General features: G+C 38.6%; 3 protein-coding genes across 16 annotated transcripts; 2 read left to right on the top strand and 1 right to left on the bottom strand.

The window, feature by feature from the left end:
- Nucleotides 1-48,982: 48,982 nt before the first annotated feature.
- Nucleotides 48,983-184,882, top strand: APC (APC regulator of WNT signaling pathway; the record flags this gene model as incomplete). Of its 13 annotated transcripts, none has more annotated exons than XM_079917399.1 (17): nt 49,140-49,262; nt 96,960-97,112; nt 106,978-107,062; nt 114,005-114,206; nt 118,459-118,567; nt 120,585-120,698; nt 130,342-130,425; nt 147,474-147,578; nt 159,192-159,290; nt 162,120-162,195; nt 163,892-163,987; nt 165,280-165,333; nt 169,051-169,190; nt 169,765-169,842; nt 170,132-170,248; nt 174,988-175,202; nt 176,772-184,882. In XM_079917399.1, the coding sequence occupies 16 exons, from the start codon at nt 96,978-96,980 to the stop codon at nt 183,355-183,357; spliced, it is 8,295 nt and encodes a 2,764-aa protein (XP_079773525.1). In that variant the 3' UTR covers nt 183,358-184,882. The 13 variants fall into 13 exon arrangements, with proteins under 13 accessions (XP_079773527.1, XP_079773519.1, XP_079773528.1 ...); XM_079917398.1 differs by having other exon boundaries at nt 161,958-162,195; XM_079917390.1 differs by having other exon boundaries at nt 161,817-162,195.
- A 7,361-nt stretch (nt 184,883-192,243) lies between these two features.
- On the top strand, nt 192,244-198,605 carry SRP19 (signal recognition particle 19; the record flags this gene model as incomplete). 2 transcript variants are annotated; one of them, XM_079918528.1, is made up of 5 exons in its annotated part: nt 192,244-192,362; nt 193,017-193,092; nt 195,407-195,478; nt 195,573-195,684; nt 198,122-198,605. In XM_079918528.1, 5 exons carry the CDS (start codon nt 192,244-192,246, stop codon nt 198,253-198,255), a joined length of 513 nt encoding a protein of 170 aa, XP_079774654.1. In that variant the 3' UTR covers nt 198,256-198,605. The 2 variants fall into 2 exon arrangements, with proteins under 2 accessions (XP_079774654.1, XP_079774655.1); XM_079918529.1 differs by lacking the exon at nt 193,017-193,092 and having other exon boundaries at nt 192,262-192,362; nt 198,122-198,273.
- A 7,236-nt stretch (nt 198,606-205,841) lies between these two features.
- Nucleotides 205,842-248,911, bottom strand: REEP5 (receptor accessory protein 5). Its single transcript, XM_079918784.1, has 5 exons — nt 248,567-248,911; nt 247,800-247,893; nt 222,734-222,872; nt 212,556-212,724; nt 205,842-207,748 (listed from the first exon to the last, which is right to left on the bottom strand). The coding sequence occupies exons 1-5, from the start codon at nt 248,682-248,684 to the stop codon at nt 207,699-207,701; spliced, it is 570 nt and encodes a 189-aa protein (XP_079774910.1). The 5' UTR covers nt 248,685-248,911; the 3' UTR covers nt 205,842-207,698.
- Between the last annotated feature and the right edge of the window lie 353 nt (nt 248,912-249,264).

The raw sequence follows: 249,264 nt of genomic DNA, 5'->3' as shown, positions 1-249,264 counted from the left end.
GACTGGATGAGTTCACCGGGAGAAATCAGGTAGGCAGAGAAGGCAGGAGGATCCATGATGGAGCCCTGAGGACCTCCATCATTTAGAATTTAGGTAGAGAAAAAGAAAAAAAAAAGGCAGCAAATGAAATTAAAAAGTAGCCAGCAGAAATAGAGGAGACTCGTGGTATCACACAATCCAAGAGAGGAGAGAGTTTCAAGAAGGAAGGGGTGGTCAACTGTTTTGAATGCTGCTCAGAAGCAGGATAACTTGAGGATGTAGAACTATCATCTCTCATATCTTTCATCAGCATTAAATCACAAAAGGCACACACGCTCAGGCCAGGCATCCCAAGTGCAGCCACGCTACTCCTAAAAACCAGCCGATGACTCAAGGCAGAAACTAAATACTTCGTCTGAGAGACATCTCACTCAGAGATCCTTAGATCTGTGTGCCTCCGTCTGCCCTGGCCTCTCTCTTCCTACCTTGCTTTCCAGTCTGCTGTACTTCTGGCTCTGGTCCAAGTCCTGGAGTTCTTCTAGCCCCACGGGAACTATTGTATTAGTTTTCTAGAGCACTGTATTTTCTAGGGCTGCCATAACAAAAGGCAGACTGGATGACTTAAAACAGCAAAAATTTAAACCACTCTGGAGGTTAGAAGTATAAGCACAAGGTGTCAACAGAGATGGTTTCATTCTTAGGCCTCTCCTTGGCTTGTAGATGGCCATGTTTATCCTTGACTTCATAGGATCTTCCCTCTGTGTGTGTCTGTGTCCTACACTCTTCCTATAAGGACATCAGTCATATTGGATTAGGGCCCACCCTGATGACCTCATTTAACTTTAATTACCTCTTTAAAGACCCTATCTCAAAGTACAGTTGAATTCTGAGGTGCTGGGGATTAGGACACTGACATATGAATTTTGGGGGGACACAATTCAGCCCATAACAGATATATTATTCTTTCTTGAAGTCTTAGCCATGATTTAAGAATTTCACCACCATAGGCCTACCCTTTCTAGGTCACCAGATCACAGATCTATACACTTAGTCAATTTCTAAACTCTCCTCTTGACTTTGTGTTTCTGTTACTCATTGCCTTCCTTTAAAATAAAATTTTTTTTACTTAATACAATTTTTAAAGGTTACTTTCCATCTACAGTTATTACAAGATATTGGCTATATTCCCCATGTTGTACAATACATCCTTGAGCCTATCTTACACACAACAGTTTGTACCTCCCTCTCTCCCACCCCTATATTGCCCCTCCCCCCCCCCACTGGTAACCACCAGTTTGTTCTCTATATCTGTGAGTCTGCTTCTTTTTTGGTACATTCGTTAGATTGTTGTATTATTTTAGATTTCACACATAAGTGATATCATATAGTATTTATCTTCCTTTATCTGACTTATTTCACTTGGCATAATGCCCTCCAAGTCCATTCACACTGCTGCAAATGGCAAAATTTCATTCTTTTTTATGGCTGAGTAGTATTCCATCATGTGTGTGTATGTATGTATGTGTGTGTGTGTGTGTATATATATATATATATCGCATCTTCTTTATCCTGTCCTCTGTTGATGGACACTTAGGTTGTTTCCCTGTCTTGGCAATTGCAAATAGTGCTACTATGACCATTGGGGTGCATGTATCTTTTCCAATTACAGTTTTATCTGGATATATGCCCAAGAGCAGGATTGCTGGATCATATGGTAGCTCTATTTTTAGTTTTTTGAGGAATCTCCATAATGTTTTCCACAGTGGCTGCACCAATTTACATTCCCACCAACAGTGTACAAGGGTTCCCTTTTCTCCACATCCTCGCCAACATTTATTTTTTGCAGACTTTCTGATAATGGCTATTCCGACAGGTATGAGGTGATATCTCACTGTGGTTTTGATTTACATTTCCCTGATGATTAGCAATGATGAGCATCTTTTCATGTGCCTGTTGGCCATTTTCATTTCCTCTTTAGCAAAATATCTATTCAGTTCTGCCCATTTTTTAATCGGGCTGTTTGTTTTTTTGATGTTGGGTTTATGGGCTGTTTATATATGTTGGATATTAATCCCTTATCGGTCATGTCATTTGCAAATATCTTCTCTTGTTCAGTAGGTTGTCTTTTCATTTGTCGATGGTTTCCTTTACTGTGCAAAAGCTTTTATGTTTAATTAGGTCTCATTTTTTAATTTTTGTTTGTATTTCCTTTACTTTAGGAGACAGATCCAAAAAAATTATTGCTGTGATTTATGTCAAATTGTTGCTCTTTTATGTAGCCTTTAGCTTTCTTTGTTTAGCTGTTGAGCCTTGCTATAATCACTCAGATTTAAAGTTGCCACTCTGTTGGCCTCTGTACACAGTAATTCATCAGGGGTACACAGAGTGGTCCCAGGAAAATTCACTGAGAGACACAGGGTCTTTCTTCACTGAAGTTGAGCGCTCTACACCTTAGGAGGTTAGCTTTCCAGAAGTAGTCCTTCTCTTCTAGCAACTGTTCAGTTTAGATTAGCCAGTGATGGCTAATACTCTAAGATTTTTATTGGTGGTGGCAGAAAAAGATTTATTTCATGGCCATCCACATAGTTAGAGAAGTTGAAAGGATCCACACCTTGCAGCCAGATTTTCAGGATATTAAGAGACACTCTCCATCTCCTAAGTCACCCCAAGAACCTTCAAAAGTTGGCCATCCCGTAACTCCCTCAAGTTATGTCATTTTTATTAGCTCACTCCTGTGTTCAAAAGTTTTCAATGTCTCTTTCTTGCTTATTTCATCTAGTCTTGCTCCTTCTAAAGTCTTTTATAAACCAGCCCTACCATACTACCATCCATATGATAAAACAAGCTCTCCACCAATGCAGCCCTTTCTCCTCATAGTTATGGAAGTTGACCTTGTTTCTTCCCACCTGCCCTGTAGTCCTTACTTGGAACACCATCCTCAGTGCAGGTCCCACCCCTTCCTGGAACCCTGCCTGCCAATATATGCCAGGCTTCACATTATTCTCTTCAAAATCCCAGAGCCCTTGACATCCATCCATAATTTAGCCTTTTACCTCATCTTGACTTTCTTTCTGTTTCCTTTTTTATTGAATTATAATTGATTTACAATATTGTGTTAGTTTCAGGTTTACAGCAAAGTGATTCAGTATTTTTTTTCACATTATTTTCCATTACAGGTTATTACAAGATATTGAATATAGTTCCCTGTGCTTTATAGTAAATCCTTGTTGCTTATCTATTTTGTGTATAGTAATTTGTATCTCTTCATTCCATTCTCCTAATTTGTCCCTTTCCCTCTCCCCTTTGGTAGCCATAAGTTCTTTTTCTATGTCTGTGAGTTTGTTTCTGTTTTAAGTGTACATTCATTTGTATTATGTTTTAGACTCCACATGTGAGTGATATATATTTGTCTTTCTCTGTCTGACTAATCTCACTAAGTATACTCATCTTGATTTTTAATCTCATTCTGTACATTAGTCTAAACTCTCCATCCAAATGATAAAGTTCTCTCTAGTCTCACCACCTGCCCACTGACCTAGGTCAAGCCCTATAATCTCTCACCAGAATGATTTCAATACACTTAACTGGTCTGATATAGTACCTCCTCTACTTAGAAGTCCTTCACAAGCTCTTGGGATGAAGTTCATTCCCTTAACCAACACACACAACCTCTCATGCTCCAGACTCGCTGGCCTTCTGGCTTCATCTCCCTTTCTCTTCCCTCACCATCACACACAACTTCAACCCAGTCACACAGAGCCCCTTGTTCCCTGAACCTGTCATCCCGATTCATACCTCGCATGTGCCATTACCTGGAATGTGCTTCCATGCCTCATTCACCTACCAATCCCCATTCATTTTTTAGACTTAGCTAGAGGGAAACCTCCTCCAGGAAGTCTTCCCTCATTTATTTATTTATTATTTTTTAGTTAGGTATTGAGTTTAGAGATGCTTTTTTTCTTTTTTGCAGTTTTTAAAAATCAAAGTATAGTTAATTTACAATGTTGTGTTATTTCCAAGTGTATGGCAAAGTGATTCAGTTACACACACACACACACACACACACACACACACATTCTTTTTCAGATTTTTTTCCATTATAGGTTCTTACAAGGTATAGTTCCCTGTATTATACAGTAGGCCCATGTTGTTTACCTATTTTATATAGAGTAGTGTGTATATGTTCATCCCAACCTTGTAATTTATCTCCCTGCCCCCACCCAGTGTTCCCTCATTTAGATGCCCCATCCATGCTTCCAAAGCACCCTATTCCTACCACTCTCAGCACTTCTTGGGCTGTTCTGTAAGCACTGCTTCCCTTTAGCAGCAGAGGCTATGTCTTTTTTATACTGATATTCCTAGTGCCCAGCATTACAACTGGCACACAGTAATAATAAAATATCCCACAAACATTTGTTCAACGATTGGAAGAAGTTACTATTGGTTTCCTGCCTGCTATTTCTCTTCCTTCTCATTTATCCTACATATTGGTGCCATAGTAACCTTCCTATTAGAACAGATACCTTATCTCTTCCCCACCCCCAAAGCCACTGATAGCTCATCATGGCTAACAAAATCCATCCTCTTCAATTTAGAATTCAAGATCCTTGGCAATCTGATCCCTACTCTGCATATAACCCAGTTCTACTTGCTATTTTGTAAGAATGTCTCCTTTGCTTTCCAAACCCTGGTTATTGACTCAAACCTGAATAGCCAGCCTGGAAGGATGCCCTTTTGTTTCCCCTCCTATGTTCTCCTATCAATGGTCAACCCATTCTCCAAGCCTCAGGTCAAATCTCATCTCCTCTATAAAAACATTCCCAAATTCCCCCTCTGCCTGAGTCATAATTAATTTTTCCCCTCTTCTACTTTTATATACTTTTGGTATCTAATTATAGTATTCATTGCTGTTTGCTTTATATTAGGGGAGTGTGTGTGTGTGTGTGTGTGTGTGTGTGTGTGTGTGTGTGTTCCCCACTAGATCATGAACTCCTAGATGATACAGTCCCCTTGGTACCTAGGATGTAGTTCATGCTCAGTAAATGTACTAAACTAAACCTTTTTGTTAGAAGCCCTGAGTTCCAGTCTGGCTTCTATTCCAGGCTTGGCTGCTTATAACCTTGGGCAGGTCCCTTAACTTCTTTTGGCCTCCCTTGCTTCATCTCTTAATCATATCAGGGATGCTGTGAAAATTAATTATTTATCATTTTGAAAGTGCCTTGAGATCTTTAGAGATTGGCATTTCTATTTTTGTGGCATCCTTCTCACTAGAGCTTGCAGTTCTTTTAAAAGAAACAAGCAAAGGAGAGACATGGACTGTTCAAAGAACATTTTTTTCAGAATCTGAAATAATTACACCCTGTATTTCAGACAAGGTCATCTTTTACCCTTTGTAGCAAATGATGGAGTCTTGAAGAAACCTATTTTTCCTACCAGTGACTTTAAAGTGATTACAGTATTTATGTAAAATTTTTAAAAGATGAGTAAGGATTCTATCATGCAGAGAACAGAGATTTTCCTGAGGGAAGAAAAAAATGAAGTAAACTTTAAAAACATTCCAATGTAAATGACCTTTACAGAAACAAGTCACCTGTTATATGTCCTGGTCAAGGCTAGCAGTAGAAACACTTACTTGAGTGACTTGTTCATTTCAAGATACTCAAGGTATACCCAAAGTCAAGGGCAAAGGGAGCAACGTCACTGATGTAATAACTCTTGTTTCATACACATTAACTCAATCCTCACAATACTCTCATGAGATACTCAGAGCAGGTCTTACTAAACCCATTTTATGGTTGAGGAAATTGCAAGCCACTGTGGTCATGCAACTTGTCCAAGGCCACTGCATAAGCAGCAGAGCCAGGACTCAGTTCAACCTTTTTTTTTTTTGCGGTACGCGGGCCTCTCACTGTTGTGGCCTCTTCTGTTGCAGAGCACAGGCTCTGGACGCGCAGGCTCAGCGGCCATGGCTCACGGGCCCAGCCGCTCCGCGGCATGTGGGATCCTCCTGGACCGGGGCACGAACCCATGTCCCCTGCATCGGCAGGCGGACTCTCAACTACTGCGCCACCAGGGAAGCCCTCAGTTCAATCTTTTGACTCAAGTTCAGGACTCCTCCTACTCACCTCACTACCTCTCAGCCCAGTGCTCTGAGCACTGTGCACAGGTAAAGGATAAGATGAAGGTGAAGGATAAGATGGGAGGGCAAAGAGAATGGGGTACTTCAGAGAACTTCCTATGCACGTCCCTCCCCACACCCAGCTCCCTTAACCACTCCGCCCTTGTAGTAGGAGTCAAGTCACAGCATGAAATGGGACGTAAGAAAATGAGCCGCAGGTTATTTCTAAAAGGATAAAAGACCTCACCTCTCCCAAAGCCAGGGGCTAACAAAGCCAGAGCTGAGGCTGCACACCAGCTGCCCATGCCCCAAGCTGCTCGCAGACCCACCGTGGCCATCACCCTACCCAGGTCTTCACCCTTGTCTCCCACTCATCACAGCGTACCCAGGCTCCTCCACAGAGGTTTCTGCTGTAGTCCACAGCAGACCTGAATTTAGAATCTTGCTCCTCCAAATGTTGTCTCTGAACCAACAGTATCAGCATCATCTGGGAGCTTGTTAAGAATGCATAGCCTCAGGCCTCACCCTAAACCTACCTAAGCTCTGTCCTTGGCTTCTCTTCGTGATGATTCCTGACTCGTGGCCCTGGCAATCTCTGGAAAACATCTAATTTCTCTGACCCAGATTTTACCCCACCCCCGTCCCCAACTCCTTCCCCTGTGTCATCCCCACCCAGCCTGGACACACTGACCAAACCACTTTCTAGCACTCTCATGCTGGGGATATGGCAATGAACAAACATTCCCTACCCTTATGGAGCTTACATTCTGGAGGAGGGAGATAGACTGATAAAAAAAAAAATTAGGTAAAAAATGAAAAAGACTACAAAAACAAACCTAGCCTTCGGCAAGGTCACATCTACTCAAGCACCAAGGTCAGGGCTGGGTCCTCTGGGTAGAGATCTATCGCCTTTGGTCCGACGTACACCTCCGCCCCCTCTCTGCTTGGCAAGAGATGACAAAGACCTTGCTGACTCCAATGCTAAAACCTGGCATAAGAGATCGGTGCTCAGCAGTTCCCAGGGCAGATGGAAACAGTTTGGCCTTGCCCAGCAACTGGTCCTTCTCCAAATGTAATTCCTTCTGGAGATAGTCACTTTTTTTTTTTTTTTTTTTTTTGCGGTACGCAGGCCTCTCACTGTTGTGGCCTCTCCCATTGCGGAGCACAGGCTCCGGACGCGCAGGCTCCGGACGCGCAGGCTCAGCGGCCGTGGCTCACGGGCCCAGCCGCTCCGCGGTATGTGGGATCTTCCCGGACCGGGGCACGAACCCGTGTCCCCTGCATCGGCAGGCGGACTCTCAACCACTGTGCCACCAGGGAAGCCCATTATTACCTTTTTTAATGAACGGGGTGTAACAGATCAGAGTTTTATAGACAGACCTAATAAGCAGGCCTACTTATTTTTTCCAGTTGTAAGACTGCTCCACAGCCTGCTTTGCTGCTTCCCTTAGGTCATTTCCACACTCAGAGAGTCACAAACATGAGAGGAGGATGCATGCTGTCGTTTCTTAAGAGCCAAAGGTGACAGCAGCCTCAGCCCCTGAGATGCCACCTGGTTGGTTTGATTTCTAAATTGGGACTTATCAGACTTCATTTTTTTAGAAGTTTTATTATCATTATTTTTGTTCAGACAAAATAATCAACTCTCAACTAATTTGGAGATTTTCTATCAAGAGAGAAAGAAAGCAGACTATAGTGAAATGGGGTTGAGCTGGAAAGGGAAGGAAGCAGAGGGAGTTTTTCAGCAGTGCGAGTGCAGTCTCAGCTCAGACGCCTCCCTTCAGCCAGAATGAAAGAATGGTCTCTTTCTCTCTGCTTCATAACCCAGCCAGTTTACTTTTTAAAATTCTGTAGTGTTTACAGAAAGCCACCCAGGCATATGTAGTTATATTTCTTTCTTCCGGAAAGATTTTGATTTTACAATTTCAAAAAATTTACCTATAATGTCTCAGCCTAAAGGAAATAATTGTTTACATTCCTTTAGTTCTCCTAATCTTTTCCCACATATACACATACTTTTCACATGATTCGTATCATAGAGTATGTATGATTTTGTGTTTCTAATGGAGATTTTTTCTTCAAGTCATCAAGGTTGGCTTGAGACGCTATTCCCTAATTCTTACGTTTCAAAATAGAAGATTTTTATTTTAAAGCGATTTAAGTTATTATAAAAACTGAGTTGCAAGAGTTGCTTCAAGTGGAATACCTGTTTTATTTAGTTTCTGGGTTAAGAGAGTCTACCATAAATGCATGAAGTCATAACCTCCCTAGTTGTCTGATTCCGTACTTTGTTCCATCTCCTTCATGCAATATTTCTAAGAATGAAGTGCCACTGTGAACTTTATAGGAGAAAAGTACTTCTCAGCGATTTCAAACAGAGAACATTGAGACTATGAACCTCGTGATACAGAAGAGCAATCAATTCCAATCAGCTTGAAGCAGAGGGAAGACAGTAGCGGTGCTGGTGACTGAGGGATCTGACATTCCAGAGGATCCAAGAGGAGTTTTAGAAGCAGGTAGAAAAAAGCGAAGAGATTCTTGGAGATGGCATCAAAGCCTTCCCTTGTCTAGAACTTGTTAAAGTACCTCTGTCAACTAAAAGTATTAACCTCCTACCTTGTTCTCTTTATAGATAAAATGTGAAGGGGAAAGACATACTGAACAGCTTCCGTCTTTACTGTTGTCCAAGAAATAAAGTGACAAAAGATTCTCTAGGTCTCCTATGACTTACGTACAACAGAAAGGAATAAAAAGCAAAGTTTAACATACTATGCCACGTTCAAGACAAAAGAGTTAACTTCAAAGGTGTTTAATATGGTGAATTTAAATTGCATATTTTAAAAAAGGAGAGCAAAAAATAGTTTAAAATCCAGCCCCTGGCTTCCCTGGTGGTGCAGTGGTTAAGAATCCACCTGCCAATGCAGGGAACACGAGTTCGAGCCCTGGTCCAGGAAGATCCCACATACCGCAGAGCGACTAAGCCCGTGCGCCACAACTACTGAGCCTGCGCTCTAGAGCCCGCAAGCTACAACTACTGAGCGCACGTGCCGCAGCTACTGAAGCCATGCGCCGCAACTACTGAAGCCCGCGTGCCTAGAGCCCATGCTCTGCAACAAGAGAAGCCACCGCATTGAGAAGCCCACGCACCACAATGAAGAGTAGCCCCCGCTCGCCACTAGAGAAAGCCTGCGCACAGCAACAAAGACCTGACACAGCCAAAAATAAATAAATAAAGTAAATTTTAAAAAATTAAAAAAAAAAAGCCAGCTCCAAATTTACCAAAAAGGACCTAACTAGGAAATGGAAAATCCTAATCAATTCTATTATTTATCTATTGCTGCTTAACAAATCACTCCCAAACTCAGTGGCTTAAAACGCATTTCTTTTCAGTTTTGGGAAGTCAAGAATCTGGAAACAGCTTAGCTGGGTGGTTGTCGCTCCAGTTTTCCCATAAAAAGACTTGACTGGGGCTGGAGGATCCTCTTCCAAACTCACTCATACGCTGTTGTCCAGAGGCTTCAGTTCCTTGCTGACTGACTGTTCACAGAATCATCCTGTGGCTTTGTCCATCGGGCTGCTGAGTGTGCTCACGATAGGGTAGTTGGCTTTCCTCAGAGCGAATGTTGAGAGGGAGAGAAAGAGAGTGGGAGAGAGGAGCGAGGAGAAAGGATGCCTTTCATGACCTAATCACATACCTTCACTTCCACCATATTCTATTCATTAGAAGACAATTCAGCCTACACTCCAGGGGAGGGGAATGCACCTCTGCCTTTTAGGGAGAGGATGTCAAAGAATCTGTGGATATATTTTTAAACCAAAGCACAACAAACTTCTAAAACTGGGCAGTTGGAAGGCTGTGTGGGCAGTATGGAGGGCTGAGAAGGGGCACCAGCTTCTAATACAGAACATAGAAGCTAGATACACAGGAAAGCTCAGCTCCTAACCTCACTCCACTCCCAGAAACTGTAGAAGATAGGCAACAAAATCCTGAGGATTCTCACCAATCTGAAGAGAAATATATTCAGTACATATGTATATCTCTTTCGTCTTCTGACTGAGGATGAGTGGAAATGGATATGGAGAGAAAGGAAAAAAAAATAGAGAACGGGGCAGTCAATGGTGTTGACTCTCTCTGGAAAACATGAAGGATTTGAGTTCCAGGGTGAATTGGGGAAAAAATCCAAAACCAAAGGGTATCTATTGACACTGTAGGGGCTCTGCCCACACCCCCCCAGCATTCACAGTTACCATGTTTGCTTTTCAGGTTTCCAATCGCTAGCACCTACAACTCTCTGAGCGTTTTGATTTGTTTTTTGATTTGTTTTTGACCAGCTGAGCCCACATGACCTCTTTGGGGCAGAGGGAAGTGCTGGGGAATTAATGCCTCCTTCTAGCAAAGCTCAGTCAGTGACTGACAACCAGGGGTAAATATTCCAGTTCCTCTGCTCTCAATTATGCTGACTCTGCTGTGTGTTCTGCACTGCCTCCCAGAGTTCCTATTGCCCACACAAGTAAGCTCCTGGAACCACACCATTTACTGCCTTCTTCCCCTACCCTCCCTCACTTTTTCTCCCCCTACCAGTGATTCTTGGGGTCACCTCCCAAATAAACCACTTCCACTCATTTCCTTCCCTCAGGTTCTCCTTCTGTGGAAACACAACCTACAGACCACTGAAAAGAATATACAGCTATATATATATATATATATATATATATATATATATATATATCACCTATATGTATACATATATCCCCATATCCCCTCCCTCTTGCATCTCCCTCCCACCCTCCCTATCCCACCCCTCTAGGTGGTCACAAAGCTCCGAGCTGATCTCCCTGTGCTATGCAGCTGCTTCTCACTAGCTATCTGTTTTACCATATGGTAGTGTATATACATGCATGCCACTCTCTCACTTCGTCCTAGCTTACCCTTCCCACTCTCCGTGTCCTCAAGTCCATTCTTTACATCTGCATCTTTATTCCTGTCCTGCCCCAAGATTCATCAGAACCATTTTTTTTTAAGGTGCCATATATATATGTTAGCATACGGTATTTGTTTTTCTCTTTCTGACTTCACTCTGTATGACAGACTCTAGGTCCACCCACCTCACTACAAATAACTCAATTTTGTTTCTTTTTGTGGCTGAGTAATATTCCATTGTATATATGTGCCACATCTTCTTTATCCATTCATATGTGAATAGACACTTAGGTTGCTTCCGTGTCCTGGCTATTGTAGAGCTGCAATGAACATTGGGGTACATGATTCTTTTTGAATTATGGTTTTCTCTGGATATATGGCCAGTAGTGGGATTGCTGGGTCGTATGGTAGTTCTATTTGTAGTTTTTTAAGGAACCTTCATACTGTTCTCCATAGTGGCTGTATCAATTTACATTCCCACCAACAGTGCAAGAGTGTTCCCTTTTCTTCACACCGTTTCCAGCATTTATTGTTTGTAGATTTTTTGATGATGGCCATTCTGACTAGTGTGAGATGATATCTCATTGTAGTTTTGATTTGCATTTCTCTAATGATTAATGATGTTGAGCAGTCTTTCATGTGTTTGTTGGCAATCTGTATATCTTCTTTGGAGAAATGTCTATTTAGGTCTTCTGCCCATTTTTGGAGTGGGTTTTTTGTTTTTTTGATATTGAGCTGCATGAGCTGCTTGTATATTTTGGAGATTAATCCTTTGTCAGTTGCTTCATTTGCAAATACTTTCTCCCCTTCTGAGGGTTGTATTTTCATCTTGTTTATGGTTTCCTTTGCTGCGCAAAAGCTTTTAAGTTTTATTAGGTCCCATTTGTTTATTTTTGCTTTTATTTCCATTTCTCTAGGAGGTGGGTCAAAAAGGATCTTGCTGTGATTTATGTCATAGAGTGTTCTGCCTATGTTTTCCTCTAAGAGTTTTATAGTGTCTGGCCTTACATTTAGGTCTTTAATCCATTTTGAGTTTATTTTTGTGTATGGTGTTAGGCAGTGTTCTAATTTCATTCTTTTACATGTAGCTGTCCAGTTTTCCCAGCACCATTTATTGAAGAGGGTGTCTTTTCTCCACTATATATTCTTCCCTCCTTTATCAAAAATAAGGTGACCATATGTGTGTAGGTTTACCTCTGGGCTTTCTGTCCGGTTCCATTGATCTATATTTCTGTTTTTGTGCCAATACCATACTGTCTTGATTACTGTAGCTTTGTAGTATAATCAGAAGTCAGGGAGTCTGATTCCTTCAGCTACGTTTTACTTTCTCAAGATTGCTTTGGCTATTCGGGGTCTTTTGTGTTTCCATACACATTGTGAAATTTTTTCTTCTAGTTCTGTGAAAAATGCCAGTGGTAGTTTGATAGGGATTGCACTGAATCTGTAGATTGCTTTGGGTAGTGTAGTCATTTTCACAATGTTGATTCTTCCAGTGCAAGAACATGGCATATGCCTCCGTCTGTTTATATCATCTTTAATTTCTTTCATCAGTGTCTTACGGTTTTCTGCATACAGGTCTTTAGTCTCCTTAGGTACGTTTATTCCTAGGTATTTTATTCTTTTTGTTGCAATGGTAAATGGGAGTGTTTCCTTAATTTCCCTTTCAGATTTTTCATCATTAGTGTATAAGAATGCAAGAAATTTCTGTGCATTAATTTTGTATCCTGCTACTTTACAAAATTCACTGATTAGCTCTAGTAGTTTTCTAGTAGCATCTTTAGGATTCTCTATGTATAGTATCGTGTCATCTGCAAACAGTGACAGCTTTACTTCTTCTTTTCTGATTTGGATTCCTTTTATTTCTTTTTCTTCTCTGACTGTTATGGCTAAAATTTCCAAAACAATATTGAATAATAGTAGTGAGAGTGGGCAACCTTGTCTTGTTCCTGATCTTAGTGGAAATGGTTTCAGTTTTTCACCATTAAGGGACGATGTTGGCTGTGGGTTTTTCATATATGGCTTTTATTATGTTGAGGTAGTTTCCCTCTATGACCACTTTCTGGAGAGTTTTTTTTATCATAAATGGGTGTTGAATTTTGTTGAAAGCTTTTTTTGTGTCTATTGAGATTATCATGTGGTTTTTATCCTTCAGTTTGTAAATATGGTGTATCACATTGATTGATTTGTGTATATTGAAGAATCCTTTCATTCCTGAGATAAACCCCACTTTATCATGGTGTATGATCCTTTTAATGTGCTGTTGGATTCTGTTTGCTAGGATTTTTTTGAGGAGATTTGCATCTATGTTCAACAGTGATATTGGACTGTAGTTTTCTTTTTTTGTGACATCTTTGTCTGGCTTTGGTATCAGGGTGATGGTGGCCTCATAGATGAAGTCTGGGAGTGTTCCTACCTCTGCTGTATTTTGGAAGAGTTTGAGAAGGATAGGTGTTAGCTCTTCTCTAAATGTTTGATAGAATTCGCCTGTGAAGCCATCTGGTCCTGGGCTTTTGTTTGTTGGAAGATTTTTAATCACTGTTTCAATTTCAGTGCTTGTGATTGGTCTGTTTATATTTTCTATTTCTTCCTGGTTCAGTCTCGGAAGGTTGTGCTTTTCTAAGAATTTGTCCATTTCTTCCAGGTTGTCCATTTTATTGGCATGTAGTTGCTTGTCATAATCTCTCATGATCCTCTGTATTTATGCAGGGTCAGTTTTTACTTCTCCTTTTTCATTTCTAATTCTGTTGATATGAGTCTTCTCCCTTTTTTTCTTGATGAGTCTGGCTAATGGTTTATCAATTTTGTTTATCTTCTCAAAGAACCAGCTTTTAGTTTTATTGATCTTTGCTATTGTTTCCTTCATTTCTTTTTCATTTATTTCTGATCTGATCTTTATGATTTCTTTCCTTCTGCTAATTTTGGTGGGGTTTTTTTGTTATTCTTTCTCTAATTGCTTTAGGTGTAAGGTTAGGTTGTTTATTTGAGATTTTTCTTGTTTCTTGAGGTAGGATTGTGCTGCTATAAACTTCCCTCTTAGAACTGCTTTTGCTGCATCCCATAGGTTTTGGGTCCTCATGTTTTTCATTGTCATTTGTTTCTAGGTATTTTTTGATTTCCTTTTTGATTTCTTCAGTGATCTCTTGGTTATTTAGTAGTGTATTGTTTAGCCTCCACGTGTTTGTATTCTTTAGTTTTTTTCTTGTATTTGATATCTAGTCTCATAGCATTGTAGTCAGAAAAGATACTTGATATGATTTCAATTTTCTTAAATTTACTGAGGCTTGATTTGTGACCCAAGATATGGTCTATCTGGAGAATGTTCCATGAGCACTTGAGAAGAAAGTGTATTCTGTTGTTTTTGGATGGAATGTACTATAAATATCAATGACGTCCATCTTGTTTAATGTGTCATTTAAAACTTGTGCTTCCTTATTTATTTTCATTTTGGGTGATCTGTCCATTGGTGAAAGTGGGGTGTTAAAGTCCCCTACTATTATTGTGTTACTGTCAACTTCCTCTTTTATGGCTGTTAACATTTGCCTTATGTACTGAGGTGCTCCTGAGTTGGGTCCATAAATATTTACAATCGTTATATCTTCTTCTTGGATTGATCCCTTGATCATTATGTAGTGTCCTTCTTTGTCTCTTGAAATAGTCTTTATTTTAAAGTCTATTTTTTCTGATATGAGAATTGCTACTACAGCTTTCTTTTGATTTCCATTTGCATGGAATATATTTTTCCATCCCCTCACTTTCAGTCTGTATGTGTCCCTAGGTCTGAATTGCGTCTCTTGTAGACAGCATATATATGGGTCTTGTTTTTGTATACATTCAGCGAGCCTGTCTTTTGGTTGGAGCATTTAATCCATTCACGTTTAAGGCAATTATCGATATGTATGTTCCTATTCCCATTTTCTTAATTGTTTTGGGTTTGTTTTTGTAGGTCTTTTCCTTCTCTTGCATTTCCTGCCTAGAGAAGTTCCTTTAGCATTTGTTGGAAAGCTGGTTTTGTGGTGCTGAATTCTCTTAGCTTTTGCTTGTCTGTAAAGGTTTTAATTTCTCTGTTGAATCTGAATGAGATCCTTGCTGGGTAGTGTAATCTTGGTTGTAGGTTTTTCCCTTTCATCACTTTAAATATGTCCTGCCACTCCCTTCTGGCTTGCAGAGTTTCTGCTGAAAGGTCAGCTGTTGACCTTATGGGGATTCCCTTGTATGTTATTTGTTGCTCTTCCCTTGCTGCTTTTAATATATTTTCTTTGTATTTAATTTTTGATAGTTTGATTAATATGCATCTTGGCATGTTTCTCTTTGGGTTTACCCTGTATGGTACTCTCTGTGCTTCCTGGACTTGATTGACTATTTCCTTTCCCATGTTATGGCAACTTTCGACTATAATCTTTTCAGATATTTTCTCAGACCCTTTCTTTTTCTCTTCTTCTTCTGGGATCCCTATGATTTGAATGCTGTTGCATTTAGTGTTGTCCCAGAGGTCTCTGGGACTGTCCTCAATTCTTTTCATTCTTTTCTCTTTATTTTGCTCCTTGGCAGTTATTTCCACCATTTTATCTTCCAGCTCACTTATCCGTTCTTCTGCCTCAGTTATTCTGCTATTGATTCCTTCTAGAGTATCTTTAATTTCAGTAATTGTGTTGTCCATCACTGTTTGTTTGCTCTTTATTTCTTCTAGATCCTTGTTAAATGTTTCTTGTATTTTCTCCATTTTGTTTCCCAGATTTTGGATCATCTTTACTATCATTACTATGAATTCTTTTTCAGGTAGGTTGCCTATTGCATCTTCATTTATTTGGTCTTGTAGGTCTTTACCTTTCTCCTTTCTCTGTATCGTATTTTTTGTCTTTTTTTTTTTTTTTTTGATGGGTGGGGCTGTATTCCTGTCTTACTGGTTGTTTGGCCTGAGACATTCAGCACTGGAGTTTGCAGGCAATTGGATAGATCCAGATCTTGGTGCTGAGATGAGGATCTCTGGGAGGCCTCACTCCAATTAATATTCCCTGGGGTCTGAGGTTCTATGTTAGTCCAGTGGTTTGGACTCAGAGCTCCCACCACAGGAGCTTGGGACTGACCTCCAGCATGGGAACCAAGATCCTGCAAGCTTTGTGGTGGGATTAAAAAAGAAAGAAAGAAAGAAAGAAAGAGGCAGTACAATATCATATAATAAAAAACAAAGTAAAATTTGAAAGATAAAAATATATTAGGAAAAATAAAGCTATAATTGAAACAACTACAACAAGGTAAAATAAAACCACAACAACAAAAAAAGGGAGCAGAGGGAACAAGCCAAAAGGAGAGAACAATAACAAAGTATAAAGAATAAAATAAAATTAGAAAAATAAAAAATTTATTAGGAAAAATAAAAATATAAAAGTGTCAACAACAATGAATCTACAAGGTAAAACAATTCCAATCTAAAAGAGAAAAAAGAAAAAAAGAAAAAGAAAAACCTTGGCTATGGGGGCGGAGTTTAGGTGGGGGTGGAACTTAGTCAGGGGTGGGGTTTAGGGCGGGGCATTGTTCAAGCGTGGGGCAGGACCTGTGCTTAGTACCTGCATGGAAGTGGAGTGGCAGCACCTGGAAAGGAGGGCCTCTGGAGTGTGGGGTTCTGGAGTTTGGAGTTAGGGCCCTGGGTGAGGGTGTGTGGGTGGGGTTTAGTCCCCGCTCGTTGGAGGGGGTCTCCGAGTGTAGAGGTAGGGCCCTGGGTGGGGGTGTAGGGGCAGGGCTTGGGCTCTGCAGGACAGGAGGGAGGCTCTGGGGCAGAGGATTAGGCCCGGGAGCCCAACAGGCTTCCTGGTGCCTAAGTAGACAGGGAAAGCACTGGCCGCGTCCCCTTCCGTTCCTTCGCACCCCTCCCCCACTGTCTCCCCCAGGGTCTCCCCTGTCCCTGCTGGACCCCTAACCGTGGGTGGGTCCTGCTGGGTGTAGGAACTGATTCCCTCCCCCAGCCACCCCTCAGGGGTGCTGTTCTCATAGGTCCGGCCTTTACTTTTGCTTCCCCTTCCCTCCCTCCCACTCCCTCAGTTCCCACGTGGCTGGAGGGGGCCTAGGTGGGCAGAGGATCAGGCCCAGGATCTCAACAGGCTCCCGGGGGCCCAAGTGGGCAGGGGAAACCTGGCCACGCTCCCTTTTGATCCTCTGTCCTCCCAGTGGTCCCCCAATTTCCCCTTTCGGGCGTGGGATCCCTTTCCCTCCCCCAGCCACCCCTCAGGGGCGTCAGTCCCATCCTGCCTCCACTTCTCCTCCCCCTTCACTCCCCACACACCCCACAACCTACCCGGTCGCTGGGGGCTCCTCCCATCCCTTTAGGTGTCCGTGGTCCCCCACGGTGCCTGGTAGGTGCCCTAGTTGTACAGAAACACGAATTCCCCCTCCTCCTAGTCAGCCATCTTGATACGCCCTCAAGGTGGACATTTCTAATCGCAGACAACTGAGGCAGAATAAGAAGGGGATGGATGCACTTTTGTAGGTGATACTCATTTGCAGTTTCCAGCCTCAAACATAATCCTGTTCTATCTGCAATTTCCTATTTCTGCCAACTTCTATCCCAGGAAAAGAAAGTAATTAGGAGCCCTCAGGTTCTGCTGTTTTCACATCTGTCCTATCCCCAGATAACTCTACTCCCAGGTGGACGGTTGTAACTTAGGAAGGTAGAGCTGCTGCATCAAGTAAATAGCAAAGGACTTAATTGGATGCTAGTGTCTCTCCAGGTTTTGGTGGGAGGGATAACTAAACCTAAAGACTTTGGTAGAATTATTGATATTTTTAAGCCAATGTAGAAAGTTGCTTTAAATTGAGTGAGGGAGATAGTTAATTAAATTTTTTTTCCACTTAATCTAAAAATCAGGCTAGGAAGCTGGAATTGCTATGGCTTCAGGGGAAAGAAAAGCAAAAACTGTTTGAGGTCAGCACAATCTCAATAACCAAGTTAGAAAAGTTGGAAAGTTATGCTATTTTTCCTTAGCCTCATCTTGTTCTCAGTAATTGCTTCCTTTCAACCATAAAGTTGTTTAGTGTAGGAGAGATATTCCAAGGCTTCTCTTTATATTCACTGCTGCAAGATCCCATTTTAGCATAATTACAGTCTTGGAGTTGCAGAGACAGGCTCACTCTATCTAGCTGTGCAGCTGGCTTTCTCAAATGACAATGGGATGCTCACCAGCTTAGTGACGGCCAAGGCCGTGAGCCAGGGGGAGGCCCTCATGCGGAAATTTTGCCCTTGCTTTGTCTGCATTTCCTCCGTGAAAATGGGGAAATGGTTTAGAATTTTAAAAAGCACTGTTTTTATTCTCTTAGGGCTTTTGAAGGGATGTGCTGAGCTTCAAATGCAGATTTCAGAATCCTAAATCAGCGATTATTCATCTTTACATCTCCGACTGATATTACAGAGCAGAAACAACAAAAAAGAAAGATAAATTTTGTAGTACTCTTCTCCTTGTCCTTCTTCTTCTATTTCTCTTTTCTTTTTGTGAGAAGATTAAAGAAAGTCTAAATTTGCTTGCCTTCTTTACCTGCAAGATAATTCCATATTCAGCTTGCTTATTTGCTAACAGAAGTTCTTTCCATGATTTGCTAACCAATAACTGTTCACACTCAACCCTCAGTTATCTACTTAGAGACTTCTGCTTATAAATACTTTGATTTCCCTGCTTCTCAGTAAGACCAGGGCCCTTTCTGTCTTCTACCCAGCTTACCCAGATGTACTGTCCTCTGCCCCCAAGTTCTGTACATTCTTCCTTCACACGAATTCTTGCATCCATCCCCTTTCTATTTCACTTATCACAACTTTAGTTCAGGTCTTTACATCTCTTTCTCAATTATTACAGAAGCTTCCTAAATGGTCCATCTACTTCCAGGCTTTCTCTATCCAATTTTTAAAGGTTTCAAATCAACTTTCTTATAGCACCATTCAAAGAGGCATGAACAAAAAAGACTTATACACCATCCATGATGTGTCAAGTGCCAAAACTGACACTTGGAATACATAGGTGAAAGATACTCTCATGAGTGGACTTTCTGTTCTGATCAAATTGATGTCTTTTCTAGCTCAGGGACAGGCTCCATATATCAGTGGTTCTCAAATAGAAGGCATTTTTGATTGTCCCAACGGGGGTGGAGATGGGAGTTACTGTCATCTAGTATTTAGAGGCCAGGGACGCTGCTAAGCATCCTACAATGTAGAGGACAGCTCCCTCCAACAAAAATGGAACAGTACAAAGTGTCAGTGGTGCCAAGATGGAGAAAGTGCACATGTTAATAGTTACTTCATCAATTTCCCCCTCAGTTCAATGCCTCCCATCTCCATGTAATCAAATCCTACTCATTCTCCAAAGCTTACTTCAACTCCCCCTCGCCCAGTTCTCTCCCTGAATTCCTAAGGCACTTTTGGTAGGAAGCACTCCCTATGTGTGTATCATTTTCCTTTGGAGATAGTGCTCTGTGTCCCATGCACCCCATCTTGTCAGAGTATTGCTGCTGAAAGTCAGTGGGTCCATATTCTACTTTAGTGTCCACACTAGCAAGCACAGGGCCCCACATATATTACACAATCAGTAAATACTTATAACTCAAAAGCTGAATCCATTAGCACAGAAATTGGCAGCTGAAGTAGTCAGAAGAGAACTTGCTACAGATTTGAGATGAGGGCAATTAATCTGCAGCTATCTCATTAAGAGAAAAGCCAAGGGAAAATGGGAATATAAAGAAAGGGACAAGGACATCAGGATGTACTGCCTAGGATAAAATAGTTACAGTATGTAATTAATCAGATTCTTTTATTGTGGTAAAATACATGTAACAAAATTTATCATTTTAACCATTATTAAGTGTGCAGTTCAGTGATATTAAATACATTCATATTGTTGTGCAACAATCCCCACCAACCATCTCCAGAACTCTTTTTTTTTTTTTTTTTTTTTTTGGCCATACCATGCAGTTTGTGGGATCTTAGTTCCCTGACCAGGGATTTAACCCACATCCTCAGCAGTGAAAGTGCAAGGTCCTAACCACTGGACTGCCAGGGAATTCCCCAGAACTCTTTTAATTTTGCAAAACTGAAACTCTATAAAAAATAGAAACTCGGGCTTCCCTGGTGGCACAGTGGTTGAGAGTCCGCCTGCCGATGCAGGGGACACGGGTTCGTGCCCCGGTCCGGGAGGATCCCACATGCCGCGGAGCGGCTGGGCCCGTGAGCCATGGCCGCTGGGCCTGCGCGTCCGGAGCCTGTGCTCCGCAACGGGAGAGGCCGCGGCAGTGAGAGGCCCGCGTACCGCAAAAAAAAAAAAAAAGAAAAAAAAAAAGAAACTCATTTAAAAAAAAAATACCTCCCTTTTCTCCTTTCTTCCACTCCCTAGCAACCTAGAGAGTGGAAGAAAGGAGAAAAGGGAGGTACTTTCTGTCTCTATAAATTTGACTACTCTAGGTACCTCATATAAGAGGGATTATGCAAGATTCGTCCTTTTGTGACTGGCTCATTTCACTTAGCGTAATATCTTCAAGGTTCATCCATGTCGTAGCATATGTCAGAATTTCTCTCCTTTTTAACGCTGAATAATTTTCCATTGTATGTGTATACCACATTTTGTTTATCCATTCATCCATCAGGGAACACTTGGGTTGCTTCCACCACTGGCTATTGGGAATAAAGCTGCTATGAACATAGGTGTATAAATATATGTTCAAGTCCCTGTTTTCATTTCTTTTGGATGTATACCCAGAAATGGAATTGCTGGATCATGTGGTAATACTATTTTCAATTTTTTGAGGGATTGCCATACTGTTTTCCACAGCAGCTCTACCATTTGACATTCCCAAAAGCAATGCACAAGGATTCCAATTTCTCCACGTCCCTGACAGCACGTGTTCTTTTCTGTTTTTTTTTTTTTTTTTAATAATAACCATCTTAATGAGTGTGATGTGGTATCTCATTGTGGTTTTGATTTGCACTTCCCTGATGACTAATGATGTTAAGCATTCTTGCATCTGCTTAAGCGGCCGTTTGTATATTTTCTTGGAGAAATGTCTATGCAAGTCCTTTTCCCATTTTTTAAAAAAATTTATTTATTTTATTTACTTATTTTTGGCTGTGTTGGGTCTTTTTTGCTGCATGCGGGCTTTCTCTAGTTGCGGTGCGCAGGCTTCTCATTGCGGTGGCTTCTCTTGTTGCAGAGCACGGGCTCCAGGCTCGCGGGCTCTAGAGCACAGGCTCAGTACTTGGGGTGCACGAGCTTAGTTGCTCCGTGGCATGTGGGATCTTCCCGGTCCAGGTCTCGAACCCGTGTCCCTTGCATTAGCAGGCAAATTCTTAACCACTGCACCGCCAGGGAAGCCCATTTTTTAATCAGGTTGTTTGTTTTGTTGTTGAGTTATAGGAGTTCTTTATATAATCTAGGTATCAATTCCTTATCAGATATACAATTTGCAAATATTTTCTCCCATTCTGAGGGTTACCTTTTCACTCTGTTGATAGTGTCTTTTTTTTTTTTTTTTTTTTTTTTGCGGTACGCGGGCCTCTCACTGTTGTGGCCTCTCCCGTTGCGGAGCACAGGCTCTGGACGCGCAGGCTCAGCGGCCATGGCTCACGGGCCCAGCCGCTCCGCGGCATGTGGGATCTTCCCGCACCGGGGGCACGAACCCGTGTCCCCTGCATCAGCAGGCGGACTCTCAACCACTGCGCCACCAGGGAAGCCCGATAGTGTCTTTTGATGCACAAACATTTTTAATTTTGATGAAGTTCAATTTATCTATTTTTTTTCTTTTGTTGCCTGTGGTTTTAGTTTCACATGGCCAAATTCTATGTCATGAAGATTTTCCTCTGTTTTCTTCCCAGAGTTTTATAGTTTTAGCCCTTATGTTTAGGTCTTTGATCCGTTTTATGTGCATTTTTGTACATGGTGTAAGGTAAGGGTTCAACTTCATTCTTTTGCATATGGATATTTAGTTTTCCAACACCATTGATTGAAAAATCTGTCCTTTCCCCATTCAATGGTCTTGGCATCCTTGTTGAAATCATTTGACCATATATGAGAGAGTTTATTTCTGAGTTCCCTATTCTATTTCATTGGTTTATATGGCTGTCTTTATGCCAATACCACACTGTTTGTTTACTGGGATTTTGTACAAAGTTTTGAAATGAGGAAATGTGAGACCTCCAACTTTGCTTTTCTTTTTCAAGATTGTTTAGCTCTTTGGGATCCCTTGAGATCCCACATGAAATTTTAGGATGAATTTTTCTATTTATGAAAATAATATTGTTGGAATTTTGATAGAGATTGCATTGAATGTGGAGATTAATTTTGGTAGTATTGACATCTTAACAGTATTACACCTTCCAATCCATGTACACTAGATGGCTTTCCATTTACTTGTGTGTTCAGTAATTTCTTTCAACAACATTTTATAGTTTTCAGAGTACAAGTCAATCAGATTCTTTTTTAAAAGAAGTTATTTTTTCAAACAATATAATGAGAACAGTAATGGAAGTTTTAAAATAGGAGTTATTCATCCTAAATCTCACTTCCCAAACAATCATTTGACTTCACTTTCCCCTGTCTCCTTCGAGTCTTGTCTGCATGTATATATGATATCAACAAAATTGCAATCATTTCATGAATCCAATTTTGAACCTTGGTTTATTTACTTATTATTATAACCTATTCATTTTCCATGTTGTCATATAATCACTTTAACAGATTCTAAGGATGCTATACTAACAGTGAACTCTGGTAAGGGGAAGGGCAGCCGGTGGGCTGATCTTTGGGTTAGGGGTAGGGATGGAAATACTCTTTTTTTTTTTTTTAAACTTCCCAAAGTAGCAAAAACCAATACTTCCTTAGCAAAATGAAAGCAAGGGATTTAGAGATTTTTCTGGGGAAACTGCTTTACTGATTGAATGGGAATAGTCACAATTCAAGAAAATATATTGACTGATTTTACCAGTGCTGTCTGAATATTCTCTAACCCTAACTCTAAAATGTAGCATTTAACATTTGGAATTCATCTTGAAAGAAAAGTGTCCCAAAGCATCAAGAACATTTATTTGCTACACTTATTACAGTGGATGACTGAAATATTTATATCCATCTATAATTTTCAGTTACAGAAACTTTCAGTTTTCAATAGCTATTCAGAAATTCTATGAAACTGTATAAAATGCAAATAGGTTTTTTGTATGAAGAGGCATTTTAGTCATATTTGATTTTATCACCTTTCTTGGAATGAAAAACTAAGCTGACAGTGTTAAGTGTTGAATTGGGAGGTATGAATTGGTAAAGACAGGTTTGGGAACACTTATCATGCCAAAGTTTATAATCAGAGTAGTGAACATGCCCCTACAGCAAAAGCAACCTGTCTCCTAGAATTATCTCTCCTCAGTTAGAAGGAGCCTGTACATACTTGACTGCACCAATGAAAACCCACTGCTTACCTTTCTTTTACAAGATTTATGCCATTTTGTGGATGAATTTAAGGACAAAATATAAGCATGGATCTTGGATTCTTCCCTTCTCTGGCTGCCTGCCACCCGCCCTCCCTTTTATTTTTCTTAATTTAGGGGCCATGTATTTCTAATCAGACTTACTAAAGATATTATGGACCAAAACTTCCATCAATTATTTTCTTCTTCTTCTTCATCATCATCATCATCATCATGAGATTTTTTTTTATATGAAATATTTTTTTATTTTATTTTATTTTTTTGTTTGTTTGTTTGTTTTCTTTTTTTTTTTTTTTGCGGTACGTGGGCCTCTCACTGTTGTGGCCTCTCCCGTTGCGGAGCACAGGGTCCGGACGCGCAGGCTCAGCGGCCATGGCTCCGGACCTAGCTGCTCCGCGGCACGTGGGATCTTCCTGGACCGGGGCACGAACCCGCGTCCCCTGCATCGGCAGACGGACTCTCAACCACTGCGCCACCAGGGAAGCCCTATTTTATTTTTTTGATGGGTCATATGGTAGTTCTCTTTTTAATTTTTTGAGGAAATTCCATAATGTTTTCCATAGTGGCTGCACCAATTTATTTTCTCAACAACAGTGCACAGGTGTTCCCTTTTCTCCATAATCCTGATCAACACGTTATTTGTTGTCTTTTTTTATTATTATTAATTTTGATTGGAGTATAGTTGTTTCACAATGTTGTGTTGATTTCTGCTGTACAGCAAAGTGAATCAGCTACGTGTATACATATATCCCCTCTTTTTTGGGTTTCCTTCCCATTTAGGTCACCACAGAGCATTGAGTAGAGTTCCCTGTGCTATACAGTATGTTCTCACTAGTTATCTATTTTATACATAGTAGTGTACATATGTCAATCCCAGTCTCCCAGTTCATCCCACCTCCCCCTTCCCCAGCTGGTATCCACACATCTGTTCTCTACATCTGTGTCTCTATTTCTGCTTTGCAAATAAGTTCATCTGTCTCATTTTTCTAGATTCCACATATAAGCGATATTATACAATATTTATTTTTCTCTTTCTGACGTACTTCACTCTGTATCATCAGAGATTCTTATTGTAGTTTTAAAACTATCTATACTGTCTTAATAAGTCACATTTTTCTAGTATCACCACTTTCTCCAGGTTCAAGAATTGAGACCTGGGTAAAGCAATCACAGTGTTCCTTTCAACTAATTTCTAGTGTTTGTTTCCCACTCAGTTTAAAATGGAATATTTTTTTAAACTGGAATATATTTTGACAGTCTGGGATTTAAAACTTTTTTTAACTCCTAGAGACCAGCCCTGAAAGATCTGAGATTTTACTTAAGAGGTTAAAATAACAAATACCCGCACTGAATAGCTCCTGGAGAACTGGTTAGTTTAACTTTTTATTCTGGCTGCCCAAGGTGGTCTGCTTCCATCTGTGGGGCACACACTTTATTGTAGAGCTCAGAATGCATACACTTCATCCAGTCATTTTCAACATGCACGAGGGTAGTAGATAGCTCCATTAGGCAATGTCAGAGATGATAAATGTGTCCAAATTACTAGCCAGAAATGCTTAGTAAGCATCAGAAGATGGGTTCTGCTTTCCCAATTATTAAGCAGATTATTCAGAAATACTAAAACATTCGTTTTTCATTGCAGATTGTTGACCAGAAGCCAGGGACAGCTGTCTTCCTGTAATGCCCCATGGCGACGCCCACAGGAAATTTTCCCTTCAGCGTTCAACCCACTAAAAGGTATGAAAGGATGTGCAGTCATTTAGCATCCTTGACATCTAGGATTTGACTGAAAGGTTTTATGCAGAGAAACCCATGGATCCTGGAAGGTCAGTTGTCTACCTTTAGGTGAATTTGTTTCAGTAATATCAAATTGTCTGGTTTTCTCTGCATAAAAATAATGAAATGGTCACAGCATGTGTATGCATTGTCTGCATAAATGTATCGTAGGCCATCTGTATGCATCTTTCTGGGAAGCAGGCCTTGGATCTAAGTCATGATAAATTTAAAATATGGCATTTTCCACGGAGCAACTAAGCCCGTGTGCCACAACTACTGAGCCTGCGATCTAGAGCCCATGAACCACAACTACAGAGCCCACGTGCCACAACTACTGAAGCTTATGCGCTTATAGCCCATGCTCCACAACAAGAGAAGCCACTGCAATGAGAAGCCCGCACACTGCAGCAAAGAGTAGCCCCAACTCGCCACAACTAGAGAAAGCCCGCTCACAGCAACAAAGACCCAATGCAGCCAAAATAAATAAATAAATAAATTAATTTAAAAAATAAATAAAATAAAATATGGCATTTTGCTTTGATTCTACAAAAGGTAGAGTGGAGAAATTAACCATCTTTAAGGAACAGTTTTTGAAAATGAGGTCCTAGGACTGTCTGCATCAGAATGATCTGACTTTAACAATTTTATATTTCAGAGTTTCACCCCAGGTAGGGCCTGGGCACCCTGCTTTTTAGCAAACACCTAGGGGATTCTGATACAGATGGCCCCATCATCTCTCATCTAACAAACACTACCCTGAGGAAACAGCAGAGGACTCCGTCAGAGGAACTGAGCTGTATTCTCCCCTTGGTGGAAGGACGGAATTGAGCATTTCCAATACTGAATTATTTTAGGCAGAACTAGTCATAAAAAGGACTTAAGGGCAGTTAGTATCATTACTTTGACAGCTGTCAACTTATTCATCTTTTCTCATTCTGGCATTTCTTCAATTTTTCTCCATGATGAAATGAACCCTTGTGGTCTAGCCATGGACCCTCAGTTATTCTCATTTATGGCTTTGTAGCTCATTAAAGAGCAGAGAGCTATGCATCATCATAGGGGAATGAATCATTAGGGAATGATTCAGTTATCAACTGATTATCCTTTTATTAGTAACTAATAATGTAATGGTGTGACTAGAATTCTAGCTGGATTTTCCCTTCTGACCACTAGAATATTTTATTTTATTTTTTAGTGCTTTCCTTTTTTAAAGTTAATTACTTTTTTTTTTTTTTTTTTGGCTGCGTTTTGTCTTCATTGATGTGCACAGGCTTTCTCTAGTTGCAGCAAGCAGGGGCTACTCTTCATTGTGGTGTGCGGGCTTCTCATTGCGGTGGCTTCTCTTGTTGTGGAGCACAGGCTATAGGTGCACAGGCTTCAGTAGTTGTGGCACACAGGCTCAGTAGTTGTGGCTCATGGGCTCTAGATTGCAGGCTCAGTAGTTGTGGCACACGGGTTAGTTGCTCCACGGCATGTGGGATCTTGCCAGACCAGGGCTCGAACCCGTGTCCCTGCATTGGCAGGCGGATTCTTAACCACTGCACCACCGGGGAAGGCCCTAGAATATTTTAAATAGAAAGCGTACAATAGGAGGTATAGGAAAAATATAGGAGGTATAGGAACATTTGCTTTGAATGATTTGAAACCATTTCTTACGGAACTAGTATAAAGTAGGTAGAGTTCCTATTTAATGCTTTTCTTATTGCTTGGGAATTCCTCAATCTCCTCATCAATTCCTTTGATGAGAACACACAGCTGTTGTACTCCTCTACTTGCCATCAACCACGTGCCCCTCCTCTTCACTAAGGGGTCTCCAACTAAAACTTTCTCTACACCAGAATTTGTTCTACTGTCAAACTGTGCCTATTCACTTATTAATAACAATGCAGAAATTATCAATTAAATATTATCAAACAAATCTAGCAATACATCAAAAGAATAACTCACCAAGTCCAAGTGGGTTTCATTCCAGAGATGCAAGGGTAAGTCCATTTTAGGAACTCTATTAACTTAATTCATTTTAATAGATCTTGTAAGAAAAGTCATCTAATATTACCTACACTGATGCTGGAAAAGCTCTTGAAAAAAATGTACATCTATTCTTCATAAAAACTCTCAATCCCTAACATGACTGAGTAGATCTGTCTTAACCTGGAAGCCTTCATCATACTTAATGGGAAACCACCAGGATTATTTCCACCAGAGTCAGAAACAAAGGATATTTATTTACTCACACTTCTCTTAAGAGGTCTTGCAGTAACTGGTAAATCTTGTGGACTTTGGTATTCAACTACCACTACCAAGGTTCAAATCCCAACCTTGCCACCTAGAACCTGTGTGACTGTGGGCAATTTACTTAATATTTCTCTGCTGAGTTTCCCTTTCTGTAAATGGGGTAATGATAATACTTACAATCTTAAGGTTGCTTGCTATGAGGTATTAACAGGTTGATAGGAACAAAGTAATTGATAGGTGCATGTAAGTGTTTTGTAAATATTAGCTACCATTGCAATTATTTAACATTATTTCTGAGGCAGTAGACAAACCAAACAGAAAGAAGAAGGGATTTAGAGGTGTTAAAAGAAGAAATAAAATTATCTACATTTTAGTTACTATAATTGTAAAACTTAAAAATCCAAGAAAGTACTGAAAAACTACAACAAATAGTAAGAAAATTCTTTAAATAGCAGGGTATAAAATTCACATACACAAATCAACAGAGCTCATGTGTTTGAAGAAAAAAATGAATGAAAAGAAAGGCATAGCATGTTCCTGCATGGGAAGACTCAACATCATAAAGATGTTAATCCTCTCTAAATTAAGTTATAAGTCTGACACTGTCATTAATAAAATACAAGGAATTTTTTAAAAACTGGATAAGTTGATTCTAAATTTCATGAGCAGAACAATCATGTGGGAAGTTACAGGGAATTCCTGGAAAATAAGAGTGTAAGTGGTAATTTATTTCACCAGATGTTAAACATTATATAGTCTCAATAATTTTTAGCACACACATAGACAGATTGACTGAATAGAATCTGAGCTTGAAATGAACCTGAACTCATACAAGAATTTAGCATACAACAAAATTGTCATCTAGAATCAGTTGGGAAAAAAGGAACTATTCCCCACTTGCAAAACAAATAGTGATGGGGTAACAGCCATATGGAAAAATTAGAGGCAGTTCCTGTCAAGAACTGTGATGAGTCTGAGATTTTACCCTGCTTGTAAGCTAACAAGTTGGCCTGCTAGGTTTTCATAGATGCTGTCAGAAGACATGAGACTCCTAGGTCAGAGACAAAAGATTTTCTTGCTCATGGACCAGCAAGAAGCATGAGCTTCACGATTGTGTTAGTTCGTCTTGCTCCCTAGGTAATGCAGAGTTTGGTCCAGATGGAAGCTGCATGGGTTTGTGTCATGGTTGAGGAACTCTGAGCGTAGGCAATTCTCTATCTTATAAGGGGACTGCTAGCAAATCTGATCCAAAGGGAAACATTACCTTTATCACGCTGGACAACAAACAAATCTGCCCTTCGACATGGAGGAAAACACTATTTCTATCTCCCAAGGCTGATTATTATACAAACATCCTTGAAAAGATAGTTCAGAACAAAAGCTGTCACAAGATGCACAGAAACATGAGAGATCCATGGAGAATCAACTCCCCACAGACCCTTACCTTTCCTTTATACCAAGATAAATTCCAAATGGATCAAAGAAGTAAACGTTTACCAAAAAGTAAGCAATATAAGAATGATAAAAAGAGAGAAAATCCTCAGAATGGTAAAGGCCTTTATAAACTATAACACAAAAACATTAAACATAATTTTAAAGTACATGCTAAAATCAAATAAAAGAAAGAAACTTGGAAAAAGAATTTGCAAATCATATTATAAACACACAGCTAATTAACTTAGTATAGCAGTTACAAATAAGATGCTGAATGAAAAACCAAAGACCAATAGAAAAAGGGACAAAAGAGTTAAATGGTTCACCAGAAAAGAAAATATAAAGGGCTCCTAAACATATGAAAAAAATTTCAGTTAAAATACACTGACAATATTTTTCACCTATTAGATTGGCAAAAAAAAAAGAAATTTGATAATACACTGTGTTGGTGCTATGCAGTACAATAAGGTGTATATGCTGAACAAGCCCATCTATTGGATTGGCTACAATATTACTGTTTACAATTTTGAGCCACAAGAAAGTGTTGTAGCTATTTCTAAAAATTAAATTTAAAAATTTTATTCATAATTACAAAAATAAAAACAACCCAAATGTCCCTGTATTAGTCTGCTGAGGTTGCTGTAACAAAATCCCACAGACTGGGTAGCTTAAACAACAGAAATTATTTTCTTGCAGTTCTTGTAGATGGAAGGTCCAAGATCCAGGTGCCAGCTGATTCAGTTTCTGGTAAAGACTCTCTTCTTGGCTTGCAGATGGCCGCCTTCTCTCTGTGTGCTCACATGGCCTTTCCTCAGTGTGTGTGCTCAGAGAGGGAACTCTTGTGTCTCTTCTTCTTCTTATAAGGGCACCAGCCCTATCGGGTTAGAGCCCCACCCTTTTGACCTCACTTAACCTTAATTAAGTTTATAATCAATTTAACCCAAAGGCCCTATCTCCAAACACAATTATATTGTGGGTTAGGGATTCAACATATGAATTTTGGGGGGGACACAATTCAGTCCACAGCAGTCCCTTAACTGGGCAATGAATAAACAAAATCTGGTACCTCCATACAGTGAGATACTATTCAGCAATACAAGTGGACAAATTATTGAAACAGAAAGTAACATGGATGAATCTCGAATTATGCTAAGTGATAAAGCCGGATTTACAAGGCTATATATTATATGTGCCCATTTATATGACATTCTGGAAAAGACAAACCTATCAGATCAGAAAACAGATCAGTGGTTGCTAAGGAATGGAGAACGGTTTGACACAAAGGGATATAGAGGAATTTTTTTGCTGTGATGGAAGTGTTCCATATTACCTTGTTTGTGGTGCTGGTTACGTGACTGTGTTTATTTGTCAACACTAACAGAACTGGACATTAAAAGGGCTAAAGTTTACTGAATCTAAATTATATTTAGTTTTAAAAATGAAAAAAGCTATTCTGTATCCTATACCCTATTAGTTTGTCATCAGACTGTAAGGTTATAATGTCTAATACTGATAATAGTTCTTTCCTACTAAGGATTTCTTATTTTTGTTTTTTGAATTTAACAGAGCCTTTCAGAGAGAGATAATGACGAAAAAAAAAAAAAGAATCTCAGTGAAAGTTTAGGGCAAGATTTTTTTCCTGTGGGTTAGGGTGTCCTTTGTGTAACCCCACAAACAGAAAGTCACTAAGTGAGCCTCCAAGCCCACGAACTAATATTTTTGCTATCAAGGTTAAAGTAGAAATCTGTGGAAACAGCCCTGAGCTTTCTTTCTGGGGGCCAGTTTTTTAAAGAATGGACAAAGGCATCAAAGGCATTCAGAGAACATGAGCCCAACCTGCTGTGTCCTGTAGCAACACCTGCTCAGAGGAGGAGAGTTGGGTTCTGTTTCACAATTGATGTCCCCTACCATGTGTCCCCACCTCTCTCCATTTTCCTGCCATCTGCCCAGTGTCCACACAGTGACCAAATAGCATTTCTGCCATGCTTTACCATCAACAAAAGAAAAATAAGCTGGTGAGCAAAGTGCTTCCTTATAGCAACATCAGAATGTTTTTAAACACCACCAAGCAGGAAATAACAGATGAAAATCACAGTCTCTAAAGGAACTTCTCTTAGAGAAAAACAGTAGCACAGTATTGATAGGCTGTCAGTTAGAGGAAGTGGCAACTATGCAGGCACATTCCCTAGGGAGTGTCTCCATTTATTTGATATGCAGTGAAATTTGTTTAAAATATTTTATCATCAGACTAGAAATCATCAGACTGAAAAGGTCACCTGTCCAGGATGAAAACAAAAACTACTTTCCTCTAAAATAAAATCTCCCACCCTACTCCTTACCCTGAGATTCCTTTCATCACTTCCCCAATAGTCAGCTTTACATCCTGTGGAAAGAGGGGTGTGAGTCTGTAATCCAAAATATTTCCAAGTTGGAGGATCAGTGTGAAAAGTAGATGGGAGTGGGACTGGGGTTGTGTAAATGGGTACAGTTCTTGGAGGAGCGCTGGACCCCTGTTCTCTAGGACCTGAGCCTCCAGCCCTTACTGTGGGTCTGAGGTCTCTGTTCCTTGGGGCCGGCCTGATGGGAAGAAAGTGCAGCCACTGTGGAGAATAACTCTGCAAGATAGCTGGCGGTCAGGTAGCTGCGCATGTTCACTGCTGCTCTGTTGCTGCAGCTGCAGAAGCAGCTCTGCACTGCCTTTGTCAGGTCTGGGCTGCCCGATGAAACCCACGGAAATATCTACTCCTCTCCACCCCTCTCAGCCAGTCACTCATCCCTATTTTTAGGATTCCTTAGCAACTGAGCGGCCTGTTATTCCGTAACTAATATTTTGCATTCCTGATTCCATTCCTACAGTTATCACCCCCTCCTTCCTCCTAAATGTATGCCATATTGTCCCTGCAAGTTCTCCCCGTGAATGTATGTCTTATTGTTCCTGCAAGTTCTCCAAGGACAGGAAAAGCACATTCATCAGGATCTGCTCTGTGCCTCATAACTCCTGGATTCACGAAATTCTTCCTCTGTCAACCCTAAATTCCTTCTAATGAAGTTGAACCCTATTCCTCGCTCTCCATCTTCACCAGAGATGAGGAATAGCCAATCAACATTCTCTTTGTAATAAACTTTCATTTTGCTTAATCCGAAACAAGAAAAGCATGATATTTTAAAAAATCAGTTATCTGCTTTTGAAGAAGTCAAAGGGCAAGAGAGCTGCATCTGGCCCACTCTGCCCCACTACGGGAGGAGGTCAGGGGAGAATTCCTTCTTTAAGTCACCAGACCTAAGGAATACTGCCATTTTGTTGTAAATTAAAGCAGCATTTGTGCTACTGTTGCAAGATGTTATAACACAATGGAGTGGGGGGAAATCTCTGCCTTTTTTTTTTTGCAGTACGCGGGCCTCTCACTGTTGTGGCCTCTCCCGTTGCGGAGCACAGGCTCCGGACGCGCAGGCTCAGCAGCCACAGCTCACAGGCCCAGCCGCTCCGCGGCATGTGGGATCTTCCCGGACCGGGGCACGAACCCGTGTCCCCTGCATCGGCAGGCGGACTCCCAACCACTGCGCCACCAGGGAAGCCCAAATCTCTGCCTTTTTAAACTTAGGATCATTTATAATCATTAAGTCTTGGCAGGTCTAGTCCCCACCCATCACTCCCTCTTACTAACAGCTTGTTCCTATTCTTAGCTTGGTGGGAATGTTTGATTATGTGATGTATTTGGGGAAAATAAACTAGAGTCACTGAACGTACAAAGGAAGAAGCTCATTTTGTAGATATTTAAATTAAGATAATGCTAACCTTAAAAAAAATAGTCTATCTTCACAATAAAATCCAATTTTAAATGTATCATATTTATTATGAACATTTCTTTCTAATGAAAAAAAGATTCTATTTGTCTTTTACCATGAGAACTTGGCAATAGCCTGTTCTATAGTGAGCTTCAACAAATACCAATGTACTTTCAAGTTGGACAGTGTGGGTTCTAGGCTCACTGATAGGGATTTTGTACTCCTGCTTTTCTGTGGCAGCTGGTATGCTCCACTGAAGAATTTTTCCTCAGTGGAGGCTGAAGCAGGACATTCTTTGGGGCAGGCCCTTCATTTTCTTGCCAACTCTTTGAAGCTTTGCCCAGTGCAAAGCTCACATCACTCTAGTACATAGTGGAATGACAAGATGGAATTTGCAGTAGCATGAGCTCTGTGAGCCCAGGAATTGTAAACTCTTTGGATATAGATTAGAATAATACCTTCACTAACTAATACCAACACTAACTTCAGCCTAGTAAACTAAGATCGAAAATTAAAGAAAGATGTGTGGTATTCTTGGTATATTAGAGCCACTGATTGCCTCAAAGAGCCCCCTTTTACCCAGAATATTACATGCTTCCTAACAGCAATGGAGGAAGTCACCATTATGACTCTTACCCCTAAGATTAAGGTATGTGTAGATTTCATACTTCACTCTATAATTTTGCCATCAGAGTCTGTCTTTTAGACATTGTCATCTGCTCTTAGTAAATGCTGTGGATAAATGTATTCTAACAACTTCATCCACATTAATATATACATTTTCCTTAAAAAATTATTTTAATTCTCACGTATACTTACTAAATGATGTGAATAACTTTTATTGTTATCAAAGATAAGCCAAAAAGACTACTTTTGCGTCAGCCAGCTGTATGTTTGAACAGAATTATTTGGCAATTTGCCTCAATTTTCAGAATCACATTGATCCAGCTGACACTCTGGTAATTTTAGTCAAATGCTGCTTGGGATGACCCCGCCCAAATGGTTCACTGGGGACCTTAGGGACCCAGAAGTCTTTTGTCCCCTAAGTCTAAAAGCTTTCAGCCAAGGAGCTAGAGGCAGAAGTGGAAACTAAACCAATCCATGCTACCACCCTCACTGCCACCCTGCCCTCTGCAAGCTTTTCAGTCCAGGACAAGAGTCCATCTGAGATCTGGCTTGTTTCCTTTGTTTCAGAAAGCACCAAGAAAGGGAAGCTCTGTGCTCTCTAGGGATACTCTTCCTAAATTCCTAGCATCAGGATTTGATGGTTCTAAGTTCAGGAATGGAGCCCGTTCCCCCTCTTCTCTTCCCCTGTAACTTTCTATCTCCTCCAGCAGGAATAAATGGTGGGCATCATGTTTCTCCAACCTCAGCCAGAAAGTAATTAAATTCTGGTACCCAAAGGGACCCTTTTGTTCTTTTACTAAAGGCAAGTCCAGCATCTTCTGTGTTTAATACCTGAAAAGCCAGTTTGTAATAGAAATTTATGGGTAATACACCTAGAAACGATACATCCAAGTAGTTCCTTATGGTGAGATTTTGCCAAAATGTTCTATTTCATTCTTATGTAACTCCTATGAGCTAATTTGTGAAATAAGATTTTGGCCCTAAGCACATTTCTTAGAAGTAAATAAGGAATTTAGGTAAATATTATGCAAGTTACTTTGAGCTACTACTCCTGTATTCCCTCCACTATCAGTTTTAATAACAGTTTTTAAAATACCATGTTTTGAAGGGAGCTTTATTTTTCTCAGCTCTGTCTCCCATCTGCTACATTTAGTAACAAAGCCATAATCTGGGGTTTATGATATTAATTGCTGTGGAGATTAATGTAATGCTATGCTCTTAAGGTTTTACTGAGACAGCATGGATGAGTAAAGGGGTTTGAAACATAAATAATACACTACAGTAAGCATTTGAGAAAAGTAAAACATTTAATAAATAGAATCAATTTTAGAATTAATATGTACTCACCTTTGTACTCACATATTGCTTGGTTGCATGTACAATTTAAAGGATTAGGTCAAAGCAAATTCTGTTTGAAAAAAAAACCTATTACTTGTGAAATGAAACTGCACACAAAAGAAGAGATGATGTTATTGTATTTCAAAGTGACCTCCATTCTACATCCCAGCATAAAATATTTTTACAAAGATAATTGACCTCTCTTCCGCCTCAGAATACTAGATTAGTGACACCTGGTTATGGTGTGTGTGTGTGTGAACAAGTATAGGAGGAAAGATAGCCCTGTAATAGAAGACTTTTCTTGCTTCAATAATAATTTTCTTAAAGCCTTTTATTCCTGCCACTAGAGTGAAAGGAAACAATGCCTCTCTTTCTTAGCACCTGCCTGCCTTCCCATTCCCTCCAGTTCAAGGTAGAAGAAGAATAGGCCTGAGCCTTCCTCCAAGCTTCCTGTCTCAGGAATTTACTAACCCCTGGGAACTGGTGAGCAAATTACAACATCCATGTTCAACAACAACAACAAAAGGAACCTCTACCCTTATCTTGTGCTATATGCAAAAATAGATCATAGACATAAATGTACAACCTATAAACTATAAAACTTCTAGAAGAAATCATAGGAGAAACATTTTGACCTTGAGTTAGACAAATTTTCTTAGATATAGCACCAAAAACATGTTTTATTTAAAAAACAACTGATAACTTGGATTTCAAAATTTTAAACTTCTCCTTTTCAAAAGACACCACAAAATGAAAATACAAGCTACAGACTGGGAGAAAATATTTGTAAAATGCATGTCGTTTAAAAGATTTGTATCCAGAATATGTAAGGAGTTCTCTAGACTCAATCATAAAAAACAAGTGCCACTACACACCTATTAGAAAGACCAAATCTGGGACATTGACAACACCAAATGCTGGCAAGGATGTAGAATAATGGGAACTCTTATTCATTGCTGATGGGGATACAAAATGGTACAGCCACTTTGGAAGACAGTTTGGCAATTTCTTACAAAACTAAGTTTTGTAAGTTTCTTACTCTTACTATACAATCCATTAATCATGCTGGTATTTACTCAATGGAATTGAAAACATATCCACACAAAAACCTGCACACAGATGTTAATAGCAGCTTTATTCATAATTGCCCAAACTTGGAAGCAACTAAAATGTACTTTAGTAGATGAATGAATAAATAAACTGTAATACAGCCATATAGTGGAATACTATTCAGCACTAAAAAGAAATAAACTATCAAGTCATTAAAAGACATGGAGGAAACGTAAATGCATATTACTAAGTGAAAGAAGCCAATCTGAAAGGGCTTCATACTGTATGATTCCAATCATATGACATTCTAGAAAAGACAACTCTATGGCAATAATAGAAACATCACTGTTTCTTGGGAAGGGGCGGTAAAGGTATAGGCAGAGCACAGAGGATTTTAAGGGCAGTGAAAATACTCTGTATGATATTCTAATTATGGCTATACATCACTATACATTTGTCCAAACCCACAGAATGTACAATACCAAGTGTGAACCTAAGATAAATATGAACTTTGAGTGATTGTGATGTGTCACGGTAGTTTCATACTTGGTAACAGATGTATGTACCATTTTGGTGAGTAATGCTAATAATGCAGAAGCTGATTCATGTAGGGAGGTGCTTGAGGATATGTGGAAAATCTCTGTACCTTCCTCTCAATTTTGCTGTGAACCTAAATCTGCTCTTCCAAAAAGGTCTTTAAGTAAGTAAATAAACAAGTGGAATTATTCATAATCATTCTAAACTAAAAACAACACAAGTGTTCCTCAACCAGTGAATGGGTAACAAACTGTGGTACTGTATACTGCAATCTGTATACTGCAATAAAAAGAAATGAACTACTGATGCATGCAACAACATGAGGGAATCTCTAATACATTATGTTAAGTGAAAGTAGCTAGACTCAAAAGTCTACATACTATATGAGTCCTTCTAAATGTCATTCTGGAAAACAAAACAAAACCAGAGGGATAGGAAACATTGGTCAGCACCTGGAGATGGGGAGAGGGGTTGATCACAAATAGGCTTAAGTGAATTTGGGGGGATGATGGAACTATTCTATATCTTGATTGCAGCGGTAGTTACATGACTAGAACTCATAGAACTGTACTCATAGAACTGTACTCTATGAGGAATTTTACTGTGTATAAATTATACCTAAATTTTTTAAATGTTAAAAACAAACAAACAAAAAAACCCTAAAACAACCTCTGACCCAGAGTTGGTATGGTCACTGTTGACGGAGACTGCTGGCTTCTTAGCTCTCTACAAGTGGGGTTGCCAGCTAACCCCACACATGTTTTATTTCAGCCCACACGGGTTGTGCAATGGTTTGTCTCCTTTCTCGTAGACAGCTGCTGACTGATGTTGAAAGACAAGACAAGGAGAACTTTCTCTTTCCTTTATTTCTTTTCCATTTCTTCCTCCCCTTTCTGCTTTTCTCCCAGCTCTTTTCTTTCACTCCTTTTCCCTATTGATTTATCAGTCTGTGCCTAGCTGAAAGAGATCTGCTGGAGGCTATGGTGAGTGGGGCAAAGGGAAGCATTTGCTCTGAACAGAAGTGTATTAGTAAATGATTAACAATGAGCTTTCTGAAACACACACATGAATGCACACACAGATTTATTTTAAATTCTACTGATATAAAGGATATAGAACACATAGTTTATAAATAATAATAGAATATACATTATTCTTTAGTGTGAATTCCATATAGCCAATTGATTCCCAGTGAATGTTTCATTGATTTTTGCTGAACTTTTGTATCTGTAGCCAACATACCATTGTAAATAACAAACAAGTGTAGTTTTGACAAGAATCCTGGCTGTTATTTTCACTGACATTAATGATTAAGATGAAAGTGAAACAACAAAGATATGTGTTGGAACTTGACTCATTATTCATCAATGACCTGAGTGACTTGGATGAATTTGATAATAGTTTTTGAATACTGGAGGAATAGTTCCTTGAACTTTGTGCTAGTCACAATGTAACAGCTATAGACACGACATGTTTTTAAGTTTAATCTACAGTATTAACATTTTCTCCATCACTATACAATCAACAAAACAATAAATTGAGCCCAAATTTGGAGCATCCTTCTATTTCCACGGTTTAAATACTCTCACACTGAACAATTCCAAACTACCAACGTGAAATCACTGGACAAAGAGAAGTCCTCCAGCACACCATTATACACTATTTCCACCATCCAGATACAGTAGATGGAAACAGCATCAGGAACACAGGCAACAGCAAAATGTAGTAAAATAAGTTAAAATGATGAGTTTTGAGTATAACCTTTGCTCTGAGTGTAATTTATTTAATTGAAAGCTTACATCATCAAATTTTTAATAATGACTGTGTTTAAGAACTAGCTCACAAAATTCCTGAAATGTAACAATCAGTTTTCTAGCACTTCTTTGAGCTGGCTCCAGCCCATTAAGTATCCGAGTGCAAGGCTATGGGCCCCTGCCCCACCACAGATTCTGTAGCAGCAGAGGCAGTATGAAGGGAGAATGGGTGCAAACCTATGTTGCTTCCCCAAGCGCCACTACCCTCAAAAGCAGCGAGGGCTGCTTTAGCCTTGTGGGATATTTCCCTGAGCCATTCAGACTGGTTGTCAGGGCTAAAATATCAATGTCATCAGCCACATCTTAAACTGTGTGAGAAAATGGATGTGGATTTCAGTGGCATAAATGGTTTGGTGTTCTTCATTAAATTTCATCCATTAAAATATTCTCTTGTTGCTAATGAGGATTTGTTGTTCAGGGCAAATATATTATTCTGAAATTCCTTTTATTTTTAAAGTCAAATATGGGAAGATAGTCATCAAAATGTGAACAATTATCTTGGATGGTGAGGTTTCTTTCCTTCTTCTTGCAATTTTCTGCGGTTTACAAATTTTATACAATAAACATGTAACACCATGGTAATATGTAAAAAAATTGAGACAAATCTTTGGTAACTTGATATTTAAAAGTGTATTGATGTTATGCTTTAAAGACCAAAAGAATAAGTTGCATTTTCGGTAAAAGAATGCCCCTGGAAACAAACATTACTATGTCCAGTTTCATTTAAAAGCCAGATGTCCAGGAATTGGATATGGCTAATTATCAATTTCTACCCAGATGGAGTGTTTTCTTTTTTTCTATCATTAGATGGAAAAACACAGACTCTCTGGCTGCTTACTTTATTACATTTAGTCACTTTAGTTGGAAAGCTTTAAGGAATAGGTGGAGCTTAGATAAATGTCAGTTTATTCTATTATGAATGAAAAGTTGAAGCAGGTACAAGAGATAGAAGGCAAAGAGTTAAAATGTGTAATTAGTTATGTGATGAAGATTTTTAAGCCTGCTCTTTGTCAAATTCCAGCAGTGTTAGAAATGGAATATATCCCTTCTCATGTATTAATCTTCTTCCTGTATTAATCTGTTGCTGTGTAACAAATTACTCTAAGACTTAGCAGCTAAAAACAATAGCTATTATTTCACAGTTTCTATATGTCAGGAAGTTGAGCATAGTTTATGAATTATGTGGCTCCCTGTAGCTCAAGGTCTTTCTATGAAGCTGTTAGCCAAGGCTGTGGTATCATCTGAAGGCTTGACTGGGAGAGGATCCACTTCCAGGCTCACTCACATGATTGTTGTGGGATTGCATTCCTTGTGAACTGTTGGACTAAGAACCTCAGTATCTTGCTGGCTTTTGGCCAGAGGCCTCCTCTGTTCCACGCCATATGGGTCTCTCAATAAAGCAGCTCACAACGTGGCAGCTGGCCTCCTTAGAGCAAACAAGCAAGAGAAACATCTAAGGTATGATATTTGCTTCCTGTCTTTCAGGGCTCACTGTTCTCCACTGCCAGGTGTCCAGTGCCTCAAAAACAAACAAACAAAAACATTGCTTCACATATTTCATCCAGTTTGGGGTTGTTTAAAGCTTGAGGGTGTACCTGGTACTTATTACTCCATCTTATCCAGAAATGGAAGTGTCTGAAAATCTTTATTAATAATCCTATCATACTTCTCTGCTAGAAACAAATTTAATTTAATTTCTTATATTTTTATTTTTGTAAGCATAAGGTAATGTGTTTTAAAATTATTCTTATTGATTAAAGAAAAACTACCAGCACAAAAAGTAAAATTAGAAATCAATGTCTTAATGAGATGGACTGGGGGAATTAATAGGGCATTAATAAATGTTAAATTATTCTTTTGCTTGGCATTCAGGGCAATGAATCATTGAGAAATGCTTGCTTCTCTCTGGTAAAGTGGTGGGATAGCCATTGTGAAAATGGAGTCGAGAAAGAGAACCAGTATGACTCTGGATGCCTTCTCAGGCAAATCAGTTTTAGAGACAAAGTCATATGAAAGTTGTTGATCTGAAATCACTTCCTTAAAACCATCCCTTACACATATTATTATTTCCCACATGTGCCATGACATAAAAATGGTTGGGAAGCACTAGTGTTGACAGTGCTCCATATCCCATTTCTGTTTGTAACTATGACTGGCTAAACTGTGTCTTTGCTAGACTTCTCCAAGAAGAACTAGCAACCACCTCTGCAGTGGTCCTCCGCTGGAGTCTTCCTCCCCTTATGTTCTGGACTGGAGTCTTTCCTCCACCTTGGTTCTTCTGTCACTTCCTGTCTTACAGATACTTGTCAAAAATCTCTAATGAACTGATGGAACACTCTCCCATTCTCAACATTCATGGATGTTTTCCCTTTTATGTACACTTGGTCAGGGAGCAGGTCCACGTTTTGTCATGAATAGGTTTTGGATGTGGACCTTGTCAAATGCTTTTCTGAATCAATTGATAATGATCATATGATTTTTCTTCTTTAGCCTATTGATATGTAGATTACATTGATTTGATTTTTTTTAAAATGTTAAACAGTCAGGCATACCTGGAATAAGTCCTACTCGGTCATGTATATTTTTTAATACAGTGTTGGATTTGATTTGCTAATATTTTGTTGATGATATTTTCATCTAAGTTTAAGGGAGATGGTCTGTAGTTTTCTTTATTGTAATGTCTTTATCTAATTTTGGTATCATAGTAATACTGGTCTTATAAAGTGAATAGAGAAGTGTTCCTTCCTCTTCTGTTCTCTGAACAGATTGTATAAAATTGGTGCTCATTTTTCTCAGAATACTTGAAAGGATTCTCCATTTCTTTTTCCAGGGAATTATAATGACAAGTTCAATTTCTTTAATGGTTATAGGACTATTCTATTTCATCTTGTTTGAGTTTTGGTGGTGTGTAGAATTGGTCTATTCTGAGTTGTTGAATTATAAGTTATTGGTGTCTGTGATATTCCCTTATTACTCCTTTAAAGGCTGCAGGAACTATAATGATAAACTGTTTCATTACTGATATTGATGATTTGTGTCTTCTCCCTTTGGCAGTCTTGCTGGAAGTCTATTAACTAGCTTTTTGTTGCATTTGTTTGTTTTGTTTTATTTTGTTTTCCAGTGTCATTGATTTCTGCTCTTTCTTTTTTCTAGCTTCTTAAGGTTATTGATATGAGACTTTCCTAATGTAATCTTTCTAATTTTTCTGAGTAATATTTAATGCATAAATTACCTTCTCAGCACTACTTTAGCTGTAACCCAGAAATTTTGAAATGTTGTATTTTTATTTTCATTCAGTTCTGTGTATTCTTTTTTTTTTTAATATTTATTTATTTGGCTGCGCTGGGTCTTAGTTGTGGCATGCGGGATCTTTGTTGCTGCATGTGGGATCTTTAGTTGTGGCATGTGGGATCTTTAGTTGAGGCATGCGAACTCTTAGTTGTGGCATATGGGATCTAGTTCCCTGACCAGGGATCGAACCTGGGCCCCCTGCATTGGGAGTGCAGAGTCTTAGCCACTGGACCACCAGGGAAGTCCCAGTTCTGTGTATTCTTTTAAATTTCCTTTGAGACTTCTTCTTTGACAAGATGTGATTTTTTTGTTTGTTTTAGGCTGCACTGCGTGGCTTGCAGGATCTTAGTTCCCTGACCAGAGACTGAACCCGGGCCTTCAGCAGTGAAAGCACAGAGTCCTAAACACTGAACCACCAGGGAATTCCAAAAAAGGTATGATTTTAGAGGGTGTTGTTTAATTTCCAAGTATTTGGAAAATTTCCTGTTGCCTTTCTCTTATTGATTTTTAATTCAATTCCATAATGGTCAGAGAACATACTTTGTATAGTTTCAATTCTCTTAAATTGTTAACATTTGTTTTCTGACCCAGCATTTGGTCTATTATTGGTGCTTGAAGAAAAAAAATGTGTATTCTGCTATTGTGGGTAGAATGTCTATAAATGTCATTTAGATCCTGTTGGTTGATTGTGTTGTTTAGGTCTTCTATATGTTTGCTCATTTTCTGACTCTTAGTTCTATCAGTTGCTGAGAGGGGGATGTTGAAGTCCCCAGTTATAATTTCAGGGATCAATGTTTTATGAGAGATCAATTTTGGAGTCCCTGTGTAAGAGAAAAAAATAGAAAACTTGAATACAAATTTAAGTAAGAAGTAAATATTAATTTAGAATGAGAAAAAATCACAACAAATTATACATTTGGAATGCTAACATAAAATCCACAAATATCACAAAATCCAAAAAACAATATAGTATGTTTATTATTTTACTGCCTGACATACTTCTATAATACTTTTTCCCTACATTTTTTGTCTGGATTCTCTTTACTTGCCTCTGCATATGACAGTGATTTTGTTTTATCATATTTGTATCAGTTGAAAAGATCATTCAGTGTTTCTTCAAGTATGGTTGATCAAAAAATTTTTTATTACTGATAAGTTTATTTTTTAGCTTGATAACTTGTAATTTTTTAAGATTGTAGTCACATTTGGGGACGCTTCTATTAGGTTTCATTTATAGGAGTTATAAAATTTGGAAGAATTTTCTACAGACTAGCTTCTGGCTCTGTACTTCTGGTACAAGGGCCATAGGATGTGTTCATACTGCAGCACAACCTCTGGCCCTGCACCTTGGTGTTACGATACTGGGAAAGTCAGACAATGGCTGGAGGAGTATTCCTGGAAGCTATTCCTCTGCAAGGATGGCTAGCAATAAAATACTACTCACAGAAGTGACTGTGAATCATATAAATATTCCCCCACTCAACTCTAACAAATTGTATCCCAAGCTCAACTTCCCTTTAACTGGATTCCAAAATGACTCCAACCACTCTAATACTACCTGACACAAGGAGAACTGTGATAGAGGGGAAATCAGAGTAGGAAGAGACAATGCCCTTAACCAATTGTGGTTGAAATATATTACTTTTGCAGGTTTTAGAAAATCGTACAAACACATGAACATATTGCTAAGGCACCTTCCAGGACCTCGGAAAGGGCCTGTGCAAATGGGCGTCTTTGGAGCCTAACCTTCATTAGTTTCATTGAAAATTAAGCCCTGCTGACATTTTAATGGGATACAGAGAGAAGGGAGGTAAACACTTGTACTTAGTCTGCTATCTTGAAGCAGAAGTTTCTTGGATGTCTTTTTTTTTCTTAACTATTTTGAAAGTTTCCAAGTATACCCAGAAGCACTGAGAATGGTATAATGGATATTCATGGTTCTCATCAACCAAGTTCTAAAATTATCAAATTTTGCTGATCTTGTTTATTTGGATGCTTCCAGTTCAAGACATTGTAGGGCATAGGTACAAAGATGAATGAGACATGGATTCTGCCCTCATGTATGTACCTGGTGAAGAAGATGAGGCATGAGCCCTACACACCATGTCATACTGCCCAAAGGAGAACCTGGGACCGTGGAAAGAGAGAACACCTTCAGCCAGGAATGACCAGTAAAAGCTTCCAGGAAGAAATGGGCTACTTAGGAAACAAGTACATTTTTTTAACTTGTTCAAGCTAAGACAGAATTGAAGTATCTGAAATACATATTTCTGATTTTTCACTCTAGAATGTTCCTCGTGGCTTTTGGGAAATAGTTCAACCTCTTTGCTCTTTATCTAGATCTCTAATACTCAGATTCATCCAGATTTGAGTAACGTTTATTGAATGCTTGGTAGGTGCCATGCATTTTCACATACAATATTTCATATAATCCTCACAACAAGCCTGAGAGACAGATACCATCATCCCCATCCTTGAAGATGAGAAGACAGATCCAGAGGGACAACCTGCCTAAGGCTGCACAGATAGGAAGCATAACTAAAATCCAGGATTCTAATTCCACTTTTAGTATTCTTGAAGTTATACCTGTATCTGCATGGTACTTTCCTTAAACTTTTCAAAGGATTTCCCCAGTTCAGAAACCCTCTGTGGTTCCCAGTCACTACAGGATAAGACTGATAATGAAAGTCCTTACACTACCATTTCCCTTTCTCTACAATCCAGTCTTTGTTTTCCTTCAACTTTGTCTTGCATTCACAAGACTGCATCTGAACCCTCTTCTGGTGTCTGGGAAGTTGCCTTCCTCATGAAGCAGAGCCCACCTCTCACAATGGAAATCCAAAGTCCATGCGGTCATTCTCCCAGCCTCCCTATCAGTTAGAGCTGTGCTGTCATATATGATAGCCACTAGCCACATGTAGCTATGGAGCACATGAAATGCAGTAGCGTCACAGGTTGAAATGATAATATTTTGGATATATTGGCTTAAATAAAATATGTTGTTAAAATTAATTTCACCTTTTTCTTTAATTTTCTTAATGTGGCTCCTAGAAAATTTAGGATTATGTATATGGCTTGCATTATATTTCTATCGGACAGCATTGAGCTAGAGTGTTAACACAGGACTGGGTTGTGTCAGTCATTTGTCCCCAGGCTTGGGACTGACAGCTAGCATGGTGAAGTCACAGTGACCCTCTGTTCTAATGAGAGTAGTGGCAGCGATAGTAACTGTATCTGTTTCCAGGGGCAGCAGTGACATCATCCAGTGTCTAGGTCAAGTGCTGTTGGTGGTCCCAGGTTTGGTTATCTGTATCCAGCAGTGGATACCGGGGTGGCTCCTCGGGACCAGTTCTGGGCGTAATGTTGAGTGTTGCTCCTGTATATCCTACAGGCACCCAATATTCTTCTAACGAATGCCTTTTCTGCTAAGGTTCTTCATGAATTCTCTCCTCTCCACCCCAGTCCACAATGATTCTTCTTTCACATCAACAGTGAATCAGATCCAAACTATACACTTGACACTTGACCTGTGCTAGTTATATTATCACAGGAAAGTACCTTTCTCCTTAGCCAGACTGTAAAATTCCCCAGGGCAGGAACCCTGGTTTTTTTTGCATAATTGTTTCTCAGTAGCTGTCAGGTCATCTTGGTTATGTCATCTCTGGAGGAATACTTGTTAGCTATCGCTGCAGAGCTCTGAGGTAGACAGAGCAGCTATCATAATTCCTGTTCATGCAGATCAGGAGACTTGCTCCGTGGGGTAGAGGGACTGGCCCCAAAGTCCTGCAGCAGGTTGCTGCCAAATTGAGACAGTAACCCAGAACTCCTCACTGCTCATCCCCACCTCTTTCCTCTACTTCAGGCCCTAGCATATACATATATATATGTGTGTGTGTATATATGTACACACACACACACACACACACACACACACACACACACACACACACACGATGGTGTATTTGTTTCTAGGGCTGCTGTAACAAAGTGCCACAAACCGGGAAGCTTAAAATAATGGGTATTTATTGTCTCACAGTTCTGGAGGCTATAAATCTGAAATCAAGGTATTGACAGGACCATGCTTCCTCTGAAACCTGTAGAGAAATCCTTGCTTGCCTCTTCCTAAATTCTAGTGGTTGGCTAGCAAACTTTGGTGTTCCTTGGCTTGTAGCTACATAACTCCAATCTTTGCCTTTGTCATCACATGGCTTTCTCCCTGTGTGTCTCTTTCTTCATATGGCTGTCTTCTTATAAAGACACTAGTTATTGGATTAGGGGTCCACCCTACTCTAGTATGACCACATTTTTTTTTTTTTTTTTTTTTTTTTTTTTTTTTTTGCGGTACGCAGGCCTCTCACTGTTGTGGCCTCTCCCGTTGCGGAGCACAGGCTCCCAACGCGCAGGCTCAGCGGCCATGGCCCACGGGCGCAGCCGCTCTGGGGCATGTGGGATCCTCCCGGACTAGGGCACAAACCCGTGTCCCCTGCATCGGCAGGCGGACTCTCAACCACTGCGCCACCAGGGAAGCCCTAGTATGACCTCATTTTAACTTAACTAATTACATCAGCAATGATCCTACTCCCAAACAAGTTCATACTGGTTAGTACTTGAGATTAGGAATTCAACATATCTTCTGATGGGTGGGAGAATATTCAATCCATAACAGATGTTAACCATAAGAGGAGAGAATACCATAGTAACCAAAGACATTGCCTTGATTCCAGGATTTATTCCGAGGAGGAATCATACTACAGTGGGGTAGAAGGTGGAGGAGTCTTTTTCGGTATATATTCCCACCCACTACTTGGTTTGCTTATGGACTAACTGGGTTTGGTTGACAAGTGTGTGTTATTGTGAGTTAACAGTATACAAACGATGGTGTGTAATTCTGATGAGTAGATGGGATAAGTGACTGTTGCAGTAACCCTGTCACTCTTTGCCAGAGAACTGTTTTTGATGACTAAAGTATTACTTGGAACCTAGATGAAAGAGTTAGTCATACAGTAACAAGCCTAACTGAGGGGATGCAGCTAGCATTTAGGGAATGCACCCATTTTTCTGTATCTCCTCTTTGATCAAGCATATAAAAGTTATTAATAAAAAGAAATACAAATTTTAAAAAGACATGAAAAGGAAATGGTAAAATGAGCTCTGCTCTAGTCTGAAAGAAAAGAATGACAGCAGTTTCCAATCAGGCCCTTTGTTGAGATCCTGCACAAGAATAGCAGTATGATTGGGATTCTTAAGTGGCAGTAGCTGAAATCGCTAATGAAAGCCTGCTAATGACACAGACTCAAATCACCAAACAAACCCATCTCGAAATCCAGTTTCTCTAGATGGGAAGGACATGGGCTTTAGGCTCGGCACTATCTCTTAATGTAGAACACTGGGCAAGTGACTTAATCTCTCTAAAGTTTTCTATGTATAAAAACAAGGATAACTACCTAGCAGGGGTGTAGTGAGGATTAAGTGTCTAGCAGAGTACACAGCACATATAATAGGTGCTCCATTAAATTGAAGCCTTTGTCCTTCTAGTTCTGCAAATATCAATATATGCAATACAGGGCTTCCCTGGTGGTGCAGTGGTTAGGAGTCTGCCTGCCAATGCAGGGGGCACGGGTTTGAGCCCTGGTCCAGGAAGATCTCACATGCTGCGGAGCAACTAAGCCCGTGCAGCACAACTACTGAGCCTGAGCTCTAGAGCCCTTGAGCCACAACTACTGAGTCCACGAGCCACAACTACTGAAGCCCATACACCTAGAGCCCGTGCTCCGCAACAAGAGAATCCACTGCAATGAGAAGCCTGCGCACCGCAACAAAGAGTAGCCCCGCTCGCCGCAACTAGAAAGGCTGCGCGCAGCAACGAAGACCCGGCGCAGCCAAAAATAAATAAAGTACATTTATTAAAAAAATATGCAATACAATCTCTGCCCACTACCCCACCATCACCTACTCTTTTTCATCTCATTCTCTTTCTCTCCCTCTCTCCCCCTCTCTCTCTCTCATTCCTATTTATAATCTAGCAGAGGAGACATAAACAGGAAATGACTTGCATTTAATTTTAAAAGCCAACAAGTGCAAAACAATGTAGTATACCATTGACTATTTAGGTGCTGACAAACTTCCACATTCACGAATACAACAAACATATTGAGTGACCACCCATGCCAGGCATGGAGCTAGGCATGGGGTATTCACTGGTACATGAAACATCTTCCCTCTCTCGTGGAGTTCACAGTTTAGTGGGGAGCCAGTGAAAAATAATGAACATATAATTTAAAAATATGTTGAGTGCCCTGGAAGAAATGATCAGGTGCAATGATGGAGACTAATGAGAGGGCAGGAGGGAGACTTAGTTTAGGAAGGATAGCCTTTCTGAGGTGACATTTAAACTGAAACATGAAAGATGACAAGCTAGATGTGTAAAGAACCAGAGCAAGGGTCTTCAAGACAGTGGAATCAGCACGTGCAGTGAGGCAGTCAGGAGCTAGAAGTGACTGAGGAGGAGTAGTTCGGGCAGTGTCACCGAGACAGAGGGGCCGCTTGGAGTAAACTCCAACTCTTACCATGGCCTCAATGCCCTACCTAATTTGGCCCCTGCCTCCCTCTGACCTCATTTCCTCCCCAGATGTCCATGCCACCTATTCTTTCTGTCCCTTAAGTGCTGGTCTCATTCCCACCTCACACCTCTGCTTTTGCTCTTTCCTCTGTCTGGAAGGTTCTGCCACAGATGGTCTCATGACTTCTAGCCCCTATGGTCAGTCAGGCCTCAGATCAAGTGTCATCTCTGGAGAGAGATCGCTCGCTAACTACCACTTCTCACTCTCCATCATCTTTTTGTGGTTTGTTATCTTCCCATCCCTTTTCACTATCGAGCATTATTTTGTTGATTTCTTTTAGTCTTTTATTGTTTATTTTCTCCCCTAGAATGTAAGTCCCATGAGTTTATATTACTTACTGCTATAAACCTAGAATCATATCTAGTATATAACAGACACTCAAATATTTGTTGAATTAATGCTGAATGAAATAAAGCTAAAGAGGTAACGCAAAGTAAAAGAACTGATCAAACTGTGTGACAGGGAGGACTTCCTAGAAGAGGTATGTTTTGAATTAAAATTGCGGGGTCAAGAGAGAGGAGGCCGTGTACAGTTACAAAACAAGAATTTAGGAAATTACTCTCTCACTAGAAAAAAAAGTTCGCTTTTTCACTAGATTATGAGCATCTTTAGCGCTGGAGCCGAGTTCTACTAATCTATCATCAGCGCCTAGCCTGGGACCTGGCACATAGTAGGCACGAGACAGGTTTTTGCAGAATGACTGTGGGGTGCGCAGAAGGGTGTATTAACCTGGCCGCAGTACAATTCAGGAAAAGCCGGCAGCACCCGTGCAAGGTAGAAGACACCGACGCCGAAGCGGAACACAGCAGCCGTGCGCAGCGGCCGACACGGCTGCGCATTATATAGTTCCCTCTCCGCGAGGCTAGCGGACGCCGGCAAGCTCGGCGCACGCCTGCGCACTGCATTCTTCCCGCTTCCGACAAGATGGCGGAGGCCAAGTAGCGAGGGGGCGGGGTGTGGCCGCCGGAAACCCGGCCGCTGCTGGGGGGTGGGGAGGGGAGCTGCGGGTGAAGGCCCGGGAGCAGCGGGCTGAGGCTGGCAGGATGCTGTTCCTGGGAAGCATTGTTGGCTACCGGTAAGGAAGGCGAAGCACAGAGTTGCCTTCCCAAGCCCCCCGGTGCCCCCTATGTACGCCTCCCTCGGCTCGGGTCCGGTCGCCGCGTTGCCTGCTTCGGTACCACCCTGTCCTCTCGGGTCCTGGAGCTCCGGCGGCGGCAGGGGCTGTGTCCGGCAGGAGGGGAAGCGCCGGGGCTGCGTCCGTTCTTCTGTCCGCGGGGCGAACGTCTGGCAGGTGAGTGAAGCTGCAAGCTTCGGCGTCTCCTCCTTTGGCAGACCTTTGTCGGCTTTGCCCCGCCGTTACTTAGACCCTAGTGGTGCTCAGCCGGACCCTGCCGCTCCCTTGTGTCCACGTCCCACCCCCTCCCCGCCCCGCGCCCTCCTTCAGGCCTCCAGTTGGCCCCTGGCTTTGCAGGTCCTCCGTTCTCACCCAGTGGGTGGGGGTTGCGACGCCTGACGCCCTCCGCACCTTTCCTGGCTCCTAGTGAAGCGTCAGCCCTGCAAGCGGTCTCTCCTTCGCGTTAGGTGGGTGGGTCGTCCTCCTGTTTTAGTCGCCTCCCCATCTTCCTGGTTTCGATCTTCTTGCTTCCTTTAAAAGTTTTTAACTGGGGACCTTAGCCGATAGCCTGGCTTACAGAGTTACAAAGAAAAAGCTTGTTATCCAGAGGCCAGTGGATTTTGTTCACCTTGTTGGGGGAATCCAGTCCCCAGGAGACTGGGATGGTTTGGGAGAGTTTGACTCCTTGACCCATCGAACTCCTGCAGAGTTGAGGAATGGTGCCGGTGACGGCAAATGATTGATCATCTAAATTAATCTTTTTCTGACTATCGCAAATCTGGTCTGTAAACTTTGGGTGGGGGACGTAAGTGTTCTAGATCTAGGGAAAGAATTGGGAAGTGTTCGTTTCTTAAAAAGAAGGCTTTATGAATGTAAGAAATGTTATAGTACAAGAAAGGGTGATTTAAGTGATTCTTTTATTCAGTGTTAGCTTACATTGTCCACTGAAGCCTTTAGAATCCCGTACTGTCCAAGCCCTTTGTTTTATTTAGAAAGGACTAAAATGGAGAAAAAGCTTTTTAAACTCAAAACGTCTCAAATTTCTTGAATTCTCAGTTGTTGCTACTACTTAACAATCTTTATAGTACTTGATATTTTCTGTTAAATTTAACCTGTGCCAGTCTTATTTCTCCTTTCTTTAATATTGGGGCAAGAGTAGTCAGAATTATTGGTGTAAGAAGTTGTCCTAAATAACATGGTACCTTGCCAGAGTTCATAAGTGCAAACTGCAGAATCGAAGTGGTTGGGGAGGAAGTTGCCATGGCTGATTCTCCCATCTTTTCCTGTAGTTGGATAATGTGTCAAGAGCCCCAGAATGGTAAAAATGAGGTTATAAATATAAATGGCATCTTATCCATTGAGATTGCAAATGGGTGGACCTTTTAAAATTAACATTAAATTGAGTGATATCATTTTGTTGAAGCTCTGCTAGATGCTCTCCAAAGTTATTAAAGCACAAACTATCCTTGCCCTATTTGAATTCTGTACTAAAAATCTTTAACAGGTGGGTTACAATTGGCTTGACAGATTTTTTACTTTTCATTCTTCATGACACACATCTGCCTTACCCTTTATTGTAGACTTTTGACTTTGGAGCTAGAATTGTTCATTTTCAAAGGAGAGGAGGTAGTTTAATGTTTGATTCCTGTATGGGCTAATTAATTCATTTGTTTGTTGCTAGCCTTCACTTTTCTACAACCAAGGACTGCATGTTTTTAGAGCTGGTTGTCTCTCAGTTTTGTGCTTTAAGCTGAAAGGATGTAGGACTGCTGAGCCCCAGTCAGTGGCTCACTGCCCCGGGCATTGTGTCGAGACCTTTCTGGCCACAAACAATCACTCTTCCACCTTAATGGAACCTGTTTTCTCTCTCTTTCTCTCCCCCTCTTCCTCTCTTTAGGAAAACACCCCTCTTTGTCTCTCTATTCATTCAACCCATTAGCCTACTGCTGCAACTCATTTGCCTCCCCGTGTAACTAGGATCCCATGGTCATCAGTTTTTACCAAGCTGTCACTGATGCTTTAGAATGCTTTACTTTCTGTAGATTTATCTTTCTAGTCCCCTGTCCTGAACAAGTCTCATCACTAGCTTTGTCAGTTTGACCCCAGAAATCCTGAAGGATACAAGAGACAGTTACGTGAGGATATTGGTTTGCTTCCATACCAATTAGTGTTCTGCTTATCTGCTGGATCTTTAGTGTTGATTGTGTTTCTTTTTGTCTTACTTACTGAAGGTTTTTATAGCAAATAACTCTTACTTTCCTGAGAAAAATCTCAGCCATCTGAGGTATAATCTTTTCTATCTTGGTATCATTTCCTTATTTACTCATATCTCAAGAGAAGAAATGTCCTTCCTTTTTTTTAAAGAGCAACCTTCTCCAGATGTGTCCACGATCATCCCTCCCCATCTTTCTTTCTCCATAATTGTCCAATATCACTCCTTTTTCAGTCTCTCCCTCTCTAGCCGATATACATGTTTATGTATACCTTTTCCAGGGCTGCCAAAATACAGTGCTCTGTGCTGTGCAATTCAGGGAGGCCAGTCTGAATATTGAGCCTGTTGTGCCACTGTATTTTTACTCTTTAAGCCCAGGAGCCTGGTATAGTAGGAAGAACATTGATTTTTAAGCCACATAGATCTGGTTTTGATGTCTGCTAAAACCAATTTAGTGGCTATGTGTCGGTGGGCAACTTACTACTGAGACTCTATTCTTTATCTATAAAATAGAATGTTACAGTTACCTCACAGAGTTGTAATAGAAGTTTAACCCATGTTACATGTCTTTCCAAGGGTTTGGTACATTATGGAGTTCTTAAAAATATAAATTATTCTTTCCTTTACACTCTGACTTCCTTTACCATTTCAGCACTGAAATTGCTTTTTTAAGTCACCTATGACAGTCTAATTACCAAATCTAATGAATGGCCTTTCCTCAGTCATCCTTGGTTTCCTTAGACCATTTTTGAAGTACATTCTATAGGAATAAAATCTGATTTCTTGGTTCTTGTGCATTGTACTTCCTGATTCTCTTACTTCTCTGAAAACTTCTTTGCATTTCCTGTACTGTCTTGATTTTGCTCTCCCCGCTAAACATAGCTGTTTCCTACATCAGTTAGGATGCAAACTGAACGTAAAAACAAAAGAAATGTATTAGCTCAGGTAATTGGCAAGTGCGTAGGTAGAATTGGTTTAAAGAGTAGTTTGTTCATAAACTTAGCTTTGTTATCAGGGCAGAGGTTCTGGTTTTCTGCTTTTCGCTAAACTTTGTCCTCCTGTTTGGGCTTCATGCTCAGACTGGCTTCCCTTCTAGAAAAAGACAGGTGTCGGCAATGCTCGAGTTAAAGTCTTCTTCATTGACTTTCAAAGAGAGAAAGCTTCTCTTCTAGCCTTTGCCCAAAAGTCCTAAGCTTTACTTTGATTGAACAAATGGAGAAGATCATGCTGCCAAGTCTGTCACAATAGCTTTGTCAAGAGGGATGGAACTATTCTAATTGGCCTAATCAGTGGATAAATCCCATCTAAAGTGAGAGGGAGGTGGAATGGATCATGGGGAGATAGCAAGCGTTTTCAGGGGTTTCTTTGGTTTTCACTGTGTTCTCTTGGTGATCATGTCCTCTTTTAAATGATGTAAGTCATCATTTTTGTGTGTGTGTTTCTCAGTGCTGTAACTACTTCCCTTCTACCCCTTGCTATATATATCTCTACCTTAGATGTACTACTGTAAGCTTACCTCATACCACACTGAGTCAATTTGATTTCCATCCACCTACCGTCACCTAAGGTGTTTACATGTGCATGTGTGAAGGTATATATATTCCTTTTCCTCCTGATTTCCTTTTTCTAACCACCTTTCTCTCAGCCACCCAGTCTTGAAACCTTGTAGTCATCTTGGTTCTTCTCCCACTTTCATTCAGATATCAGAGCTTGAACATACCTTATTTGGCCCCAGGTTACGTAATACTGAACTAACAGTGATTTAAACAGTATCTTGCATAGAAAGAAGTTCAGAGTTGGAGGATTCCATGGTGAGTCAGTTTAACAGCACAATGATGTTATCAAGGATCCAAATGCTTTTAATCTTAATCCACAGCTGCTGACCTTTGTGCTCAGGTTTATCCTCTCATGGCTGCATGTTGCTCTTTCTGCTCCAGGCATCACTTTCTTACATAGCCACCAAAGACAGGAGGAAGTTTGCCCTCCCATCTCTTGATGAGGCAAGTAAACCCTTCACTGAAGCCCTGTATCAGATGTCATCCTGGCATGCTTATGCCCTAGTTGCAAGGGGGCTGGAAAAACCAATATCTGGCATTTCAGTCTAGAAGGAAATTAGGTGAATGGCTACAGGGAAGGTAACCAACAATGTCAGTGACATATCTTGATAGTATTGTATGGAGAAGTAAGCTTAAATAAATGAGAATTTTCAGATAGTATTAGCAAACTTAAAGCACTGAGTTGATATAAGCTATACATGGGATTTTGGCCAATCATTAAGATAGTCATAGATGACTGATTAAAATTGGATTATTATATAAAATTAGGATATTTGAGTGGTATATCCCAGTTATTTTAAGGTTGTTGTTAAGTACACTTACGCATGCACTGTGAGAAATGGATATATATATATAACAACTATTAGGGAATAGATTTGTGGTTCCCCTTGGAGGTGGGAGGTATTTGGAAATATATGAGGATATTTTTGGTTGTCATAGTGATTGTGAGGTCCTACTGACAATTACCAGGTAGAGACCAGGTACACTGAGTGTCCTGTGATGTTTGCCCACAAAATAAGAATTGTCCCTTCCAAAATGCCAGTAGTACCCCTATACACTGAAATAGCAAATGCTTTGGTTTTTGAAAGAATTCACTGAGACTCATCTGTATACTTATATTACAAGTGACAGAAAACCAAATTCAAACTGCTTAAACAGTAAAAGGCATGATTAGATCTTGTAATTGAACTTCAGCTAGGGCTTCATCCAGCCTGAAATCATCAAGGACTTGGCTCAATTTCTCTGTGATTCGTTCTGCTCTGTCATTCCCCTTGTTTTGATTTCATTCTCAAGCTAGCTTATCTCATGGTAGCAAATTACTGTAACATTTTCAGACTTAATACTCTCATTTCATATATAAGGTAAAGTGAAGAATATCTTTTGTATTTGATTTTGCAAGTATTTGTTGATTACTTCCTCCGTTATGTTACAACTTATGTATCTCTATTACATGTCATACTCTATGGATATTATTTTTATGTCTCACGAACTACCTTGTCTTACTTATCTTGTATTCTTAATGTCCAGAATACTCTGGCTTAATGGTACACAGTAACCATTTATGGAAAGAATTAATGGATGATGGAGGAAGGATATGGGAAGGGGCAGGGAAATACAAGAAGGCCCCATTCCTTCAGTAGTTGTTAATTGAACCTTGAATTACGAACATTGTACTCCTTCTACCACCAAAGTATGTGTGTAATGCTCTTGTGATTGCGTATGAATTCATTTGAAAGCCTTACTGAATTCTAGTAGTGTTTTGTCATTATTTTCTCAACAAAAATAAAACCAATTACCATCATTCATTCATTCAACAAATATTTTTGAGAGCCTGCTGTTTGCACATAATGTGACAACAGTGGGAAACAAAACAGAGCCTATGCTTTCTTTGAGCTTAAATGTTAGTGAGGGAGACAGTAGACATTATACAGGTGTGCACACTCATTCACACACACTCACTCACACACATCAGGTAGCTAATAGGCTTTGAAGTAAAATAAACTAGGTTTCAGGGGATAAAAAGTAATGGGATGCTACTTCAGCCAGGTTGGTGAGGGAAGGCTTTTTGAGAAGCCCTTTGAGCTGAGAGACCTGAATGAAGTGGAGTAAGCCATGGAACTATCTGGGGGAAAATGTTCAGGTAGAAGAAGCAGCGACTTCTAAGATAGAAGTAAGTGTCTGTGGCATGTTGGAAGAACAACACAGAGGCTAGTGTGGCTGAAGTAGAGAGAGAAGGGGAGTGTGGCAGAAGAGGTGGTAGGACAGGTACACAGAGGTTAGATCAAGTAGGGTTTTGAAGGTCATTTGAAGACTTGATTTTATTGTGTGAGATGGAAACCATTGAAGGGTGTTAAGCATGGGAATATCCAGGTTTGACTTGTTTTTTGAGAGGTTTTACTCTGGCTATGTGTAGAAAATTGATTGTATGAGGCAAGAATGGAAGCAGGAAGACCAATTAGGAAAATCTTACAGTAATCTAGGTTGGAAATATGGTGCTTGGGCAGGGTTGTCGTGGTGGAGGGCCAGAGAAGTGGTCAGATTTGTGGAATATTTAGAAAGTAAAGTAATGAGAATTCATTGATGGAATTGATGTGGAGTGTGAGGGAAAGAGAAATAAAGGATGACTCCAAATTTTTTGACATGAGCAACTGGTTGAAAGATGCTATATCTTATTGAGATAGAGACTATGGGGCAAGGGTTAGGGGTCGGTGGGAAGCAGGTTTGGAAACTTAAATCAGGAGATTTGTTGTGGATGTGGCTTTGTTTGAAATACCTATTACATAGACCAACTGGAGACATTCAATAGGTATATATATTCAATGCTAGAGATAAACATTTGGAACATTTGGCAACATTTGGAAATTATCAGTGTATAGATGGTATTTAGGGCCATGGGACCAGATGAGATCACCTGGGGAGTGAGAATGGAATTCATGAAACATTTTGGTACTAAAAATGGGTTCTTATATCGAAGATTAGGAGCTACTGTTTTGGACAATAATAGTTATAGCATCCCAAGTATGGAGAGGGTAGTGAGTAAATCTCTGAGAAAGAGGTGGAACTTGACCTGGACTTCAAAGGATACAAAGGATAGAAAAGGCTTTTTCCTTCTATCATGCCAAGCATAGTGCCTGGCTTGTGGTGAACAGTCTAAGGTGCTGGTGAATGAACAAAAAAACATTTAGGCTGGGGAACAGCTTGAGCAGAGGTATGGCAGCAGGCAAAGTTTACAGTGTTTTAAAAGAAAGTCAGAGAACTAAAGAAGACAGTTTGTGTTGGGTGAGTAGTGAAAAGTAGGATTGGGTTAGTCTGTTCAAGGCTTTAAATGCTAAAATGCCAGTTATATTCAACCCTATGATCTAATGATTTTCAACTCTATTTCAGTTGTTAGCACAGTGCCTCTTAGTTCCTGGCCTCTAATAGATGCTTAGTAAACATTGAATAAGTGAATGTGGAATTCCCAACATGTAAGCTTTATCTTTATAGTATTTTCTCTCTCTCAGTGAAGTATACTGGGTTGCAAAGTATAGTAAGTCATATGGGGATAACCTTATGTTTGCTTCAATTTATTATTATTTCTAATGATAAGCTTTAAAAACAGTTATATTTTATTATTGATATCAGATTACTTGTGACCTCTCTCAAAACTGGTCAGAAAACACCAGGGTTGGCAACACCGAGGTAGAAAAATGGCTGCTTAAGAAACTGAGGAGCCATTAGCAGTCTTATATTCAGAGACTAACAGTTATTTTGTTTTTATAGGAATAACTACTTGAAGCCTGTTTATAGATCATTTTCTCCTTTAGCTGTCAAGGAGCAAACTGTTGTACAATTATGGGAATGTTATTAGCAAGAAAATTGGAGATGATATATCTTTGAGGATCTAATTAAAGTTATAATATTTTAAATACTAAATAATTAGAAATTATGTCTGTTCTAAGTAATTAGCATATCATAGACTACACAATTTAAATGTTAGAAAATAATTTATCTGAATAAAATCATACTGAGATAAAAATTGAAATATTAAAGTTATATTTTAAAGTAACTTATTTAATATTTAGGATACTTTAGATTTGTGATTATTTTCTTCAGTTCTTTTTTTTTGGCTGTGTTGTGTCTTCGTAGCTGCGCGCGGGTTTTCTCTAATTGCGGTGAGCGGGGGCTACTCTTCGTCGCGGTGCACAGGCTTCTCATCGTGGTGGCTTCTCTTGTTGCAGAGCATGGGCTCTAGGCACATGGGCCTCAGTAGTTGTGGCATGCGGGCTCAGTAGTTGTGGCTCATAGGCTCTAGAGCACAGGCTCAGCAGTTGTGGTGCACAGGCCCATTTGCTCCGCGGCATGTGGGATCTTCCTGGACCAGGGCTCGAACCCGTGTCCCATGCATTGGCAGGTGGATTCTTAACCACTGCGCCACCAGGGAAGCCCCTTTTTCAGTTCTTATATACCCCTTTACTAAATTTTTATGTAGTCATTAAAGAAAATTCAGGAAATGCAATAAAAAGTACAGATTAAAAAAAAAGTACACACGACATTCATAAGCTTATCATATGAAGAAAACCAGTGTAGTTTTTGTCTCTCCCAACCCCTCCCTCCATCTTTCCCTACCCTCCCTCCCTCCCTCTCTCATTTTCTCCTTTGTCTGTGCCCAGCACTTTTCCCCCCTTTATAGTATAAACATGTGTATATATTTCTAATTTTTAAAAAATTAGGTTATATACATTTCTTGGAATATTTTGTAAATCTTCTTTTCATTGACTGTATAATAATCCCATTATAAAAATTATTTTTCTTAACTATTTCCTGTAGTTGGTTATTTAGTTGTTTTCTATTTTATTATCATATGGGCAATGAACATCTTGACACATTATGGATATTTTTTCTCTTTATCTTGGTCTTTTTCCTTAGGATAGGCTTATAGATGATGGAGTTAACTGGATAAGGCTTCATGGCCTTATTCAATTAAACATTTTTAAGGTTTATGATACATATTGCCAAATTGTACAACGTTTTATAGGCCCAATAAAAGTTAAGTGGTTTGAAAGTGCGGTAATCATAACTGGGAAAAAATTAGGACCTACAGAGTTGCTGAGCTTTAGTGATAGCCTAGATCAACCTTTTGTTCATCTCCAAGTATTTCTTTCTTTTTTGTCTTTAACATATATTTCAAAGTGTACATAAAACATAACATGAAGAATTTAATGTGTTACTGTAAACACACATGAAATCATTACTCTGGTCAAGAAATAGAGCACTGCCATCATCCCAGAGATGCTCTCCCTTCTGGTTCCTGATCTCAAAAGAGAAAGCTTGGGGCTTCCCTGGTGGCGCAGTGGTTGAGAGTCTGCCAGCCGATGGCAGGGGACACGGGTTCGTGCCCCGGTCCGGGAGGATCCTACATGCCGTGGAGCGGCTGGGCCCGTGAGCCATGGCCGCTGAGCCTGCGTGTCCGGAGCCTGTGCTCCGCAGCGGGAGAGGCCACAGCAGTGAGAGGTCCGCGTACCGCAAGAAAAAAAAAAAAAAGAGAGAGAAAGCTTTTACTCTTTGATTCCAAGTATGTTTGCTGAATGTTCGTTTTCTGTTTTATTTTGTTTTTGTGAAAACCTTTATCATGTTAAAGAAGTTCGCTCCTATACCTAGTTTACTAAGAATTTTGTGTTTTGTTCTGTTTGTTTGAATTAAATGCTTTTTTTTTGTTGCTGTTGAAGCTTTTCATTGCCATATGAATTTTCTCCTTTACTATGTTAATATATTGAATTATATATTATTTAAAATGCTAAACCTAACCTGATTCCTGAGATAAACCTAATTTGGCTTTACCGTATTATTCTTTTTATATATTTCTGGATTCAGTTTGTTAATATTTTGCTAATGGTTTTGCATCAGTGTTCACGAGTGACGTGACCTATATTGTCCTTGTCAGGATTTGAAATCAGCAGTCAACATTATGCTAGCCTTGTAAAATGAGCTGACCCTCATTTTCTATTCTGGAAAAGTTTGTGTTCGACTAGAATTATTTTTTCTTTAAATTTTTGCAAGGATCTGTCAGAGAAGCCATCTGGGCTGGGAATTTAATTTGTGGAAAGGTTTTTATTTATTTTATTTAATATATGATTTATGTTTATTTTACCATTTTTGCTTTCTTTTTTCCAATATATGTTTTTAATTTTTAATTTATTTTTTGGCTGCATTGGGTCTTCGTTGCTTGCACGGGCTTTCTCTAGTTGCGGTGAATGGGGGCTACTCTTTGTTGCAGTGCGTGGGCTTCTCATTGCAGTGGCTTCTCTTGTGGAGCACGGGCTCTAGGCACGTGGGCTTCAGTAGTTGCAGCACACAGTCTCAGTAGTTGCAACACACAGGCCATAGAGCACGTGGGCTTCAGTAGTTGTGGCACATGTGCTCAGTAGTTGTGATGCGCAGGCTCAGTAGTTGTGGTGCACGGGCTTAGTTGGTCCGTGGCATGTGGGATCTTCCCAGCCCAGGGATCGAACCTGTGTCCCCTGCATTGGCAGGCAGATTCTTAACCACTGCACCACCAGGGGAGTCCCAGAAAGGTTTTTAATTACTAATTTGATTTCTCATTTTTAAGCCTATTCAGGTTTTCTGTTTCTTGATTATTTTGGTATTTCCCCCCTAAGAGGTTGTCTTTTTCATCTAAACTTTTAAATTTACTGACATAAAATTGTTTATAGTAAATATCATTATCCTTTTAATGACTGCAGGAAAGAATTACCTTCTCATGTCTGCTATAGGGTTTATGTACGTTTTCTTTTTCCTTTGTAAGTCTCACTGGAGATTTAGTAGTCTTTCAAAAGAACCAAATTTTGAATCTTTCTGATCCTTTTTTTAAAATTATATATTTGTTCTCTATTGCATTGATTTCTGCTCTTTATTTCCTTCCTTCTTCTTTTTTGGGATTTACTTTTTTGTTCTTTTGCTAACTTCTTGTAGATCACTATTTTTCACCATTTATTCCTTTTAAATATATGCATTTAAGGCTAAGCATTTCCCTCTAAGCACTGTTTTAGCTACCTCTATTATTCAAATTTTAATATGTAGTACTTTTATAATTCACTTTAAAATGTTTTCATTGGTGTCTACTTTGACTTTTGCATAAGCTGAAAGTATTATATTTCTCAATTTCTGAACACATGGAGGTTTTCTGATTATTTTTGAATTTGTTCCTTATTTCTAACAATATAACAATGTAATCGGAGACCACTTTCAGTGTTTCAGAGGTCTGACTTCAGACCTTTAAAATTTGAGAACTACACTATGGCCCAGTATATTATCTTTTCTTTCTCTGCAGTTATTGAATTTGGCGTTCTATGTATTTCCATTAGGTCATGCTTTTCAGTCCCGTATTTCAAATCTTCAGGATCATTAATGACCTTTGTTTGCTTGTATTAGTTACAGACAAGGATGTGTTAAAATATCCCATTTATGATTGTGGACTTTTCCCCTTGTATTCTTTCAACTTTTGCCTTATTTATTTCAGACAGTGTTAGTAGGTGGGTAGAAATGTGTAATGGTTATATCTTCTTAATGACTTAACATTATGAAGTATTTCTCTTTTATTCTGAAAATACTTTTTGCATTAAGGTCTAGTTTGTCTGGGATTGATACAACAGTACCAGCTTTCTTTTTATTGTTTGCATGGTTTATCTGTTTCCATTCTTTTACTTCCAGTCTTTCTGTATTACGTTTTAGATGTGTCTCCTGTGACGTGATTGGGTTTAAATCTCCCATATTATCATGTACTTTATGTCTGCCCTATTTGTTAATTGTTCCTCTTTCTCTACTTTCTTGCCATCTAGATGAGGTGGCTATTCTATCATTTTACATTTTTCTCCTTATTATTTGGAAATTATGACTTCTTTTTCTCTTTTACTAGTTATTCAAGAAATACAATATACATTTTATAAAGTCTCATGTTAATCAATGCCTTTATCCTCTTCTCAGATGATACACTTTAATTATATTTACTTGCAGCCCTACTTATATAGTATTGTTGTGCATTTTAATTCACTCTTATTTATTCTCTTTCTCATTGTTGTTGTTATTGTTTTATACCATCCATATTCAGTTCAGGTTAGTGCATGTGTCTACCATGTCGTTACGTTTCCTATGATCTTCCATTTAGGGCCATTTTCCTTGATCTTCAGGATGGTGAAACACACTCTTTAGAATTTCCTTTAGTCTGTTTGCCTGGAAATGTCTTTATTTTACCACATTCTTGAAGGATATGTTTGCTAGGTACAAAATTCTAGTTTAGCAGCTATTTCAGTACATGGTAAGTTGGTGGTTACTTTATTTCAGCACATTCATTGCTGTTGAATCCTCAGCTCTTTGTGTCTCATTTTCCTTAAAAAAAAAAATCTGACATTTTCCTTTGGATGCTTTTAAGATTTTTATCTTTGTCTTTTGTTTTCTGTTGTCCTATTATGCTGTGATTAGGCATTGGATTCTTAGGGCTTCATGAATGTGTGGATTGGTGTCTTTTTCAGTACTAGAATTTTTATTTGGTTCTTTTTCAAATCTACCATGTCACTTTTTATAATTTTCAGTTTCAAGCAAAAATAGTTAAGCTCAACTTTTATACCCTTGAATGTAGTAAGCATAGTTATTTTTCAGTCTGTGTTTTATGATTCCAATATTGTTAAGTTTTTGTGGATTTGATTCTGTTGTCTGTTGTAGAAATAATTTGATGTATAAAATGAAGTGAATTTTTCTCTAGAGAAGATTTTCATTTGCTATTGCGAAGAATATGAGACCATCTTAATTCAATTTCAAATGTTTACCTTTTCTGGACCACCATCTGATTCTTTGTTACTCTTCTTAGGGTGCATCCCTTTGGGGTCCCAGCCCAAAGACAAGGGCATTTTTATTATCGTCCTTACCTTCGGTGGGTCCCAGACTCTGACTTTTGTCCCCCAGTCCTGCAAGGCAGGCAACAAATTATAAAGCTCAGCCTCTTAAATACTTTTTTTTTTTTTTTTTGCGGTACGCGGGCCTCTCCCTGTTGTGGCCTCTCCCGTTGCGGAGCACAGGCTTCGGACGCGCAGGCTCAGTGGCCATGGCTCACAGGCCCAGCCGCTCTGCGGCATGTGGGATCTTCCCGGACCGGGGCACGAACCCGTGTCCCCTGCGTTGGCAGGCGGACTCTCAACCACTGCGCCACCAGGGAAGCCCTTAAGTACTTTTTTATTGGCAAACCCACAAAAGGCAAAAGCTGAGCTTACCTGTAGAGAACAAATGTATGGACCCAAGTGGGGAAAGTGACGATGGGGGGGAGGTGGTGGTGTGATGAATTGGGAGATTGGGATTGACATGTATACACTACTATGTATAAAATAGATAACTAATAAGAACCTGCTGTATAAAAAATAAATAAAATAAAATTCAGAAATGCAAAAAAAATAATAGACACACACACACACACACAAAAAAGCTGAGCTTACCTTTCTGAGTTTTGACTTCTGGTAAATTTGAACTAGTGATTCATTCCTCACTATGTTGGTAGTTATTTGATGGTAAATTTGAACTAGTGATTCATTCCTCACTATGTTGGTAGTTATTTGATGGTTTTAAGATTATTTTAATATTTTGTCTAACTTTTTAAGTTGACTTCAGAAGGACAGTTGGTCCGAATTGTGTAGTTTGCTACTTTTACAAGTGGAAGTCCAACTATTTCTTTCACTAACTGTTCAAGGAGAACTTGACGTTTCTGTTAGTCATTCCTTTGTTTTAAGGCACATTTTGTGGTACAAATGAGATACCTGGGAAAGGTAAACATTAAGGTATGGTTGCCTTTTAATACTTTAACATGTGTTGCAATAATCTTCAGTTCTTATTACTTTGCAAAGCTCCAGAGGAAGGAGGCAGACAGTATTTTATTTGATGGGAGAAGTCAGAAATACTTGTAGTATGTGGGTAGTGCTTTGAGGTAGGAATTGTCCTTTGTGTGAGCAAAGAGAATACAAAGTGAACATTTTTGAAGTGGAGATGTGTGAAGAGGGAGGGAGAATGCTCTGAACTGAGGAGGGACTGCAAACAAATTTGTCCTTTAGTATTCCTGTTGGAAGTGGGGTGCATTTCTAATAATTAATGTAACAGCTCTCTATATGTCATTTTTAATTTTTAAAATATTTTTTGGTATACCTCAGGGACAGAATATAACTTTTGAATCTTTTTACTCACATCTATTTAAACTATTATAGGTACAATTTGCATTTGATTTCTGAGATTAAATCTATTAAATAGGTTAAACACACAGGTTAGAAATCACACTAGGCAAACTAAATTAGTTTTTACATAAATTGACTTTCTTTTATGGTTGCAAGGATGTTGAAAATTTAGTATAACATACCAATATATTTTGATTTTAAAGACACATTTGATGTTAATCACAGCTCTTAGTATGAAATGCCATCCATCACTTTGTGATTACATTGGGGCATCAACAAAATACAAAAGCAGTTCTCTTTTAAGGAAACCTAGACTTCTTGTATTTGTTTACTTGATTCTTTCTTTTTTTCTCTCTGCTAAAAGAAAATAAGTTGAAGATTCTTGTTAATTATAGTTCCTTCTCTTCCCTGCTATGTTAGATTTAAACAGTGGTTGTTTTTGGTTTGCTTACTTCCCTTCAGAAAACTGAAGGGTGAAATGAGGTGACAGAGAATTTTAGGAATCAGTTCTCTCATGTGTGCCCCTTTCCCACACCTTTCCCTTTTTAAATATGTGAAAACAGAGGTCCGAGGTAGTCTGGGTGACTTGATTTGCCTAAAGTTACACTGAACTGATACCCAGATCTCTTCCTCATCATAGTTTCTTGAGGTTCTTTTCAGCCAGATGATTGCATTAGCTATACCAGACATAGATAAGATGATGATTTATCTGTAACTATTAAGATCTGATAAGTTATTAATGCATCTTGATTAGCCACATGTTTATTGCAAATGCAATTAATTTTATACTTCCTAAACTCAGTTCGTGAGTCTAGTGTTTAATTTTGTAAAGTTTGCTGTCTGTGACTAAACTCAGGTGTGTCTGTCTTGATATTCAGTCTCAGCATTTGTTAATGTCTGTGCTGTTCCTGAGTTGGACTCTTACATATATTTTCTGGAGATTTTTACTTCAATAATATCACCTGTAAAGCAACTCTTATGTTAGAGTAAGTACTTAAGACAGTGGATGAATGACACTGTTTTAGTATGGTAACACATTTAGCATATTTAGTTGTTGTTAAATAACTCGTTGCCAAAATCTACAATGCTTGCCACACATTTTCCCTGTTGTATTCATCCATGTTCGTTAGAGCCTGATTTTAGTACCTCTGTTTAATTAGGCCTAGGGCATTTTCTCACTGTAGTCATTCTTCCATTTCATCTGTCTTTGCTCTAGTTTCATTTCAGAGATGCTGATATCTTTTCTAATATTTCAATGGCATTTCTTGTATGGCTTTGGAGTTCTAACACAAGAGTTTTTCCTCTGCCTCCTCTAACAAACGTCAAGTTACATATTACTATCACTGGAAGATGATATTAGCTATCAGTTAAGAAAATAAACTCTGGTTGGAAAAATGTCACACTGGACAAAATATACAAATGTATTTTAATTATGTGCTTATTTAGTGCTCAGTTATGTGCTCACTCATATCACATTATCCTGATGAATTACTGAGTTGGGTCTCAGTTAAAACTAAGTTTGAATTTTCACAGAAATTTAATGCTTACTCAAAAACCAAAAGCCATGTGGGAGAAAAATCAGTTCTGTTGTACCAATATAATGTGTTATGCCAGCTTTAAAATCCAGCTTTGCTTCACTTTTATAGAAGAATTTACATGCTATCTGTTGGAAGTACATATTGGTAGAATTTTTTTCCCACAACTTAATGATATTTTATGATGAGTTGCCACATACTATGATTTCCTATTAGTTATATTGGACTAATGAGATTCTTCATTTAGTGTACAGTTAGGTCTTTGACAAAAAGTTTTTAATCTCAATTCTGATAACAATCAGCTAATTAAATATTATTATTAAGAGCTTGAGGACTGGACTTGAACCATGACAGTTTTCTTGCCAAAATGTAAGGAATTGAAAAGAATAGCTGAATGGGGAAAAGAGTTCTTCTCATCTTCTGTAAGCAGTGTTTGGTATACTGCTTTACTATATTCCTGAAAAAAGTAGACTATTGTATGTAATTTTAAAAAATTCTGTTCTAATCTGTCTCACCGTTGCTGAGTTGTGAATTAAAATCTTTTATTTGGCTTTTAATTGGTTCTTAATGAAGTTGCGTAAGGCACTGTGTAAACCTAGTAGTGGAGGCTTCTGGTTTTATTACTTAGGTTACCTATATTCATCATTTAATTTAAGTTTGGGGTATTTTACACAGTTTTCGTCATATCTGACACTTATGTCTCATTATATTTGTCCATTTTTTAATTGAAATTAAGGACCAACCAGTGGCACAGGAAGACATCTCTTTGTTAAAAGTAAATATATTTAGGTTTCTAAATCAGAAGTAATTTGCTTTTCTTCACTGGAAAATGAAACCTGGATTCAAGTCTGGCTTGGCCTTTAACTAGATCAGGACAAATCACTTGACCTTCCTGTGATTTAGCTTTTTCATCTACGAAATGAGGACATACTACGTTTGTTTGTTTGTTTGTTTATTTGTTTAGGCTGCGTTGGGTCTTCGTTGCTGTGCACGTGCTTTCTCTAGTTGTGGCGAACGGGGGCTACTCTTCATTGCGGTGCAGGGGCTACTCTTCATTGTGGTGCGGGGGCTACTCTTCATTGCTGTGCAAAGGCTTCTCATTGTGGTGGCTTCTCTTGTTGCGGAGCACGGCCTCTAGGCACGTGGGCTTCAGTAGTTGTGGCTTGTGGGCTCTAGAGTGCAGGCTCAGCGATTGTGACACACGGGCTTAGTTGCTCCGCGGCATGTGGGATCTTCTCGGCCCAGGCCTCGATCCCGTGTCCTCTTCATTGGCAGGCAGATTCTTAACCACTGTGCCACCAGGGAAGCCCCATACAACGTTTTAACTATGCTTTTTTTCAAATATTTTTCTGAAGTGATATAGGAACAACTGTCATAACTTTTCTAAGGCAGATCTACATACACAATTTTAAAAATCATATTTCTCTTTTATGTTATTAAAGCCAGATTGTTTCTTATCATATCTTCTTGGTTGTTTCCGGAGTTGTAACATGTAACGTGCTTCTTGGCCTCAAACCTAAATGTAGCCACTAGTAAGATACTGAGATAATGTCTTACTTGGTACACTTTAAAAAGTAATGAGCATGATTTTGAATAAGTACTGAAGTTGTTTTAGGTTTCTCTTATTTTAAACATTAAAAAATGTAGCTTTGTCAGGTAAAGAGACTTTAAAATGTATATCCTTGAGCAGATGTTACATGCATGTAGTATACATTTCAAAAAGTACAAGAGAAAATGAAATGAAATGAAAATAAATTTCCTACCCCTTTTCCTTAGTTGCGCACATCCCCTGCAGAGAGGCAATCGCTGTTACCAGTTTCTTGTTTAGCTTTTCAAAGTACACTCCACAGAAACCCAAATCTCACAAACATAGCTGTTGGATATTCTTCAGAAGGGCAAATATATATTGTGGTAAAGTCTAATTTGTGCTTTCATCAGAAAGTAGCATTTTGGAACATGACATACTTAAGAATTTTAAATTATAATGATAACTCATTCAAGCTCCAGAACAGTTTTTCACTTCAGAAATTACAAAGCAGATACTGGAAAAGGATAAAAAGCTTTCTACTTAAATGTGATTATCCAGTACTTCAGTGTGGAAATCCTACTGGTTTGGAATTTAACAAAAGCAGCCCCATGATTGAAGATAATTCGGAGAAATCTGACAAGGGTGGCTCATTTGCTAGCTACCCAAGAAGGTGTTTGTGAGGAATTCCCATTGTGGGTTACAGTAAGGTGAGAGAATCTGTGTGTTTTGCTTATTCCCTGTCTACATGAGCAACAAATGTTGACTGGGGCTAGAGGATCTGCTTCTAAGGTCACTCACTCACTCATTTGGCTGGCAAGTTGTTAGTGGTTTGGGCCCCATGTTGGCCTTTCCATAAGGTTACCCTGAGTATCCTTATAACACAGAGGCTGGCTCCAGAGTAAGCAATTCAGGAGACCAAGGCAGAAGCTACAATGTCTTTTATGACCTAGCCTCAGAAGTCACACACTTCTTCAGTATTTTACTGGTCACACAAGTCAGCTCTATTCAGCATAGGAGAGCACTGTACAAAGGCTTGAATAGCAGAATTTAAAGATCATTAGAGATAATCTTGGAAAGTGGCTGTGATACTTCCCAACCATAGCCCCACACCCCATTTAAATAAGTATTGGATCAGCAATCTTATATTTGGTGTTTATGGTAATCTCAAGGTGAATTTATGCAAAAAAAAAAAGGCTTTTAGAATGCTGCACACCTTTCTATTGTTTATGCACTGCTCAGGAAAATGCCTGTTTGATTGCCAAGCTTTTCACAATGATTTATTTTTTATTATGTTTGATGCCTGATAAGAACAAAACTCACATAATCTGGGAATATCTTTAGATACTAATTCTGGCTTCCTCTTAGAAATTGTAGGATACATCCTCGAGCTTTAACACAGTGCTGAAATCTTCACTATCTTCTATTGATGTTACTGCTTAATCTAGCCATTAGATCCAGTTGTCATTCAGAAACCTGACTGGATATAGGGCATCTTTCATTCACAAAGTAATGAATTCTGACTATAGTCTTCAGAGATTTTAGGTGCTGGCATACTTACGCTGCTGGAATAGTATGGAAGAATAAGGCTGCCACTGTAAGAGAAAAAAAAATTGCCCTTTGTGTTGTTTTTGAGAGAAATCTTTAGAGGAGTAAGAATTTGAAGATTTAAGTTTCGTAGGGAGAGGACAGGAAGATTTGTGGATCAAGTATCTGTTTAATTTAAATGTCTCAAATATCAAAATGAAATAATCAGATAGATAGTTGGATATTCACAGAAGGGGGTTAGGATGGAGATACAAATTTGAGATTTAACATCATATAGATGATGGTTAAAAGCATTAGGAGTAGGTGAGAAAACAGTGAAGAGAGAAAGCAGTCCTGGTACAAGCCCAGAGGCACTCATGTTTTAGAAGACTAGTGAAGAGACAGATCCAATAAACGAAATTAGAGGGAGGAGGAAAACCAGGAGAATATGTCACTAGAGCCCAAGAGAAGACATCAACTTCAGGTAGAAAAGAGTGATCTGCTTGGTCTAATGTTACTGAGAGGTTATTGTACTAAGATGAGGGCAATGGATTTTGGCCACATGGTGGTCATTGGTGACCTTGATTTGAGCTTCAGGAGATTGTTGAGGATTAGGGAGGGCTAAAGAGTGAATTAGAGGTGAGAAAATAGAGACGGGAAATGAAGGCCACTAGATCAAGAGGTTTGGCTGTGAATAGAACAAAGAAATGGTCATATCTAGTGGAGGGGGTGTGTGGAGGGGAGCTAAGGTCAGGAGAGGAATTTGTAAAGATGAGTAATATTAGAGCATGTTTGTGTGTTCATGATAATGATCCAGTAGAGAAGGAGAAACTGATTATACTGGAGAGAGAGGGGCTAATCAAAGGTTTTCTTGATTAGCTGGACTCCATTGCCCAAGTAAGGTATTGGTCTTTGATAGGAGCAGGGATGCTTTTTCTATTTTAATAGGAGAGAAGCAGTATAGGCATGGTAGGGAAATGTGAGGAAATTTCTCTTTAATGGAATGAAGTAGGTCTTCAACTGAGAGTGGCATAGGTAGGAAAATAGATGTTACAGGTTTGAGGACAGAAAAAAGGTGTAAAGTTAACTCAAGTAGTGAGAAAGCAGACTTTATAGGAAACACAGTAGGCCTGCCAGGCGGTGTTAAATATTCTTCCATGTTTACAGTTGTGAATTTAAAGTGAAACCAGCCAGGCCCTATTATCTGATCATTCCCCCACCCCCACTCTCCCCAGCATCACACACACACACACACACACACACACACACACACACACACACACACACACACACACACACACACACACACACACACACAGCTGCCCTGATGAAGGCATGCAAAAGTGGAATAGTTCATTCAGTTCAACCAGATTTGGGGTTTTACCAGGTAAATATAATAGAGGGAGAGAAGAATCAGGGGTTTGAGTGAAAGGGAATGGCTATTGTTGGGTCTAAGGAAGAAAGCAAAGACGAAAGTGATAGTGGAAATTGATGAGAACATTGGATTGAAGAAGCCAGTGAGGTAAAAGAATGTTGTATTTGGAGATGGTAGCATAAACTAGAGGGATAGGAAGTATGCTTCAGAGACTGAAACTTTGGGAATTGAGATTTTTTTATTAAGATTTTGGAGTTGGTCAGAGTTGTCTTATCACTTCACAAGAGACTTTTTTTTTTAAGAACTTTGCGTTCTCTATTGTAAAAGAACAAGTATCAAAAATACCTTTTCTATGAAAATTCCAAGTGTTTTAATTGAGCAGATCTAACTATTAGTTTGAATTAAATAGCAGACCTTCTTTGGGAACAGAATAAGAAAATGCCTTTTTCATATTGTATCAAGTACAGACTGGTTTGAGAATCAAGGTACTTATTGACTGCTGGTGTCTGTTGAGGAAGGTATTTGAATGTGAAATGAAATTTAGTCCAATTCTTAAGAAATCTTACTTTTTGCTTCTATAAAAGCTATGTGACAGTTCAACTAATTCTACCCAATCTTAGAGAACTTGGCAAAGCAAGTTTTTTAAAAGACTTAACGAAGTAAATATGAAGTTTTAGTTTTAAAAACAATCTATATTGAAAAAAGGAATTAAATGTATTAGTTTGTCTTTTTTTCTTTCTCTCTTCCCTCTTAGAACATAATGTTAAGTGTTCATGTTGAACTCTTACGAGGTGACTCATTCCTTTAATCTTTAAAATGCATCTATATATTAGATACTATTGTGGGTAGTCCAAGTCACCCAGAGGTTTCTGATTTGATTGACACAGTCCAGTAATGCTAGGTAGATTTTTGTTTTTCCATTTTACTTAATAAGACATTTGGATTTTTAAGCCTATAATAGCAAACATTTATCTTCAGATATCCAGAAGTGAAATAATTTTATAGTCTGTACTGTGCCTTACATATTAAAATTCAGCATAAAGCAAGAAGGAGAGAAGCTATTCAAAAAGGAAGGAAATGGTATTATAGAATTAGGCAATACCATCTTCAGTTGGTATATATGGTATTGAAAAAGTCATTGCTTTCTCATTCAGGGTAACAATTTGGGGATATTGTGTAAGGATAAAAGTCTTAACCCAAGGATTTGGTTTAAGGTTCTAATAAATACACACCATTACTAGGCCATAAATTTATTCTTTCATATACACCAAATTTTGTTTTTAATGTCAATTTAAAAATTGGATTTTTTGTTATTAATGCTCATGTATTTCAAGGGGTAATTTGTGTGTTATAAATTGATAAATGATTTGTCAAGTAATCTAAGTATTTTAATGATATTTTAAATGTTAAAATGATGGGAGTTTTAATTATATTTTGGGGGAAAGACTATTTTTAAAAAACTCATTCTGTGTGCACCTTTTTCTTGAATTCACAGTGATACCATAAACATTTGGTGCTGTTTTGGTGACTTAAGTCACTGAAGTCTTTAATGTTAAAATGTTATCTTTATGAATAGGGTTTATAAGTTTGTATTGTAAATTGTACCTTTGGGAGCAGTCTTACAGCTGCTTTGGGTTTTCAGTAAAGATCAAACTAAAAACATTAACCAAACATAGTTAACACACACACACACACACACACACACACACACACACGGGCAAGAATAAAATTCTGCTTTAAACTTTTAGTTTTTAAAAAATCAGAATTTGGTTTTTTTTCCCCTAGGGGAAGGGTAGCTTAAAACATTGGTGGACCAGAAACTGGAACTTTATCAGATTAGGGCGTGTTAAGAATTTAGAAAAAAAAATTTTCTTTACTTACATGGAAATGTTTGAATATTTGTTAATTGGGCAAAATGGTTGCCAAAGGTGATTTTGAGTTTTTTGTCTTATTAACAACATAAATTAATAAGTAAGTGTGTAGTCAAAATTGCCAAAGTAAGACCAAATAAAACAAATTTCTCATAGAGTGTAAAATTTTGTGTTTTTTTCCTGCTATTATAGTTTCCAATTGAAAAAGCCTTTGACCATTAAATAACTATAAATTAGTAATAGTATGCATTATGACTTCTGATTATTTCTTCTTTTGAGTAGGAACTAGCAACTAGTTCTGTTAATTTTTGTAGATCTTGCTGTAATCATGTATCCTTCTTTATTTGAAATGTTTATATTTTTCATTGCCTATAAGATATCTAGAATTTTTAACCTAACAGACAAAATCTAAATCTCTGTCCTAAAATATTCCTAAACATCTTTGAAGGCTAGTTCTTTTGCTGCTTTCTCTCTGAAATCTTTCTTGATTACCTGGCCAGAAATTATCTAATCTGTCATCCTTTGATATACATGTTGCCTTGTATTAAAACTTTTCTTCTGCACATTTTAGATCCCCTATCAGATTGTAAGTTGATGTCTTATTCGTCTTTATATCATCTACATTCATGCATTCAGCAGTGTTATTGAATGCTTACTGTGCACCAGGCACTGTTCTAGGTGTGAAGGAAACAGCAGTGCATGAGAATATAGGTTCCTGTCCTCATGGCATTTGTATTCTAGTTTGGGAAACGATGATGAGGGAGACAGAAAATTAAACAAACAGATAGATACATAGGTAGAACCTTTTAGATCTTTAAATGATTTGAAGAGAAAACAGTATGATGTGATAGAAATTTAAGGACAGTACCAGTGTTGATTCGATGGTCATGGAAGGTCTCTTTGAAGACAAGACATTTATGCCAAAGCTGAATGATACAATAGAGCAGTCATTTGAGGATTTGGGAACAGAGTTCTTGAAGCTGAAAGAGAGGCAGTGCAAAGGCATTAGAGAGAGGGAAGAAAGGGGGAGTTAGGGAGGAGGGTGGGAATGGGAGCAGGGGGTAGGTTATACAGAGTCTTGTAAACCAAGTTAAGGAATTTGAAATTTATTCTAACTTCATTTGGAAGCCAGTGAACAGCTTGTAGCTTTTAAGGGCTTGTGATTACATTGGGCCCACCCAGGATCATCTCCCCCTGCCCCTTTTTTGTTGTTCAACAAGTATTTATTGAGTGTACCGTATGACTAGCACAGTATTAGGCACTGATTTGCATTATTGAGCAAGAAAAGATTTTAACCCAAAAGTCATGTAAAAACAAGGCAGAAGTGACCTTCATTCTTAAGGAAAGTCCATGTCTAAAGGCCCAGGACTGCAGTGCTCTGGAGCTGGCCTACTTGAGTCTCAAGAGTTTGACTGCGGCTGTAAGAGTTATTCCTTACAAGTTACAAGTTTCTTTTCTCATGTCTCCACATGATTCTTCATCTGCAGTAAAGCACTTATTTTATTACATTCATACTTGCCTCAAAAAAAGCAGATGTTTTCACTACCATTATTGGATAAATTTCAACTAAACAGAGCCAAACAAATCCTGCCATTGATCACTCCTGAACTTCTGGGCAAGGATCACAATGCTCTGGGGGTCATCTTCCCCATATAAGCTCATCTTTCAGAGGGTGTTACCTCCTTTAGGGGCGCAGGATACCATATGACATGCAGAGAAAGTGCCGAACCAGTGAGAGGTAGTGAATTTCATCTCCCTATTTTAAAGTCAGCCTATTAATGACTTTAATTACATCTGCCAGGTCCTTCTTACCATGTAATGTAGCGTATTCACTATTGTAACACCAGGGCATATTTAGCCTAATACACGTTTAACATATTTAACATCATACAAGGGCAGTGAAGCAGAATTAACTCTGACAGAGTAGCCTTTTTTGAGTCATTCACAGTTTTTCTGATTTCTTTTGCCTTTGTTTATATGCCCACTATCAGTCATTACCTTGTATTTGCCACACGCCCATAAGACAACCCCAAACTGTTTCTCTTTAGTTATTTAACTAAATAAGCATGACAATGTGAAAATGTCTCCTGCATTTAAAGAAATTTTGTTCTAGATATCTTCCAGAGAAATCTGTGGTTACCCATTGATAAAAATTTATGGGTCAAGGGGATTTTTTTGTAGATTCCAGATTGACATTTTCAAAGCTGTTTGAGATGTCTTGTTTTCACTTATTCTGATTATTAAAAGATGTATTCACTCAATAAGGATTTATTGAGCACCTACTACTACAGAGCTAGGTGCTGCAGTAATCATCAGGATGATAATTGAACAAGTAACTTTTTTATGAAGGGTGAGGCTCTGAAGGAGGAAGTACAAGCTGCTCTCGGAGATGACACACAGTCGTCCCTTGGTATCCATTAGGGATTGGTTCCAGGACCCTGGAGGATACCAAAACCCAGGGATGCTCAAGTCCCTTATATAACACAGTATAGTATTTACATATAACCTACACATATCCCTCCCACTATACTTTAAATCATCTCTAGATTACTTATAATACCTAATACATTGTAAATGCTATGTAAGTAATTGGAGGCTGCTTGGCAAATTCAAGTTTTGCTTTTTGGAACTTTCTGGAATCTTTTCTGTGTATTTTTGATCCATGGCTGGTTGAATCCTCAGTGGTTGAATGAAGAACCCAAGGATATGGAGCATCTACTGTATTTAAATCTAATTAGAAGATCTAACATGAAGTGCTCATGAGACCTGGAGGGTGAGGCAGTTTGACCAACACTGGCTTAGGAGGCAGACTGCCACTTCACTATGTGGGGACCTGAATGAATTTTGAAATTTCTTTGAGCCTATGTGTGTGAACAGTGATCTTTTTTTAATCTCTATAGAAATTCAAGTGAGATGAATTTGCTGATTATATATATTTGCTGATCATAATGTCTGCTACTGGTTTAGAAGATTTATCATGAAACTCACAAAGTTTAATGCACCTAATTTCATGGACCCTTCCTAGGTTCTTTTGCAGCAGCAATAGCAATTTTGAATTAATTTGTATTTTCCTTAAGGAAGGCTCCCCCATAATTTATATATGATCCTGAACCCCACAAAATCTGGATCTGCCTTTGGCTACAGATTAGATGAGAAAGAAATATTAATTTCTCTCTTCTTCTCATGTTAAGATATCAAATTGTGTCCAAAAGGCACTTAACTTTTGGGAAAAAATACAGAAATTATGTGTGTTAGGTTGTGGAAATTTTATAAAATTAAGAAAAATTGAAATTTTTATTTTTTTCTGTGAATTTGGCTTTTTATTTAGATTCCTCATATAAGTGATTCCATGCAGTATTTGTCTTTTCTGCCTGGCTTATTTCACTTAGCATAATGCCTTCATGGTCCATCCATGTTGTCCCAAATGGCAGGGTTTCCTTCTTTCTCATGGCTGAATAATACTTCATTTTGTGTGTGTGTGTGTGTGAGATTTTTATCCACTCATCCATTGATGGACACTTGTTTTCATATCTTGGCGGTTAAGAATATGCTGCAATAAACATGGGAGTGCAGATCTCTCTTCCTTTGTATATATACCCAGAAGTGGGGTTGCTGGATCATATGGGAGTTAAACTTTACTTTCTTGAGGAAACTCCATGCTGTTTCCATAGTGGCTGCACCAATTTACATCCCCACTAAAAGTGCACTGGGATTCCCTTTTCACCACATCCTCCCTAATATTTGTTATTTCTTGTCTTTTGATGACAGCCATTCGAACAGATGCAAGGTGATATCATTTTGGTTTTGATTTGCATTTCCATGATGATGGGTGATGTTGAACATCTTTTTATGTACTTGTTGGCCGTTTGGATGTCTTCTTTGGGAAGATGTTTGTTCAGTTCCTCTGCCCATTTTTTAATCCAGTTGTTTGGTTTGTTGGCTATTTAGTTGTATGAGGTTGTTATATATATAGATAGATAGATATAGATATAGATTTTTTTTCGATATTAACCCCTTATTAGATATATGATTTGGAAGTGTTTTCTCCATTTTGATAGGTTGCCTCTTCATTTTGCTGATGGTTTCTTTCACTGTGTAGAAGCGTTTTAGTTTGATATTGTCCCACTTGTTCATTTTTGCTTTTATTGCCTTTGTTTTTTGGTGTCAAATCAAAAAAAATTATTGCCAAGACTGATGTCAAGGAGCTTATTCTATATGTTTTCTTTTAGGAGTTTTACAGTTTCAGGTATTAAATATAAGTCTTTAATCCATTTTTAGTTGATTTTTTGTGTATGGTGTAAAATAGGGGTCCAGTTCATTCTTTTGCAAGTGGCTGTCCAGTTTTCCCAACATCATTTATTGAAGAGACTGTCTTTTCACCACTGTATATGTGTGGCTCCTTTGTCATAAAGTAATTGACCATATTTGCCTGGGTTGATTTCTGGGCTTGCTATTCTGTTCCTTGATCTACATGTCTGTCTTTATGTTCGTACCATGCTGTTTTTTTTTTTAATCGAAGTATAGTTGATATACAATTATCATACTGTTTTGATTACTGTAGTTTTGTAATATAGTTTGAAACCATGAAGTGTGGTGCCTCCAGCTTTGTTCTTTTTTTTTTTTCTTTTTTTTCCTCCAATATTGCTTTGGCTATTTGGGGTCTTTTGTGGTTCCATAGACATTTTAGGATTGTTTTTTCTATTTCTGTGAAAAATGCTATTGGAGGTTTGAAAGGGATTGCATTGAATCTGTAGATCACTTTGGGTAGTATGGACATTTTAACAATATTAATTTTTCTAATCAGTGAGCATGAAATATCTTTCCATTTATTTGTGTCTTCTTCAATTTCTTTCATCACTGTCTTATAGTTTTCACTGTACAGATCTTTCACTTCCTTGGGTAAATTTATTCTTATGTATTTTATGCTTTTTTATGTAATTGTATATCCGGCATAACATTAATCATCTTTAAGAGTGCCAAAAGTGGGCTTCCCTGGTGACGCAGTGATTGAGAGTCCACCTGCCGATGCAGGGGACACGGGTTCGTGCCCCGGTCTGGGAAGATCCCACATGCCCCGAAGCGGCTGGGCCCGTGAGCCATGGCCGCCGAGCCTGCGCATCCAGAGCCTGTGCTCCGCAACGGGAGAGGCCACAACAGTGAGAGGCCCGCGTACCGCAAAAAAAAAAAAAAAAAAAATGAGTGCCAAAAGTATAATTAACCAAGCTGTTGTTATCAATCATTGAGGTTGTTTCTAAAATTTCACTTGTGGAAACAATACTGAGTATCTTTGAATATAAATCTTTGTGCATGTACCTGATTGTACATAAGATAATTTCTATTAACTGGACTTATTTCAGTATAAGCATTTTAAACATTTTAAGGATTTTCAAAAGCTACTGCCTTTTTTTATTTTATTTTATTTTTGGCCGTGTTGGGTCTTCGTTTCTATGCGAGGGCTTTCTCTAGTTGTGGCAAGTGGGGGCCACTCTTCATTGTGGTGCGCGGGCCTCTCACTGTCGCGGCCTCACTTGCTGTGGAGCACAGGCTCAGTAGTTGTAGCTCACAGGCCCAGTTGCTCCGCGACACGTGGGATCTTCCCGGACCAGGGCTCGAGCCCGTGTCCCCTGCATCGGCAGGCAGACTCTCAACCACTGCGCCACCAGGGAAACCCTGCCTATTTTTTTAAAATGTATCCTCACTGACCCGCAATATTATTTTAAAATATCATTGCCTATTTAATAGGTGAAAATGATACTCTTTTGTTTTTGTTTTCTTTGATTCCTTAATGTAGTAGAACATATTCTGTTTATTTATTAGTCCCTATTGTTTTTCTTATGTTAATTGCTAATACATGACAAGGAAGCTTTTTGACAGGAAAAAGGAAGGTTTTTTTCCTCTGTAAGCAAATGCCTCAATCTGTATAGCACACTGAATTAAAAGGCATTTCAAAATGGTCTCCCTATCATAGTGCAGTAGGAGCTTTGATAGCAGAAGCTAGAGTGGTGAGTGGTGCTTCGCAATCCTGCCAGCACCCACCAATGCCTGGACCTCATCCTCAGAGATTCTGACTTAATGGTGTTTTTAAAACTTCTCAAGCTCCTAAAGTGATTCTACTGTGCAGCCACCTAACCTCAGAAACTTAGCCCCAAGGCTGCGTCACATATTTTTCACTTACAGGGCCTAGGGTTTTTATTTAAAGCATTCCATTTCCTCTGTAGAAAGTTATACTTTGTACTAATATTCATTATTCAGCATTTGCTCTACTATTATTCCTTGAGAGCATCTGCATTGGGTCCCCTTTGGAGATTAATTTTAACTCATTCCTTCTACTAATACTTAATGAACACCTGTTATGTACAAAATACTATGGTATACACCATGAGACGTTCAAGATAAAATCAGGTGTGGCTCTTCCCTCGGATTCTTATAGTCAGGAATGGGAAAGGAGATGTACACACAGAGCTACAATGTGTTTGTGCCATAAAAGGAGGGAACAGTGGAGGGAAGAGGAGGGTGAGGAGTCTAGGAGTCTAGGTGGGATGGTAGATTACTTCATGGAAATGTATGTTTAAGCTGAATCTTGATTTGGACCAATAGAGCAATTAATAATCTGTTACTCGTAAAACATATTTCATAGTTTATAAAGTTTGTTCACAGTTATACATTTGATCCTTATAACAGCTCTATAAAATAAGCCAAACAGTTATTCTCATTTTACAGATGAAAGAGTAGCCAAGTCTTAGGATAGTTAAGTAACATCCAGAGTCACAGAGCTACAAAATGAAAGACTCAGAACTTTAAACCTGATTCTTCAGTCTCCATATGCTGGAGCCTTCTACTGTACCACATTATAGTAAAGGCAGAAAGTTCTATGTCTAAGGTGAGTTTTAGAAATGGCTAAGTGGGGACTTCCCTGGTGGCACAGTGGTTAAGAATCGGTCTGCCAGTGCAGGGGACACGGGTTCGAGCCCTGGTCCTGGAAAATCCCATGTGCTGCGTACCAACTAAGCTTGTGCGCCACAGCTACTGAGCCTGCGCTCTAGAGCCTGCGAGCCACAGCTACTGAATAGCACACACCTAGAGCCCATGCTTCGCGACAAGAGAAGCCGCCACAATGAGAAGCCGGCACATCACAACGAAGAGTAGCCCCTGCTTGCTGGAACTAGAGAAAGCCTGAGCACAGCTCGAAGACCCAATGCAGCCAAAAAATAAACAAATAAACAAATTTATTTTTTAAAAAAAGAAATGGCTAAGTGTTTAGTTTGATTGGACTGGTATTAGGATGCAAGTTCTGTAATAGTTGAAGATAAAGCTTTAGTGTGGTAGGCAGAATAATGGCTCCCTAAAGATGTCCAGTTCCTAATCCCTAGAACCTGTGAATATGTTAGATTATGTTACAAAGGGGAATTAAGGTTGCAGGTGGAATACAGTTGCTAATGAGGTACCCTGGATTGTTGGATCATTGAGGTGGGCCAATGTAAGAACGGTTTTTAAGTCCTTAAAAGAGGGAAGAGAAGAACAAGATTCAGAGAAAGAGATAATGACAATAGAAGCAAAGTGACAGTGCTGCAAATTGAGAAGGACTCAGGCCACCACTGCTAGCTTTGAAGATGGAGGAAAGAGGCCTTGAACCAAAAATATAGTTGGTCTCTAGAACCTGGAAAGGGCAAGAAAACAGATTCTCCCTTAGAGCCTCCTGAAAGAAGTAGAGCCCTGCAGACACCTTGATTTAAGCTCAGTGAGACCCATTTTGGACTTCTGAGCTACAAAACTGTAAGATAATAAATTTTGTTGTTTTAAGCCACTAAATTTGTGGTAATTTGTTGTGGCGGCCATGGAAAACTTAATACCTGTAGAAAGCCTTTTAGCGTAGGCACTCTACAGTTAAACTCCAGACTATCTCACTTCCACTGTCAGTAACAGAAAGCCATGAAATGTTCTTGAGCAGGGGTGTAAAAATCTATTTTGATATTTGCTGATTAGAGAGGAGAAAGATGGGAGGGAAAAACACTAAGATTCTATTATTGGTGCTAGAAACATTTCTTTTGAGAAACTTTTGCTTTTTGAGGTAACATAGAACACATCTATATGTCTGGTTTGTAGAAGACCATGTATATATCTCTCACTTAGTTTATACATCACTAAAAATCCAATTTCCATTGCAACATTTCAGCTCCTTCCCATGTCCCATGAGAAGTATAGAAACAATGGGAGAATTGGTCTTTGGTCTCTGACCCACTTTATTCTGTTTTTAGGATTTTTTGTCATACCCTAACCCAGTATGAATCTGAAGACTGGAAGATTTTTAAATGAATTTGAGCTTTATTTGGTTGCTTTGCACCTGGAGAACTTACACTAGCATGTGCTTTTACAATACATAATTATTATTTTTAAAGAAAAAGACTTTCGTTGATCTCTTTGTAGGCATAAATCTATATTTTATTCTGCTATCAATGTATCTGAGGTCTCCAGTAAAGAAAGAGTTAAGTATTAAAGTACGAGTTGAGATAACTGAATTCAGAGCACTGATTTTAACTCATTTTATTCTAGTTGATATTGTTGCCCATATTCTTATCAGTTTTCAAAATCACAAGTCTTAAATTAAGCCTAACAGGTTCATGTTAAAATAGAATGAAGGATTTAAGACTTTAAGAATCCTATTATTTCTGTTGAGTCATCAATTTTTTTTAAGTTACAGAAGGTTCAGAGGTTGTTTATTTTTTTAAGGTGCACTATGTGTTCATATTTATAACACGAATATTTATTAAAAACAGTAAAGCTAGTCATAATGAGCACAGATATTTGAAATCAGGGGCATGTTTGTCAGTACAGTCTTATAATAGCCTTAATGTACAATTTATTTCTATAGCAAATTTTGATCAGAAAATACTTTTAATGCATACATATGTATGTAGCCTGAATAATAACATTTTTATACAAGTAGGGATGGCAGGAGCTTTATTCTGAGATACATATAAACCTAGTAGCACAAATTAATGCTTCAGTGACCTCCATTGTTTTCAGATTGGGTCTAAAACATTTTGATTGTATATGTTTTTAATTGTAGTTTTAAAAATAGCTAAGTGTATACGTGTGTGTGTATATATATATATATATATTTGCGGTACGCGGGCCTCTCACTGTTGTGGTCTCTCCCGTTGCGGAGCACAGGCTCCAGACGCGCAGGCTCAGCGGCCATGGCTCACGGGCCTAGCTGCTCCGCGGCATGTGGGATCCCCCCGGACTGGGGCACGAACCCGCGTCCCCTGCATCGGCAGGCGGACTCTCAACCACTGCGCCACCAGGGAAGCCCTAAGTATATTTTTAATAAAAAATTCAAATCAAACTTTTGTGGAATCTGAGAAAACTGGTTTCAAAATTTTACTGAAAAAATTAAGTTGGCCACATTGTAAAATGTAGTTTTTAGATTGGCTTGCTTTTTGATTGATTTGAGTTTTATTGATCGGTGAACATATAATGGTCATAGCTTTCTTTAAAATTTTGTCATTTGAAACACTAACTGTTACAACACATGTAATAAAAATTTAGACAAATATTTTGGCTACAAACTGGTATACTAAATAATAGCTTGAGTCATAGTCTGAGTCAAGAGTAATAGAGTTGTTTCTTAGGATACTAAGAAGTTATTTTTAGGAGCTTCTAAAATGTATTCTTCCTTTCCAGAAGTTTTAGGCCTTATGAGAAATTATCTATTCAGAATTTGTCACAAATAGTTGATGACTGTATAAATAAGTCCTGTTCAATAAATCATGCACTTTCAGTAAGAGAATCTTGAAAGCCTTTTGTAAAACTAAGTCATCTTGACAAAAGGGATATTTAAGATAGAACCAAATTGATTTATGTTTCCTTTATTTCAAATATCAAGGGAAAGTGTTTCTAAATATATTTAAACTTTTATGTAATATATAATTTTTCTACTTACTAGTAAATTACTAGTAATATGTGATTGATGTTTGTTCATTTGTTCATTCAACAAATATTTAGGGGGTATTTGCTATATATTAGGCATTATAATACAGAGATAAAGAAAAAAATATCCAGAAGCAGAAAGGAAAAGCAGCAATCACTCCATAATCTCACCTTCCATGGATAACCACTGTGAACCATCCATTGTGTGTACATCTAGGAGCATTTTGCTATTTGTCTATTACTTTTCTAATTTATACCATTTTTAATAAAATGAAATTGCTCCAAGTGTGCTATTTAATAGCTTGCTTGCTGCTTTTCATGCTATTAATTTGAAAAATTAAAAGATTATAGTAAATACATTTCATTAAAAAACCTAAAGTTAAGTATCCTTTTAAATTTGAAATAGATCATGAAAACTGATTCCACCCCCCATCCCCATTTAAACAGAATTTAAATCCACTTTAAATTCTTGGCAATTTGGATTTTGTTCTTCTAACTCATAAAAATTAGTAGGGACTTCCCTGGTGGCGCAGTGGTTAAGAATCCGCCTGCCAATGCAGGGGACACGGGTTCGAGCCCTGGTCTGGGAAGATCCCACATGCCGCAGAGCAACTAAGCCCGTGTGCCACAATTACTGAGCCTGCACTCTAGAGCCTGCGAGCCACAGCTACTGAGCCCACATGCCACAACTACTGAAGCCCGCGTACCTCGAGCCCGTGCTCCGCAACAAAAGAAGCCACGGCAACGAGAAGCCCATGCACCGCAACGAAGAGTAGCCCGCGCTCAGCAATGAAGACCCAGTGCAGCCAAAAATAAAATAAATTTATTTAAAAAAATTAGTAATTCAAGCTTCACTTGGTTAAATTTAAGTGAAATGCAGAATTTGCATTAAAATATTTAAGTCTCAGATTAGTAGTGACTAACAGCATTTACTGTGTCAGGGTCTGCTCCAAATACTGCTTCCTATATATTAACTTCTCTATTCAACATTTCTACTCCCGTTTTGCAAGGGAAATGAAAGTGACTAAAGTCACACAGCTAGTAAGTGACGGGAGCAAAGATTCAGTCCAGACTGTGTGGCTGCATGATTCTGATCTCAACTACTCTACTCTACTGCCACCATAGCATTTCTGGAGACTGTATTTTTAATTCAAACACAGTTCCAGTGATTTACCTAACAAATCGGTGATACGTAATGTAAAATTATTCGTTTTAATACATTTAGTGAAATTCTTTTTCTCTGTGTTGCAAGCATGTAAATCTTAGCAAATAGCAAATGAGATGTAATTTATTACCCACCCACCTCCAGTATCTTGTGCTAATCTTCCTGCCCCGTGGGCCTCCCCCACCCCCACCCCACCCGCATTATGCTTGTCTGCTTCCATCAGCTCCAGTGGGTTGCCCGGAGGTGGAGTCGGTGAGCACTAAGTGCCGGCTAGGGCTGGAGCCTTGGGGTGGGGTGGGGCGGGGCGGGGCGGGGCGGGGCCCTATGTCCTGCTGCGGAGTGCGGAGTGCGGGTCGGGAGTGCGGGTCGGGAAGCGGAGCGTGAAGCAGCTGTGTAATCCGCTGGATGCGGACCAGGGCGCTCCCCTTTCCCGTCGGGGACCCTCCGATTGGCTGGGCGTGGGCACACGTGACCGACATGTGGCTGTATTGGCGCAGCCCGCCTGGGTGTCACTGGAGACGGAATGGAGGTGCTGCTGAGCTCGGAAATGGGGTAGGTGCTGGAGCTACGATGGCCCGGCTAGCTGCCGGGGGAGAAGGAGGCGATTTTCCCTTGCACTGTCTAAAGCCGATGGTCTTTCCTTGGCACAAAGTCTGATGCCACATGCCAAGCGGGGAGGCAGGGGCGTCTCCCCCACCCCCCCACCATTGCAGCACAGGAGATGGATTTCCTGTGCTTCTGATCCAGGGTTTTTGACAGAAGAGGAAGAAGGGGGGGAGGGGTAGGAGTGTTAAGGGGAGTCTGGTGAGAAAGAGCTGTTTTTGAAGCTAGAAGGAGGTTTTGTTTTTATAATGCATGTTGACAGAGTCGAGTGGAATAACAGTATCTAAGGAAACGGGTAGAGGACAACAAAGAATGGAGCATATTCATGGCGAGGAGCAAAAGCTTTAGCCCACTGAAAGGCTTCTTTTCCTCCCTGGCCACAAGGACACATGCAGTGGTAGCCAGGGGAGGGGTTACGAAGATGCTGCTGATGGCTGTTATGAACCTAGTGGAAAGGGCTCCTTGGGAGAGGAGGAAGAGGTGGAGGCAGGTACTGCAGAGCTTCAGTGGTGGTTTTGGTTGATCCGTGAAATTTGGGTTACCAAAAGTGCCTGCTTTTGCAGTTCTAAGTGAACTGCCAGTGAATAGGGTGGCAAAGAGATACCAGTGTCTTTGTTAGTTTTAAGATGCAATGTAATGCCTTTTTGCAGATGACTGCAGCAGTGCTTTTCTCCCTCCCAGGCTGGAAAGATAACTGCAGAGGAATAAGAACCCTTGCAGCAATGCTGGTGGTAGAAGTCTATTTACAAAAAGCCATAGTTTATCATATCATTACAACCTGGATGGAAAGAATAACTTAGTTTTTTAAAGTAGGAAGAATATCAGGCTATGAATGTTTTGACAGTGGAATTTATCAGACACTTTGATTCTGTATCACAAAAGAGATGCTCAAATTCTTTGCTTTAAATAAATCCTATAGGAAATCTTAATAAATTATGTATGAAGCAGTGGATCTATTCCTTTGTTAGTATAGCTTTATGCTATTAATTAGGTTACTCAAGAGTAAATCACTTTATAATGTAAATCACTTTGTGAAAAGTTACAGTGGTAAATTTTTCATAGGCTTAATATTTAAGGTCTGTGTTTATTAGGTAATTTTATATTACTCTGGTCAGTTTTAGATATCATTGAATAAAGTCTATAGGCAAATATTTAAAATTAAAGCAGTATGATTTTTCTTTTAGATGTATTTCTGTTTAGTGAATATTCATAAGATATACTCTTGATATAGACTGTTTCCGTTGCACTGTATTTTTGTTTCATTAAATGTCTAAAAACAAGTTTTCAGATTGAGTAGTTTTAAATGCCTTATCTTAATGCCTGTTTATGGTAGCCAGCTTGTCACACCTCCCTACTCTCTGAACAGGGTGGCAGTGGCTTTGTAAAGCCCTCCAGGATCAATGTCTCTTAAGTAGTGTTTATGTAATAGAAAGTCTTGAAAGAACCTATAATTTTTGTTTCAGTAATTTTTTTCAAGATAATAAGGAATTGGACTTGAATAAAATTAGACTATGTAAAGTTTTCACTGATAAATAAGCGATTTTATTCTTTATTTTTAAAACTATTTTTGCTTTAAGAATTGTTTAGTTATGGGTATCAGGGTTAATAGTTCTTAGGATCTCTTTTTAAAATCTGATGGAAACTGTACCTAGAATTAAAGATGTTGCATTAAATTTTCAAGTGAAATTTATTTATTTATTTGTTTGTTTTTTGCAGTATATCCAAATTTTCCAGAAGATCCTTCAAGATACTTTTTCAATAATTTAAAAAAATTTTTTCAAGTGAAATTTAATAGCTGATACCATTCATTTCTTTGAACTCCAATTGGTATAGTTTTTGAGAGTTTATGATTCTTATTTTTACATAAATTATCTTATTTTATGATTTAAACAGCTCAATGTAGCATTATTTTCATTTTAAACGTTAGATTATTCCTAATTGCATATGTTGTGACTTTATCCAAGGTCATGTATTGTATAAGGATGTAAAGAACATAAGTCTTCTATTTTGTTCTAACTCTATGAAACTATCATCTTATTAATCAACTTAAACTTCAACTAAACAGAACAGTATTAGATAGAGATATTTTTTGGAATTAAATAAGAAATAAAGAACTAAAGTAAGAAAAGTTGATTTCTTTCCCCTTGCATTATGAAATACCTAATATAAGACTGTACTGTTGGTCTTTGAAATTATTCATTGTTAATTGATATTGCCAGAATTGAGCTATTAAGGAGTTCAAAAGTTAAATATTCATAAGTAGGTCTATGAACTGAATCAAAGCTATTAATTGCAGTCTTTTCATGCATTGCTCTTTGGATTTTTATTTTACCATTTTTCTCTTTTTTTTTCTAATTTCACATAATTTAACAGTCCTTTTATATTAAATGTTCTCTTTAATTTTGACCTCCCTCCTCTTTTTTTCTTTTTCTTTTTTTTTTTTTTTGGTACTACACTCTGGAATTTTACATAGCACATAAGATAGGATAGGGCAATATAATATAGAAAAGATGACTTGAGGAAATACATTGACTACACATTTGAGTACCTACTAAATGCCAGACCTATAAAGGTTCAGGAGAGTCAAATAAGACATGGAAACTAACCTCTAAGAAACTTACAATAGAACTGTATGAAATATTATTGCTATTGCATTGAAAACACTGATTGCTTTGGCTACTCCTAGGATCTTTAAAGATTTATATCATCTAAAATGTCTTCTAACTGGAAGAATGCGGTGGTTTGCTCTTTGAAACACCATGCCTTGTAAAATCTGCTTGGAATAGCAGATAATTCTGAAAAGCAAATTAGTTTTGAAGTATTAAGTGCCTTGAATGTAAAATGAGGTTAGATGAAGTGATTTCTAGATCTTCTAGTTCCAATAGTCAATAATCTGTGGTTCTTGATTTCTGTAAGTTCACCTCTTAGAAGGAAAGCTACCTAGATGGTTTCTTGTTTTGGTATAGGTGACATCTCATATGTTATATAATAGATATGTTCTTGAAAATTGTTTTTGTAAATCAAATCATGACATCAGTCCATAAAAGGCAAGCCTTCTCCCCTTTATTCCCAGGCCTTATTCCCACTCCCCTTGTAGGCACTCATTCACATATGTTCTTAAATATGCGTTAATTCTTGTGAAATATTTAGCATTTTGTCTTTTTTATAGTTAATGAGGGTTTTTTTAATTGTGGTAAAATATACATACATAAAATTTACCGGCTTAACCATTTTTATGTGTATATATAGTTCTGTGGCATTAAGTACATTCATATTGTTGTGAGTGTATCACAGTCCATCTCCAGATCTTTTTCACATTCCCCAACTGAAACTCTACCTGGTGAACACTAACTCTCCATTTTCTCCTTCCCCCCAATTCCTGGCAACCACCATTTTGTTTTCTTTCTCTATGAATTTGACTTCCCTAAGAACCTCATATAAGATACGTCTTCAGGTTTCATCCATGTTGTTGCATGTGTCAGAATTTCCACCTTTTTTGAGGCGGAATAGTATTCCAGTGTATGTATACCACATTTTGTTTATGCATTCATTTTTCAATGGACACTTGGGTTGCTTCCACCTTTTGGCTTTTGTGAATAATGCTGCTCTGAACATGGATGCACAAATATCTGTTTGAGTTCCTACTTTCACTTCTTTGGGGGTATGTACCCAAATTTATGTTTTTAATTTACATAACTTTTGAACATTTTTAACTCGACACTGTTTTTAAGACCTGTTTTACTTTATGTCCATCTAGTTTGTCGTTCTAACTCTGCTATCTAATGTTCTGTAGTGTCTATCAGATGTGAAGGTCCTAGGTTTTTTCCAAATCTCTTTTACCACAAACTTTGCTATGGTGTACATCCTTGTTATATGACTTCTTATAGACTATTTTAGTTACATATCAGCGTACAATAAATTACCCCAAATCTTAGTGGCTTAAACAACAAATATTTATTACTTTAGAGTTTCTCTGGGGCAGAAATTCAAGAATATCTTAATTGGGTATATGGTTCAGAATCTTTCATGAAGTTACAGTTAAGATGTCAGCCAGGGCTACAGTCATCTGAAGGCTTGACTAGACTGGAAGATTCACTTCCTAGATGGCTCACTCACAGTCTGTTTCTCCTGACCGTTGGCAGAAGGCCTCGCTTCTTTTCCATGGGTCTCTACAATGGGCTGCCTGAGAGTCTTCATGACATTGCAGCTGGCTTCCCCAGTGATCCCAGAGAGAAAGAGCAAGAAGGAAGCCATTTATGACATAGCCCATCACTTCTACCGTATTCTTTTTATTAGAAGTGAGTCACTAAGTCCAGCCCACACAAGAGGAGATGAACTAAGCTCCACTTTTGAAGGTATAAGGTCAAAGAAATTGTGGATCTATTTTAAGATCACTACATAGTCAGTGAGATTTCACTGAAATTTATTCTTTGGAGAGGGATCACTGGATCATAGGGCATTTTTTGTATTGCTGTTGTAACAAATTATCTCAAATTTAGTGTTTAAAACAACCCAGATTTATTATCTTGCAACCCTGGAGATCAGAATTCGGAAATGGTTTACATTGGACCAAAATCATAACAGCAGCAGTGCTGTACTTCCTTCAGAGGCTATCTGGAGAATCCATTTCCTTCCTTTTTTCCAGCTTCTAGAGTCTAACTGCATTCCTTGACTCATGGCCTCTTCCTCCATCTTTGTGCGAGCAGCACAATAAATCTTTCTTTGACTCCGACCCGCTTTCCGTCTTCACATATCCTTCTCTGACTCTGACTTTTCTGTCTCCTTCTTATAAAACCCTGTGATTGGGCTTCCCTGGTGGCGCGGTGGTTGAGAGTGCGCCTGCCGATGCAGGGGACACAGGTTCGTGCTCCAGTCCGGGAAGATCCCACATGCCGCAGAGCGGCTGGGCCCGTGAGCCATGGCCGCTGAGCCTGCGCGTCCAGAGCCTGTGCTCCGCAGCGGGAGAGGCCACAACAGTGAGAGGCCCGCATACCGCAAAAAAAAAAAACCAAAAACAAAACCCTGTGATTACAGTAAGTCCACCCATATAATCCAGGAAAATTTGCCCATATTAAGATCCTTTACTTGTTCACATCTGCAAAGTCCCTTTAGCCTTGTAAGGTAACATATTCACTGGTCTCCAGGATTAGGACATGGACATGTTTGTGGGGCCACTGTTCTGTCTACTGTAGGCATACACATACAGGTCTTCATTTGTTTTCAGACATACACATACAGTTCCTTGTTTTAAGCTGAAGTGGTTTTTTTAAAGTTGTATTTTTGTGAATGAATGTTACTTTTTGGGGTAAATGCAGATTTTCATTTACCAGATTTGTTTATAATATGGTATACAATGGTGACTAAGATAGTAAGCAGATATCCAATGAAGAATATTGAAATATATATTCCACTAGCTATTTTTAGGTTCTTGGTTTTATTATCATTAATTAATTGGTAAATTACCTGTCAGTATATTAGCTACTTCTGACAGTGTTTATAATAGAAACTGAGAAACATTAAAGCAACATGACTTTGTACCTTTTAGTCTTGTTATCGTACCGTTTCTGTGGGTACTCTATCCAAATCTCATCTTCTTTACACTGTGAAGATAGCTAGCCACAATGTAGCTCCAGTCCATGTTTGTGCCCTTACCTCCAATTTTCTCAGCAAGGTGTGACTCCCATAGACTCTATATCAATCTTTTGAACCCAGACTTGCCTCTGAATTGTAGGTAAGTTGTATCTTAGCATGGGTCCCCTGTAAGTCAGAATCTTGAGGCCTTGTGCGAAATACTTGCTTTGGGAAGTGATCCAGGAACAGGAGTAGTGGCTTAGAAAGTGTTAAATCGTGAAGAGGGGCAGCCAGTATGTGTTCTCAAGTAGGTCACCACTTTGGATAATTGGGAAAGTCCTGAAAGCTGGGACTTTTAAAGAAGCCATATAAAATTGTCCATCTAAGGAAAAGAATTATATTTACTAGCTCCCATTCCCCTTTAGTCAAGGATTGTCCCATCAAGTGTTCACTCTTTTATAGGCTGTATATGCATGAATGCTGGTGACCCACACTGGGTTGTCACTGAGACTAGAACAGAAAACAAAAGGATACCTGTCAGCCGTCGTGCTGTCAGTTTATATCTTGCAGTGAGCTGATTGATGCGGCAATGACTAGAGTTAAAGTGAGCCAAGAGAATGTAAGATGAGACACAAACGTCTGATTTATTTGTGTATGGATCCTATTTCCCCTTCCTACTGGAATACTACCCATTTGCTAGTTAATAAGATACTTGAGAATAAGGAACATGTCAATTTATCTTTTCCCTGGTGTTGTAGAGCTGCTGTGACAGAGTACCACACACTCATGGCTTAAAATCATAGAAATGTATTCTGTCACAGTTCTGGAGGCTGGAAGTACAAAATCAGAGTGTCAGCAAAGTTGATTCCTTTTGGAGACTCTGAGAGAGCATCTGTTCCATGCCTTTCTCCCTAGCTTGTGGTGGTTGCTGGCAGTCTTCAGCATTCCTTGGTTTGCAGCTGCCTCACTCCAGTCTCTGCCTCCATTGTCACTTGGCGTTTTTCCTGTGTCTCTGTGTTCATTTCCTCACTTGGCCTTGTTTTAAGTATACCAATCATTGGATTTAGGGCCCACCCTAATCCAGTAAGACTTTATCTTAACTTGATTACAGCTGCAAAGACCCTGTTTCCAAACGAGGTCACTTTTCACAGGTACCAGAGATTAGCTACCTGTGACTCAATGTATCATTTTGGGAAACACAATTCAACCCACAAAAATCTCCTTATAATATTTGCACGGTGTCTTGTGACTAATAAGTTCTCAAATGTTTGTTGATTTGAATTGCATAGAGAGAAATCCATCATCTTACTCTTTTAATGGGAAAGTCATCCTGGACATTCTCTGAATTTGTGCCCTCTTTTTTCTGTTCTTTGCTCTCCATGGCTGTTCATTCTTGCATGTATTTATCTTTTTGTGGCTGTCACTGAGTAAAGCATTTTGGGAATTACAAAAGCTAAGTATTAGATACAAACCTTGTCTTAAAGGTAGAAAACAAAACTTGCCAAAGTAAAGTGGAATAATTAGAGAACAGTTAAGCCAAGTTGTATAGTATTTACTGTACAATCAGCAGGAAGACTCATTACTGGCTGTAGGAGACAGGAAGGTTTTATGTAAGGCAACAGAATTGGGCCTTAAAGGGTAGCAAAGCAGAGGGGAAAAGGATGGGGCATTCAAAAAAGGAGATGAATTATGAGCAGAAGTACAAAATAGTTTGTATGGAATGGTGAAGAGGGAATTACTGAAGGAGAAGGGTTATACTGGAACTTAATAGAAAATAAGTTTGGAACATAGACTGGTATCGGGTACACCAGGTCATGAAAGCCATGTAGAGGTAGTATTACATGGTCTTAGGAGCATGAGCATTGGGAACAAATATGAGTTTGAATCCTGGCTTAGCCACATGATCTGTGTTTTTACGAAAATTATTTGCCATTTTGAAGTCCCAGCTTCCTTAACTCTAAAATGGGAAGTGATACCTACCTCACAGTTGGGAAGATTAAATTACATATATATTAATATATGGTACTTACTGTATTACATGACATGCAATAAATGGTAGGCTTTCTAAATTTCACCTGTCAAGTACAAAAATTTAACAGATATGCAGAGGATTTAAATAATATGCTACAGTCAATAAATAGGTATATAACTTTGAGAACTTTGTACACTTTTCCCTTTTCTTAAATTTCAGTGAGATAGTTACGAAAGTTAGTCATGTTCTTGACTACAAGGCAAACCTTAAAAAATTCAAAATGGTAGCATTTGTAGGCAACAATCTCCAATCAATCTAATAAACAATAAATCAATGGCAATAAAAAGATGACTCACAAGTCATCTTATACACCTAATAATTGAGAAGAATCTTTTAAGTATCCCTGAGTCAAAGAGGAAATCAATATTAAAATTATAAATTATCAAGAAATAGAGAAGGAAACATTTTATACTAAAACCTATGAAACATGGCTAAAGCTGTATGGAGAAGAAAATTAGTACCTTAGGGACTTCCTGGTGGTGCAGTGGTTAAGAATCCGCCTGCCAATGCACAGCACACGGGTTCAAGCCCTGGCCCGGGAAGATCCCACATGCTGCAGAGCAACTAAGCCCATGTGCCACAACTACTGAGCCTGCGCTCTAGAGCCCGTGAGCCACAATTACGGAGCCCATGTGCCACAACGACTGAAGCCCACACGCCTAGAGCCTGTGCCCCTGCAACAAGAGAAGCCACCACAATGAGAAGCCCGCACACTGCAACCAAGAGTAGCCCACGCTGGCCGCAACTAGAGAAAGCCTGCGTGCAGCAACAAAGACCCAGCAGCCAAAAATAAATAAATACATTTATAAAAAACAAAAGGTTGGAATACTTTGTTCCTCAAATGTTTGGTAGAAGGTGTCTGTAAAACCATTTGAATCTGGTATTTTTTGTGTTAGGAGAAGGAAAGGGGAAATATTTAACTACTGCTCCAGTTTTTCAATGTTGGAGAACTTTTAAGATTTTCTTTTTCTTCGAGTCAGTTCCCCCCACCTTTGAGTTTTGTTCATTTTAAATGTTTGGGCTTTTCTCTCTCTTTAATCATAATCAGTCTTTTCAAAAAACCAACTTTTTGCTCTGATCTTCAAACTTTACACAAAGATATACGATGAAAAGAAAAGCTTCTTCTCAGCAGACCTGAGACCGTTTTTTCCAGAGGCAATGACTGTACTTTTGTATATCCTTTCAATGACATTTTTATCTTTATACAATCCTTTTATTTTTTACTAGAACAAGATGGACAGTATGAGACATAGTGATCTGTACTCTTTTTTTGTTTTCTCCCCCTTTTTTTGGTTTGTTTTTACATCAACCTCATTCTTTTTAATGCCAATGTAATACTCCACTGCATGGATGTATCCTATTTATTTAAAAGTAGTTAAGCTTTTATACCAAGTAAAAACTTTCGCATTTGTTTAAAGGAACCTAAGAACCCGATCTGTCACTCCTAGTCTAGTAATAGACATCATCACTTCAGAGCTCCAACAGGCCCTCCATGTGCCTTACCCATTAACTAATCAGGTAAAATTAAAATGTTCATTTGCTCCATAATAGCCTTCTTGGAAGCAGGTATATTCCATTTAAGTATCTTTAGTTAAAAACAGAACTGTTTCCATGATTTAAATGCCACGTAACGTTCTTAAACATTTAAATCCCTGTTTCTTTTGTAATTTACCTTGGTGTGTAGTATAAGGAAGGGTGCAGTTTTGTCAGTTTCCTCATGGCTGTCCAGTTTCCATTGCCGTTTATTTAAAGTTTATCTTTTCACGTGTGTTTGAGATGCTACCTTTATTATGACTAAATTTACATATATTTACTTATGGAATTTAAAAAAATGTGTTCCCAGGCTTCCCTGGTGGCGCAGTGGTTGAGAGTCCGCCTGCTGATGCAGGGGACACGGGTTCGTGCCCCGGTCCGGGAAGATCCCACATGCCGCGGAGCAGCTGGGCCCGTGAGCCATGGCCGCTGAGCCTGCGCGTCCGGAGCCTGTGCTCCGCAACGGGATGGGCCACAACAGTGAGAGGCCCGCGTACTGCAAAAAAAAAAAAAAAAAAATGTGTTCCCTTGGTTGATCTATTCATCTGCCAATATCATAGCTTTTTTTTTTCTTTTAAATTTTATTTATTTTTTGGCTAGATTGGGTCTTCGTTGCTGCGCACAGGCTTTCTCTAGTTGTAGCGAGTGAGGGCTACTCTTCATTGCAGTGTGCAGGTTTCTCATTGTGGTGGCTTCTCTTGCCGTGGAACACGGGCTCTAGGCGTGCAGTCTTCAGTAGCTGCAGCATGTGGACTCAGTAGTTGTGGCACATGGGCTTCAGTAGTTGTGACATGCGAGCTCAGTAGTTGTGGCTCTTGGGCTCTAGAGCGCAGGCTTAGTAGTTGTGACGCACGGGCTTAGTCGCTCCGCGGCATGTGGGATCTTCCTGGACCAGGGCTCGAACCCATGTCCCCTGCATTGGCAGGCGGATTCTTAACCACTGCGCCACCAGGGAAGTCCTATTACGGCTTTTTAAAGCCTTTCTATTTTTAAATAACTTTGGACTTACAAAAGAGTTGGAAAAATAATAGAGAGTTCCCATGTACCCTTCACTTAGCTTCTCCTAATGTTAACATCTTACATATCCATAGTATAATGATCAGAACTAAGAAATTAACTTACTGTACAGTACAGTTGACTTCATACTATGTTACTTATAATGGCTTTGTACAGTAATTTAATATGTGGTAGGTGTACTCCTGCTCTTTTTTCATGTTTTCCCTTTTTTGCTTGTTTTTTTTCAGTTTTCTAGCTGCAGAAAACAAAATAAAAACCAGTCTTATATAATATTTGTATTGGGACCATGTAAAATTTATAAATTAACTTAGGGAGAAATGACATCTTTATGATACTGAATCTTTATGTACACAAACAAGGTATGTCTTTCCATTTGTTGAAATGTACCTTTGTGTCTTTCAGAAGCATTTTATAATTTTCTCATAATATGTTTTGAACTCTTTGTTCAGTTTATGCCTGTGCTTTTTTTGTTTTGGTTTTGGTTTTTTGGGGGGTTTTGCCTGTGTTTTTTTATTATAAATAAGATATTTTCTTCCATTTCATCTTCTATCTGGTTTCTCTTTACACATATAAAGGAAAGGTTTCTGTATATTTTGTACTACACTAAATTACTAGACTATCTTGTTGTGGTAATATTTAGTTGATTCTTTTGGATATTGTAGGTATATAATTATATCATCTGCCAATAGTATTCCTTTCTAATTTCATTCTTAAATGTGTTGACTGGTACAATGAGTAAGAGTGGTAAAAATGGGCTTTCCCTTAGTTTAGGAATATAGTATACCCAGTGTTTCCATATTCTGTGGTACTGGCTTTGGGCTGCTATATATTGTGTTAAAAAAAAAAGTCCTATTATATTGAGTATTTTCAACAAAACTGGACATTGAATTTGTAAAGCATCTTTTCATCACCTTTGGCATGATAATATTTTTCTTCTGTGTAGACCTATTAATATGTTGAATAATGTCGATTTTATAATAGTGATTTTTGTTGTAAATTTTAGATTTTCCATCTCTTTTTGTTGTTAGTTTTGATAAATTACATTTTCTAGTAAATTATCTATTTCATTTAGTTTTCAAATTTATTTACATAGAATTGAGCAAAGTAGTCTTTTATGACTCTTTTGGTTTCTTCTTTCTATTGGTATTTTCCTCTTTTTTCATTACCATCTATCTAACAGTACTGGCAAATACATCTTTTTTTTAAATTCATTAAAACAAAACAATAGGGCTTCTTCCCTGGTGGTGCAGTGGTTGGGGGTCCACCTGCCGATTCAGGGGATGCGGGTTCGTGCCCCGGTCCGTGAAGATCCCACATGCCGCAGAGCAGCTGGGCCCGTGACCATGGCCGCTGGGCCTGCGCATCCGCGTCCGGAGCTTGTGCTCCGCAACGGGAGAGGCCGCATTAGTGAGAGACCCGCATATCGCAAAAACAAACAAACAATAAAAGCAGTTTAACTAATTTTTTAAAAAGTGATCCCAAACTTCTCAAATTATAATAAAGAATCCTTCATATTTAATTCTAATTGAATCCTTCGGACTTAATTTTAATTGCCTGCCTAAACTTTTCTGCCTCCTTGCATTAATTTCTTAGGATACTGGTAAATTTGTTTTCCAGTCAACATTTGGATAAAAATCTAAATACAGTCCTTTTGCTTTCTTCTCCCCTACCCTACTCTTAAGGGGTGAGGATCTCTTTACTGGGTATCCTTACTGAAAAACAAATTTAGATCTTTGTATATTCTCAGTAGCGTGAAAGATTCAGAGTTTTTCCCTATTTCATGTGATAAATTTTGATATTTTTAATGATGCTGAGTGACTTTCATTTGAGATATATTTGGTATGAAATTCATGTGATTGTATAAAAGGCATTCTAAAATAAATTTATGAGTTCTTAAATTTTTCAGTAAGCAGTTTTGACTTAGGGATGGCTGCAACATCCTGCAAGGGTATAAGGCAAAGTATTACTCCATGAAACGTCTTATTTTTCCTGTAAAATTGTATGAAAGCACCCTGCTTTCTAAAGCAGAAGTGACTTAAATGATTTGATTCTGGAGGGGGGAAAAAGGTGATCAAAAATTTTTTTTTAATATTTATTTATTTATTTGGCTGCGCTGGGTCTCAGTTGCAGCATGCGGGATCTATTTCCCTGACCAGGGATCGAACCCGGACCCCCTGCATTGGGAGTGTGGAGTCTTAACCACTGGACCACCAGGGAAGTCCCATGATCAAATGTTTTAATTGTCCATCTGAAGGGCTGAATTCTTTTCCCTCCAGGGAAGAGCACTTTTAGTAGTCTGGTGTTCATTTTGCCCATCTGGTTCTTTTTGTGATTGTGTGAGGTTATAACCTCTGTGTCTTAGCATACTTCTGTGTACTTTGCTCTTTCTCTGTGTTATTACTTTTTCTCTTATTTTATTGTTTTAGTGGAAAATTACCTGTTAGGATTTTATTTGAAATGAAGGATTTTAGGGCTTACATTATTAAATACTGTCAGATCCCCACTTCTGTCACATGGTTTTTAATGTGCTACCTCTTTCCAGACCTGCTTATTAGTGGTATGGTGTAAAACAGATAAGTGACCCCACCTGTGAATTTCTCCCTTGTTTTTGAGACATCTCTGTCTTTTTCAAGAGGGTGAATTATTCTTCACCTCTTGTCCATTGGTTGGGGGACTGGGGCTTACAACAATAGATCAACAGTAGGTCTTACTAAGGAAGTTATGTTTCAAGTGTATTTTTGTAATATAACTTACACAGCACTTTTATTTTTAGACCCTCCTTTTGTTTCTTAATTCTAACAATATCCCTGTAAATTATATTAGAACAGGTAGTAAGGTAGTAAATGTCCACTGTACAAATGGTGAAGTGAATTTCAATGAAGGGGCAAAGGTAAAAACAGGACCAAGACTGAAATTAAGACCCAGATCTCCAAATACAAGTCATTCTTTTCAGCAGTAAAGACTTTTGTGAGTGATCCCCACCTCCCAGGATTCCGTTTCCTCCTCAGGAATCAGTGGGTTGCACCAGGTTTATCATTGACTCTAGCCATTCGTGAACAGACGAGACTTGAGTCCCTTGATTTCCCTTGTTAGGGACCTTCCAGTTGCTGAACCCCCAATATTGTCATGACTAGCCAGTGTTATAATTTGTCTGCCTTATTTTGTGTAGTGGATTTTTATTACAGAAACATTTTTTTAAATGTCCAGATCTTTAAGTATTGCTTGAGTACAAACTTTGTTATACTTTTTAGCTTTTAAATATAGGTAGAATTTTATTTATTCCTAAGTGAGTTTGGAATTAAACTAAAAAGAGAATCTGGGTCTTTGAAACTTGGTTAGTCTGAAGGTAACTCCTAGCATTCTCTAATTCTTCAGGCCAAGGACCTCTTATTACCTGGCTATCTTCTATATCTTTCTTTTCTCCCCTCTTCTTTCATAGTCTTGTAATTAACAGCCAGGCTCTTCTTCACTTCTCTTTGACAGTCTCTACTGCTGAAGTCATCAGTTTTCTTTAAGTGTCTTTCAGCCTCAGTCTGAACACAGTGGATCCCAAGATGCATATGCCATAGCATGGCCTGTTATAGTCATCCTTTTGGATGAATGTATTAGAATTTATACTAGTAATTATTATCATCTTTCTATCCAAAAGATTTGAAGTCTCAATCTAAACTTCTCCCTTGTGTCCATTTTGTTAATGACTGCCTTTTTAATGACGCCTTCTTGGAACTTCATACTTCCCTATGGATAATGTTTGAGACTAGCCTTTTATCAAATGAAAAGTGGTAGAATGCAATACCTAATCTCATTAATCCCTTCTGGCTTTAAAATTATGTGACTATTGGAAAAAATCCAGAAATAAATTAATATTACCAATATAAATAAATTTCTTATCAATGATTATATTTCCTAAGTCTTGCCATTTAAAATATCTTTAAAACCTTCTAAAAAATTCTAACCTGATAGAAATCTCATCCACCTGTGAAAAGACAACTGTTTTCAAACACTACTGAAGTTCTCTTCTATTTTAGCCCTATCTGTCTTTAATTAAGACCCCAGTATTTCATCTTCTTAGAAAGATGCTGCTACTTGCACAATATTGTTTTGAGATGGAAACTACTACATAAACACAATTCTTCTTATTAAGTGTCTCCAGGGTTTTGTTTATCCCTTTCTTTGTAAACAAGCAGCCACTATATTTTTAGTAGTGAATTTCAAAATCCTTTTTAACCTTATAGGTCCAAGGGTAGCCAAGGATGGCTGCAGCTTCATATGATCAGTTGTTAAAGCAAGTTGAGGCACTGAAGATGGAGAACTCAAATCTTCGACAAGAGCTAGAAGATAATTCCAATCATCTTACAAAACTGGAAACTGAGGCATCTAATATGAAGGTATCAAGACTGTGACTTTTAATTGTAGTTTATCCATTTTTATTCAGTACTCCTTTCTGTAAGCTTGGGATTAGACACTTCACTTACTTAAAAGTGTGTTGTAAGTTAAGCAGTAATATGTAAACTCTTTCTTGCAAAAGTTAACATTTATATTTTTAAACAAAATGTTTTGAATTCATCCAGCAAATCATATAAAGAAAATGATTGTAAAACCCCAATGACTCATTAGTTAGTTCTTAGTTATTTTTAAGCTTAAAAATAAAAGGCCAACTTAACCGTCACTATAGTGAGGGTGGGTATTCTGTGTAATTCATAGAAACTAGCCTCACAACCTTAGAATATATCTCAAGTATTAAATATTGCCATCATCCCCAACTCTCTCAGATCTTGTCTTCACTTAAGTGCTGCAATGATAGATGATCAAGAAAATCAGGGTGCCCTAGTGGGAAGAGTCCTGAACTGAAAGTCAGTACCTGGTCCTGTTCCTGGTTTTGCCATAAGCTAAACTACATACTCTAGGGTACCCTTCTAGAAGTTGCCTTATTTGGAAAATACAGTCATTGCACTAGCATAGATGATTTCCATGACACCTTCACGCCCTGAAATTGGTTTCCCAAATAACATTGAAAAGCTGTGATAACCTCCACGACAAGTTATAAAATATTAAGTCTGCACTGGGGAAAATATGTTCTAATTTCAAAATAATTAAGGTTAAAACTTTAACTGTTTTAATTTCCAGCTACTTAGGCAGATTCTCCTCTCCCTGAATTTAATAACTTTATAGAATTGGAGATTCAACAAAACTGTTACCTCCTTCTCTTTTAAAAAATTCTTCCTGCTACGTGTTGTTTCTGTGCCTTGGCTATTTTAACCATCTGGGTTTCCGACCCTTTCTTCCTGTCTGCTCACTACTCTTATTCCGTATTCATTTCCTAGTCTCTTCTAGTTCTTTTTCCATGCATTTTGAGGTCTCCCTTATTCTTCAAGCTTCTGTATATCACTGAACTATTTTTGCTCCTCTTTTACTTTTGTATTCATTATCATAACAGTTCAGCCTTTTACTCATATGAGCTTTTCTTTCTTTTTCTTTCTTTCTCTTTTTCTTTTTCTTTCTTTTTCTCTCTCTTTCTTTCTCTCTCTCTCTCTCTTTTTCTTTCTCTCCCTCCCTCCCTCCCTCCCTATGTATCTATAAATCTTTTCCACTCTAATTGCCTATTTCTATGGCAGTAGCAATTGACAGATCTCCAAGATACCTACCTCAAGTCCTTTTGGAGATTAAGTAGACTATAAAGAAACATTTTTTTCTCACCACAGACTTTGGGTGACCTTAAAAACAGCTGACTCAATTACCTACTAGGTTAAAAAAGTATAGTCTGGTATTTTAACACAGATCAACATAATATATCTAAAATTATTGTACATGGTTTTAAAAGTTTAAAACCACATGGTTTTAAAAGTTTAAAGACAAAAAACTTAAAATTCCCAGCAGGACTACTCTTTCATCTACTTCAGAAGTATACTTAGTAGGGAATTCTTCCTGGCATGCCTATCTCAATGTCTCTTTTGTAGTGCAGAATTCTGAGGTCCCTTTTAAAAGTTGTTGGGTTTTTTTTTAAACTACTTGAGCAAATTCAAAATTCATTTTTGGGAAACATTTTAACCTATCTTTAGATCCATCTCCATGTTGAAATGGAATGTCTCTCAGAGTAACAAGTCAGACCCTTAAATTTCTACAGTGGAATATCAGGGTGACCTCTTAGCCATGTGGTATAATATACATCATGAATATTACTATTTAATATTAAATACTAATTAAATACTAATATTGTCTGAATTCAACTGTGAACTGATTATTACTCAGCAAGTGCTTTTACAGACATCCTTGCTAAGCCATCCACGTATTTCTTCAGGATTGGGTGTATGTTATCATAGCAGTTATGACCTTGTACTGAAATTATTTATGTCTCTCTCCTTTTAAGAGGCTTTATGTATGGTGTTAAAGAATAGGAACCATGGCCTGTTTATTTTGTCTTAGAATATCGAGTTGTGAAAAGACACTTGGAAACATTGGCACTTCTTACACTGGATTAAAGTTAATCCAAAACAATGGTTATTTCTTAAAAAATCACTTATTAGACTTTGGAATACATCATATGATCTTGAATTATGTTTACTGATCATTAACATATTTACTCTATGGAAGGCAAGGTGTGTCTCCTCCAACTAGATGTCTCAGGATTTCTGAAGTTTATGCAGTAGTACCATCTAGTGGCAAAAGAGAATACTGCTTTGCTATTGATTACATGTCATTGATACTATAAAAATATTTTGTGTGTGTGTGTCAGGAAAGTATGTGTACAACAGTTAGGGAAATGTGAACACTGTATATTTGAGAGTATTAAGGAAATGCTTATTTTTTAGGTATAATGATGGCATTGTGGTTGTGTTTAGAAAGAATCCCTGTGTAAATATACATATCGAATTTTTTTTTTTTTTTTTTTTTTTTTTTTTTTGCGGTACGCGGGCCTCTCACTATTGTGGCCTCTCCTGTTGCGGAGCACAGGCTCCGGACACGCAGGCTCAGAGACCATGGCTCACGGGCCCAGCTGCTCCGCGGCATGTGGGATCTTCCCGGACCGGGGCACGAACTCGTGTCCCCTGCATCGGCAGGCGGACTCTCATCCACTGCGCCACCAGGGAAGCCCGTATATCGAATTTTTTTACAGAAGAAACAGTGTGTCTGAGATTTGTTTTTCAGATAAATTTGGATTGTAGGGGAAAGGAGAAAATGGTTATGGGTATAGATGAAAGAAGCCCATGAGTTGATAGTTACTGAAGTAAGATGTGAGTATACATAGGAGTTTGTTATATTGTTCTCTACATTTATGTATATACTTGACATTTCTGTAATTAAAATAAAATACAGATTTTGTGGGATTTAGATCAGATAAATGCAGCAATTACAGCTAAACTTAAGAGAAATTATGTATTATATTTTTTACTCCAGGGCTAGAAATGAACGTGATTTACTTTAAAATGGTGAGCATAGCAACAAGGTAAATATGGTGTGTTGTGAAGCATTTAAACTGAGATATGGCATGGTATAGAAAAAATTATCTTTAGGTAAAATATTAATCAACTATTATTATCTTTTTTGTATTTTAGCAAAATGAAATATTTATAACTTGCTCTGTAAACTATAAAACCATACATGGAAAGCATCTTTTATTTTCAGAGTATAAGAAAAAATGAGAAGTAGAAATTCAAATTGGCACATTTCATAATTTATTTTGAAGATTTAATTACCAAGTATACTTTTATCTGGTAATGAAAAGAATAAATAACTATGATATATTGAGAAAAACAGAAATGAGTCAAGCAGAAACCCCCTTGAAATGACACAGTTGATCATTGATAAATATTTCCTATTTACTGATATGACCACAGCATATTTTGTCTCTAATAATTAAGTCTCTGATGTTTTTAAAATCTTAAAATGTTTTTTAAAATAATGTGATTATGTAATGTAACTAAGTAACTTTTTAAAACCAAACTTCCAGAGCCATGGCCGCTGAGCCTGCGCATCCAGAGCCTGTACTCCGCAACGGGAGACGCCACAACAGTGAGAGGCCCACGTACCGCAAAAAAAAAAAAAAAAAAAAAAAAACTTCCAGAATTTATAAAGACAAATGAATATTCTCTCCTTTAAAATTTACATATTAATTTAAAAAGCTGTCGTTTCTCAAAACATTTTTTTGAAGTATTTTATTTGGAATTGCTTTGTAGTTGTGTTGCATTTTCTCTTAAACACTCTGAAATTGAGGACTTCTTTAAGGTTGTATGCAGCATGCAGCCCCAGGCAATCATTCAGTACTACTGCAGCAACTAGAAAACACTGGACAAAAATTTAAAATCGTACTTTTAAAGACATTGGAGAACTGTGAAATCATCAAGGACTGTATTAACTAAAATTCCTAAGAGGAAAGAGCCCTTTCTAGATGAGCTGAGATCACTGGTAATTTTCTTCCCCAGGGGTATTTGCTATTTCTAGGGACAGACTGATAATTCATCACTGGCACAGGACTCTACTGGAGGAAAGAAACTGTTGGAGGTCTTGACAAACACATGGGCAGATGTGAAGTATTGACATTTAGAGGAGCTCCAAATGCATGGCTAGTTTTCCCAAATTTTCTCAAAATGCATGGGGCATTGGCTGAGTCTTGCTATGGGGAAGGATGCTGGGGATGGACTGTGGAGGCAGGATGTTAGGAGGCCATGTCCTGCTAGAGGAATACTCGTACAACAGGTCTCCTCAGTTTAAGTGTAGAGGAGAGAGACATTCAAGGAACTTGGCAAACCAAATCAGATATGAAGTTCACTTAAACTGCACCTGCAACCTATTTTCAGCTATTGAATGAAGGAAATCAGACCCCAGTGGTGGAAAGGGCAAACTCTTTGAGGCAAAATCTGATCTGAAGTCTTTATTATTATTGTATACATAATGACTAGCATGCAGTTAAAAGTTACAAGAAATACAAAGAAATAGGAAAATGACTGCTAATCAAAAGAACAAATAGAAAATAGAAGCAAATCCCAAGTTGATCCATGTGTTGTAATTAGTAGTCAAAGATTTTAACATAATTTAAATGTTTTGAGAAAAAAGAAAAGGTTGGGGCTTCCCTGGTGGCACAGTGGTTGAGAGTCCGCCTGCCGATGCAGGGGACACAGGTTCATGCCCCTGTCCGGGAAGATCCCACATTCTGCAGAGCGGCTGGGCCCGTGAACCATGGCCGCTGAGCCTGCGTGTCCGGAGCCTGTGCTCTGGCCGCTGAGCCTGCGTGTCCGGAGCCTGTGCTCTGCAACGGGAGAGGCCACAACAGTGAGAGGCCCGCGTACCGCAAAAAAAAAAAAAGAAAAGAAAAGGTTGGATTAAATGGATGAAAAATCAGAAAGTCTCGACAGAGAATTGGAATCTGTAATTAAGAAGAGTCATATAGATATTCTACAACTGAAATATTTTTGACATTAACTTATTGGATGGGCTTGGTCACAGGTTAAATACAGGATTAATGAACTAGTGAGAAGATAGAATTAGTGAACATGTAGAAAGGTCAATAGAAAAATATCCAAACTGAAGCACAGAAGAGGAAGAAAAATGGAAAACAAAAAGTATGTAAGAGTCACGAGGGACACAGGCAAATAGGTAAAAGCAAATATAATTGAAGTCTTAGAAGGGGCAGGGGAAGAGAATGGAGCAAAAGTAATATTTAAAGACATAGTAGCTGAGAATTAATGTAAAGCTGTTGTAAAGTTATTAAGACAATGTGGTAATTAGAGTAGATTAGTAGACTAACAGCAATAGAGTTGAGAAAAATACCTACATATATATGGTCACCTGATTTATGATCCAGGCATCCCTGCAGATCAGTGGGGAAAGGCTGGTCTTTTCAATAAATGGTGCAGAGGCAATTAAATATCTGTATGAAGGAAAAAAAACAAAAAAGAACCAAGAGCTCTACCTCAACTCATGCAAAAAAGTAATTCAAGTAAATCATATGCAAAAAATGTAAATGTGAAAACAGAACAGTTTCCTTCTGGAAGAAAACTTAGGGAATAGCTTCATCTCCTTAGAGTAGGCAAAGATTTCTTAAATAAAATGCCAAAGTACTAAAAATTTATCAGTGGGACATCATTAAAACTGACAGCTTTTGTTCATCAAAAGACTCCATTATGTTTCTGGAAGAAAATATAGGGTAATATCGCTTTGACCTTCATGAAGGCAAAATTTCTTAGTACACATAAAGCTCTAAACATAAAAGAAAAAAGGTATAAAATGAATGTCATCAAATTTAAAACTTAAAATCTATTCAAGACTTCATTAAGAAAATGAAAAGACAAAGCATAGACTGGAAGAAAATATTTACAGTACGTATATCTGATAAAGGACTTGGTTCAGAATATACAAAGAATTTTTACAAACCAAGAATTTTAAAAGTCCAGTTTTTAAAATCTGGCCCAAAACTTGAAAAAATAATTCAGAAAGGAAGGTAAATGGTCAGTAAGCACATGTAAAGGGATTCAACATCCTTTATCCTCAGGGAAGTGCAAATATCATTTCATTCCTAATCAAATCACTAAAATTTAAAAGACTGATCATGCCAAATGTGGAACATCAAGATGCTTATACATTGCTGGTAGGAATATAAAATGGCACATCATCTTTGGAAAACCATTCAGCAGTTTCTTTTAAAGTTAAACCCTATGACTCAGCGTTTAAACTTCCAGATGTATACTCAAGAGAAGTGAGTGCATGTGTCCACCTGAAGATATGTGCAAAAATGTTCATAGTAGCATTCTTCATAATAGCCTCCAAACTGGCAACAACCCAAATGTCCATCAAGAGGGAGAATAAAGGATAAATCAGTTGAGGTGCATTCATACAGTGGATAACTACATAGCATTAAAAAAAAGCTGATACATGCAACAGCATGAATAAATCTCATAGAAATTTTGGTGAGCAAAAAACGTGAGACACAAAAGACTGTATACTGTATGATTTCATTTATATGCAGTTCACAAGCATGCCAACTAATAGACACAGAAATCAGAATACTGGTTACCTCTGGGGAGTGAATATTGATTGGTAAGGGCCAAAAGGGAACCTTCTGAGATGCTGGAAATGTTCTGTGTCTTCCCTGGGTAGTGATTACATGGATACTTAGATTACATCAGAAACCTAATATTGGTGTACTTTTCATATGTATGTTGTATCTCAGTAAAGCAGAAAAAAAATTAGGGCTAATTTTTATCATGGAATAGCCATAAACTATTCACAGCAAAGTAGTGAGTAATGTAGTCATGCTGGATGATGTCATCTTGAGGGAAGGTAACTGGATCTAACTATGAATTAATAACGTGTGCATTTTTTTTTCTTTTTTTGGTGAGGTTCATAACTCAGAATGTACAAAAAAAGTTTAATGGAACATATTGGAATGAGTAGCTTCCAAGGTGGCTGCTTTGAAAGTCTTAAAAAAAATTTTTTTAAACCTTAAATTTCAATAGTTTTATTTACTTTTGTGGTTAGAACTTTTATCAACAGACTTCTAACCACATGCACAGAAACTTAAAAAAAACATATTACAAGCTGTGCATATTTACTGTTTTTAAAAATTAGGAAATATGGGCAAACAAAAAGAGATATCAAAGTCACCCATTTAAAAAATGTTTTTAATACCAGCAGTAACCTTTGATAATGTGTATATTTTTCTCTCTGTGCATTTTATGCAGGCATGCATTTAATGGGATCGTATTTTGAAGCATGCTTTTTAATTTAATATAAGTCATCTTTTTATTTTATAATATTTTCATAGTTCTGTAATATTCCATTGTATGGCTAATGCCATAAATTTATTTAATCCTTTATTGTTGGACATGCAGGTTTATATAGCCTTTTAATTTCTATTGTTGGTGTTATTTTAGTTTTTCTTTATTATTTTTTAACATGTTTTTTAAAAACTGTTAATGTGCCATTAGTTTTGAAAAATCAGGTATATGTCCTATGAGATGCCAAAGATTTCTTTTTCTTGTTGTTTTTGAACTCTTAAGTACTTGTACCTTTTCTAAAAACAATATTTTTTTTGTAATACCTGTTGTTTTAAAATTAGGAAACCAAAAACAAGCAAAAAATTTGCTTGCAATTCTAACTTCCATAGAATACCACTGCGAACTCTTGATGATAGGCTTTGGAGAATAATCTTGTAGAAAGAGAGACCTGATCAAAGCTGTGTTTTAAAAGGCTTACTCTGATAGTTCTGTGCAAGGTAGGACCATTTAGGAGTTTATTTTAGTAGTTTTGAGGTTAATAATCAGGATAGTGACAGTAAGAATAGAAAAGAGATGGCTATAAGAGAGATAATAGAGCTAGAATACAGAATTTGATAACTGATTAGGAAGATGAAGGAGGGGATGCTGAGGATTTGAGCCTGGAGGTACAAAAGAAGGCTACTGCCATTTAACTGAAGGAATACAAGGCGAAGAACAGGTTTTAGTGACACAAAATGATAGTTCGGACATTTACATGTGCAGTGCATATCATCCAGATGCACTGAATGTAAAGCATCTATCAGTCATACTGGGAAAGTGAGTCTGAAATTTGCAAGTGAGGTTAGGATTAGACATATAATTGGAAGTTATTTGAGAAAGGCAGTTGTTGAATTGTGAGACTGGGGATTATAAGAAATAGTGATAAGATTAAAGGATCATTGAAAGACTACAAGCAGCAGTGGATGGAAGGAGAATTGGGATCCTAAACACTGCAGGTAGCCTACAGTGGTAATCTCAAACTTTATGGAAGAGATGGTGTCCTGATGTTTATACTAAATGTTTTAGAGTAATCTACATTCATTCGAGAAAGGCATCCCTGTGCAAATTTATTTCCTATCCCACAGTTGTGATACACTCTGACATAATTTCTGAACGTGGATATCCGTCACCTCCACGTCCCACGTCTACTTATCTAAGCCTTTCAACCTCCAACGTGGTCTATTATTTGAAGGTCAAATCTTAAGGTCACAGGCTATTTCTTGTTGTTAACATAGGGATTCTTTTCTTAATGCTTATAATGTCACTGTCAAGGTAAACCAGTGAAGTTGTCTTTGCTACATTTACTCACTTTTTGACAGATTTCCTTTTCAATCTATTTATGGATCATTTTTCATATAGAGGAACACTACCCATAGCTATAAGATTGTAAATGTTCAAATACACTGTTTTGCATTTGGAAACCTAGTTGGCCAACAAAAGATTTTGCTGTGAACTAGAATGGGATGCCTCAGAATATATAAAATGTAAATGTATATAAATTACAGAAAAACTAATAGAAGATGAAAGTTCCCAACCTTCTTTGACAAAAGTTTATCAACAGAAGGATTTAGATGGGAAAGGAAATAATGGATCAAAAGTCAGGAGACAGTGAGCATACAGTCACTTAACTATCTGCTGATTATAAATCAGTGTACTAGCAGAATGTACATAAATGTAGTATATAAAAGCTTGCTGTTTATTGGGGTGTTAAATAAAACAGCATACTGTGTTAATCTGGTGTTTTTCATGGCCATGTTGGTATAAGCTTAAGAGACATGGATTTTAAACAGATTTTTTAAACAGCTTTTGTGCCTCGGGCAAGTCTTTGAGTCTCAGTTGATCTCTCTGAAAGATGAGAATGATCCGCTTTGCTATATTATTTCAGAAGTTGCAGATAATATATCTTAACTATTCCATATATATAGTATAGTGCATGGGGACTACCCATAATCACCATTATCACAAAATATCACTGTTGTTGGGCTATAATTTATTATTCATAATTAGCAATAGGTAATATATGTAGAGTACTTTACAATTTATGATACGTTTTCAGATAGATCTGAAATCACTTTGTTCCCCAAGCAGACCTAAATGCCAAGAAATGTAGAAGCATGTCTTCAAAAAGTTATTTAGGGGACTTCCCTCGTGGCACAGTAGTTAAGAATCTGCCTGCCAATGCAGGGGACACGGGTTTGATCTCTGGTCCAGGAAGATCCCACATGCCATGGAGCAGCTAAGCCCATGAGCCACAACTACTGAGCCTGTGCTCTAGAGCCCATGAGCCACAACTACTGAGCCTACGCATCACAACTACTGAGCCTACGTGCCTAGAGCCCATCTCTGCAACAAGAGAAACCACTGCAATGAGAAGCCCACACACAGCAACGAAGACCCAATGCAGCCAAAAAGTTTTTTAAAAATTTAAAAAATTAAGTTCATATTATTAAAAAAAAATTACTTAGAATTTTGTCATGTTAATATATTGTGTTCTTTTTTACAGGAAGTACTTAAACAACTACAAGGAAGTATTGAAGATGAAGCTATGGCTTCGTCTGGACAGATTGATTTATTAGAGCGTCTCAAAGGTAGATTTATTTATTTATTTATTTATTTATTTAACATCTTTATTGGAGTATAATTGCTTTACAGTGGTGTGTTAGTTTCTGCTTTATAACAAAGTGAATCAGCTATACATATACATATATCAAAGGTAGATTTTTAAGAAGTGTTTTAAAGTAATTTTTTTAAGGTCTAGTTGTCAGCTTTAGGTGTATATACCCAAGTACAGCTTCTCTTGATTAGAATGTTGGTATTGGGTTTTCTTGGCTTTGAATAAACTATTTTAGATTACTTCCTTGATAATTTTCAGCTCTTTCTAAAACTCGTTGCTGTTCCACTAGTCACTAAATAGGCCTTTAATAAGCTATATGCCACAAACTGGGCCCACTGCTTCATTTGAAGGAGTCAGTGACCTTCTTTGTTCCGTCCAGGATAGAAGTGCTTTATCTTCATACATATGGCCTGACTTTTTGTGGGACTGTTTCTCTTACAGAACCAGGAGTCAATGAATTTCTCTGAGCATCAGCATTTGTGATAGGATTTCTTCCGTTTCCTACATAAATTTGCTGCTCAATAGCTGCCATGATTTAGTACTCCTACAGGCTTTATGTAATATATATAATGTATTATCAGTTACATTATAAAATGGCTTAAAATCAGAGGGCTAAAATATGAACCAAAGATTTCAGTTTTAAAAGATAGAACCGCCAGGAGGTGCTGAGGAGGGAGTCACAGGGTGGTTCACTGCGCTGTATGTAAAGTTTTCTCCACGGGGGGCTGCGTTCACCTGACAGGTTATCTCTGGAGTTCAAGTTTGAGTTGAAACCAGACTCAAGTTTCACCTGTCCTCACTGACCCATGGATTTCTGTGTGACCAGCAGTGTGGGTTACAGGCTCTAGGTGCTCCATCCAAGCATGAGGACTGTGCCTCTCAGGTGGGAGAGCTAAGTTCAGGACATTCGTCCCCAAAAGACATCCCAGCTCCACATAATATCAAACGGCAGAAATCTCCCAGAGATCTCCATCTCAAGGCCAAGACCCAGCTCCACTCAACGACCAGCAAGCTACAGTGCTGGACATCCTATGCCAAACAACTAGCAAGACAGGAACACACCCCCACCCATCAGCAGAGAAGATGCCTAAAATCATAATAAGGCCACAGACACCCCAAAACACACCACCAGACGTGGACCTGCCCACCAGAAAGACAAGATCCAGCCTCATCCTCCAGAACACAGGCACTAGTCCCCTTCACCAGGAAGCCTACACAACCCATTGAACCAACCTTAGCCACTGGGGGCAGACACCAAAAACAATGGGAAATAGGAACCTGCAGCCTGCGAAAAGGAGACCCCAAACACAGTAAGTTAAGCAAAATGAGAAGACAGAGAAACACACAGCAGATGAAGGAGCAAGGCAGAAACCCACCAGACCTAACAAATGAAGAGGGAATAGGCAGTCTACCTGAAAAAGAATTCACAATAATGATAGTAAAGATGATCCAAAATCTTGGAAATAGAATGGAGAAAATACAAGAAATGTTTAACAAGGACCTAGAAGAACTAAAGAGCAAACAAACAGTGATGAACAACACAATAAATGAAATTAAAAATTCTCTAGAAGGGATCAATAGCAGAATAACTGAGGCAGAAGAACGGATAAGTGACCTGGAAGATAAAATAGTGGAAATAACTGCTGCAGAGCAGAATAAAGAAAAAAGAATGAAAAGAATTGAGGACAGTCTCAGAGACATCTGGGATAACATTAAATGCACCAACATTTGAATTATAGGGGTCCCAGAAGAAGAAGAGAAAAAGAAAGGGACTGAGAAAATATTTGAAGAGTTTATAGTTGAAAACTTCCCTAATATGGGAAAGGAAATAGTTAATCAAGTCCAGGAAGCACAGGGAGTCCCATACAGGATAAATCCAAGGAGAAACACGCCAAGACACATATTAATCAAACTATCAAAAATTAAATACAAAGAAAAAATATTAAAAGCAGCAAGGGAAAAGAAACAAATAACATACAAGGGAATCCCCATAAGGTCAACAGCTGATCTTTCAGCAGAAACTCTGCAAGCCAGAAGGGACTGGCAGGACATATTTAAAGTGATGAAAGGGAAAAACCTACAACCAAGATTACTCTACCCAGCAAGGATCTCATTCACATTGGACAGAGAAATTAAAACCTTTACAGACAAGCAAAAGCTAGGAGAATTCAGCACCACCAAACCAGCTTTACAACAAATGCTAAAGGAACTTCTCTAGGCAGGAAACACAAGAGAAGGAAAAGACCTACAATAACAAACCCAAAACAATTAAGAAAATGGGAATAGGAACATACATATCGATAATTACTTTAAATGTAAATGGATAAAATGCTCCAACCAAAAGACATAGACTGGCTGAATGGATACAAAAACAAGACCCATATATATGCTGTCTACAAGACACCCACTTCAGACCTAGAGACACATACAGACTGAAAATGAGGGGATGGAAAAAGATATTCCATGCAGATGGAAATCGAAAGAAAGCTGGAGTGGCAATTCTCATATCAGACAAAATAAACTTTAAAACAAAGACTATTTATTACAAGAGACAAAGAAGGACACTACATAATGATTAAGGGGTCAATCCAAGAAGAAGATATAACAGTTGTAAATATTTATGCAGCCAACATAGGAGCACCTCAATACATAAGGCAAGTACTGATAGCCATAAAAGAGGAAATCGACAGTAGCACAATCATAGTAGGGGACTTTAACACCCCACTTTCACCAAAGGATAGATCATCCAAAATGAAAATAAATAAGGAAGCACAAGCTTTAAATGATACATTAAACAAGATGGACTTAATTGATATTTATAGGACATTCCATCCAAAAACAACAGAATACACTTTCTTCTCAAGTGCTCATGGAACATTCTCCAGGATAGATCATATCATGGGTCACAAATCAAGCCTTGGTATATTTAAGAAAATTGAACTCGTATCAAGTATCTTTTCCAACCACAACGCTATGAGACTAGATATCAATTACAGGAAAATATCTGTAAAAAATACAAACACATGGAGGCTAAACAATACACTACTTAATAACCAAGAGACCACTGAAGAAATCAAAGAGGAAATCAAAAAATACCTAGAAACAAATGACAATGAAAACACAATGACCCCAAAGCTATGGGATGCAGCAAAAACAGTTATAAGAGGGAAGTTTATAGCAATACAATCCTACCTTAAGAAACAAGAAACATCTCAAATAAACAACCTAACCTTACACCTAAAGAAATTAGAGAAAGAAGAACAAAAAAACCCCAAAATTAGCAAAAGGAAAGAAATCATAAAGATCAGATCAGAAATAAATGAAAAGGAAAAGAAGGAAACAGTAGCAAAGATCAATAAAACTAAAAGCTGGTTCTTTGAGAAGATAAACAAAATTGATAAACCATTAGCCAGACTCATCAAGAAAAAGGAGAAGACTCAAATCAATAGAATTAGAAATGAAAAAGGAGAAGTAACAACTGACACTGCAGAAATACAAAGGATCATGAGAGATTACGACAAGCAACTATATGCCAATAAAATGGACAACCTGGAAGAAATGGACAAATTCTTAGAAAAGCACAACCTTCCGAGACTGAACCAGGAAGAAATAGAAAATATAAACAGACCAATCACAAGCACTGAAATTGAAACGGTGATTAAAAATCTTCCAACAAACAAAAGCCCAGGACCAGATGGCTTCACAGGCGAATTCTATCAAACATTTAGAGAAGAGCTAACACCTATCCTTCTCAAACTCTTCCAAAGTATAGCAGATGGAGGAACACTCTCAAACTCATTCTACGAGGCCACCATCACCCTCATGCCAAAACCAGACAAAGATGTCTCAAAGAAACAAAACTACAGGCCAATATCACTGATGAACATAGATGCAAAAATCCTCAACAAAATACTAGCAAACGGAATCCAACAGCACAGTAAAAGGATCATACACCATGATAAATTGGGGTTTATCTCAGGAATGAAAGGATTCTTCAATATACGCAAATCAATCAATGTGATACACCATATTAATAAATTGAAGGAGAAGAACCATATCATCTCAATAGATGCAGAGAAAGCTTTCGACAAAATTCAACACCCATTTATGATAAAAACCCTCCAGAAAGTAGGCATAGAGGGAACTTACCTCAACATAATAAAGGCCATATATGACAAACCTACAGCCAACATTGTTCTCAGTGGTGAGAAACTGAAATCATTTCCACTAAGATCAGGAACAAGACAAGGTTGCCCACTCTCACCACTATTATTCAACATAGTTTTGGAAGTTTTAGCCACAGCAATCAGAAAAGAAAAAGAAATAAAAGGAATCCAAATCAGAAAAGAAGAAGTAAAGCTGTCACTGTTTGCAGATGACATGATACTATACATAGAGAATCCAAAAGATGCTATCAGAAAACTACTAGAGCTAATCAGTGAATTTTGTAAAGTAGCAGGATACAAAATTAATGCACAGAAATCTCTTGCATTCCTATACACTAATGATGAAAAATCTGAAAGTGAAATCAAGAAAATACTCCCATTTACCATTGCAACAAAAAGAATAAAACATCTAGGAATAAACCTACCTAAGGAGATAAAAGACCTGTATGCAGAAAATTATAAGACACTGGTGAAAGAAATTAAAGATGATACCAACAGATGGAGAGATACACCATATTCTTATATTGGAATAATCAACATTGTGAAAATGACTATACTACCCAAAGAAATCTATAGATTCAGTGCAATCCCTATCAAACTACCACTGGCATTTTACACAGAGCTAGAATAAAAAATTTCACAAAGTGTATGGAAACACAAAAGACCCCAAATAGCCAAAGCAATCTTGAGAAAGAAATGGAGCTGGAAGAATCAGGTTCCTGGACTTCAGACTATACTACAAAGCTACAGTAATCAAAACAATATGGTACTGGCACAAAAACAGAAATATAGATCAATGGAAAAGGATAGAAAGCCCAGAGTTAAACCCATGCACATATAGTAACCTTATCTTTGATAAAGGAGGCAAGAATATACAGTGGAGAGAAGACAGCTCTTCAATAAGTGGTGCTGGGGAAACTGGACAGGTACATGTAAAAGTATGAAATTAGAACACTCCCTGACACCATACACAAAAATAGACTCAAAATGGATTAAAGACCTAAATGTAAGGCCAGAAACTATCAAACTCTTAGAGGAAAACATAGGCAGAACATTCTATGACATAAATCACAGCAAGATCCTTTTTGACCCACCTCCTAGAGAAATGGAAATAAAAACAAAAATAAACAAATAGGACCTAATGAAAGTTAAGAGCCTTTGCCCAGCAAAGGAAACTATAAACAAGACCAAAGGATACCCTCAGAATGGGAGAAAATATTTGCAAATGAAGCAACTGACAAAGGATTAATCTCCAAGATTTACAAGCGGCTCATTCAGCTCAATAACAAAAAAACAAACAACCCAATCCAAAATTGGGCAGAAGACCTAAATAGACATTTCTCCAAAGAAGATATACAGATTGCCAACAAACATATGAAAGAATGCTCAACATCATTTATCATTAGAGAAATGCAAATCAAAACTACAATGAGATATCATCTCACACCAGTCAGAATGGCCATCATCAAAAAATCTAGAAACAGTAAATGCTGGAGAGGGTGTGGAGAAAAGGGAACACTCTTGCACTGTTGGTGGGAATGTAAATTGATACAGCCGCTATGGAGAACAGTATGGAGGTTCCTTAAAAAACTAAAAATAGAACTACCATGTGACCCAGCAATCCCACTACTGGGCATATACCCTGAGAAAACCATAATTCAAAAACAATCATGTATCACAATGTTCATTGCAGCTCTGTTTACAATAGCCAGGACATGGAAGCAACCTAAATGCCCACCAAAAGATGAGTGGATAAAGAAGATGTGGCACATATGTACAATGGAATATTACTCAGCCATGAAAAGAAACAAAATTGAGATATTTGTAGTGAGGTGGATGGACCTAGAGTCCGTCATACAGAGTGAAGTAAGTCGGAAAGAGAAAAACAAATACCATATGCTAACACATAGGAATCTAAGAAAAAAAAAGGTCATGAAGAACCTAGGGGTAAGTCGGAAATAAAGACACAGACCTACTAGAGAATGGACTTGAGGATATGGGGAGCGGGAAGGGTAAGCTGTGACAGAGAGACTGGCATGGACATATATACACTACCAAACGTAAAATAGATAGCTCGTGGGAAGCAGCCGCATAGCACAGGGAGATCAGCTAGGTGGTTTGTGACCACCTAGAGGGGTGGGATAGGGAGGGTGGGAGGGAGGGAGACGCAAGAGGGAAAAGGTATGGGATCATATGTATATGTATAACTGATTCTCTTTGTTATAAAGCACAAACTAACACACCATTGTAAAGCAATTATACTCCAATAAAGATGTTAAAAAAAATACCGTATGCTAACAAAAATATATATGGAATTTAAAAAAATAGTTCTGAAGAACTTAGGGGCAAGATGGGAATAAAGACACAGACCTACTAGAGAATGGACTTGAAGATATGGGGAGGGGGAAGGGTAATCTGGGACAAAGTGAGAGAGTGGCATGGACACATACACTACCAAATGTAAAATAGATAGCTAGTGGGAAGCAGCTGCATAGCACAGGGAGATCAGCTCAGTGCTTTGTGACCACATAGTGAGGGTGGGAGGGAGACGCAAGAGGGAAGAGATATGGGGATATATGTATATGTATAGCTGATTCACTTTGTTATAAAGCAGACACTAACACACCATTGTAAAGAAATTATACTCCAATAAAGATGTTAAAAAATAGAAAGATAATATAATTGCATTAGCAATATTTTAGAGCACTTAAAGCAATTGTTTTATAAAAACTTGTCTGTATTTTATTTAGAACTTAACTTAGATAGCAGTAATTTTCCTGGAGTGAAACTACGGTCAAAAATGTCCCTCCGTTCTTACGGAAGCCGAGAAGGATCTGTATCTAGTCGTTCAGGAGAGTGCAGTCCTGTTCCTATGGGTTCATTTCCGAGAAGAGGGTTTGTAAATGGAAGCAGAGAAAATACCGGTTATTTAGAAGAACTTGAAAAAGAGAGGTAACTTTTCTTCATTAAATAGTAAACTTGTATGCTCCAATTTTAGCTAGTATTTTGTCATTTTTTAATGATACAAGATAGGAATTATGAAGCGTGTATGGTGGATGATCACAAACAGAGCATTTTGCCTTTATTATCTCAAAAACAGTATGTTGTTGATTGTACTTACCTTAAATCGAAAAAATGTAAAGGAGGCAATTTCTTGGGATTCTGAACTTCTACTTTGTCACTTAAATACTCACATGCTCTGTACATTGAGTAATACACGTGATCTTAAATAACTACTAGATCCAGTATAAGATGACTGTTTCCATTATTAAAGGCCTATCACAAGTGGCCACAAATGAAACATTTTTTAATTTATCAGTTTCCAAGTCTAAAAAACATTACTTGACATAGAATAAGTTCTGGTTTCTCAGAGCTAGCGTATTAATTCTTTTCTTCTTGAAGTTCAAATCATCTCACTACGAGTATCAGAATATATATCGTTATTAGGAACTTTGTCAAGTGTTTTGTACCTTCTAAAAACGTATAAATTCCTTTATGTGTGATAAATACCATATTATATTTATATTCCTAAAAGTTGTATTAGACTTTCAAGAAATATTCAAATGTATAAATGTTACATATTACCTCTAGGACCTTGGTCAACATTAAATTTTTGTGTCATTCCCTTCTGTAAAATAGGGATATGATTCTACCTTGTGGAGTTATGAAAAATGAATATTAATATATGGAAAATGCCTAGCATATCTCACTGAGAGGCAAAAGACCTTTTACTACTTTCCCTCTGGTTTCAGGTTTGTCCATCTCTAAAAATAGGGATAATCATCTGGACCAGAAATAGTGTTAAGCTTTCTTTACTCTTCTGAGTTTACATGAGTCTTTGTTTCATACCTTGAATCGCGACTGCTTCTGAGAGTCTAGGAAACACTATCCTGAAAAATAAGAAGCTAATAACTAGGGTCTACAATCTTCCATCTCTTTGTCCCCTTTGAGCTCTGTTAAGAGGAATGTGAGCATACTGACTTTCCTAGGAACTTACTTCGCTTCATGTAGATAAAAATCTAATTTTATTAGCAGAGAGAGGGGGGAGAGTATATGTGTGTGTAGTTCTGATATATCTTGTGTCCTCTTAGTTTTCACTGTGTTTGGAGGTAAATTTAGTTCTTGTTTATGTGACAAAATCTTTATTTTGCTCTCACACCTGATAGTTTGGATAGGTCTAGGCTCAAACTTATTTTCCTTCTTCATAATCAATGTCACTGATGAAAAATTTAGTATCGGTCTGATTCACATTCCTTTCCAGGGAACCATTTTTCTTCTTCTGAAGCTTTCAGAATGCCTTGGTATATGTGTTTTGTTGATTCATCATGCTGTATACTCACTGTGCCCTTTTTCTCTGGAAATGTATTTTCTTCAGCTTTTGAAAATTCTGTTATTTCTTTGATGATTTTTCTCCCTCTAGATATCCCTTAAGTCATAGATCAACTAGATATCATAGATTTCTAGATATCCCTTAAGTCATAGATCAACTATCTCTGTGTCTCTTTTTTTTTTCTTGTTTTCTGTATTGCCCAAGATAATTGAGATAAGTGTTAGAAAGTAGTCAAGCCAGGACTCAGACCCAGGTCCATAACCTTTCTGAACTTCAGTTTTCCAGTCTGTAAAATTAGCATAAGAATAACTACCTAGGGTTTCCCTGGTGGCGCAGTGGTTGAAAGTCCGCCTGCCGATTCAGGGGACATGGGTTCGTGCCCCGGTCCAGGAGGATCCCACATGCCGCGGAGTGGCAGGGCCCGTGGGCCATGGCTGCTGAGCCTGCGCGTCCGGAGCCTGTGCTCCGCAACGGGAGAGGCCACAGCAGTGAGAGGCCCGCGTATCACAAAAAAAAAAAAAAAAAAGAAGAAGAACTACCTTAAAAGATGTTGTGAGGATAAAATTCGATTTTTTTAAAAGTACTTAGCACTATGTCTGATACACTCAATAGGCAGCCATTGTCACATTAGCCATTAATACATTTAACAAATATTTAAGTGCATAATACATGTGCCATGCTCTTCTAGATGATCTTGAATTAGCTAGAGGACTAAGAAGACATGAGATTTACATTTTAAAGAAGACTCTTGACAGTCACTAAATAAGCCATTAGTACAGTAAACAAACCATAGAAACCCACCAGCTTCTGGGTCTGGACCTTGTTTCAGTGTTGAGTCTTAAGCACTGTTGTGTAAGTTACAAGATCAACTACTCTCAGCTAACCACTTGTTATCATGCTGGCTCAAGACTTGGTAACTTTTGCTTCCCCAGAGCATTTTGCCACAGTTCGATCTTAAACTTGAGAGTAACAACTTGTCCCTCTTCTCCTTAACATTTTCCTCACTCCACGACCATCACTAACATCAGCCTATCCATTTAAGCACTTTTAGCACCCAAATCTTATTTAAATAAGCCTATTTATTGGAGAGTAATCAGAGGAAATAGCATCTCCATCTATCCCTTATTTCCCCATCTTAGTCCTGGTAGGTCCTACAGGTACTCACCAGGGAACATTGAAAAATAGAATCAGATCTCATTTTTATGTCAGTTTTAGTATCCAGCCTGTGAAAGAGATTCAAGATTTCTACATTGCTTTCTCCTGGTTCTTTCGTCAAAAATGGAAGGGAGGGGACAGCTTCTCATTGGTCAGCACACCTCCCCCACCCCAGGTTGTTACATCATAACCAGGGCCTGGCTTCCTTCCCATGGATTCCCTCACTACTGCGGTTGCCACATCAAAAGTAAAGGCTTATTTCTTATTTTTTAAATTGCTTCTCAGTAAAGGAAAGGGAATTTTAGCAAGAATAGAACCTTCCATACTCACATGCATACATATTCTTCAAGATAATATAATCAAATAGAATTTTAAAGTAACAGTGTCAGAGTGGGGAACAACTCTGTGTAGGAGCAAACCCCAGAAGCCATAATAAAAAATATCCTCAGATCTGACTACGGGAAAATTAAAATTTTCTACATGGTAAAAACAGTGAAAAAACAAGTGTAAACTGAGAAAAAATATTTATAACTGACAAAGTGCTATCATTCTTAATATAGAAGAGGTCCTATAAATAAGAAAAAGTCACAGAAATGGAAATACAAATGGATTTTAAACTTGAAAAACTACTTAACCTTACTCATACTAATAAAAATCAAATTACAACCATAGTGATGTACCATTTCTTAAAATACTAGGTATGTAAAAATTTTTTAAACGTTTGCATTGGTGAAGGTGGCAAGAGCATAAATAGGTACAATACCTAATAAGGGCAGTAATTTTAAAATTTACATACCCTAGGAATTTATCTTCTGTACATGCTTGCACATTTGTGAAATGAACTTATGTATAAGGATATTCAGTGCAGCATTGTTTGTAATAGCAAAAGATTAGAAAGATCCTAAATGCTCTCCAACATAGAACCAGTTATAGTTTATCCCTGTATGGATTCATGAATATCTTTGCAGCTAGCAAAAAACACATAGGACCTTCTTATGTTCTGATACAGAGTGATCTCCAAGATAGATTTTTAAGTGAGAAAAAAAAAGTTATAGGACACCACATATAAAAATATGCTACTATTTATGTTTAAAAAATGTACATGTAATTATATATATATATCCTTGCATTTTTATAGAGTATCTCTGGAAATATATACACGGGAGTGATAATAGTGGTTGCTTTGGGAAAGAGCCACATGAAAGGAGATAGATCATATACTTCTTGTACCTACTGATTTTTTCCCATTAACACTCTTATTTTACATTTATCTTTATAATGGTCAGATATGGAGTATCTTGATATAGATTGTTATTGAGGACATCATCGATTAGGTTGTGAGGAATTTATACAACAAATTCATCTTCAAATTCCAAACTAAGAAAACATTTCTCTCCCTCAGAATAATTTCCTCTTATTACACAGTGACAATATATTTCTTACTGTTTTAACTGCTGAGAAGCTGAGAGCTACATCTATGTCCAATGCAGTAGTTCCCTGTACTCTAGGTTTGTTTTTTGCATAATTACTGCTTTTCTTTACTCCTTTATTATACCTTTTATTCTTGTATTAAGTCCCACCTTCAAAAATCCAAAATTAATAAAATTTTCATTTATTCATTATACTTTAAATAGAGAACAGTACAGTTACAGCTTATCAGAACTGCTGTTGTGTGTGCTATATTAGCATTGTGTAAACTTAACTTTTTTTGAAAAACAGATCATTGCTTCTTGCTGACCTTGACAAAGAAGAAAAGGAAAAAGACTGGTATTATGCTCAACTTCAGAATCTCACTAAAAGAATAGATAGTCTTCCTTTAACTGAAAATGTAAGTAACTTGACAAAGTGACTTATTTGTAATATCTAAAAGTATATATAAATTTATAACTGCATTTATAGTTATTTGTAAACAGTAATATGTTTTATCCAACTTTAAACCTAAATATATAATAATGAATTTTGTTTATAAAGATGATAAAATTTCATTAGGCTCAAGCATATTTATTTTAAGTCCCTTGTTAAGAAAACCTCTTAAGTTTGAATACTAAAGGACTCAGGGTTCTACTAGGAAACTGGTTTTTTTATTCTGTGTGTTCAATTACCAGACGTACTCTGTAGAAATGTTTATTACCATCTGTCTGTTTTTTGAACTGTATTACAGGACTCATGCCAGATAATTTTTGCATTAAAAGTATCTTTGAGATAACTTGCGTCCTATTCAAATGACAGTATCTGGTGGTATGGATCTTAGGGCTTTTTGCAGATATACTAAATTTGTTTTGCAAATATAACTATGTAAAAAAAAATAATTTAATTCTGTCAGCCTCTTCCTCCCCACCCAACCTCTCCATGTCAACTGTTTTATTCATGGGATGGCACATGTAAGAACATTTCTGAAATACATTAATAACATTAATAATTTTAAACAAGACTATATTTTAACTGTTATCCATAAATTTTAAAATAATTTTTAAAAAGGGAAAAAATAGGCTAATTAAAATATATCTTCCGCTCTTAGCTTAAATTTTTCATTTTCTTTTCTTTGGTCCCGCCTCACGGCTCGTGGGATCTTAGTTCCCTGACCAGGGATCGAACCCAGGCCCTCAGCAATGAAAGCACAGAGTCCTAGCCTCTGGACCACCAGGGAATTCCACACATGCAGCTTTTTATTGGGTGTATAGAGCATGAAAAATCTACAGCACTTCCTTACTCTCGTCATGGCCCATTATAACCCTGTTACCTATCATTTTGTCTAGTCATATTTTTAACCTTTATCACCTCTTGGAGCATGTCTTTGCAAGTTTATTTACCTTGTCCTTTTCATCCTTTTTTGTGCCTAGCAGTTACCACAGTACCTGGAATTTTAGTTAAAGGGCAAATAAAATTTTGAATGAATTAACACCCACTCTGTGAAGTACTTTTTTTGGTTTGTTTCAACTTGGGTTCACATTTGGATTTTTACCAAAAAGTTTGTATTGTCTCACAATTAATGATTATATTATATAAAAGCTTTTTCTTATTCCATTTTCTTCTTTTTACAAATGGGAAAGTTCTCTCTGTTTAGTCTACATGTATACAACAGTCTGTACCTAAAATTGACGTATAAACTTAAGGATGATGGACCTGATTCTTGGTTATTCTATGTTGTCCACATTACTATTCTAGTTTTTAATAATTCAAAGTACTACCTCTTCAGAGCAGGATTATAAGGTGACTGAAGATAGGCTTACCCTAACTGGACCGATTATATATTTAATTTATTTATTTATAAAATTTATTTATTTATGGCTGCATTGAGTCTTCGTTGCTGCGTGCAGGCTTTCTCTACCTCTGGCGAGCAGGGGCTACTCTTTGGTGCACGGGCTTCTCATTGTGGTGGCTTCTCGTTGCAGAGCACGGGCTCTAGGCGCACAGACTTCAGTAATTGTGGCACACAGGCTCAGTAGTTGTGGCATACAGGCTTAGTTGCTCCGCAGCATGTGGGATCTTCCTGGACCAGGGCTCAAACCCATGTCCCCTGCATTGGCAGACAGATTCTTAATGACTGTGCCACCAGGGAAGTCCCCAATTATATATTTTAAATGAAAGTGTACAATTTAATTAAAGCTGTTTGTGACTATGGGGCAATAAAAGTGTTTCAACTCTGCATTTCACATCAGAGACCCAGTCTGAGCATAGCACCGATAATCAAGTTTTAGGACTCCTTGGAGTAAAAAAATAATTCTCTCATGCACAGTAACTTACATATTTGCTTATTCATGTTCTTTATTGGTACTTATATGCTTTTTTATTTTTACTGATAAACACACAAGATATTAATGTTTCCATTTTATTTGTGGTTTTAGTTTTCCTTACAGACAGATATGACCAGAAGGCAATTGGAATATGAAGCAAGGCAAATCAGAGTTGCAATGGAAGAACAACTGGGTACTTGCCAGGATATGGAAAAACGAGCACAGGTAACTTATTTATTATTAAACTGTGAAACAGCACTAGCTAGAGAGCTGTTAAGAATCTAATGAATTACAGCTCTGTTACCATTGATTAAATTTTATTATTAGAGATATGTTAAAGTCTGTCTTTACTTTGACACTAGTTCAAAATAAGAATAATTTACCATGACCCTGATACCAAAACCAGACAAAGATGTCACAAAGATGCACAAAGATCATGCATCTATCACTGATGAACAAAGATGCAAAAATCCTCAACAAAATACTAGCAAACAGAATCCAACAGCACATTAAAAGTATCATTCACCATGATCAAGTGGGGTTTATCCCAGGAATGCAGGGATTCTCCAATATACACAAATCAATCAATGTGATATACCGTATTAACAAATTGAAGGAGAAGAACCATATGATCATCTCAATAGACGCAGAGAAAGCTTTTGACAAAATTCAACACCCATTTATGATAAAAACCCTCCAGAAAGTAGGCATAGAGGGAACATACCTCAACATAATAAAGGCTATATATGACAAACCCACAGCCAGCATCGTCGTCAGTGGTGAAAAACTGAAACCATTTTCACTAAGATCAGGAACAAGACAAGGTTACCCACTCTTACCACTGTTATGCAACATAGTTTTGGAAGTTTTAGCCACAGCAGTCAGAGAAGAAAAAGAAATAAAAGGAATCCAAATCAGAAAAGAAGAAGTAAAGCTGTCACTGTTTGCAGATGACATGATACTATACATAGAGTATCCTAAAGATGCTACCAGAAAACTACTAGAGCTAATCAATGAATTTGGTAAAGTAGCAGGATACAAAATTAATGCACAGAAATCTCTTGCATTCCTATATACTAATGATGAAAAATCTGAAAGTGAAATCAAGAAAACACTCCCATTTACCATTGCAACAGAAAGAATAAAATATCTAGGAATAAACCTACCTAAGGAGACAAAAGACCTGTATGCAGAAAATTATAAGACACTGATGAAAGAAATTAAAGATGATACCAACAGATGGAGAGATATACCATGTTCTTGGATTGGAAGAATCAACATTGTGAAAATGACTATACTACCCAAAGCAATCTATAGATTCAGTGCAATCCCTATCAAACTACCACTGGCATTTTACACAGAACTAGAAGAAAAAATTTCACAATGTGTATGGAAACACAAAAGACCCCAAATAGCCAAAGCAATCTTGAGAGAGAAAAACGGAGCTGGAGGAATCAGGCTCCCAGACTTCAGACTATACTACAGAGCTACAGTAATTAAGACAATATGGTACTGGTACAAAAACAGAAATATAGATCAATGGAACAGGATAGAAAGCCCAGAGTTAAACCCATGCACATATGGTCACCTTATCCTTTTTTTTTTTTTTTTAATGGTACACGGGCCTCTCACTGTTGTGGCCTCTCTCGTTGCGGAGCACAGGCTCCGGACGCGCAGGCCCAGCAGCCATGGCTCACAGGCCCAGCCGCTCCGTGGCATGTGGGATCTTCCCGGACCTGGGCATGAACTCATGTCCCCTGCATCGGCAGGCAGGCTCTCAACCACTGCGCCACCAGGGAAGCCCCACCTTATCTTTGATAAAGGAGGCAAGAATATACAGTGGAGAAAAGACTGCCTCTTCAATAAGTGGTGCTGGGATAACTGGACAGCTACATGTAAAAGAATGAAATTAGAACACTCGCTAACACCATACACAAAAATAAACTCAAAATGGATTAAAGACCTAAAAGTAAAGCCAGACACTATCAAACTCTTAGAGGAAAACATAAGGAGAACACTCTATGACATAAATCACAGCAAGATCCTTTTTGACCCACCCACCTCCTAGAGAAATGGAAATAAAAGCAAAAATAAACAAATGGGACCTAATGAAACTTAAAAGCTTTTGCAGAGCAAAGGAAACCATAAACAAGACGAAAAGACAACCCTCAGAGTGGGAGAAAATATTTGCAAATGAAGCAACTGACAAAGGATTAATCTCCAAAACATACAAGCAGCTCATGCAGCTCCATATCAAAAAAACAAACAACCCAATCCAAAAATGGGCAGAAGACCTAAAGAGACACTTCTCCAAAGAAGATACACAGATTGCCAACAAACACATGAAAGAATGCTCAACATCATTAGACAAATGCAAATCAAAACTACAATGCGATATCATCTCACATCGGTCAGAATGGTCATCATCAAAAAATCTACAAACCATAAATGCTGGAGAGGGCGTGGGGAAAAGGGAACCCTCTTGCACTGTTGGTGGGAATGTAAATTCATACAGCCACTATGGAGAACAATATGGAGGTTCCTTAAAAAACTAAAAATAGAACTCTCATATGACCCAGCAATCCCACCTCTGGGCATATACCCTGAGAATACCATAATTCAAAAATAGTCATGTACCACAATATTCACTGCAGCTATATTTACAGTAGCCAGGACGTGGAAGCATTCTAAGTGTCCATCAACAGATGAATGAATAAAGATGTGGCACATATATACAATGGAATATTACTCAGCCATAAAAAGAAACGAAATTGAGTTATTTGTAGTGAGGTGGATGGACCTAGAGTCTGTCATACAGAGAGAAGTAAGTCAGAAAGAGAAAAACAAATACCGTTTGCTAACACACATATATGGAATTAAAAAAAAAAAGTTCTGAAGAACCTAGGGGCAAGATGGGAATAAAGACACAGACCTACTGGAGAATGGACTTGAGGATATGGGGAGGGGGTAGGGTAATCTGGGAGAAAGAGCGTGGTATGGACATATATACACTACCAAATGTAAAATAGCTCATGGGAAGCAGCCGCATAGCACAGGGAGATCAGCTTGGTGCTTTGTGACCACCTAGAGAGGTAGGATAGGGAGGGTGGGAGGGAGATGCAAGAGGGAGGAGATATGGGGATATGTGTATATGTATAGCTCATTCGCTTTGTTATAAAGCAGAAACTAACACACCATTGTAAAGCAATTATACTCCAATAAAAACGTTAAAAATTTACCATGGCTGCTGGGCAACATAACCAGTGTTCACATAATTCTGCCTTCATATTTAATTTCCCTGATACTGTTCTGCTATGCCTTGGAATTATGAGGGAAGAAGAATTAGATGCTCCTCTTCTGGTAGCTGATAGCTAGCTTCTGTTAGCTATTTGTTAGTAATTGTCCACAGTACATCTTTCCCTCCTAACTCTCTGTTTAAATGACTCAACATGTAAGACTATGGCCAGCTAATGAGCATAGGGAAGTGGATCCTAGGAAGACCTGAAGAAGCCATGAGAAAAAAATGTGGGATCTCATTTGCAAGGGGAAAGGATGGATAAAAATTCCAAATAAAATAAGAGTAGAGTAAAAGTTTTTTAAGGAATAATTATGTATCAGAAACCAGAAGTCAACTTTATATTAACTTGAATAGAGAAATAATAAGATTATTACCATTGCACTCATTAATATGGTTGGGTGCTTGCTGTCATCACTATTATTTAACTGTGTTTGGAGGTCCACTAATTCAGTTAGAAAGAAAATAAGTTGTTTAAATACTACACTATTTTCCAACTAGAAGGGAAGAGACCAAATAATTGTCATTTGTAAATTATATGGTTGTTTGCCTAGAAAAGCTGTAGAGAAGAGTCAAAAAATATTTCAGGTAATGAGAGAATTGAGTAAGGTGGCTGGAGTTAAGGTACATTACAAAAATTAAAAATTAGTAGGCTTTCTCTAGTAGCAATAGCTACCACTTGGAAATGGAAGATGGGGTAGGATGACCTGTTTACAGTAACAGGACACTTTAAAATACCTGGAACATACCCACATGAAGAAAAATATAAAATTGCTAAAGGATGCAAAATATGGCCTTAAAAATAGAGGAGCCTGTGCTGCTGTCTGTATTGTATTTGGGGTATCTGGTTGAAGTGCCCCCTACGTACCTGACCCCAGGGAATCACGGAAGAGGGGCGAACCCAGTTGGTAAGGGTCATGCAGGGTATGGAGGGGTGGAGCGGTATGATCAGGCCACCCAAGATGGCTGTTGTCTTGCTCTCTGTACATCCCCTGCTCAACCAGTGCCTGCTTCACCTACACCCCATTCACATGACTGACCTTCCTGCAGGCTTGCCCCAGGCCCCAGCTGGTGATGGCTCTCATCAATGGGGCAGTGAGGGACTTCCCCCTCTGCTAGTTTCTGCTGACTTCCCTGGTAACTAATGAGCCCACCTGAGGTAATTCTCCCTATAACTAGCAAATCTCCCCTTCCACCGGGAGGGAAACCCGCTGCAATGTCCTGCCCGCTGTCCGCTGCACATGGTGGGGTGTCACTCCAGGACCTTGCTTCAGGTGTGTAAGATCCCCCAATCCATTAAACCATTGATGTCTCTGTTGCTGAAAAAAATAAATAAGGAAGCCTAGGTGGGAAGACTTTAACATCCTAAAAATGTCTTCCTTTAAAAAGTTGATATATAATACAATTCCAGTCATAACCTTAAATTTTTTTTGGAGCCCAGAAAAATGATTCTAAAGTTTGCAAAGTAAAAATTTCCAAAAATATTTAAGAAAATTATGAGTGAGGATTTACCTTACCATTTGTTAAAACTTACTGTAAAGGTGTTGTAGTGATCACAGTATGATAGCACAGGTATAGACGTAGGCAAATAGAACAGAATAGAGACTAGAAAAAGATATAAGAAAATATGGAATCTTTTAATGATAAAAGTTATAAATTTGGGGGGAAATGGTAAATAACTCAATAAACGCATAGGTATAACTAGGAACCTGTTTGGTAGAAGAGAAATTGAATTAGATCCCTAACTCACATCTTGTACATGAACAATTATAGGTGGATTAAATATCTAAATGTAAAAAATAAACATAAATTAATAGAAAATATAGAACAAGAGAGATCTTAATTAAGAATGGAAACATAAGCAATAAAGGCAGGGTGGGAAACAGGATTTATTTCATAAAAATTTAAAACATTCATCCTGCAGAAAATAAACTAAGGGAAAATATTTGTACACGTAAGGGGAAAAGGTTAATATCCCTGTGCTATAAGAATTCCTACAAACAATAAGAAAAAGACAACTCTTTTTTTTTTTTTTTTTTTTTTGGCGGTACGCGGGCCTCTCACTGTTGTGGCCTCTCCTGCTGCAGAGCGCAGGCTCCGGATGCGCAGGCTCAGTGGCCATGGCTCACGGGCCCAGCCGCTCTGCGGCATGTGGGATCCTCCCAGACCGGGGCACAAACCCATGTCCCCTGAATCGGCAGGCGGACTCTCAACCACTGCGCCACCAGGGAAGCCCGAGAACTCTTTTTTATATGGGCAGAGGATGTAATCATTCAATTTATTGAAAAGAAAATGTAAATGACCAGTAAAACATACGAAAGACTGGGGAACAATTTAGGGAAAGTTGAAACAAAATCCACTCTTGCCCACGCATGTGTTAGTCTCTAGCTATCTCTGTTAACAGTTTGGTTATTTATTTTCTCCATTATTTGTTCAACACATATTTGCACCTAGTATGGTGGTGCCTGCTCTCCTCTATGCCTAATTTTTCACTGTTAAAACAACTCTGATAAACATACTTATTCATATCCTGTAAACGTGCGCAACAGTTTCTCTAGTTCAAGAATCAGTCTATTTCATAAAGAGCTGTATGGTAAATATTTTAGACTATGTGGCCATATGGTCTCTGTCGTAACTACTCAGCTCTGCCTTTGTAGCAAGAAGGTAACCATAGATGACAATATATAAGCAGATGGGCATGGCTGTGTTTCAGTAAAACTTAATTCATAAATACAGATGGCTACCAAGCCCTAATTTGCTGACCTCTGCTCTAGGGTGTATACCTAAAAGCGTAATTGCTGGTCATAAGGTATGAGTGTTTTGAATAGTGTGTGCCAAATTGCACTCAAAATGATTTTATCAGTTTACATTTCTCCTAGTCATATGTGAGAATTCCCGTTTCTTTTACCTGATTTTTTCAGCAATTGTGAGTCACATTTTATAATTAACAGTCAGTGGGCATTTGAAGCATTATCTTGTCATTTAGTTTGTACTTCCATGAGTACTGCTGAAGCTGATTATCTTTTCATGTATTTATTAGATTTTCATTTTGTCATTTTTCCATATCCTTTGCCCATTTTCTATTATGTTAAATGTCTTATTCTTATGTATTTGAGAGATATTTTAATATCCTCTAGATACCAATCTGTTATACATAATGTATATCACAACCCCTCCCTGCCAAATATGTTACCTACTTTAGCTTCATGATAACAAAATTAGTTTTTGTTATAAAGCTAAATTAATTGTATTGCCATATTTGTGCTTTCTTTGACCTATTTATACATCTTTTCCTATCCTTAAAGATACCCTTGTATTTTTTCCTAATAGTTTTAATGTTTTATTTTTACAATTAGGTCTTTAATTCATCTCACATTTGCTATTATATATGTTTTGGAAGTAGGAATCTAATTATATATATATATACACACACATATGATTTTTATATCAATGTATATATACTTATTTAATATATACAATGTAATTTTGATTATTTAATAAATATATATTATTAATTATATAATGTGTAATTAATTATGTATACACATATACATAACACAGATATACACAGATCGATGCATATTTATGTTGTTAACTAAATTTCCCATTATCACTTGCTGGATGTGCCACTGTTTTCCCATGGATTGGTAATGCTGTCTCTGGCATCTGAGAAGTTTATATTTGCTGGATATTTGTAGACTCTATTCTATTAGTCTGTTTTAGCTTCTCTGTCCCTGCGCTGATAACCACATTTGTTTTATTTGCTATAGCTTTATTAATCTTGGTACCTAGTAGGGTGAGTCCTTCTTATTTTTGTTTGTAAAAATGTGTTTATATTCTGTTTTGTTACTCATCAAATTCAAGGAAAAGCCTTATGGGCTTTTGATTAGAATTACATTGAATTTATAATTAATTTGAGGAGAATTCATAGCTTTACAATATAAAGATTGGTTCTTGGTTGAAAGGGTGACTCTGGAGCCAGTCCTCCGGGGTTCTAATTCCCTACCTGTCACGTATCAGCACTGTGATCTTGGGTAAACTCTCTGTCTCAGTTTTCCCATTGGTAAAATACTAATAATGATTCCCTGTAAAATGTGAGGATTAAATGAGTTAATATATGTAAAACACTTGGAATCCAGCAAACACTCAGGAAATATTAGGTATTGTTATTAATTTTTTATCTCTCCGTTCATTTAGGTCTTATTTTATGTCCTTCAAAAAAGTTTCGTAATATTCTTCATAAAACTCTTACACATCTTTTTTTTTACATTTATTCCTAGATATCTTACAGTTTTTGTTGCATTGTGAATGGGATTTTCTTTAATTACATTACTAAATTTGATTTATGTGTCCAGCAGTCTTCCTGAACTCTTTTAATAGATTGTCTTAGTAGTTTAAGATTTTCTTGGATTTTCCATTCAAACTGTTATTTTGTTTGCAAGTAATGACAATTTCGTCTTTTCCAGTCCTTTTTTTTCCTCTTTCTATTAAATAAGAACTCTAATACATCTTTGAATAAAAAGCAGTGATAATTTGTCTTCTTCATCTTCTCTTGGCTCTAAAAGGAATCCTTCTGAAATTTCACCATTAAGTATGTTGTTTACTCAAGGTTTTTGATACCATTTATCAAGTTAAGGAATTTACCTTCTATTCCTAATTTGTTGAGAGTTGTCCTGAATTCATATTGAACTATATTACTATATTATTTTTTTAAATCAGTTTTGCAAAAGTAATACCATCTCCATATGCCAGAACAAGTAAGCATTTTTCGTTAAACATAATTTCATAAATATTCAAGATTGTCATATAGAGAATGGAAAGAAATTCTACTGGCTTCTTCCATTTTCCTGTTGAGTAACAGAAGCACAAAGGTTGTTGTGTCAGAAATCATCAAGGCTCAGATTTGACTTCAGGATTTAGTGACCTAATAGCAATACAGAAATGTAGTTCTGTTGAGAGGAGTGTTAGATATGATTTCCTTTTTCATCCTCTGAGTATTAAAAATGTTGACTTAGGACTTTATTGGTGACGGGGAGCTAGTTACATGGAGAGAGGAGAACAATAAAATATTACAAAGCCACTAATTGTATGTAGTTTCATTGCTTATGTAATGCCAGGAAGTATTTACCATCTGATGTAGAGGTGATCACTCATCTTTGCAGTCTCTTTAGAAAGCTACCAAAAGCACAGGTATTTCTTCTTCAGCATGTTTTCATGATGAAAATTGGATGTGGTAAAATTTCTTAATTAAAGAATACTATTTACCTTAGGTTCACTATTTTCAGAATTATGATATAGGATCAGCACAGTTATAGTGTTACAAAGGAAGGAAAGAAGGGAGGGAGGAAGGATTCTTTTTTGGTGAGTGCAACTCTTTTGAGCTTTTCTGTGTTTGTTTATCATAACATTGGAAAATAGCAACCGTAAGCATTTTTACTATGGCAATAAAATCGTAAAGACATTGTATTTCAGCAAAATTAGATATGCTCAAAGGGTAAGTTTTATATGTAAGTTTTATAACTATATATACTTAAAGCTATTTGTTACAGTACTTTTATTATTTATCTATTGAGGTATACATGCTCAGAAATCTTTTATTGATGGGTGCATAATCATAAAAGTTTGGAAATGACTCCATCTAGCTTCTAACACTTTTTTCCCCATTTTTTGCGGTACGCGGGCCTCTCACTGTTGTGGCCTCTCGCGTTGCGGAGCACAGGCTCCGGACGCGCAGGCTCAGCGGCCATGGCTCACGGGCCTAGCTGCTCCGCGGCATGCGGGATCTCCCCAGACCGGGGCACGAACCCGTGTCCCCTGCATTGGCAGGCGGACTCTCAACCACTGTGCCACCAGGGAAGCCCCCGGCAGTACTTGTTTTTAAAACATATACTTGAAAACACTTTTCCCACATTTTTTCAGTTCCACATTGTTTGATCTATAGTTACTACTTTGTGTTCACTTGAAGGTCTCAGGATATGGGCAGAGCAGTAGCTCTTACCATCATTGTGATCTTAGTGTTGGGAATAAAAATAATGTTTAGCTGCAGTAGGTATTTGGGAAAGCTAAATCTGAAAGGTACCACTGACTTGTAATAAGAATAATTTGGGGGAAGATTATTCTTACTGTTTAAAGCCTGATGTTTTTAAAACAAATCAGCTGCTCTTTCCCTTTACAGGTATACCATGCTTTGTATAAATCCATTACACTGTACTGACATCTGGATTAATATAGAAGATTAAATTCAGATGTAATTTTCTCTTTGTTGAAGTAGTTTTTGAGACTAGCTTTTAAATACCAATTTCACACTCTATGCATCATACAATTTGATATATGACGTGTATTTTTATAGTTTTCCTAAGTAGATCTAGAGATCTGTTGTATAAAGTTAGATTTATTAAAAAAATTGAACTGATCCTAATATGTCATCAGTGTATGAATATATATGCATATCTAATTCTTATATAAGAGTGATTTGGTATAACCCTAAGCTGTTAAGTGGTAACCATAGTACGGTTATTTAAACTAATGTTTTTAATAAAAATAGATCTAATTTGGTTACTTATTTTATTTTAGCGAAGAATAACCAGAATTCAACAAATAGAGAAGGACATACTTCGTATACGACAGCTTTTACAGTCCCAAGCAACAGAAGCAGAGGTTAGTAAATTGTCTCTTTTGTTTGCAGACATAAATATAGGTAGTTATTCTAAGAAGAGGAAATAGGTATAATTAACGTGGCATCATTGAAATAGGTGCTCTAAAGAATTGAGACACTTAATAAGTTTATAAGTTTTTTCACTAAATTAAATAGATTTCAAAAACCTGTACTACTTTGGTTTCTTCATAACTTTAAGGCAGTTAAAATTTATAGAGCCATAAATACAGATACCTTACTTCAGTTATCTGTTTTCGTATAATCAGATAACTAACTTAATTTGGCTACTAACAATTTGTAAATAAGCTATCTCTTTGTATGTAATCCATAGTAAGAATTGATCATACACATATATCTATGCTTACTCTACAAACTCCATTAAAATGGCAGTAAAAGGATAAAATGAAAAATCACAAATACCAGGGGAGGTGACATCAATAAAATTTGGGGAGCTAGAAAGCAGGTAAACAAATTACTCTCCTAGCTTATGGTAGAGAGTTGACCCCTGAGTCAGCAGTAGGAAGTCAGGAAGCAACCCATTTTACACTGTGGAGTCCTACAAGGTTCCGGAATTGGTTACACCTGGATATGCTACCTCTGGATGTGGGGATTAAGAAAGAGGTTAAAAGCAAGAGGATGACTGAAAGTTTAAGAAGCCGGTGGAGCCTCCAGAACCTCTCTTCAACTCTGCATGGCTAAGTGACTGCTACTTTCCAGTCTCAGCAAAAGCTGAGAGATTATTCTGGAAAAGGTAAAACAAAGGGTCTTTGGATAAGGGTAATCCTAGTATAGTTGAAGTTGGGAGGGAGGTATCATACTAAAAACTGAAATAAGTGAAAATTTCCTTACTGAATGCTGAAACCCTCATTGGCATCCAGCTTTATAATACAGGCAAGTTTCTAGAAGCAACTTCTCTAAGAAATGTGACTAACCCAGGAAGAGAGACCTAAAGGTACTGACACTGGAGGATTCCTCAATAAAACATCCCAGCTAGACCACCCTACTGGATGGCTACAGCTGACAGACTCCATCCTTTAGGCATAGAGCTTCATAGGCCGTCCATTCCTAAATATGGCTAGACAGCTAAAGACCACCAGAGATTTTAAGAAAGTTTCTAATAAAAATGATTTAATGGAAATAAAGACTATACAAGAAGAAAAAAACTTAAGAAAAGTAGAACTAACATTAATATTCTCAAGATAAAAGATAATTTATCCATAAAGTGAGAAAATGATGGTATAAAAAGGAACATTCAGAGAATTTAAAAAAGAGTTCTTGGGAATTAAAATTGTAATAGTAGAAATGAAAATCTCAACAGAAAGGTTAAAAGATAAATTTCTCAGAAAATAGCACAAAGGAATAACGCAATGGAAAATAGAAAAGATAAGAAAGTCAGAGAATCATTCTAGGAGGGTTCAATATCCAAATAAAAAGGGGGTTCCAGAAAGAGAATGGACAAACTAGAGGAAGGAAATCCTAAAAATAAATTAAAATCCCCCAGAACTGAAGGGCATAGTTTTCCAGATAAAATGGTCTCTCCAGTATCCAGTGCCACAGATGAAAATCCCACACTAGGTACATCATGATGAAATTTCATCTCACTGAGAATAAAGAGTAAATCTTAAAACCTTGTAGAGAAGAAGAAAACAAATTTCACACAAAGAAACAGGAATACAAATGTCTTTAGGTATATAAACAGCACACTGGAATCTGGGAAGTAGAGTAGCAATTTCTTAAAACTTCTGTAAGATTATTTTCAGCTATGTTCCCAAACCAGTTCTCTGACACCACTAGTTGTCCTACAGTTCAAATCAGTTCTGACACTACCCAGACTTAGCGTAGACCCTACATTTAAGGGTAAAGTCATTCACAAGACTGCCCCCACTTCAGGTACCAGGCAAGTTTCAGGTGTCCCAAACCATCTGCACTCTGCCCAGCTTGTTATAAATTCTACCCAAGTGGGTGTATTGCACTACAGTTCAGTTCTGACATTAACTACTTGGAGGGAGCCTAGACCTTACAGATTAAGGGCAGAGCCCTTCACAAGACTACGCCCACTTCAGATGCCAAGCCTCCCATACTTCTGCAAATTTGGGGTGTCCTACAACAGCCTTAGGTTTGATAATTCACTTCAGTGACTCAGAACTCAGTAAAAGTTCTACACTTATGATTACAGTTTTATTATAAAGGATGCAGATCAGGAACAGCCGAGTGAGACACATAAGGCAGGACCTAGAGAAGGTGAGGGTGGAGGATGCAGAGCTTCCGTGATCTCTCATGGAATCTGGACACATCACTCTCCCAGGACATCTTTGTGTTCACCAAGCAGGAAGCTGCATTGAGCTTCAGTGTCCAGAGTTTTTATTGGGGTTTCATTATGTAGGCATGCTTGATTAAACAAGTGGCTACATGATTGAACTCAGTTTCCAGCACCCTTCCCATCCCTGGAGGTCAGTCTTGACTAGTTCAACCGTCTAGTCACATGGTTGGCCTTTCAGGTGACCAGCACCCATCCTGAAGCTATCTAAGGATCCCCCATGGGTCACCTCATCTGCATGGCGAACTCAAGAAATTCCAAGGGTTTTTGAAGCTCTCTGCAAAGAACAAAGGGACAAAGACCATATATATATATTTTTTATTATACCACACGAGCCTATAAATTTATCTCTAGTCAACTGCCTATTAAATTTGAGAGTAGAATGCATTTTCAGATAGTCAAAGTATCAAAAATATGTATTTCTCTATACTGTTTTCTGGAAGCTATTAGTGGATATAGTTAAAATGAGAAGGTAAAGCAAGAAAAATGAAGATTTGGGATCCAAGACATAAAGAATACAATACAAGAGAAAGACATGAAAGACTCCCCAGAATGAAGATGAAGGGAGATTCTGAGACTAATGATAGAGAAAGTAACAAGTCCCTGTTGGTACAGTTGAGAAGATTCTGGGAGAGATGAGTCTAAGAAGATGAAATCAGTAGACTACTTAATGTTTTTGAATTTATTGAAAGGAAAAGAAATTTACACAGTAGGAGAGAAACTGTGAGGGTGTCATAAGTACACAGAACACCAAATAAACAAAACAAAAAAAAGATACTCCATGGACAATGAGAAGTTGTAAAGGAAAGAATCATAGTATACCACCTGTCACTCATGACTATAATTTAATAATCAAAATAATGCAAATAGGGAACAACTTATCTAACTATAAAATGTAAATTGGACAAATAGAGGAACAGTATGAGTGTGGTGTGTTAAGGGTGGAGTATTGATAAAAGAGAAATCAGTCCTCATCTTACATAATAGGAAATCAATAAATGAGGCATTAAACTAAGAAAAGCAGAACCTAGCAACACAAGCAGGTTATTTAGAGATAGAGAAGTGAATTCAAAAAAAAAAAAAAATCCTCTGAAGGAGATGAAACTGCCTTAAGATAGCAGGAAATGGGACAGAGCAAGCAAGTGTGAAAGACCACTGTTCATTGTCACAAGGCTTTAGAACTAATGATTATTTCAACTGTGTGTAACTATGATAAAAATAAAACATAAAAGAGCCAAGGCCATCATTTAGAAGATATTTATACTTATCTTCCTCTGTAATCTGGATTGGCTTAATAATTATACCTTGATAATGGTGATTAGTAAAGAACTTAAGAGGAGCTTAGAGAAAGCAGAAACGTTGGCAGCAGTATATCCTAGGAAAAGTCATGTTTAATATACTATCAGTGAGTAACAAGAAGACCAAGAAATGGAAGTAAGGGGAAGGTACTATCTCAGTGGAACACAAATACTGTATATTTATACATGCTAGAAACTGAATGTTACTGAGGCTTGTGCATATTTGTCAACTCTGCAGCTGAAATTTGGTTTTGATCACCATATAGAAGGATGGGGGTGTAAAAGACCATCCCCTCACCTATCTGTTTATAGCCAGCGAATTTGGGCACTTCTCACCTTGTTTATAGGTAAATAATAAGAAAACCTACATGGGTCTTAAGTGAACTATTGCTGAATAAGTCTCGGAGAAGCATGTGGGAGGCTCAGAGAAAATAAATTTTCAGGAAATTATTTGCTTCTTTAGTCAACTGCAGGAAGACCTGTCTCTGTGCAACAGGAGCAAAAGAAAAGCTGAATAAAAATCCACATTGAACAATAAACAACAGAATTGTTGCTAGGAAAAATTGGCTCAGTGTTTGGGGACAGATTTGAGACACATCAATGGAAAGTTTCTAACGTGTAGCCAGATTCAGACTCACATTCCAGATCATGAAAAAGGAAGAGACTGCAAAGAGTGAAACATCAGCATAGTGCTGTTTTCTAAATATAATTCCTAAAAACACAATGAAGCATTTATTGATATTTTTAAATGTTTATGATATACAAAGTAGCATGTACACTTTGATCCCATTTTTTAAAAGATACACACAAACATAGTATATCAGAAATAATATGAAAAGGCAGATAACCATTCTTAATACCTCCTAGTTTTTCTGGTTTGGCCAGTTGTTTTGTAACTTTTTTATACTAACGACGTCCAGATTTTATAATGGGAGAAAACTTTTGTATACAAAACAAATTTGTCATGTCCTGTCATGGCCAGCACATATTTTCCACCTGTGGAAAATTTGATCAAATAATGAACAGTTCTGTTTTGAGCCAAAAACAGTGCAGGCCCATTTATACACAGGGAAGACAACTGTTTCTAATGTTAAAAGTACAGGTTTTGAAAGTGTAGAGTCCTTTTTAAGACTATATTCGTCCATGCTTGTCTTTTAAAATATCTTTGGATTCAGTACATCTAAATTTGAAATATGTAGAAACATGTATTTGCTAAATAGGCAGTTTAAGTATAGTGTAATAGTCATATTGCTAAAAGTAGTTTAACCTGGCTGTCCTAAGTCAATATAAACTAAATATTTGTAACATAATGATTAAGTGTCCTTCTTGCAATGTTGACTCTTAAGGACTTTTAAAAAAAAACCCAAAAACCAGTATCTCTTTGCTTCTTTTTCAGCGTCATTGGCATTACTCTATGTGGCGTTCTGGTTATTATGACCCCTTTTGGCTTTCCAGTGTAGTTTATCTGTGTTTTGGTGGTGTTTTTTTTTTTTTTAATATAGCAGGTTCTTATTAGTCATCAGTTTATACACATCAGTGTATACATGTCAATCCCAATCGCCCAATTCATCACACCACCACCCCCACCCCCTGCCGCTTTCCCTCCTTGGTGTCCATATGTTTGTTCTCTACCTCTCTGTCTCTATTTCTGCCCTGACAACCGGTTCATTTGTACAGTTTTTCTAGGTTCCACATATATGCGTTAATAATACATGATGTTTGTTTTTTTCTTTCTGACTGACTTCACTCTGTATGACAGTCTCTAGATCCATCCATGTCTCTACAAATGACCCAATTTCGTTCCTTTTTATTGCTGAGTAATACACCATTGTATATATGTACCACATCTTCTTTATCCATTTATCTGTCGATGGGCATTTAGGTTGCTTCCATGACCTGGCTGTTGTAAATAGTGCTGCAGTGAACATTGGGGTGCATGTGTCTTTCTGAATTATGGTTTTCTCTGGGTATATGCGCAGTAGTGGGATTGCTGGGTCATATGGTAATTCTCTTTTTAGTTTTTTAAGGAACCTCCATATTGTTCTCTATAGTGGCTGTATCAATTTACGTTCCCATCACCAGTGCAAGAGGGTTCCCTTTTCTCCACACTCTCTCTAGCACTTGTTGTTCATAGACTTTCTGGTGATGCCCATTCTAACTGGTGTGAGGTGATACCTCATTGTAGTTTTTTTTTTTTTTTTTTGCGGTTCACGGGCCTCTCACTGTTGTGGCCTCTCCCGTTGTGGAACACAGGCTCCGGACGCACAGGCCCAGTGGCCATGGCTCACGGACCTAGCCGCTCTGCGGCACATGGGATCTTCCCAGACCAAGGCATGAACCTGTGTCCCCTGCATCAGCAGGCGGACTCTCAACCACTGCGCCACCAGGGAAGCCCTGTAGTTTTTTTTTTGTTTTTTGTTTTTTTTTGCGGTACGCGGGCCTCTCACTGTTGTGACCTCTCTCACCGCGGAGCACAGGCTCCGGACGCACAGGCTCAGCAGCCATGGTTCACAGGCCCAGCCGCTCTGCAGCATGTGGAATCTTCCCGGACCAGGGCACGAACCCATGTCCCCTGCATAGGCAGGTGGACTCTCAACCACTGTGCCACCAGGGAAGCCCTCATTGTAGTTTTGATTTGCATTTCTTTAATAATTAGTGATGTTGAGCAGCATTTCATGTACTTCTTGGCCATCTGTATGTCTTCTTTGGAGAAGTGTCTATTTAGGTCTTCTGCCCATTTTTGGATTGGGTTGTTTGTTTTTTTTAATATTGAGCTGCATGAGCTGTTTATATATTTTGGAGATTAATCCTTTGTCCATTGATTTGTTTGCAAATATTTTCTCCCACTCTGAGGGTTGTCCTTTTGTCTTGTTTATGGTTTCCTTTGCTGTGCAAAAGGTTTTAAGTTTCATTAGGTCCCATTTGTTTATTTTTATTTTTATTTCCATTACTCTAGGAGGTGGATCAAAAAAGATCTTGCTGTGATTTATGTCAAAGAGTGTTCTTCCTATGTTTTCCTCTAAGAGTTTTATAGTGTCCGGTCTTACATTTAGGTCTCTAATCCATTTTGAGTTTATTTTTGTGTATGGTGTTAGGGAGCGTTCTAATTTTATTCTTTTACATGTAGCTGTCCGGTTTTCCCAGCACCACTTATTGAAGAGACTGTCTTTTCTCCATTGTATATCCTTGCCTCCTTTGCCATAGATTAATGTACCATAGGTGCATGGGTTTATCTCTGCATTTTCTGTCTTGTTCCATTGATCTATATTTCTGTTTTTGTGCCAGTACCATATTGTCTTGATTACTGTAGCTTTGTAGTATAGTCTGAAGTCAGGGAGTCTGATTCCTCCAGCTCCATTTTTTTCCCTCAAGACTGCTTTGGCTATTCGGGGTCTTTTGTGTCTTCATAAAAATTTTAAGATTTTTTTGTTTTCGTTTTGTAAAAATTGCCATCGGTAATTTAATAGGGATTGCATTGAATCTGTAGATTGCTTTGGGTAGTGTAGTTGTTCTCACAATATTGATTCTTCTAATCCAAGAACATGGTATATCTCTCCATCTGTTGGTATCATCTTTAATTTCTTTCATCAGTGTCTTATAGTTTTCTGCATACAGGTCTTTTGTCTCTCTAGGTAGGTTTATTCCTAGGTATTTTATTCTTTTTCTTGCAGTGGTAAATGGGAGTGTTATCTTAATTTCACTTTCAGATTTTTCATCTTAGTGTATAGGAATGCAAGAGATTTCTGTGCATTAATTTTGTATCCTGCAGCTTTACCAAATTCATTGATTAGCTCTAGTAGTTTTCTGGTAGCATCTTTAAGATTCTCTATGTATAGTATCATGTCATCTGCAAACAGTGACAGCTTTAATTCTTCTTTTCCAATTTGTATTCCTTTTATTTTTCTTCTCTGATTGCCGTGGCTAGGACTTCTAAAACTATGTTGAATAATAGTGGTGAGAGTGGACATCCTTGTCTTGTTCCTGATCTTAGAGGAAATGCTTTCAGTTTTTCACCATTGAAAACGATATTGGCTGTGGGTTTGTCTTATATGGCCTTTATTATGTTGAGGTAGGTTCCCTCTATGCCAACTTCCTGGAGAGTTTTTATCATAAATGGGTGTTGAATTTTGTCAAAAGCTTTTTCTGCATCTATTGAGATGATCATATGGTTTTTATTTTTTAATTTGTTAACATGGTGTATCACATTGATTGATTTGCATATATTGAAGAATCCTTGCATCCCTGGGATAAATCCCTTTGATCCACTTGATCATGGTGTACGATCTTTTTAATGTGTTGTTGGATTCTGTTTGCTAGTATTTTGTTGAGGATTTTTGCATCTATATTCATTGGTGATATTAGTCTGTAATTTTCTTTTTTTGTAGTATCTTTGTCTGGTTTTGGTATGAGGGTGATGGTGGCCTCATAGAATGAGTTTGGGAGTGTTCCTTCCTCTGCAATCTTTTGGAAGAGTTTGAGAAGGATGGGTGTTAGCTATTCTCTAAATGTTTGATAGAATTCACCTGTGAAGCCATCTGGTATTAGACTTTTGTTTGTTGGAAGCTTTCTAGTCAGAGTTTCAATTTCATTACTGGTGATTGGTCTGTTCATATTTTCTACTTCTTTCTGGTTCAGTCTTGGAAGGATATACCTTTCTAAGAATTTGTCCATTTCTTCCACGTTGTCCATTTTATTGGCCTATATAGAGTTGTCTGCAGTAGTCTCTTAGGATGCTTTGTATTTCTGTGGTGTCTGTTGTAACTTCTCCTTTTTCATTTCAAATTTTATTGATTTGAGTCCTCTCCCTCTTTTTCTTGATGAGTCTGGCTAATGGTTTATCAATTTTGTTTATCTTCTCAAAGAACCAGCTTTTAGTTTTATTGATCTTTGCTATTGTTTTCTTTGTTTCTATTTCATTTATTTCTGCTCTGCTCTTTTTGATTTCTTTCCTTCTGCTAACTTTGGGTTTTGTTTGTTCTTCTTTCTCTAGCTCCTTTAGGTGTAAGGTTAGATTGTATATATCAGATTTTTCTTGTTTCTTGAGGTAGGCTTGTATAGCTATAAACTTCCCTCTTAGAACTGCTTTTGCTGCATCCCATAGGTTTTGGATCATCGTGTTTTCATTGTCATTTGTCTCTAGGTATTTTTTTATTTCCTCTTTAATTTCTTCAGTGATCTCTTGGTTATTTAGTAACGTATTGTTTAGCCTCCATGTGTTTGTTTTTTTATGTTTTTTCCCCTGTAATTGATTTCTAATCTCATAGCACTGTGGTCAGAAAAGATGCTTGATATGATTTTAATTTTCTTAAATTTACTGAGGCTTAATTTGTGACCCAAGAATGTTCCGTGTGCACTTGGGAAGAAAGTGTAATCTGCTGTTTTTGGATGGAATCTCCTATAAATATCAATTAAATCTATCTGGTCTATTGTGTCAGTTAAAGCTCATGTTTCCTTATTAATTTTCTGTTTGGATGATCTGTTCATCATTGTAGGTGAGGTGTTAAAAGTCCCCCACTATTATTGTGTTACTGTTGATTTCCTCTTTTATAGCTGTTAGCAGTTAGTTGCCTTATGTATTGAGGTGCTCCTATGTTGGGTGCATATATATTCATAATTGTTATATCTTCTTCTTCTTGGATTGATCCCTTGATCATTATGTAGTGTCCTTCCTTGTCTTTTGTAACATTCTTTATTTTGAAGTCTATTTTATCTGATATGAGTATAGCTACTCCAGCTTTCTTTTGATTTCCATTTGCATGGAATATCTTTTTCCAGCCCGTCACTTGCCATCAGTATGTGTCTTAGGTCTGAAGTGGGTCCCTTGTAGACAGCATATATATGGGTTTTGTTTTTGTATACATTCAGCGAGCCTGTCTTTGGTTGGAGCATTTAATCCATTCACGTTTAAGGTAATTATCGATATGTATGTTCCTGTGACCATTTTCTTAATTGTTTTGGGTTTGTTTTTGTAGGTCCTTTACTTCTCTTGTGTTTCCCACTTAGAGAAGTTCCTTTAGCATTTGTTGTAGAGCTGGTTTGGTGGTGCTGAATTCTTAGCTTTTGCTGGCCTGTAAAGCTTTTGATTTCTCCATCGAGTCTGAATGAGATCCTTGCTGGGTAGAGTAACCTTGGTTTTAGGTTCTTCCCTTTCATCACTTTAAGTATATCATGCCACTCCCTTCTGGCTTGTAGACTTTCTGCTGAGAAATCAGCTGTTAACCTTATGGGAGTTCCCTTGTATGTTATTTGTTGTTTTTCCCTTGCTGCTTTCAATAATTTTTCTTGGTCTTTAATTTTTGCCAATTTGATTACTATGTGTCTCGGCGTGTTTCTCCTTGGGTTTATCCTATATGGGACTCTCTGCACTTCCTGGACTTGGGTGGCTATTTCCTTTCCCATGTTAGGGAAGTTTCGACTATGATCTCTTCAAATATTTTTTCAGGTCCTTTCTCTCTCTCTTCTTCTGGGACCCCTACAATGCTAATGTTGTTATGTTTAATGTTGTCCCAGAGGTCTCTTAGGCTGTCTTCATTTCTTTTCATTCTTTTTTCTTTATTGTGTTCTGCAGCAGTGAATTCCACCATTCTGTCTTCCAGGTCACTTGTCTGCTTTTCTGCCTCAGTTATTCTGCTATTGATTCCTTTTAGTGTGTTTTTCATTTCAATTATTGTATTGTTCATCTCTGTTTGTTTGTTCTTTAATTCTTCTAGGTCTTCGTTAAACATTTCTTGCATCTTCTCGACCTTTGCCTCCATTCTTTTTCCGAGGTCCTGGATCATCTTCACTATCATTATTCTCAATTCTTTTTCTGGAAGGTTGCCTATCTCCACTTCATTTAGTTGTTTTTCTGGTGTTTTATCTTGTTCCTTCATCTGGTACATAGCCCCTCTGCCTTTTCATCTTGTCTATCTTTCTGTGGATGTGGTTTTTGTTCCACAGGCTGCAGAATTGTAGTTCTTCTTGCTTCTGCTGTCTGCCCTCTGGTGGTTGAGGCTATCTAAGAGGCTTGTGCAGCTGTGTTTTTTTTTTCCTTGATCAAACTTAACTACACTCTATTTTTTAAATTGTTTTTAAAGAGACAGCTTTTGTTTTTATTGAGCAGCACTGTGGGGTTTTCTTAAATTTATTTATTTATTCATTTTTGGCTGCATTGGGTCTTTGTTGCTGCATGCGGGCTTTCTCTAGCTGCGGCGAGCAGGGGCTACTCTTTGTTGTGGTGCATCAGCTTCTCATTGCAGTGGCTTCTCTTGTTGTGGAGCACGGGGTCTAGGTGCACGGGCTTCAGTAGTTGTGGCTCGCAAGCTCTAGAGCACAGGCTCAGTAGTTGTGGCTTGTGGGCTTAGTTCCGTGGCATGTGGGATCTTCCCGGATCAGGACTCGAACCCCTGTCCCCTGTGTTGACAGGCGGATTCTTTACCACTGTGCCACCAGAGAAGCCCTGTAATTTCTTTTTTGATATTTTATGCTTTGAGCTTTTGCTTCTTTCTAGCTTATTTAGTTATAGTTAGTTTTTATTCCCACCATCTTTCTTTTTTTTTTTTTTTTTTTTTTCAGTACGCGGGCCTCTCACTGTTGTGGCCTCTCCCGCTGTGGAGCACAGGCTCTGGACGCGCAGGCTCAGTGGCCATAGCTCATGGGTCTAGCCGCTCCGCGGCATGTGGGATCCTCCTGGACTGGGGCACGAACCTGTGTCCCCTGCATTGGCAGGCAGACTCTCAACCACTGCGCCACCAGGGAAGCCCTCCACATCTTTCTTATATTCTGATTATTGCTATTTGGCTGCATCAGCAGGGTTTTTTTTCTATTTCTAGATCAATATTCACATTTTTTCTATTTGATTGACTCCTTTATGTGTATGAAACAGCCCTCCTTAATTCCATTTAATGCTCTTCACCTTGAATTTTATTTTGTTTGCTATTAGTATTACTGCACTGGCCTTCTTTCTTTCATCATTTGCTTGGTGTAACATATTCCCTGTCTGTATATTTCCAAATTTTACCAACTTTCTGGCCTCTGAAAATTCCTTAAAAAAATTGTCATTTGTTAATAACAATTCATTTTCCAGCACAATTATAAGGTTATGGCAGATTGGGGGCTTGTTTGTGTTTTTTGTATTCAGATTTTTATTTAGATCATTGGATTTGGGGCTGACTGTCTACCACTGTGACCTAATCTAATTCTTGTTTCTTTTTGTTATAATAATGGTCATATCATTCATAGTCTAAAATGTTTACATTTATTCAGTGAATGAAAACTAAAAGAAGGTGCTGTGTCTTAGTCGAGAAAGAAAACTCTAATTTTGCTGTTTCATGTTTCTTTATTCCATTATTATCATTTTTCTAATATAGATCAGAGAGAGAAGCTTGAAAATAGAGAAAACTGGGAATCAGATACTCATAAATTAGGTCACATACAGTGAAGACAAGAAAAGAAAAGATGTCTGCTAAATAATTTCTCTACCGTGAAGCATCTTATTATTATTATTTTTTTTTCGGTACGGGGGCCTCTCACTGTTGTGGCTTCTCCCGTTGCAGAGCACAGGCTCTGGACACGCAGGCTCAGCGGCCATGGCTCACGGGCCTAGCCGCTCCGCGGCATATGGGATCCTCCCGGACCGGGGCACGAACCCGCGTCCCCTGCATCAGCAGGTGGACTCTCTACCACTGTGCCACCAGGGAAGCCCCTGAAGCATCTTATAACACTGTCTTTGCCCTACCTGCTGACAACTCTGGTTTAGGGTCTAGATGTGGAACATAATTCAGATGATGTAATTATTACACATGATTCAAATCTCAAAAGTTCCAAAAGGATATGTGAGGCAACCAGTGCTGCCACTTTCTTATGTATCATTTCAGACAGGTTTTTTACTGGCAAACTCATACATTTGGGGGTGGGGGGTGCTCAGAAGGGTGCAAACTGTGAGGTAAATTATGGCATGGTTTAACAATCTCTAGAAAATAGCCAGTGAGAAATATTTATTAAAATCCCATGCAGAGTACTCTTACAACCCATTAATAAGGAGACAACCACACTTACAAATAAGCAAAAGATTTGAATACACGTTTCACCAGAAAAATATATAGGAATGGCTAGTAAACACATGAAAATGTGCTCAACATCATTAGTCACTAGGGAAATGCAAGTTAAAACCACAATGAGATACCACTTCACACTCATTAGGGTGGCTGTAATCATAAAGAAAACAGTAAGCTTTGGCAGAGTTATGGATAAATAGAAGCCGTCATACATTGCTGCTGAGAATCTAAAATGGTTTGGCCACTTGAAAAGTGTGGCAGTCACCTGAAGTATTAAACGTACCATTATCATATGACACAGCAATTCCACTTCTAGGTATCTATCTAAGAGAAATGGAAACATGTCCACACAGAGACTTTCACTTGAATGTTCATGGCAGTATTATTCACAATAGCCCCAAAGTAGAAAAATGCAAATGTGTATCAACTGGTGAATTAATAAACAAAATATGGTATACCCTTACAATGGAATACTGTTTGGCAATAGAAAGGAACAAATTGATGACACATACTCTAACAGAGACGAACCTCAAAAACATTTTACTAAATAAAAGTAGCTAGACACGTAAGTCCACATATTCCGCTTATAATTAACGTACAGAAAAGACAAATTCATAAAGACAAAGTAGATTTATATTTACCTGAGGCTGTGGGTGGGAATTGGGATTAACTATAAAGCGTTCTTTTAGAACACAAGGGATCTTTTTAGAGTGATGAAAATGTTCTAAAACTGGAGTATTGTGATGCTTGGTAAGTTTATTAAAAATCATTGAGCCATACACTTAAAGTGGGCCAATTCTGAGATATGTAAATACCTCAACAAAATTGTTTTGTTTGTTTTTTTAATTTTTTTAGTCCTAGGATAGAAAACTGGGGAAGGTGTCCAGCAACTATGGGAATAAGGAAACTAGATAGGATTATTCTTTCAAAGGAATCAGAAACAATCTCTTTGTTCTCAGTGTTAGCAGTAGTTTTAGATAGTGATCAAAGAGCACAGACAGGCCTGTAGCCTAGGATCAGTGAAAGAATAAAGGGAAGTAAATAAGTAAAGAAAACTAAAGATAGTAAGTGTTAAATATTACTTTGTGCTCTAGAGTCAGAATGCTTGGGTTGTGATCCCAGCTCTGGCTCTGCCATTTACTAGGTATGTGACCTAAAGCCAGGTACTTATCATCTGTGCCTCCTCAGTTTCTTCATCTGTAAAATGGGGATAATAATAGTACGTGCTTCATAGAGTTGATGTAAGGATTAAATAAATCAATAGGTGCCAAGTGATCAGTGCATAACAAACATTAGATTTTTTTTTTTAACTTCATTATTTTCATCATTATCACCATCATCAGTTGGGCCTGGCAGTTCTGCAGGCCTACTGTGTTTCTCTGGATTCGCCCTTCTCTCTCTACTGGAAATGACTATTTCTGATGTCTGCTAATCTTTGTCCTTCTAATAATTTCATCTCCTCCTTCACAGAGAAAACAGTAGCTATCGTCAGAGCTCTCTCTCCTTCCTACCAGGAAGCATTCTGCCTTCCTTCCTGTGCTTTGGATTTTCAGTTCCTGCCTTCTCAGGAACTTTGTACTCTTACCTCGTTTCTCTCACATGTTTATCTTCTTTCTCTTCTGTAGCATCTTTTCATTGGAATTTAAACATGCTCGAGTCTTATCTTTAAAAATAGAAAATGAACCTTCCTCAATTCCACCTCTCCCTGCAACTGTTCTTCATCTGTCCCCTTCCCGTCCTCATTGTCTTTTCCTAATCTTCACTCCAAAGGTGTTTCTAGACTCCAAGTCTGTATTTCCTCCCCACCATTCACACACACCAGTCTAGTCTCTATTCTCATAGTTTCACTGAAATGGATCATTGATAACTTCCATATTGCCAATTAAATTGACATTTTCAGTCTTCATCTTGATACTTTCCACATTACTGAACACTGTTGCTTGAAATATTACACTCTTGGCATCTTTTTTGGTTCATACGCATTCCTTAAGACAAATTTCTCTTTTCTCTTTATTTTTTCTCCCTCCCTGAGACCATCTTATTTATACTTAGGGCTTTACTCACCAGCTGTATGCTTTTGGCTCTCAAATTCATTTTTCTAGCCCTGAGCTCCAGACTCCGAAATCTGTGTACCTGCTCTGCATCTCTACTTAGTTGTCTTAAAGGCACTTTAAATCCAACATATCCAAAGCATAATTAATGATCTTCTCCTCCTAAGTCCTCCTTATGAGCCCCACATCCTCCAAAATACCCTCATTCTCCTTTAGTATTACCTGTCTCTGTGAATGGTACCATCATTATTCAGTCGTGTGAGCTAAGGAACACAGGAGTAATTCTTGACACCAGACCTCTTCCTCCACTCGCCATATCCAATCTATCATGTAGTCTTTCAGATTTACCTCTGTCTCCACTGCCTTTATCTGCATCACTGCTTCCCTAGGTGTAAAGTACCATTATCTAATACCTACTTTAATACATAGTCTCCAAACTTGTCTCTTCTCTTTCCTACCTACTTAGACCATTTTAAATTTGACTTTAAAAACTCAAAATACACGCACCTTTTCCTGTTAGTATTACTGGTATTAGTTATGTGAGGGCAAGAGTGCCACCTGAGAATCACACTAAATTCAGTAAAATCAGTAAGTTTTTTGTTTTTGTTTTTGTTTTTACCATCTTTCTGTTCTACTCTTCACACTATAGTTCTTTGATGTTCTAGAGCAAGCCATGTTTCCTCCCAGCCCAGTTTCTTTGCATATGGTCTTCTGTTTACCTAAAACCTTCACCTTCTATCCCCATCCCATTTCCTAGAACTCCTGTTTGTATTTAGATGTCAGTTCAGACAACGCTTCCTAAGGGAGCTCTTCCCCCCAAGTCCCCACAACGTATGGCATCCCTCTGGTGTATATCCTTACAGCACCCTGTACCCTTCCTCAGAGTACTTGTCAAAGTTTTAACTCTATTGTCATTTCTCTCATTATTTGATAGCATCCCTGACTAAACTGAAGCTTGAAGAGTGTGTTGAGCAGTGTCTGGTTTTGCCAACGCTGTATTCCCCAGCATCTAGTGAAAGTAACCAACATGGCAGATACTCAGTACTCTTATATTGACGTCTTCAATTATGTTAGTGTCAAATCTTAGTGGATTTAGTGGGTTTTGTTTTGTTTTGTTTTGCGGTACGTGGGCCTCTCACTGTTGTGGCCTCTCCCGTTGCGGAGCACAGGCTCCGGACACGCAGGCTCAGCGGCCATGGCTCACGGGCCTAGCTGCTCCACGGCATGTGGGATCTTCCCAGACCGGAGCACGAACCCGTGTCCCCTGCATCGGCAGGCGGACTCTCAACCACGGTGCCACCAGGGAAGCCCGATTTAGTGGTTTTTGATTCATTTTGTCTCTAGATTGATTTTGTATTCTCTACTTTTGTTGATTTTGTTGAATTTCTTAGTGTAATTTTCCCATGGTGATATTTTTTCTTCTGCTTCTGAATTATCGAGACTACCTCTCTTTTGCCCATATATAACTTACACTAGTTTATTGATGGAAATATTGGTAAATTATTAAGTCACATCTTAAATGGTCTAGGAAAGCTTTATGTTTAAAGAAATTCTAGTGGAAGCCATTTTGCAATACAGTTTTCCACTATTATGTCAAATTTTTTAAAGTGTAATTTTTATTTTTGCGTTATCATTTTCCTAGGGCAGGCACATTTGTGATTGTTTCTATAAAAGATAATGGAAAAGTTATTTTATTTCTTTGATTCTACGGTGATATTTTTTTCAAAGTGACTTGCTTTGTACTGGATATAATCTCTCTTGAAATGACTGCTTTTACTGGATATAATCTGTCACTTTCATTTTACATAGCAGATGGTGGCTACATTAGAAAAAAGGTTTTTGGTCTTTTTCAGATCAGAATCTTAAGAATTTATCTGTTGGTTTCATATGACTTTTATTAGCAGAAGATGTATTTATATATTCTGTGTATAAACATAGTTATACAGAAGGTGTTTTTAAGCTTAGGTTAATAGTTTAACTTATATTTGCAGCTCTAGTAAACGCCAGAGCCATGTGACCTTGCGGAAAAGACAGTTATTTGTTCTAGTTGGGTTATATCCCTGATAGTGATGTGAGCACAGCTGGTGGAGGATGGTGTTTCTGTGAGTCTCAGAAAATCCTTTGTCTTGTGTGGCTCTAATGCTCGAGGGACACACTTCACTTTCCTTTTACCGAAATAGTCGACAGTCAACCCTGCTGGAGCTGATGAAGTATAAAGTGCAGTTCCATGCTTTTGTAAACCTGTATAATTGAGGCATTCAAAGCTTTAAAGCAAGAACGAAGGAAAGCTCTGGGCTAAGAAAGCATACACCATTTTTGTATGTAATGATGTTAACTCCGTATTAACAGAGGTCATCTCAGAGCAAGCATGAAGCCGGCTCACATGAAGCTGAGCGACAGAATGAAAGTCAAGGAGTGGCAGAAATCAACATGGCAACTTCGGGTAGTGGTCAGGTAAATAAATTATTTTCTTAATTTTTTTTCTAATTAACTATTTAAATATTTAAAAAGGAATACAGAGTGAGATGATTCTCAGAAAGATCTATAAATCTTATCTACTTTCTTAGTCTTGAATGGATATCTCCAGAAGAATTCGGTACCAAAATTCTATGTCATTTTTCTTTATTATATCTAACAATAATGCTTTCAAAATTTCTAAGTATATTTTATAGCTCTAAATTGTATGTCTCTGTTTTAGCCTGAAGTGATTTGCGTGAGAAGAATTTTTTTGAAAAATAAATACTAAGCTGCATTTTGGTCATATGTGATTTGACCTAGTTATTATTGCTTGTATTTGAGTAGGTTTGCTCTTTCTCTGTGGCATTCTTTGCAAAGACATTTTTATGTTTTTAAAAAATGGCCATAAGAACTTATAGTTCTTGTTTTATGTTGCACTTCAAGGTTACATAAATCTAGAAATTTAAATCCTATCACTGAAAAAGATGATTCTAATGCTCATACAGAGTAGAAATATAGCCTAATGATGTTTACTATTTTCATCTTTAGCAAAATTATAGACGTCAATTTTTTTTTTTTAATCTAGAACTATTATCTTGTTACGTTGCCATCAGTCTTCTATTAGAGTTTTATTGGAATGCATCCTACTATGACAGTATTTTTCTTTGGAGTGTTCTGTATTCTCCACATTTTTTCAATGAATATTTTATGTTGTAAATGAATCATTTTTTTAAATACAATTTCACTAAGTTAATTTTAAGGAAATTTTCTTACTGTTGATATAAAATATTCCCTTAGTGTCTGTAGGTTACTTTTAATGATACTAGTTATTTTAAAAGAGCCTGCTTCTATTAGTTCATTGAAATTTAAAGCTTAAAATGTCTCATACTTGAGTACTTAAATTTATTTTACTGAGTTAAAACAAAAAGATACTTCATTTTAATATTACTGGTGAGCACTGTAGTGGAGAAAACTCTATAGATGGCAAATTAGGGAAATTATATTTAAATAGCACATTTGGGTTATTTCTTTGTGTATTGTTTAGGGAATTCTTTGGGAACAATATGTGTTCCTACAATTACATAGAAAAAAGAAAAGTTCTGTCTTTTTGATAGAAAAAAAATTGTTTGCTTAGGATTAGACCCACTATTAGTGCTTTGGGTCGTATTCCAATTATTATATACTTTAACGCCTCAACTATCCAATAAGCTGGATATTCATTAAAAAAAGAGATCGAATCCCTATCACACTGCTTACATCAAAATTAATTCTAAGTAGATTAGATTTGATGTCAAAAATGAAAACTATAAAAATACTAAAAGATAAGAAGAAAATGAGGGTAGAATTTTTATAATCATGAAGTGGGTAGGAAACCATAAGAGAAAGGAACAGTAGGTTTTATATAAAAATGTAAAACTTCAATATGCCATAAAATCATAGCAAAGTTACAAGATCAAATTAATGATGCTACAGCTACTCCCAGATCCTAATGTAAGATGAGTGGTATACATCTGTGGGACTGTGATTCAGTTATGCCAAGATTCCTTTAACCTGTCTTAGTAGGGTCTACCCATATGACAGCTGCTTGAGGTTTGTTCATTTGCTTTGTTTTATTATTTGCTCCAGAGACAAAAACCATTGACACTAATGAAAACTGAAAATAATCTTTTTGACTCTCAGGATCACAGTAGCATGATCTATCAAAGCTCCTTTCCTGGTGCCCTTATCTCTACCACTTTGTGGAAATTCATTCTACCTCACCTGGTTTCCTCCCCACATCCACTCTGCCGGAATGATCTTTACATGAGTAAATCACCCTCTTTGTAAAATCCTTTGTTGGCGTCCCTTGGTTCTTAGAATAAGGTAACCCTTTATTATGACCTGTATAATCTGGCTCCTTCCCAGCGTGTTAGCTTTATGTCACACGTTGCTCTCAGCACCTCTGCTGCGCTGAGCTTTCAGGACCTCACCTTTCCTGGGCTTTCTCCTCTGCAGCCTGTGCACCGTCTGTTCCTGTTCCATGTAGTGCTCTTCTCATCCCACTTCACTCAGTTAACATTGGTTTATATGTGTCTGAGCTTAAGCATGACTTTCTCAAGAGGCTTGAACTGTTCACATCCCATTATTAAAGGCTGTCCTAGCTTGTTCTTCTCCTTTGCAGACCACATTTGCAGTTTTATGTTTATTTCTGTGATTATTTCTCTTTTCCCCAGTAGACTGTAAGCTCCAGAAGGGCAAAGATCCTTCCCAGTTTTATCCATTTTTATATCCCCACAATCCCTGATAAATAGTAGATAACAACAATAAATACATGTAGGTTGGAAGGAATGACTAACATCCCTTCTAGAAATAAGGTTTCTTGACCTGTGATTAATCTCCGCTAGAAGCTAAATGAAAAGAGAAAGCTAAAAGTAAATTATACAGATCAGATCCCTGTTTGCTTAGTATATAACTGTGTGTGTAATTCATTTATGAATTGATCCTCAGCTTTTCTGTTTAATGTTTAGAACCAGATCTCCAGTGATATAACCAGTAAGTAGTAATGAACTTCAACAAAGAGTGGGAAAGAGAGAAAATGGTAGGAGGACCTTTTTTGCTGCTAGTAATGTGTTTTTAAACATTTTATTATGGAAAATTTCAAATATATACAGAGGCAGATAGAATAGTATAGTAATCTACATGTACCCTATCTACTTGCCCTCCCATTTTATTTTTGGAAAAGATCCCAGACATCATTTATTGCATAAATACTTCACTGTGTGTTTCCAAAAGATAAGAACACATTTTGGGGGGACTTCCCTGGTGGTGCAGTGGTTAAGATTCTGTGTTCCCAGTGCGAGGGGCTTGGGTTCAATCCCTGGTCAGGGAACTGGATCCCACATGCATGCCACAACTAAGGAGCCCGTGTGCTGCAACGAAGACCTGGCACAACCAAATACATTTTTTTAAAAAAGGAATACTTTTTTTTAATTGAAGTATGGTTGATTTACAATATTGTTAGTTCCAGGTGCACAGCAAAGTGATTCAGTTATACATATATTTTTTTCCAATTCTTTTCCCTTATAGGTTATTACAAGAAGTTGAATATAGTTCCCTGTGCTATACAGTAAATTCTTGTTGTTTATCTAATTTATATATGTGGAGGTGTGTATCTGTTAATCCCATACTCCTGTTTCATCCCTCCCTCCCTTTCCCCTTTGGTAACCATAAGTTTGTTTTCTGTGTCTAAGATTACTTTTTTTAAAATTGAAGTATAGCTGATTTACATTAGTTAGTTTCAACTATACAGCAAAGTGATTCAGTAATTTTTTTTTCAGATTATTTGTATCTGTTAATCCCATACCATTAATCTGTCCTTTTCTCCTTCCCCTGTGATAACCATAAGTTTGTTTTCTGCGTCTATGAGTCTGTTTCTGTTTTGTATATAGATTCATTTGTATTATTTTTTAGATTCCCCCATATAAGTGATATCATATAATATTTGTCTTTCTCTGTCTGACTTGCCTAACTTAGTATGATATTCTCTAGGTCCATCCATGTTGCTGCAGGTGGCAGTATTTCATTCTTTTTTGTGGCTGAATAAAATTCCATTGTATCTTCTTAAACTGATCATCTGTTGATGGGCACTTGGGTCGTTTCCATGTCTTGGCTATTGTAAATAGTGCTGCTGTGAACATTGGGGTGTATGTATCTTTTTGAATTAGAGTTTTCCTCTTTTCTGGATTTATGCCCAGGAGTGAGATTGCTGGATCATATGGTAGCTCTATTTTTAGCTTTTTAAGGAACCTCCATACTGTTTTTCACAGTGGCAGTACCAATTAACATTCCCACTAACAGTGTAGGAGGGCTCCCTTTTCTCCACATTCTTTCCAGACTTTTTAATGATGGCCATTCTGACCGGTGTGAGGTGATACCTCATTGTGGTTTTGATTTGCATTTCTCTAATAATTAGCAATGTTGATCATCTTTTCATGTGCTTGTTGGTCATCTGTATGTCTTCTTTGGAGGAATGTCTGTTTAGGTCTTCTGTCCATCTTTTGATTGGGTTGTCTGTTTTTTTGATATTAAGTTGTATGAGTTGTTTGTACATTTTGGATATTAACCGTTTGTCAGTCGCATCATTTGTGCATATATTTTCTCCCAGTCTGTAGGTTGTCTTTGTTTTGTTGATGGGTTTTTTGTTTTTTGGTTTTTCTTTGCTGTGTGAAAGCTTTTACGTTTGATTAGGTCCCATTTGATTATTTTTGCTTTTATTTCTTTTGCCTTGGGAGACTGATCTAAGAAAATATTGCTATAATTTATGTCTGAGAATGTTTGCCTATGTCTTCTTCTAGGAGTTTTATGGTGTCATGTCTTGTATTTAGGTCTTTAAACCAATTTGAGTTTATGGTGTGATGGAGTGTTCTAACTTCTTTGATTTACATGTAGCTGTCCAGCTTTCTGAACACCACTTGATGAAGAGACTGTCTTTTCTCCATTGTGTATTCTTGCCTCCTTTGTCGAAGATTAATTGACCGTAGGTGTGTGGGTTTATTTCTGGGCTCTTTATTTTGTTCTGTTGGTCTATATGTCTGTTTTTGTGCAAACACCATACTGTTTTGATTACTGTAGCTTTGTAGTATTGTCTGAAGTCCCAAAGCAGTCTACAAGATTTAATGCAATTCCTATCAAAATGCCCATGACATTTTTCACAGAACTAGAACAAATAATACTAAAATTTATATGGAACCACAAAAGACTTTTGTGCTAAATTGCTAAAGCAGAATTGCTTTAGCAATCTTGAATTGCTAAAGCAATCCTGGGGAAAAAGGACAAAGAACAGTTTTTTAAAATACATAACTATAGTTATGTATTTTTGCTAAAGCAAAATTGCTAAAGCAATCCTGGGGAAATTGCTAAAGCAATTGCTAAAGCAATCCTGGGGAAAAAGGACAAAGAACAGTTTTTTAAAATACATAACTATAGTGCCATTATTACACTGCCAAAGAAATTAACAGTAATTCCTTAGTAACATCAGATATCTAGTCAGTATTCAAATTTGCAATTGTTTCAGAATGTCATAATTTTTCAGTTTATTTGACTTGGGCCAGATAAGGTTCGTGCACAGAGATTGGTTAATATGTCTTTGAAGCCTCTTTTAATCTATAGGTTTCCTCTTTGTCTCTCAGTTTTTTGCTATGTTTGTTGACTAACCAAAGTTATTTGTTTTCTAGTGTTTTCCATAGTCTGGATTTTGCTGATAACATCTCCATGGTGAAGTTTGACATGATCCTCTATCTTCTGTATTTCCTATAAATTGGTATTTAGATCTAGAGATGTGATCGGATTTGGTTTCAAGGCCCCCCCCCCACTTTTTTTTGGACAAGACTTTTTCATAGATGGCATTGTGATCTTCCATCAGGAAGCACAAAATGTCTGGTTGTCTCTATTTTGTGGTATTAACAGCCATTGATACTTAATGCCTAGCTCCATAAATTCATTAGGGGTTACAGAATTAGCTGTAGTATTTCTGTATAGAGAAACATCTCCTTATCTACTGTTTGACTACTTCCAAATACAGTTTGTATGAAAAAAGGCAAGGCAAGGGGAGTGGTTGCTTCTTCCCCCTCTTATGTCAGATTTCATGGTGAGTTGGAGACTGTTGCTACCTTTATGGTGAACCCCTTTGAGTCACTTTGTAAAGTGAGCAAGCAGAGGATAGAAGAGGGGTTCCAACCCAGCAAGTGTAATTGAAATTGACTGTATCCCAGTTGTGCTAATTTAACTGCCAGGCATAGTCCTTCTAGGGTCCCTCAGCAAACATTTGAGTGCCTGTAATGGCAATGGATATTTAAGGGTGAATAAAGGGGAATCAGAAGATAGATGCTTGATTCTAACATGTAGTGAAAAGGAATTGTATTTACTTGGAGGGGTCCCCTCCAGACAATTCATCTTATCCCCACCTCCCTGCTCCTTAGCCCATTTTTCACTCTGCTGTTAACTTTCTCCCCCAGCCCTTTTACCTGAAAGATAATATAAAACTCATCACTGTTCAGGATCTGTTTACTAAGGATCTGCATTATGCCAAGGCTGTTCTGAACCCTCGGGTGTGGTGGTGGGCTAGGTAGATGCTACCTTGTCCTCAAGAAACTTATCATCTAGAAGTAAGACAAATGAGCATTTTCCACAAAGTGTGTTAAGTACTATGAAAGGGCAAGTACGTAGCGCTACAGCACTTAACCTAGTGTTAGGGTGATTTTCATCCTAGAGGAAGTTACAAATTAATTTATTCTGACACCGTAATAATGATTGGGTAAATTAGGTACAGTAGTCTAGGTGAAAGACGATGGTGGCCTGGGAGTTAGGGAAGAATTGATAGGTGTGAGAGAGTCATTTGGTCAGCAAATATCTGAGTATCTGAGAGGATTTAGAAACTATAATCCATAAGGGTTAGTGTCAGATGCGAGGGCTGAGGAGGAAGGAGAAGTCAGGAATGACTTCCAGGTTTTTGTCGTAGGCAGCTACAAGGATGGTGATGCATTTCAGTGCTAACACTAGATGAGGAACAAGTTTGTGAAGGAAAATAATCTAGTTTCAAAAATGTTAAGTTTCAAGATGTTCATTCTGAGACAATGAAGCAGAAATGTCAAGTAGGCTATTAGATAGTGGGTTTGGAATCAAAGGGAAGGGTGAAAAATGTGATAATTCAAGGTATGGGAGATTTTTATATCCCCTGTGATTATAGAACGAGAAGATGAAGACCTGGGCTAAAAAAATCCCAAAGCAAGGGAATAACATTGTTGTTCCAAAAGAGGAAATAGTTAACAATATCCACCATTGACTGTAAGGACTTGAAAATTTTCCTTTAGGTTTCACCAAGAAAAGAACTTCAGGGCTTCCCTGGTGGCGTAGTGGTTGAGAGTCCACCTGCCGATGCAGGGGACACGGGTTTGTGCCCCGGTCCGGGAAGATCCCACATGCCGCGGAGCGGCTGGGCCCGTGAGCCATGGCCGCTGAGCCTGCGCGTCCGGAGCCTGTGCTCCACAATGGGAGAGGCCACAGCAGTGAGAGGCCCACGTACCGCAGAAAAAAAAAAAAAAAAAAAAAACTTCAGTGCTGATCTTGGCAAGAGCCGTTTCATTGGCTTTCTTCTCTACCATGTGATGTTGGAGTGAGTTGAGGTTTAAATTGGAAGGTTAAAAAGTAGAAGAGAGCAATTTTAGCTAACTCAAAAAGTCTGAGTGTGAACTGCCCAAGAGAGAAAAGGCCATTAATTGACACAGTAGAGATTTGAGAGAAAATTGAGAGATTATTTTTCTTTTTATAAAATAGGAGAGATAAGCATATTTGAATGGTAATGGGAAGGAGCCAGTAGAGAAAAAGATTGAAAGTCCAAAAGAGCAAAGAGAAATGGGGAGGGAAAGGATCCAGAGCACACATGAAGGGACGGGCCTCAGGTAGCAGAAGGGGTGCCTCTGAAGCAATAGCAGGAGAAGATGGAGATGAGTGTGGAGGCAGGTAATTTTGTCAGTTTGGTGGCAGCAAGTTTGAGGAAGTTTTGTCTGATGGCTTCTGTTTCTCTGTAATTAGAAGGTAAAATTATTTGTGGTAAAGGAGACATATCCAAAATAGCCACTGTGAGCAAAGAAGGGAGAGCTGACTTGGGAAACACAAGGATTACAGATGGAGGACTAAGGGCCCAGGTGTATTGGTGACCATAAATGTTATATGGGCAGTACCCTGGAGAATTGTGTGATATTCTCACATGCTCAAATTTCTCAAATACTGCTCAGCAGTCCATATTAGGGTGTAGAGAAAACAGGCAGTTGGATTCATCTACAATTGCAGTGTTTCCAGGCAGGTGGGATGGAATAGCCATGGGGCAAAGATATTGAAAACTGACAAGAGAATTACGGAAGTGATGGACCACGAAAAATCTCAAGGTGGAGTATGTAGAGACATCCATGCACTGGACATTCCAATCATTTTAAAGACACTTTCTTGGGGAAGGTTAAAGGAGATTGCCAGAAGAATAGGTTTTCAGAGTTACCACAAGATAACTAAATGCATTATTCAGAGATGGTACATTTTAGGGTGATGGAAATGGTCTAGGATACAGCCATAGATGTCAGTGACTAAAATGGAGTAGAGGAGAAAAACATCACTGAAGATACCAGAGAACTGAGAGACCACGGTTTTGAATGAGGCGTAAGTTACCCAGAATGGTGGCAGTAATTGAAGTAGAAGGAGGCCAGTGACCCTTGTGCCAAAGTTGTTTAATGATTGAAGACAGTGATTGGGTGGTTAGTAGGTGATAGCACTGGGGAAAGGGAAAAGTGATTATAACACAAGGAGATTTGGGGCTATTACCGGAAGGTGGAGAAGGGCGGTGAGTGTCCCAAAATCAAGGAGCTGTATAGAAAGGTACGGAGACTAAAGCTTAAAGATGATTTGGTATCTACACTGAAAGGAATGTCCGGAACATTTTTTAGTGTGGACATGGGTTTTCCCTTGTTTCGTAGTTTAACCTCTTATTTCTCTTTTGTTTCAAACAATGTGTTAATTATCTATTGCTGCTTGACAATTTTAGCAAAATCAGCAAACATTTATTGTTTCTGTAGGTCAGGAAACCTGGTGCAGCTTAGCTGAGTGCCTCTGGTTCAGGGTCTCTCACAGGCTGCAGTCATGGTGTTAGCGGGGGCCGCAGTCATTTCAAGACTTGACTCGGGGAAGATGTGCTTCTAAGCTCACTCATATGGCTATTGGCAGGCCTCATGTCCTCAGGCTGTTGGCCAGTGATATCATGTCCTTGCCACCAGGGTCTCTACAAAGGGCATTTCACAACGTAGCATCTGGCCTCCCTCAGAGAGCACAAGAGAGGGTGCCCAGGATGGAAGCCACAGTCTTCGTAACCTTATCTTGGAAGTGACTTCTCATCACGTCTGCAGCAGTCTGTTCACTAGAAGCCATTCACTAAATCTAGCCCACAGTCAAAGGCAGGGAGATTACATAAGGGTGTGAATACCAGGAAACAAGGATTGTTAGGGATTGTGTTAGATCCTTACTACCAGAAACAGTAAAAATATTTAGGTATCCTCAAAGACGGTATGTTTGGAACTTCCCTGGTGGTGCAGTGGTTAAGAATCCACCTGCCAATGCAGGGGACACAGGTTTGAGGCCTGGTCCATGAAGATCCCACATGCCATGGAGCAACTAAGCCCGCACACCACAACTACTGAGCCTGCACTCTAGAGCCCGCGAGCCACAACAAAGACAAGCCACTGCAACGAGAAGCCTGTGCACCACAATGAAGAATAGCCCCTGCTAGCCACCACTAGAGAAAGCCCATGCGCAAAGCAACGAAGACCCAACATGGCCAAAAATAAATAAATTGATTAATTAATTTTTTTTAAAAAAAGACAGTATGTTTGCTTCAGGATAAGGAGTCATTCCCCTTCTACTGTAGAACAAGAGAGGCCCCTTGCCTAAGTCTTCTTAAAAAGCCCCCTGACTATTCTCTTTACCTTGAGTCTTGGTCCCTCAACTCCATCTTCTTTATTGCAATCAGAATAAGCTCTTTATCTCCAAATCAATCAGTGAATCAGATTCTGTCTGTCTCTCTCTCTTTCTCTCCCTCTCTCCCTCTCTCCCTCTCTCCCTCTCCCTCTCTCCCTCTCTCCCTCTCTCCCTCCCTCTCTCTCTCTCTCTCTCTCTCTCTCTCTCTCTCTCTCTCTCTCTCTCACACACACACACACACACACACACACACACACACACACGTTCTTTCTGACCTTTGCTTATGCTTCTGCCTCCTCTGGGCTGCCCTGTGGCTAACTCTCCTCCTTTTTATTATCTAAACTCTTCCTCGTAGTTTAAAATCAGATAGCACTTTACTCTGTACTCCCAAGACTGAGTATATGCCATTCCTGTGTGTGCATGTGGCCTCTGTCAGAGCACTTACTACTGTATATTTACATGTTGAGCAACCTGTCTAGAGTCTGTGTGCGGTGAGGATGGGACTATCTTATTCACTTATATCCCTAGTGACTAGCACTGTACCGAGAAAGTAGCAAGAGCTCAGTAAATGTTTGTTGTTTGGTTGCATGTGAGTTGAAATACCATTATAGAAGCACCCAGTAGCTAGTGGCAGTGGGAAGAGTTGCCGGATGTCTACCTCTGCTGCCTGTTCTCCCTACCCTGAGGGGTACTAACCTGCCGCTCCAAATTGAGAAGTATCCCTAGAGGACTAACCAGCATAAAGCATCCAGACCCACAGAAGTAGAGACTAGAAAGGGTAGCCACTCTGAGACTCTGTTCTAGTATTCTTAATCTAACCCTGGATTTCCCTACGTGGGTGTGAATAAGTGGGTCTTCATGCTTTTATATGGGGAGACATAAAAAAGACCTCTCAAGTTGCAACTTCGTAAAATCATCTTTACTGAGGAAAGACTAACATACTCATTTTAAATATATAGTTAAATGAATTTCACATTTACAGTTTTTTTCTACAGTTACATTTACAAATGTAATTTTCTCTTAAAACTTTTTTTTTTAATAGCCATTCTGACAGGTGTGAAGTAATATCTGGTTTTGATTTGTATTTCTGTAATAACTGGTGACGTTGGGCATCTTTTCATGTGCCTGTATGTCTTCTTTGGAGAAATGTCTATTCAGGTCTTCAGGTCATTTTTTGATTGGGTTGTTTGTTTTTTTGATACTGAGTCATATGAGCTGTTTATATACTTTGGATATTAATCCCTTGTCGGTCACATCATTTGCAAATGTTTTCTCCCATTCTGTAGGTTGTCTTTTGTTTTGTCTGTGGTTTCCATTGCCATGCAAAAGCTTTTAAGTTTAGTTGGGTTCCATTTGTTTATTTTTGCTTTTATTTCCTTTGCCTTAGGAGACAGATCCAAAAAAATATTACTACAATTTATGTCAGAGAGTATTCTGCCTATATTCTTTTCTAGCATGCTTTCCATATTTATCCCTTTACACAGACTCTTCCATCATTTTTCCAAAATCCAAGGCCTACCTTTAAGTATAACTTATCTTATTCAGTCTTTAATAGTTCTTAAGCAAGTAGTTATTTCTTTCTGTTTTCCCTCAGTATTTTATGCATTATTCTTACTAAGTGCTCATGATATCTCAGTGCAATTATTTATTTTTTCATGCCTTTCTCCAATAGAGGTTTCAAGCAAGTCTTTTTTCTACTCTGAGCTCCTGGAGAACTTGGTCTGTACAAAATTTACAGTTAGTTTTGTGGTAATTTAGAGCATTTCGTCACTCATTGGAGCTTTCTACCAATCAATTTATATTTAACTGAATGTAGTTTCATGCCTTTTGATTTGTGAAAGAATATTACTCTTAGAATTTCTGCAGTGTTCGGTTACTTCCACATTGTACTTTAACTGTCTTTTGCAACAGTCTTTTTTTCCTTCAGTGTTTCTCTAAACTCTACTTAAGTTTATAGGTAAAAATATTCATTTTGAGCAGTTATAATGTCCACACTTTTAATGGTATATTTAGCTGTTTACCCTAACGACAGTTCATTTGGAGTACCTTAACATGAAGTTAGCTGTATTTATCTATAATCTAAATTATACTGTCTATAATTTGCTTAATTTCTAGGGTTCAACTGCACGAATAGATCACGAAACAGCCAGTGTTTTGAGTTCTAGCAGCACACATTCTGCTCCTCGAAGGCTGACAAGTCATCTGGGAACCAAGGTAATAGATGATAAGCACTGAGCACTCCCTGTGACTTATGCCTCTGTGCCTTGCCTGCAGTGGCACACACCTCCATTTCCCAGCCCACCGAAAAATGACCGTCAGAGTCCTAGCCAGCCTTCAGAAATCTTCTTGGGCTTTCCTTCTTTACAAAACATTTTCTGATTTCCAGGGTCCTCTCACCTCCCCATGCAGTCTGTCTACCTCCTTTGAATCACTACAGTTGGAGCACTGTAGTGTTTTTTATCCTTTGCAGCATCGAGCACAGAATCTGCACATAATGAGTGTTTAATAAATACTTAGTGGATGGAAAAATTATTGAAATTGAATGTTATCCTATTCACTGCTGATAAGTGAGTTTTCTTAGGGTCTCTTAGATGTTAGTAAATATTTTGGGGGACTTGAGAATAGTATGTTTGAAAAGAAAATAATTATTTTATTATTGTTAAAGCCAGAGGCTTTACTATTATATGAACAAAGATGAAATTCTAATATTACTAAGCAGTATATTTTCAGTTAAATCTAAATAATTCCACTAGTTGTTTTCACAGCATACTCTACATAGTCTTTCTTTACTTTAATAATATAGTGGCTCTTAGGAAAAGCATTACTGAAATAACTAATGTCGATTTAAGAAGTGAATTTTAGAGTATCAATGGTATTGTTAATATGAAACTTAATCCTTTTAATAACTCACAATAGTTACTACTTGGGACCGCTAGGATGCCAGTAACTGCTGGGAGTTGTATGTTTATTATCTCATCTTCTCGAAAACCCTTTGAGGTATTCTTGCCCCTCTTTTTAAAATGAGAATACAGAGGCCAAAAAAAGATTCAGACAGCTGTCATGTAAATAAATTGGAATTCAACCCCAGATCTGTCCAACATCAACAGGTAGTTTTCACTATAAAGAAAATGTTTAATATTCAACAGTACTATTGCATGAAGACTGGCAGCTAGAATACCATTTCCTTTTGAAGTGATTTATGCATGATAATATTAAGACCTTACTACATTTTTGAATGCCAGTTACTGTGCCATACATGTGTTATTTTATTTAATCTTCACAAAGAAAACCCTATTGGGTAAATATCTCCATTTTGCAGCTGAGACAACTGGGCCTCAGAGAATTCAAATAACTTGGTCGTGTCACGCAACTCACTTGTAAATGGTGGAGTCAGAATTTGAAAGACTGTTTATCCACAGTTCTGTACTGCCTTCCTAATAAAACTGTCATATCTGAGAGTAGTGTGTGTCTACACATTTAGAGTAGAGTTTCTCAGCCTCAGCATTGTTGGCTGGATAATTCCTCATTGCATTGTGGGATGTTTAGCAGCATCCCTGGTCTTTTCCTACTAGATGCCCGAAGCTTCTCCTCCTGCAGTTGTGACCGCCAAAAATGTCTCCAAGACGTTGCCAAAAGTGTCTCAGCGTGGCTAAAATTGCCCCTGGTTAAGAACCACTAATTTACAGATATGATACATTTATGTAATAGCCTCTACTTTTATGTAATAGCTCTCACTTTAAAATGAGGTTGATCACAGGGCAGGATAACTGGGTACTGTTTCCTGTTTCTAATCTGCTTCTAAGTAAATTCTTAGAATTTATGGTCAGGGAGTAATTGATGCTTACCAGCTGCTTTTAAAAAGAAATTGAATAAGAACCCTGGCTTTGTATCCCTGTATGATCAGAGCATTCTTCTTTTTATAACAAAATATGTTTACATGTATAAGGGAGAAATCATAACTTTAACAATATTATACAGTAAGTCCCCTACATATGAACCTTCAAGTTGTGAACTTTCAAAGATGCGAATGTATTGTAAACCTATTACAGTATAGTACTGAATACCAATTGTGTTTGTTGGGTCCCTGGGCTAGCTTTGTTGGACTTATGAACAAATTGGACTTGTGAACGTGCTCTCAGAATGGAACTTGTTCATATGTAGGGGACTTACTGTACTTATAATCTGGTGAGGGTTAGCAATTGCTGAGAGCTGGTACTTAGTAAATAATAATTGCTGAAAAATATTTTCTCTTTATTGATTATGGTTGTAGATTAAAAATTAAAATTTTAAATTGTGTAAAGAATTTAGATAAACCACATTTCTGACTCTGTGTGTGTGTTGGTGGGGGTGGGTATGTGTGGTGCGGGGGGAGATGTGAGAGAGAGAGAGAAATCAGTTGATTGTCATTCATCATAATCAGTGGATTATCACCAGCTGATCCAGACAAACAGCAATTTGGGTTTATGCAAGAACCTACTTTCTCTTTTTCAACACTATGTACTACCACTACTAATATTTACTCATAAACAAGTTGGTGATGATTATATTATATGGATTTTGAAATAACGCTCATTACTTCATCCTGGAAAGGGGTTTTTGTTTTTGTTTTTTGTTTTTTTTTTGTTTTTTTTTGTTTTTGTTTTTAATGAGTTACAATAAATATCCCATTCATCACTTCATTGGTGTTGACTTTTGGATATTAAAGTCATAATTTTGTTTCTAAACTCATTTGGCCCACAGGTGGAAATGGTGTATTCATTGTTGTCAATGCTTGGTACTCATGATAAGGATGATATGTCGCGAACTTTGCTAGCTATGTCTAGCTCCCAAGACAGCTGTATATCCATGCGACAGTCTGGATGTCTTCCTCTCCTCATCCAGCTTTTACATGGCAATGACAAAGACTCTGTGTTGTTGGGAAATTCCCGGGGCAGTAAAGAGGCTCGGGCCAGGGCCAGTGCAGCACTCCACAACATCATTCACTCACAGCCTGATGACAAGAGAGGCAGGCGTGAAATCCGAGTCCTTCATCTTTTGGAACAGATACGAGCTTACTGTGAAACCTGTTGGGAGTGGCAGGAAGCCCATGAACAAGGCATGGACCAGGACAAAAATCCAAGTATGTTCCGTATGGTGCATGTTACAAAGCAAATGTAAAAGTTTTTGAAATGAAAACTTTAAATTAGGATGGTGTCTTTATGAATAGGCCTGGGAAATTCATATTAGCCATCTACACTGCTAACATAGGTTAAAGCTTAATTTCTCTAGAAAAAGTTAGCAAAGGAAAATGTTATGTGTACTACAGTGCAACCACAAAAGAACAGAAAATCAAGACAGAGTCATAGCATAGCAGATCTAGAAAGAACTTGAGCGATTATGTCCTCCATCTCTTGAGATTAAGCTCAAGAAAGTGACTTTACATAAGTTCCTTCAGTTGTTAGTGACCAACCCATAATCTCTTACATTTGCATATCACTCTACTCAGTGGATACAGAGCTGTGTTATGTATGTTATTTGATCCTTACAACAACCTTGTGAAGTAGGAAGGGAAGATATCATCTCCATTTTACAGATGAAGAAACTGAGGCTCAGAGAGGCTAAAAGACTTGCCTATGGCCTCACAGCTAGTGGGTGGTAGAGCCAGGATCAGAGGTCAGATCTCCTGACTCTCAGCCCAGTGCTCTTCCTACTGCACCATCCTGCTTCAGGCCATGGGGCCCCAGTTGCTGGGGTGATCAGCCTCCCAGCTCTTTGCTCAGGGAGAAACCCTTGGCCACCAGTCCCTCTCCCTCAGGAGCAGGGAACATGGGAGTTGGGACCTTTGGGGACATAACTTACTTCATTCCTGTAGCAAGAACCAAAAGCAGTAAGTATATAAGGTAAGACCTTCCTTTCACCTGATAAGAACACACACATGCGCACACACACATGACAAAGGACTATTGTATCAGTATCTTGATTTCGGGAGTAGGAGAAAGAGTGATGATGAGAACATGATCTATAAAGATTTAGCAGATTTTTTTTAGGTAGGTATAAAAGTGAATTTATTTAAAATTTAATAGTTTTCAAGAATAGAGTACAGCAGAAATGTCCTTTATATCTATTTGTCCTAGGGATGAGGAGAACTATAAGATGCTTTACTGGAAGAACATTGTCTTTCTGGATTGTTTTCTTTGTCCACAATTATATAATGACTCGCATTTTGTGCTCTTAATACCTACTCTCAGAAAAGTTAAATAGAATAAATATTATTACTTCTGAAAAATAGACTTGCTTTTTAAATTTTTATTTCAAGTAACAGTTTTGAAACTTTGTGCATAGTATTAAATGTGCAGGTACATTTTCTTGGACACCTTGTCTATAAATTTTTGTTTACTATCTGGTATCTGTATAGTAAGCTTTCTATACTAGGTTTATACTAGGTTTCTCTACTACATTTGTATACAGCCACATGCCTTTAAGTTTAAATAGAGATTGTAAATAAAAGGTTTTATACCAAAATGTTTTTATTGTTTCATATAGCCAATATAATTTTTAAGTTATTATTTGAATTATAGCATAAACCTGCATGGGACCAGCAGACTTGGTCAAAGGCTGATGAGAGGTAGACATTTTTGTGGAACCAAGAAAAACCCTTACGTTTTCCTTTCCATGTTTGTAGTATATATTCATCTCTTTAGCAAATACTTGTTGATTCACTAAACTGCTATGCATTAGGGATGTATTAGTGAGCCCTGAGTATTTTTTAAGTATAATAAACATCACTACTTTTGAGAAAACAAAGCATTATGGTTTATGTCAATTTTATCTTTCAGTGCCAGCTCCTGTTGAACATCAAATCTGTCCTGCTGTGTGTGTTCTAATGAAACTTTCGTTTGATGAGGAGCATAGACACGCGATGAATGAACTTGGTAAGACAAAATGTTCCTTAATGCCATAGAAGAATACTAAAGATTTTTCATCATTGTTGAATTAGGATATAAGGCCAGTAACTTTTATTACCATCTGCTTCCTCCTTGTAGCAAATGACTATACTCTGGTTTCCAGGGGAGACAATGTCCTAAGTGGCAGAAACTGCTACCCTTGTAACCTAACTTGGATTTTTAAAATCTTAGCCAAAGGTTGGAAAAAATACTAAACGGTCCATTCTTGCCTCTATCGTCAAGGTAGACCCTGGGTGACAGTTGATGGGGAGGGTAATTTGAATTGTTTTGAGACGTGGGGCTACGTAATTATTCTTGAACTCAGTCACTTCTGAAAGACATCAGAAGGAATTATTATTAAGATTCTCATTTATCTACATGGTTATCTGTACTTTACTGGATTTTCATGATAAGCAGCTTGGTATCTCTGAAACTGATTAATACGGAAAAGCATTATGCTCTGATTTATGTTAGAAACATTCCATTAATTGTGGAAGGGTTACTCTTAGGTATGTGTTCTCACATACTCTAAACCTTATATAACCTGCATTTGTGCCCCCCATTTTTCATGTAATGGTTTTTCTTTGATTTCTAGGTTCATTTTGCACATGTGGTATTTATAAGTTGCATCATGCTGAGCCATCTCATGTGAACTGGATCGCTCTAGTCGTGCCACAAGCAAGAACCATACACTGAGTTTCCATCTTAGTGTAGCTGTGCCCTTGCTTTTTGTGCCGGTTATGCTACATTTCATTCAAGCCCCCACTGTGTATTCCTGCCACCCCTCATCATTATCATTCATCACTTATCTTCAAAGTGACAAAGTCATGACACTCTTAAACACAGAGAACCTGAACGGCCAAAAATGAGTGTTGTCTCCTTCAGAGTCATCACTTTGGGAGGCTGTGTACTTTGTGATTTCCGCCTGCCCTCCAGCCATGCTTTTCTTCCCACAGGCCCTAGCAGTCGGCCCACTTGATTCTCTTTCCTTCCCCCATGCCCCCAGCCTCCTGTGAAACTGAGTACGAGCTTATGAGTTCTCCCCTCCTCAGTACTGCCTCAGCATTGGTGAAATTTTAAGTTTGGGTGTTTTTTTTTAACGCTAGTAATAATGGGGAAAATAATGAATCAACGGGAAAACGAATCCAATTTTAAGCTCCCGCAAACGTTTTTATAAATGTTCCTGTGTTCCAATGAACTATAGACTAGGACTGACACATTAATCATCTGAATTTCCAAGTAAAATCTAGACTCAGTATTTGTTCCTCTTCCTTCTTCAGGTAGGAAGGCTACCCGGGGCATTTCATCACAGGAGCTAGGGCAGGGGCTTTCAGGTGAGGAGCAGGATGGGGCCTCTGGGGGTGTGACTGCTGGGGGTGTAGCCACAGGGGATTACCTTCTTCTCACTCCTAGCCTCTGAATTCGCATTGGAGCACAAGAAGGACCAAGGTGTGTGCACCGTGGGGAGATGGATTAAGACAGCACAAGGGATCTGACAGTGAGGAATAAGGAGGAAAGAAGTCCCAAGTGGATGAAGGGAAATTTCTAAGCCCAGTCAGCTAGGACCGTCATTTGTACATAGAAGAAAATTCTTACAACTATTAGGGTCATTTAAGTTTGCACTTATTAGTATTGCAAGTTTTAGACCATAGTATCAGTAATGTATACATTTATGAATTCCCAGCTCTGTCCCAGAAACTGTGCTAGGCACTAGGTATAAAAATGATTAAGATGTGGTCCTGACTTTCAAGGAATTCATAGTTAATTTGCATTAGTGTTTCCCAAACTAGATCATAATGATCACCAGAGGCAGTTGTCAAACCATGTATTTCTCTGGCCCATGCGTGGTAAGCAAGCTTAGTAAAGTAGAATCTCCGGAGGAGGGAACCTAGGAATCAAATCTAATAAGTGGCCCAGGTGATTCTTATGATCGGGAAATTTTGTGAAACACCAATATATAGAATATTGATGCTGAGCCCCTAATATTTATTTTAGAACGAGGCGTTTCATGCTAATGGTGACTATCTAAACCAAGTAAAAGAAAAGTAATATACTTTTTAAAAATTAAGTATCATCTTTCTATTATCTCTTTTTGATAAGTTTAAATTAAGGATTTTGTTAAATGTCACCTGAAGCCATTGATCCTCTACTATCTGTAAGGTTATGAGATACCATAGGAGATAGTATTTGGTTCATCTGGACCACTATTCTCTAACATAGGCACCAAGAAAATGTGGAAGGATGTGTTCATGACCTTTGCATTACCTTGAAACATCCTAATATTTCTTAGGGCAACCTATTTTTTATTGTATTGCTCATGAATTCACATCATATTTTTGTGAATCCATTTGTAGTTTTAATGTATAGATTCTTTGCCTGAAAATTCACTGAAGGTTTTCTTTTTACCTGCCTGAAGTCATAAAGGGCTCTCTCTTCTATCTGATACACTAAATTTTATTGAATGTCCTTTTTTTCATTAGCCATGTTCTTCATGGTTTTATTGGCATTGACCAAATCCTTCTTTAATCTTTGTTTTTAGAATCAAGTCCTAAGATTTTTGGGTTTTCCATACAAAAGTAGTCAGGTGCCTTCTTGGGATTTTCTTTAGATCATTTCACCTCTCTCAAAACAGTATCACAGATACTGCTGTGCCAGGCAGGATTTTATGTAGGCATGAAGCATAGTATGTTTTGTTTTGGCTTTGATCGTCTGCTTTATAATCCTCAACATTTTGGTGATCTCCTCAGTACACAAGGCCACTGTCTTCAGGTCAACAATGACTCCCAGATCTGTTTCCTGGGTCAAAACTCTCAGTTCTTTTACTGGTGGTTCCTTCTTCTTTACCAAAGTAATAAATAGTGGAATTTTTTGAAGCTCTGTACTAGGCTTTCTTCCACTCTCCCTGGGCAGTATCCTCTACTCCATGGCTTCAATTACAGTGTTTTTCAAATTCACAGCTTAATCCAAGTTCTCTCTCCTGAGATTTACACACATTTTTCAAACTGCTCATTCAACATCTTCACCTAGATGATTTTTCAGACATTTCTGACTCAGCTGACAGAAACTGAGTTTGTTGTCTCATCTATCCCCAAATCTCTGTCTATTCCAGGGTTCCTTTTCTCAGAAAATGGCATTCCAATCAACCCACTTGCTGAAGCCAGAATCTTAGAAGACATCCACGAGTCTATTCCTTATCCCCTATGTCTCGTAAATGCTTTAATTCTGGTTCTTAAATACATCTCATATCACTGCTCTTCTTTTTATCCCCACCCCAAGCAAGCCTCTGTCATCTCTCCCGTTCTCCCATAGTTTGTCTTACTTGTCCCCCCACTTCCAATCATAATCCATTCTGCAGCCTACAGTCATAGGAATCTGTTTAGAACATACATCTGATTATTCCTTCCCCTGCCTTAAATCCTTGGTGAGGCACACAAAGTCTTGCATAATCTGGCCTCTACCCATTTTTGTAGCCTTACCTGTGACCCTCTCCTTGTTGCTGTATATTTCAGGCCCAGCAGTCCTTGCACATGCTGTTTCATCTGCCTGAAATGCTTACTTATTGTTTCTGCCCCACCCTTTTTAGATATTCGTTCATCCTTTAAGTCTCAAGTTAAACATTATTTCCTCAGCCATTTTCTTGATCCTCCCAATCTAGGTTAAGTTCACCTGTTACCTTGCCCTGTGCTTCTACACAATCCAGTACACTTAAATTAGTTGTTCAGTGGCTGTCTCTGCTCTAATCTGTAAGCTCCATAAAGGCATTGGCTGTTTTTTTCGTTGGTTGTTTATCTTCCCATCATCATGGGTGGATGGAGGAAAATCTTCCTAAATACGGTTTGGATTTCCCTTAACCAAATTAATTTTTACTTACCTACATTCAAACTCATCTGTCATTGGTGCTAGTTATAAAGATTTACACAAATGCTCCAAGAGTTAAATCCCTTGGCCTGGCATTCTTGACCCAAGATAGAACTTGGTCTATTTTGCAGACTTGCTGATTCATCTACATACTGACCCTTCTAGATCATTTACAAAAATGTACCGATCCTCTTTCAGATTAATGACCTGATTGTTCAGACTTACAGTATCCAAGAATTGCCTGTTTATATTCATCTTCTCTTTTTCTGTCTAAGCCACTTCTCTGACAAAAGAATGTCTCCAGTCCCATGATGATTAATATTGATGATGAATAATATTTTGAATAACCTCCATATGCATTTTTATTTTTCTTTTTATTTACTCCCTCACCATTTTGCTTCACCTTTTGTCTTTTTGTTTTGTTTTGTCTTTTTACCACCCCTTCCTTTATGTCTTTTCCTTTCCTTTCCCTTCATTTTCCTCCTTGCCTTCCTACTGCTGACCACTGTGGGCGTTGTTAAGTATACCCATTGGTGGGAATCAAGGGGAAAGAAAATACTAAATCCTAGTATTGGTATTTGACACTTCATGAGTATCAAAGAAAAGTAAGAATTAAAAAAGTAAAAATTAAAAATGGTTTTATAGAGCTTAGTAATAAGTTGAATAGGTAATTCTTTTTCATAAAAAAAATAAGCTTTGCTTCATGCACAGTTTCATTTAGAAGTTTTAGTATTCCTAAGGATACTAAAAATTATTTGGGAGATAAAAGTATATTCAAGTGATTAGGCCACAGTGTGTGACAATGAAGAGTGTTTGTAAAGTCCTAATAATAAAAATAAGTTACCTTTTTCTGCTTACATTCAGGAAGACCTAGTGTTAGAAAATAGCCTTCTTCATCCGTGACAAGATACAGTGTATGTGCAGTAAATAGAGTATAATGTTCATTTCACTCAGTAAGGCAAGGGGCTGGAGGGTGGAGAAACTGACAGAAAATGGAATAGTTGTCACTTGTACTTTATAAGTATATTACACAAAAGTCCTTTATAATATTATCTGTAGCTTGTAATTCTAAAGACAAAATTAAATTTATATATTCTCATTCTTTGAGATTTTTTCCTAATAATTTATAAACTTGGTACCCATTTGTTTTATTTTAGATTATTATCTTTCTCCTCTTGCCCTTTTTAAATTAGGGGGACTACAGGCCATTGCAGAATTATTGCAAGTGGACTGTGAAATGTATGGACTTACTAATGACCACTACAGTATTACCTTAAGACGATATGCAGGAATGGCTTTGACAAACTTGACTTTCGGAGATGTAGCCAACAAGGTATGTTTTATAAGATCCATTTCTTATGATATCTCTGGTGTGAGTTATTTTACTTTCATACAAACTACTTTTCACTGACTCTCTTTTTGTCACTCTCCTCATTAAACACTGACCAACAAAAACCTGTACTTCATACCTCACTGCATATCCTTACTCATTTGGTTGTCTTATGCCTAAACAAAGGCAAAAGATGGAACACAGTAGTGGATTTATGTGATCACATTTAAAATACTATTCCTGGGAATGATAGCAAAAATCTGGAAATCTTGATGATTGGTGCAAGTGTTATACACGTGTTGGTTCCATCCGAATAAAAGACTTTAAAACCCTTTGCTTATTGTTTCTTATCATTTATTCACTTTATTTTTCCGGTTTGCCAAGAAAAGAACAAATACCAAAGGATTAGGAGGGTATTTGTCTTTCATTTATGTAATCTGGTTCTAGTTCTTTTATGGGTAAAACATTAGTTAGGATTGAAATGAGACGATTGAAACTGGATTTGAAGTTTAGTCAAAAATAAAGCATGGCTCCAGGTTGCCTTATTATTGACCCTCTGCAATATTTGATTTTACAGGCTACACTATGCTCTATGAAAGGCTGCATGAGAGCACTTGTGGCCCAACTAAAATCTGAAAGTGAGGACTTACAGCAGGTACTACTTAGAATTTCAAATGTTTTTCTTGGCTGTTAGTGGGTTAATACCCTGATTTAGATTAATTTAAGCTGTGGCTCACTGTTTAGCATCTCATGTTTAAATTGTGGCTACATTAACACCAAAATAGAGGAAAATAATTATATTGTAGGAATTCCTTTTGGCACTATATTAGCATTTAGAAGAAATTTATTTATTGATATATTTCTACTCTTAACATTACGAACAAGAAAGCAACTAGTATGAATAATTTTATAAACAAATTATTCTAAAATTGATTTATTTGCAGGTTATTGCAAGTGTTTTGAGGAATCTGTCTTGGAGAGCAGATGTAAATAGTAAAAAGACTTTGCGTGAAGTTGGAAGTGTGAAAGCATTGATGGAATGTGCTTTGGAAGTGAAAAAGGTACCTTTGAAAACATTTAGTATTACAATAGGGATTTCATCTTGGGATACTTTTTTCCTGCCATCTCCCACTCCTGAGACTCACTAATTTCTGACCCTCTTATCTTACCTATCCCTAGACTTAGACTGCTCCAAACTCCTAAAGTATTAAGCCAGAAAAGATTGTACAAGGTAGCCTAGTATAAGTCAGGGTTTTTCAGACTCAGCACTGTTGACATCTTGCACCAGATAAGTCTTTGTTTTGGAGGACTGATCTGTGCCTTGTAGGGTGTTTAGCAGCCTCCCTGGCCTTTGCACAGTAGATGCCAGTGCACCTTCCCCTCAGTCATAACAATCAGAAATATCTCCACATATTACCAGATGTCCTCTTTAAAGGAAAAGGGACACAATCACCCTCCGTTGCCAATCACTGGTGTTGAGTGTTAACTCTTTGCTGCCCAAATCTCAATCTACCTGAGTCCTCAAATTCTGATAGTCACCCTGTCAAGAGGTAATCAGACCCAAAGGTGAGAAATCCCTCAAGTAATAATTTGTTTACAAAAGGAAATAATCTCCAGATAGTATATCTACTTCAGAAACTAAGCAAATTTTTTTTAAATTTGAGAGGAACTAAGCAAGTCTTTTCAGCTAATCTGAATTTCCTTTCACCCAACCAGTCCTCCTTGATCCAGAGCCTACATATTTTTCTCTTTAAAATTTCCTTTTCAGAGAAGGAAGAGTCTGGGGATGTTTTGTTTGTTTACTTATGTATTTTTTCTAAATTATTTTATACCTGAAAATCCCAAGAAAATCAACTGAAAAATTGTTAGAAATAAGTATTCAACTAAATAACTGGATATAAAGTTAATATTCAAAGGTGGTCAAAAGGTACAAACTTCCAGTTATAAGATAAATAAGTACTAGGGATGTAATATACAGTATGATAAATCTTATTAACACTGTTGTATCATTATATATGAAAATTTTTGAGAGTAAATCCTGAGTTCTCATCACAAGGAAAAAAAATTTTTTTCTATTTCTTTAATTTTGTGTATGTATGAGATGATAGATGTTCAGTAAACTTATTGTGGTAAACATTTCATGATGTTTGTAAGTCAAATCATTATACTTTAAACAGTGTTACATGTCAACTATATCTCAAAACTGGGAAAAAAAGGTAATACTCAAATATACTTAGGGTCTGCATAAAGATACCTTTAAAACACTACCGAATCAGCAGAACACTTGTACTCACACTGCAGAAAAGAAGATACGTGAATAGCCAATAAGCACTTGAAAAGATACTCAACATTGTTAGTCATCAGGAAAATACAAATTACAACTACGAGATACCATTAAAGATATTACATTGGTTAAAATTTAAAATATTGGCCAAGTGTTGTCAAGGATGTTAAGCAGCTGGAATTCTCACACACTGCTGGCGGGAATGTTACGTGGCGTACAGGCATACCTTGCTTTATTGCACTTTGCAGATATTACATTTTTTATAAATTGAAGGTTTGTGGCAACCCTGCATTAAGCAAGTCTATGGATGCCATTTTTCCAACAGCATTATTTTTCAGTTAAGGTATGTACTTTTTTTTATACGTAATGCTATTGGACACTTAATAGACTACAGTATAGTGTAAACATAACTTTTATATGCACTACAGTATAGTGTAAACATAACTTTTATATGCACACCAAAAAAAAAAATGATGTGACTTGGCTTTACTGCAATGGTCTGGAATCAAACCTGCAATATCTCTGAGGTATGCCTATCCAACTTTAGAGAACATTTGGCAGTGTTTTAAAATTAAACATTTACCTACCATACAACCTGGCCACCCAGGAGAAACAAAAACTTAAATTCACACAAAGACTTACAAATATTCACAGAAAGATTATTTGTGATAGCCAAAAACTAAAAATAACGCAAATGTCCATCAATAGGTAAATGGGTAAACAAATTGTGGAATACAATTTGGCTATTAAAAAAAAAAAGAATGACCTATTGATACATTCAATAATCTACAATGACAGGAATCAGAACAGCGGTTGCCTGGGGTTAGGGTTGGATTACGGGTGGCATGAGGAAAGTGGAGGGAGTGATATAAATGTTATCTTGGTATACACACACATCAAAAATGATCAAATTGCACACTTGAAATATGTGCAGTTTATTGTTCTCTAATTATACCTTAATAAAATTATACAAAAAAATTAGCCCCATGTACACTTTAAGACTCCTTTCTTATCAAGCTTGTGTGTTTTCAGAAGGATTTAACGTATTTGTAGGTATTATGGGAACTTGTATTGCTGCTGAATGCTCATTATTTTATTTTCGCTCAAGGACCTTAAAGATCTACATACAAACTAATTGCTACAAACGAAGAAAGTTAGATTAAAAGACACATCCTACTGAGAAGCGTAAGAGAAGACCATAATAAATGGAAAGACATAGCCTGTTCTTGTAAAGGAAGAGTAGTTTAAAGACCATTTCTCCCTAAATTCATCTATAAATTTTTAATGCAAGGCCCAATCTTGGAAAAAGTAGCCCATCAGAAATTTATAATATCCAATTCTGGTTTGGGCCTGCTCTGGTTAGCAGTATTAGAATTTATTTTTTCCCTCTTTTTCTACATTCAGTGCAGCCGTCATTATGAACGTTCTTATTCTCTTTTTTAATTTGTCATCTCTTCCTTGTCAACTTCATTTACTACTAATGACCACAAGAACCAAAACTACCTTCCATGTTCCCCACGTACTGCATCATTTTACCATCATTCGCTGACTCTTACTCTTCTACACAGCAGAATCTTTCCTTCACCTGCACTCTGTGCCCTAAGTGTGGCTATTTACTCAAAGCTGTTAGTCCCTTATTCTTGTCTTCTATATCTTCTCTACTGGGTGTAGAGAAGTCGGCTTTTTTATGTTTCAGCTATCTGTAAGAAGCCCAATATTTTGAAAATGAAAACAGAAATCCTCTGTTGCTTCTTCTAACTTCTGCAGTGTTCCTCTTTTTCCTGTAAGAACCAAAACCCTGAACATGTAGTCACTTGCTTCATTTCTTAACTGGCCATACCTTCTTCAGTCCTTTCTAATATATTGCTTCTAACAAAATCTAGACTTATAGATTAACTAGGGTATTTCTTTTCTACCTACACCTATATTTGATACTTTTTGATCACATTCCTTACTGAATCTCTTCCCTTTGTTTTTACCACCTGTACTTCCAACATCTAATCATTTCTCCTTGTCTCCTTTGACTATAAAGCTTCTTTGAAACAAGACCCTTGGCCCTCTACATGTAGTCTTGAAGAGCAACTTCTATGTTCCTACCTTCAAGTCTCACCTCTAGGTCAGTTGTAAGTTTAGCTCACTCCTCTAAACTCTTGCCATTTTTTTCTGTTCTCAGGATACTTTGAATGTCCCACCTTTACCTCATTCACAATGTAATTAAAATTGAGCTCTTAGCCTTTTCACATCTTCAGTGGTGAAAGCACTTCTTCCCTGCTTCCTGATAAGTAGTATCTAAACCTGCTCCTACATTGTTTTATTCATTTAATAACTTGATGAAGAGAATACAATGGCTTGTTCCTTATTGGGTTAGGCCCAAAATGTTTGCCATGACATTCAGGGCCGCCTTTTACCTCTCTGACCTTACTTCCCACAATGCCCCAGCATGGACTTTGACTTCCTCTGTGTCTTCTTTCTGTTCTTTAGTCCTCCCTTGCTTATTTCCACTTCCATGCCTTTCCTCCTACTTCCCTTGCCTTCTCTCTGAATGTACATGTCTTTTCTTCTGCAGAGCTGCTCTCCTCCATGAAATATTTTACTTATTTTATTAAATTCAGATGGCAATAATCTTTCCATTAGAGCCCTTGGTTTCAAGTATGATTTTGCATTCTTTTTTCCCCAGAGTAAACAGTTAGCACCTTCAAAGCAAGCATCAGTTGCTATGTTTTCTGGAGTGCCTCTACTTGTGATAGGCACAGAGTAGATCTCTAATGAATGTTTGTTTGTTCCCTGATTGATTTGTAGTAAGAAGAAAGACTGACATCAGGATCATGGCAAGTTTTGACCAAATATCCTTAATTGTATACTCAGAGTATTTTCTGTGGCATTTATAATTTGTCAGTTTACTGTGATACTGTATACCAGGGAGTTCTGGTTTTTCAATTACTTTGTTTCTTTGGGGATTTTAAGAAATTGGAGTTTTTCTAGTATGCTTTCCTTTTAATAAGTTACATTGTTACTCTTGAATCAACCACACATAAATATATATGTGTGTGTTTATACAAATAAGATTGCACATACTCCTCTGCAGCTTGCTCTTTTCATTTAATGATACATCTAGATATCTTTCCGTATCGGCATGTAGAGGGCTTTTTCTAGCTTCTGTTGTCCTGAAAATGCTATCTTTTCAGAATGCACATCAGTTCTGTTTCATATTCTAATATAAGCTCTTGTGAGATATGCGTGCACCATCTAAACACTTAGAATAAAGTTCATAAAGGTCATTATTTTAATATTGCGTTCTGCTTGTTTCATGGGGATATCACTGTCTTAAGTTCGATTTGGTATTTTATGAAAGTTTTTCTAAATGAGGAGTTCCTAATACTTTACCCGTGAAGGATGGGCAGCAGGGAAGATTTAAAGAGGGAAAAAAAAAAAGCTTCCTCAATAGAAGTAAACATAGACGTTATAAGAAGGAAATTCCAACTCTAATTAGATGACACATATTCTGTTTCTTGATAGGAATCAACCCTCAAAAGCGTATTGAGTGCCTTATGGAATTTGTCAGCACACTGCACTGAGAATAAAGCTGATATATGTGCCGTAGATGGTGCGCTTGCATTTTTGGTTGGCACTCTCACTTACCGGAGCCAGACAAATACTTTAGCTATTATTGAAAGTGGAGGTGGGATATTACGGAATGTGTCCAGCTTGATAGCTACGAATGAGGACCACAGGTAAATACAGGGTTTTATATTACTTTTAAATGAAATTGTAAGATTCATACTCTCAGAAAGACTCAACTGTAAGCAGTGTTTTGTGTAATTATGCAAGTTCTAAGCCAAATTACATTTATGACAATGAAAATATAACTATTAATTCCTGATTTATTCATTAACATATTTATTCTAATACAAGTTCATAGTATCATAAAGATGTCTAGAAATAAATGATACTTGAGAGGCATAACCCATGTGTAGAAGAAAAAATGAAAGTCATAAATATTACAGAGAAGAAAATCCTTTCCTGTATGTTAGCATGGCTTAAACGAATATGAGGTTTATAAAAAACAAAACCTTGTGGTTATGATCCAGAGAGTACGATGGTTCACATTTTTCTAGTGGTGCCATAACATCAATAATGATAGTATTTTTCAGCCAACCACCATTCATCCAATCTGTTAGAGCTGTGAGGCCTAAGAGGCACCTCAGGTACAAGGCACATATCTTCAGAACTTGAGCTCTGTATTATCTCAACAAAAATATGGGTATCTTTCACAGCATATTTATTTATTTTATCCTGTATTGTTCCTCTCTCATTTTCAAAAAGACTATGAGGTACCTTTAGTAAAAGGGCTTTGAAAAGAATGTAAACATCTTTTCTTTAAGTTTTTGATGCACCAGCTACAAGCCTTATAGTCCTTTCTTCTGTTCATAGAAGACCTCTTAGACTCAGTAAGCACTCAGGTGTCTACTGGACTGCTAGAGAGCCGCCATGGTAAAGCTTACTGCACCCTTGCCTATCAGTTTTAAAGCCCACCAGTGCCAACTGTGCTGTCACTAAACTTCATTTTACCATGCCTTAAACAAGCCATAGCTCTTTCAGATCCTAACATTCATTATGCTGACTCTTAACTCTTGTTTTTATAGTTAATGTTTTGAAAACTTTTCTTTCAGTTTATTTTTAGAAATAACGACTACACACAATTTGCCCGAGAACACTTGTAAGGGGGAATGGCAGTATTACAAAATCAAACCAGAGGCAGAAAGATTATCTAAAAGTCATTCTGCTGACCTAGGAGCTTACAGTGTGCTCCCTGACTTCGTTAAGATCTATTGTCAATCAGTTTTTTCTGTCTACCTCTTCTGAGATGTCTCAGTTTGTCAACATTGTGGTGCCCATCCAGAGATTAAATTACCACAGCCCCTGTTCAGCTTAAGATTTCATAATACATCTCTACTCCTCAAACTGAGAGACTCCGTCACTATGTAAATAAAGTAAATATATCTACTCAGGAAAAGTGTTTAAAGCTATTGGGTCAGAATAGGAAATGCAGAATTGATTAAACTTAACGCTTTTACCCTGACAGATGAGTACTTTAAAACAATAGACATTAAATGAACTAAGATAGAACAAAAGGAAATAGGCAATGCCTGAAATTTATAGTATAATTTGGTGTAATTTTATTATGCCTGTTGTTAATAAGCTTTAGTAGTTATCTTTAGATTTAAATTTGTTTTCTGTCCTTTTATTTGTTGTTACTACGAACAGATTTTTACCTTACTTCTGTGATATTTTTATTTCAGGCAAATCCTAAGAGAGAATAATTGCTTACAAACCTTATTACAACACTTGAAATCTCACAGTTTGACAATAGTCAGTAATGCATGCGGAACCTTGTGGAATCTCTCAGCAAGAAATCCTAAAGATCAGGAAGCATTATGGGACATGGGAGCAGTCAGCATGCTCAAGAACCTCATTCATTCAAAGCACAAGATGATTGCTATGGGAAGTGCTGCAGCTTTAAGGAATCTCATGGCAAATAGACCTGCAAAGTATAAGGATGCCAATATCATGTCTCCTGGTTCAAGCTTGCCTTCTCTTCATGTCAGGAAACAAAAAGCCCTAGAAGCAGAATTAGATGCTCAGCATTTATCAGAAACTTTTGACAATATTGACAATTTAAGTCCCAAGGCATCTCATCGTAGTAAGCAGAGACACAAGCAAAATCTCTATGGTGACTATGTTTTTGACACCAATCGACATGATGATAATAGGTCAGACAATTTTAATACTGGAAACATGACTGTCTTGTCACCATATTTAAATACTACAGTGTTGCCCAGCTCCTCTTCATCAAGGGGAAGTTTAGATAGTTCTCGTTCTGAGAAAGATAGAAGTTTGGAGAGAGAACGAGGTATTAGCCTAGTCAACTACCACCCAGCAACAGAAAATCCAGGAACCTCTTCGAAGCGAGGTTTGCAGATTTCTACCACTGCAGCCCAGATTGCCAAAGTCATGGAAGAAGTGTCAGCCATTCATACCTCCCAGGAAGACAGAAGTTCTGGGTCTACCCCGGAACTACATTGTGGGACAGATGAGAGGAATGCACTAAGAAGAAGCTCTACCGCCCACACACATGCAAACTCTTACAACTTCACCAAGTCAGAAAACTCAAACAGGACATGTCCAGTGCCATATGCCAAAGTAGAATACAAGAGATCTTCAAATGATAGTTTAAATAGTGTCAGCAGTAGTGATGGTTATGGTAAAAGAGGTCAAATGAAACCTTCAGTTGAATCCTATTCTGAAGATGAGGAAAGTAAATTTTGCAGCTATGGTCAGTATCCAGCTGACCTAGCCCATAAAATACATAGTGCAAATCATATGGATGATAATGATGGAGAACTAGATACACCAATAAATTATAGTCTTAAATATTCTGATGAACAGTTGAACTCCGGAAGGCAAAGTCCTTCACAGAATGAAAGGTGGGCAAGACCCAAACATATAATAGAAGATGAAATAAAACAAAATGAGGAAAGACAATCAAGGAGTCAAAGCACAACTTATCCTGTATATCCTGAGAGCACTGATGATAAACACCTCAAGTTCCAGCCACATTTTGGACAGCAAGAATGTGTTTCCCCATATAGGTCAAGAGCAGCCAATGGTTCAGAAACAAATCGAGTAGGTTCTAATCATGGAATTAATCAAAATGTAAATCAGTCTTTGTGTCAGGAAGATGACTATGAAGATGATAAGCCAACCAACTATAGTGAACGTTACTCTGAGGAAGAGCAACATGAGGAAGAAGAGAGACCAACCAATTATAGCATAAAATATAATGAAGAAAAACATCACGTGGACCAGCCTATTGATTATAGTTTAAAATATACCACAGACATTCCTTCTTCACAGAAACCAGCATTTTCATTCTCAAAGAATTCATCTGGACAGAGCGCTAAAACTGAACACATCTCTTCAAGCAGTGAGAATACAGCCACACCTTCATCTAATGCCAAGAGGCAGAATCAGCTCCATCACAGTTCAGCACAGAGCAGGAGTGGTCAGACCCAAAAAGCCACCTCTTCCTCTTGCAAAGTTCCCTCTATCAACCAAGAAACAATACAGACTTACTGTGTAGAAGATACCCCAATATGCTTTTCAAGATGTAGTTCATTATCATCTTTGTCATCAGCTGAAGACGAAATAGGGTGTGATCAGACAACACAAGAAGCAGACTCTGCTAATACCCTACAAATAGCAGAAATAAAAGAAAGCAGTGGAACTAGATCAACTGAAGATTCTGTGAGTGAAGTTCCAACAGTATCACAGCACGTTAGAACCAAATCCAGCAGACTCCAGGCTTCTGGTTTATCTTCAGAATCAACCAGGCACAAAGCTGTTGAATTTTCTTCAGGGGCCAAATCTCCATCAAAGAGTGGTGCTCAGACACCTAAAAGTCCACCAGAGCACTACGTTCAGGAGACTCCACTCATGTTTAGCAGATGTACTTCTGTCAGTTCACTTGACAGTTTTGAGAGTCGTTCAATTGCCAGCTCCGTTCAGAGTGAACCCTGCAGTGGAATGGTGAGTGGCATTATAAGCCCCAGTGACCTTCCAGATAGCCCTGGACAAACCATGCCACCAAGCAGAAGTAAAACCCCTCCTCCCCCTCCTCCTCAGTCAGCTCAGACTAAGCAAGAAGTACCTAAAAATAAAGCCCCTAGTGCTGAGAAGAGAGAAAGTGGCCCTAAGCAAGCTGCTGTAAATGCTGCAGTACAGAGGGTCCAGGTTCTTCCAGATGCTGATGCTTTGTTACATTTTGCCACAGAAAGTACTCCTGATGGATTTTCTTGTTCATCTAGCCTGAGTGCTCTGAGCCTCGATGAGCCATTTATTCAGAAAGATGTGGAATTAAGAATAATGCCTCCGGTTCAGGAAAATGACAATGGGAATGAAACAGAAAATGAGCAGCCTGAAGAATCAAATGAAAGCCAGGGAAAAGAGGCAGAAAAACCCACTGATTCTGAAAAAGATCTATTAGATGATTCAGATGATGATGATATTGAAATACTAGAAGAGTGTATTATTTCTGCCATGCCAACAAAATCTTCACGCAAAGCCAAAAAGCCAGCCCAGACGTCTTCCAAAGTACCTCCACCTGTGGCAAGGAAACCAAGTCAACTGCCTGTGTACAAACTTCTGCCATCACAAAACAGATTACAAGCACAAAAGCATGTTAGTTTTACACCAGGAGATGATATGCCTCGGGTGTATTGTGTAGAAGGGACACCTATAAACTTTTCCACAGCTACATCTCTAAGTGATCTAACAATAGAATCCCCTCCAAATGAGTTAGCTGCTGGAGAAGGTGTTAGAGCAGGAACACAGTCAGGTGAATTTGAAAAACGAGACACCATTCCTACAGAAGGCAGAAGTACAGATGAGGCTCAAACAGGGAAAGCCTCATCTGTAACTATACCTGAACTGGATGACAATAAAACAGAAGAAGGCGATATTCTTGCAGAATGCATTAATTCTGCTATGCCCAAAGGAAAAAGTCACAAGCCTTTCCGTGTGAAAAAGATAATGGACCAGGTCCAACAAGCGTCTATGTCTTCATCTGGAACTAACAAAAATCAATTAGATGGTAAGAAGAAGAAACCTACTTCACCAGTAAAACCTATACCACAAAATACTGAATACAGGACACGTGTAAGAAAAAATACAGACTCAAAAAATAATTTAAATGCTGAAAGAAATTTCTCAGACAACAAAGATTCAAAGAAACAGAACTTGAAAAATAATTCCAAGGACTTCAATGATAAGGTCCCAAATAATGAAGATCGAGTCAGAGGAAGTTTTACTTTTGATTCACCTCATCATTACACACCCATTGAAGGCACTCCATACTGTTTTTCACGAAATGATTCTTTGAGTTCTCTAGATTTTGATGATGATGATGTCGACCTTTCCAGGGAAAAGGCTGAATTAAGAAAGGGGAAGGAAAGTAAGGAATCAGAAGCTAAAGTTACCAACCACACAGAACTAACCTCAAACCAACAATCAGCTAATAAGACACAAGCTGTTCCAAAACATCCAATAAATCGAGGTCAGCCTAAACCCGTGCTGCAGAAGCAATCCACTTTTCCCCAGCCCTCCAAAGATATACCAGACAGAGGGGCAGCAACAGATGAGAAATTACAGAATTTTGCTATTGAAAATACTCCGGTTTGCTTTTCCCGAAATTCCTCTCTAAGTTCTCTTAGTGACATTGATCAAGAAAACAACAACAACAAGGAAAATGAACCTATCAAAGAGACAGAGCCCCCTGACTCACAGGGAGAACCAAGTAAACCTCAGGCGTCAGGTTATGCTCCTAAATCATTTCACGTTGAAGATACCCCTGTTTGTTTCTCAAGAAACAGTTCTCTCAGTTCTCTCAGTATTGACTCTGAAGATGACCTGTTGCAGGAATGTATAAGTTCTGCAATGCCAAAAAAGAAAAAGCCTTCAAGACTCAAGGCTGATAATGAAAAGCATAGTCCCAGAAATATGGGTGGCATATTAGCAGAAGATTTGACACTTGATTTGAAAGATATACAGAGACCAGATTCAGAACATGGTTTATCCCCTGATTCAGAAAATTTCGATTGGAAAGCTATTCAGGAAGGTGCAAATTCCATAGTAAGTAGTTTACATCAAGCTGCTGCTGCCGCATGTTTATCTAGACAAGCTTCGTCTGATTCAGATTCCATCCTTTCCCTGAAATCAGGAATCTCTCTGGGATCACCATTTCATCTTACACCTGATCAAGAGGAAAAACCCTTTGCAAGTAATAAAGGCCCACGGATTCTAAAACCTGGGGAGAAAAGTACATTGGAAGCTAAGAAATTAGAATCTGAAAATAAAGGAATAAAAGGAGGGAAAAAAGTTTATAGAAGTTTGATTACTGGAAAAATTCGATCTAATTCGGAAGTTTCAAGCCAAATGAAACAGCCCCTTCAAACAAACATGCCTTCAATCTCTCGAGGTAGGACAATGATTCATATTCCAGGAGTTCGGAATAGCTCTTCAAGTACAAGTCCGGTTTCTAAAAAAGGCCCACCCCTTAAGACTCCAGCCTCCAAAAGCCCTAGTGAAGGTCAGGCAGCTACCACTTCCCCCAGAGGAGCCAAGCCATCAGTGAAGTCAGAATTAAGCCCTGTTACGAGGCAGGCATCCCAGACACCTGGGTCAAATAAAGGGCCTTCTAGATCAGGATCTAGAGATTCCACTCCTTCAAGACCTGCCCAGCAGCCGTTAAGTAGACCTATGCAGTCTCCAGGGCGAAACTCAATTTCTCCTGGTAGAAATGGAATAAGTCCTCCCAACAAATTATCTCAGCTGCCAAGGACGTCATCCCCTAGTACTGCTTCAACTAAGTCCTCGGGTTCTGGGAAAATGTCTTACACATCTCCTGGCAGACAGATGAGCCAACAGAACCTCACCAAACAAACGGGTTTATCCAAGAATGTCAGTAGTATCCCAAGAAGTGAATCTGCCTCCAAAGGACTAAGTCAAATGAGTACTAGCAATGGATCCAATAAAAAGGTAGAACTTTCTAGAATGTCTTCAACTAAATCAAGCGGAAGTGAATCTGATAGGTCAGAGAGACCTGTATTAGTACGCCAGTCAACTTTCATCAAAGAAGCTCCAAGCCCAACCCTAAGGAGAAAATTGGAGGAATCCGCTTCATTTGAATCTCTTTCTCCATCTTCTAGACCAGATTCTCCCAGTAGGTCCCAGGCACAGACTCCAATTTTAAGTCCTTCCCTTCCTGATATGTCTCTGTCTACACATTCATCTGTTCAGGCTGGTGGATGGCGAAAACTCCCACCCAATCTCAGTCCCACCATAGAGTATAATGATGGAAGACCAGTAAAGCGCCATGACATAGCACGCTCTCATTCTGAAAGTCCTTCCAGACTTCCCATCAATAGGTCAGGAACCTGGAAACGTGAGCACAGCAAACACTCATCATCCCTTCCTCGAGTAAGCACTTGGAGGAGAACTGGAAGTTCATCCTCAATTCTTTCTGCTTCATCAGAATCTAGTGAAAAAGCAAAAAGTGAGGATGAAAAACATGTGAACTCTACTTCAGGAACCAAACTAACTAAAGAAAACCAAGTATCCACAAAAGGAACGTGGAGAAAAATGAAAGAAAGTGAAATTTCTCCCACCAATAGTACTTCTCAGACCACTTCCTCAGGTGCTGCAAATGGTGCTGAATCAAAGACTCTGATTTATCAAATGGCACCTGCTGTTTCTAAAACAGAGGATGTTTGGGTGAGAATTGAGGACTGCCCCATTAACAACCCTAGGTCTGGAAGATCTCCAACAGGAAATACTCCCCCAGTGATTGACACTGTTTCAGAAAAGGGAAACCCAAACACTAAAGATTCAAAAGATCATCAGGGGAAACAAAATGTGAGCAATGGTAGTGCTCCTGTACGCACCATGGGTTTGGAAAACCGCCTGAACTCCTTTATTCAGGTAGATGCCCCAGACCAAAAAGGAACTGAGGGAAAACCGGGACAAAGTCATCCTGTCCCTGCATCAGAGACTAATGAAAGTTCAATAGCTGAACGTACCCCATTTAGTTCTAGCAGCTCAAGCAAGCACAGTTCACCGAGTGGGACTGTTGCTGCCAGAGTGAGTCCTTTTAATTACAACCCAAGCCCAAGGAAAAGCAGCGCAGATAGCACTTCAGCCCGACCATCTCAGATCCCAACGCCAGTGAATAACAACACAAAGAAACGAGATTCAAAAAGTGACAATACAGAATCCAGTGGAACTCAAAGTCCTAAACGCCATTCTGGGTCTTACCTTGTGACATCTGTTTAAAAAGAGCTGGAATGATGAAACTAAGAATGTGTTAGTGTTAATTACAACTGCTATGTAGAAATTTTGTTTCAACCAATATGTATAAAATAGATAACTAATGAGAACCTGCTGTATAAAAAATAAAATTCAAAAAAAGAAATTTTGTTTCAAATGAAACTAAAAGACTGAAAAATTTTGTAAATAGGTTTGATTCTTGTTAGAGGGTTTTTGTTCTGGAAGCCATATTTGATAGTATACTTCATCTTCACTGGTCATATTTTGGGAGGCACTCTTGATAGTTAGGAAGAAAATGGTAAAGCCAAGTATATTTGTACAGTATGTTTTTCATGTATTTAAGTAGCATCCCATCCCATCATCCTTTAATTATTGCTTGTCTTAAAATAACACTACAGATAGAAGATATGATATATTGCTGTTATCAATCATTTCTAGATTATAAACTGACTAAACTTACATCAGGGAGAAATTGGTATTTATGCAAAAACCATTCTGTTTTAGTCCTTGTGAGTCCATCTGACATCATAATCATGTGGCTGTGAAATTCACAGTAATATGGTTCCCGATGAACAAGTTTACCCAGCCTGCTTTGCTTTACTGCATGAATGAAACTGATGGTTCAATTTCAGAAGTAATGATTAACAATTCTGTGGTCACATGATGTTCATATAGATAGCTATAGTGTAACAACTTACACTATTTTGTGCTCAAAACAAACAAACAAAAAATCTGTGTAACTGTAAAACATTGAATGAAACTATTTTACCTGAACTAGATTTTATCTGAAAGTAGGTAGAATTTTTGCTATGCTGTAACTTGTTGTATATTCTGGTATTTGAGGTGAGATGGCTGCTCTTTTATTAATGAGACATGAATCGTGTCTCTACAGAAACTAAATGAACATTTAAGAATAAATTATTGCTGTATGTATAAACTTACTGAAATCGGTATTTGTTTGAAGGGTCTTATTTCACATTTGTATTAATAATTGTCAAAAGGGCCTCTTTTAAAAGCTTATATAATTTTTTTCTTCAAATTCTATGCATTAGGAGTAAAATTCCTCTTACTGTAATAAAAACAATTGAAGCTGACTGTTGGCATTTAACCATTCCATGCATTGGCACTTAACCTTTCCTGAAAAAAAAAAATGTTACTGTGTGATTAGCACCAAGTATAATCAGCACTTTGCCATGCTCAGAAAATGCAAATCATGTTGAACTTCAAAGGTAGATTTAACACTATTAAGATATTCAAAAGGCTATTTGGAAACCCCTGTCTGTTAAGGGAGACTTTGTTTTTGATAGGTAGGTTTGTGGAGTATGTGTTCCAGCTCCCGCTTCCTCACACAGCAGGGAGAGAATCCTTCAGGAAGGAAGATAAACTGATAGAAGTATTTAAAAAGCTAACAGTATATCTTCCCAGAATTTGTTCTAAATGATCAGAGGGTAAGGATGATGATAAATGCTCACATATTTGTTGAATAAATGAAAATTTATTTTTAATAATAAAATTCATGCACTCTGTGTTGGGGGGAAGGGAAAAGGTATTTGGATATAGCAGGATGCTGGGAGAGGGGGTGAGGAGTAAGCACATCTACCTGGTGTCTTTGAAATCACATCATGTAGTTAATTATCTATCCTTACCTGTGTTTATCATTTACAGGTCATGACTTTTTTAAAGTCATTTACTAACATGCCAGTAAATAAGTGCTGTGATTTGAAATAAGGCATTTGACTCCAAAGCCCATACTCTTTCTATTGCACCACTTTGCAAACACCTCAATTTACTGACCTTTGGAGTATATCTGCATTTAAATTTTTGTCAAATTTTATCTGAATGAAATGGTTTGTAAGTAGTAATACTAAATTATTCTGTTTTTCTCAAAGGCTGCCTTATCCAACAGGGACACATGGATATAGGTCATATTTCTTTCCTTTTCCTTTAGTCCTGATTTTCTATTTTTTTGAGTTACTCGTGCCAATTTTTATAAACCACTTCAAATACTTTTATGGAAAGAGATGGGATATAAGTCAATTAGAATAAAATCGCCTTTCTCAAGGAAGGAAAAAAACAATGCTGAAAATGAAAAAAGGGTGCCTTCCATATGCCAGAAAATTCAGGAATTCCGGTAGACAGCCTACTGGGAGAAGGTGCAATCAGTCTGCATTGCCCACTGAGGAAAAAGTTGCTGTATGAGACCCTCTAGTTAGAGATAATGGCTCTGATTTAGTAAAGGAGCAGATCTCAATTCTACTTTTAGAACTTCACAGAGTGCTGCCATAAGTGATAGCAGGCCAAATATTCTCAGTGTATGCTTGTTACAAGCGGCATACTAAGCATACTGAGCCCAGCGTGGAGTTGCAACACCTGTTAAGAGAAGTAGGGCAGTGCCCTGTTATCTTTGGACTGCAGCAAACAGCACTCTTAAGGCAGTGAGTGGTTTTCAAACTAGAGTGCATTTGATCTTAGTGCAAATCCAAGCCGCATTTGTTTATTGTTTGTGTGTACTTTTTTAATTTATCCATACATTCATTCTGTAATGTTGTAATATGAAAACATGCTCAATATATGTCCTTTGTGGTTAAACAAAAAAACAACTAGAGTGCATTTGAATCACCAAAAATGTTGCTAAGACACACGCCCACACTTTGTGATTCTGAGTGAGGCCCAAGTATGTGCAGTTCTGAGAAGTTCTCAGGTGATGCTGATGCTGTTGGTCTAGAAACCACACTCTGAGAACCACTGCCCTGTGTCACCACAGCGAAGCTCCTTGAGTGATTGCCTTCAGTTCCAGCTGCTCTTCTCAACAACTGGACTCGACATATGAGAAAGTATACCAAACTTCCCTCTCCTTTAGGCAGGAAAGATTTGAATATTGAGCTATACAATCTGATGTAGCCCATCGCAACTCCCAATAGTAGACAAATTTGCCAGACATGAATGAACGGGTAATTCTAAAGACAATGACTGTGTCTGAGGGATTGACTAATGTTCCCTTTGGAATGGTTATCAAAAAGGCAAAAATTTCAGCAAATATCTAATTTGGATTTGCAATAAGATCAAAAGAGACACACACCAAGAAAAGGGGAAATAAAAGAGAACTTTGAAGTGAAGGCAGATTGACTTCAGATGAAAGAAAAATGCACGCGTTTTGTTAGTATACAACCAACCAATTAACTATGGCAAATTGGTATTTGAGAATAAGCTTTACAAGTTAACCTTGCACTAGCAGGAAAGTTAATGAGAGGGAAATAATGAAATAAAAGATAAGCCCAAAAGAATCAAATTGCACTCTAAGTACAGTCAAAAAACTTTTTTTCCATAAACTAGTTACCACAAGGTTAATTAACTGAAGGGATGAGTCTTGCTGCAGAAGGGAGCCAGTTGCACTATATCTGAATTCATGTTATCACAGGGGGTTCCTTGTATCTAAGATAGCAAAAGAACAGAGTCCCACAAATGCAAAAAGAAAATTGCCAAGAGCTGAAGAGTATCTCAGTGATCAGATCGTTCACACTTACCAAACAAAAATAATTTTTCAAAAGTCTTGATGGTTGAAATAGAGTGTATAAATTATTTTTTTTAATTTCTAATTCCTTCATATTATGCCGACTTTTAAATATTACTTTTGTAGTGTTGAAACCTATTGACTTTGACTCCTATAAACACCAGGTCATTTTCCTGCCATTCTCCTCTGTTCTTTGGTCTATAAAACTATATTCTGGTTTTTGTTAGACCATTGATGCTTCTTTCAACCTGTATGTTTTTCTGTGTGTATAATGTTCTTGGTGCTAAATACACTTCTGATATTCAGGATAACTCTACATCTGTGACTATTTGCTTATTTTCTTGAAGTTATGAGACTGTTCCTTTTTTTAATTAAAAATACTCAACTTTACGCTAGTGGTGGTGACCACTGAATATAAAGCAACAGTAGTGAAAAATGAACTAACTATTGAGAATGTTGCACACATTACCTGCCCCACCTACACCACCTTTTGGAATCCAGACACTGAGTCTCACTGTTGGTCACTGAACCCTGTACCCAGTCTTTCCCCCCAACCATGGCTGTTTGCACCAGAGGCAGATGCCTGACCCAGGGGAGACTCATCATTAACTGACCAGTGACCAAAGACTTGCGAGACTTGTCAAAAAAAAAAAAAAAAAAGACTGGGCCAATTTTAAATAAGAGTCAAAGGAAATTTCTGGTTGGTGATTGAGTGCTGGAACTGAAAGATCGTATAGAGTTCAGGCTGAGGTCACTATGATTGGCATCATGAAGCTAAAACTAAGAGAAAGTTGGTCTCTAGAGTGAGAAGGAACAGATATGGGAGGGAGGCATAGAAAGCAAGTGACAGACAAGAGTCACTAGCTGCTGGTGTTACCTCAGTCCTTGCCAATTCTGGGGCCTAGTTCTACTTTTCCTTGTGTTTGGGGGCATTTATGAACTTCTGAACCCACTTTGTTTCTGAAGTAACTTGAAACTAACAGAAAACTCTCTAGACACATCTTCATGAGGTTTTTTGGTTTTTTAATATAGAGAAAGCTTTCTAAAATCATTTGTGGGGAGAGAGGAATAAGCTGCCTACCAAACAAAAAAAAAAAATAGGTTGGCATCAGATTTCTTCTCTGCAATACCAAATGCCAAAAAAGGAAAATAAAGCAATGGAACAATATATACAGCATTTGGAAGCAAATGGAAATATTACCTAAGAATTCTGAAACCAGTCAAACTAGCATTTAATTTCTCTGGAATACTTGTATCATTTGGGATTCTTATTATAGTTATTAACAACAAGACTTTCTCTGAAAGACAAAACATTCATTTAAGGAATCTTAGGTAGCTCACAGGAGCTGTATGAGGGCCAGAAAATCAGACTTGGAAACCACAGTGGAAATAATACCCAAACCATACTGTGAGACTGCTTGAAAAAGAACTAGTTGTTGCCCCCAACCTCTGGAACTCTCTGACACCATCCTCCCCATAAATTATGATTCTGTGCAGCACTTGATTCCTCACATTGCTCACTTCTGGACTGAAGTCTTGCTTGGGTGGACATGATTGGCAGAAGCTCTGTCACATGCCTGTAGAGTCTGGGAACGCTCGGTTGTTTGGTTTCTCCATTGAGGAAGCAGGATGCATAAGACATGAATTCTCCAAATCTATGAGGGGCATTTCTAAAGCACTGGGAAACCAGAATCCATGACATACCTCTACCATAGTATTCCTGCTGCCCAAGCAATTAAAATAAATGGGAAACTATTAAGGAAATGGTTTGAGCACTAAAACCTTTAAACTTGAATAAACATGTAAATAATTGTGGTTAATCTGATAATGAATCTCATTGTGAATGTCCACGTAACTCAAAAAAACTGAAAAGATGAAATGCTTAATAATTTTAATAATCTTAAATTCCGGATTATTCCAACCCAAACTGGGAAATGAGGGAGAGAAGACATAAAAGCATGCTAAACTTCTAATCTTAAGTAGGCAGTGTCAAAAGATACTATTATACTTTTAACTTGGAAAAATAAAAATTCCATTTTTTTATTTAGTGGTAACCCCAGTGTTAAAAAGAAAGAAAAATTTCCATCCAAATCATTAGTCAAAGATAACTAAGAATACTTGAACAAGATATCAAAGAATGGAGAAAATGGGAGAAGGAGAATTAGCCACAAGAAGCATAAAATGACACAGTAATACCAAATAATGAGTGGATTGAGCACATATGGTAAAATAACCACTCTCAGGTTGGAGTCAAGTAAAACAAAAAATATCCTCCAATTATATACCGTTAGTAAAAGACACATTTAAAATGATCCAGAATGGGGACTTCCCTGGTGGCACAGTGGTTAAGAATCCAGCTGCCAATGCAGGGGACACGGGTTCGATCCCTGGTCTGGGAAGATCCCACATGCCATGGAGCAACTAAGCCCGTGCGCCACAACTACTGAGCCTGTGCTCTAGAGCGCGCGAGCCACGACTACTGAGCCCACATGCCACAACTACTGAAGCCCATGCACTCTAGGGCCTGAGTGCCACAACTACTGAGGCCCTGTGCTGCAACTACTGAAGCCTGCACACCTAGAGCCCGTGATCCACAACGAGAAGCCACCGCAAATGAGAAGCCCGCGCACCGCAACGAATAACAGCCCCCACTTGCTGCACCTAGAGAAAGCCCGCGCGCAGCAACAAAGACCCAACACAGCCAAAAAAATAAAAATTAAAAAATAAATTAATTAATTTAAAAAATGAACCAGAATGTATAAAACTAAAAGCACAACCACTTTTGCACAGGCAAATGCAAAGAAAACAGTAAAGGTAAATTTATGTCAAAGTATAATTCTGGATAAAAGACATCAAACATAATGAAAAGAAGGTGAACATCAGTTATGACTTTCTTTAAACATCAAATAATAGAGCATCAAGTGTATGAAACAAAATTACAAACACAAAGGGATACTGACAAAATCCATGGAACCAGTGACACTGTCAGTCTTTGACAGATGACTTCGTCTATACAAAACAAAAGGAGAGTTATTATTTAAAACCACAACTTCCTTCCAGAAAGGGTGGCTCTTGTTAAGGTAAAGTTCTCAAAAGGTCCTTTTCTTTAGCTGAGGACCTTGGTGGGTTTGGGATCTGTAAAGCCAAGCCTGGAGTTTGAGTGGGAGGAGGATTAGAGAAAATCTCAGAGGTGTGCTTAAGAGAGGCAAGAACTTGGGGTTCTTGGGTACCCAGGAATGGGGGGATTGAGGAACAGAGACAGGAAGACAAAAGGAAAGAGAAGGCAGAAAAAATGGTAAGAAGTCAAGGTCCTATGAAAACCCTGGTGATGCGGCAGGTAATGATTTTAGAAACAGAGACATAACACTATTTCAGTTGAAATCTAAGTTCTTTGCAAAATCTCTGTTCCAGTAGTAACAGATTCACTTGTTTTTAATTTTCAGAATCTTTTTTTAACAATTGTAGTTATCTTCACCATCACATTATTAATAATTATTCGAATTCACTTATATAGTGGATGTAAGTGTTCACCACTGTTTCCCCTATATAGCATAGAGGAAACACTTTCTTCAAATCTTTATGTTAATATAATTTGGCTTGGCTGGAGTATGTCCTTAAATAGTTTTGTTTTGTTTGTTTGTTTTTTCCCAGAAAAGCTAAGTTGGGAATATACTTTCTAAATCCTTGCTTGTTTAAAATAGTTTTTCTTTTGCCCTCAAACAAAGGATAATTTGGGTCACAACTTCAGTCACAGTTCATTTTCTTCAAAACTCTTAATTTCTAATGTTTACTGTGTCTAAGAAGTTCAACAGTCAGTCTGAGTTCTTTTCTCCTATAGATTACTTTTATTTCCTACCTTGGTGTTTTTAGAGCTTTGTTTTTATCCTTAAAATAAAGCAGTTTTACTAGCTTAAGTCCATGTGTGTGTTTGTTTCCACAGCCCTATCTTTTAGTACTGAGTCTTTTCAATCTTGAGTCTTCAGCTCAGTAAATGTTCTCATGTTATGTCTTTTCAAACCAACCAGATCTACCAAAACAGTGCTCTCCATCAGACACCAGCTGGAATCTTGGTGGTGCCTAAGTGGGGACCATATTGTCAGGAGTTCTTGGTGTCCAGAAGTTGCACTCTATTCCTCTAGAAGTGGAAGCACACCTGTCCTCTACTTTGGTATTTGGTATAACACTTCCCTGTAAGAGTACCAAAGCAGCACTGCTTGTGTTCAAATGCCTTAAAGGATTTGTAATGAAACAGGTTCACTAAAAGAAATTTTACTTACAGTCTACCCTCCTACACCAAGATATATCAATAGATATGAATCCAACAGAGGCTGGAGATGGAATGTAGACAAATCTTACCCATAAACACCACGTTGTGCTCTGGAATTCTCCCCGTGACAGTTATCCTAGGGCAAATTCTCAGACTTCTGTAGAAACTGGTTTGGTTTGGTCATTGCATGAAGCTGTTTTTACAGGAATCTGGTGCACTTTATAAAGAAGTAAGACATTTATATACATCAGCACCAAACTAATCCACCAAACTAAGACACTAGTACAAGGAAGATTGAGAGACAGGAACTGAGGGGATGGAGAAAAATCAGGGGCTTCCAGTCAGACCAGCTGGGTATTTATGCTCAGCCATCTCCAGCGTAGAATGGCGAAAATGACCCAGCCTCGCGGAGACTCAAGCCTTTGGGCAGATTTTTGTTTTGTTTGTTTATTTTGTTTTTTCAGTTTTAGAAGAAAATACCTATTTTACCTTGTCCGGTTTTCTGAATAAACGGCCGCTACGAAAATAGGAATAAAGTTGTGTTTAAAGAATGGGATACTGCAACAGTGCTTTGCAATTAACCTAAGGTATGTAAAAATACAGTGGATTTTAGGGTAAAGGTTTTGAAAAGTGTATAGTCAAACTTCTAACATTATACAGCACACTGAAATACAGTGCCAAGTAATTTTGCTAGTTCCATTTTTGCCAAGTTGAAAGCGAGCTGCAGGGCCCAGGAGCGGTTAAAGATTAAACATAAAGGGTATTTTCTTGCCTACTCTAACAACTTGCTCGGAACTCACAGATCACCCGCGGTGTGGAGCCCTACTCTAAGGACGAGAGAAGTTAGCAGCATCCAAACGCAATGTGAAATTGGCCAAGAAAGCGCGTGAACGCTTAACCCAATTTTAGTGACAGGGCAAGCGCCCCAAAGGCTGGTTTTGGCGAGATCTTGAGAAGCGAAGAAATTGCTAGCGTTCGTGGACCCTCTCGCGAGAGGCTTCGACGCCACGTCAGAAACTAGAGACCCTGACGCCGAGCGACAGGTGCTGGAACAAACCGACGGTGAAAAACGGCGGACGCAAAAGCGCTTCGGTGGGCAGGACTTCCGCCGGAAATGGGGTGGTTTGGGAGATCTCCGAGCGGAATTCAGGCTGGGTTTTTCTTGCAAGTTCGGCCTGGGGGCTGGGTGAAGATGGCTTGCGCCGCTGCGCGGTCCCCGGCCGACCAGGACAGGTGAGTCCGGAGAGAGGAAGGGGCTTGCGGCGAGCCCGCGGGTGTTGCGCAGACTTCCCCAGCCCTGAGGAAGGCTCGCCGTGGGAGCTCAGCCCCAGCGCCGGGCTCCGGGCCTGTCCTCCGGCGCCCGTTCCTCCCTGAGGCCGGCTGCGCCAGGGCTGTTCGCAGGTCCCTAGATCCCAACTTTACCTAGCTCAGTGTTTACCTGTGCGTGAGACAGAGGACTTTGGGTGCTACGTGGACATGCCGTTAAGTAATCACAGTGTGAAAAATCTGTTCTTTCAGTTGTTGGTGCGTTCGGAAAGGCTCGTTTGAGTTCTTTCAAGCCTTTAATACCTCAGACTCCGTAGTTTCTATATAAGAGAGCAGGCCCCGCCATCAGAAGGTTTTGACAGGCACCTGTATCTAACTGAACAGTTACGGCGTTGCTTCCTTCCTCCCTCCCTCCCTCCCTCTAGCAAGTGATGTTTTTTTCCATCTAAGTTAAAGTTCGCTTTTTAAGTAGAGGGGAGGCAATTTAAAGAAAAAAAGTTAAGCACATAATAGTATAGGTGTACCGGCAATCCTGATGATGATGATGATGATGAAAGAAAGAATGAATGAACTTTTGGAAATATTTCTCGAGTGATACCAGCTGGGCTTTTCCTGTGGCAGGTTCATTTGTATCTATCCTGCTTATTTAAATAACAAGAAGACCATAGCGGAGGGGCGGCGAATCCCCATAAGTAAGGTAAGCGGGCTGATACTTCTGTCTTTGAGGGCCTGGGGAGGTTGTATTGTCAGGGCCACAAAGGCTTCTTTTACTTTACTGCATTGTTTGGGGCATGAGGAGAACGGCAGCCAACAATTAGGGTGCTTTCATTAATACTGGTGATGCAGGAGGGCACTGATTCATAACTGAAAGAATTTTTTAAGTGGTTCTTCATGAGCCTGTGTTTGAAAGAAGTTGGGGGTGGAGTGTTGTAGGGTTTGCACGTTTTTGTTTTTTTAAACTTAAGGTTATGACACTCTTTCCCTTAATAAAGGAAACCAAAATTCTGGCATTGTACAATATGATATACAGAATGCAGCTGTGTTTTTAAACAAGACTTGCAGAAAATTCACATATGTTGAGTTTTACAGTTTTATGTCCATTATCATCGTCATCGTCTTCTTTTTGAGAGGGGTAAAGTTACTTTAAAATTAATACTTTTTAAAAGTACGTGTTTACAGTTTTAAAAGAGATGATTTCTGCCTTGTGCTGTTTCAGTAGGAAAACCCGAGTTCTTAGTTGGCCTGGTGGCTTAAGTTTAGAAAGTGCCTAGTGCCAAGTGAAGGGGGTCTTTGTAGCTTTTCATTTTCAAAATTAATGTTATATTCTATTTTTTTAAGATTAATTTACATTTTGTAATCTGATGATGGATTTAAGGAACTTGGCCTGAAGCAGTACATTATTTTTGTGTTATTTAATATCTCTCATTCTACTGCTTAAATGTGTAGAGGAAAGTCTGCTTTGCTGCTACAGGGTAAAAGAGAAGACGCCAAAGCACTGATTGAGAATAATGCCTAACATCAAGCCACATTGACAGAGGCCTCTGGAAGCAAGATCTCAAGATAATTTGGAGAATGATTGAATTGTTTTTAGTTTTATTGATTTATAGCATACATACGGAAACATACGTAAATCTTACGTGTTTATTTTGATTAAATTTCATAAAATGAGTACGCATGGGTAACCAAGCACCCAGATTTTAAAAAGAACACGTTACCAGCACTCAGGAAGATTCCTTTATGTCCCTTCCCAGTCTCTGTTCCTTCCATATACACTCACTACAAAGGATGACCCCTGCCCTGACTTCTGATACCATAGATTACTGTTGCTTGTTTCTTATATTTTATTTCAGTGGCATTACACACTATGTATTTTTATGTCTGTCTGATTTCAATGAACATGAAGCTTATGAGGTTTCAGCTTACGAGTGCTTATACCCTGCATTTGTGAGTGTAGTTTGTTGAATTTCATTGCTCTGTTGTAGGGTTTCCCGACAGCAGCACCACCAGCGTTTTGAGCCAGATGATTCATGGTTGCAGAGGCTGGGCTGTGCTGTGCTGTGTGGGGTTTAGCCGCATCCTTGGCTTCTACCCACCAGAAGCCAGTGCCCTACCCCACCCTAGTTGTGATGATCAAAAATGTCTCCTAGCATTGCTGAATGTCAGGGGGCAAAATTACCTTGCTGAAAGCCACTGCTCTGTAGTACTGCATTGTGTGTATATACCACAATCCAGCCTACTATTGATGGATAGTTGGGTTGTTTCTTGTTTGGGGCTATTAAAAATAGTTGTACTGTGAACATTCTTGAGATTGTCTATTTTGTATTTTTCCTCAATAACATACCTATAGCAGTGGAATTGCATGGCCATAAAAAATGCATATATTTAACTTTAGTAGATACTGCCAAACAGTTTTCTAAAGTGGTTGCATCTGTATTATGTAGACTTCTTGAAAAAAGAGCCTTGTGGCAAAGACAGTTCCTAGCATATATTTATTTAATAGACAGATGTGTCCATCAAAGTGTACCAATAATGACTACAGAATTCTGAGGGCTTCTGGAGGAGCCAGAAAGGGTACTTGGTGATCAGGACAAACACTACTCCTCACTAAGCAATGGAATCTCCATTAGCCATACTAAACTTTGTCTATTCTGAACATAAGGTTGTTATACCTTATAATTTGCTGAGTATGGACACTAAAGAGTAAATACAGACAGAAAGAAAGAAAGGAGGGAGGGAGGAAATGGTTGCATCTATAATAGTTGTTAAACCAGTATTAACCCTGTGAAGGTTATGTTCTCTTGGAAGGGAGGTGGATACACAAGTATGAATCAGTGTGAGTCCCAGGAATTTAAAAATTACAATGGAAACAACTGTACCTAAAAAAAAAAAAAAAAAGGAAACCTAGGATTTTGGTATGTGTTTTGATCAGATATTTGAAATGATTTATACAACAATGTAGCAATATCCACTTAAAGCTGAGCTATTTAGTGTTTTTGTTTTTAACTTTTCAGGCTGTTGAAAATCCTACAGCTACAGAGATTCAGGATGTATGCTCAGCAGTTGGACTTAATGTATTTCTTGAGGTATGATATGGTTCTTTGTTCACTATTTTCCATACTCATCTCATTGACGTAATAACTTTCTTAAAGCCTGTTTTTATTTATTTCTTTATGTTAGAAAAATAAAATGTACTCTAGAGAATGGAATCGTGATCTTCAGTACAGGGGCAGGGTCCGGGTCCAGCTCAAACAGGAAGATGGCAGCCTCTGTCTTGTACAGTTCCCATCACGTAAGTTTTTTTTAATGAATGAATTAAGTTTGGGATAGGTTACTCCTCTACACTGTCAAAAATGTTCTAAAACTGACCTTTTGACAGGTCAAAAACGTAATTTGCATTCTATAGATTAATTTAGAAAAAGGGCTGCTGCTGATGCAGAGAGGTAAACAGTGCTTTTAACTTCTTTTAAGTTAAGGACCTTTGAGAATGTGATGAAACCTACTAATCATTTCTCCAAAAAAAACACATTGTTGCGTGAACATTTTATAATCCTCTGGAAGTCCCATCATTGTTCCCAGGTTAAGAATGTGAAATTATTAAATGGTCACACATTACTGCTATTTCAGATCCTAGAGACCCTTGAGGTCTGCTATTCATTTCTGTCAGTAAATTTAAAAAGCCATATTGAGGGCTTCCCTGGTGGCGCAGTGCTTAAGAATCCGCCTGCCAATGCAGGGGACATGGGTTCAAGCCCTGGTCTGGGAAGATCCCACATGCCGTGGAGCAGCTAAGCCCGTGCACCACAACTACTGAGCTTGTGCTCTGGAGCCCGCGAGCTACAACTGCTGAGCCCACATCCCACAACTACTGAAGCCCGTGCGCCTAGAGCCTGTGCTCCGCAACAAGAGAAGCCACCGCAGTGAGAAGCCCATGCACTGCAACAGAGTAGACCTCGCTAACTGCAACTAGAGAAAGCCCATGCGCAGCAACTAAGACCCAACGCTGCCAAAAAATATATAAATAAATAAATTTATTAAATAAAAAAATAAAAACCCATATTGAGGGAATTCCCTGGCGGTCCAGTGGTTAGGACTCTGTGCTCTCACTGCCAGGGGCCCAGGGTTCAATCCGCAGTCAGGGAACTAAGATCACACAAGCTGCACAGGGTGGCCAAAATAAATAAATAAATAATTTTAAAAATTAAAAATAAAAAGCCATATTGAGCGAAAAACGCAAGAGATATGCATAGTGTGGTGCCACTTAGGTATACATTTAAATACAAAATATTACTGTTTATTGATTGATGTATATGCACTATTGTTTATTGACATATATATAAACACTTTTGAAATGGACTAGAAGAAAACACCAAGTCTTAAGGTAGTAGTTAACCTAATGGCGAGTAGGGAGTGAGGAGTGTGGTCAGGGGTGTGATGGTCAGAGTAGATTGTAGCATTAGCTCTAGTGTTTTATTTCTTAAAAAACAATGAGAACCAAACAAAACAAACTTCAGTATTCCAATATATTAACTCGGTGTATTGGGAAGATGAGTATTTATTTACATGTAATTCTTTACTTTTCTGAATTTTTTATTTGTAAAAAATATGTTCTAGGTTTTTTAAATGGAGCTGTTAATTTTTTTCTTGACACAGTAACCCCAAAGTGACAACTGAATTGTTTTTAATTGAATTAAAATAACTGGTTATTATTCTAACATAATTTTTTGGTTATTAATATCTACCAAAACCTGTCAGGATTGGTAGATATTTCTAGAAACTTAAGGGTCTGACTCGGTAATGACAGGTAGTATATTCAGTGTATTTTTTCTTTTCTTTGGCATCTTCCTACACTACTTCTTACAAGTCAAAAGACCAAAAAAAAAACAAAAACAAAAACCATCAACCTTTTGCTTTGACTAGTTAATAACATAGAAGTAAAAACTACAGTTGAAAAGATGTTGCTTCCTGTTTCCAGTAAGAAAGTAAAAAACAGAGCTGAGCGGCTGATGTGTTGAAAGCAGCCACTGGAGCTGGAGGAGGTGGTTGGTGCCCAGAGCAGGGGGCACGTGGGCATAAATCATTTGGGCGTGTGAGTGACATATTTTGTAGCTTAATGACATGGGCGTTTGCTGTAAGATTGAGAGGGCCTGTGCTTCCTAGCTTAAGTTACAATGATATCCTGACTCTGTTTTCAGCTTGTTATGTTTAGATATATTTTCCTTTGATCTTCAAGTCAATTCCTAGGACCAAGATCAAATTTTTTATTTCAAATAAAGTGTTCTAAATTTTTATTTTGTTCATTTAAATATTTCAGCATTGTTCTTAATACATTTTCTCCAGGAAAGGTCCCCACTTGAGAAAATCAGTGTCTTCATAGTCATTTGATTTTTTCTTTTTCTTTTTTTTTTTGGTACGCGGGCCTCTCACTGCTGTGGCCTCTCCCGTCACGGAGCATAGGCTCCGGACACGCAGGCTCAGCGGCCATGGCTCACGGGCCCAGCCACTCCGCAGCATGTGGAATCTTCCCGGACCGGAGCATGAACCCATGTCCCCTGCATCAGCAGGCGGACTCCCAACCACTGCGCCACCAGGGAAGCCCTGCTTTTTTCTTTTTAAATTCTTATTTTCTTGATGTGGTGATGATTTCTTAAACTTCATGATTTTCAAGTTAACGACCTTTTATGTCTTATTTCTCAGATTATACACTAAGCCTAACTTCTTGTTCCTAGGTAAGTCAGTAATGTTGTATGCTGCAGAAATGATACCTAAACTGAAAACAAGGACACAAAAAACCGGAGGTGGTGACCAGAGTCTTCAGCAAGGAGAGGGAAGTAAAAAAGGGAAAGGAAAGAAGAAGAAGTGACCTGGTATGAGAATCAAGGATGTGGTACTACTGTAAGAGACATGAATGGAGGTTTCTCATTTGTATCTGAGAGAAACAGAAGCTTTCTGTTTGCATCATTTAACTGAACTATGAACATTTGTGCCTCCCAGCTTCAGCATCAGAGTTGACAATGAAATAAATTTACATCAGAAATATGCATCCAGCTCTTAGGAAGTATAAAAGAAATTTTTTCTTTTTGCCTTTTAATGCAGTTTTTGTGAAAGAATCATTTTTTTAAATGGACAGTGGACTCTACCATAAGTTACTTGAAATCCTATATCTGTTTGTCCTCTGTGTAAACATGTTTCAGATAAATGAGTTTAATAAGATTTGAAGTACACATTTTGTTCCTCTTTTAAATTAATGAAATAAATTTCAAACTGACTTTTGTAGCTTTTGCTTACAAATTAGTTAATGCCAGCAGAGGCGATAAAGAGAATAAAATGGGGAGTGGAAGCGTAGTGTGAGCCTAAAACCAGAAGAAAGTGCTTAAATCCTTTTGGAGGTCTATGAACAGGCAGTCTGTAGATCATATTCTTTTTTTTCTTTTTACTTGGAGTATAGTTGCTTTACACTACTGTGTCAGTTTCTGCTGTACAGCAAAGTGAATAAGCCATACATATACATATATCCCCTCTTTTTTAGATTTCCTTCCCATTTAGGTCTCCACAGAGCACCAAGTAGAGTTCCCTGTGCTATACAGTAGGATCTCATTAGTTATCTGTTTTACACATAGTAGTGTATATATGTCAGTCCCAATCTCCCAGTTCATCCCACGCCCCCTTCCCTTGTGGTATCCCTATGTTTGATCTCTATGTCTGTGTCTGTCTTTCTGCTTTGCATATAAGATCATCTGTACCATTTTTCTAGATTCCACATATATGCATTAATATATATTTGTTTTTCTCTTTCTGACTTCACTCTGTAGATCATATTCTTCTACTCAATTATTGTAATTGAATTGTTTAATCAATTACTAGTTTGTTGGCATGTGGAAAGTCCTGGAGTTTAAGCTTTAGATTTGCTTATTGTGTAGACTTAAGAATATTATTTTACTTGGAGTTCTAAAATTACCTATGCTTTAGCACCTTGACATAAACATTTTTTCAAGAAACTAAATTGGATTGGTGATTCTAACTTTATTCCAAAGCACTGTTCTAAAAGTGGTGATTTTGTGTAAAATTTAAGAGACTCCTTATCCAGCCATATGTTTTTGTCTACTGATCATCTCTTGGGGAACTGCCTTCCCTGACTCCATATGCTTCTGGAAGGGCAGTTAATTACAGGACTGCATCCTGACCACAGGATATGACCCAAGCCAGGCCAATGGATTATTTCTCACAAATATTAAATCTGGAGTAGAAACACAAGTACAAATGGTGATGGGAATTGTTTACAAACTTGAGCTATCCTGATTCCTGTCTTCCTGAGGCCTGGTATAGCTCTTCTGTGAATCTTATGAGCCCCCTTATGTCCTCCTTTAAATCCCCATTTCTTTAAGTTTTTATTGCTTGAGATCAAACAATTCCAAGTGATTACAGAATAAACGAAGCCAGACTTTCAGAACTTTAAAACGGGTTACACATCCAGGCTGTATGAGATGATCCAGTGGTATGCAGGAAGAAGTATTAGAATTGTTACTTAGGTTTTTTTCTCTCTAATGACTTCTGTTGTTAATATGTTTTATAGTGAACATAATAGTACAGCAGTTTATATATCAGACTTACAAATAAATACAGGGTTGCAAAACATGATTCAGAGAAGCCCTCTTTGGGGAAGTGTATCACTTAGGAATGTGTTTGGCTGTGTAACAGAAAACGATGAGGGACTTAAGCAGGAATTAAATTTTTTCAAATAACATGAAACCCAAAGGTTATTATAGGTGTTGGTTCGGTTGCTCAGTGATGCCCTCATACCTTTCTACTCCGCTATCCATGGCATGTTTCTAACATCCTTACAATTGTTGCAAGCTTGTAAAAGGGATGATACCAGACCTGACATTGTATCAGAGTTCCACATCTGTCCCCCGTTAAAAGGAAAGCCAGAGATTTCTCAAAATCCCTCCTGGCCAACTTTCACTTAAGTTTCATTGTCAAGAACTCTGGCACAAAGTGAAATACAGCCTTTCAGTCCTGATAGTAGAGGCAGCCAAGGAAGTGAGTAGTTGAGAGTGGATACTGGGGCGGTCAACTTAAAAGATTTGTTACAGAAAGATCACTAGAATCTAAAATTCTTTTACTTATGGGACAATAGGATTGTCAGAAAAGGTTTCACAACTATTGCTGTAACATATTGCTGTTTCTTCATCTTGCTGCAATCAGTGAATAATTAACTTTGCTTCTTTCCCAGTCAAGTGAAAAATAGACTGTTTTCTAATGAGCAAAATTGAGCATTTATTCATATGTTGAAATGTCATTTGTATTTATTTCAGTGAATTATGTTCACATCCTTTGCCCTTTTTTTTAAGGACTTTATTGTTATCAATATTGTACATAATTTAAAGAGCCAGCCAGTTTTAATAGTTTCAATTTTAGGCATTAACTTCCATCTGTAGAGGAGGATGATTTCGTTTTCCTTCCTTTACCCCCAACACATGCATGCATCTTTCCCATCTTCCCTCCTACCACTGTATTTTATAATTTTAATCACTATTCAGAGTTTACATTATTATCCTATACTCCATTCATAGCTGAACCATGTAGTACCTTTGCTGTTCAAAATTACGGTCAGGGATCCAGCAGCACTGGGCTCCCCTGGGAGTTTGTGAAAAATGCAGAATCTCTGGCCCAAGCCCAGAATTTGAATGCATTTAGGAAGATCCCCAGCTGATCTCCAGAAACACTCTCGAGTATGCTGTGGTTATTTTTTATTTCTTTGGGGCTAATTTTTTTCTTTTATTTGCTCAGTTTTCTGAATATTTGTCACTAACTCAGCCATAAACTATCAGTTGTCAAAACAACCTTACAAATAGTTTGTTCACATCAGATAGTTTATTTTTTTTGTTTTTTTTAATTTGTTTTTATTTTTGGCTGCGTTGGGTCTTCATTGCTGTGTGCGGGCTTTCTCTAGTTGCTGCGAGCAGGGGATACTCTTTGTTGCGGTAAGCAGGCTTCTCATTGCAGTGGCTTCTCTTGTTGTGGATCATGGGCTCTAGGTGCGCGGGCTCAGTAGTTGTGGCACGCAGGCTCAGCAGTTGTGGCTCATGGGCTCTAGAGCGCAGGCTCAGTAGTTGTGGCGCATGGGCTTAGCTGCTCCGTGGCATGTGGGATCTTCCCAGACCAGGGCTCGAACCCGTGTCCCCTGCATTGGCAGGCGGATTCTTAACCACTGCACCACCAGGGAAGCCCAAGTAGTTCATTAATTTCATCTTTTTAAAGAAGTCTCTTCTGGAGCCTTTCACCTGGCTCTAATCTCTACTAGTTACCCTTTCCACCCAGTGCACAGCTTCACTCAGGTCTCTCTCTTCACCATCATTCAGAGTATGACTCGCTTCACTACTTTACTGTTTTTGGATATCCTGTATTTCTGCATGTTATGTATTCTTTCTTGAGTTACTTCTTTGTTTTGTGTAGCCCATCTTCAGGATCTTCCTGGGAAAAATGTAAGGGAGGTAAATGTTCTTAGACCTTGCATATCTGAAAGTGTCATCATTCTACCCTCACACTGTTTGGCTGGGTATAGAACTAGAATTGGAAATCATTTCATTTCAGAAGTCTAAGGGCATTGCTTCATGGTCTTCTGTTGTAGCCATTCTAGTTCATGATCTGTTGTGACTCACATTTTTCTTACTGAAACTCAGATCTCAGTATTCTTAAATATCACAACAGTGTGCTTTGTGTGGGTCTCCTTTTGTCTATTGTACTGGGTACCTAATGGGCCCTTTCAATATGGAGACTTGTGTTCTTCAGTTCTGGGAGATTTTCTTGAAAATTTCATTGATTTTTCTCCCCTTTCTGATCTTGGAATTGCTTTTTTAAAAAAATTAGACCAACAGCTTTATTGAAAGATGAGAACAGAGCCCCTCTTCCCCCGGGGTTCTGGTGGCATCAACTTCAGGCTCTGAGCATCTAGGCATCCTATAGCCGGAGAGCTGATCTTGGAATTCCTTATTTAAATATTGGACCTGCTGGGCAAGTCCTAAAATTTTCTTATCTTTTTTTCTTATTTCCATTTCTTTGTCTTTATGTTCTAGTTCCTAGAATTTCTCAGCTTTATCTTCCAACCCTTCTATTGAACTTTTCATTTTTCTTGTTATTTTCAACTTCTGTAAGCTCTTTTGTCACCTAAATGTTTCCTTTTTCTAGCATTCTATTCTTATTTCATGGATGTAATTTCTTCTTTCTTAGAGGGTATGGTTTATATCCTTTTACTTCCAAGTCACTTTTTTTTTAATTGTTTTTATTTAGATTCCTGTCATGTTTAAGTGGCTTTCCTTAATTTTTTTTTAAGAGTGAAAGACCAAAAAAGTTGATTGGAAGTTCTGAGCATATAAGAAGGGCTTGCAGACTGTGAGTTTCACTAAAGGGATATCTGGCTGAGACATTTTGGGGGAAACTTCCAAGATCAGAGGTGTTTTCTCTTAGGCTGATGTGCTTCCCCAGAGAGAAGTCTAAGAAGCTTCCAGGAGGATAAAGATCTGGGAGCCTAGTGAGAGAAGGCAGGGTGGGGCTAATGGGTCTCAGCATTTAGTCGCTCAATCCTGTTTTTAATACAACTTCCTTCCCTTAACTCTGCCTGTGTCCCCTACTCCAAAGATCCTCTTACTATCTCCAGAGGATAAACCTCCAGTCTTTACTTGGATATGAATAGTTCTTCCCTAAACCCTTTTTTTTTTTTTCGTTTCCTCCCAACATTAAGATGCTCTTTACAGTTGTTTTGATATTGAGGGTAACTATAATGAAATTTCTGTACCCAAAGAGAGACTAGGTGGGGTAGGCAGAATGGGCCGCTCTCCCTACCACTGGCCCCGCCCCCGCGGAAAAAAAACAAAAACAATAAAAACAAAACCACCTGTGAGTATGTTACTTTACATGACAAAAGGCTTTGCATATGAGATTAAGGATCTTGAGCTGCAGAGAGTATCCTGGATTATCCAGGTGAGCCCAATGTAAATCACAAAGGTGCTTATAAAAGGGAAGCAGAGGTCAGAGTACCAAGTAGCCACAAACGAGGAATGCAGGCAGCGTGTAGAAGCTGAAAGCAGCAAGGACATGGATTCTCCCCTACAGTCTCCAGATGAAATGCAGCCCTGCCAACCTCTTGGATGTCTGACCTTCAGAACTGTAAGCTAATACATCTGTGTTGTTTTAAGCCACTGAATTTGTTGTAATATGTTACAGTAACAATAGGAAACTAACACACCAGGTGAACTCATGAGCTAAGACAAACTCTCCAGACCTTGGGATTCTCGACCTTACTAGTAGTCTCTACCAGTAGTTCTTGTTGGCGAAAAATTTAATCAGTTGATATAAGAAAGAATGGGAAAATTTTATTCAAGCCAAATTTGAGGATTGAGCATCCTCAAACCCGGGAAGAGCATCTCAGAAAGCTCTGAGAATTGTTCTGCCCATTAGAAGTCAAGACACAGTTTATATATGGTTTTTTTTAAGACAGGGCTGTATGTTAAATGATGTGTTTGTACTTGACAGTTTTCATAATCCAGATCTAAGCGCCATCGTGGTGGGTTATGTGAACCTTTACAAGCTCAAGAAGCCTGTTATCTTTCAAGGAGTTGTCTTGTTGATGCTAGGAGAATGTTGCTATTTATGGTTGAGCAGGTATTCCTGCTAATGGGGGAGCTTTGGTCAATGCATAATGTGGGTACACAGTGCACACTGGGGGGAGAGGGGAGACCAAAGGACAGAGAAGAATTTTTATGTTTAAATTTTTCTTGTCTTGCCATAAATACGAATCTTATTTCACATTCTCAACCCTGGCTGCATGTTTGAATCACCTGAAGAGTTTTAAAATACTGGCACCTGGGTGTATAGTAGGTTAATGTTAGAATTTCTGGTAGTGGAGGCAGATACCAGTATTTTTTGAAAGCTGCTCAGATGATTGTAATGCACAGCCCAGGCCTGAAGACCTCTGTATACTAAGTGTAAAGAGAGCATTAATCTAACCCAGTGGTTTTGTGTCCAATTGTGATTCCTGGATCATTAGCATCACCTCGGATCTTGTTGGAAATGCAGATTTTTCAGCCCTGCCACAGGCTTCCTGAATCAGGAACTTTGGGGATGAGGCCAGCAATCTGTTTTACCAATTCCCGATCCCGCAACCCCCACCAAGAAATCCTGATGCACACAAGTTTGAGAACCACTAATTTGACCAAATAACCTCTTTATTTCTCTTAGTTCTCTGAGGTGTGTGTTTACAAAGATACTTTATAAGCTAATACTGTAGTAAGCAGCCAGAAAAACTTTTAAATAAGGTCATTCTCAAATATATTTACTTTCTTCTGCTGTATTATATAGAACTGTAATATTTGATGGCTAAGGATGTGAATTGTATCTATTACTCTAAACACCATGATTCTAGACATACAGACATGTAATAAGCAAATGCAGGAGATGAAGCTGACCAAAGTACGCCCTCCAGAAGTAGGTCTTTTTAATAAAATCCCAAGTTCTTTTCTTGGTCTCTTAAAGTACAGAGTGATTTGGAGGCACATATGTGTTTACTACATCAAAATATACTTACATGCAATAATAACACCAACTAGTAGCTGTATGCGACTGTGTGTAATACATTATGCCAGTAGAAAGCAGTACAGCTGACAACTATCACAGTCAACTATCCAGTGATAACTTTGCAAACAAACGGCTCTCCAGAGCTGCAGTTTTGCAACTGGATATTCAGTCAACCGCAGATCGTGTAGTACTGTAGTATGTATTTATTGAAAAAAATCCATATGTAAATGGACCCGTGCAGTTCAAACCTGTGTTATTTCAAAGGTCAAGAGTAGTTTAGGTTTCCTCTCCATCTCATGCTAATTACTGGTAGAAACTTTTTTTGGTTGGTATGTTTTTAGGGAAAGTCTTTTAAGCCCCATCAGATAAAATGAACTAAAACAGCTCAATGAGATAACGGAATTTTATTTACATCCATTTTCATTTACTGTATCACATCTTCAGGATAGTTGGTAACTTATTTAAAGGCTATGCTCATGTTCTTCAGGCTGTAGGCAGAAGACTCCCCAGAGTAGCAGTAATTGTCAATCAGAAGCTCTTAAGTAGGAGAAGAATTGTCGTAGGAATTCTTTCCCTTTACATATCCCCGAAATAGTGTTCATGTATAAACAAATGCTTGTCTTATAGCTAGACACAGGCTCGATTAGTTTTTCAAATACTCTAGCCATGGCAATATCTTACTTGGGAAAACGAAACAGACAGAATTGCTCAACTCATAAGTTCTCCTGTCATTAATATGTACACGTTGACTGCCAAAAACAGTAACTAAAATTTCTTACAGAATGCACTGCAGGATAAAGCTATAGGGATAAAAAATATTGCATTCAGAATTTTCTTAGTATAGTAGTTTTAAAACTGATACTAGCCTGTAAGTAGTTATGAGCAATAGTAACTTGTATGCTCCACCTTGCCTGATACTTTGTATACTAAAAGTTACATATTTTGTATACTAATCTGATTATATATTCTGATTAGCTAGAAGTTGCTAATTTTCATTCTTCTGTCACCAAGAAAAGCATAGTTTATTTATGGGGAAAGGGATTTAAATACTCCTAGAGGTACTTTTTAAAATCTTTAACCTAAGGCTTGATTTTTCTTCCAATAACAAGTAATTCTGTTTGCTTTCCAAAAGTTTTTTATGTTTTAAGGTATGGTTAATAAGATGCCTTATCATCACATTCCCCCCCCCAAAAAATATTATTATAATATTGGGTGTGATATTATCCATATTATTATTAGGGTGATATTATCCCCTATTTTTGATATCTTTGACATTTCATGAGAAATGATTTCATGAGACATCATGATTTTACCTAATTGTTATCTAAAAGGGAACTAATCATCTTTATTTGCTTTAAGAAATATTTTACAGGCCTGGATATTTAATTTTAGTTTTGTTATGCTCTTGTTTGGTCAGTTTAGTCTAATTCAGAAGCATCCTAGCAGTATGGTTGGTGCAAAGCTCAGATTCTGTAGTACAGACAAGTTGTCAAGGTCCCTATAAGCTATGTGGCTAATCAAGCTAGTGACATTAATTTTAACTTTGTGTTCTGTACTTAAACTATGAGGTTGTGTGCAGTTTATCAAAGTAAAGCATAAAGATGAAGGCGTGTAAATGGACTACAAATGATTCTGATTTGTAAACTAGGGAAGCATCTGGTGTTTGACCTTAAAGGCCAGGGAAAGAAGATGAAGGCCGTTTGTCTTAACCACTGCCAACTGGATTATGGGTTATATCATACTTCCTTTCTTCTCCGAGAATTGCTCTTAGAGCCTGGTGTCATCATTAGCATGTAGTTGCTAATGATAAAAACAAGAATGTACATGTAATCAGAAGTGGGCAAGCCTCTGGAGGTTCCTTAACTGCTTTTAAAAAGACTGGAAAAGAAACAAGACTAAACCAACATATTATTCAGCTATGAAGGTGAAACCAGGGATGGTTTCCACTATAGCATCTTAAAAACAGATTGAAAGCTTATCAGCCAATTTTTAAAAAGCTACAAGACAATATTAGTAGTTCTGCAGAACTGGGAGCTGTGATGTGTGTGTGTACCCTTCCCCATTTATCACTCAACTGACTGCTTTACAAAGCTGTTTTTGTATTCAGCTGCTACAATGTTAGGAAAACCACCAGGCCAGCCTCCAGTTCAGCCTCATTTATCACTTAACTGTTCACTCGAAACATTACTCATGTGTATTAATTTTCTAAAGTATTATTCAGATCACACCAGCACAGTGGAACCTTCAGCCTTTGGCAGGAGCTCCCCATGAGCATTACGCACAGACAGTAACATTTCCCTATGCGTGTGTATGCACAAATACATTAAAAACATTTAATACAAAATTGTACATTACATGAAGTAGACCGTTATAGAGTATCCTAAAAGTACAGAGAAAATGCATGCAGAGAGAGCCCACTAAAGTACAAAGCCTGTAGGATATATAATTTTAAGTTTATTTTTCCTGCAGGATGGTGACATGTGTCTTTTCCTACCCAGAGGCAAAATGTACTTTCCAAAAACTTGGACACTGCCCATTGCATTAAATTTAAATGTTCCCTGTGTATACAGACAGTAAAAGTAAGCAAAAAAACTTACACATTCCTTTTTTTAATATATCAAAAATGTTTCCAAGGCAACATTATTAAAATGATTATACCACAGTTCCTAATATAACATCAAGCTCTAAAAGGAAGGTACAGAGAGGGCAGAAAGGTTTCATCCAGTCAGTGATTTAGGTGCTCTTCTTTTCCTCACCCAGTAAATTCACAGCAGCTTTCTTGGCTGTTAGGAGGAAAGAAAATTGCATCAGAGCTATTTGCAATGCGGTTCTGTGCCTAATGTAGCTACTAGATTAACAACTTGGATGACTCATGCTCAGATGAGAACATACCGAGGTTTGTGGGCAGGGCTAGGAGAGTTTCCCGGAAATGGACAAGAGACCTCTTCAAGGGCAAATCCTGAGTACTTGAGCAGAGTTACTGAAGATCGTCTGGCCTAGCCCCCTTGTAGTGACTGTCACCTAAGCCATTGCCCTCTGTCCTCCTTTAAGTATCACAAGAAGTAGAGATTCCTTGAGCGTATAGTGTCCCCTGCACATTCAAGAAATTCTCCTTTGTGCCTGAGTGCTCACCTGTACAATTTCACTATGTCTCAGTCTGATGACAACAGGGTCGGCTGTCTATGCCTTGGTGACAAAAATCAGAGAAAACCATCATTCCCCGAATCAAGAAATGACGGAATACTTATATGCATGTTTATGTTTTATCGTTGTGCCACCATTTCCTTGTATGATGGGAAGAGTTTGCTTATGATGGGAAGAGTTTGCTGTAAGTGTTCAAGTTCATGGCACGAAGCTACATTCATCAGGAAAATATTCTTATATCTGTGGGAGATTAAGCCCCACCTACCCTGCCTAATTACCAAGTGGCTTGAAATGTGCCGTAAGAGTGAGTGTGATATGCGTGATGGGGCAGGGGGGCGTGTTCTGGAAGCCTCCAGGCCTCCTGAGATTCCACAAACTGCAGCTGTTCTTGATGGAGCCCCAAGGGGAATGCCAGCCAAGGAGGCCCTCCTTGTTCACCAGCTGCCTGACAGCTGCTCTCCCTTCACTCAATTAAAATTGCTGAACAAAGTTTACACAGAAACTGCAGCTTCTCTCTTAACTAGCCTTTTGCAAAAATGTCCTTTTTGGAGAATCCAGAAACTGGGAGAAAAGTCTAAAATGTGTCAGCACCTAAATTCCTCTTAACTTATTTTCATTCTCACACCTGTGTTTAGGAATGTATCAAAGTAAAATCGGATTTCAGAGTACTGAGATCTGAGAGAACCAAAGACTAAGAAATGTGGGCAAATTAGACAGAAATGACATCACCAGAGGTTGCTGGTTAGGCTAAGAGCAAGGAGGAACAGTTAAGAAATCTCTTAAAAAGGAACTGGCGATCCCAAAGCGGGAGGATGTGAGGAAACTAAAAAACGTTCTGAAGGAGACTGGAGCCATGTGCCCAGGAGCGGGCGTCGGGAGAGAACGGCCTGTTGGGGGGGTGGGGGGAGAGCACACCACTGCGGGGACACACAGCTGCCGGGGGACCGTCTGGGGGATCTTCCTTCCTCAGGGGCCAGGTCACCTCTTGTCTCCCACTTTCTCATTATTGTAGAACTTTTTTTTTTTAATTCTCTAATTCTATGCCCATTCTCCACTTTTTAAAACCCTTACTGTGCCCTCTGGAATTTAAGTCCCATCATTAGCGAGAGCTCCTCTATCCTCATCCATTTCTCTGAATGTTTCCTTCACCTTGTTCCTTTTAAAGAAACGTGGCTGTCCCCTAAGGACACTGCTTTCTCAAGTTTCGGCTGTTTTTTCCTTCCATGACCCTGGTACTACTGGGTCTGGAGGTCCAGAAAGCGTCCTTTGTTCTTCAGGGCCATGTTCAGAATCTCATGTCATCAAATTATCTTTCCCACTAGCCCTTCTTTTTCCAGTCCACTGACCCTTGGGCTGTGCTGCCTCATTTCTTTAAGATTTTAACTCCAAACTTAATATCACTCTCTAGCACTACTCTTACTTTATCAGTAATTACGATATTCTTCCAGTATCCTGGCCTCTTGGTTCCTCCCCTCCAAAAACCTTGACGTTCCACCCTACCTGCTCCAGCCTACCTCACGTCCTCACTGTCACAACCAGTAATGGCTGCCTCTCTCCGGTCTCAGCGCCGAGCGTCCCACTCCACCATCACCTCCTACCTTTGCAGCCCGCTCCCTCTATTTTCCTGACTCCGAGTTCTTCTTCCCCCACCACCTGGTTGTATAAGCCATCGATTCTATCACCCCTTTCACTGTTCCTCACTTCCCTTTTGTCCTCACTTCCCTCCTCCGCCATCAAACATGAACCACTCATTAGGTCCCCCTTCAGAGCTCCCACTTAACCAAGTCAACCCGGATGCAGCTCTCCATCTATCCCACAGCTGCACCCACACAGCTGGAAATGTGGCTGGAAAAGAAGACACAAGCAGACTACGCGGCCTCACTGTAAGTCCAGGAACACAAACCTCCCGTGAGCCTCTAATGCCCCCTGGCGATCACACGACACTGTCCTAGTCCATCCACTCGCCCCTGTCTTAGAGCGGCCAGCACATTACAGTCACACGCACCGGTCACCGTGTCACCTCTGGCTGTGTGTTGCGTAAAGCTACAATGGCAGGGTTGAGTAGATGCCACAGAGACCTGACGGCCGGCAAAAGCTGAAGTATTTATTATCTGACCCGTTACGGAAAAAGCTTGCTGACCCTCGTCCTAAGTAACTATTTCATACCATCTCCCCTTTCTATCACCTCCTTCCCCACCCTCTCTCAGTTGACCTTCTTAGTTTACTGAGGAATTTGATGTGATGAGAAAATCACTTCTGTAAGCTCTCACCATCACATACACTCAGCTACCAGCATCTTCACCCATCAACACTGATTCCCCTCCTATGATTCTAAACTGTTCCTGCTCCTACGACCGATCCCTCTATTTGTACTCTAGACCCTGTCCCCTCTGGTCTATTCCAGGACAGAGCTCCAGCAATTCACTTCCTCACTCCTATCATTTTTTTGCTCTCTACTGGATCATTCCTATTAATTTTCAAACCTACTTTGTTTCTTCTACCTTAAGAAAAAGAAAAAAACATCCTCAGGACCCTAGTACCTTCCTCCAGTTACAGCCCCATTCTTCTACTCTTCTCTGCGGGAAACTTCTGAAAAGACTAATCTATGTTCTCTTATGCCCTTCCTCCCATAAAATCCATTCTGATCAGGATTTTGCTCTCACCACCCCACAAACTCTGTTTTGTCAAGACGACTAGTGCCTTCCTCACTGCTAAATCCAAGAGTCAGTTTTCGGCCTTTAGCCTCCTTGACCCATCTGTACCGTGTGACCACAGACCCCTCCCTCCTCTTTGAAACAGTGTCTTCACTTGGCCCCAAGGATACCACAGTCTCGAGTTTTCTTGCTTGCTCAACTGGCCAGTCCTTATCAGTCTTATCAGTTGCTTCTCATTTCTTTGATCTCAAATATTGGTGGCCACAGGGCCCAGGCCTCAGACTTCCTCTTTTCTAACTACACTCACTCCCTTGTGATCTCATCCAGTCTCATGCTTATTATACTGTCCATATGTGGGTAACCCCCCTCCCCCAAATTTCTATCCCTAGCCCTATCCTGTCTCCTGAACTCTCAACATCCATATCCACCTGGCTGTGCTGACTTCTCCATGTACCCAGTAGACACAAAGTTATGTCCAGAACTAAATTCCTTATTTTCCCCTCTACACCTGTTAACACCCAGTCTTCCCCAGCTCAGTGGCAATTCTATCCTCCCATGTGTTCAGGCTAAAAAAACTTGGCCTCGTCCTTGACTCCTCTCTCATACTCCATGCCTGATCCATAAGCAAATCCTACTGGTTCTAACTCCAAAATATAGCAAGGATCTGACTTCTTACCTCCTACTGCTACCACTACAAACAAGCCACCACCACCACCTTCAGCCAAATCACCGCAATAACCTTTTATCTGGTCTCCTGATTTCCTTCTTGTCCCCCTTCAGTCTATTCTTAATACAGTGGCCAACATAAGCCTGTTCCAACAGAGGACGAATCATGTTGCTCCTTTGCTCACAGTTCTCCAGTGGCACCCCAGCTCACGCCCATCTCACGCAGAATAAAAGCCCAAAGCCCTTACAGCAGCCTGGAGGGTACTATATGATCTGTCCTCTTCCAGCTCCACTCCCCAGCCTCTCTGACCTTGTCTCCTTCAACTCTCCCTCTAGGTCACCCCCTGCCAATCGTACTCTGCCCACTCCCGGCTTTTGCACATGCCGTTTCTTCTATCTGCAGCTTTCTTCCCCACGGTTCCTACCCTTAACACTTTCAACTTGGACTCAGTACAGCCTTCTTTGTGAGGATTTGCTACATCACTCTATTGAAAATTGTAAGCTTCCCATCAGCCCCTGGCACTCTCTATCTTTCTATCTGCTTAATCTTTCTCTGTATCATCTGCTAAGTATGCCATATAACTTGCTTTTCAATGGTATTGTCTCTCTCTTTCTCTCAACAAGATTGTAACCTTCATGAGTTCACTATGGTCCATTGGTCTGTCTGGTTCCCTGGTTCATGCCCAGTGCTATGAACATGCTTGGCACATATCAAGCACCTCTACAAATAAGTATTTGAATGAAAGGATCAGGAGAGCTGAGAGAGAGGGCATTCTCTTGGCCCTCTAACAAAAGCGGTGTGAACAGCATATTAAGCAGTTCAACCTGAAATGAAATAAAGAGATGGCACTTGTGTATAAATACAGATGACTCTCTGAAATCTCTACCCACCAAAGGAAAGTCATTTTTCCTAAAGTGCTGACCGAATGATGTGTTTTATGTGACATGGCAGAAGAATGTCGGGAAAAGTAAAGGCAACAGGCAAAGTCTTGGGAAAGAAATCCCGGACTAGCCCTGGCACACAGCTGAGGAAAGGTTATAGGACACAAAGTGAGGAAGCTTGTTACGTGGGCTCAGTATATCCCATGTCCTCTCACACGCTGAATCAGCTGTCCCCGAGCCATACCTTCTTTAGAGATGGCATCTGCAGTCTCTTTGGCTTTGTCCTTCAAGTCATTCACCATGTTGTCTACCTGCGACTCGTGCTTCAGGAATAAAGGACGGATGATGCGCGTGTAGAGCAGGTCCGCTCCGTTGGCCGGGCTGGGAGCCATGCACCACAACAGGAAGCCACACTGCACAGAGGAGAGGCAGCATGGTGACAGAGTGCAGCGGCATCTGACAACACACGCTGCCACCACTACTCTGGGGATGGCACTGCCTCTGCTATTTGCCCCAACAGCATTTCCAGTGTTTCCTGCAGGATACAGGTGCACTTTTCTTAGATGGAAAAAACATGACAAATAATGACCTAGTAAGGAAAAGCTGAGACTGACAAAGAAAGGCAAAACACACCAAGTCCAGCAGCTTAACTTCCTTCCTAACTTGGACCACTTTTTAGTTGACAGTTACAAGAGACTTTTATTAATTATAACTCTTAATCAATTAAAAAAGTAGTATTTATCTGTGTGTGTAAACCCTGTCCACGTAGGTATCTATGAGGCTTGTTCTCAACAGGCTTACCTCAGTAAGTTTGTCACCTTTATTCATCCTGTTATAGAAAAAAATATCCTGGCCATTCTTGAATTCTTCCCTTAGTGGGATCTCAGTTTTGGGTAGATCTTAGCCTTCAAGGAATCTTTACAGTCAGCTGTTCATCATCTTTCACCTTGAATGTAGATATTATCCCTAACTCTTTCTTTATGGCTCTACTTTGCTATTGAGATGAAAAATTGACAAGAGTTCTACCCTAAAAACTTACACAACAAGAATTGTCACACTATGTTTACTTTGAAAAACCTTTACTGTTTATTCAAATGATAAACAACTCAGCACTTTAAGTTGTCCAAGCAATTTATTCCTCTATAATATAATGAATGAGCGAAAAAGGGAACATTCAGAATGATATGCTCATTTCCCTAGAATGTTTGATAAACAGCATACTGTGTTCTTTCAGCTTAAAAGCTTCTAACTATATTGTATTCCACACAGCATAGGTGACTCTAAAAAACAGGAGTCATTTCTTGAGATTCCAATTCTGTAGTTTTTACTTCTCCTCCTTAAAGTAAAATCCTTTCAACTTCTTATGCCATATATATATTTAATTCTACAGTCCTTTTACTCCAAACCAAAGAATGTATTCAAATAATCAAGAAGCTACGTTCCTTTCTAACATGGTCTTTTAAGTTTGCTCTAGAGATGCAAACCTGCTAAGGGGCTACTACTAATGACAGAGAGCTTGAGTTAAAATGCACACATTTGTGCCCAAAGCTCACCCCAGCAGTACCACGTTGGCTCTGAGAAATTTCCATTACACTTTGAACTATGACACTCAAAATACGAAACAAAATGCAGGTTCTAAACAGATTAGGGTCGGGGGGCGAGCTTTCAAAAGACAGGGGTTACCAGACTGGATTTTAAAAAAACAAAACTATGGCTGTATGTTTCTGATAAGAAACACACCAGAGATAAAACCAATTAGGAACACTGAAAATAAGGAGATGAAAAAAGATGTATCTGACAAATACCAACTCTCAAATTAGCTCACATATTATAGTAATATTAATAGTACGTAAACATAAGGCAAAATAAGTAAACAGTGATAAAGAAGGAAAGCAGTTTGTCAAGAACAATTTGCCTGAAGCTATATATCTTTGAAATACGTAAATATATATAGCATTGTATTTTTTATATTTACAATTATATAAATTTTAATTTTTATAATTATGTAGTTTATAATTATATATCACTTCCAAATATAGCTTTGAAATGTATAAACTTGAAAGTCAGAATTATATAGATAAATGGACAAAATCCACAATCGATTTTTAACATTTCCATCAGAAATTGATATATCAAAAAACTAGAAATCAGTAAGAATACAAAGCAAAATACACAATTTAAAATCTTGATCTAAAGATATACACAGATCTCTCCACCCAACAAACTGGGGACTAAGAGAATTGTATACTACAGTATACAGAGGTAAGAGAACTGGGCTCAGAAAAACTGGTTCCAATCTTCTTACTAGCTGGGAAAACCTTGTGCAAGTTACTTAATTGCTTAAGTCTGTTTTGACTCTATAAAAAAAATATATATATATTAAAAGAAATTTTAAAAAATCTACCTCATACAGATTTTGTAAGAAAATAAGAAACACTTTGAGCATCTAGCATAGTAAGGCTCTGTCCCTCTCCCAAGAATACTGTGTCTTCTACCAACATCCGTGAAACAGTAACAAGCTACCTCATTAGAGCTTTAAACCAGGTAAAATCAAATCCCAGGACCAACACACACCCTTTTTAAACAATTATTTTGTTCTTACCTCTCCTTTTACTACCTGAAATGAAATTCAAAGTCATGACATACTTACATACACAATTACAAAAAAAAAAAAAAAAATAGTTTTCTAACTGGAATATAAAGAAAAAAAAAGTGAAAGTAATTTATAAAAAAACAATGTATTTTAAAGTGTAAATATTCAAGCCAAACTGTATTAGAAAACAATATAAAATAATAAGTAGAATCAGTGACTATTAACAGCTACAGACAAAATTTTCTCTATGTATTCCCCAAAGGTTGCCTCCTTTCCATATCAGAGAATTCAGCCAAATGCAATTCACTGCCACAATCTCCAAGTTATGATACCAAGCCAGCCCTCTCTTCACCTCTCCCACCCCTTACGTGCGACAGACTCCAAAACTCATTTACTGAAAATGGGATGTTCAGAGTTAGGAAAGCAAAGGATGGGAAAGCATGGCAGTAGGCAGGGGAAGGGCAAAGATTCAGACTGGCCATCTCGTAGTCTCACTACAGCTGTGTGTGCAACCACCCGAAACTCCAGTGAGCCCGCACAGACACACAGTGGCAAGTAAGACCTTCTGTTACAGGTCCAAGCTCTTAAATGAAGCCAGTTCCTTGAAATATCCTCAGTCTTTAGTGTGTGTGTGTAGCTCCACGTTTACTTTTCGTTTTCCCAGTGACTCTGCTCCAGCACACACTGGGCTTGGCCAGCCATCCTTGTGAAGATGTGCCAGAGAAGCCTGGTTTTCTGAACTACACATTTGCATTAACCCAAAGTATGGAACGAAGTGTGACTAAGTGTGACTGCAGTTTTCACTGGCTTTAGCTTTAATGTCCTCTGCTTACAGCCAGGTTATTAACAGGCAGACCCTAGAGACCATCTCTCTAGTTGACATTTCCCTGTGGTTTTTAGTATCCAAACATTCATGTTTTCCATCATTTGTTGTTGTTGTTGTTGTTGTTTTTTCCGGCCACACACACAGCATGCGGGATCTTAGTTCCCCAACCAGGGATGGAACCTGCACCCCCTGCAGTGGAAGCGCAGAGTCTTAACCGCTGGACCACCAGGGAAATCCCTCCATCAGTTGCTTATATAGGTAACGCTAATACACACACACACACCTAAAACTTAATAAAACAATTTAGACAAGATGATATACAGGAAAAGGAAAAGTTACATTCTTGACAGAACATCGGAATTCTGTGTGGACATTGTGAAGAGAATGAAGTGTCCAAGGGGATGTGCCATGTACTACTTACTGCAAACAAAGCAATAGTTTCCCACCAACTATATTAACTATTTGGAGCGCAGGAACTATTTGGATTTAGTTTTTAGCATCTAACATCCAATATATTTGTTATTTATACAGGGGCATCTTGCTGTATTAATATTTAGGAAATTGGCATGGAGTTTTAAATTGACATGTAATACATTTTAATTTTTATTATTTAAAATTGTAAGAAATAGTCTCCTGGCTGGTATTCCTACGTAGAATATCTAATTGTCAGGAATGGATTATTGATGTAGACACACATGCCCATAGGCCTCAAGGTGAAGTAGAAATGACTCACTGGGTTAAGAATCAGGAGAGCTGGTATCTGTTCTATGACTTTAGGTAAATCAAACAACCTCTCTAAGAGTCGATTTTCTCTTCTGCAGGATTTTTAGGAAAGTCACAAATTAAGAAACGTACAAGATAGTAGTAGTATTACCAAGTCCTACAGTTCTTACTGTTGTTGAAAAATCTCTGAAATATTACCTGCCTATGCAGATAACAGCCCTTCAGCAACCCAGAAAAGCTGATTCATTCACCTTTTCTGGATGAATTAAGCATGGCTACCAGACAGGACCAGAGCCAAGACTCTACATTTTTGTACCTCTGCAATGTGATTAACTTTATAGGCTATTCTCCAGGCTGTTTAGTTAGTTCTTTCTGGTACCCTCTAGCTATCGTCTTGAGACAATAAAATAATTACTGCTCTTTACCCACATCGTGAGCATTTTCCAGTTCTCATATGAAGTAACTTTCTTGTATTAAAAATAAAGTTAATTACTATTCAACTCTCAAGGTGATATTCAGCCACCAGCTTTTAAAAGTCCCTTTTCTTAATCTATGTAACTACTCTACAGCCGAGGAATACCCTGAGCTACACAGATCTGGCCATCCTTTTAATCAAGCTGCCCTCAAAGTGCCAGCTGACGAAACTTCCAACGGCAAACACAAGCCCACTCAGACACAGAGTTCAGACAAAGAGTCCGGCCATGCCATTTCAACTCAACTCTCGGCACTATTAGCAATGACACACTAAATCCTTAAATTACAAATTACAACAGGCCAGATAATTCTGTCAATGATTCTAATGCTGTCACTATTCAATTTTCCCCTAGAAGAGGTATTTCCAAGGTAGGGATATATTTAATATGCACGGTTTGGGACTAGCCTGGTGAGAACTGAGAGTTAATGCCAGAAAAAATGTATTTCAACACTGACTTCCTGGTATGCTGCAATCACTTGATCAAAAACAGAAGCCTTGGGAAGCCTTTGCAACACAGCCACGAGAATAGCGAGAATAGTAATGAGCTAAAGTTAAAACAGACTGCTCAGCATGCACAAATGAAAGGTAAAAACGAACATGTGAAGGGGAAGATTTTTCTATCTTTTTTGCCTCCTACAAAGTTAAGAAGAGAAATGTTATGCTCTTTGTCAATGGGTGAAACGATACAGGTGACGGTCTGGATCAGGACTTAAACTTGCCAAAATTTATTCAACCTTTATTTTTAAAATAAATCTAGAAGATGATTCAAATGAGAGTAAAGATGAGGTGCAAAGATACTCATTGTAGCATTAGTTAAAATAGCAAGATAAATATCCTAAATGTCTATTAACTGGGGAATGAATACATTATCACCTATAATGGATTAGACATTTATGTCAAAGAATATTGAATGAGAAAATACTCATAATATTGTGTTAACTGAAAAAAAGTGAGTTATAGAATCATATATATATCATTGGTCCCCAACCTTTTTGCTACCAGGGACCGGTTTCGTGGAAGACAACAATTTTTCCGCGGGGGGCGGGAGGTGTGGTTCAGGTGATAACGCAAGCGATGGGAAGCAGCAGATGAAGCTTCACTCGCTCGCCCGCCACTCACCTCCTGCTCTGTGGCCCGGTTCCCAACAGGCCACGGACTGGTGCTGGTCCGTGGCCTGGGGGTTGGGGACCCCTGATATATATGGTTTCAACCATACATAGATGGTTAAGACAATAACAACTGTCTTACATCAAGCAATTTATCTGCACATTAAAAAAGAAAAGGAAGACTACCCTAAGATGATACCAGTGGTAGTCTTCCAAATACTATTTTCTTCCCTATCTAAAACATGCCCCAACACACATGCACACACACACAACACAAATGCAAACAGTATGACAGCAGGGATTTTGTTTTATTCACCAAAATCCCCTGACCTAGAACAGATTCTGGCACATAGAGGTTCTAAATAAATATCTGCTGAATAAAGAAATACACTACTTTCACAATCGGAGAAAAAATTTATTTTTAAATAAATACATTTATTTTTAAACCTTCCTGTTCAAAGATGGACCTCAGAGCAAAGCTCTGAACAGGCAGGATCCACTTTTTCTAGCTCAATACATTGAACAGTATCTTCTCGACTAACCCTTGATGCCTAATCATTGGTTCTTCTTGTATTCCTGCAATCTTATAGGCTGCTTTAGAAAAATGGGGGGAAAGGCCAACAACACTAATTCTGCAAAAGATAAAATAGTCAACATGGCCTTAGTTGCAGGTCTCCTTTTCATCCTCCCACACAATCACCTTGTGATTGTAGCAATGGCGCAGGTAAGATCTATGCTAGTCCTTAAAATGGGATATTCTCCTACACACTCTGCAATTCAGAGACCTTTTCTCAGTCAGTTCACTGAAGCCACTCAGAATACGCCACTAATGCAGGAAGAAAGCATTTTTATTGACAGCATAATCAATTTTCAATCATCTCAAGTATATTATCTATTTGGAACATATGCGGTAAATTCACTCTCTCATTCTGGACGCCGTGACATCAAACAGCTGGACACTCACTACTAATGGATGTGCATTTGTTTTACCGTTAGGGAGGAAAATTTGTTGCAAAGCAATTTCTGTAATGTACTTCAAAATCAAATATAAATGACTTGGTGATTATCTTTTATTTTGGATACTTTCTACCTCAAGGGGCCTCCATTAGCAGAGGCGATCAGGAGCAGGCTGAAGTCGGGCTTGTGTTTCGGAAGTCTGAGGTCAGATACTGGTGTGAGTGGTTCTGCTGACGGGATACTGTTCAGGGCAAGCAGTGGGGCCCAAGGCAAAAGCCCAATTTCCTTCTGTTAGAGACCACAATGTCACGTCACTGCCATCAGATGGATCTTATTAAGGGGTTCACAAATATTTTAAGTTTAAAATATGAACATTCAAATTAAAGATTATAAAATTATTTTTATAAATGCTAAATATCTTTGGATAACAAAAACATACGAAAAATCCAGCAATCTCTGGAATCTTAAATCTTCCCACAGACCAACTTTTTTCCCATTTGTTTTGAAGGAAAAATTTTCTGCTGTGTTACAGGCGTTCTGTGGTAACAGCATTCAAAATTAAGAGAACATCCATGTTTTCATTTAAACTTTTAAACTATTTAGCTTTTTTTTTTTTACCATAAGTGGTTTCATACTGTAATATTCTATAATTTTTTATAATTAATGAATTATGCAAAATTTCTATATCTACAAATGGATCATTTCATTTCATTTAACTGTATGGATGTACTATTAATTCATTTAACCAGTTACCAGTTGACGGACCCTGCAGGGTTTTTTCTTTTAATAACTTTTATTTATAACCAAAAATGCTGCAGTAAATGTCCTTATGCAGCTCTCTTATTCGTGGTGAAGATTTCCTAGGATGGATGCTTAGAACTGCTAGAGTATCATTTTTCATTTTGACAAGAAACTGTCAAAGCCTCCTTTAAAAAGGCTATTCCAATTTATAGCATTACCACCACACATCCATTTCCCAATATATTCACCAATACCAGATATCCTCAACCTTTTGAATACCTGCCAATGTAATGAGCAAAATATGGTATTTCACTATTTTAACTCACATTTCCCAGACCACTGACTACTCATATTTTCTTCTCTTCTGTGAAATGTCTATTTATAACCTTTGTTCATTTTTCTCCTTTTCTTCTTACTTGTAAATGTTTTTATATATTCTGGATATTAATCCCTTATCTGGTGTAAGTGTTCTAAATACATCCTCCTAGTCTGTCATGATTTTATCTTTGCTTATACTGCCCACTGTCATATAGAAATTTCTGTCTTGTTTCTATACCTCCAAGTTAAAAAACATTCTCCTATACTTTTTCTAAAACAGAGGTTTTGGCATAGAAGTCCTGCCTTGTGAGGCACTAAGGAGAACAGCTAGGGACTAAGTAGCGAGGGCAGTTCCTCCTCAAGCCCTCCTGCTCCAACCCCTAGAGCTATGAATTCCAACTTAGGAGCACCTGCTTCTAGTGCTGCTGGGGGAGCAAAGGGTGACACCTGCACCTGAAGAGCTGTTTAGTGGGGGAAGGGAATCAACTGTGGCTCTTCTGCTGCCTGGGGTTCCCCACCCTAGGACTCACACACCCCTACCCTGAGCTTATGGACTAGCATGGATCAGGGTGTGGCCTCCTCCATTCTAACACCCGATGGAACAGCTGATACTCCTGGAGGAGAAGGAACTTACAGGCCAAAATAACAAGGTATTTGAAAAGTACAACCAGTTCAAAACAGAGACAGCACAATCAACTACAGATTCTATCAGCAGCAGAAATTTTAGAAGTGAATGACCAAGAATTTAAAAACAGCTATACTAAAAGAAATACAGAGACATGAAAGAAGAACAAGAAAACATAGGGAAGAGCCATGCAAAACTACTAGGTATGAAAAATACAACAACTGAAATAACACAATGTATGGCATAAACAGCAGAATGGAACAAAACTGAAAATTGGAAGATCGGATTGAGAAAATCTCCCAGAAAGAAGGAAAATACAAATAAATATGTTTGGAAAATAGGTAAGGCCAGAGGAAAAGAAAAAATATATCCATAATTAGCAAGAATTAAAAATCAAGGTAATATCAACGTAGTGGCGGCTGCGGGGAAGGAGACCAAAGGATGACAGAGCTTCCGCTATCTAATTTCCTGTAACTACATTTCTTCAGATAGAAAATTTAAAAAGCAAGTAAATAGAAATGTAGACATTAGGACAAATTAAAATAACAAGGACACTCAAAATAGGCCTAAATATAGAAATAAGGAAACAATTATTGATTCCGGGGAAACTAAAAAACTGCAGCAACACTGCATGTACATTATATATATACTATATGGCCCAACTAAACAGTGCTTAACAAGTCATAATAATAAAAGCGGTGAAGCCCTATCTAACCAAAATTATCCCTGAGGAAGATGAGGACATCTTTTATTACTATCAAGCCTGCATGTGTGGCAGGGAGGAAGGAGGAAAGAAAGCCAAATCCTTATCTTCCGGTGGGAATCAAGGGCTAATGTGTAGGGACTTCCCTTGGTGGTCCAGTGGTTAAAACTCTGTGCTCCCAATGCAGGGGGCCCAGGTTCTATCCCTTGTCAGGAAACTAGATCCCGCAGATATGCCACAACTAAGACCTGGCGCAGCCAAATAAATAAATAAAAGAGCTAACGTGTAAAACATAAAAATTAAAAGGTAACTAAACAAGGATATTATTTAGAAACAGAGGTAAATGACAAAATAATCTGTCATAAATGAAGGGACAGCGGTTGCTTTTAAGGAAAGGCAATATAAGGGGCAGGAGTGTAGATCATCAAAACTCTTCCAGAGCTATTTGAGTCTTTAAACTATGTCATGTGTAACCCTTACTAAAGCAAATACTTAAGAGTATGAGGGAAAAGAAGAGGACCCAGAATTCATAAGAGCTGGACTCACCACCCTCGGCAGCTTGGGAAGTCTGGGTCGGTGAACCTGAGGAACTATTTACAACCTATGCAACTAACCGGAAGCAAGCCTCTTCCACGGAAGACACCTGAGGAATCAACTGAAGACAGTCTGTCCCATTTAAGAAAAAGAACCAACCACTCTATCAAAAGATGCAAACTTTTCATTGTCATGTGCCTTGGAGGCCAAGGCTGGAGGTGATACAGGTGCCATTAGGGACGAGTTCAACGTCCTACTCCCTTTCCTCACACAGTAGTAGCCGAGGAGAGTTCTCTGGCAAACAACGCTTGGCAGGGCTGATCCCAGACTACTGCACCTGCCAGAGTTATTAAAATGACTTCCTCAGAGAGCCCGTTTCACGTCTGCTTTTTCCAAACCGATTAAGAAATAAGTATTTTTTTCCAGAAATAATGACTCCAGCACACCACTGTGAGTGACTGATGACCTGGTAAAATTTGCAATGTTGACGCATCAAACACAGACAACAGAGCATGAAGAGAGGATCTTGGCAAAGAGCAATGCTTGTGCTAGTTCACGGTATTTCCATCTTTTATTACTATCAAACACATTGTAAAGATACAATTGCTTTGGCTGTTTCCAAGATAATATACAAAATAAGTTAGACATGTTGAATCCTGTCTTCCTGTTTATTAATCTAAGGCAGAGCCACAGATGTCCAACATTCAAGCATCTGTTCCTATTCCTTGTATAGAGGTCCTGAGATGGAGTTTATTTCAGGGGTAGGGCGCAAAGCAAAAACACAGATGGAAGAAAATGGCAGTTCAGGAAAGCCAACGTACCTTCAGCATGTAGTAGAAGGGGAACCATGACAGGAAGAGGTCAGAGAAGAATTCGGCAATGCTGAACACACCATACACTACCCAGTAGGTCAGCCACTGGGTATCATCTTCTTTGTTTGGACTCTCTATCGCTTTAATTCTGAAAGGCAATACAAAACCAAGTGTATCATGTAGTAAGATCTCAATGAGACATTTTCAAACATACTTTCACAGCTGCCCTCCAACACCAACTGAGAAACTCAGGCAAATGTATGCATCATGTCACTAGATGCAAAAGTACAACATGAAAACAGGCAGCAATGTAGAGATGTCAGGACAAGCCATTATAACTACCTGTTACCAGTTCTCTGGTTACCAGAGAAACCAGCACCAGTTGTCCCCTGGATCTCTACTCTGCTTGAGTCTCCACCAAGGCTCCAGGAAATACCACCAATGACTGGGAACTAGAGTAATCCCCACTCTCAAGTGGGGTCCTGCCACTAGGGATATATCAATAATTCACTCATGTAACTCAGTTCTTATGCACTTTTAATAACTGAAGTACATCATGGTGAGGAGGCATTCCATAAAAGACCTTCTGGAACATAGTTTAGGCACTGTCCAAAGTTCACAACACACTTCATTACAAAGAGGTGAAAACAAACATCATGGTGTCCATTTGGTTTCGACTGACATTATGTGATCCTCAGGCTGTGACCTTTCCTCCTCTTATCAGTTAATATGACTTTCTCAGTATCAACTACTGCTTAAACAAAATTTACTCTGTAAATGAATAGAACTAAATTTAAAATAACCTTCTTTTACTTCTGAATCACAGGAATTTCTTCCAGTCCTGGGAATCCTTTCATTCTAAACCTCAATTCCATAATCTTTTATCCTATCCTAATACATGCCTGGATACTTATTGTAACTGAGCTGGACTACAACAGTAAACTAGAAGAAACCTGAATCTTGTTTAGCCTATGCGATGGGTTAACTATTAAAAATACATTGGCTACTTGGTAACACGGGTTCACCAAAGAGACAGGCTGATGAATCATGCTGAGTCATCCCCTAAGAAAGCCTCTGAATTAATTGGAAGTAGCTGTGTGTGTAGGTGTGAGTGCCTGCATGAGTGTTTTAAGAAGATGACTGAGCAGGGAAAAGTTATAGCTGAATGAGATGACTGCTAATGAGGAAAAGGAGAGGAGGGAGTGATTAAATGAATGCTGCTTTGAACGTCAAGAATAAACACAGAATCATAAAATGAATTGAAGACAGCTAATTATAAAATAATGGCTTCTCACATGTGGACTGTGTTTGTGTTTTAGCTTTCCTCAGGTAGAAGCTAGCTGATGTAATAGAAGGCCAAAGGAAAAGCGTAGGCAAGCATGTGAACCAAAGAACTAAAAAATGTATACCCTTTACACGTAAGGTTTTTTTCCCCTCTGCGCTTTATTTGGTATAGAATATGGTTTACCTATTTATATTTAAGTGGATTTTTAAAGTTATCATTACGGTAAAAACTTGTTTCTTACACATCCATCCTGGGCAGAGGGGATACATAGTTATATTTCACTTAAGGTCTTAGTTTTGGGAACCAAAGCAGTCCATGACTAAACAGCAAACACACATCCACACACAAATTCAACTGAAACAAACATTTATGAAACCACTGATATTTTCAATTCCATTCTATGTCATTATTATTTTTTTATTGTAGTTGATTTACAATGTTGTGTTAGTTTCTGGTGTATAGCGAAGTGATTCAGTTATATATATGTGTATGTATATATACTTTTTAATATTCGTTTCCATTATAATTTATTATAAGACATTGAATGTAGTTCCCTGTGCTATACAGTAGGACCTTGTTGTTGTTTATCTATTTTATATATAATAGTTTGTATCTGCTAATCCCAAACTCCTAATTTATCCCTCCCCACCCCCACTCCCCCTTGGCAACCACAAGTCTGTTCTCTATGTCTGTGTGTCTGTTTCTGTTTTGTAGATAAGTTCATCTGTGTCATATTTTAGATTCCACATATAAGTGATATCATATGGTATTTGTCTTTCTCTGTCTGACTTCACTTAGTATGATAATCTCTAGGTCCATCCATGTTGCTGAAAATGGCATTGTTTCGTTCTTTTTTATGGCTGAGTAATATTCCATTGTGTATATATAGATATATGTAGATAGATAGATAGATAGATATACACAGACACACACCACATCTTCTTTATCCATTCATCTGTTGATGGATATTTAAGTTGCTTCCATGCTTTGGCTATTGTGAATAGTGCTGCTATGAACACTGGGATATGCATATCTTTTCCAATTATAGTTTTATCTGGATATATGCCCAAGAGTGGGATGGCTGGATCATATGGCAACTCTATTTTTAGTTTTTTGAGCAATCTCCACACTGTTTTCCATAGTGGCTGCACAATTTACACTCCCACCAACAGTGTAGGAGGGTTCCCTTTTCTCCACACCCTCTCCAGCATTTGTTATTTGTGGACTTTTTAATGATGGCCATCCTGACTGGTATGAGATGGTACCTCATTGTAATTTTGATTTGCGTTTCTCTAATAATTAATAATGTTGAGTATCTTTTCATGTACCTAGTGGCCATCTGTATGTCTTCTTTGGAGAAATGTCTATATAAGGTTCTGCCCATTTTTAATTGGGTTGTTTGTTTTTTTGTTATTGAGTTGTATGAGCTGTTTGTATATTTGGGAAATTAATCCCTTGTCAGTCGTATTGTCTGCAAATATTTTCTCCCATTCTTTATTCTATCTTTTCATTTTGCTGATGGTTTCCTTTGCTGTGCAAAAGCTTATAAGTTTGATTAGGTCCCATTTGGGTTTTTTTGCTTTAATATTGCCTTGGAAAACTGTTATGTCATTATTATTATTTTTATTTATTTATTTTATTTATTTTTGGCTGTGTTGTGTCTTCGTTTCTGTGCGAGGGCTTTCTCTAGTTGTGGCAAGCGGGGGCCACTCTTCATCGCAGTGCGTGGGCCTCTCACTATCGCAGCCTCTCTTGTTGCGGAGCACAGGCTCCAGACGCGCAGGCTCAGTAGTTGTGGCTCACGGGCCTAGTTGCTCCGTGGCATATGGGATCCTCCCAGACCAGGGCTTGAACCTGTGTCCCCTGCATTAGCAGGCAGATTCTCAACCACTGCGCCACCAGGGAAGCCCTGTTATGTCATTATTTTTAAGATGTTAGTCAAGATCCACAGATTCAAAAACAGAAAAACTAACAGTTCAAGTTCAGTCTCTCAAGGAATAAGCTCCCTAACTTATCAACAATATGAATTCAGAAGTTTCCATGCTGATACACTTGGAACACTCTATAGTAACACTGAAAAGTAGGAAGAACTCAAAATTGAGCACACATATTGAACACAACTTTGTAGAAAAGCAAGGCCTGGGAAAAAAGATAGGAAAAGATCACAGAGTCTCATTAAGGTAAAGAGAATTTTTAAATAGAACTTCTATTATTGAAGCAGTTAATTATTGTTTTAATTAAAAATACCACAATGTTCATTTTTTAAAATGTGTCTACATGTCATAACATCATAAGCTAGTCAGAACAAGAAAGAACACAGAAGATAGTCTAACCCACTCAGTGTACAGTTGAGGAACCTAAGACTCAAAGAGGTAAGAAGAAAAGCGCTTAATACCGGGATTTCCTGAACGCTATTTATGTATATACTGTCTTGTCCAAATGCGTGGATGCAAAATTGTGATTTATAAGCAAAATATATATTTGGTCATTCCAAAGACCAAAATATAGTTCTCCTATATATTTGGTCTTCATCCAGGTTCCTGCACAGCTCCCCAAACCCTTGCAATTTCTGAAGTGTTGAGAGGGATAAAGGTGTCTTTTGTTATGTTAATGAGGTGACTTTTATAAAGCACATAAGGAGGGGAGCTGGACATCCCTGGAGCCAACTATGTGATTAGAGGGCTGGAACTTTCAGTCCCATCGCTGACCTCTGGGGAGGGGAAGGGGCTGGAGGTTAAATCGATCACCAACGGCCAATGATTTAGTCAGTCATGACTATGTAATGAAGCCTCCATAAAACCCCAAAGGACAGCTTTTTGTCCCTTTTCAGAGAGCTTCCATGTTGGGGAACCACAATGCTTCCTTGTGCTACTCATGCTGGACCGCAAACTCCATGAGGACGAAAGTTCCTTTGTTTGGGACCTCGCCTATGTATCTCTTCATCTGGCTATCGATTTGTTTCCTTTTACAATATATTGGTAATCTAGTGAGTAAACGGTTTTCCTGAGTTCTGTGAGCCATTCTAATTGAACCTGAAGAGGGGGACGTCGGGACCTCTGATTTATAGCCAGTTGGTCAGAAGCACAGGTTAACAACCCAGGCTTGTTACTGGTGTCTGAAGTGGAAGGCAGTCTTGTTGGACTGAGCCCTTTACCTGTGCAATTTGATTCTATCTCCAGGTAGAAGGTGACAGAACTGAGTTGAACTCTCAGACTCTCTGCTGGCATCTGAGAATTGCTTGTTGGTGTGGAGAAGCCTTCGAATTTGGCCCTCTGCACATGGGTGATTCTTTGACAATGTGCTCTACTGCCATGTACCTATGCTAAATGGTATTTCAACTCGCGTATCAGAATGAGGATGTATCAACTTTTCAGGCAACACAGGGGATTCAAGAAATCCTAAGATGCGGTCTCTATCCTTAGGTCATGTGTAGTTTTTGGTCTTTAGCCAAAGTGGCAAAGCTAAAGAATGGGAAGGGTAGGAACCTAATAATTCCTTCAGAATAGCCCTATGGAATAGGTAACGTTATTCTCATTTTTGAGAGGAAGAAACTGAGGCTTAGGGAAGAAAAATAACGTTGCAGGGCACCCAGCTGCAACAGCAGAGACTGGGTTTACACCCAAGACTAACTCCAACAAAGCCTGTGTCTGTTTCTCTATCCCAAGCTGTTTTCCTAATTGGGAGAACCACTCACTACCCGACTGCACAGCACTTAGCAAAGTGTCTGGTGCTAAGTGGGCAGCTACTAAATATTTATTGCATAAATATAAATACAAAAGGAGGTCATAATCTTACTTTTGGAAGGAACCAGAGTTCTCTGTTGGAGAAAATCAAGGCTTAGAAAGGTTAACTTGGGCACAGAGCAAACAGGAGAAAAGGTCATAGTCTCAACATCCAGATTCCTAAAGGACCATTCCACCCTCCATCCTGCTTCCTTGAGGTGGGGGGATCATTAGAAGTGAACAGGATGGGACTTCCCTGGTGGCTCAGTGGTTAAGAATCCACCTGCCAATGCAGGGGATATGGGTTCGAGCCCTGCTCCAGGAAGATCCCACATGCCATGGAGCAACTAAGCCCGTGCACCACAACTACTGAGGCTGCACTCTAGAGCCCGTGAGCCACAACTACTGAAGCTTGAGCGCCTACAGCCCGTGCTCTGCAACAAGAGGAGCCACTACAATGAGAAGCCTGCGCACCGCAAGGAAGAGTAGCCCCCGCTCGCTCCAACTAGAGGAAGCCCACGCACAGCAATGAAGACCCAACACAGCCAAAAATAAATTAATTAATTAATTATTTAAAAAAAGTGAACAGGATGGTATTCTGAGTTGGTGCCCCAACCCCCGGGCCGTGGACTGGGTACCAGTCCGTGGCCTGTTAGGAACCGCACCACACAGTAGGAGGGGAGCAGCAGGTGAGCGACTGAAGCTTCATCTTCTGCTCCCCATCACTCCCTGTCGCTCACATTACCGCTCGAACCATCCCCCGCCCCGTCCATGGAAAAACTGTCTTCCACGAAACCAGTCCCTGGTGCCAAAAAGGTTGGGCTGGTTCTCAAACTTAGATGATGATCCACATCCACCTTGGGAACTTTTCAAAACTATACACGCCCAGGTCCTTCTTCAGATCTAGTGACTCAAACTCTACCATGTACAGCACAGGTATGTGCTTTTAGAAACATATGCAGGCGATCCTAACACACAGCCAAGTTTCAGAATCACTAGCTACAAGTTCCAGTTTCAGTACCACTTCGTCATGTCATTTCTAGGACAGAAAATCAAAATGATTGATTTGGGTCCCATCAGCTATAGCCAGAGGGGAGGCCACCCCTTTCCAGCAATGAATGAGAAGCCAAGAGAGAAGAAAAGCTCAATCCTAGAGGAGCTCTGAAACTGTCCCAACGGCAGCTGACAGCAATTCCACCACTCTCTCCAAAGTCCTGGGCCACTATCTCTCTAGTGCCACCTCGTCTTCAAATGGCAGGTGTCAGCAGTGACCTTGGGCTCAGAACTACTCCCAGGGGTTTGGGAAAGACACATTCACAAAAGACGGGCACCATGGTCTTACATTGCTCTCTGCCCACTGTTACTGCCACATTCTCACCACTGGCCCAAAGCCTGGCCACCTAAGCCCAGAGCTGTGGCTCCTTATTCTCTCCTGAGCCACCTGCCATGTTCTAGAGGCAGAGCTTCACCTCCCTCAAGCAGGTGGCAAAAGGAAGCAAGGCCTGGGTGAGCAGGAGATGGGCCTAGGGTGAGGAAGATGGTTGGCAATATTATGGGAGCAGCTAGCAGTTCTAAAAATTCACTGAGCAAATTAGAAATTGTAGAATGTTGAACTGGAAGATATCTTAAAGAACTAGTTCAAATTCCACATTTTATAGACACAAAAAATGAAGTTCAAAGAAGAAAGAGTGATATTAAAATGAATTTCAACTCAAACTAAAAGATTATAGAAAAAAAACAATTATAGAAGCATGTGTTTACACATTTTTTTAAGGGCAGAATGGACTGTTTAAATAAATTTAGGTATATCCATACAATGAAATATTCTGAAGCCTTTGAAAAGGACAGTAACAGGAAAAGATGTCCAAGATATAGTTTTGTGTCAAAAGAGATCACTAATTTTGTGTTTAAAAGAAAAAAGAAAGATATATTTGCATGTGTTTACAGACCAAGAATGGTATTCAGAAATATATATTTCAAGTTGTATACAGTTAATCCTGAGTATTGGGATTGTAGAATTTTACTTTTTTAAGATCTTTACAATGAGTATGTGTTATTTTTTTTAATTAAGGTACAGCCGGTGTACAATATTATATAAGTTACAAGTGTACAGTACAGAGATTCACAATTTTTAAAGGTTATATGCCATTTATAGTTATTATAAAATATTGGCTATATTCCTTGTGTTGTACAATATATTCTTATAGCTTATTTTATACCTAACAGTTTGTACCTCTTAATCCCCTACCCCTATATTGCCCCACCCCCCGTCCCTGTCCCCACTGGTAGCCACTAGTTTATTCTCTGTGAGTCTGCTCTCATGTACTATTTTTTTTTTAATTTAAGTACAGTTGATTTACAATGTTGTGTTTGTTTCAGGTGTACAGCAAAGTGAATCAGTTATACATATATAGCATGTACTACTTTAAATAATGAAAGTGAGGAAAAATATTTGTTTGGAAGGAAAAAAAACCACAGGGCACCAGACTTTTTTTTTTTATGCGGTACGCGGGCCTCTCACCGCCGCGGCCTCTCCCGCCGCGGAGCACAGGCTCCGGACGCGCAGGCCCAGCAGCCATGGCCCACGGGCCCAGCCGCTCCTCGGCACTTGGGATCCTCCCGAACTGGGGCACGAACCCGCGTCCCCTGCATCGGCAGGCGGACTCCCAACCACTGCGCCACCAGGGAAGCCCAGGGCACCAGACTTTATACAACTACTTTCTCCTATGAGACTAGGTCTCTCTTTAGGGCTTTGTTAAAAACACACACTGGGCTTCCTTGGTGGTGCAGTGGTTGAGAATCTGTCTGCTAATGCAGGGGACATGGGTTCGAGGCCCGGTCTGGGAGGATCCCACATGCGGCGGAGCAACTAGTCCCATGAGCCACAACTACTGAGCCTGCGCGTCTGGAGCCTGTGCTCTGCAACAAGAGAGGCCTCGACAGTGAGAGGCCCACGCACCGCGATGAAGAGTGGCCCCCGCTTGCCACAACTAGAGAAAGCCCTCGCACAGAAATGAAGACGCAACATAGCAAAAATAAATAAATAAATAAATAAACTCCTACCCCCAACATCTTCTTTAAAAAAAAAAACAAAAAAAAACACACTAAAGTGAACATCAGACACATTTATTTAATTTCTCTCTTGAGGAAACAGCTCGTGATTTTCTAACAAACAAACCTCTCTAACAATGATCAGACACAATCTATTGTGTTTTAGGGCATTAAAAGGGCTTCAATACACACAGAAAGGCACAGAGGGAGAAAAGAAAGTCACACGGCCCATCACATGCAATTGACTCATTCTGATTTCCTCCTTAAACAAAGCAAACTATCAAAAAATTATTAATTACACTGAACTATGAAAGAGCCAGGCTTTTCCCTTCATTTCTTCCCAGTGCTCACCTGGCTTTACATCATTTCACCATTCTTGGCTTGCAGCTTTGTATCCTGGTTCTACCACTTACTAGGTATTGGTTGGCCGAAAAGGTCATTTGGTTTTAAGTAGACACATTTTTCATTTTCACCAAGAACTTTATTGAACAACGTATTCATCAACCGAATGAACCTTTTGGCCAACCCAATACGTGACCGTGGGCAAGTTATTCTGGGCCTCAGTGTGCTCATCTGTCAAGTAGAGATGATAAACCTCATTGTGTTGCTGTGAAGATTAACTTAGTTGATACATGTTAAGCACTTAAACAGGGTAAGCACTCAGAAATATTACATTAGGTAGTAACTATAATATGGTGGTGATAGTTTATTATTATCATAGAGAGGCAAGAGATTAAAAAGAAAAGAGCAATAAGAACACTCCAGTCCTTCTGGCTAAGTAGAATGGGTAAAGGATTAACAGCATTGTTAATAAGGCTAAAGGATGATTAGGGGAATTACTCATGAATTGTACCTCACTCTCCAAATCCCAAATGCTACAGAGAGTAAATGGTTAGCTGAAATCCAAAAATCCTATTTGCAGGTCAATGGCAACAAATTTGGACGCCGCTGAAAACAGTTTTCAGGCCCATGCTACAGGGGAGGACTGGCCAAAAGTCTTGATGCTGGTATCGGATTGGTACTGATAGGGAGGTAACCACTGGCCAGCCCTTGTCCAGACCACCCAGCGCCAGTGACTGGGTACTGGCTGACTCTACCTTGTTGGCTCATCTCTTTCTTTCTTTGCTGTTTTTTCTAAACGTAAGATCACGAACTTAAAATGGCCAAAGGATAGCGTTAAACATGTGTGAAGAAACCAAAGTTTGAGCAGATATGGTCCTGGGCTACCAGCATTCTCTCCCTCCCAAATTAAGAGTCATCATTCAGAGAACCTAAATATGCTTTGACCCACAGGCACCACTAAACTGCAAGTCCCCTGAGTACTTTATTAGAACGAAAGCATGTAAACTAAGGACAGTCCAGGGGGTTTAAATAATTTTGTGAGGCAAAAGGAAGGTATTTTAGAGATGAACTAGTTCAAAAATCATTAACGGAGGCAACAGTCTTGTGATACCTTGGAGCTATGGGCATGGGCAGGAAAGCCAGCACTCCAAGGTCACCAGAAAAAAAGCCTGAACATCTGCTGTCCCAGCCCTGGAATATCAACCTCCAGACTTCTTATTATGCTAGATAATTCAGTGGTTCAGGCCACTGTTGATGGAAGCAGCTGACTGAACCCTGATATAAAAGGTGAGTGGCCCCACCAAAAGCTTTCTAAACCAAATTTACGTTAGATATTTAGATATCTAGGTAACTGTCAGAAACAGCTCTGCTTCCCTTACTGAGGTTTTATCTATTGATTAAATATATCATTGTTTACAGTTAATGCTCACGTAGGAGGGCAGGAAAGAGATAACCCTCCATACTATTTTTAGAATTATTTCAGACACAACACATCCATCAGGGAAACATTCACCTTTACGCACATCCTCTTAATTCAGATTCATGCTATTAGTAAGCAAAATAGATAAAAATGCTTTTCTATATATGAATTGTACCAACCTTTGGTACAACCTTTAGTATTTATATTTCTGTTTCTAATTCTTGTCTTTTTAGGACAAAGTCCATGTTTATTATGTGTAACATGTAAATAGCTTTCAGAGGTATAAGCAATTAACAAATATAAACAATATGTCAAATAATATGCTACCCAACTTTTTTTTTTGTTTGTTTTTCGCGGTACGTGGGCCTCTCACTGTTGTGGCCTCTCCTGTGGCAGAGCACAGGCTCCAGACACACAGGCTCAGCGGCCATGGCTCACGGGCCCAGCCGCTCCGCGGCCTGTGGGATCTTCCCGGACCAGGGCACAAACCCGTGTCCCCGCCATCGGCAGGCGGACTCTCAACCACTGCGCCACCAGGGAAGCCCTGCTACCCAACTTTTACCTAATATTTACTATTATAAATATTCTATCGTTATATCATTAAGAAATTAAAACTAGCAAATAGGAAAAGCAGATATGTGGAGGAAAGCCATGTTTTCTAAGCCTTTGAGATATGTCATAGATATTTGTTACTGAGATTTTCTTCTTCCATCAATGACAACTTTAGTTATATTTATCATTGGATGGATGTTGCATTCTCTTACTTTGATGTAGTTATAAATTAAGCATTTTTAACACTATATTAACTTTTTCAGACTCAAAGGTTATTCCTGGTTAATGGGTATTTCAAAACCTTCATTCATGTCATTAAGTTGAAAAATGTCAATTTCCTACAATAGTATGAAGGATAAACTGTGTGTATATTATATTTAGTATTATATACATCTATGTCTACAATGAAGGAGAAGCATAAGATAGATGACAAACACAAAAAGCTCACTGAGAAGTTTTGCAATTATTTATTCCTATGTCCTGTATTCCAAATGGTTTACTTTAAAGGTAGCTTCTAACAGGGAATAAGACTGTCTGGCTTAATCTTCTTTGTTAAAATTTTTCTTAAGATAAAAAGGAAATGAAAAAAATAAGTAAGATTGTTTACCGTCAGTACAAACCAAAACCCTAACTGGCTCTACTTTTCTCCACTCAATTCTTAGTGGTGGGGGGTGAAGTGAAATGGCCAGAGAGGCCCTGTCTAGGTAATCCACCGCAACTGTCAGTGACAGACTCTTTTGGATGCAAGCATACGCCGAGCATTGACCATGCACTGACACCGTACTGAAGCTCTGGGGCCAAAACAGTGATGCTCAAGGACATAAAGTCAAAAACAGTCAAAAGATCATTCCATTCTTAAGTAAGCAGCACACGTGTGTGTGGGGAGGGGTCCAATGAAGGAGTTATGGGAAACTGGAAGTCTCAATGGAAACAAGACAAGTAAAAAATAGGTTTAATATTTAAAAATTGTTCATTAAACCATGCCCAGGGCTTAGGAACATGTATACCACTGTACCAAAAGAGAAGAAAACCACTAGCCATATTTATAACTTGGAAGAAGAAAACTTTATGGTACTTTATTGCGCCTTAGAATAACGAAGCCTTAAGCTGCTGATCTAAGTACAGGAAAAAGTAAGATAAGGAACAGAAAAAGAGTAAGCGAAAAAAATAAGTGAAAGAAAATACTACTTGGGAGGTTCTTCCTTAATCATTTAAAGTTCAATGACATGGAGTTAGACAACCATGACAATGATTGTCAGTTTTCCTCTTTGTATGTTAATCAAAAGTAGCCACACTTAATTAAAACACTTACTAAAATCTTGATCCTGTGCTAGAGTTTAACTTATCCCTTCCTTTTACATTTGAGAAAATTGAGTATTATAAAAGTTAACCTATTTCCCCAGGGGTTAATTCAACTAGTAATTATCAGGTCCATGTACATATGTTTTCTGATCACTCATACCAAAGAAACTTAGGTACACACTACCTGTACTGTACATGGTTCATATGTAACTTAGCCACTACAGTTCATACTAGCCAAATGATATAAAATTAAGTAATATTATATGTCTTCAGACCACTGGCTTTACTACTGAAACCAGTTGTAGTCATCAATAGGATTTTAATTTTAATGAGTTGATTATATTACCAGACAGGACATCAAAAAAAGCAGTTCATGAAAAAAACCTATAACGATAAAAAGCTTTGAGGTGTGCTGTTGGTAAAGAACAGAAAGGAATCTACTTCTGGTCCATTTGCTTTGTTTTATTTCTAACGTGGTAAGTTATGTTTAATAACAAATATTCCAGAGTTCAAGGTAGAGTCTTTGAAGCATGAATATGAAGAATACAGACCATAATGTTTATAATCCTTTCTGATACAGCAGACACACAGTGTGACCATCCACAGTGCCCACTACGTGTAGGACTGCTTTTGGCTGTGTTTATTAGAGAATGGGAAGCAGGAATTCCTGATAGCTCAAAATAATTTTCCTATTTCCTATTACCTCTGTTTAGCAGTCTGCCATTGCAAATATTATTTGACACATACAGTGTGTCAAATTAGAAGGAAAAAAATCACACATTTTAAGACATGAACAGTATTTTATTTCCATGCCAGTAAGGAAAAGACTTTTCTTCTTCATGGAAAAAAGGTCAGAAACTATGGGCACTCAGAAAAGTACACTTGTTTTTCACTGCAGAGTAGGTGTGCTTTCAAAGCAAGAGAGAGAACCAACAGAGCAAGAGATCAAACAAACAAAGGGAAAAAACTAAACATACAATAAAACCAATTTGCTTATTTACTGTTTATATCATGCCCAATCCTCCTCCCCACACCAAAAAAGATACAATCACTAGCAGCAAATATGCCTCTTAAATATGTAGAAACTATAAGATGACTATACAAGAACAATGAAAAAATATACCATGCTCCTTTCATTTTTAATAGTGTTCTCCTATAGTATAAGATGACTGACTTAATGAAATGCATAATATAAGGTAAATTCACAAGCAAATGCATTTTAAGATGAGTCTGTAAAACATCTCTAGCGGAGATTAAATTACAAAAAAACCAAAAGCAGTCATTTACTGGTCAAATATTTTGGTGTTTAATTACACTGATCTTATTTGTCAACTGTTCACCATTTTGTTTTTTAATGCAAAATGGAAGCTTCAGTCACAGTCGAATATAAAGCATGAGGAATGCTGGCAGTGGGCAGGCCAGGGGAGTCAGGCACCCCTACACCTACGCCTGGCTTTGCCTCAACAGACTTGTGACCTGAGCCATAAAACTTCATTTTGTCTCCTCGGTTTCCAAATCTGTTAAAGATAGCTATAGCCCCAGCAGCCTGATCTCTAAGACCTCTCCTAGCTAACATTTTATAACTCAAAACAGAATGCATTTAGACTATTCAATAGACAGTTAAAAAAGATGAACGCCTGAAGCAATAAAATAGCAGATGCAAACAACAAGGTCCTACTGCATAGCACAGGGAACTATATTCAATATCTTGTAATAAACCATAATGGAAAAGAATATACATGTAAAACTGAATCACTTTGCTGTACACCACATTGCAATCACTAACACAACTTTGTAAATCAACTATACTTCAGTAAACAAACAAACAGCAGATGCAAATCCTACTGGGACAACCCTCTGTCAATACAATTGATGGCTCTGTATATATAATATGTATGTCAGGTCTGGCATCGGAAAATTTAACTTAGGCTCAAGCACCCTCACAACCTGCATAAGAACAACCTAAACTGACCTTTCCCAGACAAAAGAGGGCCGCATCAAGATGTAGACAGCAGTCCAGAGTTACCTCTGACATGTAAGTGATCCCTTAACTAGATCACCTGGCCAAACTACCAGAAGCTGCAGGATATATATAGTAGCCATGTGAGAGGGACGCCTGATAGCTCCACTCCCTGATTCTTCCACTCCCAGGAATCAGGGAGTGTTAGAATGAAATCAGGATAGGTTTCTGCACCCCCTGCTTATATTTCAACTGCTACAAAAGTAATTTCATTAGCAATTTTTGAAATTGTTTTTAAACTTCTGCTATAATCATTTATTCAAAAAATTAATTACTTGGTAATATTATTGATAGGCACTAAATATCTTAAAATGGCCCATAAGTATTTATATTTGTTTTAAATACTATCTGAGGATATTAAGTTGAAAAACAGAGTTCTCATTCAAAGTCCTAAAAAAGAGAGCTCTAGGACGGTACGGGGTGGGGGGGGTGGCGGAGGGAGGCAGCTCAGAAGGACAAATAGACCCTATCTCCAGGGCCTCCATAAAGAGAACAAAAAAAGTTCATTAAAGTTCATAGGGAACACTCCAGAACAGAGTCTTAGGAATGAGATCGCCCTCCACAACTGCTTTAGAGCCCAGAAACTAGATCATGAATAAACTGTTTAAATCTTATTTGCTCCTCAAAACTTTCTTTTCTCACAGGCAAAGGGAAAAAAACAAAAACATAACCAAAATGCTGGCTTTAATTATCTACATTTAAGTTTTCTCCACAACTCCTTCCTTTTAAAATAGTTCAGTAATGCTAGCCATAATACTTAGTGAAAACACAACCAGCAAAAAGCTGACAAAGGTAAATGTTTAAATGTTTACGACTACACTGTTGCTTAAGGCATTTAAAGAATGCCAGTTGTATTTTTGGTCCAAGTGCCCAGTAGGCCAGAAAATGTGCATGTGCTTCACACTACCCAGAGAAGGAAAGTGTGGGCATGAGCTGCTCTGCCCTAAAGCGCTAGCAACAAAGAACACACAGTTGCAGAGAGAAAAGCTGGTGTAATAGGAACATTAGCAGCTTAGTAGAAAATATATCTGCTCCCAAATGCTCATGAGTAAAAAAGAGAAAAAAAAATAAGATAATTACAAGTTCTTTAAAAAACACAAGAAAACAAACACACCCCTTACTAATGAGTCCATGAAGACAACCACAAATACACATCCTCCAGCAACATTAGGGGAGCCTAGCTCTGCTTCAGATGACTTGCTCTTGAGAAACAGAAAGTGGTTCAGAACCATGAGTCAGAACCATGGCGACTTTCCCAAATTCTCCTCTGGGTAGTGAACCTGTTCAGGAATCTGTCATTGCAAACTGTAAATAAGTAGATTTCAACCCTTTTTAACCTATATTCCCTCATGTTATCTGCTGTGCATCATTTGCTAAGATGTTGTAGCTTTTACTTGTGGTAGACTGTCTTACAACTCTTGTAGTTATTTTGACTGTCTCCTTCAAATATTCTCCCTCACGATCCCCTTTTCTGATCTGACCTCATAGGGACCATCCCCAAACATCTCCCCCTTGAGATTCGTTGCCTCCTGACAAAGACCTAAAGACAAGGCTGCATTTCCTCAGGAGATACAATGCAGTGTGTCATCTTCAGATGGGCATGCACTGCACTGCTTAAAAAAAAAGCAGGTCTCTGCACATGATGAGCTATATTGCTGCTGTTGTAAATCAATGCTGTACCACAGCCAACAAGAGAAAGAACTTGTTGGTAATATATTCTAACTCATGTTCACAAAACACTGCAAATGACTATGTGTGCAGATATATGATTTGGGATGGTAGTACCTTATTTGAGAACTACACTGCATGAAGGTCATGTATTTGTATTGACAGTGTCAAACTGATAAAAGAAAAAGTTACATCAGTAGTTAATTTTCATCTCTATATAAGGTTATGGCATGTATCTGTGGGACACCTGAAGAGCCATATGGGAAGCAATATAACGAAAAGTTAAAAACATGGGTTTTGGGGCCAAACTCCCTAGGTTTAAATATCAGTGTCACCGTCTACTGTTATGAGACCTTAATCAAGTTACTTCTTTCTCTGTTTCCTCACCTGTAAAATGGGAATAATCATAATACCTGTATCATAGGGTTGTTATGAGGATTAAATAAGGTATATTTATAAAGCACTTAAACAGAGATATTTAAGTATTTATTAAATTAAGGGCTACACCGGTGTTCAGCAGCCGTGCAAAGACCTAAAAGCAGTAACACTCTTTGTACTGATAGCAAAAGGCTAAAATGGGCTGGTGAGGACACACAGAAGATAAAATGACACATCACTAAAGTGGGTATCAGATTTGAAAAGTGTTGCCAAACATTAAATACAGACATTAAAATTCTGGACTCTAAGCATATTTAATCTTTTCAAGCTTGGTACTAAAATATGCCTAAATGTGCTTTCACATTTCTGTGTAGGTCTGGAGCCCTCAGTTACAAGTCTAGCCTCTGTGTGACCTTGGAAAACCTTCTAACTCTCTCTGTCCCTCAGTCTTTTGAAAAGTGATCAGACTACATGTTTGATCTCTAAGGCCCACCTCTGATAGTCCCAGGAAGGTGGCCACCTGATCCTTAAGAAACATACGAAATAAATGAGAGGAAAAGTAACAGACGTTTTAATAGAATTTTAAACGAAAAGATGGCTGAGTTGGACAAAAAGACAACCCTCCTCCTTTCCCTTCTCTGCAGGGCAAAGATAAAAATAGAAAACAAAGTCATTAGACTTCTGTCATAACTACACTTGAATAAAGAAGCAGGGACAGGAGCAGCCTCCACATTCTGGGACCACTGGGAGGCAGTTACCTTCGGTCTTGGGCTCTGATTTTGTGTATGTGACGGTGCAGCAAAGCACACTCCCCGAGAGGTCTCTCAGAATGGCTTTTGTGCCATTCAAAGCAGGGCCGCCCCAGAAACCAAAAACCACGTATTATATGATTCCATTTATATGAAATGTCCAGAACAGGCAAATCCATAGAGACAGAAAGTAGATTGGTGGTTTCTGAGGACTGGGGTGTAGAAGAAATGGAGAATGACTGCTAACGGGTACAGGGTTTCCTTTGGGGTGATAAACATGTTTTGGAATTAGAAAGCGGTAATGGAGACTCCAGGAGGGCCCACACCAAGAAGTACCTCCCAGAATTTCTGCTGCCAGTGTCCTTGTCCCCGTGGTGAGCCACAGCCACCCCCCACCTCTGCAGGAGCCCTTCCAACACTAGCAGATGGAGAACTTAATGTTCTAGATGATATTTTGACTGAAGTACCAGAACAGGATAATGAACTCCAAAATCCAGAGAGTGAACAAGATAAAAATGAGAAAAAGGGTTCACAAAGAAAAAGTGACCAAATGGAATCTACTGACACAAAGCGACAAAAGCCTTCTGTTCATTCAAGACAATTGATTTCTAAGTCACTGAGCTCATCAGTTAGCAATAACAAAAGAATGGTTAGTGCAGGGCTTCCCTGGTGGCACAGTGGTTGAGAGTCCGACTGCTGATGCAGGGGACACGGGTTCGTGCCCCGGTCCAGGAAGATCCCACATGCCGCAGAGCGGCTGGGCCCGTGAGCCATGGCCGCTGAGCCTGCGCGTCCGGAGCCTGTGCTCCGCAACGGGAGAGGCCACAACAGTGAGAGGCCTGCGTACCGCAAAAAAAAAAAAAAAAAAAAAAAAAGAATGGTTAGTACAAAAGGAGTCAGTCACAGAGTATAAAAATGAGGAATATCAAAGATCTGAAACAATCATCTAGAAGCTGATCGGAAAATTCGTTTGTCAAGCAGTGCCTCCAGAGAACCTTATAAAAGTCAACCTGAAAAAACATGTCTGCGGAAAAGGGATCCTGAAAGGAGGGTCAAATCCCTTATGCCAGATGGCTCTGAGAGAACTGGGCTTGAAGTGGACAGACGTGCAAGCAGATGCAGCCAGTCTTCTAAGGAGGAAGTGAACTCTGAAGAATATGGCTCTGACCATGAGACTGGCAGCACTGGTTCTGATGAGTAAGGCAACAACACTGAGAATGAGGAGGAAGGGGTGGAAGATGTGGAAGAAGATGAAGAATCAGAAGAAGATGCAGAGGAAGATGAAGAGGTGGATGACGATGGAGAGGAGGAGGAGGAGGAGGAGGAAGATGAACAGGATGAGAGAGACCAGAAGGAAGAGGGAAATGTTTATGACACCTGAAGTGAGGCTAGTGACTCTGATTCTGAATCCATTTCCTTCACAGATGCGTCTGTCAGATCTGGTTCAGGAACAGATGGATCAGGTACTAATTTTTATATGTAAAGGTTTGTCTTTTTTTTTTTTAATGGACCTGACTGGTTTTTTTCTTGAATATGTTTAAGTTGAATTATAAAATTTTTGAGGCAATGGGGGGGGATGTTAGTAAGACTGTCCTGTGATTTTTTTTTATATATAGTGTACTTTTGAGTATTATAAATGCACTTGAATAAGGTTTACATATCTTAGTAAAGGCATTTCTCAGCTACAAATTGACTGTATTATAAATGTACACTAGTCTGATTGTTTCTCTATAAGGAAATGTATTTGAGGTTTTAATGTTATAAATTCTTAGATTTCCATACTAGTCAACAGCAGCTTATTTAAACACTGACGTACTTGAAGTATATTCATATGGAACCCGTCTGCTAGGTATAACAATATTTTCATGTTAAATGCCTCTAGATTTTCATCATGTGGCAACAGAAATCAAAATAACTTTTTCTCTTGGGAGCTCAAACTTCCTTTCATTTCTGTACCTGTGGGTTGACTGGGGCAGGGTCGCCAGAGGGCTGGGTATAAAGGTACAAGATGGAAAATAAGAGTATAAAATTATTGTGGAGAGACTGGGTAAGAGGCATCTTGGGTCATTCCTTCAATATTACATGCCCTGCCACTTTATCTTTATCTGACCCATGAGACTTGACTATGGGAATGGTAGATAGTTGCAGTCATTAGGCTGAGGGAGCCCTATTTTGGGGGGAAATTCAGAGGGTAGAGCAAGGAGAGGTCATGGTACTTAGAAACCGCTGGTCACTCTGTGATGATTATACTCTCATGGCTGTCTTATGTAAAGATGCAGCCAGATCTCCTACACAGGCCAAATGTACTAAATATTGGGATACAAGAAAAATTCTATTATTTTGATATAGTTGATAGTTACAATGCCTTTATTACAGAATTATATCATTTTAATGTAGTACATTGTTAGTAAATCATATTCTTGGTATAGTGTAAACGATAAGAGCAAATGACCAGGTATTTTCTTTCTGTTTGTTTGTTTGGGTTTTTTTGCGGTACGCGGGCCTCTCACTGTTGTGGCCTCTCCCGTTGCGGAGCACAGGCTCCGGACGCGCAGGCTCAGCAGCCATGGCTCACGGGCCCAGCCGCTCCGTGGCATGTGGGATCTTCCCGGACCAGGGCACAAACCTGTGTCCCCTGCATCGGCAGGCGGACTCTCAACCACTGTGCCACCAGGGAAGCCCCAACCAGGTATTTTCTAATTGGCACCTGAAGTGCTTCTAGCCTTTTGCTCACTAGAGTTTTAGGTTTAGGAGTTTAGACAGGTTTTGAAGGAGGTTAAAGAGTTAAACTGAAGAGATGGGTAGTTGGCTTTAATATAAAAAGAAAAACCTGTGGAATCTTTAATTCTACTATTCCATCATACTTTTTGCAAACTGATGGGACATACGTTTTATAATTTATGATAATGGATAGAGAACAAAAATTGCATTGGCAATATGAATGAATGTTCATTTACTGTGGAGAATGTGTGAAACCTGTAAAAGTAGGCAACATTTTATTATAGGAATCTTCTTTTTGGTGTCCATGTTAGGAACAATATTTCTTAGACTTGAATGTTTATCCTGTTTAAGTCAAACAAGGGAGATGTATAAATACGTAGGGCCTGAAATAATGAGTATTTTTATTTTATTTTTTTATAAATTAATTTATTTTGGGCTGCTTTTGGTCTTTGTTGCTGCGCACAGGCTTCCTCTAGTTGTGGCGAGCAGGGGCTACTCTTCGTTGCGGTGTGCGGGCTTCTCATTGCAGTGGCTTCTCTTGTTGCGGAGCGTGGGCTCTAGGCACACGGGCTTCAGTAGTTGTGGCGCACGGGCTTAGTTGCTCCACGGCATGTGGGATCTTCCCGGACCAGAGCTCGAACCTGTGTCCCCTGCACTGGTAGGCAGATTCTTAACCACTACCCCGCCAGGAAAGCCCCATGTGTATTTTTAATAAATTCCTTAGATGCTGATACTTAGCAAGATACCTATTCATGCTTTGTTTTTTGTGGATTAGACATTTCAGATTGAATGGTAGCCAATAGTTCTTTTTTTTTTTTTTTTTTGCCAATAGTTTTATAAAACCTGGATATTAAAACTGTTAAGAGAGACTTACTGTTACAAAAGAGATACTTGCCTGGAACTCTTACTTTCCATATTAAAGGAAATTTGTGGCTTTTCTTTGGAAGAGCTCTTATGTGGAACATATTTTAAAGACTGTATTTAGTATGCACGACATTATTATTTTTATTTTGGAGTAGTTTCTCTTCGTAATAATGTGTGAGAGAAAAATGGGGTGGATCTGGAACTCCACCAGAGCTAAAAACAATTTTTTAAGATTTTTAAACACAAGGGATCACAGTTTAGTTTTTGTGTCATGCATTTTCTAGATTCCAGTTTATTTTACCTTATTTTTCTCAAAATTTCAGTAATTTTCTTATAAAAGTGACACACGTGGTGGCTGTTAAGGGTTTATTTGTTAGACGACTTTCATTGTTTTTTTGACCTGAGAATAATAGTTGGGAGAGGGGATCATAAACTTAAGAGCAGTGAAAGTTATTTATACAAAAAAGATTAAAAATCCTTGGAGATATTTTAATGGTAATGCTATATTTAACATTACATAAAAATTGTTGGGTGAGATCTTACTTCTGCTTCTGTTATATTTCCTGCATCATCTTTTTTTTAAAATAAATTTATTTATTAAAAAAAAGAAAGCAGTGATGGTTGCAAAACTTCATACTAACCGCTGAATTGTACACTTTAAAAGGGTTGCATGGAAATTATATCTCAGCAAAAAATGGGGGGAGGGGCAGGTCAGCTGTAATAATAAAGGTTCCTATTATTATCCAGTAGTCTGCCTTCTCTTATCAGAAATAGAAGGAAGTAGGGAGATTAAAGTCATTCTGTCAACAGCTCTTGATAATGAGAAGTCTGGAATTATATTTCAAATTGCCTATAAAGGGTGGCCAAAAAGTCTGGAAACTTAGAGGTAGAGGATTAATGGCCCTGCTCTCAAAGGGAAATGATATACGCAGAAAATAAGAGTAACCAGTAGGAAGGGGCTACCTGATAAGGCACAGGTTGCCCCGCCCCGAGGGCCAGCCAGGCCTCCAGCTGTCTAGTGCTCCAACATGACAAGGCCTGGTGTGAAGCCAGGTGCACCTGAGCCCCACCCACAGATTTCCCCAGGTAGTGAGTCACGAGAAAAGCTACGAAGCCAAATAGGCTTTTCCTTATTTCACTTCTGCACCCTGCAGCCTCTAAGCCTATCACTGACCATTAAGCACAATCTGTGGGCCACTCTATGGTGGCCCAAGGAAAGGAAGCAGCAGGAGCAAAAGCTGAAAGGTGAGAAAGGAAGGACTATTAGCAATAGTTTGGCAGGATCACCAATTCCTTCCAGGAATCACAGCAGACAGAATGACCTTAAAATGTACATTGTAACATGTCACCTCCTACTTAGAACCCATCCAAGGCAATCAGAAAACATGCAAACTCCCCACAGCTACCTGGAATAAAATGCACACTTGGTGTGCCAGCCACCAGCTGTGCCTGATGGCACCTGCACCTCTCTGGTCCTCCTTCGCCCCTCTTCCCTCTCAGAGCTTCCAACGCACCAGGTCCTTCAACGGCCCAAGCGCCTGGCTGCCCAGGGCCTGGCATTCGCTGCTCCCTCTGCCTGACTCTGCTCTCAGCGGGCAGCTTCTCATCCCTCAAGTCTTTACTCAAATAGTAGCTCAGATAAATACCTACAGGGGGCCCCTCCTGTTAATCTCTACCACAGCTCCCTGCAGGTGCTCTGTGGAGGGCTCACCACACTGTCACTACTTTACTATTTATTGCAGTCTACCCTGTAGACTAGTCATGCAAAGATGGGGAGTATGCCCAACTTAGTCCCTGGTGTATCTGAGGTGCTGCCACAGTGTCTGGTGCATGGTTGGCATTTGATGTTTGCTAAATAGATGAACCTGTATTTTTAAAAATAAAGAGATGAACCTGTATTTTTAAAAATAACTCTGGCTGGGGAGAATTCCAAGAGACAAGGAGAACAATTAAAGTGGTCACAGATCACATCTTAAGTAACACTGATTGTGGTGCTACTAATAGTACCACTTACAAGGACTTTCTTTCTGACAATTGTACAGTTACATCAGTTAAGCAATGAACAGACTTGATTTGACTAATATAACCGTGATTGCCTGAATGTTTACTAACTGGGGGTCTGCGTGCTGTTACTGTGCACACAATCCCATGTGTCCTTGAACCTCCTTCACAAAGCAGAGGCCAGGTGGGCCTGTGGACTATTCCCAGGGTTAGCAGGCTGTTCTTCTGCCCCTTTCACCCCCTCTTCAAGTGTAACAAGCGCAGGTTATGCTGCTGCTCTACAGCAGGGCTTCTCAGCATGGGCTGCACATGAGACTCTTTTAAAAATTCCAAAACCCAGGCTGCACCCCAGACCAATTACATCAGAATCTTTGGGGATAGGGCCCAGGCATCAGCACTTTTTAAGGCTCCTCAGATAATTCCAATGGGCAGCCAAGGCTGAGAAGCACTGTTTTAGTGAAAAATCCAAGCACCCAGAGACCAACCTTCACTTAATTCCCTTATGATAATAGGATCTTGTATTCATTTTAAAGGTAAAAGCTGGTTGTACCAAAAGGAAGCATCCTATGAATAAATACTAATCTAGAGATATTCATAAATTGTTTCCTGAATGTTTATTTAAATCATTAAATCCCCTTTTTTAGATTTTTAATACTCTTCCAACTCCTATTACTACAAATGTCACTTTGCCTCAGAATACTCAGATAGAAAAGTATATCTACTTGGTGAATAAAAAAATTCTAAAATATATAAAACCCACTTACCTGAACTACTCAGATACATGACCATCTCTACCATTTCACAGAATTCCTAGCAATAGGCACGAACACTTAGCTTCTTGTAAATAAAGAGAGCCAATAATATTCAATTGACTATGTAGAAAATGAATGAAAGAATGAGTTCAAACAAATGATAAAAAACTGAAATTGACTTGCTTGAAATTACTTTTAAAATATGACTTTAAAAATGGCTCCTGCTAGAAAGAGTCACATGTAGAGAACAAACTTATGGTTACCAAGCGGGGAAGGGCAAGGTGGGATGGACTGGGAGACTGGGATTGACATACAGACACTACTATGTGTAAAATAGATAACTAATGAGAGCCTACTGAATAGCACAGGGAACTCTACTCAATGCTCTATGGTGACCTAAATGGGAAGGAAATCTAAGAGGTATATGTATACGTATAACTGATTCAGTTTGCTGCACAGCAGAAACTAACACAACATTGTAAAGCAACTATACTCTAATAAAAATTAATTTAAAAACAGACAAACAAAGTGGCTCCTGCTAGAATTAATCCACTAGGTCAAAGAAAAGCATGTCCAAGCCCTGTCTGCCTTCAGTCACATCCACTTCCACATACATGGATCTATACATCCCACCCAGAAACAGATTTTTACTTTTCTAAAGCCCATATCAATCATCTAATCACACCAACAGACAAGGTTATGTTTCTCACAAGATTACTCACCAAATAGCACAGATGTGGAAAAAATGTTTTTTATGCTCTTCAGTATTTTTAAAGATCCACAGTCTTCCCTAGTTCAAAACAATTCAAGCAGCTAGGCAGTTATTAAATGTGATCAATAAGATCTGAAGCACAAACTTGAAAAATGCTTCAAAATCTTTATTACTAAAAGAACTCTTCCAAGTAGAATACACAAACAGAAGAAAAGTAAAGGAATGTTCTACCCGGTTATTTTGTCCATTATCACAGACACAGTGATGTGCAAGCCATTTTGAACCAGTGTTGCCTACAAACTTCCTATCTACACCATCTATTATTTTATGGAGAACTGCTATTCTTATAACTTTTTCATTGATCTGAAAGTCAAACCAGTTTTTCTGGTCTGTCTTCAGAATTGTTTGGTATACACAAACAGTGTGGATGGTACTTTAGCCGATAATGCTGGAGAGGATCTCCAAATTCAAAAGCAAGTAGTGTCCTATATGTAGCTAGATTTTCTGGAGCCACTAAGGGTCTGTACCAGACTAACTCAGTAATTACTACTTACGTAATTTCGATTTAATTTTTCAAGTCCGAACTTTTTCTAAAACACATTTCCCCTTTCTAGTCATATATTAAATTCTAGCCGGGCCTAGGATAGACACAGTCGTAATAATGTGTTATTGGTGTCTTAGCCTTCCAGCTGAAATATTTTCTTCCTTTTTTTTTTAATCCCTGTGGTTGAGGAAAGTTGTACAGACCAATTCAATAGAAGTAAAACCCACCAGCTTTCTTGGGAAGAACTGTAGAATACAACAAAATTTATTTGTGGGGAAGCATAATTCCTATTGAATGAATGGAAAAATGAAATTGTAGAATATTTTCAAATTAAACACACTGTAGAGTAAAAACAGCCTCAGCTAGCAGAAAAGTCAGATCGTAATCTGATAAGATTCACTTGCCATTTAGATTAATTATATAGATGGGTCATTTATATAACCAAGGAGATATATTAGGGATGCATTTTATAAGGTTTGTTTTTGTTTTTATACTAGGGTAAGTGTTTCCCGTTTGCCTGTAATAAGTGGCGAGCCTTTTTAATATAAAGAAGACAAAATTCTCCCCAGTGTCTGAATTAAAATTACTTCTGAATTAAAGAAGCTCTAATTGACGGGGATTTACTGTGTACATAAATATAAGGTGAAATACACACTGAAATAATTATTAGGGAGAAAGAATCGGCTCTCTGTACCCGTTGAGATCGTCCCACCAGTAAAGGTCGACTTTGCTCTGCCTTTCATTTGTGCAGCTGTTAGAAGGCATACACTCCGCCAGTTTAACCTGATGAAATATACATTTCGGCTAGTCATCGGGAGATCAGGTGTCAAGGTAAAGCTCTAAAATATGTAACCTTAAGCAGTCAGTTACTACTCTTTGGTCCTGTGACCACTCTCCCAGGGAAATGGGGATGGTACAGCAACTAGAACAGCTCTGGATGGGGGAAGGGGAGTGAAGGGGAGGAAGGGACGCTTGCAGGGGGAGCCACTTACGAGACATAGGCTGGGTAACCAAATCCTATCAGGTTGCAGAGGAGAGAGGCTCCATAACCGAACACCAGGTACAAAGCCACCAGCCCGATGACACCTGCAGACACGAGGAGGGAAGTGGGTCGGGTGGCACACAGGCGCTCCAGCCGGGCAGCCCCCGCCAACACCGCAAAGCTTGGCCCGTTCTAGGCATTGGAGAAAAACCGCACCGAGGCTGGGCCCGCGCCTTCTCGGGGCTTTGCCTTTGGTCTGGGGATACTGGCAGGCCGCACCTTTGTGCCCTTCCTTCCCCCGTCCCTCCCGCAAGGGGCCCCACGCCACGCTGCGCACCAGCTGCAGGAGCCCCGCTTCCTTCCTGGAGGGTCTGGGCAGGCCGGGATTCCGGCGCCTGTCCGCAGCCCCTCCCGTCCCGCGCCCAACTCCGCGGAGGGTCTGGCTAGGACCCGGTACTCCGCCACGGGGACCGCGCTCCCTCCAGCAGGGACCCCGCCACTCGGCGTCAGCTCTGCGCTCGGCCACAGGCACACGACACTGGGCCGCAGGGCAGACACGTCAGCACCGGCCGGTCCCCGGCCCCACGTCCCGGGCGCCCCGCCACCGGGCCGCCCCGGGCGAGGTCTCTGGCCCCTGGCCTGTCCAGGCGGCCACTTCTGTCCCCGACGACGCCACTCACCCCCGTCTGTCACCGAGCCCGTGGTCCCAGCTGCGATGCGACAGCCGCTCCCGGGCCGGGCAAGCGGCGGGATCGCGGGCCGCAGCCCCACACTCACCGAGGGCCATGTAGCTCCGGTTCACGCCGGTCTTGGCCTCGAGCTTGGCCAAGATGTCAGTCATGCAGTTCTTCTGGTGAAGGAACTGGTCGAACCTCTGCCTCATGGCTGCAGACATGGCGGGGACCGTCGCGCCGCCGCCTGGGACTGCTCCTGGTGCCGGGTGGCCGCAGAGCGAGGTGACTGGGGCGGTGCCGGAGGCGGTCGATTCCCGAGTTCCTCCGCTCGCGCCCCGCAGCCCCCCTCCTCGCCCCGCCCAGCCGCGCCGCCCCCTCTCCCTCCCGCGGTCCGTGGCGAGCGCCACACCCTCGGTGGCGACGCTAGCAGCCGCTGCTCGCTGCTGGGCGGCCGCCCACTACCTCTGTTAACTGGGTAGAAAGAAGGTGGTGAGTCTTGTGAGGTCCCTTCGGAAATCGTACTCGAAAGGAGGGGGCAGGCGTCCTTGTTGCTCCCACCTAAAAAGTAGTGGGACTGGTTTGATGTACCTACCCTGTTCTGCTAAACCTGCTGAGACGTTTTAAATCTAGAAATTGAAATGCTCGACCATCCTGAAAGAACTCTTTGGTTGCAGACCTACTTTTCCCTTCGTTGTCAGTACTCGGCATAGTTCTTCTCACTTACAGATAGGAGTCTTTTTGAAAAGACCCTTGAAGAAACTTAACACACCCTCCTCTGGGGACACCACTTCCAAGAAAAGT

The sequence above is a fragment of the Stenella coeruleoalba genome, assembly GCF_951394435.1.
Source record: "Stenella coeruleoalba genome assembly, chromosome: 3".
Classification (NCBI taxonomy): Eukaryota; Metazoa; Chordata; class Mammalia; order Artiodactyla; family Delphinidae; genus Stenella; species Stenella coeruleoalba.
This window is presented reverse-complemented; position numbering and strand designations above follow the sequence as displayed.

What these genes read in the sequence shown, in the direction of transcription:
- REEP5 (XM_079918784.1), bottom strand. Translation starts at nt 248,684, where the DNA reads ATGTCTGCAGCCATGAGGCAGAGGTTCGACCAGTTCCTTCACCAGAAG. An exon ending in GGTTACCCAGCCTATGTCTC is followed by an intron (nt 222,873 to 247,799) that starts GTAAGTGGCTCC and finishes ATTGCCTTTCAG; the next exon opens with AATTAAAGCGATAGAGAGTC. An exon ending in AGATGCCATCTCTAAAGAAG is followed by an intron (nt 207,749 to 212,555) that starts GTATGGCTCGGG and finishes TCCTCCTAACAG; the next exon opens with CCAAGAAAGCTGCTGTGAAT.